Raw genomic sequence first — 216,859 nt, 5'->3', positions numbered from 1 at the left:
CAGTGGTCTCCATCCCTCTGTCTGTCTGCTTCTCTATTTCAGCAGGTAGTCTATAACACTGACCCAGTGGTCTCCATCCCTCTGTCTGTCTGCTTCTCTATTTCAGCAGGTAGTCTATAACACTGACCCAGTGGTCTCCATCCCTCTGTCTGTCTGCTTCTCTATTTCAGCAGGTAGTCTATAACACTGACCCAGTGGTCTCCATCCCTCTGTCTGTCTGCTTCTCTATTTCAGCAGGTAGTCTATAACACCGACCCAGTGGTCTCCATCCCTCTGTCTGTCTGCTTCTCTATTTCAGCAGGTAGTCTATAACACCGACCCAGTGGTCTCCATCCCTCTGTCTGTCTGCTTCTCTATTTCAGCAGGTAGTCTATAACACTGACCCAGTGGTCTCCATCCCTCTGTCTGTCTGCTTCTCTATTTCAGCAGGTAGTCTATAACACTGACCCAGTGGTCTCCATCCCTCTGTCTGTCTGCTTCTCTATTTCAGCAGGTAGTCTATAACACTGACCCAGTGGTCTCCATCCCTCTGTCTGTCTGCTTCTCTATTTCAGCAGGTAGTCTATAACACCGACCCAGTGGTCTCCATCCCTCTGTCTGTCTGCTTCTCTATTTCAGCAGGTAGTCTATAACACCGACCCAGTGGTCTCCATCCCTCTGTCTGTCTGCTTCTCTATTTCAGCAGGTAGTCTATAACACTGACCCAGTGGTCTCCATCCCTCTGTCTGTCTGCTTCTCTATTTCAGCAGGTAGTCTATAACACTGACCCAGTGGTCTCCATCCCTCTGTCTGTCTGCTTCTCTATTTCAGCAGGTAGTCTATAACACTGACCCAGTGGTCTCCATCCCTCTGTCTGTCTGCTTCTCTATTTCAGCAGGTAGTCTATAACACTGACCCAGTGGTCTCCATCCCTCTGTCTGTCTGCTTCTCTATTTCAGCAGGTAGTCTATAACACCGACCCAGTGGTCTCCATCCCTCTGTCTGTCTGCTTCTCTATTTCAGCAGGTAGTCTATAACACCGACCCAGTGGTCTCCATCCCTCTGTCTGTCTGCTTCTCTATTTCAGCAGGTAGTCTATAACACCGACCCAGTGGTCTCCATCCCTCTGTCTGTCTGCTTCTCTATTTCAGCAGGTAGTCTATAACACTGACCCAGTGGTCTCCATCCCTCTGTCTGTCTGCTTCTCTATTTCAGCAGGTAGTCTATAACACTGACCCAGTGGTCTCCATCCCTCTGTCTGTCTGCTTCTCTATTTCAGCAGGTAGTCTATAACACTGACCCAGTGGTCTCCATCCCTCTGTCTGTCTGCTTCTCTATTTCAGCAGGTAGTCTATAACACTGACCCAGTGGTCTCCATCCCTCTGTCTGTCTGCTTCTCTATTTCAGCAGGTAGTCTATAACACTGACCCAGTGGTCTCCATCCCTCTGTCTGTCTGCTTCTCTATTTCAGCAGGTAGTCTATAACACCGACCCAGTGGTCTCCATCCCTCTGTCTGTCTGCATCTCTATTGCTCTTTGTATGCCATTTCTAAAATGGCTGCACCACATTCATTGGCTTGTCCGCAAAGTTCTTCATGCCAGTTTTAGACACCTATTGCTCTCTGTCTTGTTCTATGTTTGCTCTAGGACAGGGATGGGCAACTGCCACGGGGAAACTCAGTCGAGGTCTCAACTTACTGTTGAGAGTTGGAATAGTAGAAAACACAAGGTATAATTTAGAAATGTGGTTGTGCATCAGCAGTTTCTCTCATGTGATGTCATTCACTGATAGTCACTCAGTTAGCCATGTCAGCTAAAACATTTTATATGGTAAGTTAGTCTAGCGGCCAGCTATCTAAACTTGTTATCATAGTGGAATTACTGACCGGGTGCCCCCATTTATTTTGTTAGTCAGTCTCACTCAGACATCATATTACAAACTTCAAACATTTCTTTCCACTCTATAGCAAAATGTGTAGAATTCAGGAAATTAGCTGTAAAACAGCTAATTTCCTCTCCGCCCTGTCTCAAAATGAGTAGAATTGCATGAATTTTGTCCTAAAATTGCAAAAACCTATCTCCTCCCGTTCCAATTTGTAATGTGTGTGACAGCAATGAGCCGATGCTGTGATTAAATCTAGCCTTTTATTAGGATTGAGGTCTTGGAACTGATATCAATGGCTTTAATATGAGATGTAAAGATGGCCCATATTACCACTAAAGGGGAGAGAGAGATTGAATTAAAATATGACCTAGCTAATTTATCATTCACTTCCTCAATTACAATGACAGTTATATAATATAGGCTGTGAGTGGATAGCGGATACCTCTCTATGAAACTTTAATCAACACTTTGCAACACTTAGAGATGCTATTCATCCAGAAAGGTTCCTGTCATTCTGTTTCTGTTTCTTTTCAAAACATGTCTTCAATCCCATCACTTTGGACCACTGTTCAAAACTGTATGCTTGCTGCACAAGCTTTGGTGACTTTAATATAAAATTCATTGAAAACAGTAATGGAGAACCTCCATGTCCAATTCAACTGACTGGAATTGGCGAGATGACAGGTAGGGGAGGAGAGGAACAGTGGGGTTGTGTGAGGATGCCAGACCGCTGCATGGATGATTCTGTGTGTTTGTGTGTGTGCTATTCTGTGTGTGTTTTGTGTATGTGTTTATGTTATTCCATGTGTTTTTTTTTGGTTTTGAATTTTTTTATTTCACCTTTATTTAACCAGGTAGGCCAATTGAGAACAAGTTCTCATTTACAACTGCGACCTGGCCAAGATAAAGCAAAGCAGTGCGACAAAAAACAACAACACAGAGTTACACATAAACAAATGTATAGTCAATAACACAATAGAAAATCCCCCTTTGAAGAGGGGGATGACCACGGCAGCTTTCCAATCTTTGGGGATCTCAGATGATACGAAAAAGATGTTGAACAGGCAAGTAATAGGGTTTGCAACAATTTTGGCGGATAATTTTTAGAAAGATAGGGTCCAGATTGTCTAGTCCAGCTGATTTATAGGGATCCAGAATTAGCAGCCCATTCAGAACATCAGCTGTCTGGATTTGGGAGAAGGAGAAGTGGGTGGGGCTTGGGCAAGTTGCTGCAGGGGGTGCGGAGCTGTTGGCCAGGGTAGGGGTAGTCAGGTGGAAAGCATGATCAGCCATAGAAAAATACTTATTGAAATTATCGATTGCCGTAGATTTATTGGTGGCGACAGTGTTTGCTAGCCTCAGTGCAGTGGGCAGCTGGGAGGAGGTGCTCTTATTGTCCATGGACTTTACAGTGTCCCAAAACTTTTTGGAATTAGTGCTACAGGATGCAAATTTCTGTTTGAAAAAGCTAGCCTTAGAATTCCTAACTGACTGTGTATATTGGTTCCTGACTTCCCTGAAAAGTTGCATATAGTGGGGGCTATTCGATGCTAATGCAGAATGCCACGGGATGTTTTTGTGCTGGTCAAGGGCAGTCAAGTCTGGGGTAAACCAAGGGCTATATCTGTTCTTAGTTCTACATTTTTTTAATGGGGCATGCTTATTTAAGATGGTGAGGAAAGCACTTTTGAAGAGCAACCAGGCATCCTCTACTGACGGGATGAGGTCAATATCCTTTCAGGATACCTGGGCCATGTCGATCAGAAAGGCCTGCTTGCTGAAGTGTTTTAGGGAGCCTTTGACAGTGTTGAGGGGTGGTCGTTTGACCGCTGACCCATTACGGATGCAGGCAATGAGGCTGTGATCGCTGAGATCCTGGTTGAAGACAGCAGATGTGTATTTAGAGGGCAAGTTGGTCAGGATGATATCTATGAGGATGCCCATGGTTATAGATTTAGGGTTGTACCTGGTAGGTTCCTTGATAATTTGTGTGAGATTGAGGGCATCTAGCTTAGATTGTAGGATGGACGGGGTGTTAAGCATATCCCAGTTTAGGTCACCTAACAGTACAAACTCTGAAGATAGATGGGGGCAATCAATTCACATATGGTTTCCAGGGCACAGCTGGGGGCTGAGGGGGGTCTATAACAAGCGGCAACGGTGAGAGACTTGTTTCTGGAAAGGTGGATTTTTAAAGTAGAAGCTCGAATTGTTTGGGCACAGACCTGGATAGTATGACAGAACTCTGCCGGCTATCTCTGCAGTAGATTGCAACTCCACCCCTTTTCGCAGTTCTATCTTGTCGGAAAATGGTGTAGTTGGGGATGGAAATTTCAGGATTTTTGTGGCCTTCCTAAGCCAGGATTCAGACATGGCTAGGACTAGGTTGGCGGAGTGTGCTAAAGCAGTGAATAAAACAAACTTAGGGAGGTGGCTAATGTTAACATGCATGAAACCAAGGCTTTTACAGTTACAGAAGTCAACAAATGAGAGCGCCTGGGGAATTGGAGTGGTGCTGGGAGCTGCAGGGCCTGGGCTAACCTCTACATCACCAGAGGTACAGAGGAGGAGTAGAATAAGAGTACGGCTAAAAGAACTGGTCGTCTAGTGCGTTCGGAACAGAGAGTAAAAGGAGCAGATTTCTGGGCGTGGAAGAATAGATTCGTGTGTGTGTGTGTGTGTGTGTGTGTGTGTGTGTGTGTGTGTGTGTGTGTGTGTGTGTGTGTGTGTGTGTGTGTGTGTGTGTCTCTCTTACTTGTTCACCCTTTAACATTTTCCTCTCCTATTCCAGTTTAGATGAGTTTCATTCTTCACTCTGTCCATTCAGCAGGAGGTATTCGTGAGTGCATTGAAATGAAATGGGGTGTAAAGAAGCCTATGAGTTTAATGAATGATGACCAGCCTCTGGCTTCCTATTGTTGAGGCACACACAAACACAGTATTTCTCTCAATGTCTCAACTTATCCTCTCTCTCTTGTTCCTCTCTCTCTCTCTCTCTCTCTCTCTCTCTCTCTCTCTCTCTTCCTCTTCCTCTCTCTTTGTCTCTTTCTCTCTCTCTTCCTCTCTCTCTCTCCCTGCTTCTCCCTCTGTCTCTCTCTGTCCCTCTCTCTCCCTCTCTGTCTGGATGCTATTAGTATGCTGTGCTGTGCGGGCTGCTGTGTGCATGGCTGCAGGGAGATAAATTAATTGATATTTGGGTGGTGGTAGCGACAGTTCCACTCCAACGGACACACTTATACACGTTGACCCACTTGTGAAGCTGAGTGCTCACTGTCAAACTGAGGCTGCAAATCAGGAAGCGCTCAAGAGAGCCAAGTCAATGTCACTTGAGGCCCAATTCAATCAAAGTGCTAACCAGGAGTTTCTGGAATAATGCAAAACAAAGCTTGTCATGGCATCAGGCATGCTTCTTCATTTGAGTCTGTAAACATTGTTTTGTTACGAACATGAATCAAAAATGTATTCTGTAGTGGGATAAAGCTGTTGTTTTGTATTTTCCTCAAAACCCTGGTTAGTGGTTTTGATTGATTAGGACCCCTTTAGTCAGTAAAATTGACTTAATCATTTATCAAAACACAATGAAACAATAGTGTTCTCTTTTATACGAGTATTGTCCACATACAATAAATCATGGATTTCAAATAACTTGGTACCCATAGGAGGGAGATTTGTGAAAGACAGGGAAATTGCTCCAGTGAATTGGGTATTTTCAGCAGAAAGGGGTCATCTCTAACCCAGGGGAGGGGGCACCAGCTGGCTGGAGGCGTTGGACACCGAAGGAACTGGTATTAATGTCTCTGTATTTCATCATCAGCCAATGAGGAGCTAAGTGTCCCCTCTAAGTGTCCCCTCTCCCTCTCCCTCTCTGTACCTGAACCCACACAGCACACAAAATAATACAAAAGTATTATTTTATAGCATCCCCCTCAGTTAAATAAAGGTTAAATAAAAAAAGTATAATAATAACTAAAATAAAAAAGGTTAATTTTGAATGAACTGCAATGAATGTCAGGTTGTTACAATTAATAAAAGTAAATTCCCCAATTTATGGATGCACATTTTTCTCACACTTACCCATCGCCCTTAATACAAAAACCTAATTTATTGATGGATGGGGGCTATTTAAACGTTTTGTGAGGCATACTTGTGTCTTTTCGTAAAGAGGATTTCCCAGGTGGAGTGAGGGTGTTATAATAAAACTCATGGTAGCAGATTATTCATCCAATATCCCACTATTATTTTATTTGTCAATAGGCTCTCATTTGCAGAAGAAGTTTTGTAAGCAACACCAAAATAAGTAATTTAACATTTCAGTAACAGTTCCTGAAAACAGACCTACAGCTTGTACAACTTTGGGGCAATTTCAATATTAAGGCTGAAGAGTACCCTCATGTATGTTAAATCCTTAAATCTGATAAATGAGGGTTATTAGGAAGGTGAGTGCTCTGTGGAGAGAGAGAGGGAAAGAGAGAACTAGGAGGGAGGGTGAGAGGACTGAAGAGTTTGTCCTCCTCCCCAAATCAGATTTGCCCCAGGCTCTAAATATAGCACTGGTGATATCAGGACACCTCCCTAGAGGAACCAGCTTTCCTACCATATTGAGGATATCAATATAGTTTTAGTTTTGTCAATGTAAGTGACAAATTGCCCTGGATTTTGTGTGTGTGTGTGTGTGTGTGTGTGTGTGTGCGTGCACTTAATTTTACCATCCTGTTGTTCTAGGAGTGTTCCTACACAGCAGGAATTGCAAACATGTGTATTTGAGGTTTAAAAAGGCTTCTAAAATGATTCATTTCTACTTTAACATTTCAGACTTGATTTGCCCTTACTAAAAATGTACCAACCTCTACAAAAATGTCCACTAATTATAAAATAATTCACCTTTCCTGTTGCTGCAGGATCATTTTCCTGCTGTAAGAAACGGGTCAGACCACACTGGATTTCGGAGTATAAATGCACAGATGAACCACCACCAGCCAAATCCTGTCTCCTTCAGCTGGTGTCAGGAGGCCGATAGACGTGAGGGCTTGGCTCAGTGGCTCAGCTGCTCAGCAGCAGGACCGGCCCGGAACGATACAGGAAGTGATTTGTCTCCAGAGGAAGAAGACACTTATTTATCATATTAATCTTTTCTAATGCACTTAACCTTATCTACTCAGAAGGTTAGCTCAGATGTGACACATGCCTTGATTACAGTAAATTCACCTCACACAGACTGTGTCTCCAGAGACCATGGCCTTGTTAATTAGAATGCATTGTAGTTAATGTGCTGCTTTGAAATTAAACAGTTACTGGAAAATACTGTGTGCGAGTCAACAGTAATATGTTGTGGCAGTGGCGATTTTAGCATGTAAATCTTGGTGGGGGCTAACTAAACTTTTTTCTTTTTATGCACAACACAACAAACGGTGCCCACAAACTGTTAGGGCCTACATAAAGCTGTCCCAACAGCAGAGTCCCAACAGCAGTCCCAACATCTTATCATTGCTACACCTGGCTATCAGCTGAGCCTTGTCTGGCAGTGAAACAGTTCATTCAGCCTCATTTACTGCCTTAAAAGAAACAGCTGATATGGCTGACTTGCTTAAACAAATGTGGTTTCTGCTGACAATTGAGATGTACTAACTATGGCGGATAAGAGGCAGTCCGTAATTTCTATTAAGACATTAATGAGCGAGCTAGGACGGACATAGTCAATATAAGTATTTGTTCAGCACTTTTGAAATGTACAGCGACAGAATTCAGAACATGGGCCTTTCTTACAGTATTCTCCCTGTACACCAAGTCAGAACCGTAGAATAAATAAAGGGGGCATATAAGGAGACAATGAAAGCTTTTACAATGGTTACATTTCTCTAAAACAGGTGTCATGACGTTGCCCTCCCTGGGTACAGCGAGCACCATCCCCCTTTCTCTGCACCATCCCCCTCTCTCTCTTCCCCCTACACCAGGCTCTGTTAGGCAGGTCATACATTCCTGGAGGAGATTCTTCCTCATGGCCAGACAGTATAGAGAGAGAGTGAGTTTTCATAGAGAGAACAAAGGAACTTCTTCCACCTCACATAACTTGAGAACTGAACAATATTCATGTTCTAGAGAATGTTTTAACGGTCGGTGAAGTAGCCAGCTACGAACTGGTCCATTTGGTCCAATTTTGTGCAACTCATGAGAGACAATACAGCCACATTACCATAACCCTGTTTATACAAGACTCTCAGTTGTGAGGCTTGCATCTAATTGTTGTATAAAATTAATGAGTAAAGATGAAACTATTTGTGAAATTATGTAATGTGATTTTAAACTGTTTAATGAAGGAAACTCCAATTCCTTTTGGAGTTTAACTAAATCATAGGCCCGCCCCATGAGCACAGACATTGATCTGGCGTCGTGGGACAGCCCCTTTCTGCTCTTCCGAATATAACCCCCACCTTTGGAATTTATCTTGAGACCATGCTTCTCTCAACTACGAGAGGGCTAAGGTTTGAGTAGAGACCAGCTTACCTCGATAACCACGAGAGGGCTAAGGTTTCAGACGATTGCTGAATTCTTAACCATACCACGTGGTTAAACTCTGAGACTATCGAACCGACAGAATAAGAACAAATCTTTGATATTAATTACTAGTCTGCAGCCAGGAATTCGGTACCATTGAACACAAAGAAGGACAACCGCCGAAACATCAATTCTATAACAACATTGCTGAATGTTACTCTGAACTAACCACGGCAGAGAGAGAGAAGGCAGACAAACTCTCCAACAGAAACGAACTTGCCAACAGAGATCACGACGACACACTGAGCGTAAATATATATATTGATTGCAATTATTCCTGAATGAGTGATCGTTCATGTGCAAAGGATTAGCATTTCAATTGTTATGATTATCAACTTTGAGTGTCTTTTATCTTTCTCGCCCTCCTCAGTCCCTTTGTCTAACAAGCCGCCGTGCTGGTTTAGCCCGCTAGGGCACATTCCCCTATCCTTTCCTTGTAACCATATCTATTTGTTTGTTTGTGTGCATTTCTGTGATTGATTATTTAGTTAGTAAATAAATGATTTAAGACAATTGATGTATGGATGACTCATAGTGAAGACTGGGTTCGTGCAGATAACCAACAATTAACGATGTTTGGAATGAGACTAACGTGAGGTAAAGAATAATTCATTAATTACAAGACTAATTTATCAGATATTAAAATATCTGAAAGTTATATTAGGAAAATTATAACTTTGTAATCTGAATATTTCCCTTGGTGCCCCGACATCCTAGTTAATTACATTCACATGACTAAGTTAGTTTAATCACATAATAATAATTACAGTTTAATGATGCCAAAGACACAACAAAGGCTATAGGCTACATGTGCACCACCAAGTCAGAACAGTAGGCAAAATTATGAGGGGAAAAAGGGACCAAATTATTAGGGTGAGTCACATGGGCTACTAACAGCTTACTCCACAACATACACTTAGTATTACTTTCTTAGCTACAGTAAACAGTTGAAGTCAGAAGTTTACATACACCTAAGCCAAATACGTTTAAACTCAGTTACACACAATTCCTGACATTTAATCCAAGTAAAGATTCCCTGTCTTAGGTCAGTTAGGATCACCACTTTATTTTAAGAATGTGAAATGTCAGAATAATAGTAGAGAGAATGATTTATTTCAGCTTTTATTTCTTTCATCACATTCCCAGTGGGTCAGAAGTTTACATACACTCAATTAGTATTTGGTAGCATTGCCTTTAAATTGTTTAACTTGGGTCAAATGTTTCGTGTATCCTTCCACAAGCTTCCCACAATAAGTTGGGTGAATTTTGGCCCATTCCTCCTGACAGAGCTGCTGTAACTGAGTCAGGTTTGTATGCCTCCTTGCTTGCACACGCTTTCTCAGTTCTGCCTACAACTTTTCTATAGGATGGAGGTCAGGGCTTTGTGATGGCCACTCCAATACCTTGACTTTGTTGTCCTTAAGCCATTTTGTCACAACTTTGGAAGTATGCTTTGTGGCATTGTCCATTTGGAAGACCCATTTGTGACCAAGCTTTAAATTCCTGACTGATGTCTTGAGATGTTGCTTTAATATATCCACATAATTTTCCTGCCTCATGATGCCATCTATTTTGTGAAGTGCACCAGTCCCTCCTGCAGCAAAGCATCCCCACAACATGATGCTGCCACCCCCGTGCTTCACGGTTGGGATGGTGTTCTTCGGCTTGCAAGCCTCCCCCTTTTTCCTCCAAACATAACGATGGTCATTATGGCCAAACAGTTCTATTTTTGTTTCATTAGACCAGAGGACATTTCTCCAAAAAGTATGATCTTTGTCCCCATGTGCAGTTGCAAACCGTAGTCTGGCTTTTTTGTGCCGGTTTTGGAGCAGTGGCTTCTTCCTTGCTGAGCAGCCTTTCAGGTTATATTGATATAGGACTCATTTTACTGTGGATATAGATACTTTGTACCTGTTTCCTCCAGCATCTTCACAAGATCCTTTGCTGTTGTTCTGGTATTGATTTGCACTTTTTGCACCAAAGTACGTCTCATGCACAAAGTAGATGTCCTAACCGACTTGCCAAAACTAGTGTTTGTTAACAAGAAATTTGTGGAGTGGTTGAAAAACGAGTTTTTGTGTCTCCAACTTAAGTGTATGTAAACTTCCGACTTCAACTGTACATATCTCCCTGGCATATTACATAATTTATGCACCAGACTATTTTCAATGCCCCCCCTTCCCCTTTTCTACACCGCTGCTACTCTCTGTTGTTATCATCTAAGCATAGTCACTTTAATAACTCTACCTTCGTGTACATAATACCTCAACTAACCCCCGCACATTGACTCTGTACCGGTATCCCCCTGTATATAGTCTCGCTATTATTATTTTACAGCTGCTCTTTAATTACTTGTTACTTTTATTTCTTAATCTTATGTGTATTTTTTTAACTGCATTGTTGGTTTGGGGCTCGTAAGTAAGCTTTTCACTGTAAGGTTGTTGTATGTGACCAGTACAATTTGGGCAAATCGTGGTCAAATTTTGTCATCAAACTTCATCATCAAAGTCTGTCATTCTTTGGATTTATGGTGCTTTCAAGACAACTGGGAACTCTGGAAAAAACAAGGTTGAATCATGATGACGTCTGTGATCTTCAGGGCGGAGCTCTAGAAAGAGGCACGAGTTCGCAACTTTTTGGATGGGCACTTCTCATGTAACTCTATGGCAGCACACAAGGGGCTTGAATTTTTTACCTCTACCCTTAGATTTGGCGGTGACGTAGTGTCCCCATGAGTGACAGAACAGTGAGCCAATCACGGTGCAACTAGAAAACATTACCAACCCCTACACACACATATTTTCCGCTGACTGCCCCACCACCAGAGAAAGCACTGAGCTAGGCTGAAACACCTGCATTTTAGAGCTGCCTTCGTAATGAAAATATGTACTTTTTGCTCACATACATTTTCCCTGACACCTAAAAGAACTTGTTACATATCGTACAAAATGTTAACTCACTTACCAAGACAAACGTGAGGTCATCACTACTGCCTCTGATCTGGTGGAGTGACTAAACACAAATACTACATGTGTAAATGATGTCTGAGTGTTGGAGTCTGCGCCTGGCAAATAATAAACAGGACAATCAGGCTATCTGGTTTGCTTCATATAAGGATTTTGAAATTATTTATAGCGTTTACTTTTGATACTTAAGTATATTTTAGCAATTACATTTACTTTTGATACTTAAATATATTTTAGCAATTACATTTGCTTTTTATACTTAAGTATATTTAAAATCAAATACTTTTAGACTTTAACTCAAGTAGTATTTTACTTGGTGACTTTCACTTTTACTTGTGTCACGACACCGACGGATGGTGGCGCCCCTCCTCGACCGGGCGGCGCTCGGCGGTCGTCGCCGGCCTACTAGCTGCCATCGATCCTTTTTGTTTCACTTTCTGTTGGTTAGGTCTAGGTAGGCACGCACCTGTTTTGGGTTAGTTATTAGCAGGGGGGGTTATTTAGTTTAGCGAGGTATGTCTGTGTTTGTGCGTGATTATGTTCCTTGTCAGGTTTTGTGATATCTTGAGGAACGTGTGTTTTTTTCCCTCTGCCTGTGGTTGTTTTTGTGTTTTATCACCGCAGAGGTATTTATGGGCTGCGTCCCTATTTCTGACGTCTATAAGGGTTTTGGAGCGCGGCATCTGTTTGATGCCCTGCCCTGCCGTGTTTGGACTGTCTTTATTTTTGGTGCATACGGATTAAAGTGTGTTCAAGAATTTACTGTCTCCTGTGCTTGATTCTACCTCTCCTGCTTCCTTGAGCCAGCCTTGACAGAATCACGCACCTTATTGATGGAGTCAGCAGGAGCTTCAGCGGACGTCCGACCCGTACCCTGCTCATTCCACCCTCCAGCCCTCCTGCACCCACACATATGGAGATAGGGGGGGCAGCAGCCAGGAAGACTGGAGGGGGAGTTCGCTCCTGCACCTCATGTGGTCGCAGAGGGCACACTGTGGACCGGTGCTGGAGAGACTCACCTGGGAGTCCAGAAGGCAGGCAGAGCGCTCCTTTGACACCTCAGGTGAGTCAGCACCAGCCTCACCCAGAGCCCCCTGTCCGTCACATGTATGTGTCAGTATCTTTTCCTTGTTTCTCCCCTCACTCCTGGTTTAAGGCGCTAGTCGATTCAGGCGCGGCTGGGAGTTTTATGGACCGTGGGGTCGCGGCTAAGTTAGGGATTCCCCTGGTCCAGTTGGACCAACCCTTCCCCATGCACGCCCTAGACAGTCGACCACTAGGGTCAGGGCTGGTCAGGGAGGTCACTGTGCCACTGGTCATGGTAATGCGGGGGGGTCATGAGGAGCGGATTAGTCTTTTCCTCATTGATTCCCCAGCATTTCCAGTGGTTCTAGGGATTCCCTGGCTAGCCACTCACAACCCTAAGATTTCGTAGGGACAGAGGGCTCTTAAGGGGTGGTCAAATGAGTGCTCGGGCAGGTGCATAGGAGTTTCCATCGGTGCGACTACGGTGGAGAGTCCAGACCAAGTCTCCACCGTGCACATTCCCTCAGAGTATGCCGATTTGGCGACCCAATTACCACCCCATCGACGAGGAGACTGTGCGATAAACCTCCAGGTGGGCGCTGCATTTCCTCGTAGTCACGTTTATCCCCTGTCTCAGGAAGAAACAGCGGCTATGGAAACATACGTCACTGAGTCTTTGAGGCAGGGATACATTCGGCCATCTAACTCACCCGTCTCCTCGAGCTTCTTTTTTGTGAAGGAGGGAGGTCTGCGCCCGTGCATTGACTATAGAGGTCTAAATGCCATCACAGTGGGTTTCAGTTACCCACTACCTCTCATCGCATCGGCGATAGAGTCATTTCACGGGGCGCGCTTCTTCACGAAATTGGATCTCAGGAGTGCATATAATTTGGTGCGTATCCGAGGAGGGGACGAGTGGAAAACTGCATTTAGTACCACATCTGGCCATTATGAGTACCTCGTCATGCCGTATGGGTTAAAGAATGCTCCCGCAGTCTTCCAATCCTTTGTGGACGAGGTTCTCCGGGACCTGCTCGGTCAGGGTGTAGTGATGTACATCGATGACATTCTGGTCTACTCCGCTACACGCGCCGAGCATGTGTCTCTGGTGCGTAAAGTGCTTGGGCGACTGGTGGAGCATGACCTATACGTCAAGGCTGAGAAATGTGAGTTTTCCAAACCAGCCATCTCTTTCTTGGGGTATCGCATTTCCACATCAGGGGTAGTGATGGAGAGTGACCGCATATCAGCCGTGCGTAATTGGCCGACTCCCACCACGGTGAAGGAGGTGCAGCGGTTTTTGGGATTTGCCAATTACTACCGGAGGTTTATCCGGGGCTTTGGGCAGGTGGCGGCTCCCATTACCTCACTGATGAAGGGGGGCCCGGTGCGGTTGCGGTGGTCCGCGGAGGCGGACAGGGCCTTTAGTCGTCTGAAGGTTTTGTTCACCGACGCTCCGGTGCTGGCGCATCCGGACCCCTCTTTGCCCTTCATAGTGGAGGTGGATGCGTCCGAGGCTGGGGTAGGAGCCGTGCTATCCCAGCGCTCGGGCACCCCCCCCAAGCTCCGCCCCTGCGCCTTCTTCTCTAGGAAGTTGAGTCCGACGGAGCGTAACTATGATGTGGGGGACAGGGAGTTGTTGGCTGTGGTCAGAGCCCTGAAGGTGTGGAGACATTGGCTTGAGGGGGCACGTCACCCTTTCCTCATCTGGACTGACCACCGCAATCTGGAGTACATCCGGGCGGCGAGGAGACTGAACCCGCGTCAAGCCAGGTGGGCGATGTTCTTTACTAGATTTCAGTTTAACATCGCGTATATCCCAGGTTCCCGGAACACTAAGGCCGACGCACTGTCTCGTCTCCATGACGCCGAGGAACGGTCCACCGATCCCACTCCCATACTTCCAGCCTCCTGCCTGGTGGCACCGGTGGTCTGGGAGGTGGACGCGGACATCGAGCGGGCGTTACGGACGGAGCCTACTCCTCCTCAGTGTCCAGTAAGGTCGTAAGTATGTTCCGCTCGGTGTTCGCGATCGTCTGATTCGGTGGGCGCACACGCTTCCCTCCTCGGGTCACCCAGGGGTTGAGCGGACAGTGTGTGGTCTTAGTGGGAGATACTGGTGGCCCACCTTGGTGAGGGACGTGAGGCACTATGTCTCCTCCTGTTCGGTGTGCGCTCAGAGTAAGGCTCCCAGGCACCTGCCTAGAGGGAAATTACAGCCCCTCCCGGTTCCACAGCGACCATGGTCCCACCTGGCGGTGGATTTCCTGACCGATCTCCCGCCGTCTCAGGGCAACACCACGATCCTGGTCGTTGTGGACCGGTTCTCTAAGTCCTGCCGTCTGCTTCCTTTACCCGGTCTTCCTACGGCTCTGCAGTCCGCAGAGGCCTTATTCACCCACGTCTTCCGGCACTACGGGGGTGCCCGAGGATATGGTCTCAGATCGAGGCCCCCAGTTCACGTCCCGAGTGTGGCGGGCGTTTATGGAGCGACTGGGGGTTTCGGTCAGTTTGACCTCGGGGTTTCACCCCGAAAGTAATGGGCAGGTGGAAAGGGTAAATCAGAAGGTGGGCAGGTTTCTGCGGTCCTACTGCCAGGACCGGCCAGGGGAGTGGGCAAGGTTCGTGCCATAGGCCGAAATGGCTCAGAACTCTTTGCGCCACTCCTCTACCAACATGTCGCCGTTCCAATGTGTGTTGGGTTATCAGCCGGTCCTGGGGCCATGGCATCAGAGCCAGACGGAGGCCCCTGCGGTAGAGGAATGGGTTCAGCGCTCAAGGGAGACCTGGGACGCTGTGCATGAATCCCTGGAACGAGCCAGGGAACGACAAAAGGCGAGCGCTGACCGGCGCCGCAGCGAGGCCCCCGTGTTTACCCCAGGGGAGAGAGTCTGGCTCTCGACCTGGAACCTGCCCCTCCGCCTGCCCTGCCGGAAGCTGGGTCCGCAGTTTGTGGGGCCATTTAAAGTCCTGAGGAGAATAAACGAGGTGTGTTACAGATTACAACTTCCTTCTTATTATCGTATTAACCCCTCGTTTCATGTGTCTCTCCTCAGGCCGGTGGTAGCTGGTCCGCTGCAGGAAAATGAGGTGCGGGAGGTCCCTCCACCCCCCCTGGACATTGGGGGGCCCCCGGCGTACACAGTCCGGTCCATCTTGGACTCCAGACGCCGGGCGAGGGGCCTGCAGTACCTCGTGGACTGGGAGGGGTACGGCCCGGAGGAGAGGTGCTGGGTACCGGTGGAGGACATATTGGACCCAGCGCTCATCCGGGAGTTCCACAGCCTCCATCCGGATTGCCCTGCGCCTCGCCCTCCGGGGCGTCCTCGAGGCCGACGTCGGCGCGCTGCGGGAGCCGCGCGTCAGGGGGGGAGTACTGTCACGACACCGACGGATGGTGGCACCCCTCCTCGACCGGGCGGCGCTCGGCGGTCGTCGTCGCCGGCCTACTAGCTGCCATCGATCCTTTTTGTTTCACTTTCTGTTGGTTAGGTCTAGGTAGGCACGCACCTGTTTTGGGTTAGTTATTAGCAGGGGGGGTTATTTAGTTTAGCGAGGTATGTCTGTGTTTGTGCGTGATTATGTTCCTTGTCAGGTTTTGTGGTATCTTGAGGAATGTGTGTTTTTTCCCTCTGCCTGTGGTTGTTTTTGTGTTTTATCACCGCAGAGGTATTTATGGGCTGCGTCCCTATTTCTGACGTCTATAAGGGTTTTGGAACGCGGCATCTGTTTGGCGCCCTGCCCTGCCGTGTTTGGACTGTCTTTATTTTTGGTGCATACGGATTAAAGTGTGTTCAAGAATTTACTGTCTCCTGCGCTTGACTCTACCTCTCCTGCTTCCTTGAGCCAGCCTTGACAACTTGAGTCATTTTCTATTATGGTATCTTTACTTTTACTCAAGTACGACAACTGGGTACCTTTTCCACCACTACAGAGGCTATTTTGTAAATATGTCTCATAAAAACATACCACTACCAACTGGCTTCATGCTTGCAACAGATAAAATTCAGTTTTACGGTATTAATTAAGTGATGATTGTATCCCTGCCAGCAGCCTGACCTGAGTTGAGGTATGTTAGTATAGATTAGTTAATGACAGACAGTACCAGACCACTGAGATAAATAGATTATGCTGATCATCCAGAGTAATAACCGACCAACAGAAGAAATCAACACACAGTCCTAATCTCATCTGGTTCTACTCTTCCTCTTCCTGCCCAGTTATTGATCTCTGAAAGTCATTATGGAGCAGTATCATTTAATCAAAGCCTACAGAGCTGTATGTTGCTGGGTGGTATCAACTCATAAATAGCTCACTCGTAGCTCATTTCCAATGACGATTTACCCTGGTGTTTTACCCAAAAGCTATCATTTACATAAAAATGGCTAACTGTGAACTTTAACACCTTTTCACAAAGCAACAGTCTTGAATGATGCAGAGGTTGTTGATTCTGCTTGCCACCAGTCGTTAGTGTCACACTCCTGATGGAAACCCAATAACACTAGAGATGACATTAACATAAAACCCTGGCAGGACCCTAATGTGGGGGTACGTCTAGATGGGAAAGCACCATCAGTCATAGGTTTGTAATCCCACAGTTGGGGCAGAGGTGTTTTGCTGTGCCGGTGCATTTTCTTCCCCACCAACCTCTGGGCATTAGCAACCTGGAGCCGAGCTGAGCTTATGGGAATCCATTATGCACTCTGTACTCTATCTAATGAGGGTTTTATCCTGTGGGGCCGGGGCCCAGAGCTGACAGCTGCACAACCTGCTTAAAAAGGTATCTAGTGACTCACTGTAAGAATCACACAGAGAAGCAGACAAGGAAACTGACCTGTGAGAGACCTGGCAGGGAGGCTGAACTAGTAGTCAGTATTGTCTTTTCTTGGCTGAGAAAAATAGCTCTACTCTACTTCTACTTAATACGTTTTGTGCAGCAAACCTATCGCTAACCTTTTAGAACCTTGAAGAGGAATTTCTTGAAAGGCACACTGATTGTCCAGAGGTTCTCCATTCACCAAGTTGCCTTTGATGTTACAAGAGGAAGGATTGTTAATAGACCTTCCCACAAGGGAGCAAAAGACTGGGTGATTTGCAGGGTCATCAATTGATAGGGTGCCTCTGGGTGGCAGGTAGCCTAGCGGTTAAGTGCTCTGGGCCAGTAACCGAGAGGTTACTGGTTCGACTTCCAGAGCGAGTAGGTGAAAAATCTGTCTGTGCCCTTGAGCAAGGCACTTAATCCTAATTGCTCTTGTAAGTCGCTTTGGATAAGAGCGTCTGCTAAATATGTGAAATGTCTCTCCTTTGTGTGATCATGAGAAGTGAGTGACCTCAGCCCTGAACCAGGATCAACACAAGCCTGTAGTGTCCTCTCAATGTGTGTCACGTTCTGACCAGTAAAGGGGTTATTTGTTATGGTAGTTTGGTCAGGACGTGGCAGGGGGGTATTTGTTTTATGTGGTTCGGGGTGTGTTAGTATATGTGTTTATGTAGAGGGGTGTTTGGTTAGAGTATTCCGGGGTTTTGGGTTATGTTCTATATTTCGTATTTCTATGCTCTGTCTATGTTGTGTATTTCTTTGTTGGCCTAGTATGGCTCGCAATCAGGAACAGCTGTACATCGTTGTTGATGATTGAGAGTCATACTTAAGTAGCCCTGTTTTCACCTGTCCCTTTGAGGGAAGTTGTTGTTGCATAGCTGTGTGTTTAGCCTGCAATCCTGTTCGTTCGATCGTTTTCTTGTTTTGTTTGTTCAGTGTTAAATAAAGTCACTATGAGCACTCAACTCGCTGCGCCTTCGTCCACTACGTACGACGACCGTTACAGAACTTCCCACCACAAATGGACCAAACAGCGAGGTAAGGAGCAACGGAGGAATTATGTGGACTATCCGGAAACTTGGACATGGGAGGAGATCCTGGACGGGGCTGGACCATGGCACCAGGCTGGGGAATATCGTCGCCCACCGGAGGAGATAGAGGCAGCCAAGGCGGAGCGGCGCCGGTATGAGGCTCTATACACACGGTTGGCATTTAAGCCTGAGAGGCAGCCCCAAGCAATGTTTTTTTTGGGGGGGGCACATGGGTAGTTTGGCTGGGCCAGGGTTAAGCCCCAAGCCAACTCCCCGTGCTTATAGGAAGCAGCCTGTTACTGGTCAGGCCCCGTGCTATGGGGTGATGCGCACGGCGTCGAGGCCAAGCATTCACAGGCCGGTGTGCGCGGTGCCAACGCCCTGCATTTGCCAGGGGGAAGCGGGCATCCAGCCAGTAAGGGTGGTGACAGTACTGCGCTTAAGACCGCCAGTGCACCTTCACGGCCCAGTGTATCCTGTTCCCGCTCCTCGCACTAGCCCTGAGGTACGTGTTTCCAGTCTGGCACATCCAAAGCCAGCACCACGCACCAGGCCTCCAGTGCGTCAGCCCAGTTCAACTCGTCCTGTTCCTGCTCCTTGCACTAGCCCTGAGGTGCGTGTATCCAGTCTGGCGTATCCAAAGCCAGTCCCAGGCTTCCAGTGCGTCAGCCCAGTCCAACTCGTCCTGTTCCTGCTCCTCGCACTAGCCTTGGGGTGCGTGTCTCCAGTCTGGTACCTCCACTACCAGCCCCACGCATCAGGCTTCCAGTGCGTCAGTCCAGAGCTTCTGACGACAGTACCCCGTCCAGAGCTTCCGGCAATAGTGCCCCGTCCAGAGCTTCCGGCAATAGTGCCCCGTCCAGAGCGTCCGGCGACAGTGCCCCGTCCAGAGCGTCCGGCGACAGTGCCCCGTCTAGAGATGGCCTACAGTCCGGAACCGAGTGAGACGGTAACGTTATATTTGGAGGAAAAAAGGGGATGCTTGCAAGCCGAAGAACACCATCCCAACAGTGAAGCACGGGGGTGGCAGCATCATGTTGTGGGTGTGCTTTGCTGCAGGAGGTACTGGTGCACTTCACAAAATAGATGGGATCATGAGGCAGGAAAATGATGTGGATATATTGAAGCAACATCTCAAGACATCAGTCAGGAAGTTAAAGCTTGGTCGCAAATGGGTCTTCCAAATGGACAATGACCCCAAGCATACTTCCAAAGTTGTGGCAAAATGGCTTAAGGACAACAAAGTCAAGGTATTGGAGTGGTCATCACAAAGCCCTGACCTCCATCCTATAGAAAATTGTGGGTAGAACTGAAAAAGTGTGTGAAAGCAAGGAGGCCTACAAACCTGACTCAGTTTCACCAGCTCTGTCAGGAGGAATGGGCCAAAATTCACCCAACTTATTGTGGGAAGCTTGTGGAATGCTACCCAAAACGTTTGACTCAAGTTAAACAATTTAAACGCAATGCTACCAAATACTAATTGAGTGTATGTAAACTTCTGACCCACTGGGAATGTGATGAAAGAAATAAAATCTGAAATAAATAATTATTTCTACTATTATTCTAATATTTCACATTCTTAAAATAAAGTGGTGATCCTGACTGACCGAAGACAGGGAATTGTTACTAGGATTAAATGTCAGGAATTGTGAAAAACTGAGTTTAAATGTATTTGGCTAAGGTGTATGTAAACTTCCGAATTTAACTGTACATGCCATGTGGCCGAGACCGACGTCTTGCTTCAGGACAGGCTAAACACATTCTTTGCACGCTTTGAGGATAACACAGTGCCAACGACGCGGCCCGCTACCAAGGACTGTGGGCTCTCCTTCTACGTGGCCGACGCGAGTAAAACATTTAAACATGTTAACCCTCACAAGGCTGCTAGTCCAGACGACATCCCTAGCCGCACCTCAGAGCATGCGCAGACCAGCTGGCTGGTGTGTTTATGGGCATATTCAATCTCTCCCTATCCCAGTCTGATGTCCCCACATGCTTAAAGATGGCCACCATTGTTCCCGTACCCAAGAAGGCAAAGGTAACTGAACTTAATGGCTATCGCCCCGTAGCACTCACCTCTGTCATCATGAAGTGCTTTGAGAGACTAGTCAAGGATCATATCACCTCTACCTTACCTGCCACCCTAGACCCACTTCAATTTGCGTACCGCTCCAATAGATCCACAGACGATGCAATCGCCATCACTCTGCACACTGCCCTATCCCATCTGGACAAGAGGAATACCTATGTAAGAATGCTGTTTATTGACTATATAACTCAGCATTCAACACCATAGTACCCTCCAAGCTCATCATTAAGCTTGAGGCCCTGGTCTGAACCCCGCCGTGTGCAACTGGGTCCTGAACTTCCTGACGGGCCGCCCCCAGGTGGTGAAGGTAGGAAACATCACCTCCACTCCGCTGATCCTCAACACCTGGGCCCCACAAGGGTGCGTGCTCAGCCCCGTCCTGTACTCCCTGTTCACCCATTACTGCGTGGCCAAGCACGCCTCCAACTCAATTATCAAGTTCGCAGACTACACAACTGTAGTAGGCCTGATTACCAACGACGACCAGACAGCCTACAGGGAGGAGGTGAGGGCTCTGGGAGTGTGGTGCCTGGAAAACAACCTCTCACTCAACATCATCAAAACAAAAGAGATGATTATGGACTTCAGGAAACAGCAGAGGGTGCACCACCCTATCTACATCGACTGGGCCGCAGTGGAGAAGGTGGAAAGCTTCAAGTTCCTTGGCGTACACATCATTGACAAACTGAAATGGACCACCCACACAGACAGTGTGGTGAAGAAGGCGCAACAGAGCCTTTGGCTTGTCACCTAAAACCCTCACAAATTTTTACAGATGCACAATTGAAAGCATCCAGTCGTGCTGTATCACAGCCTGGTACGGTAACTTCACCGCCCGCAACCACAAGGCTCTCCAGAAGGTGGTGCGGTCTGCCCAACGCATTACCGGGGGCAAACTACCCGCCCTCCAGGACACCTACAGCACCCGATGTCACAGGAAGACCAAAAGGATCATCAAGGACATCAACCACCCGAGCCACTGCCTGTTCACCCTGCTATCATCCAGAAGGTGAGGTCAGTACAGGTGCATCAAAGCTGGGACCGAGAGACTGAAAAACAGCTTCTATCTCAAGACCATCAGACTGTTAAACAGCCATCACTAGCACATGAATGGAATGGTATCAAACACATCAGACCCATGGTTTCCTTGTGTTTGATACTATTCCATTCACTTCATTGCAGTCATTATTATGGCTGCTGCCTATAGGCATAGACAAGGAATCACTGGCCTCTTTAAGGAATGAAACACTACTCACTTAAATAATGTTTACATATCTGGCATTACTCATCTCATATGTATATACTGTATTCTATACTATTCTACGGTATCTCGTTCACTTAATAATGCTTACATATCATATCATGAATAATATTACTCACCTCATATGTATATACTGTTTTTTTCTATACTATTCTACTGTATCTTAGTCCGTTCCACTCTGACATTGCATATGTATATAGTCTTAATTCATTCCTACTTAGATTTGTGTGTATTGGGTATATGTTGTGTAATTTGTTAGATATAATGGGATCCCTAATAAAATATTACTGAATACTCAACGCATAAACAATAAATCATAATTGCATTACATCAGATTAGACAACGATGGGTAGTTTGATTTCAATCACTGCTTATAGTTCATCACATACTGTATGAGTCACATATGAGTCATGTAATGTAAATGTCACACCAATTTACAATTGGCTTTGTCCTTGTCCCGGCTGTTCTTGGAAAGTATTTCACTCTCTAATTGCTTAACTGCTAACATCTGACTATACTATTTTAAGCAAATGCATCTAAAGGCTATAGGTTAAGGATTCTGACATTTTGGGTTGTATTGTGTATCTTCGGGACGTAAGGGAAGGACATTCAAATAGGTAACTCAAAATTCAAGGGATATTTTCCATTTTCTGCATGGCTGTATGCAATCTCTAACCACTGTCTGAAATGAAAATGACTTGAGGTTTATACCGCGCGTGTGTGTGTGTGTGTGTGTGTGTGTGTGTGTGTGTGTGTGTGTGTGTGTGTGTGTGTGTGTGTGTGTGTGTGTGTGTGCCACACATTCCAGATAGAGTTATAAATGGTTGAGGGTGCAATGTGTCGTCAAGGGAAATGAAAGTCCTCTTTCCTCCTGGATAGACATTATATCCCATCTAGATTCTAGAGAATCATAAGACATTTTCTGACCTGAGAATAAATCATCTTTCCCACGTTTTCCACTCAAACCGGAGAGGATATTTAAAATATTTAAATTTCCTCTATATATATTGTGTATCCAAAACCCCCAGCGCCAGCCAGCTCCTTGGTTGGTTGTGTCGCGGGTCACTGCCATGGTACATGGTAATTTTCCCATGAAAAAATCCATAGAGAATGCTCACTGGCCAAGGGTTCATAATTAGACCCATCATTGATCTGCCAGTGCCAGGAGAGACGAGAGCTTCAATCTGTAACACTTAAATTACACAGTATTACTTCATATGGTAATTATTGCATCTAGTATTTACTAAGAAATGATGTGCAAACAAAAGGTATTGATACTTCAATTCAACACAAATAGTAACTAGCTACCTACCAAATGGTACATTCCTATTTAAATGGCAGGTAAAGAGCAGAATAAACCATGAACCTTCAATCATTAGCCTGGTTCCCCTGTCAGGGCTTGGATTGGCAGAAAGAGGACTGTTGTTGCCATATACTTACTGTGTTATTTAAGCCATAAGGCCAGAGGGGGTGTGGTATATGGCCAATATACCTTGGCTAAGGGCTGTTCTTACGCACGACCCAACGCGGACTGCCTGGATACAGCCCTTAACCATGGTGTATTGGCCATATACCACAAACCCCCAAGGTGCCTTATTGCTATTATAAACGAGTTACCATTGTAGTTAAAAGAGTAAAAATACATGTTTTGTCATACCCATGGTATAAGGTCTGATATACCACGGCTTTCAGCCAATCAGCGTTCAGGGCTCGAACTACCCAGTTTATAATGTACATAAAACTGCATCCCAGCCGTGTGTATATGAGACTATATACCATGGGTATGAGGCAAAAATACTTGTTTACTGTTCTATTTGAAGTATCACTACGCATACCATGGCAAATAACAAGTGAAAAGCAAAGCAATAAGGCTTATTTTTTATCACATTACATCCCTTTCTTCTAACCAACAACGGGGATTTGTATAAACCTGCTGTCTGTGTTATTGTTCAGAGTGACTCATCTTCAGCTGACCAAGCAGTGGACCATGTTCATGTCAAGTGGGTGCAATTATGGTGGTAATATTGGGAGGAAACATTTTAATGGGAAGAAATGTGTCTCCCAGATAACCCACAGCCTTCATTACCATCTCCGTTCTCCTCTAGTTTGCCACTAGACTAGCTGAATATATTTTCTACCTGGAAGCAATTTTGGCAATTTTGACTCTAAATTGCCAATGTTCTAGATGTCTATCTGATTAAAAGAATTGAGAAAGTATATTGTTTGTTTGCCTCAAATTATACCAGTTGATAGTGTAACTACATACAGTTGGAGTAGAATAAATATAAATGATTTACTGTTAAACAAACATGCCGTCTGTGTACATTGTGATTACTGAATATTAAATAAATCTGTTTGAATGCTACTAATGAGTAATTCAGCCAGGATGGCGAGCATGGAATCTCTGCAGAAAAAAAAACAATAAATAATAGCTGCGGCTTTATTCTGAAGGTGTTGATTCTGAAGGTCTTGATTCTGAAGGTCTTGACACTGAAGGTTTTGATTCTGAAGGTCTTGACTATGAAGGTCTTGATTCTGAAGGTCTTGACTATGAAGATCTTGATTCTGAAGGTCTTGACTCTGAAGGTCTTGACACTGAAGATCTTGACTCTGAAGGTCTTGATTCTGAAGGTCTTGACTCTGAAGGTCTTAACACTGAAGGTCTTAACTCTGAAGGTGTTGATTCTGAAGATCTTGATTCTGAAGGTGTTGATTCTGAAGGTCTTGACTCTGAAGGTCTTGACTATGAAGGTCTTGATTCTGAAGATCTTGATTCTGAAGGTCTTGACTCTGAAGGTCTTGACTCTGAAGGTCTTGACACTGAAGGTCTTGATTCTGAAGGTCTTGACTCTGAAATTCTTGATACTGAAGGTCTTGATTCTGAAGGTCTTGATTCTGAAGGTGTTGATTCTGAAGGTCTTGATTCTGAAGGTCTTGACTCTGAAGTTCTTGACTCTGAAGTTCTTGACTCCGAAGGTCTTGATTCTGAAGGTCTTGATTCTGAAGGTCTTGATACTGAAAATCTTGATTCTGAAGGTCTTGATACTGAAGGTCAGACGCTACAGTAAGTCATCATCTTATTCAGTCTCCTAGTTGTCCTAACAGCTGTGCCAGAACACCCAACACTCTCACAGACACAGGTGGTTATTACCCCAGATAAAAACACCCATTTCCTGCTTTGTTGATTCCTCTATTGTCTAAACCGGTGTCCAGAATGTCCTTCTAGTCTTTGTACTGTGTCTAAACCTGCTATTTGGCTCAGGAGGTTAATGCCATGCACATTAATCATTAGAGGGAGGGGAATTGGGCTAATGACGGTCTTGTTCACAGAGGAAGAACAGTGAAAAGGCTTGATTAGCTTCAGAGAGGACATATCGGAATTGAGCTGCTAGTTAGCATAGACTGGTGACCGGGAAGGAGCTAGCCTCTGAAGAACGATGACTGTACAGACACAGCAAAGTTGACGTCAACTGATGAAAAGTGACTTCACGCCCTCATGTCAAAGTGTTTAGCTAAGGTACCTGGCTGTCAGACATAATAACAGGCTTGCCACGGGCTGCAATTAGAGTAGCTGTTTGCTCCATGCAGCATGACAGTGTTACATCATTTGATATGTTAACTGTCTAAACATGACTAAACACAGGGAACCTCTAATGTTGTGCTAATGACAGTGTAACACACAGACGGCTGGTAGTACCTTCATTGGGGAGGACAAGCTCATAGTAATGGCTGGAATGGAATAAATGGAATGGTATAAAATACATCAGACCCATGGTTTCCTTGTGTTTGATACTATTCCATTCACTTCATTGCAGTCATTATTATGAGCCGTCCAAAGTCACCCAGCGATAAGAGTCCTCTGCATTGAGAACCAGCATTTAGAGTGGGTCTGACACCTGGCTTCACTACAGCTGTCCTTCCCCCTGACTCACATCTTTCTACTGTTTTTAAGATGGACAAAGTAGCCAAATCGTTAATGGGAGCCACTACTAGAAAACGGTGTTCACTGAGGCCTAACACTGACCTCAGCATACCCTGCTCTCCATTTCAGCCGACTGCACCCACCATGACTCAGCAACAAAGATGAAATAGTATTCAAAAGTTGTATTAGTCGTATGTACGGGATATGCATGGTATACATCGTCCAACCAAATTCTTACTTGCAGGTTCCTTCTGGACAATGCAACAACAATAAGAAATAATACAAGATAAGAATACGAACATTTTGTAAATTGCTCAGTAGAATAGAATAAACATTTTAGCATAAGTATAATGAAGTAAGACATAATTTATAGTCCAATATTTACATGGATAATGGGGAAGGGAGGGGGGGCAGTGTATAAACTGAGCAGCATAAAAATAGTCTGTCTGGGAGCAGTGTGTGTGTGTGTGTGTGTGTGTGTGTGTGTGTGTGTGTGTGTGTGTGTGTGTGTGTGTGTGTGTGTGTGTGTGTGTGAGAGTGAGTCAGTCCAGTTCAAGTGTTCAGCAGTCTGGTGGCTTGTTTTATTTAAAGTTTTGGCAAAAGTTTAGTATTCTGTAGTGTGTACAATGTGACTCTACATTGGATGTGGCATTTGACAAGGAAAGCTGTTATTAGGAACTCCCGGAAGTAGTTTTCTTCCAGTTAGAGAACAGAGGCCGTTGTGTTGAGTTGATCGATGGGATATAAAATACCTTGTGCCACTCTGGAGAGGTGGGCTGCGTGTGAGACTACTGTTTTGGGCAGATTGTTAGAGGCAGGGTTCTGCTAGGGGACTGAATCAGTTCTGTCTTTGTTGTAATCATCCCAGAGAGAGAGACATAGGTAGGTGTCTGCTGTCGAGTCCTGGTGAGGCTCAGCCTCTGGGAAATGTCACCTTCCTCCTCCTCTTTCCTCTCACACACTCTGTACCACAGGTAGAACATCTTATTCAGCCCACTGTCACTGCTGATAGGAGCAAGGTACTGTCGGACATGATTATGTAGGCCACCATTTTATTTGATTTGTCCCATTCTGTGTGGTGTACAGTATGCACTGTATTGTTTTTTTTATGTAACTGATAGCTTTACTGGTATGTGTGACTTAAACATGTGAAGTCACTCATGCGTCACTAACTCAACATCAACATCACTCTGAAATGTTGCAGCAGCCCCTGATCAATTACAAGTCAAAAACTGCCAATCTCATAGACACTATTATTCAATCAGATCAAGCGTTAACCTGCGATAGCAGACACCCGCATAACGGATGGACATTTTTGTCACAATTAAAAATAAAAAATGTTTTACTTGTGATTTATCAGGGGGTGCTGCAGCACCGTCAGCACCCCTACTTCCTGTGGCTATCTATGCAGATGTTGGCTAAAGTGTATCGGATTGAGTAGAGCCCTAAATCCCCTTTAGAATAAGCTGAATAGTTGAGCATCAGGTAGCAGCAGGAGAAAAATAGTAATAAACAACCAACTCAACTGCAGAAGAGATTATTTATGAAACCTGCGGCTACATTCCTCAGTTTGTCCTCATTTCAGACCTGTGGAGTATTTAAATAAAGCTACCTGAGGGAGCTAAATAACCATTCCGTTTTCTCTTTTTACGAGGGTCTGATAGGCTGCTGATTTGTTTGGGCGGAAAAAAATAAAGATATCAACTTAAAAATAAATTGTTTCTTCACAGACTGTATTTAATACCAAGGAAATGTTTTATGAGGAAATTTGCCCCAACTACCAACTGTTCCCTTAATCAGGTAGGCAAACTCCTTCAAATGATGTGGAAGTGCTCTGCAGTTAAATGCTTCTGGGCCAAAGTTAGAAAATCCATTTTGAAATGCATGAATGTTATTATTCAAAGCTTTGCATCTATAAAGTTACTTAACGATGATAGCTCCTTGAACCTCTCAATCAATCAGAGACGATTACTGCTGGCAGGCAGCACTGCCGCAAAAAATATGTTGTCTCTTAGATGGCAATCACCTCACTCTAACAATTCACCAGTGGATACAGTTACTGTTAGAAGTTATAGCATTAGACTTATCGACAGCGAGAATGAATGGTGCTCATCAAGGAACAATTGAGGCCTGGAGAAATATACTCTGTAAAGAATAATCTCAGCTAAAGTCACATACAAATAAACAATGCATAAAACCCAACAAATACATCAAAACAACATACAGTATATATATACACTGAACAAAAATATAAATGCAAAAAAGTGTTGGTCCCATGTTTCATGAGCTGAAAAAAAAGATCCATGAAATGTTCCATATTCACGAAAACCTTATTTCTCTAAAGAAAAGGTTGCACAATGTATTTACATCCCTGTTAGTGAGCATTTGTCCTTTGCCAAAATCATCCACCCTCCGGACAGTTGTGGCATGTCAAGAAGCTGACTAAACAGCATGATCATTACACAGGTACACCTTGTGCTGGAGACAATAAAAGGCCACTCTAAAATGTGCAGTTTTGTCGCCCAACACAATGCCACAGACATCTCAAGTTTTTTGAGAGGGCAATTGGCATGCTGACTGCAGGAATGTCCACCAGGGCTGTTGCCAATGTTCATTTCTCTACCATAAGCCACCTCCAACGTCCTTTTAGAGAATTTGGCAGTACTGTATGTCCAACGGCCTCACAACCGCAGACCATGTGTATGGCGTTGTGTGGGCAAGCGGTTTGCTGATGTGAACAGAGTGCCCAATGGTGGCGATGGGGTTATGTTATGGGCAGGCATAAGCTACGGACAACGAACACAATTGCATTTTATTAATGGCAATTTGAATGCACAAAGGGGGGGTTGGAATGGAGACATGTTGGCTGGGTGGGGTTGGGGTAATGGGGTGGGGGTTTGGGGTTGGAGGCCCACTTCTTTTTGTTTTCTTTTCCTGTTCATATTGAATTTATTATCACTTAAAACACTGTATGTATTTCTTCCTGTTGTTTATCTTTCGAGTGGAAGCCTACGGGTACATGTTTTATAAACTTATACATTGAAATTGAAAATGTACTGTACCTGTAAACCCCCCCCCAGAAAAAAATAACAAAACAGATAAAAACGTTGTAAAAAATATACAGGGGGAAAAAGTCCGAATGATGCTTTCAAATCAAAGCGTAGGTTGGGCTGGGAAATGCGAAAATCTCTCTCACTTCAATCAAGCTAAAGAGTATTAAGTAGCTCTCATCTTTTACAGAATTGTATTTTCTTAGCTTCCAGCCAGACTATTGTAATGGTAGGGCTGATTGAGTCCAGGCTGAGTGTGTCAGCCCTCTGGCTATGGTTTGCTGTTTTAGAACAGCCTGACACGTTTGGATCTGACATACTACTGGGCTAATGTTACATGAAGCAATTTCAAGGCAATTTTTGTTTCATACCATTGTCACAGGTGACAACCTCTGTCCAACTTTTATGTTTTATTAAGGGTTTTGATTGCTGTCATATGCCTTTTGAATCATCATTTAATTCTGTATTATATACAGGATTTCACACACGCTTTCACGGGCAATTTTGGGATTAATATTATAGAATATAAAAACCATAGGTTTCTAGAGTCATTTGAATCTGAATAGTCAATAGACGTACTGCCTCTTGGGCCTGAGTGTACCCCACTAGGTACATCTCCCCCGTTGTGTTGTTCAGCAACTATGCCTGTCATGTGATCTCCAACCAATTCATTATTTAATTGAGACGAACGAGTCCAATAGTGTACTGGTGGATGACAGAGGGGCTACTCCCATACCCAGGGGGTATTACTGTGACACCTGCCTGAGGGGAAAAAACCCCACCGCTGCGTTATCTGTTATCATGTCCCCTTTACCCCGTTATCACTACATTATCAAACAGTGAAAGGGGATACTTCCAACACTGAGATATAATAACAAGGATATTATTTTCTTCTTTTTAGCCAAGTTGAGTTTCTACTCATTAGTCTTCTACCAGGGCTGGAATTATACCAATGACTCTCGGGAGGGAGCCAAGAATAGTATCTCTGTACTGACATTCACATTTAGAAGGCGTGTGTATGGGGATGGCCCACATAAATCATACTGAATCATTATGCCGGTATGTTATGGGAGTGCTCGGCATCCCTCGCTATCCCCATTACTCAACCTCTGACCTCTATTCCCGAGTCGTTTAATCAAGCGTTTGTAATTTCTGCATCATTTTTGGTGCAGATGGAGGATGTATAGTAGCCTACGTAGACCACAACTCAGAGTCACTCAACATTTCACTCTTGGGAATGTTTTGTTAGAATTGCACACACAGACACAATGTTTGGACAAGCAGCACCACATTATTCCCTGCATGCATCTCTCTTGCACCGCTGAATCATCCGCCCCCCTCCTCTTATCAGTTCCCCCTCACATCCGCCATGCTTCCTCCACATGATCTGGTTGTTATACTAAACAACCGTGCTGCTACGCTAATTCAATTAGGATTTTTTTCAAGGCTCCCTCTCATTGTGCCTGCTGATTAGAGTGGCAGGGTACTTGTGTTTTCTCCCATAATGCCTCTTTCCTGAGGCCAATTCCATGATGCCAGAGGACTAATTATGGACTAACTTTTGCTTAAAAAAAATGACACCCATGTAAACCTGTGTGTGTGTGTGTGAGTGTGAGTGTGCGTGTGCGTGTGTGTGTGAGAGAGAATATACATTACTTTTAGTTATGAAAATAAATGACCTGCATTTCTGCCATCAAACTTTCTCCATGCCTAAATCCCTTCCTAATCCTACAAACCGCTGGCTGCGATACAGAGAGGGTTATCTGTGATCGTAATCCATCCATCCATACACAAACACAAACACAAACACCCACACCAACCCATCCCCCCCACCACAACCCATCCCCCCCACCACAACCCATCACCCACTGTCTAACCCCCTGACTCTATCCTGGAGTTAGGCTAGCGTAAAATAATTTAATAAAAGTAGCACTCTATCATTAGACTAGTTCATAGCAATGCTGAGTGAGTCAATGTTTTCATCTCACTGCGTTGCGGCCAATCAGAATCCCTCAGCAGGGAGCGCCACAGTCATTGGTCCCTCACAGTCAGTTATTAACAGGAGTAGACACAAATGGAACGACTAATCATCACTCATCAATGGAGATTTCAGCTACACACACCACCCACACACCTGCCTAAAGCACCGCCCGAGCTGAAAGTTAAAGATGTATAGTCCTGTACCCCCAACCCAGCGAAGGACGAGAGTTGAGCTGTCTTTCTCATTTGCTCACTGTGGAGCCTGGGCCACAGGGATCCCTCAGCAATTAAAACTAAACTAAGAGAGAGAGAGAGAGAGAGAGAGAGAGAGAGAGAGAGAGTAAAAGCCAAATTGGATTTATACAAAAACAGAGCTCGACTGATCATATTTACACCCTACACACCATGATAGATAAACATGTCCACCAAAATAATACCAAAATATATGCTTGCTTTATCGACTTCCAAAAAGCATTTGACTCTATTTGGCATACAGGACTGTTCTACAAAGTTATTGAAAGTGGTGTAGGGGGTAAAACATATGACATAATTAAATCAATGCATACTGGCAATACGTGCAGCATTAAAATTGGCATGAATATAACAGAATTCTTTAATCAGGGGTGGGGCCTTCACCAAGGTTGCAATCTGAGCCCTGCACTCTTCAATTGGCCATTATTCTAAAAAAAATCCTCAGCCCCTGGTGTTAGTCTCCACAATTCAGAGGTTAAATGCCTACTCTTCGCAGATGACCTATGCCTGCTGTCACCCACAGCACATGGCCTACAGCAGAGCTTGGACCTACTAGAGCAGTACTGCCAGACCTGGGCCCTGGCAGTAAACCCCAAAAAGACTAAAATAATGATTTTCCAGAGAAGATACAGATCTCAGGGAATTAGACCAAAGTCCTCAATTGGTACAAAATATATAGAGTACTGCACACACTTCAATAACTTAGGTTTAAAAATAAGCTCAACTGGACACCTTAATGATGCAGTGAATGAGCTGAGAGAGAAAGCATGCAGCGCATTCTACACCATTAAAAAACAAATTGAAATTGAAATATAAAAATTTGGCTAAAACCAATTGAATGTGTCATTGAACCAATTGCACTTTATGGCAGCGAGGTGTGGGGTCCACTTGCAAAACAAGATTTCACCAAATGGGACAAATACCCCCATTGAAACCCTGCATGCAGAGTTCTGTAAAATTCTCCTACATGTCCAGAGGAAAACTACAAACAATGCATGCAAGGTAGAATTAGGCCAATATCCACTAATAATAAAAACTCAAAAAAGAGCAATTAAGTTTTGGAAACATCTAAAATACAAAACATTACTAAGCCTTGCAAGAGCTGAGCAAAGAAAAGAGTCCCCTCATCCAGCTGGTCCTGGGGCTGAGTTCACAAACCTGTTCTACTAACACACTGAAGCCTGAGGACCAGCACATCCAATCAATCAGAATAAAACAAATTACAACACAGTCAAAACAAAACTACATTGCTTATTGGGAAACACAAGCACAAGCACAAAGCAAAATGTAGTGCTGGCCCTAAATCAACAGTACACCGTGGCTAACTATTTGACCATGGTTACTGATCAAAACCTTAGAAAAACCTTGACAAAGTACAGGCTCAGTGAGCACAGCCTTGCCATTGAGAAGGGTAGACACAGGAAAACAACCTGGCTCCCTGTAGAGGAAAGGCTGTGCAACCACTGCACAACAGCAGAACCTGAGACAGCTGCATTTCCTGACAAACTGTTAAAAAATATATAAAACAATTAGAAAGTGTAATTTCCCCAAATGTGAAACACTTTTTCAAGGTTTCAAAGACCTCTCTGATGAGAATAGGCTACCTGTCCTGTTTGGGGAGGACGCAAAGAGCTGTGGGTTGGCAGCGCACTCCATTGCAGCCTGACATAAGATGAGGGACAGTGTCTGACAGACCAATCAACCTGCACATGTCCTCTACTGTATGCTTATTGTTATTGTTCAATGTATGGTTATTTTGACCCTTGGTTGTTGTTGTTACTGTTGTCCCGTTGACAATTTTGATTCTTATTATTTTAATATTGTAAATATCCAAAGTAAGCTTTGGCAATATGTACATTGCTACGTCATGCCAATAAAGCAAATTGAATTGAATTGAGAGAGACAGAGACAGAGAGAGAGAGACAAAGAGAGAGAGCGAGAGAGAGAGACAGAGAGAGAGAGCGAGAGAGAGAGACAGAGAGTGAGAGAGAGAGAGAGAGAGAGAGAGAGAGAGAACAGTATATAGGGAAAAACACATAGCCAACACTCATTGAACATCAACTTGCTCACCTCCCAGTCAGTCCCACAGCTCAGCTCTTTATGACTTAAAAACAACACATACGCATAAACGCCTTGACAGAATTACCATAACATTACTCATTTCCAATTTATTCATGTGCAATTCATTCCAGCCTGTGCTCTTCCACCAATCTATGAGGGGTCTGCCTGTGGGAGTTCTGTAGGCTTGGGGAGTGGGTGGAGGAAGAGGAGTGGGGGAGCCTGGGTAATGTGGTCCCTCTGAGCTGTGTGATCTGGAGCTAATTGAGTTGTACACGAGTGGGGTGAGTGGGGTGTGTGTGGCTTCGTGACAATAATCGGAAGAGCAGCTGCTCACCGATTCGACAGCTCCAATGCAGTTCCACCTCCAACAAATTAACACCTGATCTGATTGAATCTAGGCCTAACTTCCTGAATCTGACTATATCTACTAAGATGTATCTATCTTCAACATAATCTTTATTTTACTTTGGCACATTTTTCAGATGTAAGTAGTATATTTTCAAAACTCTACAAGCACAAAACTCTAAACTGATAACACTTGTAATGCCTCCTATCTTCTGTTCAGAACCTTTGTGCATTCATTGGGGTTTCACACATCTTTCACCCCTGAGTCATTCAAGTTTTCACTGAAATACCATGAGAACATTTTGTTTAGTCACCAACAGCTGGTGCACAAAATCTAACGGAGTCTCAAGGTTTTGCTCGCCTGAGGTAGAGTATCTCATGACATGCTGTAAACCACACTATTTACCAGGGGAGTGTTCATCTACATTCTTAGTAGCTGTTTATTTACCACCACAAACCGATGCTGGCACTAAGGCCGCACTCAATGAGCTGTATACGGCCATAAGCAAACAGGAAAACGCTCATACAAAGGCGGCAATCCTAGTGGCCGGGGACTTTAATGCAGGGAAACTCAAATCCATTTGACCTCATTTCTACCAGCATGTTAAATGTGCAACCAGAGTGGAAAAAAACTCTATACCACTTTTACTCCACACACAGAGACCCATACAAAGCTCTCCCTCGCCCTCCATTTGGCAAATCTGACCATAATGCTATCCTCCTGATTCCTTCTTACAAGCAAAAACTAAAGCAAGAAGCACCAGTGACTCAGTTAATAAGAAAGTGGTCAGATGAAGCAGGTGCTAAGCTACAGGACTGTTTTGCTAGCACAGACTGGAATATGTTCCAGGATTGTTCCGATGGCATCACCACATCAGTCACTGGCTTCATCAATAAGTGCATAGATGACATCGTCCCCACAGTGACCATATGTACATACCCCAACCAGAAGCCATGGATTACAGGCAACATTCGCACTGAGCTAAAGGGTAGAGCTGCCGCTTTCAAGGAGCGGGACTCTAACCCGGAAGCTTATAAGAAATCCCGCTATGCCCTCCGATGAACCATTAAAACAGGCAAAGCATCAATACAGGGCTAAGATTGAATCATACTACACCGGCTCAGTCAGGGACATACGGATTACCAGGATGTGTACTCCCAGCATGCGCTGACCAACTGGCAAGTGTCTTCACTGACATTTTCAACCTGTCCCTGACTGAGTCTGTAATACCAACATGTTTCAAGCAGACCACCATAGTCCCTGTGCCCAAGAACACTAAGGTAACCTACCTAAATGACTACCAACCCGTAGCACTCACGTCTGTAGCCATGAAGTGGTTTGAAAGGCTGGTCATGGCTCACATCAACACCATTATCCCAGAAACCCTAGACCCACTCCAATTTGCATACCGCCCCAACAGATCCACAATCTCAATCTCTATTGCACTCAACATTGCCCTTTCCCACCTGGACAAGAGGAACACCTATGTCAGAATGCTATTAATTGACTACAGCTCAGTGTTCAACACCATAGTGCCCTCAACCTCATCACTAAGCTAAGGACTCTGAGACTAAACACCACCCTCTGCAACTCAATCCTGGGCTTCCTGATGGGCCGCCCCCAGGTGGTAAGGGTAGGTAACAACACATTCGCCACGCTGATCCTCAACACGGGGGCCCCTCAGGGGTGCATGCTCAGTCCCCTCCTGTACTCTCTGTTCACCTATGACTGCATGGCCAGGCACGACTCCAACACCATCATCAAGTTTGCCGATGACACAACAGTGGTAGGCCTGAACACCAACAACGAGACAGCCTATAGGGAGGAGTCAGAGACTTGGCCGTGTGGTGCCAGGACAACAACCTCTTCCTCAACGTGATCAAGACAAAGGAGATGATTGTGAACTACAGGAAAAGGAGGACCAGGCACTCCCCCATTCTAATCGACGGGGCTGCAGTGGAGCAGGTTGAGAGCTTCAAGATCCTTGGTGTCCACATCACCAAGAAACTAACATGGTCCAAACACACAGAGGGCATGACAAAGCTGAAAAGATTTGTCATGGGTCCTCAGATCCTCAAAAGGTTCTACAGCTACACCATCGAGAGCATCCTGACTGGTTGCATCACTGCATGGTATGGCAACTGCTCGGCCTCCAACCACAAGAGACTACATAGGGTAGTGCATACGGCCCAGTACATCACTGGGGCCAAGCGTCCTGCCAACCAGGACCTCTATACCAGGCGGTGTCAGAGGAAGGCCCTAAAAATGGTCAAAGACTCCAGCCACCTTAGTCATGGCATGTTCTCTCTCCTACCGCATGGCAAGCGGTACTGGAGCGCCAAGTCTAGGTCCAAGAGGCTTCTACCCCCAAGCCATAAGACTCCTGAACAGCTAATCAAATGGCTACCCAGACCCCTCTTTTATGCTGCTGCTACTCTCTGTTTATTATCTATGCATAGTCACTTTAACTCTACCTACATGTACATATTACCTAAATTACCTCGACTAAACGGTGCCCCCGCACATTGAATCTGTTCCAGTACCCCCCTGTATATAGCCTCAGTACTGTTATTTTTCTGTACCTGTTAATTATTTGTTATTTTTTTGTTAATTATTTTTCCAATATAACCTTATTACAAGACCACTGTAACATATAAACAACTCCTTTAGTAGTGCAAGTTATACATGACTTTATCTCATAGGTCCTAGTTTCTTTAGTTTCCTTATTTCCTTATGGTGCTACAAGAGGTACAAGATCTACAGGGGAAGCATCCTTTTATGAAGGCCTCTTTTCTCTCTCTGACCACATCTGATTTAACCTCTTACATCTAGATGTTCCGCTAGCGGATGCCTCACCAATATCCAATGGTATAGCGTGGCGCGAATTACAAATACCTCAAAAATGCAAAAACTTCAATTTTTCAAACATATGACTATTTTACACCATTTTAACCAATACAAGATGTACAAGATCTACAGGGGAAGCATCCTTTTATGAAGGCCTCTTTTCTCTCTCTGACCACATCTGATTTAACCAATACGTTTGATTTCTTGCTCGTTTATAGGTGAATAAAGGTGGATTCTGGAAAGCAGAACACTAAAGAGGAGTCTTCCTAAATGATTACCGGCCCGTAGCACTCATGTCGGTAGCCTGAACAGCTGGTGCTCTCATGCATGCTTCAATGTTGCTTGCCTCAAACCGCGCATAAAAATATTTCAGCTCGTCTGGCTTGTGTTACAGGGCTGCTCGCGGCTGGGCTTCCCTTTGTAGTCCGAAATTGTTTGCAAGCCCAGCCACATCCGACAAGCGTCATAGCCAGTGTAGTAGGAATGTGATGCAATTGGGATGTAATTGCCTTTATCTTGTTTGGACCTCAGTAAGAGTAGCTGCTGTCTTGGGGATCCTTAATAAATACTTATACAGAATACAACAAAATCATTTCAAAAGTGAATATTTCATTGTGAAAGGCAGATACTTAGATTGAATATGTATGCAAATTGAAGTAGTGATTAGTGCAGGGAACAAGAAACTTTGTGAATTTGTATGTTTTACTAAAGCAATTGAAAATGTGTGTAGTTGTGAAAATGTACCACATGCTTGTGAAAATTGCACCAAGGTATGTGTGTGTGTGTGTGTTGCCTCATTCACCCCCCCCCCCCCTCTCACCTGTAACTATTCCCCAGGCCGTTGCTGTAAATGAGAATGTGTTCTCAGTCAACTTACCTGGTAAAATTAGGGTAAAATAAAAGGTGTGTGTGCGTGCGTGTTTGTGTGCTCGAGTGCTTGCATGTGTGTGATTTCACAGCGAGGTTCCATCCCAGACCTGGATATTCTTTGACCAGTTCCCATGGTAACTCTCTACCCCCACCCACCACCATGTTCCTACTGGGTCTCCATCTCACCTGTGTTCTACTGTCTGTATCTGACTTACAGAGTGGAGCTAACATTCCAGGTGGTTCTGTTGCTGTATACCCTCCCATGATGAAAGTACTTTATCCCTGAGAGAGAAAGAGAGGCAGAGAGAGGCAGAGAGAGAGAGAGAGAGAGAGAGAGAGAGAGAAAGAGAGGCAGAGAGAGAGAGAGAGAGAGAGAGAGAGAGAGAGAGAGAGAGAGAGAGAGAGAGAGAGAGAGAGAGAAAAATGTACCTGAAAAGACAGCAACAGTAAATACCAATTCACTTGTAAATTATATAGATATCAGGTCTTGGATACTCAACATTGCCTGTACAAATGGACACCAAGGTTCTCTCCCGTATTATTGTCTGTGGAATCTCAACAGCAGCCGTTTCTACTGGTTTACAGCCATCTTTGCACTTAAGTGGTGTCGTGTCTTTGGCTATGCCGGATTAAGTGATATGACATGCTAACTTATAAAATTATTTCTCTGTAATTAATATTACCTGATTAAGCTAATCATGTAAATGTAATTAACTAGAAAGTCGGGGCACCACAGAAGAACGTTTATAGAGCTGTTATCCTCTGAATAAACTCTTAAAATACTTAGTAATATTTTACATCGATAGCAGTCAATCTTAACCCGTATGTTGTTTCAGTCTCATCATGAAAGTTGTAAATTCTTGGTTATCTGCACGAACCCAGTCTTTACTAAAATCATCCATACATCAATTGTCTTAAAATCATTTATTTACTACACTAAGTAATTAACAGAAAACATACAAACAGTAATTATCGTCACACAGGATTGGTAGGGGAATGGGCCCTACTGGCTAACAAGCATGGCTGGTCTGTTAGACAATGGGTCATAAAACGGTAAGCTGAGAAGTTACACAGAGTTCATTAATATTAACAATTGACAATTGAAGGCTCACTCATTCGGGAATGTTTGCAATCAATATATATTTACGCTCATGTGTCGTCGGGATTCTTGTTGGAGAGTTTTGTTCTGATGGAGAGTTTGTCAGCGTTCTCTCTCTCTCTCGGTTAGAATGGATCTGTCAGAGCGACATTCATGAATGTCGTCATAGAATGGATGTGGTTGGTCTTCGCGTTCGATGATATAATTTACTTAGCTGCAGACTAATAATTAATATCAAAGACTTGTTCTTATTCTGTCGGTCTCGATAGTAAAAGTTAACCACGTGGTATAGTTCACTTTCAGTAGAGTACTTGGCTGGTCAAACCTCTGGGCCAAACTCACGATGGAGTGTAGGCCTGGTCTGTAGAAATGTAAATCAGGGGGTCTTTTATAGTACCCAGAGAACAGGCTTGTCAAATGACGCCTGGTCCTGTATGTGTCCCTGGGGGCGTGCCTATGACTGAGCTAGACTTGGTTACAGAAATATAATTCTATCACATTAACATCAGTACATAGCATCTCAATGTATTACAAATAGCTTTATCCTTAATAATACATTGTATACACCCATGTGGATTCAGTCTCATCGCTGAGGCTATCCTGTAGACCGTTTTAGGGTAATATGGCTATATTGTCTCTTCTGAGTATCACAAAATTGTACCAAGCGGATCAGTTCGTAGCTGGAGTCTTCATCAATCTTCCATATCTTCTCCAGAACACACATGTCGCTAGGTTCTCCAATTCTATGAGTTGGAAGAATTTCCTTTGTCTCTCTATGAAACATGTTGTAGTAGATTCTCCTCTTGGAATTTTTACAACCCTGGGTTGGGGGGGAAGGTAGGTTGGGTGATGGTACAAAGGGGAGGGGGTCAACTGTCCTTCCTGTACCCAAAGAGGCCAACGTCATGACAGTGGTCAATTAATGGGACGAGTTGTTCACTTAGCTTGTTTTGGGTCAGTGACTCAGGATGAAAACCTGTTGGTATGTTTTTTCTCTTAGAGCCTGTAGTTGCCTATCACGTTAGGACTATAGTGGTCGTTTTCCTAATTCAAGAAATGCCTGCAGCCACAATCCAATCACATGCACGGTTAACACCGTCACATACACAGTTATCTAGTCACATTAATGCACCTCACCTCGCTAGGGTTGATCGTGTCTGTCTAGTGTCACTTCAGATTGTCAGTGTCCAGAAGGCAGGCCAACCTCTTGTAACCTTTCTATCCTATCTACCATCTGTGTCCATGGATGGCACATCTTCTTGGTCAGACTCTGTCCTGTCATTAGCATGGAGAATTGTAATGCCGATCCGTCACGACGCATGATCCCTTAGACCTCTGAAGCTGGCAAGTCACAACCAAAACATCCGTTAGGTGCAGACGGACGACTAGGCTACAGAATGTCTCTGTTGGACCAGATTGACCATGTCGTTGTAGCACAGTTCTTGGCACAGTAGAACAAGAAGCGGTGCCAGTAGTTTGCATAACTCTGCTGAATGAACATCTGTTTGAATAATGCATACAAGTGAGCAGTAGAGTCAGGATATGTGAACAGTAGAGTAGAAAGGGACATTGGGGAGGGGATGTTAAGCAGAGTTTGTGATGTACAGTACAGTATGTACGCTCAAATTAACCTCTTACATCTAGGGGGCAGTAATTTCACGGCTGGATAAAAAACGTACCCGATTTAATCTGATTATTAGTCCTGCCCAGAAACTGGAATATGCATATAATTATTAGCTTTGGAGAGAAAACACTCCAAAGTTTCTGAAACTGTTTGAATGGTGTCTGTGAGTATAACAGAACTCCTATGGCAGGCAAAAACCTGAGATGCTTCTGTTCAGGAAGTACCCTGTCTGAACATTTCTTGCCCTTCTTGATTATCTCTATCGTTTACAAAGGATCTCTGCTCTTACGTGACACTTCTCACGTCAACAATGGAGTCTCACAGCCCGGGAAAAACAGGAATGATGTAATTCAAAGCCCTGGCTGAAGCACACGAGAGCAAATGCTGAGTGGTCAGTCAATGGACTAAGCCTTAGGCGCGTGACACGCCCCGCCCCCGGCTTTCGGTTTTTTCCTCAGTTTACAGACAGGCAGATTCCCGGTCGGAATATTATCGCTTCTCTACGAGATAAATTGCATAAATATTGGTTTTAAACAGCGGTTGACATGCTTCGAAGTACGGTAATGGAATATTTAGAAATTTTTTGTCATATTTTGCGTCATGCTCGTGGCCGAGATTTAGCGTTGGGATAGTGTCTAGAACGCACGAACAAAACGTCGCTGTTTGGATATAACGATGGATTATTTGGGACCAAACCTACATTTGTTATTGAAGTAGAAGTCCTGGCAGTGTATTCTGATGAAGAACAAGCAAGGTAAGAACATTTTTCTTATAGGAAATGTGATTTTGGTGAAGGCTAAACTTGCAGGGTGTCTAAATAGCTAGCCCTGTAACGCCGGGCTATGTACTTACATTATTGCAAAATGTGCTTCATCCGAAAAGCTATTTTAAAATCGGACATATCGAGTGCATAGAGGAGTTCTGTATCTATAATTCTTAAAATAATTGTTATGCTTTTTGTGAACGTTTATCGTGAGTAATTTAGTAAAATCACCGGAAGTGTTCGGTGGGAATGCTAGTTCTGAACGTCACATGCTAATGTAAAAAGCTGGTTTTTGATATAAATATGAACTTGATTGAACAGACATGCATGTATTGTATAACACAATGTCCTAGGTGTGTCATCTGATGAAGATCATCAAAGGTTAGTGCTGCATTTAGATATGGTTTGGGTTTATGTGACATGATATGCTAGCTTGAAAAATGGCTGTGTGATTATTCCTGGCTGGGTACTCTGCTGACATAATCTAATGTTTTGCTTTCGCTGTAAAGCCTTTTTGAAATCGGACAGTTTGGTTAGATAAAGGAGAGTCTTGTCTTTAAATAGCTGTAACATAGTCATATGTTTGAAAAGTGTAAGTTTTCGGATTTAGAGGAGTTTGAATTTCGCGCCCCGCCCATCATTGGATATTGGAGCAGACGTTCCGCTAGCGGAACGTGTAGATGTAAGAGGTTTTAACTAACCCTAATGATGAAAAACAATGGTGTAAAGTACTTAAGTAAAAATACTTTAAAGTACTACTTAAGTAGTTTTTGGGGGTATCTGTACTTTACTTTACTATTAATATTTTTGACAACTTTTGTCCACTACATTCCCCCCCAAAATAATGTACTTTTTACTCCAAACATTTTCCCTGACACCCAAAAGTACAAGTTACATTTCAAATGCTTAGCAGGACAGAAAAATGGTCAAAATCACACTCTTATCAAGAGAACATTCCTGGTCATACCTACTGCCTCTGATCTGGCGATCTCACTAAACACAAATCCTTCATTTGTAAATGATGTCTGAGTGTTGGAGTGTGCCCCTGGCTAGCCGTAAAATAATAAAACAAGACAATCGTGCCATCTGGTTTACTTAATATAAGGAATGTGAAATGATTTATACTTTTCCTTTTGATACTTAAGTATATTTTAGCATTTACATTTACTTTTCATACTTAAGTATATTTAAAACCAAATGCTTTTAGATTTTTACTCAAGTAGTACTTTACTGGGTGACTTTCACTTTTACTTGAGTAATTTTCTACTAAGGTATCTTTACTTTTACACAAGTATGACAATTTAGTACTTTTTCCACCAGTGATAAAAAACTGTTGAAGAAAAATTGTTCCATTCTACATGGGGGTAGAGGGATGGGTCCTGTTATTCGTAGCAGAACAAACTAAATTATATTGTAACAGGTGGTCAAAAGAATTCCCCCAAAAACGTTCTTACTTCCCAGGAGACCAAGGTCAATTTGAGGAGACTATGCCGACCAATCTAGTGAGGGTTTGCACTTTGCAACCCAACTCCACCCCCAAGGGACTGGAATGCTTAGGTGTTTTCCCGTTTACTCAATGCTGAGGTTTATAACTCTTTACTCAATGCTGAGGTTTATAACCCTTTACTCAATGCTGAGGTTTATAACCCTTTACTCAATGCTGAGATGTATAACTCTTTACTCAATGCTGAGGTTTATAACCCTTTACTCAATGCTGAGGTTTATAACTCTTTACTCAATGCTGAGGTTTATAACTCTTTACGCAATGCTGAGATGTATCTCTTTACTCAATGCTGAGGTTTATAACCCTTTACTCAATGCTGAGGTTTATAATCCTTTACTCAATGCTGAGGTTTATAATCCTTTACTCAATGCTTATGTTTATAACCCTTTAGTCACTTCCTAAAAAATGTTGTCAATTCTACTGCATGATGGTGATGCTCATGACAATAGTGACAAGCTGTCAAGCCAAGCTGTCAAGCCTTGTTCACTGCCTGAAAGGACTGTGTATATGAAAGAATGATAGGTGAATGGTAAAGGAAAAAAATAAAGCCTGAATATCAGCTGATATGGGGCCCATCCAGTCAGCTTTCACATTTGTTGAGAAATGGAACACTGAAAATAGAAGATACACTTCTTAAGAGTGAAACTGACTTACCATAGCTGACTTAGCGAAATGCGATACCTAGTCAGTTGTACAACTGAATGCATCTTCCGCATTTAACCCAACCCCTATGAATCAAAGACAAGCGGGGGGCTGACTTAATCGACATCGGTGAGCAGTTGTTGTTAGGTGTTAACTGCCTTGCTCAATGGTAGAAGAGCAGATTTGTACCTTGTCGACTCGGGGATTCGATTCACCAACCTTTCGGTTACTGGCCCAATGCTCCTACCCGCCAGGTACCTGCCGCACTTAGTGCGGCAGTGTGTGTGTGAGTGTAGGACATGTGACCTTACGTACATCCTGTCACTGGTTGATTAGCTGTAATTCCTCTAAGGAATTTGAGCTACATGGATACCCAAGAGGTTTCCAACACATCTTTACTATTCAAAATCCTATATGGCATACAGGTGGGTGTAATGGGTGCATGTCGGTGGCAGGGAGGTCAAGCGCAGGAAAACGAACTTGGTATAAACGGAGTTGTTTAAAACTTCTTAGGGCTAGGGGGCAGTATTGAGAATTTAGAAAAAAATATGTGCCCATTTTTAACTGCCTCCTACACCAACTCAGAAGCTAGAATATGCATATTATTGTTCAGGTTTGGATAGAAAACACTCTGAATTTTCTAAAACTGTTTGAATGGTGTCTGTAAGTATAACAGAACTCATATGGCAGTCAAAACCCTGAGACAAATTCTGACAGGAAGTGGATACCTGATGTGTTGAATTACCTTTAAGCCTATGCCATTGAAACACACAGGGGCTTATTAATCGTTGAGCCCTTCCTATGGCTTCCACTAGATGTCACCAGTCTTTACAAAGTGTTTTGAGTCTTATACTGTGAGATCTGACCGAACAAGAGCCTTGGAACGGTGGTGGCCGGTTAGACTCTGGCGTGCGAGTTCATGTTGGGTACTCTCGTTCCAATATGTTTTAAAAGAGAATGCAATCGTCCGCCTTGAATATTATTCATGTTCTGGTTAAAAAAGGCACTAATGATTTATGCTATACAACGTTTGACATGTTTGAACGAACGTAAATATTTTTTTCCCCCTCGTTCATGAAGAGAAGTCCGGCGGGCATAGATCATGTGCTAACAACACGGAGCTTTTTGGACATAAATTATGAGCTTTTTCGAACAAAACTACATTTGTTATGGACCTGGGATTCCTGGAAGTGACATCTGATGAAGAGAATCAAAGGTAACGGATTATTTACATAGTATTTTCGATTTTAGATCTCTCCAACATGGCGGTTAGTCTGTATCGCAAAGCGTATTTTTCTGGGCGCAGTGCTCAGATTATTGCAAAGTGTGATTTCCCAGTAAGGTTATTTTTAAATCTGGCAATCCGGTTGTGTTCAAGAGATGTAAATCTATAATTCTTTGAATGACAATATAATATTTTACCAATGTTTTCGAATAGTAATTATTTAATTTGTTGTGCTGATTGACTGGCGGTTATTGGAGGGAAACGATTTCCTCAACATCAACGCCATAGTAAAACGCTGTTTTTGGATATAAATATGAACTTGATAGAACAAAAAATGCATGTATTGTCTAACATAATGTCCTAGGAGTGTCATCTGATGGAGATTGTCAAAGGTTAGGGCATAATTTTAGCTGGTTTTCTGCTTTTGGTGACGCCTGTCTTTGAATTGACAAAACATTACACACAGCTATTGTCAATGTACTCTCCTAACATAATCTAACTTTATGCTTTCGCCGTAAAGCCTTTTTGAAATCGGACAACGTGGTTAGATTAAGGAGATGTTTATCTTTCAAAGGGTGTAAGATAGTTGTATGTTTGAGAAATTTGAATTATGACATTTAATTGTTTTCAAATTTGGCGCTCTTGATATTTCACCTGTTGTTGATAGGGTGTACCAGGGGTGGGACGCTTGCGTCCCACATAGCCCCTAGAGGTTAATTAATAAGTGCTCATAAACTTCAAAATATACAAAAATGTATATAAATGGGTACAAAACCCGTCGCACACCGACACATGACTTGCACAATACATACAATAAAACAATCTCCGACAAGGACATGAGGAGAAACAGAGGGTTAAATACACAACATGTAATTGATGGGATTGGAACCAGGTGTGAAGGAAGACAAGACAAAACCAATGGAAAATGAAAAATGGATCAGTGATGGCTAGAAGGTCGGTGACGTCAACCACCGAACACCGCCCGAACAAGGAGAGGGACCGACTTCGGCGGAAGTTCTGACAGTAGCGCATCGGCACCGACCTCGGGGACGACCCGGACGGCGAGGCGCAGGGCAATCCAGATGGAGACGGTGGATATCTCGCAGCATAGAAGGATCCAACACGTCCTCCACTGGAACCCAGCATCTCTCCTCCGGACCATACCCCTCCCAGTCCACGAGGTACTGAAGGCCCCTCGCCCGACGTCTCAAATCCAGTATGGAACGAACAGAGTACGCCGGGGCCCCCTCGATGTTCAGAGGGGGCGGAGGAACCTCCCGCACCTCAGACTCCTGGAGCGGGCCAGCCACCACCAGCCTGAGGAGAGACACATGGAACGAGGGGTTAATGCTGTAATCTGGGGGAAGCTGTAACCTGTAACATACCTCGTTCACTCTCCTCAAGACTTTAAATTGCCCCACAAACCGCAGACCCAGCTTCCGACAGGGCAGACAGAGGGGCAGGTTTCGGGTCGAGAGCCAGGGCCTCACTGCGGTGACTGTCTGCGGCAACTTTCTGGTGCAGTACTGCGCGCTGAAGATGGACATGGGCGGCGTCCCATGTTTCTTCCGCGCGCCGGAACCAGTCGTCCACCGCAGGAGCCTCGGTCTGACTCTGATGCCAAGGAGCCAGAACCGGCTGATACCCCAATACACACTGGAAGGAAGAAAGGTTAGTGGAGGAGTGGCGGAGCGAGTTCTGGGCCATCTCTGCCCAGGGCACGAACGCTGCCCACTCCCCTGGCCGGTCCTGGCAATAAGACCTCAGAAACCTACCCATATCCTGGTTAACTCTCTCCACCTGCCCGTTACTCTCGGGGTGAAAACCTGAGGTAAAGCTGACCGAGACCCCCAGATGTTCCATGAACGCCCTCCAGACCCTCGACGTGAACTGGGGATCCTGATCAGACACTATATCCTCAGGCACCCCGTAGTGCCGGAAGACGTGTGTAAATAGAGCCTCCGCAGTCTGTAGGGCCGTAGGGAGACCGGGCAAAGGGAGGAGATGACAGGACTTAGAAAAACAATCCACAACAACCAGGATCGTGGTGTTACCCTGTGAAGGAGGAAGATCAGTCAGGAAATCCACTGACAGGTGCGACCATGGCCGTTGTGGAACGGGTAAGGGTTGTAACTTACCTCTGGGCAGGTGTCTAGGAGCATTGCACTGGGCGCACACCGAGCAGGAGGTAACATAAACCCTCACATCCTTAGCTAAAGTGGGCCACCAGTACTTCCCACTAAGACAGCACACCGTCCGACCGATACCAGGATGACCAGAGGAGGGTGACGTATGGGCCCAATAGATTAGCCGGTCGCGGACAGCAGACGGAACGTACAGACGGCCAGCCGGACACTGAAGGGGAGCGGCCTCTGTATGCAACACCTGCTCAATGTCCGCATCCAGCTCCCACACTCCCGGTGCCACCAGGCAAGAGGCCGGGAGTATGGGAGTGGGATCCATGGGCCGCTCCTCTGTGTCATACAGCTTGGAAAATGCGTCTGCCTTAGCGTTCTGAGAGCCTGGTCTGTAGGAAAGGGTAAATTCAAAACGGGTGAAAAACATGGCCCACCTTGCCTGGCGAGGGTTCAGTCTCCTCGCTGCCCGGATGTACTCCACATTGCGGTGGTCAGTCCAGATGAGAAAAGGGTGTTTAGCCCCCTCAAGCCAATGTCTCCACACCTTCAAAGCCTTGACGACAGCCAACAACTCCCGGTCCCCCACATCATAGTTTCGCTCCGCCGGGCTGAGCTTCTTCAAGAAAAAGGCACAGGGGCGGAGCTTCGGTGGCGTACCCGAGCGCTGAGAGAGCACCTCTCCTATCCCAGCCTCGGACTCGTCCAACTCCACGATGAACGCCAAAGAGGGATCCAGATGGGCCAGCACGGGAGCCGAGGTAAACAGAGCCCTCAGGTGACTAAAAGCCCTGTCCGCCTCAGCTGACCACTGCAAGCGCACCGGGCCCCCCTTCAGCAGTGGGGTAATGGGAGCCGCCACCTGACCAGAACCCCGGATAAACCTCCGGTAGTAGTTGTCAAACCCTAAGAACCGCTGCACCTCCTTACCGTGGTGGGAGTTAGCCAATTACGCATGGCTGCAATGCGGTCACTCTCCATCTCCACCCCTGAAGTGGAAATGCGATACCCTAAGAAGGAGACGGACTGTTGGAAGAACAGACATTTCTCAGCCTTGACGTGCAGGTCATGCTCCAACAGGCGACCAAGCACTTTGCGCATCAGAGACACATGCGCGGCGCGCGTAGCGGAATATATCAAGCTGTCATTGATATAAGCCACCACACCCTGCCCGTGCAGGTCCCTGAGAATCTCGTCGACAAAGGATTGGAAGACGGCTGGAGCATTCTTCAACCCATACGGCATAACAAGGTACTCATAATGGCCGGATGTGGTACTAAATGCTGTCTTCCACTCATCTCCCGCCCGGATACGGACCAAGTTATACGCGCTCCGGAGATCCAATTTTGTAAAGAAGTGTGCTCTGTGGAATGACTCCGTCGCCGTAGCAACGAGAGGTAGCGGGTAACTGTACCCCACCGTGATCGAATTTAGACCTCTATAGTCAATGCACGGACGCAACCCTCCTTTCTTATTCACAAAAAAGAAACTCGCGGAGGCGGGGGATATGGAGGGCCAAATGTACCCCTGCCTCAGAGATTCGGAGACATATGTTTCCATAGCCACCGTCTCCTCCTGGGACAGGGGATACACGTGACTCCGGGGGGGTACGGCGTCTACCTGGAGGTTTATCACACAATCCCCTCATCGACGAGGTGGTAATTTAGTTGCCCTCCTCTTACAGAAGGCGATAGCCAAATCGGCATACTCGGGGGGAATGTGCACTGTGGGGACTTGGTTAGACACTCCACCGTCGTTGCACCGATGGAAACCCACACACCTGCCTGAGCACTCCTCTGATCACCCCTTTAGAGCCCTCTGTTGCCACGAAATAGTAGGGTTGTGAAAGGCCAACCAAGGAATCCCCAGCACCACTGGAAACACAGGAGAATCAATGAGGAAAAAACTAATTTTCTCCTCATGATCCCCTCGCGTAACCATGTCCAGTGGTGCCGTGGACTCCCTGACCACCCCTGACCCTAGTGGTCTACTGTCTAAGGAGTGCACCTGAAAGGGTTTATCCAGCGGAACCTGGGAGATCCCTAACCTCTGTGCGAAACACAATCCATGAAATTCCCTGCTGCGCCTGAATTGACTAGCGCCTTATGCTGGGAATGAGGGAAAAACTCAGGGAAAGAAATCAAAACAAACATGTGACCAACAGGGGGCTCTGGGTGAGCCTGGTGCAGACTCACCTGAGGTATCCAAACAGTGCCCTGCTTGCCATCTCGACTCCCAGACGAGCCCCTCCAACACCGGTCGGTAGTGTGCCCTCTCCGACCACTTCCAGTGCGGGAGGAGGCTCCTCCTCCGGTCGCCCTTGCTGCAGCACCTCCTAACTCCATGGGGGTTTGGAGCAGAGGTGCTGGGGAGTGGAACCAACAGGACCCCGTCCGAATGCCCGCGGGTAGCCAGCAAGTTATCCAGCCTGATGGACATGTCCATTAGCTGGTCCAGGGTGAGGGATTCTGTAACAGAGCCTCTCGATGGAGGGGGGTGTGTGGAATCAGGAGTAGGAGAGCAGAAGGGTTCCAGGAAAATCCACAGTTTATTTTGGCAGATCCGAAAAACACAACGACACATACAGGGGAGAAATCTCAACTCCGTTATGCCACAAGCAAAAAGTCCACGGTAAACACATACCGTACAAACAACAAACAACGCCCGTGGTCCAGGCACGCACCCCTTACATGTTGCCTACAGCAAAATAATCCCGCACACAGCCTAACCTGCTGCTGGGAAATATAAACCCACCGAAACCAAAAAAACAAGACACAGGTGTGTAAAACCAGACAGACCTAAATGAAAATGAAAATGGGATCGATGGCAGCTAGTAGGCCGGTGACGACTACCGCCGAGCACCGCCCGAACAGGGAGAGGAGCCACCTTCGGCGGAAGTCGTGACAGGGGTACCCTCTCCTGCTGACTCCATAGTTATGGTCGGAGATTCTGTAATGGGTGCGTGTCGGTGGCAGGGAAGTTAGGCGCAGGAAAACGAACTTGGTATAAACGGAGTCGTTTAATAAGTGCTCATAAAACTCCAAAAACCAAAATATACAAAAATGTATATAAGTGGGTACAAAACCCGTCGCACACCGACACATGACTTGCACAATACATACAATAAAACAATCTCCGACCAGGACATGAGGAGAAACAGAGGGTTAAATACACAACATGCAATTGATGGGATTGGAACCAGGTATGAAGGAAGACAAGACAAAACCAATGGAAAATGAAAAATGGATCAATGATGGCTAGAAGGTCGGTGACGTCGACCACCGAACACTGCCCGAACAAGGAGAGGGACCGACTTCGGCGGAAGTCGTGACAGAAGGAGCCTCCCACTGGGCACAGATGTCAGTTTAATGTCTAGTTTCGGTTAACATTCGGATGAGTTGTCAACTAATGTGAATTCAGCGTGAAATCAATAACAAATGTCACCATGTCATTGGATTTAAGTTAAACGTTTTTGGGAAAAAATATGAAATGTCCTTACTTTGATGATTTTTTACAAATCAAATCAGTTTTCCACGTGGAAACAATGTTGATTCAACCAGTTTTTGCCCAGTGGGAACATGTCATTTCAATATGGAGAAATATTTGGTAGAAAAGTTGATCAATGAAATTCCAACCTATGGTATTTTCACCCACTCAAAAAGACAGCCAAAAGTTTGTTGAATTCTCAATGTGTTATCACTATGCTTTCAATCATCTAAAACACAACCAAATTCCAATGGAAAAGCAATGTTGCATTTTTTGTTAAGTTTCCAAATAAATGTGCTATCACCGCGCTTTCAACCATTTAAAACCACACCAAAGTTTAAATTGGAATATAATGTCAGATATTAGAATTATTTATACAACAGTTAGATTTTTTTAGATTTTTTTATTTTTGGTTGAGATGGAGACGTGAATCCAACATATTTATTATTAACTAGTAAATTACATTTGAAATCAGCCAAAGCTTGAAACCCTAGGCGTTTTGGCTATTTTTAGTTGAATCCTGGGCTGAATTTAAACATAGCTGTTGATGACGTCCCAAAAATTATATAGGGCTAAATAGCATCATTGATTGATTTATATGATTTATAAATGATGATTACATTTCATTTGTTCTGTTGAAGCTACCCTTTGGAAAGACTTGGAAAGCAACAGTGAATCTGTTAAGTGGAGATTTCTCAACAATAATTCTCACGATAGCACATTGGTGATAGTCGGTGACAAATATCAAAGCTAAGCTTGGTTAAAACCCTGGATGGGAGACTAGGGTTTTTTACAAGGTTTGTCTATATTGAAAATTGGTTACCATGATGACATAATCCTGTGGTAAAAGGTCACCCTCAAAACAACATTGATTACTTTTTTTTCAATCCAATGTATTTTCCACATAGATTCCACTTCACAACACATTGACAAATTACGTTGATAAAAAAAATAAAAAATTCTACCCAGCGGGTTGGGGCTCTATTCAATCCGTATTCTTGAACTTCAGAGTTACAGCCTGATTGAAATTTAAAGGCAATTTTTCTGTGTTAGCTGAGACTGCTGTTTTCGGTAGATGCAGCATATGTCATAAATTACCTTTAAATTTCTATTGCCCAATCTGTAACACTTCACCGATGCAGGTTGAACAGAGCCGTTGTACTGCTTTGTTTCTTCTAATGACGGCCATTTTGCTGTCAGTGCTCTGCTTTCAGCAGGACTTATTCTCCTCAAGAGGAAATCCCTCCGGCATTGAATAGCATATCTTGTGAAGAACATGTAGGTAGTAAAACTTGTGGGTAAACGTCTAGGCAAAGTAAAAAAATAAAAGGAAAACGCAGCACACTGCTGTTCATGATCCCAAGTGATTTCATTGTTACGTTTCCACCCATGTACCAGGAATAAATGCAGGAATTCAGCTCGTAGTCTCTTAGGAGAAGGAAAAGCAGGGTTTTGACTATATGGTATAGAGCTTTTGTCATATTTGACTTTTCGAAGCAGGTTAGGAGAACTTACGGAGCAGGATAGGAGAATTCATGTAGCAATTAGGAGAATTAGGTTACGGTTAGGAAAAGGTTTAGGCTTAGGGTTCGCTAAAATACAAAACATTTCAACTTTTGACGTTAATTTGACAAAAGCTATATCCCTTCTAGCCATGACCGATAAGCTGTGGACGGACATTGTGTGTATTTGGCCATGTTTATACAGCGGGAAAACTGGGTAATTTTAATGAGACATGAGTCTTCAAGTTTATTGGCTTCATTAATGGATGAGATTAGGGGCAAAACCATGACAGGAAGAGAGATGGCGTTTAAGCCTAGAGTACTGTGCAAAGTCATTTTCAAAATACAATCGTACCAAAGACAGATCTTGGAAAGCAACTGTATGTGAACGATGTAGCATTTAGTGAGTTGAAAACATCTGTATCAGTTGATACCAAGGAGCAGTTATGATATTCCCTCAGGCTCCTATACCCACTATGTGATGTGAGGTTACATTGAATCAATACCAGGAACTTGGTTCCCTGATAGAAGAAAACAGAAGCCCTCCTTCACTTCCTCCATCACTTATTTTATGTCCAAGGTGCAGAAAACCTGGCAACAGGGGTTCTGACTTATCAAGAATTATACCTGGGTTATCGAACCCTGTCCCAATCAATAGCTGATTTGAATTGCATAATTTCCTTCACCTCCAGTTGTCGTTTTGGTCTTTAGCTGGCTTGGGGCCAGTTGCTCTGTGGCAGGGATTATTAATAGCACTCGGTGGACTCACTAAATACTGATTTATGGACGCCTGGTCTTTTCCCACCAGGGTAGCTGTTTAAACCGTCTTGTCTGTATCGATCGCTGAGGGCTGGAGGGGTTATTAATATTAACCCTGTGAGTGGCGGTCTCTGTATATATGTCTCTTTGTGTGTGTGCGAGTGTGGTGGCTGAACAGGGGGTCTTCATAGCCCCCTAAGGGATGATGTGATGGGAGCTGAGTGTTTTCTTGGTCCAGCTGTGTGGAGGCAAATGATTGTTTCTGACGTCTCGGTTGTGACATCGTGAGAGTTGAGCTGAAAGACATAGTGGCGAGGTGTGTGTGTGTGTGTGTGTCTGAGCAACTTCCCCAACAACACATAACATGAGATGTATGAGGCATTTGGGCTTCTTTGGAGGCATCAAAGACTAACAGCCTTACTGCGCATGGTCTAATCTTGTTGTTGTGAACCGCTCCCAAGACGTCTTGGTCTATTAGAATGTAATCTCCATTTTAGTATTGACCAGACAGACACAGCTGTCACTGGCTAAGAGGCCATAAAGATTAACAGGTTCTCTGCAGCTCATTGTCAGCCTGGCTATGGGAGGAAAAAGGTTTAGGACAGGTGGTCTGCCCTGATAAAAACATTGACAGATAGACTACCCTGGCGGTAAGGATTTCTACAAAGAGATAAAGCTTATCTGACAGGTAGGATTAATGTTGTTTGATTATTTATTTTGTCTATGAGTTGTACTGATGGATATGATGTGGTATGAGACAGCTCCACGTATCATCAGCATTAATGAAAGCCCACAGCACAGCTAGTGTTGTATCATTGCTAGTAGGTTGATGGAGCTTTGAATGAATGCAGCATCACAGACACACAATTGTAAGTTGGAAAATGAAGAATCAATGGTGAATACTGACTATATGTTCATGTATGCTTGGATGGCATTTTGCTGTATTCACTTTGCTTATCGGCACATATCAGACTGCATGGTAGGCCAAGGACCATGAATTGATCTAAGTTCTTGTACTCTAATCTAAATGCGTGCATTAGTTAAAGACTTTGGGAGTATTGAACAACCATCACTCGAATGCACCGCAGCTCTAAAGATTTGTATCTGGGGACACTGAATTACACTGGCATGCTCTATAGCGCTAGTATACACTCTTAGAAAACAAGGTGCTATCTAGAACCTTAAAGGATTCTTCGGCTGTCCACATAGGATAATCCTTTGAAGAACCCTTTTGGATCCAGGTAGAACCATTTTGGATCCAGGTAGAACTCGGTTCTACATGGAACCCAAAAGGGTTCTACCTGGAACCAAAAATGGTTCTACCTTTAATCAAAAATGATTATCCTATGAAGACAGCCGAAGAACCCTTTTGTAACCGTTTTTTTCTAAGAGTACATTACCCCTACCATCCTATACATTATTGATAGTGATTTAAAGTGAACTACTGTCTGTGCTGTAGAATGACAGAAAGGTAGCCTAATCACCACCCCATCTTGCTGCCATGGTTAGAGCTCAGGTGTGGGTAAGCCTGGATGTTTTCCATGAGAGGACAATAATGATCTGTAAGCATGCCATCTCTCCCCTTCCCCTCATCACCAAGGTTAAATTATGGAGCTAGGCCATGGCCATTACACCTGTCACCTTTCATTTAGCGCAGAGACAGAGGTTGGAGGATAGGGGTTGGTGTGGCTCGAGTCTCAGGGGGACATCAACACTTACACCTCCTGGGGACAGCTGGAAGTCACACAGGATAGTCATCTTCTAATGCTAGTGTCGGGAAGACCAATTAGGTCTAGAGTAAAGCAATTGTCTGTAAATTGGAGTTAGCATTGTTTTTAGCTGTTAGCATTGTGCTGGGGTCGGCAGCGCTGATGCTAATCAGCATTTAGTTTAGCGTTATCAGAAGATGTTAGCTTTGGGCAGGGGTCCGTGTTGATTAGCTTCAGCGATACAGACTGAATAGATCACTAAGACACCAATTCAATCGATTAAAGATAAAGGAAATTGTACTGTGGGTTCACTACAGAATATTGATCAAAGCCATTGTTGTGAATCCCTGATATAGATAAATATATAATGTACTTGTAGCAGACAAAGGTGTGTATTTGTTCACCCAAGCTATCCACTATGGCACAAGAACCAACAAATCATTGGATTGAACTGTACCAGCTTCCCTGTACCTGCTGATGCCTACCCTGCTCTGGTCCACGGAGACAAATGGATCAGCACATCCCTCACAGTCAGGGCCAAAGGTATCCTTGGAATTAGGCCATCAATAACTGTAGAGCACGGAACATCTACGATGGACAGAGGCAGTTTAGTGGTGGAAGCTGTTGACGTATTGAGAATGAGGTCCCCAATGTAACAAGAGACAGCAGAACAATCACCATTACTCACTGTGAGACTGGGTCGTTAGACTGAGACGTTAGACCGAGACATTAGACCGAGACATTAGACTAAGTCATTAAACTGAGACATTACCACACCAACGCCTACTGTATTGTCTTGCTTTAACGTAACTTCCCTAGCTACCCGTCTCTGGTTCCTCACTTCCCTAGCTGCCCGTCTCTGGCTCCTCACTTCCCTAGCTACCCGTCTCTGGTTCCTCACTTCCCTAGCTGCCCGTCTCTGGTTCCTCACTTCCCTAGCTGCCCGTCTCTGGCTCCTCACTTCCCTAGCTGCCCGTCTCTGGCTCCTCACTTCCCTAGCTGCCCGTCTCTGGTTCCTCACTTCCCTAGCTGCCCGTCTCTGGTTCCTCACTTCCCTAGCTGCCCGTCTCTGGCTCCTCACTTCCCTAGCTGCCCGTCTCTGGCTCCTCACTTCCCTAGCTGCCCGTCTCTGGCTCCTCACTTCCCTAGCTGCCCGTCTCTGGTTCCTCACTTCCCTAGCTGCCCGTCTCTGGTTCCTCACTTCCCTAGCTGCCCGTCTCTGGTTCCTCACTTCCCTAGCTGCCCGTCTCTGGTTCCTCACTTCCCTAGCTGCCCGTCTCTGGCTCCTCACTTCCCTAGCTGCCCGTCTCTGGCTCCTCACTTCCCTAGCTGCTCGTCTCTGGCTCCTCACTTCCCTAGCTGCCCGTCTCTGGCTCCTCACTTCCCTAGCTGCCCGTCTCTGGCTCCTCACTTCCCTAGCTGCCAGTCTCTGGCTCCTCACTTCCCTAGCTGCCCGTCTCCTCACTTCCCTAGCTGCCCGTCTCTGGCTCCTCACTTCCCTAGCTGCCCGTCTCTGGTTCCTCACTTTCCTAGCTACCCGTCTCTGGCTCCTCACTTCCCAAGATTCCTGTCTCTAGTTCCTCACTTCCCAAGATACCCGTCTCTGGTTCCTCACTTTCCTAGCTACCTGACTTTGGTGCAAAAGTCCTCTTACCATAAAGATGTCTGAAGAGTAAGGACTGTTTAAGGATTGACATTCTCATTGATGGCTACTTCCTCCATCCGTACAAGTACTAAATGTAGTATTCATGATTTATGTTGTAGCAACACTAAATAGCACCCAACTGTTTTAAAGCATCGTTACAGCAAATGCACAGCAGAGATGACGTCTCCTGACCCTGACTATGAGCTGTCCAAGGTGCTGAAAGGAGCTTTCCCCTACTGCTTTGATAAGGTAGTTAGAGAGCTCCTCTGCCCTCTAAAGCCTGTTGAGTCCTGCTCTGTGTAGGTACACTGAAGAACATCACATTGTAACGGTCGTCGTACGTAGTGGACCAAGGCGCAGCGAGTTGAGTGCTCATAGTGACTTTATTTAACACTGAACAAACAAAACGATCGAACGAACAGGATTGCAGGCTAAACACACAGCTATGCAACAACAACTTCCCACAAAGGGACAGGTAAAAACAGGGCTACTTAAGTATGACTCTCAATCATCAACAACGATGTACAGCTGTTCCTGATTGAGAGCCATACTAGGCCAACAAAGAAATACACATCACATAGACAGAGCATAGAAATACGAAATATAGAACATAACCCAAAACCCCAGAATACTCTAACCAAACACCCCTCTACATAAACATATATACTAACACACCCCGAACCACATAAAACAAATACCCCCCTGCCACGTCCTGACCAAACTACCATAACAAATAACCCCTTTACTGGTCAGAACGTGACAGTACCCCCCCCAAAGGTGCAGACCCCGGATGCACCTTACACAAAAAATAAACACAAAAATAAACCCCCCAAACTAAAGGGAGGGAAGGGAGGGTGGCTGCCGTCACCGACGGTTCCCGTGCTACACCCCCCCTCCCCAATCCTCCTACTGTGGAGGTGGCTCAGGCTCTGGCCTTAGTCCCCCACCTAACCTGTCCACCCCCGCTGAATACCTCTGGCTGAGGCACGTCGCTGTAGACCTCGGGCTGAAGGGCCAAACAGTTCTATTTTTGTTTCATCAGACCAGTGGACATTTCTCCAAAAGTACAATCTTTGTCCCCGTGTGCAGTTGCAAACCGTAGTCCGGCTTTTTTATGGCGGTTTTGGAGCAGTGGCTTCTTCCTTGCTGAGCGGCCTTTCAGGATATGTCGATATAGGACTCGTTTTACTGTAGATATAGATACTTGTGTACCTGTTTCCTCCAGCATCTTCACAAGATCATTTGCTGTTGTTCTGGGATTGATTTGCACTTTTCGCACCAAGGTACGTTCATCTCTAGGAGACAGAACGTGTCTCCTTCCTGAGCGGTATGATGGCTGCGTGGTCCCGTAGTGTATATACTTGCGTACTATTGTTTGTACAGATGAACATGGTACCTTCAGGCATTTGGAAATTGCTCCCAAGGATGAACCAGACTTGTGGAGGTCTACCATTTTTTATCTGAGGTCTTAGCTGATTTATTTTGATTTTCCCATGATGTCAAACAAAGAGGCACTGAGTTTGAAGGTAGGCCTTGAAATACATCCACAGGTACACCTCCAATTGACTCAAATTATGTAAATTAGCCTGTCAGAAGCTCCTAAAGCCATGACATACTTTTCTGGAATTTTCCAAGCTGTTTAAAGGCACAGTCAACTTAGTGTATGTAAACTTCTGACCCATTGGAATTGTGATACAGTGAATTATAAGTGAAATAATCTGTCTGTAAACAATTGTTGTCAAAATGACTTGTGTCATGCACAAAGAAGATGTCCTAACCTACTTGCCAAAACTATAGTTTGTTAACAAGACATTTGTGGAGTTGTTGAAAATGAGTTTTAATGACTCTAAGTGTATGTAAACTTCCGATTTCAACTGTATGTTACTGTCACTATTGAGACTGAAGGCACTTACAACTGAATGTGATGTGTTTTATTAGTCACATGGTTTGGTTGTTTTTTGAGGCTGATCCTCCATGGTGCTGCCTGTCCAACTCATCAGAGAGTTCATTATGAACCAGGACAGAATTAATGGACTGCCGGCTGCTCTGGATATGAAAGGGCCCTGGCCTGCCCTTTCTATAGTATTCATCACGCATCTCAGAAATCTCTGTCCCTCTCATTGCTATCAATCCCTCCCTCCCTCCCTCTCTCTCTTCTCCCCATCTCCCTCCCTCAGTCCTCCCCATCTCCCTCCCTCTCTTCTCCCTATCTCCCTCCCTCTCTCCTCCACATCTCCCTCCCTCCCGTTCTCCCCATCTCCCTCCCTCAGTCCTCCCCATCTCCCTCCCTCTCTTCTCCCTATCTCCCTCCCTCTCTCCTCCACATCTCCCTCCCTCCCTTCTCCCCATCTCCCTCCCTCAGTCCTCCCCATCTCCCCCTCTCTTCTCGCTATCTCCCTCCCTCTCTCTTCCCCATCTCCCCCCTCTCTTCTCCCTATCTCCCTCCCTCTCTTCTCCCTATCCCCCTCCCTCTCTCCTCCACATCTCCCTCCCTCCCTTCTCCCCATCTCCCTCCCTCCCTTCTCCCCATCTCCCTCCCTCTCTCCCCATCTCCCTCCCTCAGTCCTCCCCATCTCCCTCTCTCTCCCCATCTCCCTCCCTCTCTCTCCCATCTCCCTCCCTCTCTCTCCCCATCTACATCCCTCCCTTCTCCCCATCTCCCTCCCACTCTCTCCCCATCTCCCTCCCTCTCTCCTCCCCATCTCCCTCCCACTCGCTCCCCATCTCCCTCCCACTCTCTCCCCATCTCCCTCCCTCTCTCCTCCCCATCTCCCTCCCACTCTCTCCCCATCTCCCTCCCTCTCTCCTCCCCATCTCCCTCCCACTCTCTCCCCATCTCCCTCCCACTCTCTCCCCATCTCCCTCCCTCTCTCTCCCCAAATCCCTCCCTCTCTCTCCCCATCTCCCTCCCTCTCTCTCCCCATCTCCATCCCTTCCTTCTCCCCATCTCCCTCCCTCTCTCCTCCCCATCTCCCTCCCTCTCTCCTCCACATCTCCCTATCTCCCTCCCTCTCTCCTCCACATCTCCCTCCCTCCCTTCTCCCTCCCTCTCTCTCCCCATCTCCCTCCCACTCTCTCCCCATCTCCATCCCTCCCTTCTCCCCATCTCCCTCCCTCTCTCCTCCCCATCTCCCTATCTCCCTCCCTCTCTCCTCCACATCTCCCTCCCTCCCTTCTCCCTCTCCCCATCTCCCTCCCTCTCTCTCCCCAACTCCCTCACTCTCTTCTCCCCATCTCCCTCCCACAGTCCTCCCCATCTCCCTCCCTCCCTCTCTCCTCCCCATCTCCTTCCCCATCTCCCCCTCCTCATCTCCCCACCGCCCTCTCTCTCCCCCCATCTCCCTCTCTCTTCTCCCCATCTCCCTCCTCCCCATCTCCCTCCCTCCTCCCCAGACACCTCAAAGGGAGAGTCGTGACTTACTCCAATCCTAGGAGGAATTGTCACCGTCCTCACATGGCTGCACATGGACAGACTTGTTCTGTTCAACTTCAATCAGAACATTCCCATCATTTTTATGGAGGTTTTTAAATCAATAGAATACATTGGAAATGCTAAGAAAGTGACCCCAATTCCCAATTCCTTTGACTACTTTGACAAGCACACCAAAATATTGAAATTCTGCCAATTCAGTTCTCTGCATTTTCTATGGATTTTTCATAGATTAATTGAAATTGATATGACCACAGTTCCAATGATGTTTTTGACTTGAAACCCAATAGTTTTTTTTTAACATAGTACAAGTCACAAGCATATTGATAAAGCTTTTATTATTATAAGTAATTCATAATTTCACAGAATACTGCATTGTAACATGACAACGGCAAATTATGTGCCCATAATATTCTCCAGTGAACTTCCCAGAATACTAAATTTGTGCTGTCAACATGCTTCATAGTAGAATGTCCTTTATTACTACAATACTGTCAACTCTATTGTTCACTAAGAAAACAACATGAACCATGAGAAAACTGCTTTATTACCAGCATGCAAAACAACAGTTCATGCATCTGCCTTATCTGCAATATGGACTTCTGAGGACGCAGACGTTTTTAAACGTTTTACAATGTATGAATATCAAGAAATTTAGCAAAATCTCAACAAACTCTTATAAAAAAAGGAACGGGGGTGTTCTGTACATTCCTTCATCGATAGTTGAATGTTCGTCTGTAGGGATGTCAGTTTGGTTGTTCTTTTGTATGTCCCCCCTATCATACCAATGCTTTGAATGATACAGTTGCTTTACAGATGCAAGCCTCGGAGGCCACGCATGCACAATGAAAAGAACAAACAAACGAAGAGCAAAACAGTAAACTTTTCAGTTAGTCAGCATAAGGTACTGTCTGTTGTAACGAGTGCGTTGGGCCCCTCCTCTCAGGGGGCGAATGTCCTGGAAGACTCGAACTCGCTGGGCACTTTGGGCTTGATGCCCTTGTTGTTGTAGTAGTCAACCACCTGGTTGGGCACTTCTGCTAGGACAGTCTTCGCCAGCTCTGCCGGTGAGCCCTGGAGATAAACAGAGAGAAACCTGTCTCTTCCTGTAACACTCAGGTAACCTCCCAGTTCCTCAGGTAACCCCTCTCAGTTCCTCAGGTAACCTCCCAGTTCCTCAGGTAACCTCCCAGTTCCTCAGGTAACCCCTCTCAGTTCCTCAGGTAACCTCCCAGTTCCTCAGGTAATCCTGCCAGTTCCTCAGGTAACCCTCCCAGTTCCTCAGGTAACCTCCCAGTTCCTCAGGTAACCCCTCTCAGTTCCTCAGGTAACCTCCCAGTTCCTCAGGTAACCTCCCAGTTCCTCGGGTAACCTCCCAGTTCCTCAGGTAACCTCCCAGTTCCTCAGGTAACCCCTCTCAGTTCCTCAGGTAACCCTCCCAGTTCCTCAGGTAACCCTCCCAGTTCCTCAGGTAACCCTGCCAGTTCCTCAGGTAACCCTGCCAGTTCCTCAGGTAACCCTCCCAGTTCCTCAGGTAACCCTCCCAGTTCCTCAGGTAACCCTCCCAGTTCCTCAGGTAACCCTGCCAGTTCCTCAGGTAACCCTGCCAGTTCCTCAGGTAACCCTGCCAGTTCCTCAGGTAATCCTGCCAGTTCCTCAGGTAACCCTGCCAGTTCCTCAGGTAACCCTCCCAGTTCCTCAGGTAACCCTCCCAGTTCCTCAGGTAACCCTCCCAGTTCCTCAGGTAACCCTTCCAGTTCCTCAGGTAACCCTGCCAGTTCCTCAGGTAACCCTCCCAGTTCCTCAGGTAACCCTCCCAGTTCCTCAGGTAACCCTGCCAGTTCCTCAGGTAACCCTGCCAGTTCCTCAGGTAACCCTGCCAGTTCCTCAGGTAACCCTGCCAGTTCCTCAGGTAACCCTGCCAGTTCCTCAGGTAACCCTCCCAGTTCCTCAGGTAACCCTCCCAGTTCCTCAGGTAACCCTCTCAGTTCCTCAGGTAACCCTCCCAGTTCCTCAGGTAACCCTGCCAGTTCCTCAGGTAACCCTCCCAGTTCCTCAGGTAACCCTCCCAGTTCCTCAGGTAACCCTCCCAGTTCCTCAGGTAACCCTCCCAGTTCCTCAGGTAACCCTCCCAGTTCTAGTAAAGACTCACATGTTTGAAGTTGCGGAAGGGGACGAACTGGACGATGTCTCGTAGGCAGGGCTCCCCCTTGGGCGAGCGAAGGATCCCATCATCTCCATCCAGCATTTGCATGTCACTGAAGTCAGCACTTCCCACGCCTACAATGATGATGGACATGGGCAAGTGGGAGGCTTGGACGATAGCCTCGCGGGTGTCTGCCATGTCTGTGATCACTCCGTCCGTTAGGATGAGCAGAATGAAGTACTGCTGCAGAGATAAAGGAAGTTAATGACTGGGGAGAAACATGAGAGAGTAATGTCTGTGGGGTGTGTTGGAAATACATGTTGAGCATAACTCTAAAATGTTGCGCAAGTCTCCCATTGACATCAATACATGATTTAAGCTCAAGCTAGGTTCAAGCTATGATCCAAATCGATTGGTTCCAAGGAGAGGAGGACAACTGACAGCTAGCTTACCATGGCCTCCTTGGTGTGCATTTCCTGTGAAGCGGAGCTGGCTACTTTCTGGATGATGGGGGCGATGTTGGTGGGGCCGTAGAGCTGAAGCTTAGGAAGGCATGTCTGATAGGCCTCCACCACACCTTGGATACCTGCACACCCATAGACATATGTTGGAAAAACCCAGAATAACACACACACACAGTAACACTCACATAGCCATATACTTCTGGAGAACTCTGGGTATTTGGGGACACACGACCAACAGCAATGCACACAGGTGTGAAGGTATCTTTGTGGAGTAATTGAGACCCATGACATTCCAGGATATTTTTCACTTTGAGGGAAGCAGTCACTCTGTGAATAGTCAGTTACCTTCACAGCTGCATTGACTTGTATTTATCTCTTCTCACCACTACATGGATCACAGCAGTGGCCTCCCATTAGGCCGAGCAGCAGAAGTAATGCTATTTTCTGATTGAGTGGGCATTTGAGGTGCACACACATCTTTGGAAAATTTCACTTAATTAACAACCCCTCCATCACGACCTCACTGTGCGTGCACACACACACACACACACACACACACACACACCACAGCTAGTGTAGCCTAACAGTGAAATGCTTACAGGCCTTTTTTCAAAAATGTAGAGAGAAAAGTTTTAACAAATTATAACACTTGGAATAAATCCACAATGAGTAAGGATAACTTGGCTATATACACAGGGTACCAGTACTGAGTCAATGTGCATGGGTACGAGGTAATTGAGGTAGATATAGGTAGGGGTAAAGTGACTAGGCAACAGATATATAATAAACAGTAGCAGAAGTGTATGTGAGTCAAAAGAGTTAGTGCAAAAAGTGTCAATGCAGATAGTCTGGGTAGCTATTTGGTTAACTATTTAGCAGTCTTATGGCTTGGGGGTAAAAGCTGTGTGCCGGGTCCTGTTAGTTCCAGAATTCAGTACCACTTTCTGTGCAGAAGCAGGGAGAACAGTATATGACTTTGGTGGCTGGAGTCTTCCTCTGACACCACCTGGTATAGAGGTCCTGGATAGCAGGGAGCTCAGCCCCAGTGATGTACTGGGCCGTACACACTATCCTCTGAAGCGCCTTGCGGTCAGATACCAAGTGGTGATGCAGCCAGTCAAGACGTGTCGTCAGCAAACATAATGATGAGTCGTGAGCGGCCAGGCAGTCGTGGCTGAACAGGGAGTACAGGAGGGGACTAAGCACACACTTCTGAGGGGGCCCTTGTTGAGGGTTAGCGTGGCAGATGTGTTGTTGCCTACCCTCACCACCTGGGGGCGGCCTGTCAGGAAGTCCAAGATCCAGTTTCAGACGTTAGTGTTCAGTCCAAGGGTCCTGAGCTTAGTGATGAGATTTGTGGGCACTATGGTGTTAAACGCTGAGCTGTAGTCGGTGAACTGTGTTCTCATATGGGAGAGGGCAGTGTGGAATGCAATAGAGGTTACGTCATCTGTGGATCTGTTGGGGTGGTACGCGAATTTAATTGGAGTGGGTCCACACAGAGAGAAAGAGAGAGATTTCATTATCAGTGAGAGGCTCTCCTGAGGGTATGAGAGTGTGAGTGTGTGGAGAGGTGTAGAGCAGCAACATTAAGACATCTGGAGGTCTGATTACTGACCACTATACTGCAGACATCTGGAGGTCTGATTACTGACCACTATACTGCAGACATCTGGAGGTCTGATTACTGACCACTATACTGCAGACATCTGGAGGTCTGATTACTGACCACTATACTGCAGACATCTGGAGGTCTCATTACTGACCACTATACTGCAGACATCTGGAGGTCTGATTACTGACCACTGTCATGAAGTTGCCTTCTTTGGACACTGCGAGCACCATCCCCGACCTCTATACTTCTGACACCAGGCTCTGTAAGAGTGGTTGTAAATTCTTACGAGGAGACCCTCTCCTCATGGCCATAGTATAGAGAGAACAAAGGAGTTCTTCCACCTCACAGAACTGGAGAACCGAATGACATTTATGTTCTGGAGAAGGTATAAAAGATCGGTGAAGAATCCAGCTATGAACTGGTCCGTTTGGTACAATTTTGTGAAACTATTGAGAGACAATACGGCCACATTACCATAATCATGATTATACAATAGCCTCAGCTATGAGACTTACATCTAAATGGTTGTATAAAATGAATGAATAAGGATGAAGCTATTTGTGAGATGATGGGATGCTATGTAATGATGTTAATGTGAGAGAGTTGTATTTCTGTTTAACCTCTCTGTGCCAGAGTCCCACCTACTCAACAGCCAGTGTAATCCCGTGGCGCGATATTCAAATACCTTAGAAATGCTATTACTTCAATTTCTCAAACATATGACTATTTTACACCATTTTAAAGACAAGACTCTCGTTAATCTAACCACACTGTCCGATTTCAAAAAGGCTTTACAACGAAAGCAAAACATTAGATTATGTCAGCAGAGTACCCAGCCAGAAATAATCAGACACCCATTTTTCAAGCTAGCATATAATGTCACATAAACCCAAACCACAGCTAAATGCAGCACTAACCTTTGATGATCTTCATCAGATGACACACCTAGGACATTATGTTATACAATACATGCATGTTTTGTTCAATCAAGTTCATATTTATATCAAAAACCAGCTTTTTACATTAGCATGTGACTAGCATGTGACTAGCATCCCACCGAACACTTCCGGTGAATTTACTAAATTACTCACGATAAACGTTCACAAAAAACATAACAATTATTTTAAGAATTATAGATACAGAACTCCTTTATGCACTCGCTATGTCCGATTTTAAAATAGCTTTTTGGTGAAAGCACATTTTGCAATATTCTGAGTAGATAGCCCGGCCATCACGGCTAGCTATTTTGACACCCACCAAGTGTGGTACTCACCAAACTCCGATTTACTATTAGAAAAGTTTGATTACCTTTGCTGTTCTTCATCAGAATGCACTCCCAGGACTTCTACTTCAATAACAAATGTTGGTTTGGTTCAAAATAATCCATAGTTATATCCAAATAGCGGCGTTTTGTTCGTGTGTTCAAGACACTATCCGAAGGGTAAACAAGGGTGACGCGCCCGACGCGTTTCGTGACAAAAAAATTCAAAATATTCCATTACCGTACTTCGAAGCATGTCAACCGCTGTTTAAAATCAATTTTTATGCTATTTTTCTCGTAAAAAAAGCGATAATATTCCGACCGGGAGTTGTTGTTTTCGTTCAAAGAGAGAGAAAGTAAACATGGTGTCGGCTCATGCACGCGCCTTCAGTCTCATTGTCCTCAGATCGACCACTTACAAAATGCGCTAATGTTTTTCAGCCAGGGCCTGCAAAGCCACCATTCATCTTTCTGGCGCCTTCTGAGAGCCTATGGGAGCGTTAGAAAATGTCACGTCATGCCAGAGATCCCCTGTTTTGGTTAGAGATGATCAAGAAGGCCATGAAATGGTCAGAGAGAGCGCTTCCTGTTTGGAATCTTCTCAGGTTTTGGCCTGCCAAATGAGTTCTGTTATACTCACAGACACCATTCAAACAGTTTTAGAAACTTTAGGGTGTTTTCTATCCAAATCAAACAATTATATGCATATTCTAGTTACTGGGCAGGAGTAGTAACCAGATTAAATCGGGTACGTTTTTTATCCGGCCGTGCAAATACTGCCCCCTATCCCCAACAGGTTAAAGTTTCACTAAGTCATTGGCACACCCCCAGGGACACAGACAGGACCTGCCGTCATGAGACAGTCTTTTCTGCTCTTCCGAATAAAACCCCCACCGATGTTTTCTATTACCAGACCGAGCTTACCTCAATTACGAGATGGCTAAAGGTTGGAGACCATGCATTTCTCTTGATTAACTTTTAACTATACCACGTGGTTAAACTCTTAGACTATCAATACCGACAGAATAAGAACAAGTCTTTGATATTAATTACTAGTCTGCAGCTAGGAATTCGGTATCATTGAACGCGAAGACCGACAACCGCCGAAACATCTGTCCTATAACGACATTAATGAATGTCACTCTGAACTACCCATTCTAACCACGACAGAGAGAGAGAGGGCGGACAGACTCTCCAACAGAAACAAACCTTTCAACAGAGATCCCAACGACACACTGAGCGTAAATATATATATTGATTGCAATTGTTCCCGAATGAGTGAGCGTTCATGTGCAAAGGATTAGCATTTCAATTGTTATAATTATCAACTCTGTAGTGTCTCCTCAGCGACCCTCACTCCCCTTTTGTCTAACAAGCCGCCATGCCGGCTTAGCCCACTAGGGCACATTCCTCTATCATTTCTTTGTAACGATATCTACTGTTTGTTATGCATTTCTGTGAATTACTTAGTTAGTAAATAAATTATTTTAAGACAATTGATGTATGGATGACTCATAGTGAAGACTGGCTTCGTGCAGATAACCAACAATTTACGACGTTTGGAATGAGACTGGCGTGAGGTAAATAATAATTCATTAATTGGAAGACTAATTGATCAGATATTAAAATATCTGAAAGTTATATTAGGAAAATTATAACTTTGTCATCTGAATATTTTCCTTGGTGCCCCGACTTCCTAGTTAATTACAGTTACATGATTAATCAGGTTAATCGCGTAATAATAATTACAGAGAATGATTTGATAAATATGTCTTCAGTTTTAATGATGCCAAAGACAGGACACCACTATACTGCAGACATCTGGAGGTCTGATTACTGATCACTATACTGCCGACATCTGGGGGTCTGATTACTGATCACTATATTCCAGACATCTGGAGGTCTGATTACTGACCACTATACTGCAGACATCTGGAGGTCTCATTACTGACCACTATACTGCAGACATCTGGAGGTCTGATTACTGACCACTATACTGCAGACATCTGGAGGTCTGATTACTGACCACTATACTGCAGACATCTGGAGGTCTCATTACTGACCACCATACTGCAGACATCTGGAGGTTTCATTACTGACCACTATACTGCAGACATCTAGAGGTCTGATTACTGACCACTATACTGCAGACATCTGGAGGTCTCATTACTGACCACTATACTACAGACATGTGGAGGTCTGATTACTGACCACTTTACTGCAGACATCTGGAGGTCTGATTACTGACCACTATACTGCAGACATCTGGAGGTCTGATTACTGACCACTATACTGCAGACATCTGGGGGTCTGATTACTGATCACTATACTGCAGACATCTGGAGGTCTGATTACTGACCACTATACTGCAGACATCTGGAGGTCTCATTACTGACCACTATACTGCAGACATCTGGAGGTCTGATTACTGACCACTATACTGCAGACATCTGGAGGTCTGATTACTGACCACTATACTGCAGACATCTGGAGGTCTCATTACTGACCACCATACTGCAGACATCTGGAGGTCTCATTACTGACCACTATACTGCAGACATCTAGAGGTCTGATTACTGACCACTATACTGCAGACATCTGGAGGTCTCATTACTGACCACTATACTACAGACATTTGGAGGTCTGATTACTGACCACTATACTGCAGACATCTGGAGGTCTGATTACTGACCACTATACTGCAGACATCTGGAGGTCTCATTACTGACCACTATACTGCAGACATCTGGAGGTCTGATTACTGACCACTATACTGCAGACATCTGGAGGTCTCATTACTGACCACTATACTGCAGACATCTTCAGGTCTCATTACTGACCACTATACTGCAGACATCTGGAGGTCTGATTACTGACCACTATACTGCAGACATCTGGAGGTCTGATTACTGACCACTGTACTGCAGACATCTGGAGGTCTGATTACTGACCACTATACTGCAGACATCTGGAGGTCTGATTACTGACCACTATACTGCAGACATCTGGAGGTCTGATCACTGACCACTATACTGCAGACATCTGGAGGTCTGATTACTGACCACTATACTGCAGACATCTGGAGGTCTGATCACTGACCACTATACTGCAGACATCTGGAGGTCTGATTACTGACCACTATACTGCAGACATCTGGAGGTCTCATTACTGACCACTATGCTGCAGACATCTGGAGGTCTCATTACTGACCACTATACTGCAGACATCTGGAGGTCTCATTACTGACCACTATACTGCAGACATCTGGAGGTCTGATTACTGACCACTATACTGCAATGTGGATGTGGACACCTGCTCGCCGAACATCTTATTGTCATGCTGAAACAGTAAAGGGCCTTCCCCAAACTATTGTCACAAAGTTGGAAGCACATAATTTGTATGCGGTAGCGTTAAGATTTCCCTTCACTGGAGCTAAGGGGCCTAGCCCGAACCATGAAAAACAGACGCAACTTTTATTCCTCCTTCTCCAAACTTTACATTTGGCATTGCACATGGTTATCTTAGGCCTGTGTGCGGCTGCTCAGCCATGGAAACCCATTTCATGAAGCTCCTGACCAATAATTATTGTGCTGATGTTACTTCCAGAGGCAGTTTTGAACTCGGTAGTGAGTGTTGCAACCGAGGACAGACGATTTAAACATGACAGGTTCTTCCAGTTCTGTGAGCTTGTGGTATACCACGTCGCGGCTGAGCCATTGTTGCTCCTAGACGTTTCCACTTCACAATAACAGCACATACAGTTGACCGGAGCAGTGCTAGCAGGGCAGAAATTTGACGAACTGACTTGTTGGAAAGGTGGCATCCTATGACGATGCCACGTTGAAAGTCACTGAGCTCTTCAGTAAGGACATTCTACTGCCAATGTTTTTGTATGACTGTGTGCTTGATTTTATACACCTGTCAGCAATAGGTGTGGCTGAAATAGCCGAATCCACTCATTTGAAGGGGTGTCCACATACTTTGTATATATAGTGTATCTTTCACAAGCACAAACACCGGCACGTACACACACAGGCAGTCTCAGCTTGCCACTCCCTCTACCAACAGTAATGCAAACTTTCACCTTCAAACAGATATCAATATCAATAATTAGTACAGGCACAAAGGAAGACAATGTTTGACTGAGCGTGCGTGTGTGCGCGCATTGGTGTGTGTCCACATCTAACAGCATCTGTACGACAGTCAGTTTTCTTGCATGAAAAACTGCAAGCTATGCCCTCTGCCTTGGGAGGTGGGCTGGAAGCTTGTCTGACAGAGGAGTACTGAGACTGATCTATTCCTGGCTGCTTTCCTGGCAAGAATCTCTGGACTGGATCAGAACCTGTCTGGCTCCTCTCCACCCATCCAGGGCAGCTGCCAATCAAAACAAGCAAGATAATAGAGTGACACGAATACAAGGTAGAAAGTGGAGGATTAGCTGAAAAGGTGAAAAAAATAAAAGCTATTCTTATAGTGTATTCTTCTACAGTGTGTGAAAAAGTGTTAGGGCTGTGTGCAGGTGAGCTGGATAGATCAAATGAGATCAATTGAATTAAACTTGGCAACTTTGTAACATATTTAACTATTTCTATGAGAATGAAGCTTTACTTTTCAAGGAGAATCATATCCACTTGAAGTCGGAAGACACTTAGGTTGGAGTCATTAAAACTCGTTCTTCAACCACTCCACAAATTTCTTGTTAACAAACTATAGTTTTGGCAAGTCGGTTAGGACATCTACTTTGTGCAAGACACAAGTAATATTTCCAACAATTGTTTACAGACAGATTATTTTACTTATAATTCACTGTATCACAATTCCAGTGGGTCAGAAGTTTACATACACTAAATTGACTGTGTCTTTAAACAGCTTGGAAAATTCCATAAAATTATGTCATGGCTTTAGAAGCTTCTGAAAGGCTAATTGACATAATTTGAGTCAATTGGAGGTGTACCTGTGGATGTATAGTACGCAAGTATAAACACCATGGGACCACGCAGCCGTCATACCGCTCAGGAAGGAGGCGTGTTATGTCTCCTAGAGATGAACATACTTTTGTGTGAAAAATGCAAATCATTCCCAGAACAACAGCAAAGGACCTTGTGAAGATGCTGGAGGAAACAGGTACAAAAGTATACATATCCACAGTAAACTGAGTCCTATATCAACGTAACCTGAAAGGCCGCTCAGCAAGGAAGAAGCCACTGCTCCAAAACCCCCATAAAAAAGCCAGACTACGGTTTGCAACTGCACATGGGGACAAAGATCATACTTTTTGGAGAAATGTCCTCTGGTCTGATGAAACAAAAATAGAACAGTTTGGCCATAATGACCATCGTTATGTTTGGAGGAAAAAGGGGAACGCTTGCAAGCCGAAGAACACCATCCCAACAGTGAAGCACGGGGTGGCAGCATCATGTTGTAGGGGGGCTTTGCTGCAGGAGGGACTGGTGCACTTCACAAAATAGACGACATCATGAGGAGGGAAAATTATGTGGATATATTGAGGCAACATCTCAAGATATCATTCAGGAAGTTAAAGCTTGGTCGCAAATGGGTCTTCCAAATCGACAATGATCCCAAGCATACTTCCAAAGTTGTGGCAAAATGGCTTAAGGACAACAAAGTCAAGGTATTGGAGTGGCCATCACAAAGCCCTGACCTCAATCCTATAGAAAAATTGTGGGCAGAACTGAGAAAGCGTTTCCGAGCAAGGAGGCCTACAAACCTGACTCAGTTACACCAGCTCTGTCAGGAGGAGTGGGCCAAAATTCACCCAACTTATTGTGGGAAGCTTGTGGAAGGCTACCCGAAATGTTTGACTCAAGTTAAACAATTTAAAGGCAATGCTACCAAATACTAATTGAGTGTATGTAAACTTCTGACCCACTGCGAATGTGATGAAAGAAATAAAAGCGGAAATATATAATTCCCTCTACTATTATTCTGACATTTCAAATACTTAAAATAAAGTGGTGATCCTAACTGACCTAAGACAGGGCATTTTTACTAGGATTAAATGTCAGGAATTGTGAAAAACGGAGTTTAAATGTATTTGGCTAAGGTGTTTGTAAACTTCCGACTTCAACTGTACATAATGATACCTACACAAAGCGAAGTTTATTATGAAAACATATTTCTCATAAAGGTTTATGTTCAAAGTTCACCCAATTGGTGCATGTGCTGTGAGAGTGTCATTTGATTACAGGGAGAAGGATCTCTCCAGAGTTTGAGTGAGAAACATTATCATTTATATTACCTCAAATCAGAGGATATCTCAATGCAGACAGACTCCTATTCACCTTCATGGTCTGTCTCTCACTTCACACCTCACTGTCTCATTACTTTTCTGTCTTAATCTCTCCCACAACCTCATAAAGAATCACAAAGGATGTGTTAACACTACCTGTTCAACCTATTCTATGCAGTATTGCATTTTGTTTATGTTATAAAACATTTGTCTTGCTAGCAGCTTTAGAAAAGTATTTCTCTCCAGGGAGTTATGTTTTAGACATTCAGAAAACATTATTTCTCTCCAGGGAGTATTACACAAAGGGCTGTTGCGGTGACCGTATTACCGCCACACCGACGGTCACGAGTCATGAAGGCAGTCAAATTCCACGTGACCGTTTAGTCACGGTAATTAGGCTTCTCCAAGCTCTGATGCTGCTGATGGTCAAGCCTACCAAACTAGCTAACTACCTGGTACTCAGCACTCTATTGTCCCTCTAATCACTCTGACATCAACGCAAATATAATTGAAAATCTAATCAAACACTTAATGAGAGTCCATGATCTCATGTGCTCAACATTTCTATAGGCTATGCAATTGGGAAAGAAAACAGAGTGATGGCCTCTATTATAAAGAGGAGGTTCACATCAGCTTTCTGTAGGCTAGGCCTACTATATTTATTTTTCAACTTTCCTAATATTAAGTACATTGCATATCTTTATAACAGGAGTATAGCCTACCTGGCTGGCATGAAAAGGAACCACGGTAAAAGTGTCCTCCATTCGCTATTTAAGTGCATAGATGACATGTATTTTTTCCCCTGCTGTTTCGAAACAGGTGCATGATAATGGTCCATTCTAAATCAAAACAAATTTCACACATATATATTATTTAGTATATGTAAAGACAAGATTCAATCAAGAATAGTCTGATGGGTGAAAATATTAGCTTATATATTAATACTTGTGAATGATGCCCAGCATAAGAAACATTGCCTTTTTAGTTGTTTACTTTTTCTAATCATAGTTTTACACCTCATGTTGCCTAGCCCATAGGCCTATATGTTTTGATAAGGTTTGCCAACTTGCCAACTAAAGTGGCCAAATAACTTCCTAAAATTAAGCACATTAATCCGCTTTACAAGGGGTGTAGAGCCTGATTGGCATATATAAGCAGCGTGTGAGTTTCAAGTTGGGGAAGATCAGTTTCACAAAGAAATATGCACCTTTATAATAAAAGCATTAAATGCATAATTGCATTTGTGGCCACTTTTGATAATGGTGTTTTCCCGCTAATGGAACATTTGTGCATACAGCCTACCGCCGTGTGCGCATTGCTGCGCTTATAATGTGAAGAAATAGCGTAATAGTTTAGCACATTTTAAGTTAAACGTTCTAATCTGTTGCGTCAGCCTCATTGCGTAAAAACGTATTTTTTGGATGCTAGTGGTTGTATTACATTTGGGATCTATCACATCCCACAACTGTTCCAGACTGTGTTTGGAATATTTATTTCTCGCACAGAATAGGTCAACTACAGTGGTAGGCTTGATTACCAACAACGACGAGACGGCCTACAGGGAGGAGGTGAGGGCCCTCAGAGTGTGGTGTCAGGAAAATAACCTCACACTCAATGTCAACAAAACAAAGGAGATGATTGTGGACTTCAGGAAACAGCAGAGGGAGCAGCCCCCTATCCACATTGACGGGACAGTAGTGGAGAAGGTGGAAAGTTTTAAGTTCCTCGGCGTACACATCACGGACAAACTGAAATGGTCCACCCACACAGACAGCGTGGTGAAGAAGGCGCAGTAGTGCCTCTTCAACCTCAGGAGGCTGAAGAAATTCGGCTTCTCACCTAAAACACTCACAAACGTTTACAGACGCACAATCGAGAGCATCCTGTCGGGCTGTATCACCGCCTGGTACTGCAACTGCTCCGCCTATAACCGTAAGGCTCTCCAGAGGGTAGTGAGGTCTGCACAACGCATCACCGGGGGCAAACTACCTGCCCTCCAGGACACCTACACCAACCGATGTCACAGGAAGGCCAAAAAGATCATCAAGGACAACAACCACCCAAGCCACTGCCTGTTCACCCCGCTATCATCCAGAATGCGAGGTCAGTACAGGTGCATCAAAGCAGGGACCGAGAGACTGAAAAACAGCTTCTATCTCAAGGCCATCAGACTGTTAAACAGCCATCACTAACATTGAGTGGCTGCTGCCAACATACTGACTCAACAACAGCCACTTTAATAATGTAAAAATTTATGTAATTATGTATCACTAGCCACTTTAAACAATGCCACTAATGTTTACATACCCTACATTACTCATCTCATATGTACATACTGTACTCTATACCATCTACTGCATCTTGCCATCTTGATTTAATAAATGTATCACTAGAGGACCCCTTTGAGATAAAATCCCGTTAACGGGATTGGTTGGACAACAACCAGTGAGATAGCACGGCGCGAAATTAAAAAAATAATAATCTCAAAATTAAAATTCAAGTATTATACGGCATTTTAAAGATACTCTACTCGTTAATCCAATCACATTGTCCAATTTCAAAAAGGCTTTACGGTGAAAGCAAAACATTAGATTATTTTAGGATAGCACATTAGCAAAAAAAAAAAGCCATTTTCCAAGCACGGATAGCCGTCACAAAACCAGATATACAGCTAAAATTAAGCACTAACCTTTGACAATCTTCATCAGATGACACTCCTAGGACATCATGCTAGACAATACATGCATTTTTTGTTCGATCAAGTTCATATTTATATCCAAAAACCCAATTTTTACATTGGCGCGTAACGTTCAGAAAATGATTCCTCCCCATAACTTCCAGTGAATTGGCACATACATTTACAGAAGAACTCATAAACGTTGACAAAATGTATAACAATTATTTAAAGAATTAGAGATAATCTACTCCTTTATGCAACCACTTTGTCAGATTTCAAAATAACTTTACGGAAAAAGCACAGTGTTCAATATTCTGAGTACAGAACTTAGCCTTCAATGCTAAGCTATACAGTTAGCCTACAACCACGGCGTCGACAAATCTCTAAAAATATGTTCTAAATATTTTCTTACCATTGCTGATCTTCGGCGGAATGCACTCGGAAGGGCACCCACTTCCACAACAAATGTTCATTTGTTCTGCAAAGTCCATCATTTATGTCCAAATACGTCCGTTTTGTTGACCCATCCAGAACACTTTACAATGCCATGTGGCGTGGACGCAAATCCATAGACGAAATGGTCAAAAGTTCCATTACCGTTTGTAGAAACACGTCAAACGATGTTTACAATCAATCCTTTAGGGTATTTTTTAATGTACAATTGCGATAATTTTACAACCGGGCAATAGGTATTCATCCCAGAAGAAAAATAAAAAACAAAGAAGTCACGTGCACATGTGTCATAAGACACCTGTCCTCAGACTGGCCAGTGATTGACTGAGCCACAATTTTCTGCCCGGTAACAGATGATGGATGAAACCAGTTCCTAAAGATTGTTGACAGCCAATGGAAGAGTTAGGAGGTGCAACGTAAATCCTATGTCACTGTAGTTTTTCAAGGGATTCAAAAGAAAAACTACATTTCTAATTTCTCCCACTTCCTGATTCAATTATTCTCAGGTTTTTGCCTGCCATATGAGTTCTGTTATACTCACAGACACCATTCAAACAGTTTTAGAAACTTCAGAGTGTTTTCTATCCAAATCATATTCTATTTTCTGGGCCAGAGTAGTAACCTGTTTAAATTGGGTACGTTTTTCATCCGGCTGTGAAAATACTGCCCCCTAGCCACTTTATATAATGTTTACATACCCTACATTACTCATCTCATATGTATATACTGTACTCTATACGATCTACTGCATCTTGCCTATGCCGTTCGGCCATCACTCATTCATATATTTTTATGTACATATTCTTATTCATTCCTTTACACTTGTGTGTATAAGGTAGTTGTTGTGAAATTGTTAGGTTAGATTACTTGTTAGATATTACTGCATGGTCGGAACTAGAAGCACAAGCATTTCGCTACACTCGCATTAACATCTGCTAACCATGTGTATGTGACAAATAACATTTTATTTTATTTGAACTTTTGTACTATGGGGGATAGTAGATTGACATAGGTTAGTTATTTTGCTGTTCATTAGGCCTATTCATCTTGTAGGCTGAAAAGTAAATGTGGACAGTTCTTCCAATATCTTCAATATGCACCTCGGAATTGGATAAGGACGCGCGCAGTTGTGTCCCCGAAGTGTCTGTCTTCACTTGTAGCCTGTGAGAAAGACCCGATCACGTGAAGGAGAGCCATGTGAGTGAGAGGTGCTTTGGAGCACGCAGCACTCAGGGAGTAGGGAACAACAGCCACTGGCCGCAAAAGGCATGGAGTTTCTTTAGGGTGCATTAGGGCCACACAAAGGGGATGCCGCCGGGAAGTTGAGGCATTATCAAGTGCTTGTCAAATTCTGAATGAGAGACTGATGAAGTGTGTGCAGCCTGCACAAAAAACAAAGCAGAGCTCATGCCTTTCAAGCAACTTTTTTGAAATCATCATTAGAGTTGCATCATGCAGCCTTACAATGTACTAAAAATCAAAACATATAGCCCAACGTTTGTAGAACAACTAAAGTTACATTAATAACTCTAAATTAAGCATATAGGAGTACCTATTTCTATGATAACCACTCAATACAGAATAGCCGCATGTGCGCACTTCCTCAAATCAATTGGAGGAAATATCCTTTCTATTTTATTCAGCTTTGTTCAATTGTATTCCTCATACTATAAAATAATGCCATGGAATTCTAACCAGATCTTGTATGCTAAATTAACTAGTGTATCCCACAGCCAAATGGCATAGCCAGATCAGGACCAAACATAAGGACAAGTCAGAGTATGCTACTCTGTTCTTCTGAAATAGACCACATTTTCTTCATATCATGTTTCTTTAGACCTGTCTAAAATACATAATGGATTCATTAGACTTTTTAAAATGTAGATGTTCCAAAGGTCTGCATCAGTAGCTTGTAGGCTGTGTGGAAGCAAAGAGATGTTAAATGTGTTTATGTTAATTAACGGTCAATTACCATGAGACCGATAATTATTTGCTTGACGAAATTTTGTGACCGCCACAGCCCTAACCCATTTCATCAGATTGCCAGATGGTGAAGATCCATCACTCCAGAGAATGCGTTTCCACTGCACCAGAGTCCAATGGCAACAAGCTTTACACAACTCCAGCCGACGCTTGGCATTGCGCATGGTGATATTAGGCTTGTGTGCAGCTGCTCAGCCATGAACGAAGAGTTCTTGTACTGATGTTGCTTCCAGAGGCAGTTTGGAACTCAGTAGTAGTGTTGCAACCGAGGACAGACGATTTTTACGCACTAAGCGCTTCAGCACCCAGCGGTCCGTTCTGTAAGCTTGTGTGGCCTATCACTTCGAGGCTGAGATGTTGTTGCTCCTAGATGTTTCCACTTCACAATAACAGCCCTTACAGTTGACCGGGGCAGCTCTAGCAGGGCAAGCATTTGAAGAACTGACTTGTTGGAAAGGTGGGATCCTATGACGGTGCCATGTTGAAAGTCACTGAGCTCTTCAGTAAGGCCGTTCTACTGTCAATCTTTGTCTATGGAGATTGCATGGCTGTGTGCTCGATTTTTTACACCTGTCAGCAACGGGTGTGGCGGAAATAGCCGAATTCACTCATTTGAAAGGATGTCCACATGCTTTTGTATATCTAGTGTACATTACAATCAAATAGCCACAGTAGCCTACTACTTGGACATTGTTAAAACAGTCAAATAAAGCTGGTACAGCCTCAGTGTTCACAGTAAAACAGTCAAATAAAGCTGTACAGCCTCAGCGTTCACAGTAAAACAGTCAAATAAAGCTGGTACAGCCTCAGCGTTCACAGTAAAAGAGTCAAATAAAGCTGGTACAGCCTCAGCGTTCACAGTAAAACAGTCAAATAAAGCTGGTACAGCCTCAGCGTTCACAGTAAAACAGTCAAATAAAGCTGGTACAGCCTCAGCGTTCACAGTAAAACAGCCAAATAAAGCTGGTACAGCCTCAGCGTTCACAGTAAAAGAGTCAAATAAAGCTGGTACAGCCTCAGCGTTCACAGTAAAACAGTCAAATAAAGCTGGTACAGCCTCAGCGTTCACAGTAAAAGAGTCAAATAAAGCTGGTACAGCCTCAGCGTTCACAGTAAAACAGTCAAATAATGCTGGTACAGCCTCAGCGTTCACAGTAAAACAGTCAAATAAAGCTGGTACAGCCTCAGTGTTCACAGTAAAAGAGTCAAATAAAGCTGGTACAGCCTCAGCGTTCACAGTAAAACAGCCAAATAAAGCTGGTACAGCCTCAGCGTTCACAGTAAAACAGTCAAATAAAGCTGGTACAGCCTCAGGGTTCACAGTAAAACAGTCAAATAAAGCTGGTACAGCCTCAGGGTTCACAGTAAAACAGTCAAATAAAGCTGGTACAGCCTCAGGGTTCACAGTAAAACAGTCAAATAAAGCTGGTACAGCCTCGGTGTTCACAGCAAACGCTGCGGTTGCTGGCTCGCCTCTCTAACTGTTACCAACCCCAGTGTCTGTGCGGTAGTTCTCCCCCTCGGGGCTCATTATCTGACTACAGCACAGACCTGGCCTCTCTCCTCCAGACATGATGTCCCTGTGGGGCAGTCAGGGTATTTAACATTAACAGTCAACTTTAATGTCAAGAAAGGAAGGCTGGCTGCCACCAGGTTGATTTACGTATGTTGATCCCCTGTGGTGTGCGATGACAGCAGCTTCATCCAGCCTGTCTGTGGGACTTTATGCAGGTCACCTTTGGCTGTTCAACATTTTCCTTACGCCGTTTCGATTCTGAACGACTGTAGACTCACTGTTAAAACTTTTTATTGATGCATCCCTACAAAATGTTTGGGCCGGCATGAAGAGAGAACGTGATAAATGTGGTTTTATTATCTGGTTAATGTGTTATTAAAGGTAAAATGTAGTTTTATTATCTGGTTAATGTGTTATTAAAGATATAATGTGGTTTTATTATCTGGTTAATGTGTTATTAAAGGTATAATGTGGTTTTATTATCTGGTTAATGTGTTATTAAAGGTAAAATGTGGTTTTATTATCTGGTTAATGTGTTATTAAAGGTAAAATGTGGTTTCATTATCTGGTTAATGTGTTATTAAAGATATAATGTGATTTTATTATCTGGTTAATGTGTTATTAAAGATATAATGTGGTTTTATTATCTGGTTAAAGTGTTATTAAAGGTAAAATGTGGTTTTATTATCTGGTTAATGTGTTATTAAAGATATAATGTGGTTTTATTATCTGGTTAATGTGTTATTAAAGGTATAATGTGGTTTGATTTTCTGGTTAATGTGTTATTAAAGATATAATGTGGTTTTATTATCTGGTTAATGTGTTATTAAAGATATAATGTGATTTATTATCTGGTTAAAGTGTTATTAAAGGTAAAATGTGGTTTTATTATCTGGTTAATGTGTTATTATTTTTTTTATTTAACCTTTATTTAACCAGGTAGGCAAGTTGAGAACAAGTTCTCATTTACAATTGCGACCTGGCCAAGATAAAGCAAATCACTTTGACACATACAACAACACAGAGTTACACATGGAGTAAAACAAACATACAGTCAATAATACAGTAGAAAAATAAGTCCATATTCAATGTGAGCAAATGAGGTGAGGTAAGGGAGGTAAAGGCAAAAAAAGGCCATAGTGGCGAAGTAAATACAATATAGCAAGTAAAACACTGGAATGGTAGATTTGCAGTGGAAGAAAGTGCAAAGTAGAAATAGAAATAATGGGGTGCAAAGGAGCAAAATAAATAAATAAATACAGTAGGGGAAGAGGTAGTTGTTTGGGCTAAATTATAGATGGGCTATGTACAGGTGCAGTAATATGTGAGCTGCTCTGACAGCTGGTGCTTAAAGCTAGTGAGGGAGATAAGCGTTTCCAGTTTCAGAGATTTTGGTAGTTTGTTCCAGTCATTGGCAGCAGAGAACTGGAAGGAGAGGCGGCCGAAGGAGGAATTAGCTTTGGGGGTGACCAGTGAGATATACCTGCTGGAGCGTGTGCTACAAGTGGGTGCTGCTATGGTGACCAGTGAGCTGAGATAAGGGGGGACCTTACCTAGCAGGGTCTTACATTTACATTTACGTCATTTAGCAGACGCTCTTATCCAGAGCGACTTACAAATTGGTGCATTCACCTTATGATATCCAGACTTGTAGATGACCTGGAGCCAGTGGGTTTGGCGACGAGTATGAAGCGAGGGCCAGCCAACGAGAGCATATAGGTCGCAGTGGTGGGGGGTATGTGGGGCTTTGGTAAAGATATAATGTGGTTTTATTATCTGGTTAATGTGTTATTAAAGGTAAAATGTGGTTTTATTATCTGGTTAATGTGTTATTAAAGATATAATGTGGTTTTATTATCTGGTTAATGTGTTATTAAAGATATAATGTGGTTTTATTATCTGGTTAATGTGTTATTAAGGGTATAATGTGGTTTTATTATCTGGTTAATGTGTTATTAAAGGTAAAATGTGGTTTGATTTTCTGTTTAATGTGTTATTAAAGGTAAAATGTGGTTTGATTTTCTGGTTATTGTGTTATTAAAGATATAATGTGGTTTCATTATCTGGTTAAAGTGTTATTAAAAGTATATTTGTGCTTTTAATATTTAATAGTTGCAGGGGTAAATTGACCCCAATTTTGCCAATTTAAGGTAACCACCCACCCCAGAGCTGGTGATGAGCATTTGAAATGAAGCATTTTGACAGTCTGATTTCAAAGGCAGGGTGAACCTCTAATCTGTTTGAGGCAAAGCACCTACCTGCACATTCTGGGTTTTCCTCATTAAAATTCACTGCAAAATCGTGGGAAACCTGGAGGAAGATGAAAAATATGGACTTTTGATCATCATGGAACAGTGAGTCAAAGGAACACACACACGCACACACACACACACACACACACACACACACACACACACACGCACACACGCACACTAACACAGAGTTGGCCAGACGCAATCAATCACACAATCAAATGTAAAAGTCGATTGATGCATTTTTGTGGGTTGGATAATTAGCATAGTTGCGAGCCATGGCACCCCCCCTCCCCTCCTCTCCGGACCAGAGGCAGCATCATGTGTCAGCCAGCGGGAGCACCAGTCACCCAGGCAGAATGTCAATTATTTCCTGCTGGGCACAGTTTAGAGACTCAGAAAGTCAACCCAGCTGTAAAGAACCCTGGGCTGGACAGGCCCATTCTGTGTGACAGAACAGAGCAGAGCAGAGGCCAGCGAGGGCCAGCGGGGTCCAGCGGGGGCCAGCGGGGGCTTTCGTAATCACTACAGAAGCAGGAGAGCAGAGCCAGAGTCTCACCTCGTCTCATCTCGTCACAGGAGTGATTACGACACCCTGCTGAGGCTGAGCCATAGCCCAACTCTATGAAAAATACGGTTGGAAATTACCTTGAAGTCGGGCGGAATCTGAGCGCCGAAGCCAAACGCTGGGAACATTTTGTCACTGGATTGAAATGCATGCAGGGACAGAAAACAAAAGAGTGATTAGAATTTGAGCGATGGCACACTAGATTCTGAGCCAGGGATTGTTATCTGAATCACATGCCCATAAACAAGTCCATTCTGCTGGCGACCCAGGACTACCATGGGCTCTGAATGACTTCTCATTTACGTACCCTCTGAGTCACTGGACAGCTAGAGGAAACTTTCACACACAAACTTTGAAAAGTTATTTTTTCAGGAGAGGAGGAATAAACATTGAAGTCATGAGCAACAGTCATTGCACAACATTTTACATAATACCTGTTAACGAATGGCTGAGTGTGATTGGCCTCACCTGTCGTAATCCTGGCAGATCTCCCCTACAGCGACCAGGGCTTTGAGGTACTCGTTAGGCTGGTATGGGTGGATGTAGTGTAGGGAGCAGCTGTTGTGAGGATCCCCGTTCGAGGCGGTGAAATCAATAGCTACCTGGGAAGACAAGTGGCAATCAAAGGGGAGTTTGACTCCAATTACCTCAAATGTATGTACCTTCCCTTTACACCTCTCACTCTGACATATACACCATCCCACCTTCCCTTTACACCTCTCCCTCACTCTGACACATACACCATCCCACCTTCCCTTTACACTGCTCACTCTGACACATACACCATCCCACCTTCCCTTTACACTGCTCACTCTGACATATACGCCATCCCACCTTCCCTTTACACCTCTCCCTCACTCTGACACATACACCATCCCACCTTCCCTTTACACTGCTCACTCTGACACATACACCATCCCACCTTCCCTTTACACTGCTCACTCTGACATATACACCATCCCACCTTCCCTTTACACCTCTCCCTCACTCTGACACATACACCATCCCACCTTCCCTTTACACTGCTCCCTCACTCTGACACATACACCATCCCACCTTCCCTTTACACCGCTCACTCTGACACATACACCATCCCACCTTCCCTTTACACTGCTCACTCTGACACATACACCCTCCCACCTTCCCTTTACACCTTTCCCTCACTCTGACACATACACCATCCCACCTTCCCTTTAAACCTCTCACTCTGACAAATACAGTACACCATCCCACCTTCCCTTTACACCGCTCACTCTGACACACACCATCCCACCTTCCCTTTACACCGCTCACTCTGACACACACCATCCCACCTTCCCTTTACACCTCTCCCTCACTCTGACACACACCATCCCACCTTCCCTTTACACCTCTCCCTCACTCTGACACATACACCATCCCACCTTCCCTTTACACCTCTCCCTCACTCTGACACATACACCATCCCACCTTCCCTTTACACCGCTCACTCTGACACACACACCATCCCACCTTCCCTTTACACCTCTCCCTCTCCCTCACTCTGACACATACACCATCCCACCTTCCCTTTACACTGCTCACTCTGACACATACACCATCCCACCTTCCCTTTACACTGCTCACTCTGACATATACACCATCCCACCTTCCCTTTACACCTCTCCCTCACTCTGACACATACACCATCCCACCTTCCCTTTACACTGCTCACTCTGACACATACACCATCCCACCTTCCCTTTACACCGCTCACTCTGACACATACACCATCCCACCTTCCCTTTACACTGCTCGCTCTGACACATACACCCTCCCACCTTCCCTTTACACCTTTCCCTCACTCTGACACATACACCATCCCACCTTCCCTTTAAACCTCTCACTCTGACAAATACAGTACACCATCCCACCTTCCCTTTACACCGCTCACTCTGACACACACCATCCCACCTTCCCTTTACACCGCTCACTCTGACACACACCATCCCACCTTCCCTTTACACCTCTCCCTCACTCTGACACACACCATCCCACCTTCCCTTTACACCTCTCCCTCACTCTGACACATACACCATCCACCTTCCCTTTACACCTCTCCCTCACTCTGACACATATACCATCCCAACTTTCCTTCACACCTCTCCCTCACTCTGACACATACACCATCCACCTTCCCTTTACACTGCTCACTCTGACACATACACCATCCCAACTTTCCTTTACACCTCTCCCTCACTCTGACACATACACCATCCCACCTTCCCTTTACACTGCTCACTCTGACACATACACCATCCCACCTTCCCTTTACACTTCTCCCTCACTCTGACACATACACCATCCCACCTTCCCTTTACACTGCTCACTCTGACACATACACCATCCCACCTTCCCTTTACACCTCTCCCTCACTCTGACACATACACCATCCCACCTTCCCTTTACACCTCTCCCTCACTCTGACACATACACCATCCCACCTTCCCTTTACACTGCTCACTCTGACACATACACCATCCCACCTTCCCTTTACACCTCTCCCTCACTCTGACACATACACCATCCCACCTTCCCTTTACACCTCTCCCTCTCCCTCACTCTGACACATACACCATCCCACCTTCCCTTTACACCTCTCCCTCACTCTGACACATACACCATCCCACCTTCCCTTTACACTGCTCACTCTGACACATACACCATCCCAACTTCCCTTTACACTGCTCACTCTGACATATACACCATCCCACCTGCCCTTTACACCTCTCCCTCACTCTGACACATACACCATCCCACCTTCCCTTTACACTGCTCACTCTGACACATACACCATCCCACCTTCCCTTTACACTGCTCACTCTGACATATACACCATCCCACCTTCCCTTTACACCTGTCCCTCACTCTGACACATACACCATCCCACCTTCCCTTTACACTGCTCACTCTGACACATACACCATCCCACCTTCCCTTTACACTTCTCCCTCACTCTGACACATACACCATCCCACCTTCCCTTTACACTGCTCACTCTGACACATACACCCTCCCACCTTCCCTTTACACCTTTCCCTCACTCTGACACATACACCATCCCACCTTCCCTTTAAACCTCTCACTCTGACAAATACAGTACACCATCCCACCTTCCCTTTACACCGCTCACTCTGACACACACCATCCCACCTTCCCTTTACACCGCTCACTCTGACACACACCATCCCACCTTCCCTTTACACCTCTCCCTCACTCTGACACACACCATCCCACCTTCCCTTTACACCTCTCCCTCACTCTGACACATACACCATCCCACCTTCCTTTTACACCTCTCCCTCACTCTGACACATACACCATCCCACCTTCCCTTTACACCTCTCCCTCACTCTGACACATATACCATCCCAACTTTCCTTCACACCTCTCCCTCACTCTGACACATACACCATCCACCTTCCCTTTACACTGCTCACTCTGACACATACACCATCCCAACTTTCCTTTACACCTCTCCCTCACTCTGACACATACACCATCCCACCTTCCCTTTACACTGCTCACTCTGACACATACACCATCCCACCTTCCCTTTACACTTCTCCCTCACTCTGACACATACACCATCCCACCTTCCCTTTACACTGCTCACTCTGACACATACACCATCCCACCTTCCCTTTACACCTCTCCCTCACTCTGACACATACACCATCCCACCTTCCCTTTACACCTCTCCCTCACTCTGACACATACACCATCCCACCTTCCCTTTACACTGCTCACTCTGACACATACACCATCCCACCTTCCCTTTACACCTCTCCCTCACTCTGACACATACACCATCCCACCTTCCCTTTACACCTCTCCCTCTCCCTCACTCTGACACATACACCATCCCACCTTCCCTTTACACCTCTCCCTCACTCTGACACATACACCATCCCACCTTCCCTTTACACTGCTCACTCTGACACATACACCATCCCAACTTCCCTTTACACTGCTCACTCTGACATATACACCATCCCACCTGCCCTTTACACCTCTCCCTCACTCTGACACATACACCATCCCACCTTCCCTTTACACTGCTCACTCTGACACATACACCATCCCACCTTCCCTTTACACTGCTCACTCTGACATATACACCATCCCACCTTCCCTTTACACCTCTCCCTCACTCTGACACATACACCATCCCACCTTCCCTTTACACTGCTCACTCTGACACATACACCATCCCACCTTCCCTTTACACCGCTCACTCTGACACATACACCATCCCACCTTCCCTTTACACTGCTCACTCTGACACATACACCCTCCCACCTTCCCTTTACACCTTTCCCTCACTCTGACACATACACCATCCCACCTTCCCTTTAAACCTCTCACTCTGACAAATACAGTACACCATCCCACCTTCCCTTTACACCGCTCACTCTGACACACACCATCCCACCTTCCCTTTACACCGCTCACTCTGACACACACCATCCCACCTTCCCTTTACACCTCTCCCTCACTCTGACACACACCATCCCACCTTCCCTTTACACCTCTCCCTCACTCTGACACATACACCATCCCACCTTCCCTTTACACCTCTCCCTCACTCTGACACATATACCATCCCAACTTTCCTTCACACCTCTCCCTCACTCTGACACATACACCATCCCACCTTCCCTTTACACTGCTCACTCTGACACATACACCATCCCAACTTTCCTTTACACCTCTCCCTCACTCTGACACATACACCATCCCACCTTCCCTTTACACTGCTCACTCTGACACATACACCATCCCACCTTCCCTTTACACTTCTCCCTCACTCTGACACATACACCATCCCACCTTCCCTTTACACTGCTCACTCTGACACATACACCATCCCACCTTCCCTTTACACTTCTCCCTCACTCTGACACATACACCATCCCACCTTCCCTTTACACCTCTCCCTCACTCTGACACATACACCATCCCACCTTCCCTTTACACCTCTCCCTCACTCTGACACATACACCATCCCACCTTCCCTTTACACTGCTCACTCTGACACATACACCATCCCACCTTCCCTTTACACCTCTCCCTCACTCTGACACATACACCATCCCACCTTCCCTTTACACCTCTCCCTCTCCCTCACTCTGACACATACACCATCCCACCTTCCCTTTACACCTCTCCCTCACTCTGACACATACACCATCCCACCTTCCCTTTACACTGCTCACTCTGACACATACACCATCCCACCTTCCCTTTACACCTCTCCCTCACTCTGACACATACACCATCCCACCTTCCCTTTACACCTCTCCCTCTCCCTCACTCTGACACATACACCATCCCACCTTTCCTTTACACCTCTCCCTCACTCTGACACATACACCATCCCACTCTGTCTGCTCTGCTATCCTCTTCTACTCTGTTGGGCTTGTTCCCCCCTCTCTCTTTTGTCATCTCTTATTCTTTTTCTCCTCATTTAAAATCAGTAATCTCTTTGATTCTTTCTCTCACGTCTGTGATCAATGGATACATTGTTCCTCGTTAGAAACGGTTAGAGGCAGAACGTTTCTCATCTGTTGTTCAGCCTGTTACAGAGAGAGAGCCTAACACTCTCACCAAGGGATCTGAAGGAAGTATGGAGCCCATTTAAATGTCAACATCAACCACGGTCTCCTTTTAGGTGGTAGGAATAAAAGGAAAAGTTAGTGTGTCGTAAGAGCAAACACTTCCTGATCAATTAAGTGTATCTCAATAAGACCTCCCTTGAGACGTAGTTTCATACAAACACTATTTACAGGCAGGGGGCAGAGGGCATCCCTTAACCAGCAAAACAACAGATAATTAGAACCCACATGTTCACAGCTTGGAGAAAGGGATTCTTGAAAAGCTGCAGCTAATGGCAGAGGTTTGCTTCCCAGGTGGTGAAAATGAACCATTCTAACTATCAGAACAAAAGAGGATTATTTGCATTAGCTCCCTAAACTAATGCCTAGGCTTAAGCTCGGCAGGCTAACTCAGTCTTGTGGCACACAGATGACCCTGGTTAAAACCCAGTCTGTCACATATACGTCACCCAACTAAAAGGAAAATAATGAGGGCAGTGACATTTTTTAAAAGTCATATGCATTATTTTGTGTATTTGAATACATTTTGGCATCCTGTGTGTGAATGTGTGAAGCATGCATGTTAGTGAGTGTCAGTGTGAACTCACTGTAAACTGGATCTGACAGCCTCCCATGATGTAATCCAGGAAGGAGTGCATCTTGATGATCTGTGGATGGGAGACAGAAGTTGAGGGCGGGGGAACTCAGCTATCCACAGTGAGAATTGGCACCAATCACTTTGGGATGACATGACGGACACAGTAACTGACCACTTACGAGCATCTTATCCCTTATTCCAGCCTATTACAAAGCCGCTAGTTTAGCATGTTAGCCATTAGCTTTGAGAAAGCAGCTGGCTGTGTGTGTTGTCCATTATGTCTCTGTTACAACTGGTGTCACATGTTGGCCAGTGTTGGGAAATATCAGAGAGGAAGAGGCAAAGTGAGAGGATTTTCTCCGGCCAAAATCTGTCTACGTGAGATAAGTATTTTTTTGGTCTATGAGAGCGTGTCGAATTTTTGAGGCTTATTTAATCTAACAGAAGTTAAATAATGTTTAGGCTGTTACAAATTATATAAGTGGATGAACGTGGCATTCCGGCAACTTTAAGAAATACAACTTAATTGTGCCTGTTGTTCACACACGTATCTGCCCTCTCATTAGCTAGAATGGTCCCACTTGATCTCGCCTCCTCCCACCTGCCTCCCATCTTTGAGAACATGTAAACTCAGCAAAAAAGAAATGTCCTCTCACTGTCAACTGCGTTTATTTTCAGCAAACTTAACATGTGGAAATATTTGTTTAACTTCTTTGGGCTAGGGGGCAGTATTTTGACATCCGGATGAAAAACGTGCCCAAAGTAAACTGCCTGCTACTCAGGCCCAGAAGCTAGGACATGCATATAGATTGGTAGATTTGGATAGAAAACACTCTAAAGTTTCTAAAACTGTAACAATTATGTCTGTGAGTATAACAGAACTTATTTGGCAGGCGAAACCCCGAGGACAAACCATCCAGGAATTGTTTTGTTGTTGAGGTGACTCTGTTTTCAATTGGTTTTCTATGTGGATCTAGATTTATAAGGCACCTACTTGCAGTTCCTATCGCTTCCACTGGATGTCAACAGTCTTTAGAAATTGGTTGATGTTTTTCTTTAGAGAAATGAAGAAGTACGGCAGTTCAGAATGAGGGTCCAGCCTAGTGCACTCTAATGTTTTGATGCGCACTCCAGGTCACCCGCTTCACGTTGTTTTTATCCGGTATTGAACACCGTTTATCCCGTCTTAAATGTTATCGATTATTTACGTTAAAAAATACCTAAAGTTGTATTAGGAAAGTTGTTTCAAATGTTTGGACAGAGTTTACAGGTAACTTATTAGATATTTTGAAGTCATGCTGGGCGAGTTGGAACCAGTGTTTTTCTGAATCAATCGCGCCAAATAAATGGACATTTTGGAGATATAACGATGGAATTAATCGAACAAAAGGACCATTTGTGATGTTTATGGGACATATTGGAGTGCCAACAGAAGAAGTTCTTCATAGGTAAGGCATGAATTATATCGTTATTTCTGACTTTTGTGTCACGCCTGGTAGGTTGAAATCTGATTTTCATGTGTTGGTATGCTGGGCGCTGTCCTCAGATTATCGCATGGCTTACTTTCGCCGTAAAGCCTTTTTGAAATCTGACACAGTGGCTAGATTAAAGAGAAGTTAAGCTTTAATTTGGTGTGTTGCACTTGTGAATGTATGAAAGTTAAATATTTGTAATAATTCTTTTTGAATTTGGCGCTCTGCCATTTCACCGGATGTTGTCAAATCGATCCCGAGTTGAACCCAAAAAAGTTAAACATAACAAGATTCAACAACTGAAACATAAACTGAACAAGTTCCACAGACATGTGACTAACAGAAATGGAATAATGTGTCCCTGAACAAAGGGGGGTCAAAATCAAAAGTAACAGTCAGTATCTGGTGTGGCCACCAGCTGCATTAAGTACTGCAGTGCATCTCCTCCTCATGGACTGCACCAGATTTGCCAGTTCTTGCTGTGAGATGTTACCCTACTCTTCCACCAAGGCACCTGCAAGTTCACGGACATTTCTGGGGGGAATGGCCCTAGCCCTCACCCTCCGATCCAACAGGTCCCAGAGATGTGCTCAATGGGATTGAGATCCGGGCTCTTGGCCATGGCAGAACACTGACATTCCTGTCTTGCAGGAAATCACGCACAGAACGAGCAGTATGGCTGGTGGCATTGTCATGCTGGAGGGTCATGTCAGGATGAGCCTGCAGGAAGGGTACCAGATGAGGGAGGAGGATGTCTTCCCTGTAACGCACAGCGTTAAGATTGCCTGCAATGACAACAAGCTCAGTCCGATGATGATGTAACACATCCCCCAAGACCACTACGGACCCTCCACCTCCAAATTGATCCCGCTACAGAGTACAGGCCTCGGTGTAACGCTCAGTGAAGAGCCCTTTGTGCCAGTCCTGTCTGGTCCAGCGACGGTGGGTTTGTGCCCATAGGCGACGTTGTTGCCGGTGATGTCTGGTGAGGACCTGCCTTACAACAGGCCCACAAGCCCTCAGTCCAGCCTCTCTCAGCCTATTGCGGACAGTCTGAGCACTGATGGAGGGATTGTGCATTCCTGGTGTAACTCGGGCAGTTGTTGTTGCCATCCTGTACCTGTCCCACAGGTGTTGTCACATCTGCTCCCGCTATTTCCTCCCCCTGGCGCTTGAGGGGGCCAGTTTGCCCTGCATCACGCACTCCTGCCATCCATCACGCACACCTGCCTTCCCTCGTCATGCGCATCAGCGTTATTGGACTCACCTGGACTTATCACCTGTTCATTTCCTCCCCTATATTTGTCAGCTCCCCAGCTCTGTGCCCCGTTGCTGCATTGTATTGTTTTTAGTCGTTAGTATTAGTTTGCTGATGCTGTTCCTGTCTCGTTCCATGTCCGTTATTTATTAAATGTTTTACTCCCCGTACCTGCTTTGTCTCTCCAGCGTCAACTCATGTGACAGGTGTGATGTTCGGATGTACCGATCCTGTGCAGGTGTTGTTACACGTGGTCTGCCACTGCGAGGACGATCAGCTGTCCGTCCTGTCTCCCTGTAGCGCTGTCTTAGGTGTCTCACAGTATGGACATTGCAATTTATTGCCCTGGCCACATCTGCAGTTCTCATGCCTCCTTGCAGGATGCCTAAGGCACGTTTACACAGATGAGCCGGGACCCTGGACATCTTTTTTTGGTGTTTTTCAGAGACAGTAGAAAGGCCTCTTTAGTGTCCTAAGTTTTCATAACTGTGACCTTAATTGCCTACCATCTGTAAGCTGTTAGTGTCTTAACGACCATTCCACAGGTGCATGTTCATTAATTGTTTATGGTTCATTGAACAAGCATGGGAAACAGTGTTTAAACCCTTTACAATGAAGATCTGTGAAGTTATTTGGATTTTTACTAATTACCTTTGAAAGACAGAGTCCTGAAAAAGGGCCGTTTCTTTTTTTGCTGAGTTTATTTCCTTTGTTGGAGCAGTCACTCGACTATCTTCTCAATATAATAGATCATCTTGGTAAGTAGCAATATGCCAATAAAGACACTGAGAAAGGCCAGCACTTATTTAATGGGAATCTGTTTACATTTAAAAACAACATTAGCTATTCCACAGTGTCTCCATGCAGACAGAGTTGTCCCCAAAATGACACTAATTTTAAGGCCATCTGTGGGTTCAGCAGATGGAAGAAATGTCATATTAGTCAGATTCCATCTGATCACAACCGTCCTTCACATCCATAACAGCAACAGGATGATAAATGTTCTGGAACTGTCTGCCAATGAGACTTAGACATCAGGTTAGAGAAAGTGGTGGGCGGAGGAAGGATGGAATGAGTGTGTGAATGAGAGCGAGTTGTGAATCACCTTGCACTGATTGAGAATGACGATACCAGAGTTCTTGTAATTCTTCTTCTTGATCTGATACTTGGGGTTTATACACTCCCATTGGACCTGGCGTTGATCAAATATAAAAAAACACTATCACAATAAGTACAGTATCATCCCTACAGTATGTGACTTGGTGGAGGGAGACTGACTGTGCTAAACAGAGATTAAAAGCATCATAAAAAAATGACAGAATTGATAGACTATATCGTCCCATTGGATAACATGGAGCGATGGTAGTGGAGGCCAGACAATGGAGTGAAAGAAAACAATATGATCCACAGCAATGAGAAGTGGCAAGGAAATGATACTGTGGAGTGTGTTAGGGAGAATAATTAGCAAATCCAACAGCCTAACGAGGTTTGGTTTCTGGATCGTTTGTTCGTCACTAATGAGGGGAGCGTTATCCATTCATGACTGTACAGATTAGCCCAGTCATTTCAATCTGCTGCTCTAAAACAGAAAACAGCTCCTGTGTTAAAATCCACCACTTTTCCTCTAAGAGTCATGGGAGAGAAAAACAAAACATCAGTCACCTAATCGTCTCAGGGACAGTCTGTCCGTGCTGTTCTCAGTTCACTTTAGCTTACAAAACCGATTATATAACCATTATCGTAAAAGTGGATACCCAACTAGTTGTAACTCCATGAATGATTGGCAGATAATGGGTAAAAAAAACTAGATATCTCCATCAGCCAAATCACCAGTTTCAGTAGGAGTCAGCAACCCTTGTGTATCCTACAGCATATGTGGCATTGGAGTCTAATGAAATGGGCCTTAGTGTAACGGGTTTAATGCCAGCAGGTCCTGCAGTCTTCTTAAATTCCATGAAGGAGCCAATTAGTGGTGTGACCGGCCTTTAAAAGCTTGCTGCGTTTGAGGCCCGAGCACCGTAGGGTTTATTTAGACTACGAAGTGAGCCACATTGTAATATAATTAGCCTAGAAGCCTCAGCCTGGAGCTCCTTTTGTGTGCTAATGAAGACACAGCTGTCTGCCTGGGCCGGTCGGCGTGATGAAGGAGAGCCGTCCAGTGTTGCATGGCCGTACGGGTTGTCACCAGTCATCCTCACCATGAACGTCGACTAATTAAATGCATTCTTTCTTGTTCTTGTTCCAAGGGAAGCTGTTCGGTTTGCAAAACTCTGGACATTAGGTAAATGCCTTTAAAAAGAAAACACTAGAGCATGGCTTAAATCAAAAGGCATTATGCAGAACTCGTAAAAACCAAACATAAAACTTAAAATGTCTTAAAACAGTCTCCTCAAACTGTCTCTTTAAGTGGTGATGAAGGCTGATCTCTATTAAAAGAGTAAAAAATAAATATGTCTATATCAAAGTGCCTTCAATTGAAATCCAGGTAAAGTACCCTTTGACCTTTCAAACATCACTGAGAGTCATGGCTCAACAGAAAAGTTTTAGCGGTATCCTTGGGATGTCCCAACTATGATGTCATCCCATTGAAGTTGAAATTTGAAACGGTTAAGGTAAGGGTTATGGTTAAGGTTAGGGTGAGGGTAGGGGTTAAGGTTAGGGTAGGGTAGGGATGTCCCAAGGATGCCGAATAGCACTAACCATGGCTCAATGGATCCATTACCAAGCATTCTGAGCTGGAAAGAAACAGCAAGGATTCTTTCCCAAACACACCAGGCAGGACAGAACTTTCACTCTCCCACACTCTTGTCCTCCATACAGTGAAGGAGAGAGTGCTGATTTCACTGGCACAGAGAGAGAGAAAGAGGGGACAGTGGCTACCGGATGATGGGGAGGCTCCTGGCTGAGAGAGATCCATTGTCATTTGTTTGGTTTTTCCTGAAGGATTCTGTCCTACTCTTCCCTGTGGAGCGCTGCATTTGGTCACGTCCCTCAGAGAGAGGATGCTACCCTCTGGTCACATCCCCCAGAGAGAGGAAGCTACTCTCTGGTCACATCCCCCAGAGAGAGGACACTACCCTCTGGTCACATCCCCCAGAGAGAGGACACTACCCTCTGGTCACATCCCCCAGAGAGAGAACGCTACTCTCTGGTCACATCCCCCAGAGAGAGGACACTACCCTCTGGTCACATCCCCCAGAGAGAGGAAGCTACTCTCTGGTCACATCCCCCAGAGAGAGGAAGCTACTCTCTGGTCACATCCCCCAGAGAGAGGACACTACCCTCTGGTCACATCCCCCAGAGAGAGGACGCTACTCTCTAGTCACATCCCCCAGAGAGAGGACACTACGCTCTGGTCACATCCCCCAGAGAGAGGAAGCTACCCTCTGGTCACATCCCCCAGAGAGAGGAAGCTACTCTCTGGTCACATCCCCCAGAGAGAGGATGCTACTCTCTGGTCACATCCCCCAAAGAGAGGAAGCTACCCTCTGGTCACATCCCCCAAAGAAAGGAAGCTACTCTCTGGTCACATCCCCCAGAGAGAGGAAGCTACTCTCTGGTCACATCCCCCAGAGAGAGGATGCTACCCTCTGGTCACATCCCCCAAAGAGAGGAAGCTACCCTCTGGTCACATCCCCCAAAGAGAGGAAGCTACTCTCTGGTCACATACCCCAGAGAGAGGAAGCTACCCTCTGGTCACATCCCCCAGAGAGAGGAAGCTACCCTCTGGTCACATCCCCCAGAGAGAGGAAGCTACTCTCTGGTCACATCCCCCAGAGAGAGGACACTACCCTCTGGTCACATCCCCCAGAGAGAGGAAGCTACTCTCTGGTCACATCCCCCAGAGAGAGAACGCTACTCTCTGGTCACATCCCCCAGAGAGAGGAAGCTACTCTCTGGTCACATCCCCCAGAGAGAGGACGCTAGATAAACCTTCAGAGGAGTTGGATGAAAACAAATCTCCAGTCGGCAACCCACATGAGCTCTGCCTCTCTAACCCACTTTCTCTCTGCTCTGACATATCATCTGGAGAGACATACTTTGCAGTGAGTACAGAACCATATCAGAGTCTGATTCCTACAGTCTGATAAGTCTTAGGTATATAATAATGACCATGTTTCCTTATGGGCTAGTAAAATGAGTAGGTAGATGTACACCCCAAAAAAGTTTGTGACTTAATTTTTTATTTTTCTCATTCGACAAATTCCAGATGCTACAAGCATGATGATAATGAAAAGATATGGATGCATTGTCACTGTATAAATGACTGGAGACAAGCGCAGGAATACGTAATAGAGGGTTTTAATACTCCACCCAAATTACACAACATGCCATGAAAGGCACGGGGACGAAGCCCAAAACAAACACGTATACAAACACACAGGGATGTAACCCAAACAAAAGAACGAGGTTAAACCTCTAATAAATACACAGAACGAGACACGGAATAACAATGCACGGGACGAGACCAGTAATTACACTGCACGGGACCCGTAATAACAATTGCATAAAACACGCAGCACGAACGCCAAAACACAGGTATTCACAGGACCAACAGACATGGTAACAATAATCGACCAGGACAATGTGGAACAGAGGGCACATATATACAATTACTCATCAGGAAAAATGGTAACCAGGAGTGTGTAATTAGACAGTTCAGTGAAGTCTAGAAGGCCGGTGATGTAGAACTCCGGAACTGGTGCACGGAATGAGCAGCAGTACCGGGGGAATTCGTGACAGGCATCTAGAAATGTACATTTTACAAACCTGATTGATGCCCTCGCTACCTAAAAGAAAAACACCCAATGCTATCTAAAAAAACAGCCAACCCCACTTATAAACTCACACAACACCTGTACAGCCTACCTGTCTCCCATCCATTGCCCCTCTCATCTCTTTGAATGTGGCCTGATATTCACCAATATAGTCATGCTTCCCATTGGAGTCCCAGTCCCACACTGTGCACTGATAGAGAGAGAGAGAGAGAAAGAGAGAGAGAGAGAGAGAGAGAGACAGAGAGGGAGAGAGAGAGAGAGAGACAGAGAGGGAGAGAGAGAGAGAGAGAGAGAGAGAGAGAGAGAGAGAGAGAGAGAGAGAAAGAGAAGAGAAGAGAGAAAGAGTAGGTTAGAAAAAGGGATTTCAGTTAATGATCAAATACTACAGTGTCAATATGAACATATCACCTAACCTATCTGTGAATGCTGCAGTTGAACAAGATCTCCAGACTGAATGTGACTAACTTTGTGGTGTCATGTAGATTCTGGCATGGTTGAAAGCTCTTCCCCTGGTGTTCACACTCATTACAACTCACTGGGACCAGTTTCAGAAAACTAGAGCAGACTCCCCTGTGATGCTTCTCCATTAATAAATCAGTAAGGCGACATTGCTGGAGTTTTAATAGTCTCATGAAATATAGAATTGAGGATGTGAAAGAAGGCTTTTGATGTAAGACAGAGAGAGAGAGCATTGCATTTGTGTGTGCGTGTATGTTTATTTTGTTTAACATTATACATTTTTAAATGAATTACTACACTTAATTTTTAAGCACACGTTTTATCATAATTTCTTATAAAAAGATCTGTCAGTGGTATTTTGCAGAGGGGGAACACTAACTGGACCAGGCAAAGAGTACCCCCTCACCCCCCTCCCTTTTCTCCTTAGTAAGTGGTTTCTTCCAAGGTGCGCCACCGAGCAAAGATATGCTAGGCAGGTCGCTAGATACTCTTGTGCATGCAGACAGTATCGTCAGTTGAGGAGGAGAGAGAGTGTTGAGTTACATGCACAGCGTTTGATTTGATGAGGGTGAACCTTCACCCCAGCCTGAGGTCCTGAGCGCTCTTGAGCAGGTTTTCATCAAGGATCTCTCTGTGCTCCATTCATCTTTTCCTCGATCCTGCTTGTCTCCCAGTCCCTGCTGCTAAAAAACATCCCCACAGCATGATGCTGCCACCACCGTGCTTCACCGCCAGACGTGACGCTTGGAATTCAGGCTAAAGAGTTCAATCTTGGTTTCATCAGACCAGAGAATCTTGTTTCTAATGGTCTGAGAGTCTTAGCTGCCTTTTGGCAAACTCCAAGCGGGCTTTTATATGCCTTTTACTCAGGAGTGGCTTCCGTCTGGCCACTCTACCATAAAGGCCTGATTGGTGGAGTGCTGCAGAGATGATTGTCCTTCTGGAAGGTTCTCGCATCTCTACGGAGGATCTCTGGAGCTCTGTCAGAGTCACCATTGGGTTCTTGGTCACCTCCCTGACCAAGGGCTTTCTCCCCCGATTGCTCAGTTTGGCCGGGCGGCCAGCTCTAGGAAGAGTCTTGGTGGTTAAGAATGATGGAGGCCACTGTGTTCTTGGGGACCTTCAATGCTGCAGAAATGTTTTGGTAAACTTCCCCAGATCTATGCCTCAACACAATCCTGTCTCGGAGCTCTATGGACAATTATTTTGACCTCATGGCTTGTTTTTTGCTCTGATATACACTGTCAACTGTGGGACCTTATATAGACAGGTGTGTGCCTTTCCAAATCATGTCCAATCAATTGAATTTACCACAGGTGGACTCCAATCAAGTTGTAGAAACATCTCAAGGATGATCAATGGAAACAGGATGCACCTGAGCTCAATTTCGAGTCTCATAGCAAAGGGTCCTAATACTTATGTAAATAAGGTATTTCTGTTTTTTACTTTTAATAAACTTGCAACATTTCTAAAAAACAGTTTTTGCTTTGTCAATATGGGGTATTGTGTGTAGATTGATGAGGATTTTTATTTACTTAAATATTTTTTAAATAAGGCTGTAACGTAACAAAATGTGGAAAAAGGGATGGGGTCTGAATACTTCCGAATGCACTGTATATACAGTAACAGTGTGGCAGTTGTACTAAACTCCTAAGGCATAACATTTGTCATAGAATCAATGTGCATCATTCATTAAAATGACATTTGAACAGGTAAAGAGGTATGCTTAGATAACCTTTTTTCACTTCTTTTTTTTGTACATAGTATTAGTGTCACGCCCTGACCATAGAGATCCTTATTATTCTCTATGTTTGGTTAGGTCAGGGTGTGACTCGGGTGGGGAAGTCTATGTTTTCTGTTACTTTGTTTTTGGGCCAGTGTGGTTCCCAATCAGAGGCAGCTGTCTATCGTTGTCTCTGATTGGGAATCATACTTAGGCGGACGGTTTTCCACCTGTGTTTGTGGGAGGTTGTTTTCTGTTTAGCACCTGAGCCTGACAGAACTGTGCGCTTTCGTTTTTTCACCGTTTGTTATTTTGTTTGAGTGTGTTGTGAAATAAATTATCATGAACACTTACCACGCTGCGCCTTGGTCCACTTCTCCTTCTAACAACGAGCGTTACAATTAGGCATAATGATTATGGCTCTAGATTGCAGAACAAGCTGTTTCACTTGTTCGAAAAACACTAAATCCTCAGAATTACAGAGGGGGGCTGGCCAGTCCCACACACACACACAGCCTTCATCCTCACGTACCTCTAAAATAATGGGTGCATGACGCCCCTGTGTGTGTGTGTGTGTGTCTAGGTTTCACATGGATCATAGATAAATAAAAGTGTCAGAACCGTGGCCTTGTAACGTCTGTTTAATACATTTGTGTTCAATTAATGCTCTTGTATTATACAGTTTGTGATAAGGAGGTTAACCTGAGCTAACATTAACAGCATCTTGTGAAAAGTCCCATTGGAGGGGAAGACATTTTATTATCCATTAAAACTAGAGGCATATTAACTCCACAGGGAATCATTCACTATCACTGCTTCTGACACCCACACACACACACATACACCCCCACACACACATCCACCCACACATACACCCACACATACACCCACACCCCTAACACATATCCACCCACACCCCACACACTCGGTCATGCTTAAGTGGATATTATAGAATGGAAATCTGACACTGGGTTAAGGGGATCAGAAGGACATTGACACATGCTTGTCAGCCATCCGCATCTCTCTCCACAGCAACCCCTCTTTTCCTCCTTAAGTAACCATGAATAATGCAAGGACAAGAGGGTCATTTCCCTTTAAAGGCCCTGTCTCTCAGCTCCATCCAGATACCCCACCAGGTAGACGGTGAGACTCCTCATTGGGCTTGGCAAGGAGAGCTAAATTGGTGTCTTTTCTACACGACTCTATTTTCCTCTGGTGAAAGGCTCAACCAATTGGGTAGCTGTCCAATTAACAAGAAGGGATATTCAGGGGGCAGGGAGGTTGAAGGGGAGGGCGGGACTTTCATCCAAAACCATTAGCTTCCCTCATTAACTAGACAGAACTAGAAGAGCTGGGTCATATGGAAACTGCTTCAATATCAGAATACTGACATTATGATGATATTATGATGCTACTATTATGATGCTGCCATTATGGTCTACTATTATGATGCTACCATTATGATGCTACCATTATGGTCTACTATTATGATGCTACCATTATGATGCTACCATTATGGTCTACTATTATGATGCTACTATTAAGATGCTACCATTATGGTCTACTATTATGATGCTACCAATATGATGCTACCATTATGGTCTACTATTATGATGCTACTATTATGATACTACTATTATGATGCTACCATTATGGTCTACTATTATGATGCTACCATTATGGTGCTACCATTATGGTCTACTATTATGATGCTACTATTATGATGCTACCATTATGGTCTACTATTATGATGCTACTATTATGATGCTACCATTATGGTCTACTATTATGATGCTACCATTATGTTGCTACCATTATGGTCTACTATTATGATGCTACCATTATGGTCTACTATTATGATGCTACCATTATGGTCTACCATTATGGTCTACTATTATGATGCTACCATTATGGTCTACCATTATGATGCTACCATTATGGTCTACTATTATAATGTTACCATTATGGTCTACTATTATGATGCTACCATTATGATGCTACCATTATGGTCTACTACTATGATGCTACTATTATAATGCTACCATTATGGTCTACTATTATGATGCCACCATTACGGTCTACTATTATGATGCTACCATTATGGCCTACCATTATGTGCTACTATTATGATGCTACCATTATGGTCTACTATTATAATACTACTATTATAATGCTACCATTATGTGCTACTATATTGATGCCAACGTTATGGTCTACTATTATGATGCTACTATTATGGCCTACTATTATGATGCTACTATTATGATGCTACCATTATGGTCTACTATTATGATGCTACCATTATGATGCTACCATTATGGTCTACTATTATGACGCTACTATTATGATGCTACCATTATGATGCTACCATTATGGTCTACTATTATGATGCTACCATTATGGTCTACTATTATGATGCTACCAGTATGGTCTACCATTATGATGCTACCATTATGGTCTACTATTATAATGTTACCATTATGGTCTACTATTATGATGCCACCATTATGGTCTACTATTATGATGCTACCATTATGGCCTACCATTATGTGCTACTATTATGATGCTACCGTTATGGTCTACTATTATAATACTACTGTTATAATGCTACCATTATGTGCTACTATATTGATGCCAACGTTATGGTCTACTATTATGATGCTACTATTATGATGCTACTATTATGATGCTACCATTATGGTCTACTATTATGATGCTACCATTATGATGCTACCATTATGGTCTACTACTATGATGCTACTATTATAATGCTACCATTATGTGCTACTATTATGATGCCACCATTATGGTCTACTATTATGATGCTACCATTATGGCCTACCATTATGTGCTACTATTATCATGCTACCATTATGGTCTACTATTATAATACTACTATTATAATGCTACCATTATGTGCTACTATTATGATGCCACCATTATGGTCTACTATTATGATGCTACCATTATGGCCTACTATTATGATGCTACTATTATGATGCTACCATTATGGTCTACTAATATGATGCTACTATTATGATGCTACCATTATGTGCTAATATTATGATGCCACCATTATGGTCTAGTGTTATGATGCTACCATTATGTTCTACTACTTTGATGCTACTATTATGATGCTACCATTATGGTCTACTATTATGATGCTACCATTATGATGCTACCATTATGGTCTACTATTATGATGCTACCAATATGATGCTACCATTATGGTCTACTATTATGATGCTACTATTATGATGCTACCATTATGATGCTACCATTATGGTCTACTATTATGATGCTACCATTATGATGCTACCATTATGGTCTACCATTATGATGCTACCATTATGGTCTACCATTATGATGCTACCATTATGGTCTACTATTATGATGCTACCATTATGGTCTACCATTATGATGCTACCATTATGGTCTACCATTATGATGCTACCATTATGGTCTACTATTATAGTGTTACCATTATGATGCTACCATTATGGTCTACTATTATGATGCTACTATTATAATGCTACCATTATGTGCTATTATTATGATGCCACCATTATGGTCTACTATTATGATGCTACCATTATGGCCTACCATTATGTGCTACTATTATGATGCTACCGTTATGGTCTACTATTATGATGCTACTATTATAATGCTACCATTATGTGCTACTATTATGATGCCACCATTATGGTCTACTATTATGATGCTACTATTATGATGCTACCATTATGGTCTACTATTATGATGCTACTATTGTGATGCTACCATTATGGTCTACTATTATGATGCTACTATTATGATGCTACCATTATGGTCTACTATTATGATGCTACCATTATGTTGCTACCATTATGGTCTACTATTATGATGCTACCATTATGGTCTACTATTATGATGCTACCATTATGGTCTGCTATTATGATGCTACTATTATGATGCTACCATTATGGTCTACTATTATGATGCTACCATTATGGTCTACTATTATGATGCTACCATTATGGTCTACCATTATTATGCTACCATTATTGTCTACTATTATAATGTTACCATTATGGTCTACTATTATGATGCTACTATTATAATGCTACCATTATGGTCTACTATTATGATGCTACCATTATGATGCTACCATTATGATGCTACCATTATGGTCTACTACTATGATGCTACTATTATGATGCTACCATTATGTTGCTACCATTATGGTCTACTATTATGATGCTACCATTATGGTCTACTATTATGATGCTACCATTATGGTCTGCTATTATGATGCTACTATTATGATGCTACCATTATGGTCTACTATTATGATGCTACCATTATGGTCTACTATTATGATGCTACCATTATGGTCTGCTATTATGATGCTACTATTATGATGCTACCATTATGGTCTACTATTATGATGCTACCATTATGGTCTACTATTATGATGCTACCATTATGGTCTACTATTATGATGCTACCATTATGATGCTACCATTATGGTCTACTATTATGATGCTACTATTATGATGCTACCATTATGGTCTACTATTATGATGCTACCATTATGATGCTACCATTATGGTCTACCATTATGATGCTACCATTATGGTCTACTATTATGATGCTACCATTATGGTCTACCATTATGATGCTACCATTATGGTCTACTACTATGATGCTACTATTATAATGCTACCATTATGTGCTACTATTATGATGCCACCATTATGGTCTACTATTATGATGCTACCATTATGGCCTACCATTATGTGCTACTATTATGATGCTACCGTTATGGTCTACTATTATAATACTACTATTATAATGCTACCATTATGTGCTACTATTATGATGCCACCATTATGGTCTACTATTATGATGCTACCATTATGGCCTACTATTATGATGCTACTATTATGATGCTACCATTATGGTCTACTATTATGATGCTACTATGATGATGCTACCATTATGTGCTACTATTATGATGCCACCATTATGGTCTATTATTATGATGCTACCATTATGTTCTACTATTATGGTGCTACTATTATGGTGTTACCATTATGGTGTACCATTATGATGCTACCATTATGGTGTACTATTATGATTCTACCATTATGGTCTACTATTATGATGCTAACATTATGTGCTACTATTATGATGCTATCGTTATGGTCTACTATTATGATGCTACCGTTATGGTCTACTATTATTGTGCTACTATTATGATGTTACTATTATGAGGCAACTATTATGGTGCTACCATTATGAGGCTACTATTATGAGGGTACTATTATGAGGCAACTATTATGGTGCTACTATTATGAGGCTACTATTATGAGGGTACTATTATGATGCTGCTATTATGAGGCTACTATTATGATGCTGCTATTATGAGGGTACTGTTTTGATGCTGCTATTATGAGGCTACTATTATGAGGGTACTATTATGATGCTGCTATTATGATGCTACCATTATGTGCTACTATTATGGTGCTAGTGGGCAAGGCAGCATGGGACTCACCATGTCCCACTGGATGATCAATCCCAACAGACAAACAGGAAGCTCTTTCCCTGAAACCACTGGTTGTTAAGCAGTGGCTCTGTATAATTTCAATACTTATTTCAAAAAGGTTTGCTGATAGCGTAGGTGCGGTTAATGTTGGTAGTAATATGGTCAGACAGTTTCTTAGCCTTCAACGTTTAAATGTGAATGATCTTTTTAGCGCCATGTCATTTCCTGCCCTGGGGTTAATTGCTGTTGGCCCCACCAACACACATCCAACCCTACAGTGACCTCATCACTCATACCCCTAAAGAGCAACACCATGGCAACCAGGGCTGATTGAAATCTTGGGATGAAGAGGAGAGGTGTGATTGGCAACATGGAGGGATTGGGACAAGAGGTAGGTGGGAGGGAAGTTGGGGGGGGCGTTGAGCGCTTAACCTCCTTCCACCTCAGCACCACCCTCTCTAACTCCTTGGCTGGAGAGGAGGGAATGAAGAATAGAGGAAAGGAGAGAGCAAGAGAGAGAGAGAGAGAGAGAGAGAGAGAGACTCAGTGCCCCTAAACACAATGAGACACTGCTGCAGCTCATTGTTGGTGCCTAAATGTTTAATGAGAAAGTCGTATTTGTTTAGAGCAGGCCCTTCAGGCGCGCATTAGACTAACTGTAGTTTAATGATTTAGTAATGCCAGGGAGTTAGAAAGGGGGAAAAAGGCAATAACACACACACACACACACACACACACACACACACACACACACACACACACACACACACACACACACACACGAGGCAATAAAGGAAAAGGGGAAAGATGCCGACCATGTGAGACAGAGGGAGGGGGGCTGAAAGAGAACATGAGAGGGATGAAAGAGGAGGAGTTATAAAGGTGGTGGGGGCGGGGCGTTTGAGAGTCTCTCTCTTTCCACTCCCCTGGTCTAATAGACGTCCTCCGTCTTGGTTCTGTATGATCAGGCCAAGCCACAAAGGACTCGTCTAGAGAGCCCTCAAACTCAACTCTGGACCTCGAAGCCAGTTCATTTTTACATTGTTCCCCTCTAATCAGGGACAGATTGACTGGAGAGGAGGGAATGAAGAATAGAGGGAAGGAGAGAGAGACTAATCAGGGACTGATTTAGACCTGGGACACCAGGTGGGTGGTATTAATGATCAGGTAGAACAGAAAACCAGGGGTAAGAGTTGAATACCCCTGCTATAGAGAATCCCCTTCCTCCCTAGTCCAGCCCTCCCTCCTGACTCTAGTAGACAAACCCCTTATAGGATTGAGGCCATGGTGCTGAAATCTGTATTGCTCACCTGCCAGTCAATCCACTACTGTGGCAAAAGTGGTCAATCAGGTCCCCTGGGCTGGAGAGAAGACATAGAGCCAAGCACATACATACATACAATCAATCAGACAGACACATCTATACCTTTAGAGGCCTGTCATGGTCTCCACTGCAGAGGGAATTCAGGGAAGTCTTGAAGGTTTTCCACACCGGGTTAAGGTTGTTCATAACAGTCTGTGAGTGAAACAGGAAAGAGAAAAGTAAATAAGCTAAAGTAATTGGATGGATCCGTTTGAACAAAACGACTACTGGTTTTACCTCTGTTCTGTGCACAAGCTGTAGCGTGTCGTCATCGTTCATCCTGAAGATCTCCAGGAAAGGGTCTGATTTGCTAAAAAAGTCCTGCACAGAGAGATACACAGTGGGCTTTTAGAAATACATCATCTACCATCTTAATGCCATGCTGAGGGATTGCAATATTTCCCTCCCAACCGCTTTGGCCCTAAAACTGTGAAAGTGGTCAATAAAATACCTAACGTTGTTGTGAGGAAGATAGTTGCCATGTTGTCCAAATTCATGCGTTTATCAAAGTCAACAACACACTGAGGTCCTCTAAAAACTCTCCTGTGTGTGTATAGGTCATCTACATGGAATATATATTATACATAGAATATACTGTACTGACATCTATCTAACTCTCTGCCACTATATCTGTTCCTGAGAGGCTGGTCTCTCTCCTTCCTGTTCAATGATTCATAGAGCTGAGCTGAGATGCAATCTGTAGGAGGGTTATCTCTGGTAACTCCCTAGCCGGGTGCCAAAACTCCTGAACAGCTAAATTAGCTGAAGAAATACTGTAGCTCATACATAACTCCAGACCCTGAGGTTGTAACACGTTACAGTATACAGCTAAAACGCCTTTCAAATTGTCTTGGTACTTTTGACTTATCTAATAAGAGCAGCACTGGGAAGTACAAAATCACAGATTGTTCTCAACACTTTTGGACAACAAGTAGAAATGTCAAATTGCAGATTGCATTTCGAAAACACAACTCCTCAACATCACGACAGGGTTATTTCTGACCTTGTCATCGGGAATTGTCTACAGTAAGATGGTGCCGGAAGAAATGGCAGCCGTTTTACGTTTTTTTTTTGCGTTATTTGTAACTTATTTTGTACATCATGATTCTGCCACCGTGTCTTACAGCAAAAAAAGAGCTTCTGGGTATCAGGACAGCGTTCGCTCACCTCGGATTAGACAAAGATTTTTTCTTCAACGAGCAGGACGCACAGGATGTACTTCAGACACCCGACAAGGCCAAAATCCCCGTCATTGGAAAGAGAAAGAGACGCAGGTATAGAGGACACAGGGCGGGGTGCCTTGTAAGGATCCGCCAACGCCGAGTGGGAAATCTGCCCTTACCATCAGCATTACTTGCCAACGTACAATCATTGAACAATAAATTAGACGAGGTACGATCACGAATATCCTACCAACAGGACATCAAAAACTGTAACATCTTATGTTTCACCAAATCGTGGCTGAATGACGACATGGATAATATTCAGCTGGTGGGATATACGCTGCACCGGCTAGATAGAACAGCACACTCCGAAGACGAGGGTGGTCTGTGTATAGTAGTAAACAACAGCTGGTGCACGAAATCTAAGGAAGTCTCTAAATTTTGCTCACCTGAAGTGGAGTATCTCATGATATTGTTCATCTATATTTTAAGTGGCTGTTTATTTACCACCACAAACAGATACGGGCACTAAGACAGCACTCAGTCAGCTGTATAAGGTAATAAGCAAACAGGAAACTGGTCACCCAGAGGCGGCGCTTCTAGTGGCCGGGGACTTTAATGCAGGGAAACTTAAATCCGTTTTACCTCATTTCTATCAGCATGTTAAATGTCAACCAGAGGGGCAAACAATTCTAGATTACCTTTACTGCACACACAGACGCGTACAAAGCTCTCCCTCGCTCTCCTTTGGCAAATTTGACCATAATTCTATCCTACTGATTCCCGCTTACAAGCTAAAATTAAAGCAGGAAGCACCAGTGACTCGGTCTATTAAAAAAGCGGTCAGATGAAGCAGATGCTAAGCTACAGGACTGTTTAACTAGCACAGACTGGAATATGTTCCAGGATTCTTCCGATGGCATTGAGGAGTACACCACATCAGTCACTGACTTTATCAATAAGGTGAATGCACCAATTTGTAAGTCGCTCTGGATAAGAGCGTCTGCTAAATGGCGTAAATGTAAAAATGTAAATGTACATCACTGGGGCTAAGCTGCCAGCCATCCAGGACCTCTATACCAGGCGGTGTCAGAAGAAGTCACTAAAAATTGTCGAAAGACCCCAGCCACCCTAGTCATAGACTGTTCTCTCTGCTACCGCATGGCAAGCGGTACCAGAGTGCCAAGTCTTGGTCCAAGAGGCTTCTAAACAGCTTTCACCCCCAAGCCATTAGACTCTTGAACAGGTAATCAAATGGCTACCCGGACTATTTGCATTGTGTGTCATCCCCCCGTCCCCCCAACTCCCTCTTTTATGCTGCTGCTACTCTCTGTTTATCATTTATGCATAGTCACTTTAACTATACCTTCATGTACATATTACCTTAATTAGCCTGACTAACCGGTGCCCCCGCACATTGGCTCTGTACCGGTACTCCTGTATACAGCCTCGCTACTGTTATTTTTACTGTCATTTTACTGTTTTTTTATTTCTTTACTTATCTATTGTTTACCTAATACCTATTACTTAAAAATTGCACTGTTGGTTAGGGCTTGTAAGTAAGCATTTCACTGTAAGGTTGTATTCGGCACAAGTGACAAATAAACTTCGATTTGATTTGATTTGAATTGGGGCCAGCAATGGTCATGATATACCCTGGTCTGGTTATGCAACCTGATGTGTGATCCTAGTACTACAATCAACCTGACTGGATGCTCCAGGAGAAAAATTCCCTCAAAAGACCTGATGATCAGAATAAATCTGCAGTTCCAAAAACACGAAATCAATCATTTATAAACACAATTCTTACTGATAGGATAGTGATAGGAAAGTTAAGAGCAAATCGCTTTGATTGATTGCATTTCTCCCTGCAGATGCAATGGTTATTTGCATTTTAGTGCTGGAATAATGTACTTTAGCACCTGTGGTGAGGGAAAACTTATTTCAGTTGAAGGCAGACACACACACACACACACACACACACACACACACACACACAACATCTTCCATTTAGTGGAGATTAACTCATTTAAATTAGACTGTGATTAGAGACACACTGGGGCTGAGAAAGACACCAGGGGACTTAAAAACATCTCTTGGACTTAACCACAAATACACCACACACACCTCTGCTCTCTCTCTCTCCTTTCTTATTTCCCCATCTCACATCTGTGTGTTGTGTGTGTGTGTGTTGTGTGTGTGTGTGAGCCAGAACCACAAACACAGCAGGAGAGACAGAGATGGGGAGTTGGATGGATCATAGATCCTCATTGAGGAGGGATAGGTTCTCTGTATCTAATGTGTTTCTGTTGTAATTATTCCTCTGGTGGGATTTTCCCCTTGAAGCATAGCTCTGTGTATAATCACTGTTCTGAGACCAGTTGATGCCATGGTTAATTAGAGGATATACAATAATGTAATGCATTCACGATAAATTAACGAGCACAAAATAAACATTTTCTGCAGCGTTGCAAACTTACCTTGTCATCAAGTTTCCTGGCACTGAAAGAAAGTTCCACATAGTCATCATTCCCTGTCAGCTCCTCGGCGGTGACCTGCAGGTACATAACACACACCTGGTTCTAATATTCACACACACCTGGTTCTAATATTCACATACACCTGGTTCTAATATTCACACACACCTTGTTCTAATATTCACACACACCTTGTTCTAATATTCACACACACCTTGTTCTAATATTCACACACACCTGGTTCTAATATTCACACACACCTTGTTCTAATATTCACACACGCCTGGTTCTAATATTCACACACACCTGGTTCTAATATTCACACACACCCTGGTTCTAATATTCACACACACCTGGTTCTAATATTCACACACACCTGGTTCTAATATTCACACACACCTGGTTCTAATATTCACACACACCCTGGTTCTAATATTCACACACACCCTGGTTCTAATATTCACACACACCCTGGTTATAATATTCACACACACCTGGTTCTAATATTCACACACACCCTGGTTCTAATATTCACACACACCCTGGTTCTAATATTCACACACACCCTGGTTCTAATATTCACACACACCCTGGTTATAATATTCACACACACCTGGTTATAATATTCACACACACCTGGTTCTAATATTCACACAAACCCTGGTTCTAATATTCACACACACCCTGGTTCTAATATTCACACACACCCTGGTTATAATATTCACACACACCCTGGTTCTAATATTCACACGCACCCTGGTTCTAATATTCACACACACACCCTGGTTCTAATATTCACACGCACCCTGGCTCTAATATTCACACACACACCCTGGTTCTAATATTCACACACACCCTGGTTCTAATATTCACACACACCCTGGTTCTAATATTCACACACACCCTGGTTCTAATATTCACACACACCTGGTTCTAATATTCACACACACCCAGGTTCTAATATTCAAACACACCTGGTTCTAATATTCACACACACCCTGGTTATAATATTCACACACACCTGGTTCTAATATTCACACACACCCTGGTTCTAATATTCACACACACCCTGGTTCTAATATTCACACACACCCTGGTTATAATATTCACACACACCTGGTTCTAATATTCACACACACCCTGGTTCTAATATTCACACACACCTGGTTCTAATATTCACACACACCTGGTTCTAATATTCACACACACCTGGTTCTAATATTCACACACACCCTGGTTCTAATATTCACACACACCTGGTTCTAATATTCACACACACCCTGGTTCTAATATTCACACACACCTGGTTCTAATATTCACACACACCTGGTTCTAATATTCACACACACCCTGGTTCTAATATTCACACACACCTGGTTCTAATATTCACACACACCTGGTTCTAATATTCACACACACCCTGGTTCTAATATTCACACACACCCTGGTTCTAATATTCACACACACCTGGTTCTAATATTCACACACACCCTGGTTCTAATATTCACACACACCCTGGTTAAAACCAGAAACCAGAAAAAAGTATGTTTATGAATGAAATAGTGAACTTGTAATCGTTGTAGTGAAACGCCTGATAGGCATATTGTCTTTCATACTTTGAGTTCATAAATGGCTTGTATTGTTCGGAATCTGCCTCCGGATTCATATTTATTTGTCAACTGTTCAGATATGAAATACTGTGCAACCACTCCTCATCTGGTCTAATATAAGTCCTATTGATACTAGTTTAGTATTGATGTTAGTTTCTTTCTGCTGGGAGCTCATTTTTCATAATGACCTTGAGATACCTCTCTATTTAGTTCTCTCTTTATATAGTACTATTGTGTGTGTGTGTGTGTGCGTGCGTGCGTGCCTGCGTGCGTGCGTGTGGCCCAATAAAATATGATTTACACTATTGAGAATGCCTTGATGCCTTTTTTGAAAGAGTTTATTTTCCATGCATAAGCAAACAGGCATTGTGCTTCAGAAACAAAACAATATGTATGTTCATTTCAAACAGACACATGCATGCATATCTATTTGTTAAGTTCAGATGCTGCTCTACACCAAACTCAGAAAGTGTAAACAAATAACTCCTGTATCTGAGTTAACGTTTGCCTGGTCACTTTTGACTGTGGATTCGGTGGTTGGCTGCTCAAATCAAATCAAATCAAATCAAATTGTATTGGTCACATACACCTGATTAGCAGATGTTATTACGGGTGTAGCGAAGTGCTTGTGCTTCTAGCTCCGATAGTGCAGTAATATCTAACAAGTAATATATAACAAATTACACAACATATACCCAATACACACAAATGGAATGAATTAAGACTATATGCATATGAATGAGCGATGTCAGAGCGGAACGGACTAAGATACAGTAGAATAGTATAGAAAACAGCATATACATATGAGATGAGTAATGCCAGATATGTAAACATTATTAAGTGAACGAGATACCGTAGAATAGTATAGAATACAGTATATATATATATATATATATATATGAGATGAGTAATGGAAGATATGTAAATCTTATTAAGGGACTAAGATACCGTAGAATAGTATAGAATACAGTATATACATATGAAATGAGTAATGCCAGATAATGTAAACATTATGAGTGTTCCATTCCTTAAAGTGGCCAGTGATTTCTAGTCTATAACTATATGCAGCAGCCTCTAATGTCCTAGTGATGGCTGTTTAACAGTCTGATGGCCTTGAGATAGAAGCTGTTTTTCAGTCTCTCGGTCCCAGCTTTGATGCACCTGTACTGACCTCGCCTTCTGGATGATAGCGGGGTGAACAGGCAGTGGCTCGGGTGGTTGATGTCCTTGATTATCTTTTTGGCCTTCCTGTGACATCGGGTGCCGTAAGTGTCCTGGAGGGCGGGTAGTTTGCCCCCAGTAATGCTTTGGGCAGACCGCACCACCCTCTGGAGAGCCTTGAGGTTGCGGGTGGTGCAGTTGCCATACCAAGCGTTGATACAGCCCGACTGGATGCTTTCAATTATGCACCTGTAAAAGTTTGTGAGGGTTTTTAGGTGACAAGACACATTTCTTTAGCCTCCTGAGGTTCAAGAGGCTCTGTTGCGCCTTCTTCACCACACTGTCTGTGTGGGTGGTCCATTTCAGTTTGTCAATGATGTGTACGCCAAGGAACTTGAAGCTTTCCACTTTCTCCATTGCGGTCCCGTCGATGTAGATAGGGGGGTGCTCCCTCTGCTGTTTCCTGAAGTCCATGATCATCTCCTTTGTTTTGTTGACGTTGAGTGAGAGGTTGTTTTCCTGACACCACGCTCCTATAGTCCACACCTCCTCCCTGTAGGTTGTCTAATTAAGCCTACTAGTGTTGTCTACAAACTTGATGATTGAGTTGGATGCGTGCTTGGCCACGCAGTCATGGGTGAACAGGGAGTACAGAAGGGAGCTGAGCACGCACCCTTGTGGGGCCCCAGTGTTGAGGATCAGCGGAGTGGAGGTGACGTTTCCTACCTTCACCACTTGGGGGCGGCCTGTCAGGAGGTCCAGGACCCAGTTGCACAGGACAGGGTTCAGACCCAGGGCCTCAAGCTTAATGACGAGCTTGAAGGGTACTATGGTGTTGAATGCTGAGCTATAGTCAATAAACAGCATTCTTACATAGGTATTCCTCTTGTCCAGATTGGATAGGGCAGTGTGCAGAGTGATGGCGATTGCATCGTCTGTGGATCTATTGGGGCGGTAAGCAAATTGAAGTGGCTGTAGGGTGGTAGGTAAGGTAGAGGTGATATGATCCTTGACTAGTCTCTCAAAGCACTTCGTGATGACAGAGGTGAGTGCTATGGGACGATAGTCATTAAGTCCAGTTACCTTTGCTGTGCTTTAGACAGACAGACAGACAGACAGACAGACAGACAGACAGACAGACAGACAGACAGACAGACAGACAGACAGACAGACAGACAGACAGACAGACAGACAGACAGACAGACAGACAGACAGACAGACAGACAGAAAGCTAGAGAGAGAGAAAGCTAGAGAGAGAGGGAGAGAGAGAACGCTAGAGAGAGACGGAGCTAAGTGACAGAGAGGGGCCTTACCATGATGAAGGACTTGCTCACTGTGCTGCCCTGTTTGAGCAGTGGTTTGGTGAGCTTCCTCTGGGACACAATCTGTTTGGAGAGAGATAAGAGGTGAGACTCCCCTGACTCGATGCCTCACATCAACAACACAGCAACTCAGGAGAACCAGAGGGGAAGACTGGGACGAGGGAATCACCGGCACAGTAAAAAATAAAGAAAGAAAAAAATGAAGAGTTTTGCACAAATGTCTGAAGTAAAAGAGAGTGTGGTTGTATAGGGTGAGGTTGGGGAGTTCTGAAGAGAAGTTTTGCCGTAAAAATATGCTGGAAAGATGCCATAAAATAATTGGATGCTGTGAGGCTTTTCACATTATGCAATTAAGATGCAATATGAGAGTCTTTGTAAAGGTTCAAAGCCCTCTCAGTAAATTGTCAATGCTGGAATGGTTGCATGGTACAGTAGGCCTATTGGATGATTCTGAGAATAAAATATGAAGTAAAACTGTAGAAATACAGTACAACCCCTTGGTGAATCCTGTTCACAATATAAGGTGCTTCTAAATTATGCCTCTTATTTGCATTGAGATGTACCCACAGTCCCACCGTCTCCTTGTAGACACAACAGAGTGGAACAAAATGAACAGCTCATCCATATGAAGATCTCCCAGGAGTTAGAGGGAAAAGACAGAGAGAGAGAGAGAGAGAGAGAGAGAGAGAGAGAGAGAGAGAGAGAGAGAGAGAGAGCGAGAGAGAGAGAGAGAGAGAAGGGGGAGAGAGGGAGACAGAGAGTGATACTTTGAAACTTGGATCAAACTCAAACTAAATATTGGAATTCATAACACATGAAATGATTTTCTGGAGAATTCCTCAGTACAACTAGATGAAGATAGCAGGGCCTATGAACCATGTGTCAGCAGTGGTGGGGAAGAATCATTTGCTGTTGGCATAGACACACAATAATACCAGAGAGAGGCTCAGAAGGCTCAAACATTCCAGGCCCGCTGGCGTACCGGACGCCAACTGTTTCAGCCGACAGCTGCATGTAGCAAAACACTCTTAATGAAAGTCTGGGGGATTATTTCATTACGTGCCTTATCATTATTTGCATGAGGCATGTCATTTTACTGGACGCTGACTATATGCGAACATTACAGAGATAGAGAGCTCCCTTTTGCCAGTGAAAAGAGTTGATATAAAAACACGCTACACTGCCCGACCAACTGCCACTAAACCACTTAACTCGCTTGTTTTTTACGTTACAGGAAATGACCCGTGCAGAGAGGGAGGGTGAGAGGGAGGTGTTGTCTTTCTTGAGTAAACAGTCTCACTGGGTCTACTAAAAAGCCTCTGCTAACTACTTTTAATGGTCTCTAAGTTCAGCTCGGTCCAGCATTAGCACTTAGCATTATGTCAGAGATAGCGTGTCGGAGCTTGTGTGGCGTTGCCGTGAGAACACACCTGTCCCAGTGTGCACTCCATGGCCCCCAGAAAGTCAGCCTCCTTGATGCCGTTGTGATTGCTGCTGATGTCATAGAGCTCGTAACGTAGCCGCTGTACCTCCTCAAAGTAGAAGTCCACGGTGAAGACTTTAGAAAAGGTGGGGCTTATAGAGCTACGGATAACCTCTGTCCTGTCAACCTGCAGAGAGAGAGAGAGAGAGAGAGAGAGAGAGAGAGAGAGAGAGAGAGAGAGAGAGAATGAGTGTGTGCCCAGTGGGTATATTCAATTGGAGGCTCCGAGCTAAAACGTTATCACTTTAACCTATTAGAGCTCTTGCAGAATTAACTGCTCACCCTCCCTCTCTAAAATCCAAGATGGCGTAGCAGTGGGATGTATGTTTTGATTGTCTTGTCACTTGTGTATGTCGTTTTGATTGTTTTGATTGTCCTGTCACTTCTATATATCATTTTTTTCTTCGTATATATTTTTAACATTTTCAATCTCGTTTTCCATCTACGGACTGAACATACTCTCCTGCAACCCGCCTCACCCAACGTGATATGGATCTGCTATTTTTTACACTTTAGAACCGGAACCCCCTTCTGAAGCTAGCCAGCTAACTAGCTACTAGCTAGTAGTCAGTTAGCCACTGCTAGCGGTCATCACCATTAACTTGGACTGCCAGCCTCAGCCCGGTCAACTCCTGCCAGCCTGCACAGCGCGATATCTACCCAGAGCATATCAGACTGCTTTTCCCTACCACATCTCCGGATCCCTACCGCAAGCTCTGAACCTTTACTCCGGATCATCTCAGCTAGCTAGCTGCTATCTCGAGTGGCTACTCCTGGCTAACGTCTCTGTCCCGAAGCAAGCACCAGTTAGCCTGGAGCTAGCCTCGAACCTTGCACATCTCCCGGCTAGCCGAAGAGATCCATCAAGCAATTCCTGGCTTCAATTACCTCTTTTGCCAATTGGCCTGGACCATTTGCTGCCGACACGGAACCCCACCGATCCATCACGACTAGTCTACCGACGTAACCATCCGAGTGGGTTTCTGTCCCAAAGCAAGCACCAGTTAGCCGGGAGCTAGCCCCGAGCTAGGCCCATCTCCCGGCTAGCCGAAGGAATCCATCAGATGATTCCTGGCTTCAAAACCTCTTTTGCCAATTGGCCTGGACCTTTTGCTGCCAACACGGAGCCCCGCCGATCCATCACGACTGGTCTGCCAACGTAACAATCTGAGGGGGTTTCAACAGGCTCTCACGTTGCGACGTCCCCCTGAGTCCCATCTACTAGCCTGCTGCTAGCCCCGGCATGCTAGCTGTCTGAATCGCTGTGCCTCCAGCTCGTCTAGCTACTCACTGGACCCTATGATCACTCGGCTACGCATGCCTCTCCCTAATGTCAATATGCCTTGTCTATTGATGTTTTGGTAAGTAATTTTTGTCTTATTTCACTGTAGAGCCTCCAGCCCTGCTCAATATGCCTTAGCTGGCCATTATGTTCCACCCCACACACATGCGGGGACCGCAATTGGCTTAAATGGTGCCTCTAGAGACAAAACCTCTCCCATCATCACTCAATGCCAAGGCTTAGCTCCACTGTACTCACATCCTACCATACCCTTGTCTGTACATTATGCCTTGAATCTATTCTTCTGCGCCCAGAAACCTGCTCCTTTTACTCTCTGTTCCGAACGCACTAGACGACAAGTTCTTTTAGCCTTTAGCCGTACTCTTATCCTACTCTGGTCCTCTGGTGATGTAGAGGTTAACCAAGGCCCTGCAGCCCCCAGCATCACTCCCATTCCCCAGGCGCTCTCATTTGTTGACTTCCGTAACCGTAAAAGCATTGGTTTCATGCATGTTAACATTAGAAGCCTCCTCCCTAAGTTTGTTTTACTCACTGCTTTAGCACACTCCTCCAACCCGGATGTCCTAGCCGTGTCTGAATCCTGGCTTAGGAAGGCCACCAAAAATACTGACATTTCCATCCCTAACTATAACATTTTCCGACAAGATAGAACTGCCAAAGGGGCAGAGTTGCAATAAATTGCAGAGATAGCCTACAGAGTTATGTCATACTATCCAGGTCTGTGCCCAAACAATTCGAGCTTCTACTTTAAAAATCCACCTTTCCAGGTACACGTCTCTCACCGTTGCTGCTTGTTATAGACCCCCCTCAGCCCCCAGCTGTGCCCTGGACACCATATGTGATTTGATTGCCCCCCATCTATCTTCAGAGTTCGTACTATTAGGGGACCTAAACTAGGACATGCTGAACACCCCGGCTGTCCTACAATCTAAGCTAGATGCCCTCAATCTCACACAAATTATCAAGGAACCTATCAGGTACAACCCTAAATCCGTAAACATGGGCACCCTCTTAGATATCATCCTGACCAACTTGCCCTCTAAATAAACCTCTGCTGTCGTCAACTAGGATCTCAATGATCACTACCTCATTGCCTGCGTGCGTAATGGGTCCGCGTTCAAACGACCACCGCTCATCACTGTTAAACGCTCCCTAAAACACTTCAGCGAGAAGGCCTTTCTAATCGGCCTGGCCCGGGTATTGGATGCCTGGTTGCTCTTCAAAACTGCATTCCTCTCCATCCTAAATAAGCATGCCCCATTCAAATAATGTAGAACTAAGAACAGATATAGCCCTTGGTTCACCCCAGACTTGACTGCCCTTGACCAGCACAAAAACATCCTGTGGCGTTCTGCATTAGCATCGAATAGCCCCCACGATATGCAACTTTTCAGAAAGTCAGAGACCAATATACTCAGTCAGTTAGGAAAGCCAAGGCTAGCTCTGTCAAACAGAAATTTGCATCCTGTAGCACTAATTCCAAAAAGTTTTGGGACACTGTAAAGTCTATGGAGAATAAGAGCACCTCCTCCCAGCTGCCCACTGCACTGAGGCTAGGAAACACTGTCACCACTGATAAAACGATAATTGATAATTTCAATAAGCATTTTTCCATGGATGGCCATGCTTTCCACCTGACTACCCCTACCAACATCTCAGCACCCCCTGCAGCAACTCTTAGAAAGTCAAGTTAATAAACAGATAACCGAACCTTTCGAATCCCACCGTACCTTCTCTACTATGCAATCTGGTTTCGGAGCTGGTCATGGGTGCATCTCAGCCACGCTCAAGGTCCTAAACGATATCATAACTGCCATCGATAAAAGACAGTACTGTGCAGCCTTCTTCATCAACCTGGCCAAGGCTTTCGACTCTGTCAATCACCGCATTCTTATCGGCAGACTCAATAGCCTTGGTTTCTCAAATGACTGCCTCGCCTGGTTCACCAACTACTTCTCAGATAGAGTTCAGTGTGTCAAATCGGAGGGCCTGTTGTCCGGACCTCTGGCAGTCTCTATGGGGGTACCACAGGGTTCAATTCCTGGGCTGACTCTTTTCTCTGTATATATCAATGATGTCGCTCTTGCTGCTGGTGATTCTCTGATCCACCTGTACGCAGACGACACCATTCTGTATACATCTGGCCCTTCTTTGGACACTGTGCTAACAAACCTCCAAACGAGCTTCAATGCCATACAACACTCCTTCCGTGGCCTCCAACTGCTTTAAATGCTAGCAAAACTAAATGCATGCTCTTCAAACAATTGATGCCCGCACCCTCCCGCCCGACCAGCATCACTACTCTGGACGGTTCTGACTTAGAATATGTGGACAACTACAAATACCTAGATGTCTGGTTAGACTGTAAACTCTCCTTCCAGACTCACATCAAACATCTCCAATCCAAAATGAAATCTAGAATCGGCTTCCTTTTTGCAACAAAGCCTCCTTCACTCATGCTGCCAAACATTCCCTCGTAAAACTGACTGCCCTACCGATCCTTGACTTCGGCGATGTCATTTACAAAATAGCCTCCAAGGCTCTACTCAGAAAACTGGATGTAGTCTATCACAGTGCCATCCGTTTTATCACCAAAGCCCCATATACTACCCACGACTGCGACCTGTATGCTCTCATTGGCTGGCCCTCACTACATACCTATCGCCAAACCCACTGGCTCCAGGTCATCTATAAGTCTTTGCTAAGTAAAGCCCCGCCTTATCTCAGCTCACTGGTCACCATAGCAACACCCACCCGTAGCACATGCTCCAGCAGGTATATTACACTGGTCATCCCCAAAGCCAACACTTCCTTTGGCCACCTTTCCTTCCAGTTCTCTGCTGCCAATGACTGGAACGAATTGCAAAAATCTCTGAAGCTGGAGTCTTATAGCTCCCTCTCTAACTTTAAGCATCAGATGTCAGAGCAGCTTACTGATCACTGTACCTGTACACAGCCAATCTGTAAATAGTACACCCAACTACCTCATCCCCGTATTATTACTTACCCTCTTGCTTTTTTGCACCCCATTATCTCTACTTGCACGTCATCATCTGCACATCTATCACTCCAGTATGAATGCTAAATTGTAAGTAATTTCACCTCTATGTCCTATTTATTGCCTACCTCCCTAGTCTTCTACATTTGCACACACTGTTCATAGATTTTTCTATGTTTATTTTATTCTGTGTTATTGACTGTACGTTTGTTAATGTGTAACTCTGTGTTGTTGTTTTTGTCACACTGCTTTGCTTTATCTTGGCCAGGTCGCAGTTGTAAATGAGAACTTGTTCTCAACTGGCCTACCTGGTTAAATAAAGGTGAAATAAAATAAAAATAAATAAATAAACTGACATGTTGTCCACCCAATCAAAGGATCAGAAAATGAATCTAGTACTGAAAGCATAAGCTAAAGCTAGCTAGCACTGCAGTGCATAAAATGTGTTGATTAGTTGACTTAAAGAGAGAGAAAGACAATAGTTGAACAGTTACGAATAAATGTATTTCTTCAAAAATTAAGGAGAAGCAAGAGAGAGAGAGAGCGAGAAAGAGAGAGAGAGTAAACTATATTTTGTATTTCTTTTAACATTCACTTTCACTTACTTAGCTAGCAAATGCAGCTAGCTAGTTTAGCCTACTCAAACACCCGGCTCAAACAGAGAGGGATGCTATGTTACCTAGCTGGCTATGGCTATCCAATACCGGAACTCTTCCAAGTCAAGGTAAGCTTTTGGTTTTATTAATTTCTTTCCACTGGGGCTCGCCGGTGTGACAGCTAAACTGCTTGCTAACTGTACACTGTACAGCATGGTTGTAGCAGGTTTACTAATGCATTTGTTTTCTACTAGCTATGTTGACTTGACATTAGCTAAATCGGTGATAACGATGTAGGCTGTGTGTAGCAGTTATGATATGAAGGTTTAGCTTGCAGTGGTTTTTTTGCCTAGTCACAGACAGCTCATGTGTTGTGCACTGAAGTTCACAAGCAAAGGGAAAAGGTGAGAGAAGGAGAGAGCGTAGATGTGAGAAGGAATGATCATGATCATGCTGTTTGTTTATGGGGCGGCAGGTAGCCTAGTGGTTAGAGTGTTGGACTAGTAACCGAAAGGTTGCGAGATCAAATCCTGAGCTGACAAGGTAAAAAATCAGTTGTTCTTCCCCAGAACAAGGCAGTTAACCCACGGTTCCTAGGCTGTCATTGAAAATAAGAATTTGTTCTTAACTGACTTGCCTGGTTAAATAAATATGGAAGTGAAATGTGTTTGTGTCTGATCAGTGGTATATTAATTCTGTTGAAAAAAAGATATTACATGGGATAAACATACCTGAATCTGTCCAAAAGAAACTCTTGTTTGCAACTGTTGGACTATTTACTACACCCTAGATCAGCTAGAGGAAGGCAAGAGTGTGCAATGAGGTGTTAAATGTGTCTCTGTCTGTCATCCAATTACTCAAATTTCTTGCGACCTTTGCACCTACATTGAAAACTTCAATTCATAGGCTTGGTTGTAGCAACCTCATGATGGGTATGGGGGTAATTAGAGTATCATGTAGTAGCCTAAACCTATCGCTGTTACATTGAGCTAGGTGAATGGAATATGAATGACAGGCGGCAGGTAGCTAAGTGGTTAGAGTGTTAGACTAGTAACCGAAAGGGTGCAAGATCAAATCCCCGAGCTGACAAGGTAAAAAATCTGTTGTTCTACCCCTGGACAAGGAAGTTAACCCACTGTTCCCGGGCTGTCATTGAAAATAAGAATTTGTTCTTAACTGACTTGCCTAGTTAAAATAAAATCCAATATGCTACAATAGAAATAAGGCTATGCTCATAAAAAATATATATTGTCCTCCCTCATCTTAAATGGCACCGACTGCCACTGGTATATTCTGATAGTGTTTTTCTGAGGGGAGAGGGACACAATATATTACAATGCAGAAATAATGATATCTATTGATATTTCAATGTTGCATTTTTTTGGGTTCAGCAATTTAGCTTCAGGCAGGCTTTAATTGGCTGCTGGGAGGTCTTTCTTGGCAGTGCAATCTGGCTGTTAAGTAGAAGTATTGAGATCTAGTGCCAGACTAACACACCTAACAGGCAGTACGACAGAGAACAATAGAAGGACCTAACAGGCAGTAAGACTGATAAAGGAATTTATATGTTTAAAGTAATGACTAAAGAATTCCACCCTGAAACGTATTTAACGGTGTGAAATGTATTAGAATTATAAGACTATGTGAAATGTATTAGAATTATAAGACTATAATCCAATAATGTATGTGTGAGACAAGTTAAGCGTGAGAAATGTATGGTTGAGAAAACAAAGGACAATTGAACTGCACATGACCTGGTTGTAACTCTGAAAATTGACAACAGGAAAGAAGGCCTTTCCAAGGCCCCTCTAATCTAGGGAGGAGGGAAACGGCTAGAAACTGCCAGGCTGGTAGACAAGTGATAAACTCTGTGTGTGTGTGTGTGTGTGTGTGTGTGTGTGTGTGTGTGTGTGTGTGTGTGTGTGTGTGTGTGTGTGTGTGTGTGTGTGTGTGTGTGTGTGTGTGTGTGTGTGTGTGTGTGTGATGTGTGTGTTTGCATTTTTGACTTCAGAGCCCTCGTGAATAAAGAACAACGAACCTTTTGCAGAATCTGAGTCTTTGCCTAATTAATATTAAACCCAGGGTCTTACAAACCTTGGGAATTGGTCAAAGCTTAAATGATTGTTTAGTTATCATCATTGGGATTGAAAATTATTGTGACAAAGACAGAGAACAATAGAAGGACCTAACAGGCACTAAGACAGACAACAATAGAAGGATCTATAGTAGAAAAACAGACAGAGAGCAAGCTGCTACTCAGGGAGAAATGCACTTGAATTGAATCTCAACCAAATTTGTCTGTTTTGTGAAACCCCCAGACAAGGAATCCCTCTGGTGCTACTCAGTTTATATTGATCTGGGTTAATGTGTCCAAAATGGTAGCTGTGATGGTATCAGTCTGTTTCTGGGTGTCAAACTGAACTGAAATCAGCATTTTACTGGATTCGTGATGACCATTTCAAAAAAAGTGTCACTCAATTGTGTTGCCCTTTCAGTTTTATATCATAAGGGATCAATGCTGTGTTCATACCGGGGCGGCAGCGTAGCCTAGTGGTTCGAGCATTGGACTAGAAACCGAAAGGTTGCAAGATCAAATCCCTGAGCTGACAAGGTACAAATCTGTTGTTCTGCCCCTGAACAAGGCAGTCAGGGGCATAACGTGCCATGGGATTCAACTGGCTGTTGAGTAGGTGGGATGCAAGCGTCCCAGAGAGGTTAACCTCTTATGACTAGGGGGCAGTATTTTCACGGCTGGATAAAAAAACGTACCCGATTTAATCTGATTATTAGTCCTGCCCAGAAACTAGAATATACATATAATTATTAGCTTTGGATAGAAAACACTCCAAAGTTTCTAAAACTGTTTGAATGGTGTCTGTGAGTATAACAGAACTCCTATGGCAGGCAAAAACCTGAGAAGGTTCTGTTCAGGAAGTACCCTGTCTGAACATTTCTTGCCCTTGTTGATTCTCTCTATCTATTACAAAGGATCTCTGCTCTTACGTGACACTTCCCACGTCTCCAATGGGCTCTCAGAGCCCGGGAAAAACAGGAATGACGTAATTCAAAGCCCTGGCTGAAGCACACGAGAGCAAAAGCTAAGTGGGCTATCAGTGGAGAAATGCTTAGGCTCGCGACCTGCCCCGCCCCCGCCTTTCGGTTTTTCCCTCAGTTTACAGACATGCAGATTCCCGGTCGGAAAATTATCGCTTTTCTACGAGATAAATTGCATAAAAATTGGTTTTAAACAGCGGTTGACATGCTTCGAAGTACGGTAATGGAATATTTAGAATTTTTTTGTCACATTCTGCGCCATGCGCGCGACCGTGATTTACCATTGGGATAGTGTCTAGAACGCACGAACAAAACGTCGTTGATGGAACATAACGATGGATTATTTGGGACCAAACCAACATTTGTTATTGAAGTAGAAGTCCTGGGAGTGCATTCTGACGAAGAACAGGAAAGGTAAGACCATTTTTCTTATAGGAAATGTGATTTTGGTGAAGGCTAAACTGGTTGGGTGTCTAAATAGCTAGCCCTGTGATGCCGGGCTATGTACTTAGAATATTGCAAAATGTGCTTCATCCGAAAAGCTAATTTAAAATCGGACATATCGAGTGCATAGAGGAGTTCTGTATCTATAATTCTTAAAATAATTGTTATGCTTTTTGTGAACGTTTATCGTGAGTAATTTAGTAAATTCACCGGAAGTGTTCGGTGGGAATGCTAGTTCTGAACGTCACATGCTAATGTAAAAAGCTGGTTTTTGATATAAATATGAACTTGATTGAACAGACATGCATGTATTGTATAACATAATGTCCTAGGTGTGTCATCTGATGAAGATAATCAAAGGTTAGTGCTGCATTTAGCTGTGGTTTTGTTTTTTGTGACATTATATGCTAGCTTGAAAAATGGGTGTCTGATTATTTCTGGCTGGGTACTCTGCTGACATAATCTAATGTTTTGCTTTCGCTGTAAAGCCTTTTTGACAGTGTGGTTAGATTAACGAGAGTCTTGTCTTTAAATAGCTGTAAAATAGTCATATGTTTGAAAAGTGGAAGTTTTCGGATTTTAGAGGAGTTTGTATTTCGCGCCCCGCCCATCATTGGATATTGGAGCAGACGTTCCGCTAGCGGAACATCTAGATGTAAGAGGTTAACTGACTTGCTTAGTTAAATGAAGGTAAAAAAAATACTATAAATAATATCTGCTAACATTGACTCCACTTGCTCTGTTCTGTTTTCAAGATTCATCATGTGGTCCCTGATGGTGGAATACAATGGCAACACCAACACCATGACACCGTCTGTCATTTATCTGTTTTGTCCTGTGCCGTTTTCATGTGCCAGCTTGTGTCAGAGTAGAGGTAGTCTCTTGTAATAGCCATGTGTCTCCTATAGAGGGGAATCTAGAGGTCTGACGTGGCACAAGGCTAGAGTAAAGGCCACTCTCTGTGTTCTATATCCTCCCCAACAATAGAAAGGAAATGTTTTTTTGTTGTTGGACATTTTTGTCCCAATTTCACATGGAATAACCCTTCAATTAATCCCTTTGATCCAATGTACCACGTATTAGAAATCGGACCACACCTGTCCAACTGCACTGACTTTGAAAACAAACTATTTTTTTAACAAAGGGAAAATGGTAATGTACCTAATTGAACAAAATAAACACATTTTCTTAAGGGCCCACTTTTGCACTCCATCTCTCCCTGAGAGCTCTCTCGCTCTCTCTCTCTCTCTCTCACCGGGCTGGTGAAAAGGTTGTGGAAAACATCACCAGCCCATTTAGTAGCTCCAGACAGATTCCCTGGTCACCATAGCAACATCTGCCTTATTCTCTAGCTCTGGCACCTACCCAGAATGCAACATTGCACAGAAAGAGTAGATAGGCATTACCAGATCCCCTCCTGACTCCACAGTGCCAGGATGTACACCTGTTATCAGAACTTCATCCAACATAGATCTAGTGAGTCTGTTGAACATCTGGTTGATCACAGTGCACCTTCTTCCAGATTCTGCTCCAGGTGTTTGGTTAAGTTAATGGTGCTCAGTTTATAAGGCCGTTGCATTTATATTCTCTATGGCTGAGTCACAGAGGAGGGAACAAACCTTGGAGCAACAGGTCCATTATGCAGGTCAGGAAGAAGATACAAAAGAGACCAATAGGACAAAGCCTCCGGGTTGAAAGCCAGAAGAGTAATGAAGAAGTATATGAACATAGCATTAAAAAAGATTGCACTCCTATCTTTTTACTTACACCCTCTAGACCAAAGGAAAAGAGAGGAAAGGAGATTGAACATGATTAGATAACAGGAAAGGTGGAGAGGAGAGAGGAAGAGAGGAGAGATGAGAGGCGAGATGAGAGGAGAGATGAGGAGAGGAAGAGAGGAAGAGAGATGAGGAGAGGAAGAGAGGAAGAGAGGAGAGAGGAGAGAGGAGAGGAGATAGGAAAAGTGGAAGAGTGGAGAGAGGAAGGGTGGAGAGAGGAGAGGAGAGGAGAGGAGAGGAGAGGAGAGGAGAGGAGAGGAGAGGAGAGGAGAGGAGAGGAGAGGAGAGGAGAGGAGATGGAAGAGATAAAGAGAGGAGGAGTGGAGAGGAGAGAGTAAGAGAGGAGAGGGGAAGAGAGGAGAGAGGAAGAGAGAGGAAGAAAGGAGAGGAGAGGAGAGGAGAGGAGAGGAGAGGAGAGGAGAGGAGAGGAGAGGAGAGGAGAGGAGAGGAGAGGAGAGGAGAGGAGAGGAGAGGAGAGGAGAGAGGAAGGGAGGACGAGTGGAGAGGAAGAGAGGAGAGGAGGGGAGAGAGGAGAGGAGGGGAGAGGAGAGAGGAGAGATGAGAGGAGAGATGAGAGGAGACAGGAGAGAGGAGAGAGGAGACAGGAAGAGTGGAAAAGTAGAGAGAGGAAGAGTGGAGAAAGGAGAGGAGAGGAGAGGAGAGGAGAGGAGAGGAGAGGGGGAGCAGGGTCTCTAAGATGAAGAGAGGGAGAGAGGAGAGGAGGAGCAGGGTCTCTAAGATGAAGAGAGGGAGAGAGGAGAGGAGGGCGAGCAGGGTCTCTAAGATGAAGAGAGGGAGAGAGGAGAGGAGGAGCAGGGTCTGTAAGATGAGAGGGAGAGAGGAGAGGAGCGGAGGAGCAGGGTCTCTAAGATGAGAGGGAGAGAGGAGAGGAGCAGAGGAGCAGGGTCTCTAAGATGAAGAGAGGGAGAGAGGAAAGGAGCAGCTATGGGAAAAGAAAGGAGTCTAATTTGAGAGAAGTTATTCCACCACACGTGTTAACAACAAACATACAGTAGCTCAGACCATTTGCCCTTTCTCAGACAAGCCTGTTAATAAAAGGCTGCTCTCTAAAAATACACTTTTTCTGAGTACTTCTGGTGTGGTGAAGCTTAATGTCTCTGCCTCGCTAACACTTCAGCCTCATTGTTGTGTTGCCATGGTGCCAACATTGATATGAGGAAGGAGAGAGACCTGATTTTACAGCAAGCACTTCAGACGGCCCAAAAATGTCAAGCGACTGTCCCAGAGGAATCTCCCTGAAACCCAGCGGGACCAACCAGGCTCCAACGCTGGCTGGAAAGGATGCAGAGGGAGGGTGAGAGCGAGAGGTGTGTCCTCGTGTGATCGTCTGCCTGAAAAAGATCTGTGTGTTCCAGAAGCTTCACTCAACCTCTCACCCTGGAGAAGACGCACTAATCAAAGACATATTATTCTCTCACGTCTCTCATCTTTCTCTCCCTTCCTCAACATAGGTCTGTGACCCACACAAAATAACCAACCAAGCCCATATTAGCATCCCACATTTCTCCTCAGTTCCTCCTCCTCACTCTTCCCATTGGTGGCCACTGGGTTTGATTGCATTCATATCACATAATATAATTCAATATTATTTCACATTTCCACCTCCACATTAGGCAGTCAGAGCGCAGGCTGCGGGTTAGAGGTAGTTTCCCTGAGGCTAATCAACGTTAGCCTTTTCTCATATAACTGTCTTGCAGAATGGAGGACCCACGGGGGCACACGGTGGAGCTGGGAAATGCCACGCTGCATACATTACCATTTCAACCTTCTCTGTGCTCCACAGCTACAATAATTATCCTCTTCATTAGTTTGTCATTTTAAAGGCTAAGTGAAGTATAATGTAATTGCTCATATGAACCACTACAGGTAACAGATGCTTGACCCTAGAGAACTGGAAATAACTGACCATCATGAGATCAAAACATTTAGTGATAGTCCCACCAACTATTTTATAAACTAGGGCTTCTCAGAAACCTTCAGAAACATCTAAATGATTTCTTAAACCTTTGAAACTGGAACCTGGAGGACAAATGTTCCCACTTTGGCTGTACTGCTTCATCAGGATGCCAATATCCTGTCTGTTCATCGCCACATTACAGAGAGGGATGTCTGAATGGGTTCACAGACGCCTCCTACATCAGATAGTGTTACTTAATGCTCCAGAGGTGATTACACTGCTCACCATCGCAAGAACCATTCTTTACATGAGTGCAACTTGTGTGACGAAATGGGAGAGAGAGAGAGAGAGACAGAAGCTACTGTTTGTTTGTGTGTGTGTGTGTGTGTGTGTGTGTGTGTGTGTGTGTGTGTGTGTGTGTGTGTGTGTGTGTGTGTGTGTGTGTGTGTGTGTGTGTGTGTGTGTGTGTGTGTGTGTGTGTGTGTGTGTGTGTGTGTGTGTGTGTGTGTGTGTGTGTGCTACAATTAATGATGGAAAGCAAACTTACGAAGCTGAGTGGAGACAAGTGTACACTTCACAGGAGTCAAACCCAGCACTTTGACAAGTGTACACTTCACAGTAACCCAAGACCTCCACTTTACAGAAATCAGAACAACAATATCTGACATCGCTGCACAAGTATATGAAGATGTTTATTACTGCATATACAGTAATTCTGCTATTCAATGCTGAGACCAATGAGTGATGTTATAAGTGCCACTCACAACAACATTTATAAGTCCAGTTACCCAGGATACAGTTCAAATGGGTAGTCAAGGAGTCAAACCAATACTGTTCTTTTCTCAAGGTAGGACTGGGCTCTATACCGTATTCTATGATATACTGTATTGGTATTGATGCACGGACCTGTTTGGGTTTTTACTCTACCTTCTATAACGGTATTTGAATGTTTGGTTTGTTGAAATGTGATACGCCGTGTGTAACATCCCATTTTTATAGTTTACTTCGCTACTTGAGTCATCTCTCTCCACTCTCTCCATAAGGCTTTCCACGCAGACCTAGCCCCGCCCCGTCACTTAAGGAGCGCATTTGTTGTTCCTCGACCAGGGGACACTTGTGTTCAGTCTGCATGGTCAATGTAGCACATGCAACAATGTTGATGACAAGGACGCTGTTTTCACCTTGCTTCTTATTATAAATCCACTAGTGTTTTATAATTACACTATTATTTAGTGTTTCTTATATCTGCAAACAGCTCATTTGTATTTTTATTAGCAAGTTGGGCCTAAATTGTGTTAGCCGCTAATGCTAATCGCTCTTTAGCTGGCTAGCTAGCTAGAGGAGGGGAGAGGAGGAGAGGGTATGGGGACGGATGGGGAGATCACAGGGAGAGTACTGAATCAGAGCAAACGTAATTAGCTATATTTCCTGATAATACCAGTGATGGTGTAGACCTCAATCATCATGTTGTTTGTGCAACAGTATCTTCTAAATCAAAGAGGAATACGCAAAGCATGAATATGTTAGCTACTTGAAATAGCTAAGAGAAAACATTAAATGTAAACAAAGATTATAAGGTCTCCTAGGAAACACTTATCAACACATTAGTTCCTACCCTTTCACAATAACTCCTCCCTGGCATTTTCATTCGTTGTCATGTCAACAACACTGTATTCAAAGTGCCCACGATTATATTCTACCTATACCTCTGGACTTCTGGCAGTCTCTATGGGGGTGCCACAGGGTTCAATCCTCGGGCCGACTCTGTTCTCTGTATACATCAATGATGCCGCTCTTGCTGTTGGTGATTCTCTGATCCACCTCTACGCAGACGACACCATTCTGTATACTTCTGGCCCTTCTTTGGACACTGTGTTAACCTCTTATGGCTAGGGGGCAGTATTTTCACGGCTGGATAAAAAACGTACCCGATTTAATCTGATTATTAGTCCTGCCCAGAAACTAGAATATGCATATAATTATTAGCTTTGGAGAGAAAACACTCCAAAGTTTCTGAAACTGTTTGAATGGTGTCTGTGAGTATAACAGAACTCCTATGGCAGGCAAAAACCTGAGATGCTTCTGTTCAGGAAGTACCCTGTCTGAACATTTCTTGCCCTTCTTTATTATCTCTATCGTTTACAAAGGATCTCTGCTCTTACGTGACACTTCGCACGTCAACAATGGAGTCTCAGAGCCCGGGAAAAACAGGAATGACGTAATTCAAAGCCCTGGCTGAAGCACACGAGAGCAAAAGCTGAGTGGTCACTCGATGGACTAAGCCTTAGGCGCGTGACCCGCCCCGCCCCCGGCTTTCGTTTTTTTCCCTCAGTTTACAGACAGGCAGATTCCCGGTCGGAATATTATCGCTTCTCTACGAGATAAATTGCATAAAAATTGGTTTTAAACAGCGGTTGACATGCTTCGAAGTACGGTAATGGAATATTTAGAAATTTTTTGTCATATTTTGCGTCATGCTCGTGGCCGAGATTTAGCGTTGGGATAGTGTCTAGAACGCACGAACAAAACGTCTTGATGGAACATAACGATGGATTATTTGGGACCAAACCTACATTTGTTATTGAAGTAGAAGTCCTGGCAGTGTATTCTGACGAAGAACAAGCAAGGTAAGAACATTTTTCTTATAGGAAATGTGATTTTGGTGAAGGCTAAACTTGCAGGGTGTCTAAATAGCTAGCCCTGTAATGCCGGGCTATGTACTTAGATTATTGCAAAATGTGCTTCATCCGAAAAGCTATTTTAAAATCGGACATATCGAGTGCATAGAGGAGTTCTGTATCTATAATTCTTAAAATAATTGTTATGCTTTTTGTGAACGTTTATCGTGAGTAATTTAGTAAAATCACCGGAAGTGTTCGGTGGGAATGCTAGTTCTGAACGTCACATGCTAATGTAAAAGCTGGTTTTTGATATAAATATGAACTTGATTGAACAGACATGCATGTATTGTATAACATAATGTCCTAGGTGTGTCATCTGATGAAGATCATCAAAGGTTAGTGCTGCATTTAGCTATGGTTTGGGTTTATGTGACATGATATGCTAGCTTGAAAAATGGCTGTGTGATTATTTCTGGCTGGGTACTCTGCTGACATAATCTAATGTTTTGCTTTCGCTGTAAAGCCTTTTTGAAATCGGACAGTTTGGTTAGATAAAGGAGAGTCTTGTCTTTAAATAGCTGTAAAATAGTCATATGTTTGAAAAGTGTAAGTTTTCGGATTTAGAGGAGTTTGAATTTCGCGCCCCGCCCATCATTGGATATTGGAGCAGACGTTCCGCTAGCGGAACGTGTAGATGTAAGAGGTTTTAACTAACCTCCAGACGAGCTTCAATGCCATACAACTCTCCTTCCGTGGCCTCCAACTGCTCTTAAATGCAAGCAAAACTAAATGCATGCTCTTCAACCAATCGCTGCCCACACCTACCCACCCGTCCAGCATCGCTACTCTGGATGGTTCTGACTTAGAATATGTGGACCACTACAAATACCTAGGTGTCTGGTTAGACTGTAAACTCTCCTTCCAGACTCTCCAATCCTTAAGCATCTCCAATCCAAAATTAAATCTAGAATCGGCTCCCTATTTCGCAACAAAGCATCCTTCACTCATGCTGCCAGACATACCATAGAAAAATGTACTGTCATTTGTCATTTATAAAATAGCCTCCAACACCCTACTCAATAAACTGGATGCAGTCTATCACAGTGCAATCCGTTTTGTCATCAAAGGCCCATATACTACCCACCACTGCGACCTGTACGCTCTCGTTGGCTGTCCCTCGCTTCATATCCGTCGCTAAACCCACTGGCTCCAGGTCATCTATAAGTTGTTGCTAGGTAAAACTCCAACTTATCTCAACTCACTGGTCACCATAGTAGCACCCACCCATAGCATGCGCACGATATTGTTATTTATTATTATTTATTTTGCTCCTTTGCACCCCAGTACCGCTACTTGCACACTCATCTTCTGCACATTTATCACCCCAGTGTTTAATTTGCCATACTGTTGATACGACTTCCGCCGAAGTCGGCTGCTCTCCTTGTTCGGGCGACGTTCGGCGGTCGACGTCACCGGCTTTCTAGCCATCACCGTTCCATTTTTCATGTATCCATTTGTTTTCTCTTGTTCCCTGCACACCTGGTTTTCATTCACCAATCAATCTACATGTATTTATTCCTCTGTTCCCCATCATGGCTTTGTGTAAGATTGTTTGTGTTACGTGTGTATTGTTGACGCGCCAGACTGGCTTCTTTTTTCCGTGTTATTTTCACGAAGATGTTTATTGTTAAACATAATTCTTGTGACTGTTTTGCGCGTTTTGCACTAATTGCCTAAATTAAGTGTGCGCCTGTTCACAAATCTCTGCTCTCCTGCACCTGACTTCGCTACCAGTACGCACACGCCTGACAACTGTAAAAATCTCGCCACTATGACCTATTTATTGCCTCACCCCCCTTATCCTACCTCATTTGCACACACTGTATATAGACTTTCTCTATTGTATTATTGACTGCATGTTTGTTTATTCCATGTGTAACTCTGTGTTGTTGTTTGTGTCACACTGCTTTGCTTTATCTTGGCCAGGTCGCAATTGTAAATGAGAACTTGTTCTCAACTAGCCTACCTGGTTAAATAAAGGTGAAATAAATTTCAATAAAAAATAGAATTAGAATAATCATTCTATTTCCATGAATAGAAGGATTCACTCAAGTGTTTTGCTCTAAATCGCAAGCCAAATCACAATTGCAAAATTTGGTTAAAACTAAGGCCTAGATAGTTTGCCCAGATTGTGCAGCCCAATGTGGCAGTGTGGAAATTATCTCAAATGACTACAGGAAATGCAGAAATTGATAAAAATGCTGAAAATCATTTTTGGTTGAAGATGAATTGAACAGTATAAAACAATCAGAATGGAGAAAGACCCATTGAAATCACTTAGAATGTATGTGTTGCCAACCTAGAGTCACACACTACCATTAAAGCACATTTGGAACTGTTATTATTCAAAAACATAAAATACTGTAAAATACCATCCTATTTGTTTAAAATAGCAAGATATGATATTTCGGCCAAATCGCCCAGGACTAACTCAAGGTATGGTTAACTGTAGATTCACACACACATACATGTAATCAAATTACAATTTATTGGTCACATAGTTAGCAGATGTTAATGCGAGTGTAGCGATATGCTTGTGCTGCTAGTTCCAACAGTGCAATATGAGGAGCACCATAGGGAAACAAAGAGAGAGGAGAGTGGAGGAAGAGGAGCACAATAGGGAAATAGAGAGAGAGGAGAGTCGAGGAAGAGGAGCACCATAGGGAAATAGAGAGAGGGGAGTGGAGGAAGAGGAGCACCATGGGGAAATAGAGAGAGGGGAGTGGAGGAAGAGGAGCACCATAGGGAAATAGAGAGAGGGGAGTGGAGGAAGAGGAGCACGATAGGGAAATAGAGAGAGGAGAGTGGAGGAAGAGGAGCACCATAGGGAAATAGAGAGAGGGGAGTGGAGGAAGAGGAGCACCTTAGGGAAATAGAGAGAGGAGAGTGGAGGAAGAGGAGCACCATAGGGAAATAGAGAGAGGGGAGTGGAGGAAGAGGAGCACCATAGGGAAATAGAGAGAGGGGAGTGGAGGAAGAGGAGCACCATAGAGAAATAGAGAGAGAGGAGAGTGGAGGAAGAGGAGCACCTTAGGGAAATAGAGAGAGGAGAGTGGAGGAAGAGGAGCACCATAGGGAAACAAAGAGAGAGGAGAGTGGAGGAAGAGGAGCACCTTAGGGAAATAGAGGGAGAGGAGAGTGGAGGAAGAGGAGCACCTTAGGGAAACAAAGAGAGAGGAGAGTGGAGGAAGAGGAGCACCATAGGGAAATAGAGAGAGGGGAGTGGAGGAAGAGGAGCACCTTAGGGAAATAGAGAGAGGAGAGTGGAGGAAGAGGAGCACCATAGGGAAACAAAGAGAGAGGAGAGTGGAGGAAGAGGAGCACCTTAGGGAAATAGAGGGAGAGGAGAGTGGAGGAAGAGGAGCACCTTAGGGAAACAAAGAGAGAGGAGAGTGGAGGAAGAGGAGCACCATAGGGAAACAAAGAGAAAGGAGAGTGGAGGAAGAGGAGCACCATAGGGAAACAAAGAGAGAGGAGAGTGGAGGAAGAGGAGCACCATAGGGAAATAGAGAGAGGGGAGTGGAGGAAGAGGAGCACCTTAGGGAAACAAAGAGAGAGGAGAGTGGAGGAAGAGGAGCACCATAGGGAAACAAAGAGAGAGGAGAGTGGAGGAAGAGGAGCACCATATGGAAATAGAGAGAGGGGAGTGGAGGAAGAGGAGCACCATAGGGAAATAGAGAGAGGCAAGTGGAGGAAGAGGAGCACCATAGGGAAATAGAGAGAGGAGAGTGGAGGAAGAGGAGCACCATAGGGAAACAAAGAGAGAGGAGAGTGGAGGAAGAGGAGCACCATAGCGAAACAAAGAGAGAGGAGAGTGGAGGAAGAGGAGCACCATAGGGAAACAAAGAGAGAGGAGAGTGGAGGAAGAGGAGCACCATAGGGAAATAGAGAGAGGAGAGTGGAGGAAGAGGAGCACCATAGGGAAATAGAGAGAGGCAAGTGGAGGAAGAGGAGCACCATAGGGAAATAGAGAAAGGAGAGTGGAGGAAGAGGAGCACCATAGAGAAATAGAGAGAGAAGAGTGGAGGAAGAGGAGCACCATAGGGAAACAAAGAGAGAGGAGAGTGGAGGAAGAGGAGCACCATAGGGAAACAAAGAGAGAGGAGAGTGGAGGAAGAGGAGCACCATATGGAAATAGAGAGAGGGGAGTGGAGGAAGAGGAGCACCATAGGGAAATAGAGAGAGGGGAGTGGAGGAAGAGGAGCACCATAGGGAAATAGAGAAAGGAGAGTGGAGGAAGAGGAGCACCATAGAGAAATAGAGAGAGAAGAGTGGAGGAAGAGGAGCACCATAGAGAAATAGAGAGAGAAGAGTGGAGGAAGAGGAGCACCATAGAGAAATAGAGAGAGAAGAGTGGAGGAAGAGGAGCACCATAGAGAAATAGAGAGAGAAGAGTGGAGGAAGAGGAGCACCATAAGGAAACAAAGAGAGAGGAGAGTGGAGGAAGAGGAGCACCATAGGGAAATAGAGAGAGGAGAGTGGAGGAAGAGGAGCACCATAGGGAAATAGAGAGAGAGGAGAGTCGAGGAAGAGGAGCACCATATGGAAATAGAGAGAGGAGAGTGGAGGAAGAGGAGCACCATAGGGAAATAGAGAGAGGAGAGTGGTGGAAGAGGAGCACCATATGGAAACAAAGAGAGAGGTGAGTGGTGGAAGAGGAGCACCATATGGAAACAAAGAGAGAGGAGAGTGGAGGAAGAGGAGCACCATAGGGAAACAAAGAGAGAGAAGAGTGGAGGAAGAGGAGCACCATAGGGAAATAGAGGGAGAGGAGAATGGAGGAAGAGGAGCACCATAGGGAAACAAAGAGAGAGGAGAGTGGAGGAAGAGGAGCACCATAGGGAAATAGAGAGAGGAGAGTGGAGGAAGAGGAGCACCATAGGGAAATAGAGAGAGGCAAGTGGAGGAAGAGGAGCACCATAGGGAAATAGAGAGAGGAGAGTGGAGGAAGAGGAGCACCATAGGGAAACAAAGAGAGAGGAGAGTGGAGGAAGAGGAGCACCATAGCGAAACAAAGAGAGAGGAGAGTGGAGGAAGAGGAGCACCATAGGGAAACAAAGAGAGAGGAGAGTGGAGGAAGAGGAGCACCATAGGGAAATAGAGAGAGGAGAGTGGAGGAAGAGGAGCACCATAGGGAAATAGAGAGAGGCAAGTGGAGGAAGAGGAGCACCATAGGGAAATAGAGAGAGGAGAGTGGAGGAAGAGGAGCACCATAGGGAAACAAAGAGAGAGGAGAGTGGAGGAAGAGGAGCACCATAGGGAAATAGAGAGAGGAGAGTGGAGGAAGAGGAGCACCATAGGGAAATAGAGAGAGAGGAGAGTGGAGTGGAGAGGAGCACCATAGGGAAATAGAGAGAGGAGAGTGGAGGAAGAGGAGCACCATAGGGAAACAAAGAGAGAGGAGAGTGGAGGAAGAGGAGCACCATAGGGAAATAGAGAGAGGAGAGTGGAGGAAGAGGAGCACCATAGGGAAATAGAGAGAGGAGAGTGGAGGAAGAGGAGCGCCATAGAGAAATAGAGAGATAAGAGTGGAGGAAGAGGAGCACCATAGGGAAACAAAGAGAGAGGAGAGTGGAGGAAGAGGAGCACCATAGGGAAACAAAGAGAGAGGAGAGTGGAGGAAGAGGAGCACCTTAGGGAAATAGAGGGAGAGGAGAGTGGAGGAAGAGGAGCACCATAGGGAAACAAAGAGAGAGGAGAGTGGAGGAAGAGGAGCACCTTAGGGAAATAGAGGGAGAGGAGAGTGGAGGAAGAGGAGCACCATAGGGAAACAAAGAGAGAGGAGAGTGGAGGAAGAGGAGCACCATAGGGAAATAGAGAGAGGAGAGTGGAGGAAGAGGAGCACCGTAGGGAAATAGAGAGAGGAGAGTGGAGGAAGAGGAGCACCATAGGGAAACAAAGAGAGAGGTGAGTGGAGGAAGAGGAGCACCATAGAGAAATAGAAAGAGAAGAGTGGAGGAAGAGGAGCACCATAGGGATATAGAGAGAGAGGAGAGTGGAGGAAGAGGAGCACCATATGGAAATAGAGAGAGAGGAGAGTGGAGGAAGAGGAGCACCATAGCGAAATAAAGAGAGAGGAGAGTGGAGGAAGAGGAGCACCATAGGGAAATAGAGAGAGGAGAGTGGAGGAAGAGGAGCACCATAGGGAAACAAAGAGAGAGGTGAGTGGAGGAAGAGGAGCACCATAGAGAAATAGAAAGAGAAGAGTGGAGGAAGAGGAGCACCATATGGAAACAAAGAGAGAGGAGAGTGGAGGAAGAGGAGCACCATAGGGAAACAAAGAGAGAGGAGAGTGGAGGAAGAGGAGCACCTTAGGGAAATAGAGAGAGGAGAGTGGAGGAAGTGGAGCACCATAGGGAAATAGAGAGAGGGGAGTGGAGGAAGAGGAGCACCATGGGGAAACAAAGAGAGAGGAGAGTGGAGGAAGAGGAGCACCATATGGAAATAGAGAGAGAGGAGAGTGGAGGAAGAGGAGCACCATGGGGAAACAAAGAGAGAGGAGAGTGGAGGAAGAGGAGCACCATATGGAAATAGAGAGAGAGGAGAGTGGAGGAAGAGGAGCACCATAGGGATATAGAGAGAGGCAAGTGGAGGAAGAGGAGCACCATAGGGAAATAGAGAGAGGAGAGTGGAGGAAGAGGAGCACCTTAGGGAAATAGAGAGAGGAGAGTGGAGGAAGAGGAGCACCATATGCAAATAGAGAGAGGGGAGTGGAGGAAGAGGAGCACCATAGAGAAATAGAGAGAGGGGAGTGGAGGAAGAGGAGCACCATAGGGAAATAGAGAGAGAGGAGAGTGGAGGAAGAGGAGCACCATAGGGAAATAGAGAGAGAGGAGAGTGGAGGAAGAGGAGCACCATATGGAAATAGAGAGAGAGGAGAGTGGAGGAAGAGGAGCACCATAGGGATATAGAGAGAGGCAAGTGGAGGAAGAGGAGCACCATAGGGAAATAGAGAGAGGAGAGTGGAGGAAGAGGAGCACCATAGGGAAACAAAGAGAGAGGAGAGTGGAGGAAGAGGAGCACCATGGGGAAACAAAGAGAGAGGAGAGTGGAGGAAGAGGAGCACCATATGGAAATAGAGAGAGAGGAGAGTGGAGGAAGAGGAGCACCATAGGGATATAGAGAGAGGCAAGTGGAGGAAGAGGAGCACCATAGGGAAATAGAGAGAGGAGAGTGGAGGAAGAGGAGCACCTTAGGGAAATAGAGAGAGGAGAGTGGAGGAAGAGGAGCACCATATGCAAATAGAGAGAGGGGAGTGGAGGAAGAGGAGCACCATAGAGAAATAGAGAGAGAAGAGTGGAGGAAGAGGAGCACCATAGGGAAACAAAGAGAGAGGTGAGTGGAGGAAGAGGAGCACCTTAGGGAAATAGAGAGAGGAGAGTGGAGGAAGAGGAGCACCATATGGAAATAGAGAGAGGGGAGTGGAGGAAGAGGAGCACCTTAGGGAAATAGAGAGAGGAGAGTGGAGGAAGAGGAGCACCATATGGAAATAGAGAGAGGAGAGTGGAGGAAGAGGAGCACCATAGGGAAATAGAGAGAGGAGAGTGGAGGAAGAGGAGCATCATAGGGAAATAGAGAGAGAGGAGAGTGGAGGAAGAGGAGCATCATAGGTAAATAGAGGGAGAGGGTGGAGTCAGAGGAGGGAGTAAGAAGAAGGAAGATAAGAAAGAGAGAGGGAGAAAAAAATTAAGTAAATATTTCAACCTGAGGCGAAAACGATGAACTGCGACAGGCTTTTTCTTTCTCTATATCCTTTATGAGATTGTGAAATGAACCTTGCAACAAAACAAATAAATGACATGACATGTCACAGGATCCAACGAAAGTGGCGCCCCTCCTCGGTCGGGCGGCGCTCGGCGGTCGTCGTCGCCGGCCTATTAGCTGCCACCGATCGTTGTTTCAGTGTCGTTTAGTTTTGTCTGTCTGTTCCGCACCTGTTTTGTGTATGTCATTAGTGGGGACTTATTTAATGTGTGTTTTCAGTTGGGATTTTGTGCGGGATTGTTTATTGTCCACTCAGGATGGTGGGCCGTGTGAATATAGTTACTTCGCTGGTTGTATTTTGGATGCTTTTGTATTTTTTGTATTTTGTGCTGGCTGACGTCTTATTTCTCTCTCCGGACCGTTTTGCCCTGTGTTTTGGGTTGGTCATTATTATTACGCGCCCTTCTGTTTTGGCGTGACCGTTTTGTGCCGGAGAAAATAAAGACCATATACTTTACCTCTGCTCTCTGCGCTTGACTCCAACCACCACTCCTAGAATCGTTGACATGACAAATGTACTGTTGTGATAGTAGGCCTATAGCCTGTTTCTGCCTGGCTAGCTAAGCCCTGTTTCTGCCTGGCTAGCTAAGCCCTGTTTCTGCCTGGCTAGCTAAGCCCTGTTTCTGCCTGGCTAGCTAAGCCCTGTTTCTGCCTGGCTAGCTAAGCCCTGTTTCTGCCTGGCTAGCTAAGCCCTGTTTCTGCCTGGCTAGCTAAGCCCTGTTTCTGCCTGGCTAGCTAAGCCCTGTTTCTTGGCATAGCGAGTTGTGCAACGATGATAAAATACTGCTTTATCTATGACAGACTTTCAAACTGGGCTACCAAAAAGCCTGTGACTGAGACAGACGAGTGTGTGTGTGTGTGTGTGTGTGTGTGTGTGTGTGTGTGTGTGTGTGTGTGTGTAATAAGTGTAATAAGAGAACTTCAAGATGTCACCTCATCAATCATTTTGTTCCAAATCATTCTCGTTTTTGTCATGTTTTTCTTTAAGGTTCCCTTGTCTATGTGTACAGAAGAAGCAGAAATAACAACCAATCAAGAAAGCATTGCTTAGCTTTCAATATGGCTGCCAAGCTGATACATTCACAGTAACAATGTTGCCAATTAATGGAGGAACACCGAAGGGAAAGGCAGGACAAAGGATTCCACTACGACATAGTTGGAATGTTGTCCTTTTTTCAAATCTGTCTAAGCATGGGCTTATATGCCTGTTTTAATGAGCATGTGTTGGTGTGTGTTTGCATCATTCGTGTGTGTGGTGTGTGTGTGTGTGTGTGTGTGTGTGTGTGTGCACACTTGTGTGTATTTGTGTGTGCGGAAAATGTTTGTCTCTGTATGTGTGTGTGTGTGTTCGTGGGTGCGTGCATTCGGACTGTGGCATTACATGAGATAACAGATGCTGCAGGCCCATTCAGCTCACTGGCTGACAGGCAATCTGCAGAGCAGTGTGAGTTCATGGTGGAGACAGACCCCTATATCAGACAGACACACACACACACACACACACACACACACACACACACACACACACACACACACACACACACACACACACACACACACACACATAAACCTTTTCCAATTGAAAAATAAATAAACAGGGTTGTAAATAATATATCAAAGATCGAGGAAACCTTCAATCACTTTTTTGTTTAAAGTAAAGGCTACCTGACAGCCTTCCCATTCCTAATTCATACCGTACCTTACGTTTGGATAGCACACACCCACCTTCTATTTTGATTGGAGGGGTGTAAAAGCGAAGGAGTCTTTCTCCTACAGAATGGATGGCTGCCCATGATATATTCCCTTGGGCCCCAGACAAGGTAAGAAGCTGCTCGCAACAACTGTGAGTCGAGCATCACTCTCCAACTAAGCCGAGAAATCCCTCTTCATTAAAATCCAGAGGACATTTCGTTAAAGAGACTCAACTTCATTCCACAGGCACAGCATTATAGTGTCATGAACATAGAATTAGGATTAGTTCTATTTCTATGGTCATGAACAGGGCAGAGAACAGTGTTATGATGATGATACTTAACATTCAAACCTGTGTGGCGACCCCACTGCAATTTCCCTATGACCCCACTTTACAAACCACTATTAAGCCATAATGCCAGAGAGGCTGTGGTGAATATTGTCACGACTATAGTGGAAGTTAAAGGCAATTCCCCAAAAGAAAGATGGTGGCTTTAAAATGTCATTTCAACCAATTAGTGCCATTAAATATGTCTAACAATAATGATGAAATATGATTCAAAGACTCTTTCAATTAATTGGTTGCCTTTACCAGAGGCATACAATTAGTATCTAATTAATGTTCAGCTAAAAATGGTATATTCATAGACGGTGCGTGCCCAGGATCAAATGACAAGAAACACTACTTTAGGCTTAACCAGTGAAGATGGCCATCAAATCACCTCCCAGGCAAAACCAGCCTACAATCACCTCTACAATCACCACTAGGACAGACAAAGCCGAAATTGTTAGAGACCCATGAAATGAGACTGCTAACAAGACAATTTTCCACAACATGAACACAATAAGCACCTAGAAGACATCCAATCCTCCTCCAGACCAGGGGATCAGGGCAGAGAGGTGGCCTGGTTAGGGTGGAGAGGAAGCGGAAATAAACCAACCACCTAGGGGTAGCTGGGGCTGGCATGACCTCTGGGAATGTTAGGTCACTATGGACGAGCAGAGACACAGACACTGGCAATTTAGGGGCAATGAGGGGCCTTTGGGGTCATTTCCAGGGTGCAGAACACTGGGGAGCTTGTTTCTATGATACATTTAAACAGACTGACAGACCGCTTGGAAAGCTAACTGCCGTTTCTGACAGATTGCATGAGAATTAAATATTGATTTAAAGTAGACTTGTGTAACTGAACTTATTCATGATTAACAGACTAAGTAATGGAGTAGGTAAGGTCCTGCCTGCTGATTGGTTGGTAAGTGGTAGCTACAAGATCACAGGTCCTAGTTGAGCCTCGTAGCCTACCACATCTAGCTTGTTCAATATTTATCATATAGGGTATCAGAGCCTCTTGGACCGTGCATTGCATATACAGTTGAAGTCGGAAGTTTACATACACCTTAGCCAAATACATTTCAACTCAGTTTTTCACAATTCCTGACATTTAATCCTAGTAAAAATTCCCTGTCTTAGGTCAGTCAGGATCACCACTTTATTTTAAGAATGTGAAATGTCAGATTAATAGTAGAGAATTATTTATTTCAGCTTTTTTTTCTTTCATCACATTCCCAGTGGGTCAGACGTTTACATACACTGAATTAGTATTTGGTAGCATTGCCTTTAAATTGTTTAACTTGGGTCAAACGTTTCAGGTAGCCTTCCACAAGCTTCCCACAATAAGTTGGGTGAATTTTGGCCCATTCCTCCTGACAGAGCTGCTGTAACTGAATCAGGTTTGTAGGCCTCCTTGCTCGCACACGCTTTTTCAGTTCTGCCTACAAATGTTCTATAGGATGAGGTCAGGGCTTTGTGATGGCCACTCCAATACCTTAACTTTGTTGTCCTTAAGCCATTTTCCACAACTTTGGAAGTATGCTTGGGGTCATTGTCCATTTGGAAGACCCATTTGCGACCAAGCTTTAACTTCCTGACTGACGTCTTGAGATGTTGCATCAACATATCCACATAATTTTCCTTCCTCATGATGCCATTTATTTTGTGAAGTGCACCAGTCCCTCCTGCAGCAAAGCACCCCCACAACATGATACTGCCACCCCCGTGCTTCACGGTTGGGATGGTGTTCTTCGGCTTGCAAGCCTCCCCCTTTTTACCCCTTTTGACAAACGTAACGATGGTCATTATGGCCAAACAGTTCTATCCTTGTTCCATCAGACCAGAGTACATTTCTCCAAAAAGTACAATCTTTGTCCCCAAACTGAAGTCTGTCTTTTTTATGGCGGTTTTGTATTAGTGGCTTCTTCCTTGCTGAGCGGCCTTTCAGGTTATGTCGATATAGGGCTCATTTTACTGTGGATATAGATATTTTTGTACCTGTTTCCTCCAGCATGGTCCTTTGATATTGTTCTGGGATTGATTTGCACTTTTCGCACCAAAGTATGTTCCTCTCTAGTTGACAGAACACGTCTCCTTCCTGAGCAGTATGACGGCTGTGTGGTCCCATGGTGTTTATACTTGCGTACTATTGTTTGTACAGATGAACATGGTAACTTCAGGCATTTGGAAATTGCTCCCAAGGATGAACCAGACTTTTTTTTTCCTGAGGTCTTGGCTGATTTCTTTTGAATTTCCCATGATGTCAAGCAAAGAGGCACTGAGTTTGAAGGTAGGCCTTGAAATACATCCACAGGTACACCTCCAATTGACTCAAATGATGTCAATTAGCCTATCAGAAGCTTCTAAAGCCATGACATCATTTTCTGGAATTTTCCAAGCTTATAAGTGAAATAATCTGTCTGTAAACAATTGTTGGAAAAATGACTTGTGTCATGTACAAAGTAGATGTCCTAACCGACTTGCCAAAACTATAGTTTGTTAACAAGAAATTTGTGGAGTTGTTGAAAAATGATTTTTAATGACTCCAACCTAAGTGTATGTAAACTTCTGACTTCAACTGTAGATACTGCTGATCCAGCATGACAACAATGGCGCATGGCTAATGAATCTGTAGGTATTGAGTTTACGGAGGACCAACGATGCCAAAATTAGAATTAAATGAATAAATAAATGGACACATACATAGATAAATACATTAATAAATAATTAAATGAACACACAAATAGATACACGTGAATAAATACATAAAGATGAATACATGCACACAAATAGATACATACATTGATGAATGATTGCACACAGATACATCATTATTTAAATAATTTCTTTCATTTTATTAATTGATTATATTATTTATTTCTGTGTTTCTTCATCCAATATGATAATGAGGGGGTGTCAAGCAAATGTATGTTGGTGGTATCTAACACACCATTGGTTGATCAATGCCATGGCGCTTTGATTGATTGCATTTGCCTGGGCTTCGTTCAGTATGACAGAAAGTGGGGCGGCAGGTAGACTAGTGGTTAGAGCGTTGGGCCAGTAACCGAAAGGTTGCTAGATTGAATCCCAGAGCTGACAAGGAAAAAAATCTGTCGTTCTGCCCTGAACAAGGCAGTTCACCCACTGCTCCCCGGTAGGCTGTCATTGTAAATAAGAATTTGTTCTTAACTGGCTTTAGTTAAATAAAGGTCAAATATTGGACATTTGTAATGTACAGCCTATTGTAAAGAACGGCTAGCTGGAGTCGTCTGAGTGGTCGGCTGTAAATGCCCTCACCCGCTAGTCCTTAATGTGATATAATTGGTTGACTCACCGGTAAGAACAGTACAGATGCTTCTTAGTCCAAGACTTTTATTATCTTCATCACCACCACACACTATAGTATTCACACTAGCATAGAAATCTTCAGTTTCCACAGGATGGACTTGTGGTTCAGAAAGGTAAGAACAGATATATAATGTTGTGCAATAGAATATCTACACAGGAAAGAATGGCACAGCATCTATACAGGGATATTCACATAACAGCATATACATTTACAGCAGTATATGTAAAAACATCTCACAGGGGAGAGAGACAACTAATTAAGACAGGTGTGATTTATGGCTCTCTCTCAGGACTGGTGGAGATCTGATCTGTGTCTGGTGCCACTAAGTCATAAATCTTACTGCGCATGCGGAAAGCCGCGGACAGATTCTGAAACATCTCGCCATGGCATAACAGTAGTGTGAACTATGAAAACGCAGCGGTAAAGTGTGTATACAGACAATAGGAATGAACCATCTGTAAACAATAACATCTACTGCAAAACAATCATGAATTCACTGCAATACAGACACTTATAAATGACATCGGAAATATACATAAGTGCTATACAGTTACAGATGTAACAAGGTAATTAGGCCTAAGGTAATTGCTTGCAGTCAATCCCCATAATGTAGCATTAACCCTCCCGATAATAAAACACACAACTCACTTGTTGAACGTACGCACAATCTTGCTAAAATAAACACACTGACAACTTGGTCGGCAGCCAAACGTCGTCTTCTTCTTCTTCTGTGGGATTGGGTTGGCGGATCGCATCCAACTTTTAAAGTACATAAGCCTACATCTGTGAAATGAGCGATATTCGTGTGAACTCTTAAAAAACTCTTAAGGATCAGACCCTTTTTTCAATGTTCACCTAAAATGACATACTCAAATCTAACTGCCTGTAGCTCAGGCCCTGAAGCAAGGATATGCATATTCTTGATACCTTTTGATAGGAAACACTTTGTCGTTTGTGGAAATGTTAGAGTAATGTAGGAGAATATAACACATTAGATCTGGTAAAAGATAACAAAGAAAAAAACATGTGTTTTCTATTAATTTCTTTGTTCCATCATCTTTGAAATGCAAGAGAAAGGCCATTATATGACTTAGGATTCTAGACACAATTTAGATTTTGACCACTAGATGGCAGCAGTGTATGTACAACGTTTTAGACTGATCCAATGAACCATTGCATTACTGTTCAAAATGTTGTATCAAGTCTGTCCAAATGTGCCTAATTGGTTTATTGATACATTTTCAAGTACATAACTGTGCACTCTCCTCAAACAATAGTATGGTATTCTTTCACTGTAATAGCTACTGTAAATTGGACAGCGCAGTTAGATCAACAATAATTTTTACTTTCTACCCATATAAGACCTGTCTGTGTCCTGGGAAATGTTCTTGTTACTTACAATGTCATGCTAATCACATTAGCGGAACGTTAGCTCAACCGTTCCGCGGGGGACACACCGATTAAGTGGTTAACAGTAAACTATAGTGTTTATTAATGACAGTGTCTGTAAATACAAGCACAAGGCTTTGCCACAGTTGGTCTCTTTATGCCCAGTTCTAATACTTCTAATACATTATATCATCTCCTTCATTCAGCCCCCTCATACTTCATTCCCTTGTCTTTTTATCACAACAGCTTCTACCAGTGATTATTCTCCAACCACTCTTTCTCGTATCTTTTTTCATTGGGTTTGAATTAAGGGGGCATTACTCTGTGAAGAGCTTTGTTCATCATATTGTCTATCACAAGGCGCATTATGCACCAATTTCATTCCTGTAGTGTGGGAAAAGCCCCAGGAAGCAGAATGCAGACTAGTTCTAGCCTAGCTTGGAAAACAAGGAATGCTGACTTGATGGTGGATCATACTCATACAGAAAGGATACAGTGGCTTGCGAAAGTATTCACCCCCCTTGGCATTTTTCTTATTTTGTTGCCTACAACTGGAATTAAAATGTATTTTTTGGGGGGTTTGTATCGTTTCATAAACACAACATGCCTACCTCTTTGAAGATGCAAAATATTTTTTCTTGTGAAACAAACAAGAAATAAGACAAAAAAACAGATAACTTGAGCGTGCATAACTATTCACCCCCCCAAAGTCAGTACTTTGTAGAACACCTTTTGCAGCAATTACAGCTGCAAGTCTCTTGGGGTATGTCTCTATAAGCTTGGCACATCTAGCCACTGGGATCTTTGCCCATTCTTCAAGGCAAAACTACTTCAGATCCTTCAAGTTGGATGGGTTCCGCTGGCGTACAGCAATCTTTAAGTAATACCACAGATTCTCAATTGGATTGATGTCTGGGCTTTGACTAGGCCATTCCAAGACATTTAAATGTTTCCCCTTACCCACTTGAGTGTTGCTTTAGCAGTATGCTTAGGGCCATTGTCCTGCTGGAAGGTGAATCTCTGTCCCAGTCTCAAATCTCTGGAAGACTGAAACAGGTTTCCCTCAAGAATTTCCCTGTATTTAGCGCCATCCATCATTCCTTCAGTTCTGACCAGTTTCCCAGTCCCTGCCGATGAAAAACATTGGATGGTGCTCTCGGGGTGATGAGAGGTGTTGGGTTTGCGCCAGACATAGCATTTTCCTTGATGGACAAAAAGCTACATTTTTGTCTCATCTGACCAGAGTACCTTCTTCCATATGTTTGGGGAGTCTCCAACATGCCTTTTGGCGAACACCAACCGTGTTTGCTTATTTTTTTCTTTAAGCAATGGCTTTTTATCTGGCCACTCTTCCGTAAAGCCCAGCTCTGTGGAGTGTATGGCTTAAAGTGGTCCTATGGACAGATACTCCAATCACCGCTGTGGAGCTTTGCAGCTCCTTCAGGGTTATCTTTGGTCTCTTTGTTGCCTCTCTGATTAATGCCCTCCTTGCCTGGTCAGTGAGTTTTGGTGGGCGGCCCTCTCTTGGCAGGTTTGTTGTGGTGCCATATTCTTTCCATTTTTTAATAATGGATTTAATGGTGCTCCGTGGGATGTTCAAAGTTTCCGATATTTTTTTACAACCCAACCCTGATCTGTACTTCTCCACATGTCACGGTTGTCGAAAGGAGCGGACCAAAGTGCAGCGTGATTCTCATTCCACATAATTCTTTATTAAACTGTGAAACTCTGCAATACATACAAAATAAACCTGAATAAACAAAACAACAAACTGTGACGCAGAGGTGAAACATACACTACTCAAAATTAATCTTCCACAAACCCAGGTGGGACAAACACCAACTTAAATATGACCTCCAATTAGAGACAACGATGACGAGCTGCCTCTAATTGGAGATCATCCCAAAAAAAAGCCCAACATAGAAATACAAAACTAGAACAACTCAACATAGAAAATCTAACCTAGAAAACCCCCCCTGTCATGCCCTGACCTACTCTACCATAGAAAATAACAGCTTTCTATGGTCAGGACGTGACACCACAACTTTGTCCCTGACCTGTTTGGAGAGTTCCTTGGTGGTGTTGCAGACTCTGGGGCCTTTCGGAACAGGTGTATATATACTGAGATCATGTGACACTTAGATTGCACACAGGTGGACTTTATTTAACAAATTATGTGACTTCTGAAGGTAATTGGTTGCACCAGATCTTATTTAGGGGCTTTACATTTGACATGTTTTACATTTTAGTCATTTAGCAGACGCTCTTATCCAGAGAGAGTGAGTGCATACATTTCATACATTTATTTTATTTTTTTCTCCGTACTGGTCCCCCGTGGGAATCAAACCCACAACGCTGGCGTTGCACACACCATGCTCTACCAACTGAGCCACATGGTACCTTTGCTTCATAGCAAAGGGGTAAATACATATGCACGCACCAGTTTTCCGTTTTAAATTTTTATTTATTTTTTAAAACAAGTAAAAAAAAATCATTTCACTTCACCAATTTGGACTGTTTTCAATTTAAATTACAGGTTGTAATGAAACAAAATAGGAAAAATACCAAGGTGGATGAATACTTTTGCAAGGCACTATATTATCTCTAACCAGACATGAAGTCCACAGGAGAGCAGCACTAGTAAATATGATGTTGAGTGACGCAACACACAGCAGGGCGCGTTGGAGCCGTCATTGCACATCTGCAGTACAATGCTAATTTGTGTTTCCAGATGGACAACCGGTTAATAACAAATCAATGGAACAATTAAAACTGGAATAATTGGATTAAGGGACAAATAGAGAGATCAACCATCTGCTTTGTTGTCATGGTCACTTGGCAGGCAGAACAAGCTTCCCCCTAAAGTCAGGAAAGCAGAGTCCCTGCCCATCTTCCGATAACTTCTGAAACCCTACCTCTTTGAAGAGTATCTGAAATAACTCTAACAGTGCTCTTTTCCTTCTCTTTCCTTCTCTTCTCTTTTCCTAAAATACTTTGTTCAGAGAAAATGTACTTGACACGATTGTGATGTGTTGTTGTCTCACCTAGCTTGAGTCAATGAGTATCAAACCCTTTGTTATGGCAAGCCTAAATCATTTCAAGAGTAAGCATTTGCTTAACAAGTCACATAATAAGTTGCATAGACCCACACATACAATTAGCTGTAAGGTCCCTCAGTCAAGCTACTAATTTCAAACACAGATTCATTCACAAAGACCAGATTGGTCTTTCAATGCCTCGCAAAGAAGGGCACCTATTGGTAGATAGGGAAACATTTCAAAAAGCAGACACTGAATATCCCTTTGCACATGGTGAAGTTATTAATTACACTTTTGATGGTGTATCAATACACCCAGTCATTACAAAGATACAGGCGTCCTTCCAAGGAAGGAAACCACTCAGGGATTTCACCATGAGGCCAATGGTGACTATAAAACAGTTACAGAGTTTAATGGCTGTGATGGAGAAAACTGAGGATGGATCACCCACATTGTAGTTACTCCACAATACTAACCTAATTGCCAGGGTGCTCCGTGGCATACGTCCAAAACATGCATCCTGTTTGCAATAAGGCACTAAAGTAAAACTGCAAAAAATGTGGCAAAGAAATTAACTTTATGTCCTGAATAGAAAGTGTTATGTTTGGGGCAAATCCAAAACAACACATCACTGAATACTGCTCTTCATATTTTCAAGCATGGTGGTGGCTGCATCATGTTGTGGGTATGCTTGTCATCGGCAAGGACTAGGGAGTATTTTAGGATAAAAAGAAACGGAATAGAGCTAAACACAGAACAAATCCTAGAGGAAAACCTGATTCATTCTGCTTTCCAACAGACACTGGGAGACAAATTCACCTTTCAGCAGGACAATAACCTAAAACACAAAGCCAAATATACACTGGAGTTGCATACCAAGACAACATTGAATGTTCCTCTGTGGCCTAGGTCTGACTTAAATCAGACACCTCTTGTGCATACTGGCTGTCTAGCCATGATCAACAACCAACTTGACAGAGCTTGAAGAATTTTTAAAAGAATAATGTGCAAATATTGTATAATCCCAGTGTGCAAAGATGATTCCACTGTAGCCCTCGTTCCACTGTAGCCTTCATTGACAAAAAAGGACAATTAAATCCATGTTAATCTCACTTTGTAACACAACAAAATGTGGGAAAAATCAAGAGGTGTGAATGCATTCTGAAGGCACTGTATTTTAAGATGAATGCACTAATTGTAAGTTGCTGTGGATAAGAGAGTCTGATGACTAAAATGTAAAACTGTAACACGGATGTAATGTCCAATCATCAGTTTTGGAGTGTTGATTGGTACCTCATTTTGGTTTGGTAAACACATTGATTAAGACGTTTATGGGTTTCTTTTTTCTTTACTCAGCAAATAGCTTCATTATGCAAATGCTTTTCCGGTGAATAAATATCTCTTTTGACAGAATCCTCTTGCTTATTTGGTGAAGCATTCAGAAATTCATATACATTTACTAGGCAAACCTCATAGCTGGTAATACTGTATATTCCACATCCTTGAGGTGAACCAAATCAACATTTAAAAACACATAAGGGATAGTAAGAGAAGGAAATCTCTCAGTCCGTTAGCAAGCCGATGTCTTTGATTTGACATACAGAATAATTACACTTTTTCCTGTATCTCCAACTCTTCAGAAAGTCCATGTAGTAATCTGTAATCACCTTTTGAGATCTATCTCACCAAAGAGAGCCCTGAGGGGATTTAGGATTGAACAGAACCATCTACAGGACATATCCTCCAACTGACCCTTAAACATTAAACCACTGTTAACATTGAAGATGGTTCTTATATTGCAAATTGTAATAAGACTGGTACTGCAATGTTAGTTCCTTGTCAGAACAGAGTGAGAGGCCACTTACTTCCAGCCACTGTCCGTGGGACTTCATTTTGATGAGGACGCAGGGGTCTGGCTTGGACAGGGCGTCCCGGTCTGAGATTCCCTTGCAGGTCACCCGCAGCTCCACTTTGGCCAGGCACGGGCTGTTGAACAGACCAAGGGTGTTGGCCGCAGACTCATAGATGTTGCTCATGGTGTGTGTGTGTGGCGAGTGTTCTGCGAGGGAGACAAACACACATATCACAGTGATTACAGGGAGTCGTCACTCATCATTCAGCACACGCAGGCACGCACGCGCGCACACACACACTTCCTCTACTTTATTCACAAATACACACAAACATCCCCAAACACTACATTCAGGAAACTTGATTATCACGAGGGCTCTTTGTTCCTTTAGAAGCCCCTCCGCCCCCACAGCTGTCAAACTGCTGCTAATTATCCCATGCTGATTTGATGAGCACACCAGACAGGATATGATAGCATTTTCCTGTCCAGTAATCACCTAATTAATCTCAACCCTCCAATTAGACCGTCAAGGTAAATGAGATCCGCGAGATGTGAAGTGATGATCCCAATCAAGCTCTTGCTGCTCTTGCTGCTAGTGATTCTCTGATCCACCTCTACGCAGACAACACCATTCTGTATACTTCTGCCACTTCTTTGGACACTGTCTTAACTAACCTCCAGACGAGCTTCAATGCCACACAACTCTCCTTCCGTGGCCTCCAACTGCTCTTAAATGCAAGTAAAACTAAATGCATGGTCTTCAACCGATTGCTGCGCGCACCTGCCCACCCATCCAGCATCACTACTCTGGACGGTTCTGACTTAGAATATGTCAACAACTACAAATACCTAGGTGTCTGGTCAGACTGTAAACTCTCCTTCCAGACTCACATCAAACATCTCCAATCCAAAATTAAATCTAGAATCGGCTTCGTATTTCGCAACAAAGCATACTTCACTCATGCTGCCAAACATTCCCTCGTAAAACTGACCATCCTACCGATCCTTGACTACGGTGATGTCATTTACAAAATAGCCTCCAACACCCTACTCAGCAAATTGGATGCAGTCTATCACAGTGCAATCCGTTTTGTCACCAAAGCCCCATATACTACCCACCACTGCGACCTGTATGCTCTCGTTGGCTGGCCCTCGCTTCATATTCGTCGCCAAACCCACTGGCTCCAGGTCATCTATAAGTCTCTGCTAGGTAAAGTCCCCCCTTATCTCAGCTCACTGGTCACCATAACAGCACCCACCTGTAGCACACGCTCCAGCAGGTATATTTCACTGGTCACCCCCAAAGCCAAATCCTCCTTTAACCGTCTTTCCTTCCAGTTCTCTGCTGCCAATGACTGGAACGAATTGCAAAAATCACTGAAGCTGGAGACTCATATCTCCCTCTCTAACTTTAAGCACCAGCTGTCAGAGCAGCTCACAGATCACTGCACCTGTACATAGCCCATCTGTAAATAGCCCATCCAACTACCTCATCCCCATACTGTTATTTTTTTTTTCTCCTTTTCACCCCAGTATCTCTGTTGGACATTCATCTTCTGCACATCTATCACTCCAGTGTTTAATTGCTAAATTGTAATTATTTCACTACTATGGCCTATTTATTGCCTTACCTCCCTTATCTTACCTCATTTGCACAACACTGTATATAGACTTTTCTATTGTGTTATTGACTGTTTGTTTGTTTATTCCATGCTTAACTCTGTGTTGTTGTTTGTGTCGCACTGCTTTGCTATATCTTGGCCAGGTTGCAGTTGTAAATGAGAACATGTTCTCAACTGACCTACCTGGTTAAATAAAGGTGAAAATAAAAAATCAAAAATAAATCAAAAATCTAAATGGACTAATACCAGATCTCCTACTTGTGCAGTGATAGGCTATCTCTTATATCCATTTGAGAGCTTGGGACTAGGTTCTATCTGCAAAAAGATGATTCTGAGATAATTGGCATTGAAGTTCCAAACACTCATTGGTTTGAATGGTGTCAGCAATTTTTTATCTTCTATTCTTTTGAACATAACAACATGAATTGTGGGGTATTTAGAGTACTGTATAGGTAGAGAACATTGAACAGAACAAGGCTACGTCAATAACATAAATCTAACAAATATGCAGATAGAACCTTATAGTCCCAAGCTCTTGGCTTGATAATAACTTATCGAAAGAAAGTGATATTATGGATCAGAAGACAACAGCAGCTCGTTAATTCAGACAAGGTTACCACCACTGTAGCCCTGGGGAAGCAGACAAGGTTACCACCACTGTAGCCCTGGGGAAGCAGACAAGGTTACCACCACTGTAGCCCTGGGGAAGCAGACAGGGTTACCACCACTGTAGCCCTGGGGAAGCAGACAGGGTTACCACCACTGTAGCCCTGGGGAAACAGACAGGGTTACCACCACTGTAGCCCTGGGGAAGCAGACAAGGTTACCACCACTGTAGCCCTGGGGAAGCAGTCAAGGTTACCACCACTGTAGCCCTGGGGAAGCAGACAAGGTTACCACCACTGTAGCCCTGGGGAAGCAGACAGGGTTACCACCACTGTAGCCCTGGGGAAACAGACAAGGTTACCACCACTGTAGCCCTGGGGAAACAGACAGGGTTACCACCACTGTAGCCCTGGGGAAACAGACAGGGTTACCACCACTGTAGCCCTGGGAGAGCAGACAGGGTTACCACCACTGTAGCCCTGGGGAAACAGACAGGGTTACCACCACTGTAGCCCTGGGGAAGCAGACAGGGTTACCACCACTGTAGCCCTGGGGAAGCAGACAGGGTTACCACCACTGTACCCTGGGGAAACAGACAGGGTTACCACCACTGTAGCCCTGGGGAAGCAGACAGGGTTACCACCACTGTAGCCCTGGGGAAGCAGACAAGGTTACCACCACTGTAGCCCTGGGGAAGCAGACAGGGTTACCACCACTGTAGCCCTGGGGAAGCAGACAAGGTTACCACCACTGTAGCCCTGGGGAAGCAGACAGGGTTACCACCACTGTAGCCCTGGGGAAGCAGACAAGGTTACCACCACTGTACCCTGGGGAAGCAGACAGGGTTACCACCACTGTAGCCCTGGGGAAGCAAAAAAGGTTACCACCACTGTAGCCCTGGGGAAACAGATAAGGTTACCACCACTGTAGCCCTGGGGAAGCAGACAAGGTTACCACCACTGTAGCCCTGGGGAAACAGACAGGGTTACCACCACTGTATAGCCCTGGGGAAACAGACAGGGTTACCACCACTGTATAGCCCTGGGGAAACAGACAGGGTTACCACCACTGTATAGCCCTGGGGAAACAGACAGGGTTACCACCACTGTATAGCCCTGGGGAAACAGACAGGGTTACCACCACTGTATAGCCCGGGGGAAACAGACATGGACAGAAGATTCCACTTCCCTTTTCATTGAAACTGATAGAGAATGTGGTGTTCTAATCAAAGTGTCCTTCTCTGAGTAATTGGATTTAGCCTGACAGGCTAATAGCTAGCGGCATCGCAGAATAACAGTCCCACCGACCGATCCCTGAGCAATTAAACGCTCCGTGGAGAGAGAGAGGGAGAGAGAGAGAGACAGAGAGAGAGAGAGAGAGACAGAGAAAATTGATCGGACACCACAGCCTCTAGGCAATCTGCTCTTCTTGTCTGAGGGATTTTTACAAACCATAGGCACACCGTTAGTGGGCATCAGAATATCTGAAAACCGATTATCAATTCATCAGCTACAGTCCCTCAATTATCCAATAGAAACTCTCGTTTGCAACTGTTGGACCACTGAATACACCCTAGATCAGCTAGATGCAGGCAAGAGTGCGCAAGGTGGTATTCAATGTGTCATTGTCGGACACCTTGATTACTCCAATTTTTATCTCGAACTGTGCACCTACATTGTAAACTTCATTCCTAGGCTAGTTTGTAGCAACCTCATGATGGGTATGGGGATAATTAGAGTATCATGTAGTAGCCTAAACCTATCGATGTTACATTGCGCTGGGTGAATGGAATTTGAATGACAGTCATCCAATATGCTGTAATAGAAATGCCATGCTCGTAAAAACAATAATCGTCCTCCCTCGTCTTAAAACGTCAATGACCGCCACTGAAGCTCATCCATCAAAACCTCCGTCCTCCATCATCCAGCCACCAGAAGCTCCCTAACCAGCTGACAGGGTCGTACATTACAGCTAAATGAACAGCCATGTTTACATAATGTAAACCCATGAAAACTCTTTCCCAGGCATACACATTGCCAGCATATCAATATGAACCATCCCTTCACACACATACACAGGACAAGTGCACAGCTAGTGAACGACAGTGAGTCAATAAGCAACAACAACAAATATTTTCCCAGTGGCACTGACTTTGCTGATAAATACTTTGTTGAGAGAAAATGTACTTAATACGATTGTGATGTGTTGTTGTCTCACCTAGCTATCTTAAGATGAATGCACTCGCTCTGGATAAGAGTGTCTGCTAAATGACCCAAAAATAAATAATAAACAGACTGGCACAGACGCCCTGACTCCCCTGCACTTCTGGTCGATTTTTCAAGAACTGTCGGTTTTTTTTCTGGCTGAGGCCCATGCTATTTCTGTTCTGCTCAAGTAGGCTACTTGCAGGAGCCAACTCTATTCTAGGACACGCCTGTAGCAATGTGCTTCTATGTTTGTAAACACAGGTGTGTGTATTTGTCTATACAGTATGTGGGATTATGGATGTATATGTGTGCATACTGTTGAAGTGTGTGTGTGCCTGTGTGTGTGTGTGTGCCTGTGTGTGTGTGTGTGTGTTAATGTATATATGTCCGTACAGTAGAACCCTGACCTCAGACAGTGGCAACCTGTAAAGGCTGTGTTAACAGCTGTGACTGGATGTGCTGCTGCTCTCTGTCACAGCAGGCCTCATAAAAGTGCTGATGCAGGCACCATGGCAACGTATTACAGACAGAACACTGGCTGTTGCCGGCACCATAGTGTTCAATAGCAGAAGAAAGATCAAGAACAAAGAAGCACAACTCAATTGAACACATTGACCTTCATCGAGGGAAGCTAATCTACTCTGGAAGTCCAGCGGACATAATGGCAATAGCCATTCTGGATATGAATGTCTGCTAAATGAATGTCATGTCTACTGTTTCATTTCCAGAGCCGTACTGTGTAAATCCCATTCTGCCTGTCTCCTGCCATCGCACTCTCGGCCTGGCGATGAGCAGCACTCCCCCTGGTCAGGTCTCACAGAGGCTTTAGGTTCATCTCCACAACATGAGCAGGAAATCCCAGTGGATTGGAGAGGTTTTGCTGGAATCCAGCAGGATATCCTTCCATTGCCTGCTTGACTCCCAGCAGCTCAGTGTGATCTGGGCATGAGGAAGGACTTTATCTGCTCCATGTTCCTTCTTTCACACGTCAGAATATCAACTGAGCTATAGGCTACCCACGCTAAGTCAGGTACAGATGTAGGATCTTCATTTGAGACAGTTATGTACAGCAGGAAAATAATCCTGCAGCAACAGGAAATGTGTATTACTATGTGGATTATAGTTAATGGAAATGTTTTTGTTTTTTTCATTTGGGCAAATCAAATCTGACATTTTAATCCTTGAATAAACTACAACTTTTACATTTCCTGGAAAGTTCTCCTACAACAGAGTGATCCAATTAAGATCCTACACATGTATCACTCCCCCTGGCACTGGATAATGCATTATCATTGTCACATTATTGCCAGTCAGTTACAGTATCATTTCCCTCCTGTTCAGCTCCACTTCCTGAGCCAGGAGGCCAGTAATCCTGGAGGATATCAGATGTTATTCACAGCAAACCCAACATAATCTGATTACAGTATATCATTTCAAAACACGGTTGAAATACAAACGTCAATCATCTGAATGTTACGCATTCTCTTTCCTCTCTCATTACCCATGATGCCTGAGGCTCAGGGCTGGGGATGACATAATTTATTCTCATGGTTGATGAGATGGACTGATGGTGTGAGAATGTTATGGGGGAATATGAGCTGCCACTCACACTAACCTCCATGCTCCATTGGAATAGACACTAAATGGGTCTGCTTATTGCCTGTGTCAACACCATGGGGGGTAGAGGCATTGCCTGACTGATGTTGGGGTTAAGGATTGGGCAATATATGTACCGGAAGAAATGTACCCATTTGTTATAATTTGCATATTCTTTGCAGATAATCAGGACGCTACTATGAACTTGAACTATTCATTGCATAATGAGCTCTGACTCGAATATGATCTGTATATTTCCCAGTTGCCATGGAAGCAAGGGGAAGGGATCCCCTTTTTTTCCAACCTTCATTCTCAAACTCTCACAGCGTCAGACACACCTTGCTACCAAACCCTCTGCTGTTGTACTGTACTGTGAAAGTCGTGGAGTTGAGTTCCATTTCCACCCCTTCTACGTGTCATGCCAGGAGAACAGACAAATATACAACTGCATCCTGAGTTCCTACGTGTCATGCCAGGAGAACAGACAAATATACAACTGCATCCTGAGTTCCTACGTGTCATGCCAGGAGAACAGACAAATATACAACTGCATCCTGAGTTCCTACGTGTCATGCCAGGAGAACAGACAAATATACAACTGGAAATCCCTGTAGCTCACTGCATATTTTTGAACTCAGTTAAGCAAAATTTTGACGCTAGTAATTACCCTTTCACTGAATGAGTGATGAATGAACCCGTCCATGTGATTCAAACGTGGTTCCACTAACAAAGGCCTGTCTCTTACGCTGCGTATTTAATCATTGGGGAGGGTAATGGGTTCAGAAGCAACTTTAGAAGTAAAGCTTGGATCAGTTTCAGATGAAAGGAGAGAGGAATGTCCCTGCCTGGTGTTGGTGGGTTGTGTGTTGTCATTCAACGAGGTGTCAGAACGAGGTGAGTACCAATGGAGGCTGTCGAGGGGAGGACGGCTCATAAAAATGGCTGGAATGGCGTGTAATGGCTGGAATGGAGTGAATGGAATGGTATCAAACACATGAAAAGCATCCTCTCCTCAGCAGCTTCCACTGGTGGGTAGATACTACGTTCAACATGTCAGTCCCACTGGTAGAATGTTACAGCTACTCTACAACACCTGCTCACTCTGACAGTGTCCAACTATAGGAAGGCTTTTGCTTCAGCCCAGCACTAACACACCGTATTCAAACACTTCTGATAAAAACCTTTGAATCAGTTCTGTCGGTGCTGGACTGAAACCAAAGCTTGCACAGTCCGCAGAGCTCCAGAGCTATAGGGTTTGAAAAAGCATAAGTCACTCAGCTCAATTACAGGTGAAAGGATACTTTCTGAATTTCACCCTAGCCACTGAAAACCAGATGCAGGGACCATCTCAGACTCTCTGTAGTGATGGAATTCTCAGCAAGGCAAAGGACACATTTGTGTGGGGATGAACTTTTTGGCAAGTTTATTTTAAGTGTACATTTTTACATTTTAGTCATTTAGCAGACGCTCTTATCCAGAGCGACTTACAGTAGTGAATTCATACATTTTTTCTCCGTACTGGTCCCCCGTGGGAATCGAACCCACAACCCTGGCGTTGCAAACGCCATGCTCTACCAACTGAGCCACACGGGTAACCGTCTACACGTCACTGTCAGTCTGAAGTGATGCCTCAAGACGTCCTGGTTTCAGTAAGCTGATATCTCTCAATGATAAAAATGCCTCTTCGTTATTCATGGAAACAGAAGGCAGTGAGAGAACACCTCTTACTCTAAACCTGAAAACAATGAATCATACAGCAGTCAGTGTGCAGCAGCCAGTCATTACTCATACGTGCTATCAGAGGCAGACCAAAAGGGAAGCGTGTTATTAGTTGGATATCCGTTCATTTACCTTTCCAATGAATGTCATTATTTATTTAACAGTGGTCAGCTCATCAGGTTAACCAACACATGTCGGTGCTAACAAGGTAAATCCCAGCTCTTCTTTCTTTTTAAAATGGCAGAGAATTAATGAGTTGTCTTAATTAATTTAGACACACACAGAAGCCAGGGTAGGACGGAATGGAAAGGCATCACAAGAGGCTGCTGAGGGGAGGACGGCTCATAATAATGGTCAGAACGGAGAAAATGGAATGGCATCAAACATCTGGAAACCATAGAAACCATGTATTTGATGTATTTGACACCATTCCACTCGTTACGCTCCAGCCTTTACCACAAGCCCGTCCTCCCCAATTAAGGTTCCGTCAACCTCCTGTGAATGCTATCAACAGGAGCAGTATGAGTTAGACTCAGCTGTCAATAACACATCAGCTATGTTTTTCTGCCACTCACAGGAGAGAGATTCAGGTGTATTTGCATATTCATAGAAACATCACTGTCAGTTCCTTGTTGGCTTCTTTTAGGGGGAACTCCCTCTAACCGCTCTCTCTCTCTGAGCAACTGTTTGTGTGTAGGCATGCAGCTGCACTTGATCAGACAAGATCATTTGGTTAGGTATAATTCTCTTGATCAATTTACTATATTTTTTACTAATGCCTACATGTGTGTAAGCTACAGGTCTTTATTTAAAAAGTAGTATTATTATTATTATTTTACATGCCTTTAGAAGCAAGCAATTTTTTGTGTCAATCTCGATTATTGGTCAGTGCTTGACTTGGACTGAAATAGGTGCCGGTTCTCATGTTTATATTTAGGAGCAGGAGCCCTAAAATACTTTTGAGCTAGTATTCTATAAGAGGAACAGGAGCCCAAGCAGTAGAAATGTTGAGATGCTGGTACTCAGCTCCAGTGAGCTCCTGTCCAAGTCAAGCACTGTTCTTGGTTCAAATTCAGGGTGTTGATCAGGAAAAATAGTTCTATTGAAAGACTGGGAGAGATGTTAGACTAAAGTAGGGCAGTGCAACAGGGTGGCAGGTAGCCTAGTGGTTAAAAGCATTGGGCCAGTAACTGAAAGGTTGGTAGTTCAAATCACAAAGCTAGCATCTGCATGCCTCTGTAAATTCATTCATTACCAAACAACTATCATTTTGACCACTAAACCAAAGAGTTAGACAAATATATCTTTCCTCTACTTCTCTGCTTGTCAAATGCGGAAACAGTTTATTCAGTATGGAACTTACATAACAGCAGTTTTACTAATGTTACCACGTGTTTTTCAAATTTTCCCAAACTACTGCCGTTTTGACCCTTTTCGCAACATTTTAGTGAAAAATAATGTCTCCTATATAAAATATTCCCCTACTTCTCTGCTTTTCAAATACGAAGTCGGATTTCAAATTGGGGCTATCAATCTGTAACTAGAGCCATTTTTGTAACCCATCGCCTGTCTTTCATGCCTCTGTAAATCATGTCAGAAGTTAGCAGATTTATTCATTACCAAACAACTATCATTTTGACTACTAAACCAAAGAATTAGACAAAAATATTTGGGATTAAAACCTTCCTCTACTTCTCTGCTTGTCAAATGCGGAGACAGTTTATTCAGTATGGAACTTATGTTACAGCAGTTTTACTAACTGCACTACCACGTGTTTTTCAAACTTTCTCAAACAACTGCCGTTTTGACCAGTTTCGCAACATTTTAGTGAAAAAAATGTCTCCTATATAAAATATTCCCCTGCTTTTCAAATAGCATACACAGCTAGCAAATTTAGTTCCTTGGAAGTTGTGGGAATGTACGTTATTGATTCTGGGAACAAAGCCAAAAGTTTCCTGACCATTAAAACTGAAAGTTATTTAAACACTGAGAACAGAAGTGAACATTTCTCCTGTTCTGGGAATGTACATTTTTAGGTTGTAGGGAGGTTCTGAGAACATTTTTCTATGGTTCCCTGAAGGTTTTCCTGGGAGGTTTTATTAATGTTCTGAGAACAGAAATTATAGGTTATTTGAAGTGAATTAAATAGCGTTCTGAGGCCATGTTTCAATAAGACTGCTAGCTTAGTTTAACTGTTTTGAAGTCCAAGCACAGATAAGACACATGGAAATGTATTTGCTTAGGCATTCATTTAAAAAAAACACATGTATTTTTATTGTGGCATGGCATGGCATTGGGCTCCCAAGTGGTGCAGCGGTCTAAGGCACTGCATCTCAGTGCTAGAGGTGTCACTACAGACACCCTGGTTTGAATCCAGGCTGTACCACAACCGGCCATGATTGGGAGTCCCATAGGGGGGTACACAATTCGCCCAGTGTCGCCCTGGTTTGGCAGGTGTAGGCTGTCATTGTAAATAAGAATTTGTTCTTAACTGACTTGCCTAGTTAAATAAAGGTTACTTTTTTAAATTATTATTGTGAGATTCAAACCTATGATCTTCTGCTCTTTATCCATGAAATTAGTCAACTGTGCCATCAGGATGGAGCTAGCATGACATGTTTTTTTTTACTCACAAAGCTGTTCAATTTAGTCTATTCAAACAGACCCTATGTCAAAGGAAACAAGCCCTCATTAAGATCAATTAATGGGTGAGGCCAACACACCTGAACTCACTTAACCAGATAGAGGACAGAGAGAGTTTTGTTGATGCTGAGAACAGAATGTATATGTTTTAAAATAATATTCTCAGAACGTTCTTTGAACTATACTCATGTTTTCTTGTGGTTTTTATGGAAAGTTTTCATAATTCTCTGAGAACATGACTTTAAATAGAACCACGAGGAAACCTGCAGAAAACGTTAAGCTTAAGTACTGAAATTCCCACAGAAGAACGTTGTTTCTTAACGTTCTCTGAACATTCTGAGAACATGACTTTGAATAGAGGAAACCTGTAGGAAATGTTATGGGAAGGTTGTATGCAAAATAACTGTAGGACAACCCCACTCTCGCCAAGCACTAAGAAACATATGGTTCTTAGAACATTATGTGCTAGCTGGGTACTCTAGTGACCTGCAGCACAAACTACATCAGATAACCATCCCTGTTTATATTAGGTGACTGGAAACCAGAACGACCCTGCCCTGTTAATCCATTCAGGGTGAATGAAGGATGCTCATAACTTCATACAGATGAAATAAAACCCCACCAGGTTCCACAGCTGAATTCAGTTGCGTAATAACGCAGATTGGCAAGAGCAGGTACGGTGACAGGTAGATATGACCTCAGTGTTGCTGGACATATTTGAATTACTGTTACCAACACATTTTCCTGCAACACTTGCAGAAGCTTTGATCGATGTAGCCTTTCCTACAACCAGTCAATTATTCAACCTTGAAAAAAAAGCCTTGAGAATCTACAGGCAGGTGTCACACATAATAAACTAGGCCTATGTAAAACTGGGGGAATTCCATCATCAGAAACATTTTGATCAACAAAGTGCACTATAACAGATATTATTAAAATATGTTCAATATCAACAATTTTCAATGCATGTTTATGCAAATACTTTGTCATTGATTCTAAACTCACCTTATAAAAACATGAACAAAAATAATCCCAAACCAGTGATGCTGACCAAAAAAAACTTTTCAAATTCAAAGACTCCGATTTGAGCAAACTCGGCTAAGAAAGATGACTTCACCACACAGAGAACCAAACCCCATTCTCAATCCATTGTTTATATCAGCAGCGATAGAGGAACCTGCCCTCTTGACGTTCAATGTAGTTGTGTCTCCCCCTTTCCTCTTTATGAAAGACGGTTGGAGAACAGTCCCAAAGATTATTTCACTGGCTCCCGCATCACTTCAGATGCACCCTCTTCTTCAATGAGGTGTTGCTGCGCACCGCGCTATCACTAACTTGACAATACTGCCCTCTAGTGACTGTCGTTTTAAATTAGTTTACAACTGCCACATTTGAAATATCCTGTGCTTCGTACCTGCCACATACTCTCAAAATGATAAATAGATGCTTTCACGTTAGTTCACCACTCTGTATTGATCTGTCAGAAAGCCATTCGTCAGATCTTGTTCACTCTATGGTAATCGGCCTCTCACACATAACCCTAGGTTTAGTGACTAATTGTTAGTAATTGCTCTTGAGGACAAGCAAGAGGATATGAGGGGTGTAAGCATTGATAGGCTTACGAAACACGTTTTTACTATACTGAACAACATTATAAACAACACATGCAACAATTTCAAAGATTTTACTGAGGTACAGGTCATATAAGGAAATCAGTCAATTGAAATACATTCATTAGGCTCTGATCTATGGATTTCACATGACAGGGAATACAGACATGCTTCTGTTGGTCACAGATACCTTAAAATAAAGGTAGGGGCGTGGAGCAGAAAACCAGTCAGTATCTGCTGTGACCACCATTTGCCTCATGCATGAACACATCTCATTGGCATAGAGTTGATCAGGCTTTTGATTGTGGCCTGCGGAATGTTGTCCCACTCCTCTTCAATGGCTGTGCAAAGTTGCTGGATATTGGCAGGAACTGGAACACACTGTCGTACACGTCGATCCAGAGCACCCCAAATATGCTCAATGGGTGACATGTCTGGTGAGTATGCAGGCCATGGAAGAACTGAGACATTTTCAGCTTCCAGGAATTGTGTACAGATCCTTGCAACATGGGGCTGTGCATTATCATGCTGAAACATGAGGTGATGGCGGAGGATGAATGGTACGACAATGGGCCTCAGGATCTCGTCACGGTATCAAATTGCCATTGATAAAATGCAATTGTGCTCGTTGTCTGTAGCTTAAGCCTGCCCATACCATAACCACATCGCCACCATGGGGCACTCTGTTCACAATGTTGACATCAGCAAACTGCCCGCCCACACAACACCATACACTTGGTCTGCGGTTGTGAGGCAGGTTGGACTACTGACAAATTTTCTAAAACTATTGACAAATTCTATAAAATGATGTTGTAGGTGGCTTATAATAGAGAAATTAACATTCAATTCTATGGCAACAGCTCTGGTGGGCATTCCTGCAGTCAGAAGGCCAATTGCACGCTCCCTCAAAACATGGCATTGTGTTGTTTGACAAAATTGCACTTTTTAGAGTGGCCTTTTATTGTCCCCAGCGCAAGGTGATGATGCTGTTAAATCAGCTTCTTGATATGCCACAACTGTCAGGTGGATGGATTATCTTGACAAAGGAGAAATGCACATTAACAGGGATGTAAAGATATTTGTGCACAAAATGTGAGAGAAATATGCTTTTTGTGCGTATGGACAATTTCTGGGATATTTTATTTCAGCTCATGAAACATGGGACCAACACTTTACATGTTGCGTTTATATTTTTGTTTAGTGTACATTGCTATGAAATCATTGGTAGGCTATTTCCATGACATTATTGAATGATCAATAAAAATGAAAGGGTAAATGTGAGTATTTATTGATATTATATCAACGTTATTGGGGGGAGAGGGAGGGGGTAGAAATGTGTCATAGCAGATGGACTGCTTTCTGATCAGTTACAGTTACAAAAGCTCATTCAACTTCAAATCATCCGGAGTTATAGGAGGACGGCTCATTGTAATGGCTGGAAAGAAATGAATGGAACGGTGTCAAACGTGGTTTCCATATGTTCGATCTGTTTGATAACGTCCCATTAACTCCATTCCAGCCATTACAATGAGCCGTCCTCCTATGGCTCCAGAGCGACGACAGTTAATTGATTCATTTTAAGATAGCTAGGTGAGAGAATCACATACAGTATCACAGTCATAGAAAGTAGAAGTTTTCCTCAATAAAGCAGCTATCAGCAAAGTCACCTGCTGCAACCCCTAATGGGTTGGGACACTGCCTGAGGTCACCTAGATAAGATTACTATCATGTACAATGACATTTTAGTAGATTGATTTTAGGAAAGTTAATAGTTCATCGTCATTTTCAGGGTCATGTTTTACTGTTTTGTTGATACGGTGGATTACCTTGAACAGAAGCTGTTGGTGGAGTATTTTGGACAGCAAAGATTTTTTTTAAACTAAGATCTGTCTACTGAGGTACAAGGCATAGAAGTAGAGGCTGTCAAATACCTTGTTTAACCTCAGGGCTCTGGCATGCTGTTTAGAGCATCATTACAGGGTCCTACCTGACCCATTACTTCACTCACAACTAAAGATAACTCTACCTATATGCTGAGTAGCTGAGTAGACAGATCTTAGTCTTGGGTTAATGACACTCTTGGGTCCATAGACTAATTTCTAGGCATCTTAGGTGAAATCTCTCTTCAGATAACAATTGATAACACCCCTCCTGTCTATTAAAGCAAGGCACATTCAAGGTTTGTCCTTTGAAGATAACATGTGTTCTGAGTGTTATCTTCCTGACCACAATGATGACTATAAATGACATCCATCTCGCCCAACAGGATTAGTTAGTGCACACAAGCCAAGACATCAAGATGTGGTTGGATTTGTATTTGGGAATGGCAGTTTTTCTCAGTGTAGAGTGCAAACCATTGAACAAGGGGACACACAACAAGTTGCTGGTGATCTCCTTTGATGGTTTCCGATGGGACTATGATCAAGACGTAGACACCCCTCACATGGACAAGTTAGTGGAAGATGGAGTGAAGGCAAAGTACATCACCCCTCCGGCTATCACCATGACGTCCCCATCTCACTTTACCACCATAACTGGTAAGGCAGAAGAGTTACAAAATGCTATTGACTTGTTGCGTGCATTTGAGTAGCTTGTTTGAAGTTCTCAAATAAGAAGTATTTCCTTGGGTAAAATGTGACTACGGGCCCAAGTTACTGTTTCAAAACTGGTTTTGAAGTCAAATGTAGCCCACTACTGTTGATGGATTATTGACAATTGATTTCTTTGGCCAAATATTTCCATGTTTTCATATAAACAGTTTTGTTTGTGGCATGTGCCCAGAAAATCCCAGTCCTGACCATGATCTCACTCACGTTACAAAGTAGCCTCACTTGCCAGTGTTCTGGCTGGCAGGTAGCCTAGTGGTTAAGAGTTGACTAGGTGGAAAATATGTTGATGTGCCCTTGAGCACAGCACTTAAGCATAATTGCTCCTGTGTGTCGCTCTTATCTCTGCTAAATGACTAAAATGTAAATGAAATGTTCTTTCGGATTTTTAGGACAATCTAATGTCATTCTGCCCCTGAACAAGGCAGTTAACCCACTGTTCCTTGGCCGTCATTGAAAATAAGAATTTGTTCTTAACTGACTTGCCTAGTTAAATAAAGGTAAAATTAAAATTAAATAAATCAAATGTACACTGTAAATGGGCACATACTGTACATATCCTTCGGGTCCTAATTATTTAAATACAAATCTCTTCAAACTTGCTGCTTACTTTATTTCTGGGCAGTTGACCTCACTTTAATCTGACCCTAGAGTTATTCCTGAGAAATGGAAATCACCTTATGTTTTCATTTGTTAATGCAGGAAAAACACACAAATCTACAGACAATTTCTAAATGTTCTCTTATATGACAGTGATAAAAAATAATTATAGTACAGCAATTAAAGTTGTAAATGCCATCTTTGATATCCTTGATAAGACACATCATTGAGGTTTTGGATACTGTTTATCATAATGTCATGACGAAAAGACAATTCAAACTGGAAGGTTGTTGGCATTAGAAAATATTTACGTCATTCTATTTTCTTCTCATATCTCTCACAGGGAGATGGATAGAGGATCATGGAGTTGTTCACAATATGATGTTTAATTCCACAACTCATCAGAAAGTGGGCCATAAAGCTACCTTGAAGAGGTCTGAGTGGTGGGACAATGGAGCCTTACCGTTGTGGATTACAGCACAAAACCAGGTGAGGAACTGGTCAGGATTTCATCCTGGACATAAAATATCAAGTGTTATTTGTCTAATATGCAGATTTAGCTTACAGTCCTCCTACTGACAGCTACAGAAACCACTGTCAGACTATTACATTGACCCCCCCTCCATTTGTTTTGTACACTGCTGCTACTCGCTGTTTATTATCTATGCATAGTCACTTCATCCCTACCTACATGTACAAATTACCTCAACTAACCTGTACCCCTGCACACTGACTCAGTACCGGTACCCCCTGTATATATCCTCGTTATTGTTATGTTTTTGGGTTACTTTTTATAATTTATTGAATTTTGTACATTAGTTTATTTGGTAAATATTTTCTTAAACTCTTCATGAACTTCACTGTTGGTTAAGGGCTTGTAAGTAAGCATTTCACGGTAAGGTCTACACTTGTTGTATTCGGCGCATGTGACAAATAAAGTTTGATTTGACTTGATTATTTTTACGTGAATGAAGTAGCTCTGATGAAAGTTAAGACCCTACTACACCCTGTAATTAGAAGCATACATACAAGCATACATACCTTTTCTTCTCTTTCAGGGCCTGAAAACAGGTTCCTTTTTCTTTCCAGGAGGAGCCGCCAACTACAGTGGTCAATGTGTAAACCGGGCGGTGGTTGAGGAAACAGGTCAACAAGATGATAACGAAACAGAGTGGCATCAGAATATTGACACTGTGTTGAGCTGGTTCACCGAAGAAGATTTTGACTTTGTGACTCTGTACTATGGAGAGCCTGACAACGTGGGTCATGCCAAAGGACCAGACCATCCTGACAGGAAAACCATAATAAAGCAGATTGACCGCACCATCGGATACCCGAGGGAGGCCATCCAGCGAGATGGTTTGACAGATAACCTGAACGTCATCATCACCTCTGACCATGGCATGACCACCGTTAAAAAAAGACCTCTTGTAGATGAGATAATCCTCTCTAAATACCTGAATTTCTTCAACTTGGTTTATTTTGAGCTCCTTGACTACGGCGGGTTTGGAATGATCACACCGAAGAAAGGAAAGGAACAGCAGGTTTATGATGCTCTCATGAAGGCCCCAAACCTCACAGTCTACAAGAAGGAAGATATGCCAGAGAACTTTCATTTGTCCAAGAATGACAGAATGCAGCCTATTATTGTCATTGCTGATCTAGGTTTCAACTTAAACTTGGTAGGTACTGGTATTAACTTTAAAGACACTTCATATAGTATGTATAAAGTAAAAAATGGTAAAGTAAAAATATCACAGATTAAAAAAATAAAAACAATTATGATATGCATGTAATTTCAACAACGGTTGATCGTCTACGTGAACAAAGGAGATCATGGATTCCATATGGACGAAATGGACATGAAGACCATCTTCCGTGCTTTTGGACCAGATTTCAAGAAGAGTTATCTGTCCGAGCCCTTTGACAGTGTCCACATCTACCCTCTAATGTGCAAGCTGCTGCAGATAGGGAGCCATTGTTAGGGGCTGGACCTATCTGTCACTGAGGGCATGCTGCTTCAGAACGGTACGAGCTATGAGCTTCTAGAAAGCATATTAGTATCAAAATGCATGACAGTGTCTATTAATTCATTCTAATACAAGAAGATATCAACCTTAATGTGTGCTCCACTGATGATACTTCTGGTATAAGATAATTATCAAGACTGACATGAGAAATGGTTATATCACATAACTAATGGCACCATTCTTCTCTACACAGGTGGGAGAAGAAATCAGATGTCCCTTGGTGTTTTGGCATCGATATTTGTCTACATTTTATTTGTCATGTAGTTATTTATGATGTCGGTTATTTTCCGTAATGTTCGTTAACTGAAAAGAATTGCATAGTTGAATCAATCATAACCAACATATATTTTTAAGGAGAATCACATTCACTATGATTTTCATCAACAATATCCATCTGATTGTATTATACACTCAGTTTCCAGTTTATTAGGTACACCTATCTAGTACCGGGTCAGACCCCCTTTGCGCCAATATACCACGGCTAAGGGCTGTTCTAACACACGTCCTGGACACAGCCTTTAGCCGTGGTATATTGGCCATATACCACAAACTCCGGAGGTTCCTTATTGCTATTATAAACTGGTTACCAATGTAATTATAGCAGTAAAAATAAATGTTTTGTCAAACCCGTGGCATAACTGCAGTTACACTGCACTCTGACTGCTCTTTCAATGGCAGTCTGACCAGGTGAAAGCTATGATCCCTTATTGATGTCACTTGTTAAATCCACTTCAAATCAGTGTAGATGAAGGGGAGGAGACAGGTTAAAGGGGGATTTTTAAACCTGATTGAGACATGGATTGTGTATGTGTTCCATTCAGAGGGTGAATGGGCAGGACAACATATTGAGTGCCTTTGAACGGGGTATGGTGGTAGCTGCGCTAGGCGCACTTGTTCTTCGTGTTTTGTACAGTCAGTGTATGTTTTTCACATTGATGCAGTTCATTTTTGTCATGGCCAAGGTTATTGCCGGGTGAAGTGGTGACTTGACATTTAAACAACAAGGGTGAATAGGCTATGGGCTATTGCCTAATGGAAAAGATATGATTTTGAAACCAGCCATGATGAGTGGCTACACTTGTTGTGGTCATGTGACGAAGCAGGACCGGTTAGGTCAAACGGAGAGTGAGCGCGCCCTGCATTCTATGTGAAGTTAAACTGCTGTACAACCACTTCAGTTTTGGATCCGTGCGTGTCTAGGGTACTCAGCCTACATTACAACTAGTCTCTGTTGTTTTAAGCTATGGCTGAATGTTTTGGGAACGACATATATATATTCTACAATTGACTTTATTCTAAGAATTAAGAAAAAATGTTACATTTCGTCTTGCAAGATGTCTCAAACAACACGGAGCAAAACACAACAACTCCTGAGGACTGGACTGTTGTAAGTAATTTACAAGTATTGTGTTAAGTATTAAGTATTGTGATTATTCATTTGTAGTTGTCCTGTATTTAAACTACTGTACAGTGTACAGCAATGTGTATTTCTAAGTTGTAGCTACATCGTTGCCACATGTGTCTGCTGCATGGCTTTGGGGGGTGGGACCACCCTCTCGCACTGTAGAAAGTGGATGAGATTATTCTCCCCAATTGACCAGAGTAGTGTTATAGGATCTGTTATAGGATCTGCCTCGCCCTCTGCAGGTAGGGATAGTGACTGTTTTGGTTTCTAATCAACACCTTTCCCCTGTAAAGGTGTACTTTGCAGTCAGATGGATCCAGATGATAATGGCAGTGCTAAGGTAAGCAGGGCACAGCATTTACAACCTCTTTGTAATTGTACAATCTGGTGATCACACAGGTCAAGTCAAGAGCTCTTCCCAATGTGTTTTTTGTTGTTGTTATTTGCAGCATTGTCGGTTCAGGTTCCATAATTGTTTATGCAACTTTCCAACACCTTATAAGGACACCTGAGGTTAGTTACAAACACTACAGATGATCCCCTCTACAGTTGGTTTTAATTGTTTCCTCATTTAAGCATATATTATAGCCTACCTTAGTTGGTAGAAAGGCGCTATATAAATCCAATTGTTGTTGTTTTTATTAATAACAATATTATTAACCTACCTACAATACCATGACTGTGCTTTAGACTCCAAAACAATGCCCAATACTACCTCCTCTGCAGATCCAGCCATTGTTCTTACTGAGTGTGACAGACTTGCTGCTGGCAGTCAGCTGGCTGATAGGAGCAGTACTGTTCACCCAGGACTGTGATAGCCATGCCACCTGCTACAACCTACACATCGTTGAACAGGTATGTACACAGACATATAATACATTCATTTACAGCAAGAGTTGACTTCATGTTTCACTCTGAGAAATAGATGACCAAGGCCGATCTAGATCCGGCCCAAATGAAGTAGAGCAGCAAATCTAGCCCAATTTGACGCCTCTTCAATTCTGTTAGATCGGGACAAAGGAGTCTGGATGTGGCTGACCCATTTCCCTTGTACTTTTGCACTGGAATATTCTGTCCCAAAAGGGAACATGATATATAACCCCACAACAAAACCAATGATGGTCCTAGATATCTAATCTCCATGGATACGCAGAAAGGGAACACCATTCCATTGACACGTCATACCATGCTTCTCACCACTAAAATAGAAGTAAATGTTGGTTGATTCATGGTGACCACTGACGGAGAACCCCTGTCTTTTAACAGATGCTGTATATGACCTCGTTCTTCTACACATTGAACTATGTATGGACCCTGTACTCTGGGCTAAATAACAGATTCTACAGTAGCCTTCATGGATACCCAACCCAAGTAGGTGCTACCTGATAAATGATCGTTTTAATGTCTTACACATTTGGTTGTCTGTAATTCCCCATATTCAACTGTTTGGTTAAAGTCTGGTCTCTGTTTTGTTGAAGTGTGCCACCAAACTGAGAAGTTTCAGCAAGATTGCTGCAGTCCTGTCATGGTGAGCATGGACTATTTCACAGAAAGAGTATTTCATTTACATGTATTTGTTTAACCAGGCAAGTCAGTTAAGAACAAATTCTTATTTACAATGACGGCCTAGTATATGCTTGACCTATTTAAAGTTCAGTAGATGTCATTATGCATCCAATAGAGGGAGTATGCTAAATGTCCTGTCCCCGTTTCTCCTCCAGTGGCCTCCCCGTGCTGCTGATGCTGCCAGTGTTGGTACCAGGAAACATGGACCACTGTTACACAAACTTCAGCCAGCCTTACAAGTAGGTCTGTAGCATGCATCAAAGTAGGAGTATTATCATGAAGCGAGATTGCTTTGGGATAGAGATAATTGTGTGTCAATAAGGTTTGCAGTTTTAGTAAGGCAATCAGAATTCATATCACGCACTTCCGTGCTAAATGTTTGGTCATTTTTAATGTTTTTTTATACATATCTCTTGTTGATTTGAGGTGCATAACAGTTTGACTAATGTCCCTCTCCCTGCATATTAGGTGCCTTCTAATGCACACGGAGGCACTCTTCATGTCCACTGACTTGAGCAAGATGGAGGTGGACTCAGCTTGCCGCCTGGTACACATGTACAGTATTGCTGTCTTCCTGGCAGCGTTCCTCCTCACCTTTGTTGGCATTGTGGTAAGTCAGCCTATCCCATGGTTACCATCTTATATTTATTTTACTCAAACGTATCTTGGCTTCACACTTCTTTTGTCTACACCAGGTGCTCATGGGAAAAGCCCGCACTGTTTACAGACGTTGTGTGAGTTCTAGTGGTTTCCTAGGCGACAGGCAGTGGGCGTCGCTTCGTGTTCTGGACCGACACATGCTCCTCTACCCCTCTGTCTTCTTCTTCTGTTGGGGCCCAGGTAACTACAGTACTGTTCACCCAGCTCAGAATCCTAGGGCCCCCCCGGGCTTGCTAAAATATTTGTAGCAGCTGAAAATCACATTCTCCTTTTTGATATATTGCCTTATTTACCTTTTCATTTCAGCAGTCTTTCTGGCAGCCATGATTCTGTACAACCCCAAATCAGTGGAGGGAGTTGTGGGCGTCATTCTGTACATCTTACAGGTAAAACTGCCAGCTGCTCTGAAACCTACATCCAAGACGTGTGCAACCTCAGTCCATGGCTTAACTTTTACTTCCTCATCTTCATCCCAGGCCTTCACCTCATCCTCTCAAGGCCTTCTGAACTGTGTGGTGTACGGCTGGACACAGACACACTTCCGCTCAGCTAGCAAAGATGCTCTAAGGGACATGGACACCCAGACGCCACTTCTGAGATCTCAGAAGAAAGGCTATAAAACTCTATGGTCAACACCATCCCCCAAACCAGATGATATAGAAGGATCTGGTATTCTACCGACACCACATTAACTTACTATGGCGGTTGTGAAACTGGCAAAAGAAATTAAACAAAGCCTTTTGTGCCAGACTGGGAGTGACGGTTTGGTTCTGAATCTTGGGGACAGTACCTTGGGAAGCACCTGTTATACCAATGAAGCAAGAATACCCAAGGCTGTACACAAGGGACAGCAGGGTCAAACCAGACAGAGGCTGAACTGCTGAGGCGTAAAAAAAAAGGAAGAACCAGGGAATTTACAACGAGAGGAAGAGCAGCTCTGAAACAGGATCTGAGAGCTCTGTACTTTCATGGGAATCAGAGTCACTCCCTCCCTCACTTGTTTTGACTGCATCGGTCGTGCAAACATTGTCTCTACATTAGTGTTTAGAATTTCCCACAGTAGTTGGGGACAGCCGAGGATATTTGTGAAAGGCTTTGTAACGGACTGGCATGTCTTTGATTTAGAGGGGCCCTGATTGAGCCCAACCTAGTGGAAACAGTGAGCAGCCTGTCACTTTTCATCTTGATGGAACAAAGGAACTCCATTCACAGAGATGCTGCTTGACGTACGAGTTTGGCCCGTGGTGTTGTGTGATGGTCGTAGATACGCAAGCGTGTGTAATGTTTAGTTTTCGCCATGCATGGGCTTGGTCACAGAAATGTTACTGTAAGTTTATGCTCACTCCTTGAGTTCAATTCTAAACTTTATCTATCAAAGGGGGCAATTATTGCCTTGCATAAAATGTGACAGGCATGACAACGGGATAAATACATCACCACAACATACAATTTATTTTTTTCTGAGATGCAAATGAAACTGAATGAAAAGAATGTGAATGTACAGTCTGTCAATGCATTGGACTTTATTTCAGTTTAACTCAATCCATCAATATGAAATGGGCATTGCAGCTAAAATATAGTAACAGCTGCAGCCTCATCAAAACAATAAAATATTGTTTCACTCCCACATCCGACCAGCTGCATCATGGCAGTTATCAAAGATGAGGCTGTAGTCAGTGCCTCCAGCTTTGACGAAATCAGAGACCGTCTTACTTCCTCTGAAGTTTTTGGTTTCAACTTTCTGCAAAAAGTTTTTAAAAAAACAATGTTTTAATCTGAACGACTATGTATTTGCCACTACAGTCATTTCAATAAAAATGGCTTATGAAAGAAAGCTGATTGAATACTTGCCTTCCAGTCTTGACTCATGTGGCGTGCAGCCACCACTACAGTCTGAGTGCTGATGCCAAATCCATCCCCTTTATGGACAAGCCACTGAGAGCCATCAGCCAAAGTCACTCTGTGGATCAACAATGAAGGATTAGACATAGCGGGTAGTTTAGGCCATTTCTTAAATAATAAACATGATGTTGCTAGATATGCAGTAACAAACTGACTTTTGTGGGCTTATTTTATAAATAGCGTATGCATATCATACATAAAATGATGTTACTCACCTGACTCCTGAGTGGCTGAGAATCCCCACCTGAAAGGTCATGCCTTCAAGGGGTCTCCTCATTCTGTCCGCTTCATACACCTTGGAGTTGTACAGCTTCCTCAGGTCAGACATTTTAGATATGTCATAATTGTAGGATCCTCCACCACCTATGAGAAATGTTATAATAACACATGAACAACATAACAATAACATCATAATACTATATTTATAGATATTTCTACAAAAAAGTTGTTCAAACTTACCACCACTGAAAGAGGATTCCACATGTACAACCAAAAGGGCCAGAAGAGCTGGCAGGATGAATGCGGTTCTGATGGAGAACATGGCAGGATTCTTTTTCCAAGGATGTTGTGGATACCGAATGCACTTTGTGCAGTGAGATAGATTTACCTTTTTATAAACCCCAAGTTGAGACACTCCTCCCTGTTTTGTTATTGCAGCACATTCTCTTCAAATAGAAAGTACTGTCTGGCAAACAACAGTGGATTGCAAAATAGTTGTAGCACTTTTTCTTATAAATATATATATATATATATAAATAAATAAAAATTACAAATATGCACATTTAAAGGTTATACTCTCAAACCGATAATTCATCATCTTTGAAAGACATAACATAAACTTGTATTTGCTTAGACATAGCCAGATGTTGTTTTCTCCAGGACAGAGGCAATGTTTGGAAAGACAATCAATTATTTATTTGACTGCTGTAAAGGGTTAACTTCTGCCTTGGAACACAGTTTAAAGTTCATTCCTGGGCTTTAGCAAACCAGGAAATTCCCAGTGACAACATGACAGAGCAGTACCAGAGAGCAGTACCAGAGAGCAGTACCACAGCACAGAGCAATTACCAAGAGTGCAAATACAGTCACTGCCAGTATCCTGCTGCAATACAGGATACTCCCATGTTGGGAAACACAGAGGGAACGGCCAATTGTTTTTATTGTTTTTCCATCAGGAGACCATTTCTATGAGTTGCACTGCAATCGATCAACTAAAAATCGATAAAGAAAGCAGCTATTGTAATTTACCACACAAAACTTTTGTCAGCACCACATGTTCACGTCCAGACAAGTTGTAGATACATGACTTCATATGTGAATGGCAGTCAAGGTAAAGGAAGGTCATTTGACTTCCAGCTGCCAGTGGAACCACAGGCAGTTCAATGAATATTGTAACTTTTCCAGCGTATTGTCACTCACTCTAGAGGGAAATACAGTCACAGCCTGGTGACCATGACCCAATGCGATGGTGTCATCTGTCTCTGTTGGGCACTGGGGACATCGGGACTTCTCAGAAGGCTGGAACAGCTGGCAGTCATTCCCCCAATGGCTGGCATGTAGGCGTGGTGAAGAATTGGCAGCTGCACAGACCGTCTTCGTTGTACGCTGCAAAGGAAAACAAGCAAGTGTGTAGGACGTTTCATTTCAAAATATATACAGTAGATATTTCTATAAAAAAATATACTTATACACTGAGTGTACAAAACATTAAGAACATCTTCCTAATATTGAGTTGCGCAATTCGTTGCGGCATGGACTACAAGGTGTCGAAAGCATTCCACAGGGATGCTGGCCCATATTGACTCCAATGCTTCCCACAGTTGTTTCAAGTTGGCTGGATGTCCTTTGGGTGGTGGACCATTTAACAATATAATAAAATATCATAGTTTTCACATGGATTCACCTGGTTAGTCTATGTCATGGAAAGAGCACATGTTCATAATGTTTTGTATACTCAGTGTATATATATAGAAAGTATAGAAAATATTTGTATTGCATGATGTATCTTTTAGTATCAGAGTAATATATTTTCCTGTACTGTTCAGGTGAGTTGATGTCATCAAAGTGTTCCCTGTTCATCCTGGGCACATCCTCAGAGCACACCTGGGCTCTCAGTGTCATCTTGGCCAGGTCGCAATTGTAAATGAGAACTTGTTCTCAACTTGCCTACCTGGTTAAATAAAGTTGAAATAAAAATAAATAAATAAAAACTTCATGGCCCTGTCGACTGGGAGGACTCAGCTCTTCCTCTAGTACTTGCATGGCGACATCCTCCAACTGGTCACCAATCTGCAAAGAAAATTTATATGTTAATTCCCAAAGTTCCACCATCTGAAATGGCATTAATGATTATTATCTCCACAACAGATGGGTGTTCAACCTACAACGGTTAAACTTCTGTGAATTGTTTAGACTCAAGACAAGGGGTCAGAACTCACCTCTGTGATTCTCCTCCGGAGCTGCTGGTTTTCAGTCCGCAGGCTTTCAAGAGATCTGCCCTGATTGAGACTGCTAGAGGAACTGGAGGTCTCCGAATCCTCCTTGTTAAGATCACATTGTAACCAGCGAGTTGGATCCACTGGGTTGGGATTGTCTCTGATTTTTACAAGCTAGGATCAAGACAGAAGCATTCAATTATATTTTTCAAGACGAGTGTTTACATCCAACATAATCTACCATATACACCAATTTGTTAACAATATACATTGAGAAATGGAAGTAAAACGAGAACATTGAGATAAATGAGATATTTGAACATGAGAGCTCAACATGTATACAAGAGGAGGTTTCAGAGATGTGGCAGGTGACACCTTGGGCAGGAACACCAGACACAGGGTGCAGGTACAGCAGGAGATGACCACCAAAGCCATGATGAAGAGCTGCACATTAGGGTTATACTGGGTCCGGAAGCACCCTGATGCTCCAATGATAGACATGATGGTCACGTGGTACATGCTCAGCCTTGTGTACTTGCTGTCATCAAGTAGATGGATATGTGCATGCCTTGTTCTCAAGGCCAGGAAACATCCAAGAAACTAAAGAAAATATGGAAAACCATCAGCTAGATTATCAGCTTTGTTTGAAAAGGATCCTGGGTGTTGAACATGGTTCTGGCAATTTCTCTCACCATTAGAAGTCCTTTGTAGCCATATACAATGGCAAGCCATTTAGTCATGTTTGTACTTTCACAGTGCTCCAGGAAGTGCCTTGTATTAACGTCTTCACCACCAGGATCAGTCTGAAACACCACAAAAAGGGTTTTATATTTTTGATCTCCCTCTGAGGTTCACATTTACTACTACTCTACCACACGGTCGACTCCAGACCAGAACCATTCACAACCACCACACGGTCGACTCCAGACCAGAGCCATTCACTACCACCACACGGTCGACTCCAGACCAGAGCCATTCACTACCACCACACGGTCGACTCCAGACCAGAGCCATTCACAACCACCACACGGTCGACTCCAGACCAGAGCCATTCACAACCACCACACGGTCGACTCCAGACCAGAGCCATTCACAACCACCACACGGTCGACTCCAGACCAGAGCCATTCACTACCACCACACGGTCGACTCCAGACCAGAGCCATTCACTACCACCACACGGTCGACTCCAGACCAGAGCCATTCACAACCACCACACGGTCGACTCCAGACCAGAGCCATTCACAACCACCACACGGTCGACTCCAGACCAGAGCCATTCACTACCACCACACGATCGACTCCAGACCAGAGCCATTCACTACCACCACAAGGTTGACTCCAGACCAGAGCCATTCACTACCACCACATGGTTGACTCCAGACCAGACCCATTCACTACCACCACATGGTCGACTCCAGACTAGAGCAATTCACTACCACCACACGGTCGACTCCAGACCAGAGCCATTCACTACCACCACACGGTCGACTCCAGACCAGAGCCATTTACTACCACCACACGGTCGACTCCAGACCAGAGCCATTCACTACCACCACACGGTCGACTCCAGACCAGAGCCATTCACTACCACCACACGATCGACTCCAGACCAGAGCCATTCACTACCACCACAAGGTTGACTCCAGACCAGAGCCATTTACTACCACCACACGATCGACTCCAGACCAGAGCCATTCACTACCACCACACGGTCGACTCCAGACCAGAGCCATTTACTACTACCACACGGTCGACTCCTTGACCAGAGGTAACCCTACACACCATTTACTGTAATCTGTGGATGATCGACTGTAAAACCAGATAATCTCATTACTGTAAACAAAGCCCATGATAGTGTGCATTCCAACACACAGTGTACTGCGGATGATCTTTAGCTTCGAACAGAGGACATTCAACTCATGGGTGGTGATATTTGCAGTGTGGAATGATGGTGTCTCAGGTCTAAAGAGGTTGGCCAATAGGGATGGTTATGTTGTGGAGGTGGGCAGAATGATTGGATAACCAGTTAACTAAATGTAATGATACTTCCTATGAGAAGCGTACACATTTAGACACCTTTTAACTTAAAAGCATGTGTGCTGATGGTACTGAAGTACCAGCTTGGCCAATACGTGACCTGTCTGAGTGATTAACCCTCCGAGCTGAACTCTTCCACTGTTCGTCTAATAGGATCTGGATCTAACAATACATTTTATTTGTTCCTTTCAAGACTGCCAAGGACTCTTAAAGAGTAAGAAATAGAATACAATAGTAAATAAACATGGCATTACTAAGAGGACATTAGAAAAAAGGAGCATGACTGTCACAACAATACCGGGGGAAATTAACAACAAGCTAATCAAAACGCAGTTAAAATTGAAAGGCTAACTTTAACATCCGCATCCCCTACACAACAATCTGGGGGAAATTAACAACAAGCTAATCAAAAACGCAGTTAAAATTGAAAGGCTAACTTTAACATCCGCATCCCCTACACAACAATCCGGGGGAAATTAACAACAAGCTAATCAAAAACGCAGTTAAAATTGAAAGGCTAACTTTAACATCCGCATCCCCTACACAACAATCCGGGGGAAATTAACAACAATGTAATCAAAAGGCAGTTAAAATTGAAAGGCTAACTTTAACAACGTCCGCATCCTCTACACAACAAAAGGTAAGAGAGTAAGACCAAGGTTAAAATAAAACATGTAATTAAAGTGTTACCTCTAGGCTGAACTCTTCCACTGTTTGTCTGAGTGGATCCACCATCTGCCAGCAGGTTAACAGACACAGATCGATTAGCAGCATTCCCCCGACAATTATCCATAGTTGGTCATCCTTATTCATCTGTAGAAAGAACAGAGGGGGAGAGGATGAGTATTACATATTAGACAGGAGAGATGGCGATTAAGAGGCCTGTACTTTTTTGAGTTTCTTTAACTTGATCTTTCGAACTTTGAGTTTACCTTTTCAATTATATCCTTATTTTTTACAATTGTCCAGACCCTCCAAGTTTTTGCAAACAATGCCCCAAAAGTTGTGGTGTATCCTACAGAAAGAATCCATGTGCGAATCTGTGACAAGAGGAAAAATATTGAAACAATGTGCATCCCTTGAAACAAGGGGTTCCCTCATCACTAAAATGCTTAGATGTTTAAGCTCATGTGTACTCACAGGGCAAAGTGTAACAAACACTTTGTCAGTCACAAGGGATCCATCCAGCCCATAGAGGAAGACGGAGGTACAGGCCAGCATCTTACCCAGGATAATGAGGTAGTTCATGGACGGACTGGACTTCTTCATGACCCTATGGGAAAAACGAAATATTGAGATCTTTTAACGGGCTGCCTTGTCTGAGCAGAGCATGTGAGTAAGTAAACTGGATAACAACGAAAGAGAGAACAACCTTGTGTTTCGATGAAAGCTACCTCAAAAAGTATGTAGTTCAATTACAAGCCAATACAAGATGCTTGGAATAATGATCATACCAATGGTTGTGATGCTTGATGTGGAAGAAGAGGAAGGAGAGTGCCATGAGCATGGCCAGGCCAGTGGTGGATAACAACATGATGTAGAGGGGAACACTGACATCCCACCGCTGGGAGTGTGTCCGGTCTTTAGGCGGCTCCATGCCTATGAAAGGCACAAAAAAGTAGAATGCAAAGACTGTTACAAAAAAAAGGAAAATGTCTTTATTTTTTTATGCTAGAGGTGTCATCATCAACTTTCTTAATGCCTTGTCCTAATAGTGTGGCCACCTACCTTGAAACTTTATTAAGTGGTTGATGAGTTCTAATTCTTCTGCTTCAGCAATATACTGGCCTATCTTAACCTCACGGCCCTCTGTGGAAACACAAGCAGTTGATAAATATACTGCTCAAAAAAATAAAGGGAACACTTAAACAACACATCCTAGATCTGAATGAAAGAAATAATCTTATTAAATACTTTTTTCTTTACATAGTTGAATGTGCTGACAACAAAATCACACAAAAATAATCAATGGAAATCCAATTTATCAACCCATGGAGGTCTGGATTTGGAGTCACACTCAAAATTAAAGTGGAAAACCACACTACAGGCTGATCCAACTTTGATGTAATGTCCTTAAAACAAGTCAAAATGAGGCTCAGTAGTGTGTGTGGCCTCCACGTGCCTGTATGACCTCCCTACAACGCCTGGGCATGCTCCTGATGAGGTGGCGGATGGTCTCCTGAGGGATCTCCTCCCAGACCTGGACTAAAGCATCCGGCAACTCCTGGACAGTCTGTGGTGCAACGTGACGTTGGTGGATGGAGCGAGACATGATGTCCCAGATGTGCTCAATTGGATTCAGGTCTGGGGAACGGGCGGGCCAGTCCATAGCATCAATGCCTTCCTCTTGCAGGAACTGCTGACACACTCCAGCCACATGAGGTCTAGCATTGTCTTGCATTAGGAGGAACCCAGGGCCAACCGCACCAGCATATGGTCTCACAAGGGCTCTGAGGATCTCATCTCGGTACCTAATGGCAGTCAGGCTACCTCTGGCGAGCACATGGAGGGCTGTGCGGCCCCCCAAAGAAATGCCACCCCACACCATGACTGACCCACCGCCAAACCGGTCATGCTGGAGGATGTTGCAGGCAGCAGAACGTTCTCCACGGCGTCTCCAGACTCTGTCACGTCTGTCACGTGCTCAGTGTGAACCTGCTTCATCTGTGAAGAGCACAGGGCGCCAGTGGCGAATTTGCCAATCTTGGTGTTCTCTGGCAAATGCCAAACGTCCTGCACGGTGTTGGGCTGTAAGCACAACCCCCACCTGTGGACGTCGGGCCCTCATACCACCCTCATGGAGTCTGTTTCTGACCGTTTGAGCAGACACATGCACATTTGTGGCCTGCTGGAGGTCATTTTGCAGGGCTCTGGCAGTGCTTCTCCTGCTCCTCCTTGCACAAAGGCGGAGGTAGCGGTCCTGCTGCTGGGTTGTTGCCCTCCTACGGCCTCCTCCACGTCTCCTGATGTACTGGCCTGTCTCCTGGTAGCGCCTCCATGCTCTGGACACTACGCTGACAGACACAGCAAACCTTCTTGCCACAGCTCGCATTGATGTGCCATACTGGATGAGCTGCACTACCTGAGCCACTTGTGTGGGTTGTAGACTCCGTCTCATGCTACCACTAGAGTGAAAGCACCGCCAGCATTCAAAAGTGACCAAAACATCAGCCAGGAAGCATAGGAACTGAGAAGTGGTCTGTGGTCCCCACCTGCAGAACCACTCCTTTATTGGGGGTGTCTTGCTAATTGCCTATAATTTCCACCTGTTGTCTATTCCATTTGCACAACAGCATGTGAAATTTATTGTCAATCAGTGTTGCTTCCAAAGTGGACAGTTTGATTTCACAGAAGTGTGATTGACTTGGAGTTACATTGTGTTGTTTAAGTGTTCCCTTAATTTTTTGGAGCAGTGTATTTCACAAAGAATGTTCTCTAAATTCATGGAAATACACATCTGTAATGTTTACCTTGAATGTTTACCTTGCTGGCAACCAACCCTCTCTGCAGCAGCTCTCTGTTGTAAGTCTCGTCATACTCTTGTGGGGTCTAAACAGAAACACAAAGGTGCTTGTTTAACTTCTCTTAATGCTCTTGCATTACCTTTGCTACACTGCAAATACACCGTTTGATGTTTTCAACACTACGTCCAAATTTGTAGTTAGAAACACAAGTTATCCATTGGAGAGAGCATGGCACAGTATCGACAGAATATGTTGTCCCTTGCTGAAAACCTCAGTACCTACCCTTCCTGAGATGCCTTTTATCTGTCTGTTACTGAGGTGTGTGAAGTCCACAGTGATGTAGCCTTCCATTGCGGTCAGCAGGTTGTTTGAAGCACAGTTGGAGGAGTTGGCCTCCTCCCACCAGCTCCCCTGGTACCTGCCAGGGAGGATCCACTGATACCTCCCGCCAAACATGTTCAGGCTGTAAGCTTAGAAGACAAAGGTTATGGGGTAATTACAAAGACAAATGGTTATCATAAAGATGATTCAAAAGTAATTGTATGATGAATGCGCTGTTAAACTGCCATTAATCTTAGTCTCAAACAAGTGCTAATCATTAATGATGGCATTGTGTTGCATCACATCAGTTTTAAATGTAGGTTTTCTGGTTATGTACTCACAGCAAAACACTTTGGAGGCTGAATTCTCGTCAAACAACCCAATAATGATCCTTACATCCATATCCTGTCGAAAGGGACATGATAGAAAACAAAGAAGAGGCAGAAGCTCCAGATTGACACGTTGAGGATGCATCTGCAATTTTCTGAAATGATGCAATTCAGTGCCTAATTCAAACTTTGTTAGTAAAGATGATTTGGGCATATTACTCACCTTCAATCTCTTTACAATGACACATGGGTCAGTGGACAGGCTTTCAGTTACAGCAACCATAACATCAGCCTTGCTCAGTTGTTTAGTCAGATCTCTCCTTATCTTTCAAGGACAGGACAATATAGACTTTAGAATTCATACATAAGACAGCATAGTTGTCAGCAGTCTTAATCAATAGGCTAATGCCGGATACCCTTGTATCCTACTTGTAAAAAATGTTTTTATTTTACCTTTATTTAACTAGGCAAGTCAGTTAAGAACAAATTCTTATTTTCAATGACAGCCTAGGAACAGTGGGTTAACTGCCTTGTTCAGGGGCAGAACGACAGATTTTTACCTGGTCAGCTCGGGGATTCGATCTTGCAACCTTTCGGTTAGTAGTCCAATGCTCTAACCACTAGGCTACCTGCCGCCCCGAAATGGCGATAACAGCTACATTGTACACCAAACAGGCATGTGACAGAAAGCGTTACCAAGGTCAGTGGTACCTCTGAGATCCTCTGTACATCCTGGGTCAGAGTCCCTACACGTCTCCACTTGTAGTTCTGTAGGATCTTCACAACAGCCTGATTGACTGTGTTGTCTGAGGTGACCATTCGGAAGAAGTTGGGATATTTTTTCTCATCATCTAAAGCAGGCGTTGTTGCAGCGAAAGACAGCTGAAATATTGAATGTGCAATAATGTTAGGCTTGAAGAGTACTATATCATTAATTGAAGTACAAGCAATTGTGTGATTTGCATGTATGTCACCTATTAAATAACATGCTCTATTGTGATAAACAATACAACGTGGTATAAAAAGGTTGCTCAGTGCCTACAATACAGTGTGATATAAAACAGTTGCTCAGTGTCTACAATACAGTGTGATATAAAAAGGTTGCTCAGTGCCTACAATACAGTGTGATGTAAAAAGGTTGCTCAGTGTCTACAATACAGTGTGATGTAAAAAGGTTGCTCAGTGCCTACAATACAGTGTGATGTAAAAAGGTTGCTCAGTGCCTACAATACAGTGTGATATAAAAAGGTTGCTCAGTGTCTACAATACAGTGTGATGTAAAAAGGTTGCTCAGTGCCTACAATACAGTGTGATGTAAAAAGGTTGCTCAGTGTCTACAATACAGTGTGATATAAAAAGGTTGCTCAGTGTCTACAATACAGTGTGATATAAAAAGGTTGCTCAGTGTCTACAATACAGTGTGATATAAAAAGGTTGCTCAGTGCCTACAATACAGTGTGATGTAAAACGGTTGCTCAGTGCCTACAATACAGTGTGATATAAAAAGGTTGCTCAGTGTCTACAATACAGTGTGATATAAAAAGGTTGCTCAGTGTCTACAATACAGTGTGATATAAAAAGGTTGCTCAGTGCCTACAATACAGTGTGATGTAAAACGGTTGCTCAGTGCCTACAATACAGTGTGATGTAAAACGGTTGCTCAGTGCCTACAATACAGTGTGATGTAAAAAGGTTGCTCAGTGCCTACAATACAGTGTGATATAAAACGGTTGCTCAGTGCCTACAATACAGTGTGATATAAAAAGGTTGCTCAGTGCCTACAATACAGTGTGATGTAAAACGGTTGCTCAGTGCCTACAATACAGTGTGATATAAAAAGGTTGCTCAGTGCCTACAATACAGTGTGATGTAAAACGGTTGCTCAGTGCCTCCAATACAGTAAAAAAGATACCTGTACAAGGTTCCACCCCTGTAGTGACTCAGCAATGATGGATGTGACTGATGGACACACACCTCCAAAGATCATTAAGTATTTAGGCCCAAAGCATATGGCATCAAAGAAGGCTTTAAGTCCTTTGGCAATATTACACTAAAAGACAAAGAGATAATGAAGAGTGAACTGTCCCACTCCATTTATCAGCATTATGATTCCAAATGCACTGAACAGCTTACATGTGCTTTCTTGCATTAAAATACACTACTTTTAACCTTGTTCTCCACATAAACAATGCACACCCCACTAACAGAGGCTTGTTGGTCCAAAAACACCAGTTCACTAACACACCAGCAAAAGTTACCTCTGAATCTATGACGTGAAAATTGATCTCATAGTTTCTTAGAGGAGTCTGCTGCCTGCTCAGGTCGTCTAGAGCGAGCTGGACAGCCGGCAACACGGACGCCGTAAGGTTTCCCCGCCCTGGGATGTCTGTCAGTGGCATGATCCACAAGACTGGCAGAGAGTGGCGAGCCTGGGTCAGAGAAGGAACAACAACCAGCCATGAGAGAACCAGGATCTGTCCTGAACTTGCCCGTCCACCGCCACTCATCCTTTCTTTTTGTCCGTCACTTCCCAGCTTCCTCTCCCTGGTGTATTTCTCCTCCTGACTAGCACACCTCCTGTAATGGAGTCAGGTCCTAGTTAAGACCCCTTAATCCTCGTCTGTTCCAGCCAGGCCATTCCACACACCGCGGCTGCTCCCTCAAGAGAATCCACTAAGGAGGATAAAGGGATAAGGTGCTGGCAGTGACTGACTAGGTTACCTACATCTGCCACTCTGATCCCACTGCACACATTCACTGATTGCTACGCTCTGGTTTTATCCTGGAAAGGAATTAACTTGTAATATAACGTTTCAATATTTTGACATTTACATTTAGGTTATTCCCCTGTGGATTATGAAGAAATATAGCTCCACAATCAGAAGTATAGGTTAAAGAAATGGTCTGTGATTGACAGCTGATGTTTTTACAGGGAAGGAACACCTTTATGTCCAAGACCTCTCTAACCTTCAAACTCTGGCATCATCACATTTTCACCACAAGATGGCATTGTTGTTCAGCTTCTCAAGAGCGCTCAAGCAGAACATTCAATGAACTTTCTCCAGCAATAACATTCATTCATTACATTCATTTGAAAATAATAAGTGTTATTGTTCTGCATGTAGTTGCAGAACAAGCTAGAATACATTTTCTATAAAAATCAAACATCAAAATGACCAGTGCAATCATGTTCAGGCTACACTTTATTTACTTATGAGACAAAATATTGAACTGAAATATAAGAGCACAAAATAAGTATCTGTCATGAAAACATTTCCACCCGAGTCAGAAAATTCTCAGGCTTGACCTATGAACTTAGGCAGTCCCTCACATCCCCTCTCCCAGAAAGTGAGTCATAACAAAATAACGCAAAAGTTGGAAAGGTTGATATTCTGTGCACTCATCGGTCGATGGGGGACTGTCTTGTGATGTTAACAGGTTGGTCCAAAGGCCTCTTCCACACACAGACCACATCTCATTCCTGCCCTGCCAGCGCCCCCTTACCATGACTCTGGCCTTTTCCTGGCTCTCTGGATCGACCAGTCTGTCTGACAGGGCCTCCTGGTCCCTTACCCCTGCCACCACCACCTCCCCTCTTCCTCCTGCCCCCATGCCTCTGTCCACCAGCCACCCCTGCATCCTCCTTGGCAGCCTGTGCCCACAGGGCATCAAAGTTCCCTGGAGCCTGGTATCCAGGCAGGCTGGCATCCAGGGGGTCTCTGGAGAGCAGTACCCAGATAGCGGGTATGTTCCTATTGACGGTGAGGCTGTCCAGGCCTGCCGCAGGCTCCAGGGGTTCCCACACCTCCAGGACAGTGCTGAAGAGCAGCCTGGTCTGCTGGTGCAAGCCTTTCACACGGCGCTTCAGGATCTCCACACACGTGATGGCCTTGGAGACCCCCTTCCCCGTCCCAGTGAATACTATCTGCCGGCTAGGCATCTTTTCCGGTGCCTGGGAGCATGGTGCTTCCTGGACCTCAGTGGTGCTACCCCCTTCTTCGCTCTTAGGATGCCCCCCCTCGCCTTCCAGCACCCTGGGCTTGACCTCCATGCGGCTCAGGGCGTAGCGCATGAGGTTGCGGATCTTGCTGCCATCCTTCACTCTAACCTCATCGGTGTCGCTGGAGAGGCCAGGGAATGGACAGGGGCAGGGCTGTTCCACCGTCCGCGCCTTACTGTAGTTCTCCATGTCACCTGTACCTCATCTTTGTAGACAGACGGACAGACACACACGTACAGAATATTTGATCAACATGGCATTATAACTAGCGTACAGTAGCCTCAGAATTTTACATAATAATCTTGATGCCATATCTCTTAATTCTCTAGCTAAATACTCTGGCTGTAGCTGGCCAAGTACCTCCTTAATAAATACAACCACTGACTGTTGCGTTGAGATTCAATTGGCACATGCGCATTCGCGCCGTGTTAACATTTTAAACAATGAGGAAACAGTATGTGGTTGTATTTGATTACAGTTTTATAAAAAAGGTATGGATTTAAGCAACCAAAAAATGCACGCAAAAACAGAGGACAAACATACCTACACGATAAGGGTTTAAGAATTTAAAAAATGTGAAGTATCGACTGCATAGGGTGGATGGAGACGGAGCTTCATTTAAAAAAACTGAGATCCGTTTAAAAAACGTCGCTCAACTCCGTAGAGTTGATGTAGCCTACTTGGCAAACTCTGTCTGTAACTAGCTACAGTTGGATAGGTGTGTCAGCCATGAAGAGCCATATGCTATCTAATAAAGATTAACTTCGTTTTAAAACTCCCGTATTTACAAAAACCCAGTCGTAAGCATCGCGTGTGTTCTGATCAGCCCGGTTAACACAGTCAAAGAAACAGTTTATTACTTACCAGAAAACATGGGACATCCGTATGTCGCAAAGGGCTCTGATCGTATGACGTTCGCCGCTGCTGCAAACAGCATTAAGGAGCCCCGGTACATTCTGGGAGTTGTAGGAGTTAAATATATGCAATCGCTTTACTTTTTAAAACATGACTGACTGGAAATATCAACAGAGTTTCTAAAACCATACTAAACCACCTTTGACATAACCACATTAGTAGGGTGGAAGTGTTTGAAGTATAATAATAAGTTGTCTCGGAGAAAATATTTGTTTTAGTGGTTTGCTAGAGCAATTTCCTCGGGTTATCTATATTGCGGGTTATCTATATTGCAGCAGGTTACGTAAGCAAATGACTGACTATAAGGGACACTTGTGCCAAAGATGCCATAAGTGATCACGTGTGCCAGACACACCGTTTGTGTTCCTCAGCTAGAGCGTCATTAGGCTACATCACATTGGTAGGTTTCCTTTTCGAATGTAGGTTACCAATTATTTGATTTTGTGTTGCAGATATGTGGTAGGGGCACGAGGGAACACACATAATGTGTTGTCAAATCTTTTGTGAATGTATTGTAATGTTTTTAAAATTGTATAACTGCCTTAATTTTGCAGGACCCCTGGAAGACGGGGCTGTAGTGGAGCAGGTTGAGAACTTCAAGTTCCTTGGCGTCCACATCACCAACAAACTAACATGGTCCAAGCACACCAAGACAGTCGTGAAGAGGGCACGACAAAACCTATTCCCCCTCAGGAGACTGAAAAGATTTTGCATGGGTCCTCAGATCCTCAAAAGGTACAGCTGCACCACCGAGAGCATCCTGACGGGTTGCATCACTGGCTGGTATGGCAACTGTTCGGTCTCTGACCGCAAGGCACTACAGAGGGTAGTGTGCATGGCCCAGTACATCACCAGGGCCAAGCTTCCTGCCATCCAGGACCTCTATACCAGGCGGTGTCAGAGGAAGCCCTAAAAATTGTCAAAGACTCCAGCCACCCTAGTCATAGACTGTTCTCTCTGCTACCGCACGGCAAGTGGTACCGGAGCGCCAAGTCTTGGTCTAAGTGGCTTCTAAACAGCTTCTACCCCCAAGCCAAAAGACTCCTGAACAGCTAATCAAAGGGTTACACACACTGTAAAAACATTTTGTTTCTGTACTTATGAATAATGGTAGAATACTGTGAAATTACAGGGATAAACTTATATTTAACTTTCGTTGTGTTGAATAATAGGAAATGTCAGTAAATGCGAAATACATTAAACTTCCTGTATTTTTACAGACACGCATCCCCTTTTAACAAAAATAAGCTGTAGAAATACAGTAATATACATTGTAAAGAAAACACTACATTTACCATTGTTTTATGGATATTTACTTTAGTTTTACATTCTAAATGCAGATAATTATAGTAAAAAAAACTTTCTGATGTTTAAACAGTATACAATTATGCAAGAGAATGTTAAAAAAAATGCTGCCGTCTGTGATTGTACTGATACTGATATCACTACATTACAAACATTAACTGCATTCTACCTTGACTCTCTATTTTCACAACCAATAATAGTTACATTGAGAGTAGGTTTTTGTAATATTATTATAATAATCTGTTTTCTAGCTTTATTTTTGTCAACAATTAAGGAGTTGTCTGTTTTTTTAGCTGACCAATTCTCTATTTTCACAACTGATACCAGTTGAATTGAGAGTAGTTTTTGTAATATTATGATTATAATCTGTGTGCTAGCTATATTTTGTCTTTAGGCTTTTAGCTGGCCAAATCTTTATTTTCACAACCAATGCCAGCAAATAAGAGGATTCCAGGTTAAAATAGGAGTTCATGGCGTAAAATTGCAGTAATATACTTTATTTTGATTGAAAGTAAATCACCGTTTTATACAGATTATTTGTATACATTTTTAGTCTGTAGTTTTAGTCTATTTCTGGCACCTGTGCTGCCAGACTATTACTGTAAATAAAATTAAAAAATACAGTGCAGACTATGTGCATTGCCCCCCTCTTTTATGCTGCTGCTACTCTTTGTTTATCTATGCATAGTCACTTTAACTCTACCTACATGTACATATTACCTCAATTACCTTGACACCGGTGCCCCGCATATTGACTCTGTACTGGTACCCCCTGTATATAGCCTCACTATTGTTATTTTACTGCTGCTGTTTACTTATTTGTTCATTTTATTTTAAATGTTTTACTTGTCAATTGTTTATTTAACACTTATTTCTCTTAAAACTGCATTGTTGGTTAAGGGCTTGTATGTAAAATGTAATTTAATTCCCATCTACACCAAGGTTTGTTTTAGAGCTAAAAATGTTTTGGAAGAAAGGGGGGTGCAAAGGTTTTGAGCCCTGTTTATACATGGTTTATTCCTGTTTCCTGATCTTGTCCACATTTTCAGAAATGTGTCTACACATGGAATTAAAATGTGTCTCTTATCCATCCACTGTCTGCATATTTTTCCTGGTCTCTCCCTGTATCCAAATATTTGAATACTATTCTTTCAAAATGTTTTTATTTATTTTAAGACACATTGATGCCATAAGTCAATGGTGCCACCTGTCAATGATTTTAGAGGGTGGGATAATGATGATTTAAATGGTTTCTCGGTCCGATCTGTCTACACTTGTAAAGATATCCAGTCAATGCATGCCTGACTTCCTCCAGAGGTGGTTAGGATCACAATGAGTCTTTTAATCATCTACACCTGTCTACAAATGTGGGAACAATCAGAATATGGACAAGATCAGGACAAAGGACACACGTTAGCTTCAGGTAAGCTATAAAAGGGGCTATGGAGCGGTGGACATTTTAGAATCATTGAGATCAGCTGTGTGGGTGGTCTTAGTCTAATGGATCACCTCGCTGTAATACACCGGTCAATAGTGGTTGCAATTGGCCCAGTCTCTAACATTGTGACTGTATATCCCTGTTCTTGACTAACACCACACACACGTCTGTTGTGCCCTACCCAGGTCAGGGCCTACTAGGGACACCAGGTGCCGTAGGCCTACACAGAATGCAAAGGTTAAAAAAACAGAAAGGTCCAATGAAATGATGCCTTTGGTGAGTAATTATGACTCAGCTCTGTCAATAGGGCTGCAAGATCCAACAGAATCACCTACAGTATATTCACAACTGCCCTTTGTGAATATTTCATTATTCAAAACTATATTCTTGACAGTTTTTCACTAGGTGGCATAGTGCCACAAAGCGGTACCCACCCTTACTAGTGAATAATGATAACTGGAATATGATAATGAGGAGAATGATAACTGGACTTATGTATTATCATAGTAACCATACACCAATGTATTATTGGACCACTACATTTAAAGTTATAGGACGTACATACTCTGTATCTCATTGACATTTTGGACCACTACATTTAAAGTTATAGGACATACGTACTCTGTATCTCATTGTCATTTTGGACCACCTCAGTTGAAGTGGAAAGACACATAAGCGGCAATATAATCAATTTAATATTAACAATATTACATCATTTTTTCTTAACATTCTCAGATCAGCAGGTGCCAGTCTGACAGCAGTTAAGTGAGATCCTGTAATGATTATGTATACACCAGGGTTGGGCTCCATTTCATTTCAATTCAGGCAATTCAGGAAGTAAACTGAAATTCCCATTCCAATTAAAAATGTTCTCAATGCTTTTCAATGAGAATAACATTGTGAATTGGAATTTGCTTCCTGAATTGACTGAATTGAAATGGAATTGGCCCCAATCCTGCTATAATGACCTGTGGTAAGGCAGCAGAATTTGACTTGGGGCTAGTGCTACAGAACAGCCTAAAAGAGCTCAGCACAGAGACAATAATCAAAGGTTAAATAATATTGTGTAAGAGAGAGCAACAGATCACATTCCCACCCAGAGAGACAGTAGAACACGTAGAAATCGTCATAGGGGACATATCACATGTGCCGAATACAACAGGTGTAGTAGACCTTACAGTGAAATGCTTACTTATACGCCCTTAACCAACAATGCCGTTTTAAGAAAAAAAAGTATTACTAAAATAAAAATATAGAAAAAAGTCCCCAAAACCCCATGAGACTTTGGTTCTATTAAATACCCAGTTCAGTCAAAAACTAGATTTCCCTGTGTTTTGTATATATTTCCAGTTTGGAATAATACTGTGAAATTGGGAAAATTATGACAGTGCTCTTTTAGTGTTTGGAAAGACTGCTTGGAATTTCAGCCTGTTTTGCTGGGATGGAGTTTTGGCCTGCCTGGTGACATCACCAGACGGTTAATTAGTTAATAGACGAATAAGAAGGAGTTCTAAACCTCTGCCAATAACAGCTAGTTCAGTTTTGGTTGAATCATCGGCATCAATGGACACACATGCTTTGTTTAATGCCAGTGGCAGGTCATTGCTAAAAATAGGAAAGTATTAGGGCCTAGAGAGCTGCACTGCTGTACACAAAACAAACCGTTTGTAAATGCCTTATCAATGGTTTACATTTTTTGTAATTATTTTAAGAGTGTCTGCTAACTTGGTTAAAGGTTTGAGTGTCATACGTTTTCAGATTGAGGTAAAAAGTACAATATCTAAGATTTGTTCAGTTTAAGATTTCCATATAAAATATACTGCCATAGCAGAGAGACTTTAGTGTGTATACCCAATCATTCTCAACAGCTGGTTTAAATGTTATTTTTCATTTTGATGATACAATTATGATACATTACTGCTGCTCTGAAAATATTTTAATAGTAACAATACATGAGATTTATAGAGCTATTTTCAAAGACCAAAATAAAACAAAGTGAAACTTTTAACTTTCAGAACATCTATTATAGTTCATGCTAAAAAAAACAATGTCAATTAAGTTATAAAAGGTACACATAAGAACAATAAAAATATTAAAGAGTTGAGCAGAACGTCTCTATATCTAAACAGTTATATAATGGTCCCTCCCTATTCCCAGCCGATCCGCCCCTGCTTCCGGGAGAATTCTGGATTCCTAGCTCGGTTGAATCTGTCCTTGCTCTTGTGCCGGGTCCGCACTGAGACCAAAGTCCAACCCAGATCGTCCTCTGGCTTGGCCTTGCTCCCACCTCCAGCACCATCATCATCATCTTCTTCCAGAGCCAGAATATGTAGATGGACCGTCAGGTCATCCAGTGGCTGTGTCAAGGATGGAGGTGTGGCCTTCCGCGGCACAGACACCAAGGGGATGACAGAAGCATCATGGGAGTTGAGTATGGCTCCCAGGATGGCCCTATACAGCTGCCCAGAGCAAGGGCCTCCAATCAGGAGAGAATCCGGGGTTAACCCCCCTCTCAGTTTGGTCACAAGCTGGTGCACCAGAGTACCCTTGTACAGCCTAGACACCACACGGGAAACAAAACATGGTTGAATTAGCTGTGTTTCTGCTGGGCTAAAATACTATGTGAATGAATACCACTGCTCTAAGTTTAGGGGCAAGGGTTGACTTAGGAAGGGACACCTTACCAGGCACACTGAGGCTCGGCTAGAGGGAGGCACAGCAGTTGGTTCAGGTGAAGGCTTTCTTTCAGGCAGCACTGCCACTGGCTGTAGGCGTGGGCCACACCCAGGTCTAGGCTCCTTCTACCTCTCTGAATCAGCCCTCTCAGCCTCTCCAACACTGCCCCCCCCATAAACCCTGTTACACAAAAAAGGAGGAGTCAATGGCTGCACTTCACACACTTCAATATCTATCAATTCTAAATTGTGTGTTTTCTCGTGCATGCTCTGGGCCATACCTCTTTGGCTCTTCCTCTGTCTGCAGAGCTCTCCGTACACCAATCCTAGTAGCAGGGCCTGCAGGAGAGGCAGGTCTGGAGGGGGATGGGCGTGCCTCAGCCAGTAGCAGGTGACAGCCACAGGAAGACGCAGATGAGGCGGGACACCGCTCAAAGTGGACTGGGACACACCAAGGGTCTCCAAAAACACCTTAAGCTGCACTGGCCTTGGAACCTAAGGAGCACAGCAAGAGAATGAGAATCACCAGCAGTATGTTTGAATATACTGTATACTATATCATACACATGTATACATACCTGATACAGAGTGTCTAGCTGCATCTGTTCTACAGCACTGGGCAGGACGGCTTCAACCATGCTGCTGGTCAGGTACTGGCCTTCCCTGTAATACTCCTCCACGTCATCCACTGGGGGTCTCTGACTGCTGTGGTCTGCTCTCCTCCCACCCAGCAGCAGCCCGTAGAGTACCTGTCGTACTGGCCGAGAGGTGTTGTTCCCACAGGGCAAGTGGGCATCTTCCACCTGGACATGATGCATCACCTTCCTCAGCAGCAGCACGTCTACAATGCAGGAGGGAAGTCTACCCTTCATCAACGGCAGCAGGGTCCAATCTGGAAGGACCCTCAGAGGCTCTGGGAGACGGCCGGGGCCTGGTCCCACTCCATCGTTGAAGAACCGCTCCAGGCAACTAGGGGGAAGATGGTACTCTTCTATGCCCAGGGAGAGGCCCTGGAGGGCAGCATCCATTTTCTGTCTGTTGTTACCATGAAGGATAAGCCTGAGCACAGAGTCCAAGGCCTCCTTCTGCCCCTGGAAGTGAGCCAGCCAATTCAGCAAGCCGTCGAAGCGGGCGAACCTTCCTTCCATTGATGAGTATTCTTCCCACCTGAGGGAAATGCCCATGTTATGCAACTTGACGTAGTCGTTTCCTAACATGGCGGCGAAGACTGGGAGAACCTGTCTGTTGATGTTGAAGTGTCTGCAGAAGCTTGTTGTGGTGTACTGCTTGCAGGGAATGTATCTTATAGAGCTCCCACGTTGCATAGACACTTTCTGCCAGTGAAAATGGGATGTGGGCAGAAATCCTGCCTGGATGTCAAAGATATAAAAGTCACTGTCATTGGTCAGCACTGGACAGTTCCAACTTCGAGCCAGGGAGGCTATATCTTGGTCTGCCTCACAAATGCACTGTGCGAACGGCACCTTCAGGCTGGAGAGGACCTGTTTGAAGACATCTTTGATGAGGGTTGGTAGTACACCACCGCTCCCCTGAAGCCCCATGGACAAGCTGTTGGCTGTGTTGATCCTTGATTGAGCTCGTTCTTTGTGTGTTTCAAACTTTTTGTCGGTGTAGTCGGAGCCCCCATCTACAATCACAAAAGGGTCAATGTTGCAGTCTCTCAGAGCCTTAAAGAACTTGCAGACTTGGCCCTCAAAATCATCGTAATCCCCTCCATGACTCTGATCCAAACGTGAGTTAAAATAAAGCAAATGGAACAGATTACTACCATCTATGATCAGCTTGCTGTTTCTGAAGGGAACATCTTTTAAAATGTTTCCATTCTCCTCCATAAACCTGGTCAATCCCTGGACGCCCATGGTGTGCTCTGTCTGGGATGTGATGTCTTTCTTAGTGAAGAGTTTCAGAAGTCATGGGACTGACTGAGTGAGGCTAGCATTATTACAATGGATGAGTTTTCCTTTCCTTAAGTTTCATTTTCCTTACCTCACATCTGTCACTCCCATATTATCTCTTGTCACAGTAGGCATATAATAGATCATGGGACTTTATATGACACTGATAAGGGTGGAAATGTGTTTTAGATGTTTTTTTGCAATTATAGTAAAATTATGTTCAGCACTTGTCTTATGCATTTGAATCTGTGCTTAATTTGAGCCTCTCTGGCATGAAAAATAATTGTCAATGTTCGTCATGTAAATTTTTTAGTAATAACAGTGATCAGAGTTAAATTAAGTTGACTCCTTATCAATTATCTTGCCCCCACAAAAACATCATAATGTGAAAATGAAGATTTTCATCCAGAGCCTGTGTTTCTTCTGAGAATTGATTCAGGCGGGTTGGGGAAGGACTAGGTTTGAGCAACATTGTATGTTTTGTAGCCTACATTACATTTGTAGGTTTAAAGTTTTTTAGTATTATAATAATAAGGAAATATTCCCAAGTGTTGTTTTTTTTATGTTTAAGATCAATTGTTTTGTATGGTTTTATTTGTATGGTTTGATAAAGCAATTTCCTCGGGGCTAAATAACATCCGTTTGGTTTTCTTCATGTGAAGTTTATCTAGGTTTCGTTTACCCTGTTTGACTCGCGACCCACGTGACTACACAACGACCTGTGAAGAGATGCCGCGGTCATATTCAAACCAGAACTAGGATACTCGGAAATGTCCGACTTGTTAACTGGTTGATAGCGGCACATGTATACTGTAATAAATATATTCTTTATGTCTCTTGATACTAATGCGATATTGCCTAAACACTGCCAGTAACCTTACACAATCATTATACCAAGATAACATCTTGCAGAACAGTTAATCCTAACCACCCACACACACACACAATGCCTGGTTGTGGGGCCGCTCAAGGACAGGTGTACGGGAGGGGCTGGTAGCAGAAACTGTCCTAACTGTAGCATAAAAACAGGCACTGTCCTTGGGTGTCTGACTCTCGGGTACACACATGAAGATAAGCTAGAAGTAGTGTAGGCTGAGTAGACTCGTTACACACACACACACACGGCCAAGGAGGAATCAGCAATCTGGCAAGAACAGGAACCAATGAGCACCCAAGGCTCACTCCACGACCAGTCAGCTGAGAGGATCAACCAGATTCAACCTACGTCATATTGTTGTCATACCCTGTACAAAATGCCTATGTACTCTATATTCGGGGCTCTCTTCTGTGGTCTCCTTAAGAGGTGACAGAACGAGTCCGTGCACGCTATGCCAAATATCTTTGTATCTTAATAAAGCTGCCTTACGATAATTGAATCCACCCTGTCCGGCGTCTTGACTTGGTCTCCTTCTCAAGTAACTGATCATCAACAATACGTACAACAAGTTAGCAAGTCTGAAATGTCAGAGTTTCCAAGTTCTGACTAGAACGTGAACACGGAAAGAGGCACAGAGTTTCAAAAACCAGAGATGCAACATTGCGAGACGTTGAGGAACGTTTATCAAAATTGCAAAAAAAACAACATCTAAACACATTCCCATGACTGTCATATAAGGTCCAATGAACTAGTCTATGCCTTCTGGGAGCAAGGCCAAGCCAGAGGACAATCTGGGTTGGACTTTGGTCTCAGTGCGGACCCGGCACAAGAGCAAGGACAGATTCAACCGAGTTGGGAATCCAGAATTCTCCCGGAAGCAGGGGCGGATCGGCTGGGAATAGGGAGGGACCACTATATAACTGTTTAGATATAGAGAGGTTCTGCTCAACTATTTAATATTTTTATTGTTCTTATGTGTACCTTTTATGACTTAATTGACATTGTTTTTAGAATTAGCTAGCATTAACTATAAAATAAGTTAATGAAAGATAGATGTGTGAGCGCATTACACACTTCAGTACATTTAAAAACATTAACATAGTGTGTGTGTGTGCATTACACACGTCAGTACATTTAAAAACATTAACATAGTGTGTGTGTGCATTACACACGTCAGTACATTTAAAAACATTAACATAGTGTGTGTGTGTGCATTACACACGTCAGTACATTTAAAAACATTAACATAGTGTGTGTGTGCATTACACACGTCAGTACATTTAAAAACATTAACATAGTGTGTGTGTGCATTACACACGTCAGTACATTTAAAAACATTAACATAGTGTGTGTGTGTGTGCATTACACACGTCAGTACATTTAAAAACATTAGCATAGTGTGTGTGTGTGCATTACACACGTCAGTACATTTAAAAACATTAACATAGTGTGTGTGTGTGCATTACACACGTCAGTACATTTAAAAACATTAACATAGTGTGTGTGTGCATTACACACGTCAGTACATTTAAAAACATTAACATAGTGTGTGTGCATTACACACGTCAGTACATTTAAAAACATTAACATAGTGTGTGTGTGCATTACACACGTCAGTACATTTAAAAACATTAACATAGTGTGTGTGTGCATTACCCATGTCAGTACATTTAAAAACATTAACATAGTGTGTGTGTGTGCATTACACACATTAGTACATTTAAAAACATTAACATAGTGTGTGTGTGCATTACACACGTCAGTACATTTAAAAACATTAACATAGTGTGTGTGTGCATTACACACGTCAGTACATTTAAAAACATTAACATAGTGTGTGTGTGTGCATTACACACGTCAGTACATTTAAAAACATTAACATAGTGTGTGTGTGCATTACACACGTCAGTACATTTAAAAACATTAACATAGTGTGTGTGTGCATTACACACGTCAGTACATTTAAAAACATTAACATAGTGTGTGTGTGCATTACACACGTCAGTACATTTAAAAACATTAACATAGTGTGTGTGTGCATTACACATGTCAGTACATTTAAAAACATTAACATAGTGTGTGTGTGTGCATTACACACATTAGTACATTTAAAAACATTAACATAGTGTGTGTGTGCATTACACACGTCAGTACATTTAAAAACATTAACATAGTGTGTGTGTGCATTACACACGTCAGTACATTTAAAAACATTAACATAGTGTGTGTGCGCATTACACACGTCAGTACATACACACAACAAGTAGGTCACATGGGGGAGAGGCGTTGTGCCATGAAGTGTTGCTAGTGGCATGTCTGGTAGGGTAAGTGTGTGTGTGTCAGTGCTGTGTGTAAGTTGACTATGCAAACAATTTGGAATTTACAACACATTAATGTTTCTTATAAAAACAAGAAGTCAGTCTTTCCTCAACTCTTAGCCAAGAGAGACAGGAATGTCAAGAGTGTACAAAGCTGTCATCAAGGCAAAGTGATTTGTTTAACACTTTTTCTGGAAACTACATGGCTCCATTGGTGTTATTTCATAGTTTTGATGTCTTCACTATAATTCTACAATGTAGAGCACTTTGTCTGAAGGATTTCAAGCCCGGCATGATTTTATCAAAAGTCTCAAGGAATGTACAGTTGAAGTCGGAAGTTTACATACACCTTAGCCAAATACATTTAAACTCAGTTTTTCACAATTCTTGACATTTAATCCTAGTAAAAATTCCCTGCCTTAGGTCAGTCAGGATCACCACTTTATTTTAAGAATGTGAAATGTCAGAGTAATGGTAGAGAGAATGATTTATTTCAGCATTTATTTCTTTCATCACATTCCCAGTGGGTCAGTTTACATACACTCAATTAGTATTTGATAGCATTGCCATTAAATTGTTTAACTTGGGTCAAACATTTCGGGTAGCCTTCCACAAGCTTCCCACAATAAGTTGGGTGAATTTTGACCCATTCCTCCTGACAGGGCTGGTGTAACTGAGTCAGGTTTGTAGGCCTCCTTGCTCGCACTCGCTTTTTCAGTTCTGCCCACACATTTTCTATAGGATGAGGTCAGGGCTTTGTGATGGCCACTTTGTGATGGGCACTCCACTCCAAAAGACTTATCTTCTTTTTTACTACAAAACATAAAAATGTGCCATTTTCACACATGTTGATGTTGGGGTGGCGCTGGAGATGAATTTGAAGTAAAAACATATATAGAAATTTATCTTTAAAGCATGGAGCACCGTTTTTGATGGTAATATGTATGTTTATGACCTGAGAATCTAATTCATGTAATTATTCTCTTTTCAATGTTAATTGATCCTTGTGTCATGCAGTGTTCCCTCTGCCACCCAGCTCCCAGTGACTGCTGCGCGGAGTGCAGCAAAAATATCAGCTCACTGACAGAAGCTAATTTCTAGAGTTTTCCCTGTTAACACTATCAACGTTTCCCTTTACTGTGGCAATTGTGATCGAATCAACGCAAGATTAGCCACTTTCAATGCAACATGCCAGAAGAAAAAAAAGATGCAAAAAATGTTATCGGCAGAACGCATCGGAGTAAGATTCTATTGCGCAAGACTCAGTCCGTACTCTACACAGACCAGTGAGGCATAACAAAGCAGAACTGCAGTAGGCCTACATGCAAATTGACCGTTGCCATATATGGATCTGTGCCATTTACTTTGGTCTGGACTGTGTTTACAGCTGTGTTCATGAGTAGATGCGCTTGTTTTGAGATCAAAGCAACAGCTGCATGTAGCCACTATGGTGGAGAAATTACAAGATTGTTATAGTACTGTTATTGCATGGAATGGTTGTTTTATGCAATAGAATAGGCTTCTATTAGTACTCTCATCTGTGTGAACCTGAGGCTTAACGCTGACAATTGATTTATGAATGGTTTGGTGACAAAACCTCCAGCATGCATTCCATAGAATGAGTTGGTGTTTGTGTTCTGTAAGGTACCAGGGAGAGATGGCTCAGGTATTGTCATAAGCGTCGTAAGGATTGGACCAAGGCGCAGCGTGTAAAGTGCTCATCTTCTTAATTTATTAGAAATAACACTTAAACAAAAGAAACAACCGACGAAACAGTCCTATAAGGTGCACAGACTATACAGGAAATAACCACCCACAAAACACAAGTGAAACAAACCTCAACTAAATATGGCCTCCAATTAGAGACAACAACCAGCTGCCTCTAATTGGAGGTCCTACCAAAAACCCAACATAGAAATAGAAAACTAGATTTAAACATAGAAAATATAGAACCTAAACCAAAAACACCAAAACAAACACCCCCTACCACGCCCTGACCAAACTACAATGACAAATAACCCCTTGAACTGGTCAGGACGTGACAGTACCCCCCCCCCCCAAAGGTGCAGACCCCGAATGCACCTCAAAAACAAAACAACCCCAAACATAAAGGGAGGGTGGCCACCATCAACGACAGTTACAGTGCTACACCCCCCCTTCACCAACCCTCCCTCTACAAAGGTGGCTCCGGGCGTAGCTCCCTTTCTGCTCTGCCGACCCCCGCTGGCTCTGGGCTGTAGACCGTTGCTGAAGACTCTGGGCTGCAGACCACCGCTGAATGCTCTTGGCTGCAGACCACCGCTGACGGCTCCGGGTTGCAGACCACCGCTGAAGGCTCCGGACTGTAGGCCGTCTCAGCAGGCTCCGGACTGTAGGCCGTCTCAGCAGGCTCCGGAAAGTAGGCCGTCTCAGCAGGCTCCGGACTGTAGGCCGTCTCAGCAGGCTCCGGACTGTAGGCCGTCTCAGCAGGCTCCGGACTGTAAACTGTCGCCGGAAGCTCCGGACGGGGAACTGTCGCCGGAAGCTCTGGACGGGGAACTGTCGCCGGAAGCTCTGGACGGGGAACTGTCGCCGGAAGCTCTGGACGGGGAACTGTCGCCGGAAGCTCTGGATGGGGAATGCGCACTGGAGGGAGAGTGCGAGGAGCAGGAATCGGTCTCACCAGACTGGGGAGACACACTAAAGGCCAAGTGCTCACAGCAGGCACTGGCTGTACCGGGTTATGGATGCGCACTGGACGCCTGATGCGTGGGGCTGGCATAGGAGGTGCCAGACTAGTAACACGCACCTCAGGGCGAGTGCGGTGAGCAGGAACAGGACGCACTGGGCTATGGAGGTGTACCGGAGATCTGGAGCTCAGGGCTGGCACACACCGTCCTGGCTGGATGGTCACTGTAGCCCGGCACGGGCGGAGTGCTGGCACAGGGTGAACTGGGCTGTGCTGGGGAATGAGCTCTGCCGTGCGTAGAGCAGGCGCAAGGTAAACTGGGCCAAGGAGACGCACTGGTGGCCAGATGCGCTGCACCGGCGCACTTCTCCCTGGCTGCCGGCCAACTCTCGCCCGGCAATGCTGCGGAGCCCATACTGACCGCACCGGACTGTGCGTGCGTATGGGCAACACCGTGCGCATTTCCGCATAGCACAGTGCTCTCCTCGTCACCCGCTCCCCACGGGGAGTTGGCTCAGGACTCCACCCTGACTCTGCCCAACTCCCTGTGTGCCCCCCAAAAATTGTTTGGGGGCTGCCTCTTCACCTCCAGAATAGAAGGATACAATGCCTCGTACCTCCGTCGTTCCCTCTTCGCTTCCTCCAGCTCCTCCTTCGGGCGCTGGTACTCCCCAGCCTGGCTCCATGGACCCTTTCCATCGAGGATCTCCTTCCACGTCCATGACATGAGATATTTCTTCCGCTGCTCCTTCTTCCGCTGCTTGGTCCTTCTTTGGTGGGTGGTTCTGTCATAGGCGTCGGAAGGATTGGACCAAGGCGCAGCGTGTAAGGTGCTCATCTTCTTAGTTTATTAGAAATAACACTTAAACAAAAGAAACAACCGACAAAACAGTCCCATAAGTTGCACAGACTATACAGGAAATGACCACCCACAAAACACAAGTGAAACAAACCTCAACTAAATATTGCCTCCAATTAGAGACAACGACAATCAGCTGCTTCTAATTGGAGGTCCTACCAAAAACCCAACATAGAAATAGAAAACATAGAACCTAAACCAAAAACACCAAAACAAACACCCCCTGCCACGCCCTGACCAAACTACAATGACAAATAACCCCTTTTACTGGTCAGGACGTGACAGGTATAGATAATGATGAGAGGAACATTGTCTTAGGGGCCAAACTCTGGTTTCTGTACAATAACAACAGTCTTCACAGCAAATGCTCTCTGGCTGGGGGATACTCCTTTCTCATATATCAAGTCTCACCTTTTGACCCATTCCACACATCTGCTGTTTGTCATGTAGACTAATAGGGTGTATCTTTGCTATAAAATATATTTGTATTCTTTCTATGTCAGGCTCTCAGCCAGGCACTCAAGAGTGTTGGGTCGACCAGCTTCACCTGCTGTTTTATTAATATGTTTGGAATAAAGTAATATCCTGATTGGTGATTGACCTTGTCTCTCGTTATTGATTAGAATTCCACAACACAACGTGAGCACATTTAGTTCATATCCTTTGCTAGTTAGTGACTTATTAGCCCAGTTATGGATCATTTGTAGTCAGCAATATGGGGCAGTGATTGCTTCCTACAAGAGCACGAAACGTGTACATTTCTAGATATCTTTTAAAAGTCAGGTAAATAGCTTTTTTTTGTCTTAAAGGGGCAGTGTTGTATTTTGAGACAGGCTTCAATAAGCTAAGTAGCCAATAGGCAGAGGGTAGCATAATGTGTCTGATTCTCTGTAATAATAGTATTGGAATAATAATGTTTTTTATTTTGTAAACTGGTTTCTTGCATCAAACAACACAAAAACATTTTCAGTCACCTCCATCATTCACTACTGCCCCCATCCTCATCCATCTGGATCCGATCCATCAGTTTGTGGTGGAGGTTGACGCTTCTGACGTGGGAGTAGGGGCCGTACTTTCCCAGCGATCAGTCCAAGACCAAAAGCTTCATCCCTGTGCCTTCATGTCCCATCTTCTCTACTCTGCAGAGAGGACCTATGACGTTGGGAACCGGGAACTCCTAGCGGTTAAGATGGCTATGGTGGAGCGGAGGCACTGGCTGGAAGGGGCGGAACATCCATTTTTGGTTTGGACTGACTATAATACCTTAGAATACCTCCGCACTGCCAAGCGCCTTAACTCCTGGCAAGCCCATTGGGCCCTGTTATTTACCAGGTTCAATTTCACCATCTCCTACCGCCCAGGGTCCAAAAATGGGAAGCCGGACGCCCTTTCCCGCCTGTACAGTTCCGCTGCCACACCCTCTGAATCAGAGACCATCCTCCCTGCCACATGTTTGGCGGCTTCGGTTGTCTGGGGTATTGAGGCTCTGGTCTGCAAAGCACAACGTTCCTAGCCGGACGCTTGGGGGGGGGGACCGGCTAACCGGATGTTTGTTCCTGATCTGGCCCGGCCTCAAGTCCTGGAATGGGCTCACTCCTCCAGGCTTACCTGTCATCCTGGTGCTCGTCGTACACTGGCTTTCTCCGACAACGCTTCTGGCCAGCCAGCGTACATGGTGAGAGGGTTCCTGAGGGTTCGACCACGGGGCAGGGGATTCCAGTACCTGGTTGACTGGGAGGGTTATGGTCCGGAGGAGAGGTGCTGGGTTCCCACTAAAGACATCCTGGACCCGGCCCTCATCGCCGATTTTCACTGCCGACACCCAGGTCAGCCAGGTATGCGCCCAGGTAGGATGCCAGGTGGCGTCCCTAGAAGGGGGGTACTGTCACGCCCTGATCTGTTTCACCTGTTTTTGTGATTGTCTCCACACACCTCAGGTGTGACCTGTTTTCCTCATTAGTCCCTGGGTACTTATTCCTGTGTTTCCTGTTTGTCTGTTGTCAGTTCGTCTTGTCTTGTCAACCAGCCTGGTTTTTCCGTGCTCCTGTTTTTCCTTTTCTCCGTTTTTGCAAGTCCACCCGGTTTTGACCCTTGCCTGCCTCTACTCTGAACCCGTCTGCCTGACCATACATTATGTCTTGTCGTGAACCTGCCTGCCACCCTGTACCTCCTGTACTCTGACCTTGTTATGATCTTTTGCCTGTCCACGACCATTCTCTTGCCTGCCACTTGGATTATAATAAATATCAGAGACTCGAACCATCTGCCTCCCATGTCTGCATCTGGGTCTCACCCTGTGCCCTAATACTTTCCTATTTTTAGCAATGACCTGCCACTGGCATTAAACAAAGCATGTGTGTCCATTTATGCTGATGATTCAACCAAAACTGAACTAGCTGTTATTGGCAGAGAGGTTTGGAACTCTTTCTTATTCGTCTATTAACTAATTTACCATCTGGTGATGTCACCTGATCCCACGAAAACAGGCTGAAATTCCAGGGGTCTTTTCAAACACTAAAAGAGCATTATCATCCTTTTTCCAATTTCACAGTTTTATTCCAACCTGGAAATATGTACAAAACACAGAGAATCTAGTCTGACTGAACTGGCCCTTCAGTAGAACCAAAGTCTCATGGGGCTTTGGGGACTTAAATGCCACTTGTCCCATATGACGATTTCTAAGTATTTTAGTGTCTCTCTGGGTGGGAATGTGAACTGTTGCTCTCTTACGCAATCTTTCTCTACATTACTTTTACTTTTGATTATTGTCTCTGTGCTGAGCTCTTTTAGGCTGTTCTGTAGCACTAGCCCCAAGTCAAATTCTGCTGCCTTACCACAAGTCATTCATTATAAGAGACGGGGTGCTTAGTAGCAGGATTGGGGCTAAACTAGATTGGTGCCAATTCAGTCAATTCAAGAAGTAAATTCCAATTCACAATTTTATTCTCATTGAAAAGCATTGAGAACATTTTTAATTGGAATGGGAATTTCAGTTTACTTCCTGAATTGAAATGAAATTGAGCCCAACCCTGGTGTATACATAATCATTACAGGATCACACTTAACTTACCTGCTGTCAGACTGGCACCTGCTGATCTGAGAATGTTAAGGAAAAAGTATGTAATATTGTTAATATTAAATTGATTATATTGCCGCTTATGTGTCTTTCCACTTCAACTGAGGTGGTCCAAAATTACAATGAGATACGGAGTACGTATGTCCTATAACTTTAAATGTAGTGGTCCAATAATACATAATATATAAAAAGCTTATGATAAGTTTGATTTTGTTTAATTTGTTTTTATTTCTTTGCTCGCTACTGTAAAGCGTATTTTGGTCTTTGAAAATAGCTATATAAATCCCATGTATTGTTACTATTGTATTACAGCTGCACTGGAAAGATTTGATCATTAAAAATAACATTTAAACCAGCTGTTGTTGAGAATGATTGGGTATACACACTAAAGTCTCTCTGCTATGGCAGTATATTTTATATGGAAATCTTAAACTGAAAAAAACAAACAGATATTGTAATTTTTAGCTCAATCTGAGTAAAAATTTGATTTTCAGAATCGGTGTCAGTGAAAACATGACACAAACCCTCCTCCACCCAGTTAAAACACACTTCAAGTATATATGTACAGATTTATTCTCATACCATCACAACAGAGTACTGTCTTCAGCTGTGCAACACACAACAAATCATAAATAAAAAATTATTGTAGCTGATTTGGCCTGTGAAATGGACCAAAGGACTTTTGTTGCCATATCCATGGCACAGAGAAACTAATTCAGAAAGCAACATTAAAAGGATTAGCTCCGTCCTAAAAATGCTGAAACTCCCTCTCCTGGTTCATAAAGAAATAAACCTGGAATGGGTATGACTCAAATAACCCATTATCAACTGAACTGGTCTTTATAAACATGGGAATTCAATTATATTTAATGTAAATGATTATCAAAACAAGCTTGTTAATTGAGTGAGTCTGCATTGTGAAATACAACCCAGGTATGTCTAGCTTTACCAAAACAAGGCCTCAGAGGCTTCTGGAAAGAGCATGAAGAGAAAAATTTGCTTAAAATGGCCAAAACACAAGCAAAATGTATATGAACAGTGCATGTACAGTAAATGGTTGTCAAGGAGATAAATATTTGCACTTAATTTACAGTGTGTAAAATAGAGGCAGAATATTAAAAAGGCCCACTGCGGCTGTTTTTTTATCTCAATATCAACTAATTTCTGGGTAACATAAGTACCTTAAAGTGACTTTCTTCAATCAAAAAGCAGTCAAAAACAACCTAAAATAACTTCTTAGCAAGAGCAATTTCCTCAAGCAAAAATGTTGCTATGACTGTCTAGGAGTGGCTGAGTGGGGAGGGGAAAACTGAAAAGCAGCTATTTTTGGCATGTCATCAGGCAGGCCAAAACTCCATTCCACTAAAACAGGCTGAAATTTCAGGTGGCTTTTTCAAACTGCTCTTACACTAAAAGGGCATTATCATAACTTTACAGTACTATTCCAACCTCAGTGTAAAAATATATATAAAACACAGGAAAAATAACATTTTTGACAGCACTTGACCAAATATCTCTGTGCCTTTCATTCAAAGCAAACAGTTAATTCCCAAAATGGAAAAAATAATGTAGGTTTGATACAGGACAAGTGAAAGATGTAGGGGAGGCAGACCGTGGCTGGGAGAGTGGGGACTGGGATACAATTAACTGTATAGTACTGCTTCTCACTGGAAAAATAAACTGAGGAGTGATGGTCCAAAACAGTGTCTCCAGGGGCAACTAAATAGATAGCCAGAGTGGAATTAAATGAAACGCCAAATGAAGGACATCAGTCATAATGTGAGAAAAACCAAACAGAACTTATATCTATCTTCTGAAGAAAATGTATTATATTCAACCACCAAAATAACAAGGTTTAGTGGTCAACTCTTCCTAAAGTCTATACCAAAACAAAACAAAAGTATGCTCACAATTATCAATCCTTAATTGGTTCATGTTGATGGTGAGATTGCTACGAGCATGAAAAGCTGGAATGCATGAAAGTAACATCTCTAGACTTCCACAAAGCTATGGTTAGATACCTGCACTCGAAGCAAGGTGATGACGAATAAGAACCATTACAAAATTCTGTTTATGTTCACGAACCCCAAGACATGAATAGTTGCTCTACAAACAACTATGCTGTCCTTAATTGGTCTTAATGACGTGAGTAGCTGATCTACGAGCAGTGACATTGTCCTCTCAGATCACGACACCATAGACATGAATAGTTGGCACATGAACAACAGTTACAACGTCTCATAAATATATCCCCTCCTGAGTTCCTGGAGGATGGTACAGTCTGAAAGCAGCACGCCAATGCTTCTCGCAGGGGAGAGGTGGAGGGCAGGGGGGTACTGTAAGGTTGAGATCCTCCTCGCCCACTTCCAATCCATGACTGAACAGTGAATACCAGCAAGCGACAACTGTTTGAGTTCTCTCTCCAGTCCCTGTGTTCAGACCAAAAAACCATTGCATCCCATCTACATGTACCCCCCCACCCACAAACAACCCAGCCCCGCCCCCTCCTCTCCCCTATCTACTCTGTCACACAGAACGCAATGTGCGTCATACATGGTGGAAGGAGTCTTCTTCAGCCACTGTGGTTCTTCTCTCCCCTCTCCACCTCTCCACCCACTTTATGGCCTCAGAGACCACGCAGACAGAGGACGTGAGGCCCACCAGAAACAGCAGGTCTGGAAGGGAAGAAGAGACGGACTGTTACTATAGCACATATAAACCCTCACCTCCATCACTAACAGACCAGGGTCCATCTCAGAACAGGAGAGCTGATGTAGGGATCAGGCCCCCCCCCCCCGTCCATTCATTACGGCGGCAGGTAGCCGAGGTTAGAGCGTTGGGCCAGTAACCGAAAGGTCGCTGATTTGAATACCGTGAAAAGTATGTCGCTGTGCCCTTGAGCAAGGCACTTAACTAATTTGCTCCCAGGGGCACTGTACAATGGTTTCCATTTCACACTCGTGTGTAACAGGACAAATATAAGCACCCTCCAAATGATTCTGATCCTAAAGGCTAAACTGATCCTAGATCAGAACTCCTATTCTGAGACGCTTTATGAATACGGGCCCTGAAGGCTTATGTTTAATCTTTAGCTCAGTGGGCCAACATGTCTTTCTTACCAAAGATGCTGAGGCTCTCTGTCTGGAAGACACTCTGCAGTGGAGGGAAGTAGATGACCGCCAGCTGGCCCATGATGGAACCCAGCACCGCATAGCAGAACATCTTGTTACTGCACAGGCCCATCTCATGGACCATACGAGTCTGACAGAAAGATGGAGAAACAGAGACCGTCATCATGAATCAACAACAGATCCTAGGTGACATGTTTCTGCCCACTAATCTCTCAGATCCTTCATCCTGTACAGGGCACAGCAGTGCACCCACCTGTGAGCGGGAGCTGAGGGCATTGAACATGTCGAAGAACACAAAGCAGGTGAAGGTCATGGTGGTGTCTCTGGGAGTGATCAGATTGTCCTGAAGCTGAGAGGAGGAGATACAAACACATTGATGGAATCAATCAGTCAACTGATACAGGAAATAGGTAGGGATTGGCTTGGATTCACTATTAAATGTGATCAGTGCGTTTCATTTTTTGGCTTCACGCATTTATTAAATCTGAAAACACACATTCCACATCAAAAGTAAATCAGCAGACCGCGTCATTACAGTACACAGCAGACCGCGTCATTACAGTACACAGCAGACCGCGTCATTACAGTACACAGCAGACCGCGTCATTACAGTACACAGCGTCATTACAGTACACAGCGTCATTACAGTACACAGTAGACCAATAAACAAACATCAGCCATATTATCAAAGAAGGCAACAATGTCCCAGGGAAAAAAACATATCTTATGAACACAAAAACAATACACAGTCTGATTGTAACAGGCCAGTCATAATCCTACTGCTGCTTGTAACGGGCCAGTCATACTCCTACTGCTGCTTGTAACGGGCCAGTCATACTCCTACTGCTGCTTGTAACGGGCCAGTCATACTCCTACTGCTGCTTGTAACGGGCCAGTCATACTGCTGCTTGTAACGGGCCAGTCATACTGCTGCTTGTAACGGGCCAGTCATACTGCTGCTTGTAGCGGGCCAGTCATACTGCTGCTTGTAGCGGGCCAGTCATACTGCTGCTTGTAGCGGGCCAGTCATACTGCTGATTGTAACGGGCCAGTCATACTGCTGATTGTAACGGGCCAGTCATACTGCTGATTGTAACTGGCCAGTCATACTGCTGATTGTAACTGGCCAGTCATACTGCTGATTGTAACTGGCCAGTCTAAAATGCTGATTGTAACTGGCCAGTCTAAAATACTGATTGTAACTGGCCAGTCTAAAATACTGATTGTAACTGGCCAGTCTAAAATACTGATTGTAACTGGCCAGTCTAAAATACTGATTGTAACTGGCCAGTCTAAAATACTGATTGTAACTGGCCAGTCTAAAATACTGATTGTAACTGGCCAGTCTAAATACTGATTGTAACTGGCCAGTCTAAAATACTGATTGTAACTGGCCAGTCTAAAATACTGATTGTAACTGGCCAGTCTAAAATACTGATTGTAACTGGCCAGTCTAAAATACTGATTGTAACTGGCCAGTCTAAAATACTGATTGTAACTGGCCAGTCTAAAATACTGATTGTAACTGGCCAGTCTAAAATACTGATTGTAACTGGCCAGTCTAAAATACTGATTGTAACTGGCCAGTCTAAAATACTGATTGTAACTGGCCAGTCTAAAATACTGATTGTAACTGGCCAGTCTAAAATACTGATTGTAACTGGCCAGTCTAAAATACTGATTGTAACTGGCCAGTCTAAAATACTGATTGTAACTGGCCAGTCTAAAATACTGATTGTAACTGGCCAGTCTAAAATACTGATTGTAACTGGCCAGTCTAAAATACTGATTGTAACTGGCCAGTCTAAAATACTGATTGTAACTGGCCAGTCTAAAATACTGATTGTAACTGGCCAGTCTAAAATACTGATTGTAACTGGCCAGTCTAAAATACTGATTGTAACTGGCCAGTCTAAAATACTGATTGTAACTGGCCAGTCTAAAATACTGATTGTAACTGGCCAGTCTAAAATACTGATTGTAACTGGCCAGTCTAAAATACTGATTGTAACTGGCCAGTCTAAAATACTGATTGTAACTGGCCAGTCTAAAATACTGATTGTAACTGGCCAGTCTAAAATACTGATTGTAACTGGCCAGTCTAAAATACTGATTGTAACTGGCCAGTCTAAAATACTGATTGTAACTGGCCAGTCTAAAATACTGATTGTAACTGGCCAGTCTAAAATACTGATTGTAACTGGCCAGTCTAAAATACTGATTGTAACTGGCCAGTCTAAAATACTGATTGTAACTGGCCAGTCTAAAATACTGATTGTAACTGGCCAGTCTAAAATACTGATTGTAACTGGCCAGTCTAAAATACTGATTGTAACTGGCCAGTCTAAAATACTGATTGTAACTGGCCAGTCTAAAATACTGATTGTAACTGGCCAGTCTAAAATACTGATTGTAACTGGCCAGTCTAAAATACTGATTGTAACTGGCCAGTCTAAAATACTGATTGTAACTGGCCAGTCTAAAATACTGATTGTAACTGGCCAGTCTAAAATACTGATTGTAACTGGCCAGTCTAAAATACTGATTGTAACTGGCCAGTCTAAAATACTGATTGTAACTGGCCAGTCTAAAATACTGATTGTAACTGGCCAGTCTAAAATACTGATTGTAACTGGCCAGTCTAAAATACTGATTGTAACAGGCCAGTCATAATACTGATTGTAACTGGCCAGTCTAAAATACTGATTGTAACTGGCCAGTCTAAAATACTGATTGTAACTGGCCAGTCTAAAATACTGATTGTAACTGGCCAGTCTAAAATACTGATTGTAACTGGCCAGTCTAAAATACTGATTGTAACTGGCCAGTCTAAATACTGATTGTAACTGGCCAGTCATAATACTGATTGTAACAGGCCAGTCATAATACTGATTGTAACAGGCCAGTCATAATACTGATTGTAACAGGCCAGTCATAATACTGATTGTAACAGGCCAGTCATAATACTGATTGTAACAGGCCAGTCATAATACTGATTGTAACAGGCCAGTCATAATACTGATTGTAACAGGCCAGTCATAATACTGATTGTAACAGGCCAGTCATAATACTGATTGTAACAGGCCAGTCATAATACTGATTGTAACAGGCCAGTCATAATACTGATTGTAACAGGCCAGTCATAATACTGATTGTAACAGGCCAGTCATAATACTGATTGTAACAGGCCAGTCATAATACTGATTGTAACTGGCCAGTCATAATACTGATTGTAACAGGCCAGTCATAATACTGATTGTAACAGGCCAGTCATAATACTGATTGTAACAGGCCAGTCATAATACTGATTGTAACAGGCCAGTCATAATACTGATTGTAACTGGCCAGTCATAATACTGATTGTAACTGGCCAGTCATAATACTGATTGTAACAGGCCAGTCATAATACTGATTGTAACAGGCCAGTCATAATACTGATTTGATAGAAGTTTGATCATGCTTTCCTGAATGATCAAGAACACTACTATGATTACAACTACTTGCCTCTCTCCAGAAGACGAACAGGGTGCCGCATACGATGACGAGTGCCGACACCAGCACCTTGACTAACAGACTGCGCGTGAGGATGCTGTCCCTTACATTCCTCGGAGGCTTCCGGATCACATCCTTATCCACTGGCTCCACTCCCAGACTAAGGATGACAGAGGATTACATGGATTTCCATCTACGGTAATTACCACAAACTATTTTTACACAAAGCATCAGTAATTGTGACTTTAAATCTGGTGGATTTAAATATGAAAGCAGCAGGTAGCCTAGCGGTTAGAGATTTGGGCAGGTAGCCTAGCGGTTAGAGATTTAGGCCAGTAAGCGAAAGCTCGCTAGTTTGAGTCCCCAGGCTGACAAGGTGAAAAAAAGAATCTGTCGCTGTGCCCTAATTGCTCCAGGGTTACCGTTGATAATGGCTGACCCTGGCCGTGACCCCACTCTCCGAGGGTTGGGATATGCAAAAAATGCATTTCCATTTCACACAAATGCGTATAATACACACTTGTACATGTGTGAAACAGGACAGATATAAGCACACACTAAATTCTTAAATGACACCAAATTCTTAAATTCTTATATAAAATCTTGTGAAACTGAGAGCAGACCATTTTCATGACAAAAGAATACAGTTCCCATAATGCTTTGTGTAGTGTCACCTCTGAGCGGGAGGTCCGTCCATGATGATGTTGATCCACAGGATCTGCATGGCATTCAGAGGGTTGGGGAAGTTCATCAGCGTTGCCAGGGAGATGAGGGTGAGCGCTGCAATGCTCCTAGGAAACACAATAATGCCAATTTAATCATATTTACAACAAAGTGGCCCATATAGCATTGTTTCAAGGAATCTCTTTATCAAAAAGGTAGCTCTCCATCACTCACGTGCTCAGCTGGAAGCGGACAAAGTTTTTAATGTTGTTGTAAATGCCTTTCCCTTCCTCGATGGCAGACCTAGGACGAAACAGAATGACAGAAATCTTAACTCATTTTTCTATCCTAGCAAAGACACATTTCTGGAAATCATGATGGCTTTGAAGCCCAAAAGAATTAGCAAACTGGTTAAGAGTATAAAGTGTTACTGCAAACTGTTTCTAAAAGTTTCCTCACAAGATGGTCTGGAAGTCATCGTCCACTAGGATCATGTCTGCTGCCTCTTTACAAACGTCAGTGCCAGTCTGGCCCATGGCAACGCCGATGTCTGCTGCTTTCAGCGCTACGGCATCATTCACACCATCACCCGTCATCGCCACCACAGCACCAATGTTCTGGAGAGACTGGAATGAGAGAGGGAGCGAGGAGATAGAACAGTCAAACCTTGTAATAAATCCACATTATAGTCATGAATTAAACTCCTGAAAGAACACAACAGTTTTTAGTTAATGAATCGAGTTCCCTGATCTTGATTGAACTCATTCTTTTAGATTAAAGGGATCTGAAATTATGGAGTGCATTTTCTAATAATTGTGTGATTTTCATTTTCTTCACTAGCACTCGTAACACTAGTGACTGGAAAACCACCAGGTATATACCGTAGACACTTCCCCGTGACTGAATGTCACAAATTGCGGTGGGAGTTTCTAGAGACTTCCCAGGGCTTTGGAGCCACATGCTGCCAGGCCAGGCTCTGCCTACGCAGAACAGGCATTCACACATCATCTCATGCCAGCTGGCTGACACTTGGCTGGGTTCTCACCTTGACTATCTTCAGCTTGTGTCTGGGGCTGGCCCGGTAGAACACCACGATCTGGAGGAGGCAGAGACATCACCCTGTTAGACATCACCCTGTTAACCCAGCCCTGTTAGACATCACCCTGTTTCACCCAGCCCTGTTAGACATCACCCTGTTAACCCAGCCCTGTTAGACATCACCCTGTTAACCCAGTCCTGTTAGACACCACCCTGTTAACCCAGCCCTGTTAGACATCACCCTGTTAACCCAGTCCTGTTAGACATCACCCTGTTTCACCCAGCCCTGTTCACCCAGCCCTGTGTTTGAGTGTTTTACAGCTTGATAAGGATGATGTTCACATTTAATAAAAGCTCTGACGAAGGCCAAGAGGGAGACATGTAAGCTTTAACACAAATAAGTGATATCAGCAAGAGCAGCGTGTGCATCTGTTCCTTGATGCACATTTACAATGTACATGTGAACGTAATGAAGGTATTCTATTCAATTCCAACAACTTTATTTGTCCACTTAGGACAATTACTATGTGAAGACGGTACACTCGATACTATTTAACCTGTTAGGGTGTAGGGGGCAGTATTTTCACGGCTGGATAAAAAAATGTACCCGATTTAATCTGGTTACTAATCCTACCCAGTAACTACAATATGCATATACTTATTATATATGGATAGAAAACACCCTAAAGTTTCTAAAACTGTTTGAATGGTGTCTGTGAGTATAACAGAACTCATTTGGCAGGCAAAACCCTGAGACAGATTCTGACAGGAAGTGGATACCTGATGTGTTGAATTGACTTTAAGCCTATACCATTGAAAAACAAAGGGGGTGAGGAATGTTTTGGCACTTCCTATTGCTTCCACAAGATGTCCCCAGCCTTTACAAAGTGTTTTGAGTCTTCTACTCTGAGATCTGACTGAAGAAGAGCCTTGGAATGGCGATGGCCCATTAGACACCTTGCGCGCGAGTTGATGGTGGGTACTCTCATTCCGAAACGTTTTAAAAGAGAACCCAATGGTCCGCCTTGAATTTTATTCATGTTCTGGTTAAAAAAGGCCCTAATGATTTATGCGATACAACGTTTGACATGTTTGAACGAACGTAAATATATTTTTTCCGTTCTTGAAGTGAAGTGAAGTCCGGCTGGCTTAGATCATGTGCTACAACACGGAGGTTTTTGGACATAAATGATGAGCTTTTTTGAACAAAACTACATTCGTTATGGACCTGGGATTCTTTGGAAGTGACATCTGATGAAGAGAATCAAAGGTAATGGATTATTTGCATAGTATTTTCGATTTTAGATCTCTCCAACATGGCGGTTAGTCTGTATCGCAATGCGTATTTTTCTGGCGCAGTGCTCAGATTATTGCAAAGTGTGATTTCCCAGTAAGGTTAATTTTAAATCTGGCAAGTCCATTGCGTTCAAGAGATGTAAATCTATAATTCTTTGAATGACAATATAATATTTTACCAATGTTTTCTAATATTAATTAATTATTTTGTTGTCATGACTTGACTGCCGGTATTGGAGGGAAACGATTTCCTGAACATCAACGCCATAGTAAAATGCTGTTTTTAGATATAAATATGAACTTGATAGAACTAAAAATGCATGCATTGTCTAACATAATGTCCTAGGAGTGTCATCTGATGGAGATTGTAAAAGGTTAGTGCATAATTTTAGCTGATTTTATGGTTTTGGTGACGCCTGTCTTTGAATCGACAATGCATTACACACAGCTATTATCAATGTACTCTCCTAACATAACCTAACTTTATGCTTTCCCCGTAAAACCTTTTTGAAATCGGACAACGTGGTTAGATTAAGAAGATGTTTATCTTTCAAAGGCTGTAAGTTAGTTGTATGTTTGAGAAATTTGAATTTTGACATTTATTTGGTTTCAAATTTGCCGCTCTTGAAATGCACCTGCTGTTGATAGGGTGCGCCACGGGTGGCACGCTAACGTCCCACATAGCCCCAAGAAGTTAACCTCTACGGGCCACGGGGGCAGTATTGAGAATTTTGAAAAAAATATGTGGCAATTTTTAACTGCCTCCTACACCAACTCAGAAGCTAGGATATGCATATTATTTACACATTCGGATAGAAAACACTCTGAATTTTCTAAAACAGTTTGAATGGTGTCTGTAAGTATAACAAAACTCATATTGCAGGCAAAAACCTGTGAAAAATAGATTAAAAAAAATGAGAATTTTGTGACTGTACTATTTAGTGTCATTGTTTTAAAGATACCACAGTGAGAAAGGATTCAGTTCGCAACTCCTACTGCTTCCACTAGATGTCAACGATCTTTAGAAAGTTGTTGGAAGCATCTGTGATGAATACTGACCGAATAAGAAAGCTTACAAGTTGACACGTCATCACTTCATTTTTTGCGCCTGCGCATGAATCTGAGAAGAGTGCCTTTGTCATTATCGTTTATTCTAGACACTTGATAGGTTGTGTGAAAATATTACTGATGTTTACTGATGTTTCACGTTAAAAATGGACCAAAAGATTAATGATGAACAACGTTTGACATGTTTAAACAAACGTAAATAGATTATTTACTAGGTTTTCTTTAGCTTTTCGACGTGACTTTACACTGCCCACCTCATTTTGTGGGAGCCTACTGAACGCTAACTATTTGGACATAAATTATGAACTTTGTCAAAAGAAACCACATTTGTTCTGGACCTGGGATCTCTGGCAGCGCCTTCTGATGGAGATAATCAAAGGTAAGGGGATATTTAGAATGTTATTATCGATATTAGATGATGCTAATGCTAACGGTATAGCTTAGCTTAGCTTAGCATATAGCTTATTGTTGTTAGCATAGTACCCAGTTTATGCAAAATGTGATTTCCCAGTAAAGTTATTTTGAGATCTGGCCATTCGGTAGCAATTACGAGATGATAATATATTATTCTTTGAATGACAATATTATAATTTACCAATGTTTTCAAATAGTAATTCCGTGATTTGTAATGCTGGATTCACTGGGTGCATTCGAGCCGAAAAAAATTCTGAATTTCACCGCGACTGTAAATGCTGTTTTTGGATATAAATATGAACTTGATGGAACTAAAAATGCATGTATTGTATAACATAATGTCCTATGAGTGTCATCTGATGCAGATTGTCAAAGGTAAGTGCATAATTCTAGCTAGTTTTCTGTCTGTTGATGCCCTTCTTTGAATTGGCTAAACATTACACGCAGCTATTGTCAATGTACTCTCCTCACATAACCTAACTTTATGCATTCTCCGTAATGCCTCTGAAAATCGGACAGCGTGGTTAGATTTAGAAGATATATCTTTCAAATGGAGGAAAATAGTTGATTATTTGATTTTTTGAAATGATTACTCTTGCAGTTTTGAATTCCCCGCCATGGTCACATGACAATGAATCCCAATACCGGGATAAGATCGGGATAAGATCCTCAACAGGTTAAAGAATAAGGATTGTGAGTCAGAGAAAGTCACAGTGTATTAGAGCCTGCCTGTGTTGATATGTTCCTACCCTGGGAACCATCTGAGACAGCTGTCGGAGGTCCATCTGGTCCACCTCCTCTCCAGACAGAGACTGGGAGCCCTTGGTGTAGATTCCCAGACGGCCCGCTGAGGACACACAAGGACACACACGCACGGTCAGATATTGCATCCCCATTTCATCATTCGTTTTTGCAAAAAATGTATCTCGGAGGTTGCAAGAGGGAGATTACAAGTTACAAGTGGGGGGAGATAAGTTACAAGAGGGAGAGAGAGATGAAGAGAGGAAAACGAGCGCGCCTCACCTATGGACACAGCGGTCTCCTGGGAGTCTCCAGTGATCATCTTGATGGCCACTCCTGAGCTGATGAGCGTGCCCACAGCCTCTTTGACCCCTGACCTGGGCGGATCGATGATGCCCACCAGGCCCAGGAACGACAGGTTGCCCATCTCCGAACCCGACGCAAAAGCCAGAACTGCACCGGAAAACAAGACAGAAGATTACATTGTTGTTACTTTAGCGATCCCCGAAGGAAAAAAGGTAGGGCTTTACTTGGAATCAGGCCAATGACACTGGCCACTTCCACCAACCCCCTTTACCTCTGAGGCCTGAGGATCCCATGTAACTCTTCTGCTGCTGGTAGAGCTTCCTCTGCTGGTGGTTGAGAGGTAGTGTTGTACCTTTGCTGTGGTAGTAGCTACAGAAGCGGATGACCTGCTCATAAGCCCCCTTCATGTAATACACACCTGGCTGGTCCTGAGGTAACACATCACCAAGGACAGAAAACACCATGACACATTCATCACACTGAAGCTCATAGGACAACACTACTACAGATAGAATGGCTCTTTGCTGTGTCCATGTTACGTAGAAGAGACAGTGAATGTGGAAAGGAGTAAGGGTGTTGGTGCTCTGGGCTGACTGACCTGCTGAGTGCGGTGGACACAGCGGACAGCCATCCACTTCTGTTCTGAACTGAAAGGGTTTTCCTCCAGACGTACATACTCCTGCTGCTGCCCTTCTAGACCCATCTGCAGGGAACATACTTTGGTGACCGGCTTCTGTTCATCTTTGTGTGTGTGTGTGTGTGTGTGTGTGTCTGCCAGAGACAGTGAGCATGTGATAGTTTCTCCCTCTGGGGACTGGTTAGTTTTCTAGTCACACTTGTAGGAGTGTGTATTCTCGTTGGTAACACACAGTCATCGAACCGAGTCTGGAAGTGTCCCACCCACACACACACACACACACACACACACACACACACACACACACACACACGAGTTTCCATCTCCAATTGTAATTACGACAGCGTTGTCAAGTCACACACTGTTACCAAGGCAGTCGCTCCCACAGGGCATGAGACTTGGTCCTGCTAGTCTACTGTTTTTGTCTGTGATACTGTGTAATAATCTGAACAGACACACATATTTATTTACATTTTACCTTTATTTAACTAGGCAAGTCAGTTAAGAACAAATTCTTATTTACAATGACGGCCTACCAGAAGGCATAAGGCATCCTGCGGGGACGGGGGCTAAGATAAAAAATATAGGACAAAACACACGTCACGACAAGAGAGACAACACAGCATATAACCCCTCTCACAGACACATATAACCCATGTGTGTGAATAATCTGAAGGGCTCTCACAGACACACATATAACCCCTGTGTGTTAATAATCTGAAGGGCTCTCACAGACACACATATAACCCCTGTGTGTTAATAATCTGAAGGGCTCTCACAGACACACATATAACCCCTGTGTGTGAATAATCTGAAGGGCTCTCACAGACACACATATAACCCCTGTGTGTTAATAATCTGAAGGGCTCTCACAGACACACACATAACCCCTGTGTGTTAATAATCTGAAGGGCTCTCACAGACACACATATATCCCGTGTGTTAATAATCTGAAGGGCTCTCACAGACACACATATAACCCCTGTGTGTTAATAATCTAAAGGGCTCTCACAGACACACATATAACCCCTGTGTGTGAATAATCTGAAGGGCTCTCACAGACACACATATAACCCCTGTGTGTTAATAATCTGAAGGGCTCTCACAGACACACATATAACCCCTGTGTGTTAATAATCTGAAGGGCTCTCACAGACACACATATAACCCCTGTGTGTTAATAATCTAAAGGGCTCTCACAGACACACATATAACCCCTGTGTGTTAATAATCTGAAGGGCTCTCACAGACACACATATATCCCCTGTGTGTTAATAATCTGAAGGGCTCTCACAGACACACATATATCCCCTGTGTGTTAATAATCTGAAGGGCTCTCACAGACACACATATATCCCCTGTGTGTTAATAATCTGAAGGGCTCTCGCAGACACACATATAACCCCTGTGTGTTAATAATCTGAAGGGCTCTCACAGACACACATATAACCCCTGTGTGTGAATAATCTGAAGGGCTCTCACAGACACACATATAACCCCTGTGTGTTAATCTGAAGGGCTCTCACAGACACATAACGCTTGTGTGTGCTTACTGTTTTGTGGCCAGGGTGCTAACGGCGTCGGCTAGCAATGTAATGTGTATATACACATGTATGTATGTATGTATGTATGTATGTATGTATGTATGTATGTACCTTCATGGCCAGGGCGATGAGGGCCCCCTCAGTGGGGCGTCCCATCAGGGTGTTGTTCCTGATGACAGCGTCATTGCATATGCAACCAGCCTATCAGAGAGCAGAAGGACAGGCGGTTATGACATCAGATGCTAGCCCAGATCCTTTATCCATGCCGTCGTAGAGGGACAGTTCACCACATGTTCTGTGTCTCTCCGGCGTTATTACATGAGTGCAGACCAACTCATCCCTTCAGAGTATTGAGATTTACCCCAATGACCACATATCTGTCCCAGTTTCTCACCTCTACAATCTTGCTGACGGAGGTGTTTGAGAAGCCGTGGATCTCCTCCCCGTGCAGTAACACCTCCCCAGCTCCGTTGTAACCCACGCCCGTCACCTGGCAGAGAGGACAACATGGAGGACACAGCAAAACAATGAAGATCAACAAACATCCCCCCAAAATATTTTGGATGTAAACCCTCATTTCACAAGATAAATTGACTGAACACATTGTCATTTACGGTAAGGACCTTGCCAGATGACTAAATAACAGTCCTAAACTACATTTACATTTACATTTTAGTCATTTAGCAGACGCTCCAGAGCGACTTACAGTAGTGAATGCATACATTTCATACAATTTCATACATTTTTTTCCTGTGGGAATCGAACCCACAACCCTGGTGTTGCAAACACCATGCTCTACCAACTGAGCTACAGGGAAGGCTAGCCTCACACACAAGTCTACCTCAACATGTAGTCCATCAGCGGTGAACAGGTGAGTGACGGTCATCTCGTTCTTGGTCAGAGTCCCCGTCTTGTCTGAGCAGATGACGTTGCAGCAGCCTGGGTGATGGAGGAAGTGATGGGGTCAAATTAGACACACACACACACACACACACACACACACACGCTCGGCTCACTTCACCTCCGCCAGACCCTACCAAGTGTCTCCACGATGGGCAGCTTCTTGACAATGGCCCTCTTCTTGACCATCCTCATCACACCGAGGGCCAAGGTGACCGTCACCACGATGGGTAGACCCTCAGGGATGGCTGCCACCGCCAGGCTTGGGTAAGAGGGGAGGAAGAGGGAGGAGACGAGAGCAGAAAACCGCTAAGTCTTTACTTGAAGAGAGTACACAGTGTGTACATTGGCATTCCTACCAACTTTATTCACAACACCTCACTTCACCTTCCAGGTGTGAGAAAAGAACACTTTCACTGTAATGTAAATACAGGTTAACAAGGTTAGCTGCACACCCCGAGGTACTGACGGTGCAAAGTGATGAGGAATGAGAAAATCTCTGATCTCTTGTGAAAGAGAAAACACTGCCTTGCTAAAATCACCACAATGACATGACCCCAATTGTGTGATTGTATTACAGTGTTTTTAAAACTTAAAAAATAACAAAATGCACTGACATGACAGGAAGTTTAATCTAACCCTTACACTACTGCGTTCACCCCCGTAACAACCATCAAATCCCCCATTATGCTCTGCTAACCTACTCAGATGTCACACTGAATGAATTAGTGTTATCAAAAGATCCTTCACATGGCATTCTGCCCTGGGGAACACTAAACATACTGTGTTGTTGGATTAGACGTCTATGGTAGAGAACATGCCCATATCTTGGGATATGTTGACAATGACAGAAACAACGGCAACACATCATTTATACAAAGCACTGTAATATTTGCATATATGGAATATACAAATTGGGGCTTACCTGACACCGATGGTGAACATGTCTAATAAGTGTTTCCCCTGGAGCCAACCAACCAGCATGATCACCCCTGAAACCCATGGCAACACTCATTAGTGGTGGTTAGCCATGTACTGGCTAGGAGCATTAACACTATATAGACAGTATTAACACTATATAGAGAGCATTAACACTATATAGACAGTATTAACACTATATAGAGAGCATTAACACTATATAGACAGTATTAACACTATATAGACAGTATTAACACTATATAGACAGCATTAACACTATATAGACAGCATTAACACTATATAGACAGCATTAACACTATATAGACAGCATTAACACTATATAGACAGCATTAACACTATATAGACAGCATTAACACTATATAGACAGCATTAACACTATATAGACAGCATTAACACTATATAGACAGCATTAACACTATATAGACAGCATTAACACTATATAGACAGTATTAACACTATATAGACAGTATTAACACTATATAGACAGTATTAACCTGTTAGGGCTAGGGGGCAGTATTTACACGGCCGGATAAAAAACATACCCGATTTAATCTGGTTATTACTACTGCCCAGAAACTAGAATATGCATATAATTATTGGCTTTGGATAGAAAACACCCTAAAGTTTCTAAAACTGTTGGTGTCTGTGAGTATAACAGAACTCATATGGCAGGCAAAAACCTGAGAAGATTCTGTACAGGAAGTGCCCTCTCTGACCATTCCTTGAGCTTCTTGGACTCTGTTTATTGAAAACTTAGGATCTTTGCTGTAACGTGACACTTCCTACGGCTCCCATAGGCTCTCAGAACCCGGGAAAAAGCTGAATGATGTAATTCCAGCCCCTGGCTGAAAAACATTAGCGCCTTTGGTAAGTGCTCTATCAGAGGACAATGGGCTGAGGCGCGTGCACGAGGCGACCCCATGTTTTTATTTTCTCTCTCTTTGTACTAAAACACAGATTCCCGGTCGGAATATTATCGCTTTTTTACAAGAAAAATTGCATAAAAATTGATTTTAAACAGCGGTTGACATGCTTCGAAGTACGGTAATGGAATATTTAGAATTTTTTTGTCACGAAACGTGTCGGGCGCGTCACCCTTATTTACCCTTCGGATAGTGTCTTGAACGCACGAACAAAACAGAGGATATTTGAACATAACTATGGATTATTTTGAACCAAACCAACATTTGTTATTGAAGTAGAAGACCTGGGAGTGCATTCTGATGAAGAACAGCAAAGGTAATAACATTTTTCTTATAGTAAATCTGACTTTGGTGAGGGCTAAACTTGGTGGGTGTCTAAATAGCTAGCCCTGTGATGCCGGGCTATCTACTTAGAATATTGCAAAATGTGCTTTCACCGAAAAGCTATTTTAAAATCGGACATAGCGAGTGCATAGAGGAGTTCTGTATCTATAATTCTTAAAATAATTACGTTTTTTG

At 43.6% G+C, this 216,859-nt stretch overlaps 7 protein-coding genes across 17 annotated transcripts in view; 2 read left to right on the top strand and 5 right to left on the bottom strand.

Annotated features, from left to right (window-relative positions):
* Positions 1-58,780: 58,780 nt before the first annotated feature.
* On the bottom strand, positions 58,781-157,527 carry LOC115184763 (copine-4). Of its 2 annotated transcripts, XM_029745446.1 has the most exons (16): positions 157,239-157,527; positions 145,854-146,047; positions 111,601-111,780; positions 110,162-110,233; positions 106,081-106,155; positions 102,675-102,758; positions 102,501-102,590; positions 93,457-93,555; positions 89,693-89,779; positions 85,868-85,927; positions 80,113-80,246; positions 79,725-79,779; positions 79,083-79,134; positions 61,058-61,191; positions 60,612-60,848; positions 58,781-59,533 (listed from the first exon to the last, which is right to left on the bottom strand). In XM_029745446.1, exons 2-16 carry the CDS (start codon positions 146,022-146,024, stop codon positions 59,402-59,404), a joined length of 1,662 nt encoding a protein of 553 aa, XP_029601306.1. In that variant the 5' UTR covers positions 146,025-146,047; positions 157,239-157,527; the 3' UTR covers positions 58,781-59,401. The 2 variants fall into 2 exon arrangements, with proteins under 2 accessions (XP_029601306.1, XP_029601307.1); XM_029745447.1 differs by lacking the exon at positions 89,693-89,779.
* Positions 157,528-160,069: 2,542 nt separating this feature from the next.
* Positions 160,070-163,586, top strand: LOC115184746 (ectonucleotide pyrophosphatase/phosphodiesterase family member 7-like). Its single transcript, XM_029745445.1, has 5 exons — positions 160,070-160,380; positions 161,393-161,538; positions 162,108-162,731; positions 162,880-163,077; positions 163,273-163,586. Exons 1-4 carry the CDS (start codon positions 160,143-160,145, stop codon positions 162,913-162,915), a joined length of 1,044 nt encoding a protein of 347 aa, XP_029601305.1. The 5' UTR covers positions 160,070-160,142; the 3' UTR covers positions 162,916-163,077; positions 163,273-163,586.
* A 335-nt stretch (positions 163,587-163,921) lies between these two features.
* LOC115184664 (transmembrane protein 116) lies at positions 163,922-168,407 on the top strand. Of its 4 annotated transcripts, none has more exons than XM_029745441.1 (11): positions 163,922-164,466; positions 164,778-164,824; positions 164,934-164,997; positions 165,211-165,339; positions 165,751-165,855; positions 165,963-166,012; positions 166,206-166,289; positions 166,519-166,660; positions 166,746-166,890; positions 167,020-167,096; positions 167,187-168,407. In XM_029745441.1, the coding sequence occupies exons 1-11, from the start codon at positions 164,392-164,394 to the stop codon at positions 167,400-167,402; spliced, it is 1,134 nt and encodes a 377-aa protein (XP_029601301.1). In that variant the 5' UTR covers positions 163,922-164,391; the 3' UTR covers positions 167,403-168,407. The 4 variants fall into 4 exon arrangements, with proteins under 4 accessions (XP_029601301.1, XP_029601300.1, XP_029601299.1 ...); XM_029745440.1 differs by having other exon boundaries at positions 163,923-164,466; positions 167,017-167,096; XM_029745439.1 differs by having other exon boundaries at positions 163,924-164,466; positions 167,020-168,407.
* A 154-nt stretch (positions 168,408-168,561) lies between these two features.
* LOC115165853 (gamma-aminobutyric acid type B receptor subunit 2) lies at positions 168,562-179,933 on the bottom strand. Its single transcript, XM_029719288.1, has 19 exons — positions 179,460-179,933; positions 179,114-179,251; positions 177,913-178,083; positions 177,425-177,526; positions 177,214-177,277; positions 176,834-177,021; positions 176,558-176,636; positions 174,816-174,896; positions 174,542-174,686; positions 174,228-174,360; positions 174,020-174,127; positions 173,778-173,900; positions 171,740-171,850; positions 171,423-171,647; positions 171,051-171,221; positions 170,783-170,901; positions 169,072-170,217; positions 168,828-168,975; positions 168,562-168,670 (listed from the first exon to the last, which is right to left on the bottom strand). The coding sequence occupies exons 1-17, from the start codon at positions 179,706-179,708 to the stop codon at positions 170,049-170,051; spliced, it is 2,376 nt and encodes a 791-aa protein (XP_029575148.1). The 5' UTR covers positions 179,709-179,933; the 3' UTR covers positions 168,562-168,670; positions 168,828-168,975; positions 169,072-170,048.
* Positions 179,934-180,386: 453 nt separating this feature from the next.
* On the bottom strand, positions 180,387-182,166 carry LOC115184710 (ribonuclease P protein subunit p25-like protein). 3 transcript variants are annotated; one of them, XM_029745443.1, is made up of 2 exons: positions 182,066-182,166; positions 180,387-181,406 (listed from the first exon to the last, which is right to left on the bottom strand). In XM_029745443.1, exon 2 carries the CDS (start codon positions 181,388-181,390, stop codon positions 180,677-180,679), a length of 714 nt encoding a protein of 237 aa, XP_029601303.1. In that variant the 5' UTR covers positions 181,391-181,406; positions 182,066-182,166; the 3' UTR covers positions 180,387-180,676. The 3 variants fall into 3 exon arrangements, with proteins under 3 accessions (XP_029601303.1, XP_029601302.1, XP_029601304.1); XM_029745442.1 differs by lacking the exon at positions 182,066-182,166 and adding an exon at positions 181,982-182,055; XM_029745444.1 differs by lacking the exon at positions 182,066-182,166 and adding an exon at positions 181,745-181,975.
* A 3,370-nt stretch (positions 182,167-185,536) lies between these two features.
* On the bottom strand, positions 185,537-189,760 carry LOC115184648 (protein asteroid homolog 1-like). The gene is made up of 4 exons (XM_029745437.1): positions 188,113-189,760; positions 187,816-188,029; positions 187,544-187,715; positions 185,537-187,415 (listed from the first exon to the last, which is right to left on the bottom strand). The coding sequence occupies exons 1-4, from the start codon at positions 189,412-189,414 to the stop codon at positions 187,007-187,009; spliced, it is 2,097 nt and encodes a 698-aa protein (XP_029601297.1). The 5' UTR covers positions 189,415-189,760; the 3' UTR covers positions 185,537-187,006.
* A 10,037-nt stretch (positions 189,761-199,797) lies between these two features.
* The window catches only part of LOC115184575 (calcium-transporting ATPase type 2C member 1), a 61,062-nt gene continuing 44,000 nt past the window's right edge, over positions 199,798-216,859 (bottom strand). For all 5 annotated transcript variants that reach the window (XM_029745432.1, XM_029745435.1, XM_029745433.1 and 2 more), the window contains exons 10-26: positions 215,404-215,470; positions 214,616-214,740; positions 214,420-214,517; positions 213,973-214,068; positions 213,690-213,779; positions 211,996-212,100; positions 211,669-211,825; positions 211,374-211,544; positions 211,100-211,197; positions 207,580-207,630; positions 206,994-207,160; positions 206,769-206,837; positions 206,546-206,662; positions 205,884-206,031; positions 202,633-202,728; positions 202,368-202,509; positions 199,798-201,923 (exon numbers count right to left, since the gene is read on the bottom strand). In XM_029745432.1, coding sequence (XP_029601292.1) covers positions 201,796-201,923; positions 202,368-202,509; positions 202,633-202,728; positions 205,884-206,031; positions 206,546-206,662; positions 206,769-206,837; positions 206,994-207,160; positions 207,580-207,630; positions 211,100-211,197; positions 211,374-211,544; positions 211,669-211,825; positions 211,996-212,100; positions 213,690-213,779; positions 213,973-214,068; positions 214,420-214,517; positions 214,616-214,740; positions 215,404-215,470 — 1,925 coding nt within the window. In that variant the 3' untranslated portion in view covers positions 199,798-201,795. The remainder of the gene's footprint in view (positions 201,924-202,367; positions 202,510-202,632; positions 202,729-205,883; positions 206,032-206,545; positions 206,663-206,768; positions 206,838-206,993; positions 207,161-207,579; positions 207,631-211,099; positions 211,198-211,373; positions 211,545-211,668; positions 211,826-211,995; positions 212,101-213,689; positions 213,780-213,972; positions 214,069-214,419; positions 214,518-214,615; positions 214,741-215,403; positions 215,471-216,859) is intronic.

This window comes from Salmo trutta, chromosome 3 (genome assembly GCF_901001165.1).
Source record: "Salmo trutta chromosome 3, fSalTru1.1, whole genome shotgun sequence".
NCBI classification, from domain to species: Eukaryota; Metazoa; Chordata; class Actinopteri; order Salmoniformes; family Salmonidae; genus Salmo; species Salmo trutta.
The sequence above is the reverse complement of the archived record's forward strand: the minus strand, read 5'-3'. Positions and strand labels throughout refer to the sequence as shown.

What these genes read in the sequence shown, in the direction of transcription:
- LOC115184763 (XM_029745446.1), bottom strand. Translation starts at nt 146,024, where the DNA reads ATGAGCAACATCTATGAGTCTGCGGCCAACACCCTTGGTCTGTTCAAC. An exon ending in TGGAGTGCACACTGGGACAG is followed by an intron (nt 110,234 to 111,600) that starts GTGTGTTCTCAC and finishes CTCTCCAAACAG; the next exon opens with ATTGTGTCCCAGAGGAAGCT. An exon ending in ATCTGCCAGGATTACGACAG is followed by an intron (nt 79,780 to 80,112) that starts GTGAGGCCAATC and finishes ATTTCAATCCAG; the next exon opens with TGACAAAATGTTCCCAGCGT.
- LOC115184746 (XM_029745445.1), top strand. Translation starts at nt 160,143, where the DNA reads ATGTGGTTGGATTTGTATTTGGGAATGGCAGTTTTTCTCAGTGTAGAG. An exon ending in TCACTTTACCACCATAACTG is followed by an intron (nt 160,381 to 161,392) that starts GTAAGGCAGAAG and finishes TATCTCTCACAG; the next exon opens with GGAGATGGATAGAGGATCAT. An exon ending in GGATTACAGCACAAAACCAG is followed by an intron (nt 161,539 to 162,107) that starts GTGAGGAACTGG and finishes CTTCTCTTTCAG; the next exon opens with GGCCTGAAAACAGGTTCCTT.
- LOC115184664 (XM_029745438.1), top strand. Translation starts at nt 164,392, where the DNA reads ATGTTACATTTCGTCTTGCAAGATGTCTCAAACAACACGGAGCAAAAC. An exon ending in ACCTTATAAGGACACCTGAG is followed by an intron (nt 164,998 to 165,210) that starts GTTAGTTACAAA and finishes CCTCCTCTGCAG; the next exon opens with ATCCAGCCATTGTTCTTACT. An exon ending in TTCATGGATACCCAACCCAA is followed by an intron (nt 165,856 to 165,962) that starts GTAGGTGCTACC and finishes GTTTTGTTGAAG; the next exon opens with TGTGCCACCAAACTGAGAAG.
- LOC115165853 (XM_029719288.1), bottom strand. Translation starts at nt 179,708, where the DNA reads ATGAGTGGCGGTGGACGGGCAAGTTCAGGACAGATCCTGGTTCTCTCA. An exon ending in TAAAAGGCATCTCAGGAAGG is followed by an intron (nt 176,637 to 176,833) that starts GTAGGTACTGAG and finishes GTTTCTGTTTAG; the next exon opens with ACCCCACAAGAGTATGACGA. An exon ending in CCACTTAATAAAGTTTCAAG is followed by an intron (nt 174,687 to 174,815) that starts GTAGGTGGCCAC and finishes TGCCTTTCATAG; the next exon opens with GCATGGAGCCGCCTAAAGAC.
- LOC115184710 (XM_029745443.1), bottom strand. Translation starts at nt 181,390, where the DNA reads ATGGAGAACTACAGTAAGGCGCGGACGGTGGAACAGCCCTGCCCCTGT.
- LOC115184648 (XM_029745437.1), bottom strand. Translation starts at nt 189,414, where the DNA reads ATGGGCGTCCAGGGATTGACCAGGTTTATGGAGGAGAATGGAAACATT. An exon ending in AGCTAGACACTCTGTATCAG is followed by an intron (nt 188,030 to 188,112) that starts GTATGTATACAT and finishes TGTGCTCCTTAG; the next exon opens with GTTCCAAGGCCAGTGCAGCT. An exon ending in ACAGAGGAAGAGCCAAAGAG is followed by an intron (nt 187,716 to 187,815) that starts GTATGGCCCAGA and finishes TTTGTGTAACAG; the next exon opens with GGTTTATGGGGGGGGCAGTG.